General features: G+C 47.7%; 2 protein-coding genes across 4 annotated transcripts in view; one reads left to right on the top strand and one right to left on the bottom strand.

Annotated features, from left to right (window-relative positions):
* Positions 1-635, top strand: part of LOC102569383 (LON peptidase N-terminal domain and RING finger protein 1) — a 15,938-nt gene extending 15,303 nt beyond the window's left edge. The window contains exon 11 of the mRNA XM_014610247.3: positions 1-635. This exon is cut by the window's left edge and continues 1,682 nt beyond it. The gene's annotated coding sequence lies outside the window, so the exon portion shown is untranslated.
* A 36,111-nt stretch (positions 636-36,746) lies between these two features.
* Positions 36,747-178,077, bottom strand: GRIA1 (glutamate ionotropic receptor AMPA type subunit 1). 3 transcript variants are annotated; one of them, XM_006264269.4, is made up of 16 exons: positions 177,781-178,075; positions 175,637-175,774; positions 103,799-104,038; positions 102,406-102,590; positions 96,619-96,672; positions 85,582-85,743; positions 84,878-85,045; positions 84,445-84,549; positions 82,034-82,144; positions 79,672-79,878; positions 75,844-76,214; positions 57,705-57,903; positions 56,518-56,765; positions 49,729-49,843; positions 42,786-42,920; positions 36,747-40,095 (listed from the first exon to the last, which is right to left on the bottom strand). In XM_006264269.4, the coding sequence occupies exons 1-16, from the start codon at positions 177,860-177,862 to the stop codon at positions 39,907-39,909; spliced, it is 2,709 nt and encodes a 902-aa protein (XP_006264331.2). In that variant the 5' UTR covers positions 177,863-178,075; the 3' UTR covers positions 36,747-39,906. The 3 variants fall into 3 exon arrangements, 2 of the variants coding, with proteins under 2 accessions (XP_006264331.2, XP_006264330.2); XM_006264268.4 differs by lacking the exon at positions 49,729-49,843 and adding an exon at positions 48,878-48,992; XR_009454830.1 differs by lacking the exon at positions 36,747-40,095 and adding an exon at positions 48,878-48,992 and having other exon boundaries at positions 42,831-42,920; positions 177,781-178,077.
* Positions 178,078-276,475: the final 98,398 nt, after the last annotated feature.

The following is a 276,475-nucleotide window of genomic DNA, read 5'->3' as shown; positions in this document are numbered from 1 at the left end:
GCCCTGTGTGATCCCCACAGGAGGTCTTGCCTGCCAGGAGGGTTTGGAGTGAGGGGTTGTGCCTGTCCATCCTAGGCAGGAGACCCCGGGGTGTGGATGGGACTCGGACATCCCAAGTGTCTCGGTGCAGAGAGGCCTCTCCGTGCATTATTGGAAGTGCTTGGCTGCTCCAGGGAAAGGGAATCAGCAGGGAGCAGATGGCACAATGCACAGGTTTCTTTTCATTGAATTTTGGGAAGTGCCTTTATTTGCCCGGTGGGGAGTGTGAGCTGCTCACCAAACTAATCCAAAGCCCCACGAGGACTGGGGTTGTTTGCCACCAGGTGCCTTCCCTGGGTTTGCCAGGCAAGGGCATTTGCCCTGCTGTACTTTGTTCCCCCTTCCCCCAGGGCACTTGTGGTCCTGTCTCTCCCAGGCCACGAGCCTGAGATGCGGTGGTGGTGGTGGGGGGTCTCCAGAAGCAGCTGCAGTGACCTGGGGGAGACCCATGGACGTTGGCCACCCGAGCTGCTCTGCTCTGCTTCTGGTGGAGGTTGACCCGCGCTTACAGGGCAGCCCTTGGGGTTTTTACTGCTTATCTTCTCTGGAGTCAAACTTTCCCTCGTATCAATGAAATAAAAAGCTGTGTGTGTGTATGTGTAGTGCGCTTTGAACCTGCAGCGGGCTTGGCTTGGTTCCTGCGGCATAGTGGAAGCAATCCTGAGTCTATGGGATCCTTTGCAGATGCATGGGAGGTCCTGGGGGGTCTTTGGACGAGCCCTTGGTCCTCCTGGTCTCCCTACAGTGCTGCCCTGTCCCCGCTAGAGGTCACTCGGGGGCTGAGCATGATGGGAAGAAGCCATGCAGACAGAAGAGTACCGATGCCAGGATGTGCTGTATTGCATGCCTGCTTTCCTCCTTAGCCCCATGTGCATCACATCTCTGTGAGCTCAGCCCCAGTGCAAGTCACAGCAAGAGCAGAGGGTGTAGGGGCAGCCCTTGGTGTGCTTGTCCCCGGACAGGTCTGCACAGTCATATCTACAAGGTGCATACATGTGTGTAGATATGGATTTGCACCTCGCGCTTGCACCATGGAGGTTTATAAGTCATGCATGTTGCATGCTTATGTGCCGGCTCCGCTTCTTACACGAGCTGAAGGAGCCTCTTTCTATCCCTGAGGGGTGGGTAGCAGTCGTGATGGAGAAGGCGATGGGCAGCAAGGGACTGCACACGGCAATGTCTGTACTGCAGCCAAAGGCATGACTGGCTTGTGTAGCATAACCCAGCTGGCTTGGGGCTAATTAACCTGGTCCCTGTAATGCCGCAGCAATCACTTGACATCTACCCAGCTCGGTAGGGAGCTCCTTGTAGCAGCATGCCAGCTACATCCCTGTGAATGCAAGGAGCAGTGCTTTCCACGGAGATGTAAGCCCGGAGCCTGGTTCTGCAGTTCATACCTGGTCCATGAGCTCAGATGCCCTGAGGCTGGGGAATGAAGGATGCCTACAGGCATATGTCCATGGGTCTTTGCTTCACTAAGCTAAGGCAGCTCCTGTGTAGCCTCCATCACCATTGCACTGGGATCTCTCAAGCGTATATTAAAGTTTACAGCAGCCGGACATTGCCTGCATGGTCCCTCTGCTTTACCTGGCAGGGTCAGGTGTGAGGTCTGGTGTCAGGGTGGACAGTAGTTTTGCTACAAGGTTGGACAATGGGTTTGTATAGGATGGTTTGGATAGAGCCAATCCTGCTTCGGGGGATTAGATGAGCTCTGGAGGTCCCTTAAGCCCTGCTTCTCTATGGTTTGTCGAGAGACGGCATAGCCACCCGGTCCAGCCCAGTGGGAAGCTCTTGCCCAGTGCTGGCGGCATGCGCTCAGAGGTGATGAGCCCAGATGGACGCCATAAGGGGAATGCAACTGCAGGCAGCTTCAGGGTCAGCGTATACCTTCTCTTCCCTTTGCCTCTGCCAGGAAAAGCAATATAGCTCGGCACTGCTTTGAAACGCAGCTGCCTCCCAGTATTGTGGGGGCACAACATCCTTGCCATCGCTCGCTGGAGCAGTAGGCATCTCTTGCTCATGATACCATGCTCCAGCTCGCCTAACCTGGGCTTTCGGCTCAGTGGGTGTATGTCTTCCACCTGCCTTTTTCAAGCAGAAAACGCTGCAGAAGATCCCCTAGCCTCATAGGCCGGGCAAGTAATTAGCTCAACAGGCAAGCCATAAATACAGCAGGTGCCTGGCTGTGTCTTGCATTTTGTGAGCGGTTGGCCTGGCTCCAAGCTCGTTAGACCAGCCTACACTTGAGGCAGCGGGAAGCAAAGAGAAGCTGGTGGAGCCCTTTCTGCTCTAAGGACGTGCTTTTGCCGAAAGCAAGAGCGGTTGGAAGGCTAATGAAGATGGCAAGAGGCGGGGAAACCCATCACCCAGATTTCCTGCCAACTGTAGGAAACCACCCCCCAGCATAATGAAACATGGATAGGATTGTTCTGGCTTTTCTGACACGAGGGGTTTGCTTCCCGGTGCCCCCCAGGGCTAGGATCTTTGAGGCGGAAGAAGCTGGGAGGCAGAAATGAAAGGACGTGTCTTCACTTCGAAATGAAGAGATTCAAAGCCAAGAAACCCCAGCAAGGAAAAGGCAATTTCAGCCGATGCTGGAGCAGTTTGAATGCAACCAGCCAGCCCCCTCCCGGAGAAACGGCTTCTATTGTTTCTTGCAAATAGCATTAAATCAATCACGGGCTTTTACTAGCACAACGCTGTGCACAGGGATGTGCTGGAGGACTCGGTCCTGCCCTCCAGCTGCAGCTTTCTGCATCCCCTTGCACTCCGGGGCTGCTGTTGTAGTCGGTCCCCAGCTCCCCTGCCGCAGTGTCCTGCAGACTTTTCTGGACATCTCTGAAAGGCAGGGGTTGGGTTTTGGCTGTGGCTTAGGCAACATCTGCCACAGGGGTAAAGCGAAGCTGACTTAAACCCACTCTTGGTCCCCAATGCCTGGAATAATGGGGTGTTTTGGGCAGAAATCCCTACTCCGTGCTCCGATAGATGTTATCCCAGCTCCCTCTGCGGTGCGGTCCGTGGACACCCCCAGCACACGGGTCACCTGCTCCTGTGCCATATACGCACATCCAGGCAGGACAACACACAGTGCCATAATGCCATGATGGTGTCTGAGAGGGCAGGATGTCTGCTCCCCCCTGCTCCATGCCACCCCCAGGGTCTGGCATGCAAGTGGCAGAGAAACAATAGCATTGCCTTGCTTTGGCAGTACGGTGCCCAGGCTGTTTGGCTCTGAGAGCTGGATCATGTCTGCACTCAGCCCAGTGAGACTCAGGAGCGATGATGCCCAACTCAGTGGCATGGAAATCAGGGGAGCAGAAGAGCAGCAGCCCCCAGAGCTATGGGCAGATGCAACTTGGACGGGATCCTGCTGCTATAAAAGGTTGTTAACGTGCATTCAAGAGAGCCCAGGAAGAAGTCGTAGGATCAGAGACACCATCATTTCATAGTTTTGAGGGGCTGGAAGGGACCTTACAGATCATCGGGTCCAGCCCCTCTGCACTTGGGCAGGAAAGACTGATGGCTCATAGAAATTCAGGGCTGGAAGGGACCTCGAAAGATGAAGACAACCTCCCTTCCAGTCTGCACCAGTCTGAGCATGGGGGAAAATTCCTTTCTGACCCCAAATCTGGCATCGATCTGACCCTGAGTGGAGAGGCAAGACCCCCTAGCCAGGAGCCTCCAGGTTAAGTCCCAGCAGGAGCATTGGCACAGCCCAGACAAAATCCCTGTCCTTTCGGGGCTGGTTCCTGTCGGCTGCACTCATTTACAGGGGAGACAGGGCAACAGCTCATGGTAGACAGCCCCGGGCAGGGAGAGCATCCACAGCCAGCACCCGAGAGCTGGGGGACTTTGCTGTTCTCCACCGACGGAGCTCAGCCCTGCTCCGCCGATGGGCCTTGCCTAGAGAAAGGCCGGGTAGAAAAACCCACTGGCTCGGAGAAGGTCTGAAAGAGGAATTAACTCTCTTCCCCCTACCCTGGATTGTCTGCCCATATTAGAGCCAGGCAGACACGAACAGCCCAGCACACTTGATTGCTTATCTATAATTACAGAGCAGCTGCCTCCTCCCACAGCTCGTACACCAAGTGAATCATCGAGGCTGCACGGTTCGGAGGGAGGGGAGCGGAGGGGAGACCGCAGGGGCGCGCGTGTGGGTGGTGCTGGGGCAGGGAGCACGTGGACCGCTGCTTTGCTTCCACGCGGAGGGGGACGTGATGCTCGGCAGCTCACAGCATTGCTCTTGCTGCGTATCAGGCAAAGCCTTCTGGAAGCTGCGGGCACAGTCACAGGTTAGAGCAGGGCTTGCAGTGATGTGGCTGCTTGCACACATTCATGGCCACGTCCAGCCAATAGCCGCAGGAGAATGAGTGTGGGCTACTTGTGTGTGCAAGAGGATTCGTTAATTCGTTTTGTTCCACACCTAATCCCAGGATGTACAAATGTGTCCTGTCCCGGTGCAAAGCGATGGTGTGTGTTAATGAAGTATTCATTGCACAGCAAAGACTACCCGAGGAGTTTGATGAATTGATAACTGGAGCAGCATCCTGGGACACTCAGTGCTAGGACCCTGCTCTAACCACCACACATCGCTGCCCCTTTCCAAGGGACTTATCACCATCCCCTGGAGCCCTGCTGACCTGCCGGGTCCGAGCAGGGATAAATGCAACGTTACTGCAATGCACTGCAATTTTTAGCCAGGGCAGCTCTCAACTTAACAAGTCGGAGAGGGAAATTGTGCAAATAGAAGGAAGTGAATCACATGTGCTGGGGCCCCGTGTGGCAGGGGATGTGGGTCTGGGGTAGACGGGTGGTTTGGGGCCCAGCACTGCTTCCTCCGCAGGAGTGTGGACACGCACGTAGCAGCATATGAGGAGGCAAAAAGCACCCGTATCACGTGCCGTTCTGGTTCCTGCACTGCAGGAGTCTCCTGGGATTCAGGGCCCTGCCGCCAACCCCACCTCTCCTCTCTTGCTGCTATGGTGGGGCCGAGGTCCTCTCCTTCTGTGAAGCCCCCTTGCCGGCTTTCCTTCCCATCAGCTCCCCCCACAACTGGGTCTCTCAAAGCCCCACACCACCTCCATCTGGCCGTGCTCCCTTAGTGAGAAACTTCACTCACGCAGCCAAGCCAGTCGGGCTCCGGCGCGCTTGGCGCTGTACGAATATAGAGAAAACAGCCCCTTACTTTCAGTGGAGACAGCATCAGGCCCATTCCCTTTTGTTGCTCCCTGGTTTAAGAGCCTCCCTTTGCATTCACGGCTCAGGCCAAGCCCCTTGGCGGTGCATGCGAGAGTGCCGCGCCGAGCTGTTTGCCCACAGCAAGGTGAGCCAACGCAAGCTGGGCCGGTGCCACTCTCGCTGTCGAGCTGGAGGATATTTGCCCAGGGCTCTGATCTGCCTGCCTGAAGATAGGGCATGCTCTGTCTCTCCTCAGGGAGACAGAGCAGCATTTGGCGATGGGTTATCGGTGCACAGCTTCCTGCAGAGAACTGGTGCAGAGACATGGCAGGGCAGCAAAGATGCCCCAAGTCCTTTGCAAAATGCACGGGGGGACCCGGTGCCTGGAAGGACTCAGCCACCTGCCCTGTTTCTCCCCCAGAGCCTGTTGTTCACTCCCCCAAGCAGGGAGCAAATGTGCAACCTTTGGGACAGGGGAGCATGTTACACCTGCCTGGCACCTCCTTTGCAGAGAGGCGCAGGACGTGGGAAAAGTACAAACTGGTTTAATCAGAGGGTGGGGGGACAGGGTGCAGCCCGGGGGAGGGCAGACACAGGAGGTGGCAGGTGTGAATTATTTTGGAGCTGGACCAAGTGCTGCCTGAACACAATTTTCCCTGGCACCGAGCATCACAAAGCAATGGGGGCCGGAGCCCTTTCATCACACACCAGTGCCAGCAGGGACCCTTTAAATACAGATTTAGTCAGAACCGCGGCAGCCTGCACTAAAGAGGGCATTTAAGAAACCAGCAGCAAACTGCACTTAAAGCAGCCGACCGGCTTTTTCCCCCCACCCTGAGCATTTTGCTACGAAGATTACTAAGAAGGTGCAAGCTTTTCAGCTCCTGTACAAATCCACAAGCTCCCACAAACCTCTCCCTCCCCCAGCACACAGCAAATCCAAAGGCCAAATATAGCGAGTAATTTTCCCTTTTTTTTCTTTTTCTTTTTTTTTTTTTATAGGGCAGCTTGATTGAAGCAGGAATATTTACCCTGTTTGAGCTTTGGATTTGCAAGTTTAAATCTTTCCCAATGCCAGGTGCACCCGAAAAGATAAGGGAGTTAGGTAGTGTATTTCCATGTTTAAATATATATATATATATTCCGAGATTAATTTGAAGCGGCTTCTTAATAACTTGATATTTATACATTATCTCCTCCTGTTATTACGCTTCCCTTATCAAACTCAGCTGCTGAAAACGCAAAATTACTTCCCTTAAAACAAAAAAAGTATGACCCCCCCACGCGGTTCATCCCCTTTCAGCTGCCTTTTTTTAAAACATTTTTTGCTCCTAGTCTCCGATAAGAGCGTCTATGAAGAGGGGGGCTTTGTTCTCATCACCTTGTAGATTGAAGGTCGCTGTTAATGAACAGGGTATTACAGGAGGCAGAGAGTGGCGGGGTAAAGTTTGTGGACGGGGAACAGCCGCTGGAGGACTCCAGCCACTTGGTAAGCAGTTGATGGGCCAGTAAATCATTGCAAACAAGGAAAGCAAAGTGTCCTGGGCATGGCCATTTGGGAGGCTTATTTTGGAGGTGAGGGACAGGGGGCATTTGCTTTATATTTCCCCTGCTAATCACAGATCTGTCAGAGCAGCTCAGGAAATGCTGACTTCCCCAAGCTCGCCCGGGCCGCGTTGTGTTTTCGCCTGAGCAGGCGCTGGGGTGACCGTGTTGTCTCCTCTGCAAAGTTTGTACAAGAGCCCCACTGCTCAGCCCGGCCTCGACCAGACCTGTGTGCCCCGGGGGGTTGGTAGGACATCTTGGGGCATAGCCCCAAATTATCAACATTGCAGCCATCTCAGCCAGGGAACTGCTTGTCCCTCCCGGCATGGGGGGATTGTGGGGGAGCACCAGAGGACTATGGGCACAGGAGTGCTCAGCTCTCGCTGGGGGAGCACGTGGCCCTCTCTTTGCAAAGCCCTCCCAGACCATTGCAACATAGCCGAGCTTTCTTAGGAGGAAAGACTGAGGGAACTGGGTTTATTTATTCTGCAGAAGAGAAGACCGAGGGGGATTTGATAGCATCCTTCACCTCCCTGCAGGGGGGCTGCAAAGAGGATGGACCTAGGGTGGTCTCAGTGGGGGCAGATGGCAGGACAAGGAGCAATGGGCTCACGTTGCTGCAAGGGAAGTTGAGGTTGGATATTAGGAAAAATTGCCTCATGAGGAGGGTGGTGAAGCTCTGGAAGAGGATCTCCAGAGAGGTGGTGGAGTCTCCATCCTTGGAGGTTTTCAAGACCCAGGTAGACAAAGCCTTGTCTGGGATGATGTAGCTGGGGCTGGTCCTGCTTGGAGCAGGGGTTGCACTAGATGAGACTCCTGAGCTCCCTTCAACCTTCATTTTCTCTGAGTCTATGATTCATTATTCCCAATTTATACACAGGAGTCCATAAGCAGAGGACGGTCCTGTGTCTGAGATCACTGCCCAGTAACCGGTGGGTTTGGTTTATAGAGCAGCCTGGTGTGGGATAAGCAATGGGGTAGATGTGCCCTAACTTCAGATTCACACCGAGTGCTTGCTACAGGGACCCCGGAGGTGGCAATGCAATGAAGAACTGCTCCCTTGTAGTTGTGTTATTACAAGACACATCCCATTTTGACACAAGGGACAAAGTTGCTGCTTAATTACCCTCCACGGGCTCCTTTGCAGCTTCTCTTTGCCTTCATGTTCTCCATCACTCACTGAGCAAATGCTTTCGATAGCACATCTGAAAGACAAACACATATCAAAGAACTGCTGAGCGCTGTTCCCACGGCCTGAACATTATGAAATCATTAAAAAAACCCCTACATGCATAAACCAGATCCCACAAGGCATCGGGTCAGGGCCAGCAAAGCAAGGCTGTATTGTAATGAGGTAATCAGGGGCCACTCGGAGACACTGGGGGAATGGGATGGCTCAGCAGGGAGAGGAGAATTGGGGTTTGGGGGAAGAAGTGTTTATGCAGCACATAGCAGGAGCGGCCTGATCACGGCGAGTCGTCTGGGGGTGCAGAGAAGGGCTTTTTAAAATGCTGTTGCTGAAAGTAAGGACCTGTGCAATTCAACAGCCCTTAAAAATGCCTTCTCCTCACTCGGCATCGGTGCTCGGTGGGGGTCCGGTGCGGCGGGTGGAAATGCTGGACTCACACTGGTTTATTCGTGGGTGGACAGACACGACCTGGAGTTCGAAGGAGGGGGTCGATACGTGGTCGGGCAAAGGGTTGTGTGCAGAGGATCAGCCCGGATCTAACTTATGTGCTGAATGGGGAAAAACATGGGACTTTGTTTCAGGTCCCTACCACCACATACCTTGGAGCCTGGTACATCTTACACTCCTTATTATCTAGAAAATATAGAAAATCAGTGGGTCAGCACCCACTTTTTCCATCAGGTCCTCCTATGTGCCTTCAGGTAGGTCATCACAGGTCAGGGATGGCCCAAGTACGTATTTACTGTTGTCTGCTTTGCACTGAGTCAAACACGAGCGAGTGTCCTGGGTTTAATTCGCCCTTGACCATCATCAACACAAGGATTGGATGAGCACTGGGTTACAAATCACACCCTCGCAGTTTGTAGAGAAAGGTGTTCACCTGGGGACCAGTTCTTCCCTAGGAGAACCGACACCCGCACCCATGAAACAGGGCAACGAAGAACAAGAGCAAAAAACCAGGGTAGAGCAATGGAGCTCTTTGCAATTCAGGCCAGTCTCCACGAACGCACTTCGGTGGCATTCACTGCCCATTTTAAAGGAGCCTGTTTGTCCAGCTGTATGCACGACAGGCCTCCGACCAGAAAACTCACAGTCAGGGATGGGGAAGGCATGGGCAGAGGTGGAGAAAGGGCCCAGGGCTGGGATTGCACAAGGTATTCGGGCAGGGATGGGAGAGCGTGGAGATTGCTCGCAGACGCACAGAATCATAGACAATGAGAGGTGCAAGGGACCTCGGGAGATCACCTAGTCCACTCCCCTGCTCAAAGCAGGACCAGCCCCACCTAGATCACACAGAGCCAGCGTGTCTTCTGCTTTAGGGAGCAATGCAACACAGGTCCCTGATGCTTTTGCTGCTGCTAAACGGAGAAACCAGGGAGTGCAAAATAAGCCCCACAGACCTAGCCAGGATGCGCTGCACAGGGGTTCAGTCCAGAGCAGGGGAGGCATTTGTTTTGAACATCTGTATTTCTGATGCATTGGGCTTGCTCGTATTGATTTTCTTTCTGGGGGTCTCTCCCGGGAGCAGTGCACGGTGTCACCAGAGCTTTGGCTCTTGGTCAAATCCCTCAGGGGACCCGACCAAATCAATGAGGAATATTAAACAAGGAAGCCCATCATGAGTGAGCAGTCCCCAGAAGGGTCCCAGCCCCCTGTGGCTGCCTACTATAGGGGGCTGGGACTCTCGCGGTCTTCTTCAGCCACAGCCTGATGTTTCTTTTCATATTTCTTTCTTCTGAGGTCTTTGTGCATTCAGCTGCTGTTCGTACATGGGCAGACACAGGGCTTGCTGCAGAGGAGACTGAGGTGAGCTGCAGTTTCTCAGATGCAGCCTGGATTTTCAATTGATTTTGCAACAGAACTCAGCCCACTCACTGCGGAGGTCGAGCCCTCTCCATTTGCACTGGCTGAGGCTACGCTTCCCTTTGTACTGCCTTCATCCCCTGCAGACTTTCGGGAGACTCTTTGGGGTCTCCTGCTTGATGCTCCCCAGACTGGTTTTTGGAATCGGGCACCACTTCAGCGCAGTCTGCACTGGCCTTAAACCAAACCGGCTAGCAGAGTCTGCAGGAAGGAAAGCAAGACCAGGGGGCACTGGGTGCAGGTGTATGCAAAATCCCCACGATGGCTGCTTTTTATTTTGGCAGACCCAGGACACTCCCACGCGCTGGCTGGCATGCCTAGCTCATGCATCCAGAGGGAACCTCTTACCACAGGAGGGGACCGAGTCTGATCTGGTGCTCGGGCCCTGGGTTGGGTCAGGACAGCTGGGTTCTGTCCCTGGCTCTGTCCCTGGAGCGATCGCAAGCCCCTGTTTCCTGTTTCATTTTCTTTCTGTTTTTTCCTTTGAGACTGTCCACTCCCCAGCATACTTTCTGCCTTGTAATCAGGTGCGACACCGGGATCCATAGTACCCCCATCTCCACGGGGGGCTCACGGGGCTACTGCAATGCAAACAACTCCTCAGTGGGTGCATCTACACGTGCAGTTAAGGCTGTTTGGTTTTACTGCACAGTAGAGTAATTTACTGCGCAGTAAGCACCTGCATGTGTAGATGGTGACACTTTACTGCACAGTAGAGTAATTTACTGCGCAGCAAGCACCTGCAAGTGTATCCGGTGACACTTTACTACACAGTAGAGTAATTTACTTCACAGCAAGCACCTGCATGTGTATCCGGTGACACTTTACTGCACAGTAGAGTAATTTCTGCACGGCAAGCACCTGCATGTGTAGACGGTGACACTTTACTGCACAGTAGATTAGTCTACTGCACAGTAAAGCACCTCATGTAGACACGGCCAGTGTGTTCTTGCCATGCTCTCTTCTCTTTCCACATCTCTGCCCCCCATCTGTTTCTCTGGTATGGAAAATTTAGCTCCCCTGGCCTCTTCATATATTCCCTGTTGCTCAATAGCTTCTTTTAATAGCCCAAGCCCTAAACAGCAGCAAGACAGCTTGGATTTTATTCCCTGGGACCTTAGAACTGATTAAGTGACCAAGAATGGAGGAGAAGCAGGACAACGGGTCTTGAGGTCTCTCCTTTCTCCCATTCTTCTTTCACCCTTGTGAACTGTGGGAAGGACGGGCTACAGGACGATGTGAGGGGGATGAAAAATAGGACTAAAATTCCAGCACGACTTTCTTGTGGCCATTGGAAAGTCTGTGCATGTAGCCATTGATGAGGGAATGCAAACGGCACAGGGTTTATGCAGAGAGATGCGATCTCCTCTGTTGCAATAGGTAGACAACGCGTTATAGCATTCTGGACATTTCCAAAAGGCAAGTGCCTCTGCTTTCCAGCTGACCTGGATTGCCTGTGACTTGGAATTGATACCATCCGAATGCTGCTCACAGACTGTCCTAATGGTCCCAAACTAGGTCCCAGTGACCAGCAACTCACATGGCAAACTTCACTGCCATGGCTGGTACCACCCGCTCAGAGGTGGCTGTGTCGATAGTTTAGGTGGCAAGATGGGAACAGCCAAGTGCTACTGCCCTCCACTAAAAACATCTGGAGTGTGTGTGTGTGTGTGTGTGTGTGTGTGTGTGTGTGTGTGTCCTAGACTATATATTGCCAAATCCTAACAGAGATGCTCTTATGGCTAAAGTGGTGAGGGCCTGTGCTTTAGAGGCAGAAGGATCTGAGCTCGGTCTCCAGTGCTACCGTGATGGTCTTTGCTGGATCACCAGTGTGGGAACATAGGCAACCAAAGGTCCTGAGGCATGAACAGGCTCCAATGGCCATCCAACATCTTGACAGACGAAAGGAAACATGACAAAGTCAGTCAATGGTGCTTGGCAGTGGTGTGGGAGAAGAGCCCAATGCATGATCAGCAAGATGTCCCACTGTGTCTGCAGGTCCACTGATAATGGCCGTAGGTAATGGATCATGGTGTATGCAGGAGAGGTTACCGGGACTTCAACACATACACCTAGGCAGGAGTATGGAGGATGCCCAGACCTTGCATCCCCTCTTTAGACCATTGAAGTATCCAAAGGCCAGACAGAGTCTGGATGTTTGTGCCTCGATGGCTATAATTACATCCAACCTGGGTTTCCCACGTGGCACTGAACTGTAAGCAATCCTGCAGTCAGGAAACTTAAAGCTAAGTGCTGCTGTTGCTGCTGACCCACTGCACAATGTGGATCAAGTCTCTTCTCTCGAAGCTTTCTTCTCCCCATTGCTGAAACGATGCTTCACTTGCTTTTGTGAAGCTAGGAGCAAGAAGCCCCATACATGAGTCAAGTGCCATAATGAACTGGTGGCCACCACCGAATAGGTCCAGGAAACAGCTGGGTTTTGTTGCCATTGCAACCACCTGCCTGGTGTAAACTCCACGTGCTACCGGGAGGGATGTCACAGGCACGAGAGCGATGCCAGCCAGGCTGCTCAAGGCCCCTTCATTTTTTAAGGTCTAAAAGGACGCAGCAATTAGCATCAGCAAGAAAAGAGAGCAGAGCCCTTGAGCAACTCGAGCCAAGATGCTGCGTGGCAGAGCTCTTTGGAGAACAACTCCAGAAGCAAGGACATTTCGGATATTGCTGTGAATGACTGAACTTTGCATTCCAATTATTTTTCTCAAGTGCGTGGTTAACTGACAGTAGTGGGTCCCCACTGAGTTTCTTGACAAGCAATTTATTGTTAGCCGGGATGGAAAGCAGCAGGTGCTAATTCCATCAGCAGGCCCCTCCCTTCCCACCAAAGCCCCTCTCTTCTCCCCTCGCTCTTAATAGGATTTTGTGTATCGCTCCTGCACCTGGCTGCACACATCATGGAAATGAATTTCGTGTCCAAAGTGAAAGCATAAACAGGATAAAAAGAAGGAAGCCTTCATAATTATAAAACACTTGAAAGTGGTTGTCCATCCCTCCCCCGCCTTATTCCCAGACCTTGCTTTATCTGTCCATCTCTCACACACCAGCTATTGCAATTATTTTGCAAGAGTAGTTTAACTCTTTCCACTTAATGCAATGGAAAGAGGGGCCAAATCTACCACAAAGCAGGATGAAGAGTCTGATACAATTAAAGTCAAATAGGTGCATAAGCCACAGGTCTGCAAGGTGCAAAGGGGGAATAGAGGAGCATGGATACAGAATCCTTTAATCCAAATATAAGGTAGGGTGAAACCCTGGCTCCTTTGGAACCAATGCAAAATTCAGTCCAGGATTTCACCCATGCAGTGAAATTACCTATGCAACTGCTTACACCCGGGATGAATGTGGCCCTTCAGATGCACTCAATGCTGCAACCTTGAGGGCACTGTTCTCTACCAGTTGCCTTTCACCTCATAAATGCAGTTCACCATTGAAATGTCTAGCATGATGCTTTGCTAATTCCGCTTTCCTCAAACGCCAGCAGAAGGGGCAGCTTTAGGGGACCCCACAGTGGGCCCGTGGCAAGTTTGCACCCTTAAGTGATACCTACATCTGTTGAGTCCCTGGCAGATCCTGTTTGCCCTGAGAGCATCCAGCACGCGAAGTATCATTCAAAGGCCTGATACCGAGGATAACCTCTGAAGCCATCGGATTTGGCTGGCAGAGAGAAATCCTTGACAAGTGCATCCAGCAGAGAGCTGGCTTTGGATGCTGTGGGGAAGCATCGCATGGCCTGTCCTGTAAAGTGCAGCCTTCCACCGGGACTGGCCCACCCCGCTGCCAGCCCTCTCCCAAAGGCATGGTAAGTCTCCCGGCTAAATGATCATTGTGTTTTCTAGGCTGTGACGCTAATCTCTCTTGAAATGCCCACTCGTTCGCTGTTTGTTGCCTCTCTTTTGGAAGTCCGGTTCATTGATCTCTGGCGCCCGTGGAGCAATCTGCTGGAAACGCACCTGTTTTGCCTCTGGCCTCGAAGAGGTTAGTTTTTCAGCGTCTGCGATTACCTGTGGAGTTAAGCGAGCTTGTTCTCACTCATCGGCTTGCTGCTTCTTCTGTACAAAGCCAGGAACACTTTGAGCCTGGGGCAGAGAAGGAGGGGGGGCTTGATTCAAACCCAGAGCAGACTATTTTTTGGTAGGGGGCAGAGGGAGGAGACAGTGGGCTGTTTACACATGCATTTACACTGGCTTAAATTTACTGTGCAGTAAGCGGGAATAGGCCGGCGTCTACATGTGTGGGCATTAAAGCGCATTAACGCTGGATGTGGTTTGACTTGGGACTGAAGTTAGTCCCAAGTCAGTCTACACACACTGTTACTGCTCAGTAAGGCACCTACCTGTGGGTTACTGTGCAGTAAGTAATTGTGTGTAAATTTGATACTTGCATGCTGCAGGTATCAAATTTACCCTCAAGTCAGCATAAGTCGCCATATTTACTGCGCAGTACAGGTGTGCATGTGTAGACGTGCACCCGTACTGCGCAGTAATTTGGGTTACTGTGCAGTAAACGTGCACATGTAGATGCACCCAGTAAGAATCAAGTAAGGCATGGCCAAATGTTTAAAAGTGGCCTTGATTTCCAAGTTGTTTCCATCGCTCTAGACAGAGTTGGGGTCCTATTGTGTGGGGTGAGACAAGCAAATAAAAAGCCAAGGGAAAACAGTGCCTTACAAGCCCAAGGCAGGGCTGGATCTGCACACAAAGGGCTCGACAGGTAGGTGTAGGCACAGGACTTGCCCAGCTGAGCACGTCAGGTGGTGGGAGCCTGCGCTGGAGTTTGTGTTCCCCTTTGCGTGTCCCTAACAAGACAGGAGTGCTGTCTTTGTGCAGAGGGGAGACTGATACCGAAACCTACTCAAAGCTTGAAACACAAATCTCCAAGAGAGGTGCTTAATTCTGTCTGTAATTTTTAAACAAGTCGTTATTTGCTCAACACCAGAAGCTGCTGAAAGCACTCCAAGTTCTCTTTTGCTAGTGCGACAGAACAAAATAATTGTGTAATTAGCAATGCATCTCGCACTTCTTGAAATGCAGGGGTTTTACCTAGGACAAGTACAAAATGTAATGCCGTGCTTGTCTGAAGTGATAAAATATTTCTGCTATATCCCCCCCCCTTCCCTCCCTTTTTTCATTTCCTAGGCAGCTTGGTTCAGAACTAATAATGATAATAATATCATCCATAAGGCGAGAGGGCAGAACAGAAGGGAAGGAAGCAGCCAGATCCTGGTTTGTGCTGGATAAAAATAATGTGAGAGGCCTTGAAAGGAAGAACCAACAGTTTTCCAAATGTTAACGATGGTACTGAGAGCCCTTCCTAGCCCAGAGCTGCTGGTTCTCAAAACAGGTCATAAAGGTCAGTATCACGAGCCCCATTTTACAGAGGGGCAAACTGAGGCATTGAGCACAGCAGTGACTTGCCCAAGGTTAAATGGCAGATCAGTGGCAGAGATGGGGGATAAAACCTGGTAACAATTGCACACCAGTCACGCCTACAAGTATGGGCTCTTGCACACACAAGAGGATCACGGACCTGCATGAGGGCATGTACTTTCCCCTGCCACACATTTCCCAGCAGCTGGTATCAGGGGTGGATCGGGGAGGGGGTGCACTTGCACCCCACTTTGATTCCTGCTCCGCCCATGTTTAAAAGCAGCTGTGAGAGTGTCATTTGAATTCATGGCTCTTTAAAATCAACCTGATTCCTCCTAAACTCTTCATTCCAGAGGTGTTAACGACCCGCTCTCCTTTTTAATGGTCTTGACCTTCCAGTAATCAAGCTAGCCTTTCTTGTGCAGTTCTGCTCCGCTAGCTGCTCCTGGTCACGTAGCTTTGATATGTCACAGTCCGGCAGACTGTTTTTTAACCCGTTCCAATGAAGTTATATTTGGTTTTGCTGCGATGTTAAACTAAATCAGACAGCTCTCAGTCCCTAGCATGCGAGGGAAGCTTTTAGTTTCTTTTTACCTGGAGAAAAATAGGTTTTGCGTTGTATGGGATGATGCGCTCACTATCAGCACTCCCCTTTTTCAAAATCCTAGATCCACTCATGGCTGGTATTCACAAGTGACTGGCCGAGTGGGCAAGAAGGGGGCTCTCCTGCTTTGACTTGCCCCTTTAAGGCTCTGCTTTGCCTGGCTAACTCCTTTTCTTTCTCCTAGCCCAGTGGTGCAGGGGACTGGGTGAGACACAGGGGACCCCTACTCTGGATAAATCACCTCCCCTGTCTGTCCCTGGATCAGTCTCACCTCCTCGGATTGCTTTGTATAGACATCACCTAGCGCAGCGGGGTCCGATCTCTGCGGGGGCTTTGGGGGTCTAATTTAGAGGCAATGAAAGGAGGAAAAACAATAGAGCAAGCGAAAGGGGATCTTCTGAGCCACCTAAGAGATCACAATATCCATACAGTCCTTTACGTGCTGCTGTCCTGACTGGTGCGGTGGCTAATCCTATCCTCCAGCCGCTGGGGTAGATGGGGCGCAGGATTGGAGACCCCACAGAGGAGTCATGATGCACGTCCCCCTCTCCCCTTGTCTGGGCTCTTGGATGCAGGAGGGTGCTGAGCACCGGTGTACCAGGAGAGGGAGTGGGAAGGCCGTGCAGTGCATACGGTTCGGTCCTTTGCACAGAGCAGCTCGGCAGGCTTGGCAAGTGGTTGCTGCAAACTCTGCGTGCGTGTCCCTGTCAGGGCTGCACATCAAGCTCCTGTTGACGGCACAGGTCATCTGTGACACAGGAGAGAGTGAGCAAAGAGCAGGCTTCGGGATGCTGGCGGAGGAAAAAAGCCCGTCTGTAGGCATTGCTGCTTCCTTTTATCCACCCTGACGTCTCTACAGCCAGGCAAAACCACATGGATTGCAATGCTCAGCAGGCCGGAGATGCCACCATGCCAGGTGCTTTTTCAGGGGTGTCCCTGGCAAGGGACCTCACTCTGTACCTGGATGCTGCGAGGGAAAAGGAAGCATGGATGAGCCACACTTCCCCCCATGCTCTCCCTCCACCCAGGCTGCAAGCTCCCATCCTTGCCACAGCTCAGGACAGGGAGCAATGACCTTCTCTAACCTGACGCACGGCACCGAATAGGCAAATGCTTTCAAACGACCCCTAGGGATCTATCGCTCTATACTTTAAAAGGGTTTTGCACCTGCAGAGGCTGCATCCTGGGCCAGGTATATCCGTTTCTCTTCATTTTCCAAGACACTCAAGCTGTTCCCTATTCCCCCCACTCCCCCGCAGCTTCTCTGTCTCAGCGACACTGTTTCCATGGCACTCAGAGCCGTGTTTTGGATGCAGGGCAGGGAGGGCAGCTTGGCAGGGACTTAACTATGGGCTTCTGAGTGCAGCCGGCGTACTAGCAGCGCGGGGCTGGCAGGGAACGGAGGCCGATGGAGCCAGCGGGGTGGGAGAGCAGGAGAGGAGGCAGCCGTGTCTCTGCTTATCGCCGCGCTGCAGAAAGGGGCTCTCGGAGGAGCCAGACACTAAATACATATGTGCTGCAGGCAACTTCTCCTGCATCCCGGGCCCCACCACGCTGCCCTGACCAGCCCGGGGTCTCCATGGCCGAGGGGGCTGCCAGGAAGGACCGAGGCATCAAGATCTCCCAAAGTCCAGTTTGCCAAAAGCTGAAGCTCCCTGCTGACATCACCCGGAGGGTGTAGCTAGCCTCTGGCTCATCCCATCCTAGAGATTGTCCCCTGCAGGGGACAGAGCCAGTCCATGCAGTATGAGCATCCCCATACTGCAAGGAGTGGCTCTGATCTGTCCCATCCTTGTTGTTCCCCTTCGGCCTTTATCGCTGTCCTTCCTTCCCTGGGGGTCCCAGTCCAACCAGAGAGCACGTTCCCTCCGCCTGGTGCATCTGGGAGACCTTTCCAGGCCGCGGAGACACGATGAGAGAAGATGCTGAACATGGACGCACTCTTAGTGAGTTTGGTCAGGTCAGCAAACTGGGAAGGTTGCAAATCTGAGTTGACCTTCTTGCTTTTTTAAGGCTCTCCTGGGCTTAGTCCTTTTCTGCTCCCTATGCTGGAAACCTCCAGGGCTCAGGGGGAACAGCAGCTGGTGCACAAAAGGACCAGATTTTCCCTCGTGGTGGACAGGCTCTTCCCTCCCCGTTCTCCCCATAGAGGAGCTCACAGGCAGCTCCACGGAGCTCGTCACCTGCCCACGTTCCCCGTGCGCCGGCGCGGGACTCATCTCAGCCACAGAGGCAAAGGCAACGATGGCTGATGGGCAAATATAACTCTGTGAGCAGTCCTGGAAATCTGTCTAATGAGGTTTCCCCTGTCCTCAGTGGTAGAGCTCATTACCCATTCAATTCCATCACTTCCCTACACCCATTACCCCCCCTTGGGATAATCACTCACACGCTAACGAAGCTCGTTCCGGGCTGATTTTCAGGGAGGATGATGAAGAAACAGAGGAACCATCCTTTGTCTCTTCCTCCTTTTAAGTATTCAGGTGCCCCTTTTTTGCCACCTCTTCTTTTCTCCAACCCCCCCGCAAGCCACCGCCCTTTGATGAGGCATAATTATGAAGACCGAAGGGGATTTTCTGCGTGTCATTTTCCAAAGGTCCAGGGGCAGGAAGCTTTAATTGCTGGATTTCTCACACAGGGTGTTAACATTTATTAAAGTCAGCTTCTCTGATTTCCTTTTAATGAGACGACGACTGCGCGCCTGAGATAACATTAGGTTCAAGCGGTGGGAGACTTGCAAAGGGCTTAAAATAATCAGACTCGGGGAAAAGGAAAGGGAAAAAAAGGAAAAAAAAGGAAAAAGCCACACAGCATCACTTCTCCATTTCTTAAGGAATCGCATTGCTCAACACCAAGCAACTGCTCTCATTTCCAGGCTGCGGTATCACCTGCCTAGAGGTGGCTGCGGCTTTCCACCGCCTCTTCCCAAGGCTCGTCTTGAGATGCGCTGCTTGGGAAGATGCTTTAAAAAACAAATGGCAGTCAATGGAAGAAGGAGGGGGGAACCCAGGGGTCGGGTACCAGGCATGGACATATCGGGTCCTATTGTGAACCACTCGGGTGTCACTTTTGAGCAGCCAAAATTTCACGTCGATGGGCATGGGTGAGACCTGTGAGCTCCCCAGGGCTGGACCGTTCCCTGGAGCCCATCGCGGGCACTTCTGTGCATAATGCATATCTATTGGAGAAGGAATCAAGACCCCTGGAAGAGGTGATCTTTTTTATTAGACCAACTAGATATTTGCAAACAAATTATTTTATTTATTTGCAAGCTTTTGGATACGCTCGCCCTTCCTCAGGCATCGGAGAGAGCAGAGACTGTAAAAGTTCTCCTGGGTAGAGATGAAAATTCATATTTCACAGGAGAGCCGAAGGTGTGGTGAAGTCTCCTGCTTGGAATAGTTCATTTTGTCCAGGTTAGGCACAGAGAAAGGTTAAAAAAGTCTTTTTTTACCTCAAAGTCTCCAAACAGGAGACTTTCCCGCACCTTCGGCTCTCCCGTGAAATATGAATTTATTTCTACCCAGGAGAACTTTTAGAGTCTCCGCTTTCTCCGATGCCTGAGGAAGGGCAAGCATGCCCGAAAGCTTGCAAACAAATAAAATAACCTGTTTGCAAATATTTTCAAGGTCCCTTCCAACCCTCAACTTCTGTGAATATGTGAATCTAGTTGGCCTAATAAAATACATCACCTCTTCCACGAGTTTTGATGCCTTTTGTCTCCAGACCGACACGGCTACAACCTGGATACCTATCTATTGGAGAGGGATTTGCCATCCCAACTTCCTTCCAGTCCCTGCCTCGACTGGGGCCTCGAGGCCTTCAGCTACTTCATCTTCTTCCCCAGGAGATCTCTTCCTTTGCTCCCTCATGGTTGATGTTCCTCTGGAAGCAGCCATGCCTTTCCATGAGGGCTGATGCCTCTTTTCCACATCCTCTCCATTTCCACCTCCATCTTTGAGTCCAACCTTTATTGCAGGAGGTGGGTCTGGAGAACGGTGCCCGAGATCTCTCCCCTTGCTAACATCCCTGCTGCTCCGCCAAACCTCTAGCCAGGACCTACTAGCTCAGAGAGGTGCATCAAGCCTGGTCTGGGTATATCTCCTTCTGATAGCACTGCAGGGTCTCACCCAGGGCCTGTGCAATGATCTGGAGGAGTCCAGCCAGGCTGTAGCCCATGCTTAGCTTGGCCATTTTGCACGGAGCAGACTTTGTGCCTTCCTCCCTGCTCCCTTTGCGTTCCTCTGATGCCGGATGCCGCTGCCCTACTTTTGTCCAGGCCCTTTCCGAGCAGAGAAGACAAAACACTGTATTCAATTAGCAAGATTTGATTGCTGAAAGCAACGGGAGGCAGTTCATTTAGAGCAGGCAAATTAATTGAAACCTAAATGTACAGAGGCAGCGTATTGTTGGGAGAGCAATTAGCACAACTGCTTGGCCCTTACCATGTTAGGAAGCAGGGCACATTTTCCTGGTTCAACAGCTGTCTTTTATTGAAGTGTACCATCAAGCCCAGTTTTAGACCATCTGAATCTTTGCTGACTTTTCCCATCTCGCAGCTCCGTGGGCTCCCGGCTTTGATCTTTAAAGAGACAGTACTTTCCGACAGCAGTTGCAAATTAAAGCTACAGAAGTTCCCCAGAGCCTTTGGCGAGGCTGGTCCTGACAAAGAGCTCTGTTTGCAAACAGGATGCAGAGGGCACGTATTTCTCTTCTCTTTGTCTCGCGCCAGAGTGAATTTGGGAGCGTCGATGCGGCAGATTCAGGGCACAGGCTGGCCCCAAAGCACACGTAGGCTGTGATTTTTGCCAGCGAATGGGATTCCCTCCCATTTCACACTGGTCATAGATGTACTTTAAGAGTGTAAGGTGGAACGGATACGTGTTAGTTATTTGGGGCATTGAAAGCAACCCCATCTTGCTGGGATCCTTTGACCCTAGCTCACTTCCTGCCCCCGGGGCAGGGGGCTGGACTCGATGGTCTTCGAGGTCCCTTCCAGCCCTAGCATTTATGAATCCATGAGCAAACAGAGGAGAAAAGGGGATTCCCATTCAGCCCAGTTCAGGAGCAATTGCAACCCAGGGGCAAAATTTTGGTGGGGCTGATGGACTTGACGAGGTGGGAACACTGCATCATTGGAACGACATCCAGTGACTGTTCAAGGAGGACCCTTATCATTTAGCAACAGATGAATGCCGATACCTTTGCCAAGGAAGGGGTCACAGCAACGCGCATGCTTGATCCTTTGCTTAGGCTGAACTAACAACTCTGTGGCTACCTGTTCAACACGGAGTGGGAGAGGAAGGCTTTAGGCACCTCGCCCAAGAAATGCAGTTCCTTGGGACAGGGCATTTTACCTACTCTGCAAATGATGAAAGGCAAGAGGATCGAATAGGGGGAGCTGGAGCAGGGAGGGTTGCAGTGTTGAGATAAATGGTAGGGAAGTAGCTAGGATCTCAGATGCTTTTGCTGATTGACTCCTTGGGGGTTCAGCTAGCCTCCTCTCAGAGCACCGGGCACCCCGGAGCACGATATCGCATGGACCACAGAGACGGCTGTAGCCTATTGAGCTGACTAGTCTTCCCCTATGCTATGTTCAAGCCAGAGGTGCCTTGTGACGGCAGGACTGGCCATTTCAGAGAGGCCACCCCACACTATGAATGGGTCCAAGCTCTTCTATCACTTAAAAAATGCCTGGTGCATTATGGGTAAGGAATATACATACAGTGGCACTCTTCTAAACTCCTTTATTAACTCTTTGTTACGTGTAGGCAGGGCTGATACCCTCCCCGCCCCCCATACAAGCCATGATGTTTTTTCCCCAGTTGTGCTTCATTGCTTCAGACCTGATTGGCATGGAGTCCCTGAGAGCCACCTCCTTATTTCCATACAAATTAAGTTTCTAAGCCTCCTTCCTTGCAAGAGGAGGCTCAGCACTGACCTGCGCCGCGTTTATGGCGCGCATTGCTCTCAGCACAGATCTCCTCCAGGCTTGGGGTGGGGGGAAGAGACCAGAAGAATTGGAGGAGGGTTTGGGGCCCGCTGGGCATCAATGATTCCTCCAAAAGGAAGCTGCCCTGTGAGGGGAAGCAGCCAACGCTCAATTAAATCAGAAGAAATATATCACCTCCATCCTCCGCAAGCAACCACCACTCTTGCCTTGCCCTCTTCTTCTGGCATCAGCATGTCTACAATGCACTATTCATCTTGGTGTGTCCTTTGAAGCCTGTCGGCCATGACGTCTGCTATTACTTTATACATGTCATCCAGGAACCCAGTCTCACTCATCGTTCCCCTTGTCCAGTCTTTCATTTTCCCTCTCCCTCCTATCTTGCTCTATCCTCTACTTTCCTTCGGCTTCTTTCATGTTTAATAATCAATCACACAACAGCATTGCTAGCCCAGTAAGTATCTTGAGAAAGCAGGACCTGTTTACAGATTGAAGAAGTGGTAGAGGCAGGGTCTGGACAGCCCAGGGCCTGATGGGGAAGACGGGGGACACCCCAAGTTTTTGGACCAGCGCTGCGTGAATCCACCTTGAAGGCATCAGAGTGCCTGAAAGGACCCGTGCCAGCAACCTCCTGCTCAGGTGGGATCACCCGGCCAGGCAGGCTGCAGAGGGGATATTCCTCACGTGCATCGCTGTGCAGGCGGGATCGACCGTAGCGCTGCAGCACGGAGGTAGGAAGATACAACACCGGATGGGAAGGGACACCCCGGGGCCACAGAGTGTGGGCTCTGAGACCATTGCATTGAATAACCCTCTTCAGACACCCAGGAAGACCCATTTACAAGTGGTTGGTGCTTCTTGCCCCTATAGTCCCTGGGATGTCACCTCTTATGGCAAGGGACCTTCTTCTAATTCCCAGCCTCAAATTTGCCCCTGGCCAGTTTAGACCCATTTGTTCTTGTGTCAACACAATGAGCTTAAATCACTTTTCTCCTTCCCTGTTTCTTGCCCTCAATGATATATCTGTGAAGAGTGATCAGACTCCCTCCCAGCTCTGTTAGGCTGGACAAGGCAAGGTCTTTGGTCTAGTCTCACAAACTTGGTTCTCCACTGTCCTCGTCCTCCCTGTAGCTCTGTTCGCTGCATTGGTTCCAGGTTGAACTGAGAAGGGGCAACCCTGACCCGCATGGTGTTTGCATGAGGTCTTACCCGAGTCCTGTGCAATGGCCTTCAGACGTCCCTTCCACTGCTAGAAATAGCTTACTTCATACCTCCAAGCACAACACTTGCTTTTTCACAGCTGCATCCCTCTGGCAGCTCAGAGCCATCCTCCTATTAACTAATAAAGCCACGTTTTCCCCTCCTCCTCTATTATTTCCAGCCTAGGAGCTGCCAGCACAGAGCAATAATCCTTGCTGTTATTTCCAAGCGTGTGATCTTACACTTCTTGTTATTACATCTCAACCCCGTGTTACCTCATTTCTTTGCACTCTTTCGGTCATCTCATTCTTAATGCGCAACCCTTCCTGCGCCGATGATGTCCCCAACTTTGTGTTGTCATCACGTTTCATCAGCCGGCCTCTCACGCTTGTGCTCCGATTGCTAATCAATATATTATGCAAGAACCGTCCCAGGGCTGATCCCTAAGGAAATGGCACATAGCTTCTGCCTAGCCTGATAGGACCCTCGCTCACAGCAAAACTCATTATCTCACCTTCCTCCAGATCCTTCCCACCTCCCAATTCCTTGCCCTAGTGCCTATCTTCTCCAGCCTAGCTAATAATTTCATATGTGGCACCATATCAAGTGCTTTATTGAAGTCCAGATAGATCAAATCTCCCGCATTTCCCTTGCCTAAAAATATAGTGTTTTATTAAAGAAAATATCAGAGCAGTCTGGCATGATTTATCTCTGGAAAAACCCACATTGCATTGCATCCCCTTTGTATTCATCTCCGTCGCTTCGTTCAATTCAGCATTTGCTCAGAAACTTTGTGTGCTTTTGAGGCAAGACAAAGCGGGCTGGGGTTGCCCAGGCCACTTTGCTTCTCTTCCTGAAACAGAGGCCATGCGCTCAGTCATGTGGTCCCATGCCATTTAATTGCTTTCTTAAAAATCCTTGCCGCCAGATCTTGTTAATTGATTTATTAAAAACCCTTGCTGCCAGATCTGTGATTCCTGTTCTGTCCTGCTCTCTGATGGGACCTACCCTCCTTGACTGACCCAAGCAGCTTTTCTTCTGCCTCGGAGGCGATGCTTTCTTTTCTATGCGCTCATTCCCTTCAGCCATTTCGCCTGCATCCTTCTGCGACCATCATTACTTTTATTAAAAAGGAAAAAACCAAACAAACAACCCCACTGAAGCCAAGCATGCCTGTAGTTTTTGTGCTAAAGCAATATTCTCTTTAACCTCACCCCCATCCTCCCTTCTGTTCATATAGCTATGAAGATTTGACTCTGTATTCTCATTTCCTTTGCAAAGCCCGACCTAGCTGGGCAGTGGGCCATTCTCATTTGATGCCTTTTGACCCCTCCTGTCCCTTCTGCTTTCTCCCAGGAACTCTTTGGAGGTGATTATATATCTAGTGAGGCCCAGAGCATCTCACTGCCCACTTGAGCGGGATACAGGGTCCCGAGTACCGTGCATCTTTGACATAAAGAAATCAAAGGCAGGAGCCAGGAAGAATAAATGAAGGAAATGCTTTATGGGGAACAGCAGATGATATCCCCTGTCTCTGAAGGGTGCTTCCAGCTGCTTGTTTCTATAGCACTTCAAGCCTTAATTTAACCCTACTATCACAGAGGGGTCTACTATTTTGAATCATAGGAAGGAACAGACTCTCTTGCCCTTTGGCCGCATAGAGAGCTCAGCCACATGGCCCTGGGTGCTGTATTACAGCTGCCCGGCCCAGGAGAGGCAGGTGTTGCAGATCACCCCCGTGGTCCCTGGGGTCTGGGCGACCCACAGCTCCAGGTAGAGCAGCCCTGCGGTGTTGCAGAAGGCACGGACGGAGACTGGGCACCCAGCGGGCACTGCCTGAGACATGAGATGAATTCATATGCCCCCTTCCTGGAGGGAGAATTGTAAAGCAGCAAAGTAAGGAGTAAAAAAATAATGCCTTCTCTAATAGTCAATATAGGTGGGGGGTCTGATAAACTCTAGAGAAAGAGGAAAATAAAAAGACCCCCACCCACGCCCTGCAAAATCAGCCCCTCTTCCCCCCCCACCTATCCTTTATAGTGCTCCTGGTACCCAATTCATTCCCCACAGCTGGTCCAGCTTTGCTCTCCTGCCACTCTCTTGGGAAAGGGTTAACTCTTTCTAAGCCAGCCTCAAGGCATGGGGCATTAACCCCTGGGGCAGAAATGCAGCCCCTTGGCATGCACAGGGGTAACCGTGGGGTTATGAACGGAAAACTGTCTCTCTTCAGTGAGCAGAAGTAACACAGCTGTTGTGATTTCTCCAATTACAGGACGCAGCAGGCTGGATTCTGCAGCACTTAATGCAAAGTCACAAATCTGGGACAGGGGTTGGGTTTTTCTGCTCCCCCCCACACCTTAAAACATTTTCCCTTTGCATTTGTTTTCCCTTCCCTCCACCTTAATGTCTGTCTCTTCTAATAACCCAATAGCCGTCCACACGGAAACTCAAGTGCAGCTTTTAGTCCACTTGAAACCAAGCAGTTGGCAGCAATTCTCTCCTGCCTGACCTGGAAAGGACTAAGTCGGGGCAGAATGAAGACATTCAAGCATAAAGTCAATTCACAGCACAGGCAGAGCTCTGCGGCCTCTCCCCACCCCGTCACATCCCCGGGGATAACCCGTGCCACGCTCAACTGCTGCTTGTGGAAAATGCACAGCGCTAGGGATGAGGGTTCAGGTCCTGGCTGTCCCTGGTTGACCTGGGGCAAGTCATAGATGGGTTTTCTGCACCCAGATTCCCCACTGACCCCCTTTTTTTCCCTAAAAAAAGTAGGATAATAATCTGTGCCAAGCAGCTGCGGAGTTGCCAGTATTTGGTTGGAGGGGGGAAGCCACCTTATGCCAGATGCATTGCAGGGTGAGACAGTTCATTATTTGTAATTCCTCCAGGAATGCCCAGGGGTGTTGGTGTCTTCTATGTCCTGAGGTCATGAATCATGCTAAGACCTGGGGGAGCACGCAACCATGCCCTGAGCATTAGCAAGGGCTTCCTGGAGCATGATGGCCTCCTGGGCTGAGAGCAGGACGCACCAAGGGGGATTTCTGCGAGATCTGAGGGGCTGGAAAATGCAAGTAAACCCGGGGCAATAAGTCCCTCTGCTCTCAGCTTCCACATCTCCCATCTGACAGAGGCTGCAGGTGGAAGGAGGAGGAGTGGGAGGCCAAGCAAACATGGGACTGCCAAAAATGAAGCCAATATTTTGGCTAAGACACTCAACATGTCCAATCTCGGCTGTTCCTTTGCTGCTATTAATGTTCCTTATGAGAACCTCTTCCCCTGCCAGCCCTTCTCACTCGGTATCACCTTGCTGCAGTGTCGTCAAAGTGTGTGATGACGACGACGACGACGATGATGCAGTCTATTACGATGGCAACTCAAGGATGATGTCATAAGTTCAACGTTTTAACTTCATACAAGCTTCTGAAAGGAGAGCGCGAGCTCGAGCCCTGGTATTTCTGGAAAATGAGATGGGGTGCAGAAAGATGGATGCCGCTGTGCGAAAGGTGGAAGGGTTTCCCTTGTCAGTCCGATGTCTTTGAAATGCTCCTCAGGGTAAAAGCACCTGGTTACATGCAGCAAAAGGAGTCAAGCGCTCCACCACTGGGTTGCTGCGTGGGGGGAACCTGTGACAGTCCCGGGTCTCCAAGCATTGCTGCAGCTGGCTGCACGGATGTGAGCACGCCAATCCAGTTGGGCATTTTCTGATGCATCCTGTGAAAGGCTCCCAAAGCGACAACCAAAAGCAAACCGGCCTCCAACCAGGGCTGCAAGGGCTCCAGCCACCAGATACCCGCCCCGCTGAGCCAGCCAATATTTCCATCGGAGTTGTCACAAAGCGCTAGCCTGATAGATTAGCTCGTCCCCTTTGGCAAACACAATTAACACAACCCCAGATTGCTCTTTCATCTTGCGGTATGGATTTTACTGCACTAAAGAGGATTGGTTGGGAGAATATAAAGGTCCTGACATTTCCATCTTGAAAGAGCTGCTCTGCGAGCAAAACTTTGATTTTTTTTTTATTTGTTGCTGTTTGTTGCCGATATTTTATTTTTAGATCACCCGCGCACAAAAGAAGCACGCTTTTAATGTGTGGTGCTCCACTTACAGAGATCAATACTTTCTCTTAAGGGTCCACAGAAATGCCAGTCTTTTTACTAGCATCTCCTGGTGCGCACACATATTTATTTCCCCACACAATGACATGTGGTTAGCTGGGAGCTGATGGCACTCCAGTGAAAGCTAACCAATGCCATCACTGAACATAAAGTCAGGGGGGTTAAAAAAAAGTGTCACCCAAATGCCACCATTCCCACGTTATCACAATTAAATGTTTGCATGCAAATTCCCTTGCAAAATGGAGAAATTGCAACAAGCAGGTGTGGAAAAGGGAGCAACCCCCCCATGACATTTAAATCACTCCCTTTTCATCCCAGGTTTCTTTTAGTCTAAATTGGGAATTCTGATGGGCAAGGGTTTTTTATTAAAAAAAAAAAATCCAATTTGGGAAGGTCAGCCCCACTGTTGTGGGGAAGCCAAGCCGTGCTTAGGACGGACCTGGAAAGGAACATGTACCCCTGCCAGCTCAGGTCTGCCAGGCGTGCCCGGATACCCTTGCACAGCGCAGGGAGCTCCCGTGCAGGTGTGACACCCACAACGCTCGCATGCACGTGAATCCTTGCAACTACCTTTGTGGGAATACAGCATTTCAAGCAGAAGTGGCAGGGCAGGTTGAAAGGAGATGGGTTCAAAGGAGCTGTCTGGGGCACTGACTCAGCCCCTTGCTATAGCCGGCAACCATGTCTCCTAACAGGTCCCCACACTTATCTCAGCAGAGATAAAACCCATTGCAATGACCCAGGAGGTGTAAGTCTTCTACCCTTTAACGTTCTCAGAAGTGGCCTGGGGTGGCGATTCGTGTCTACGGTGGCTGGCTGTGCACTGAGGCAAAGGGGAAAACAAGATGCTCAAGGCTAAGTTTTCACTTCAGGTTGTCTGCGGCTGTTTCCTCCCAGAAATTTAGCAGGCGATTTATCCAGAAAGCATCCCCTTTCCCCCTTGCCGGCAAGGACAGTACACTGTCATTAAAGTGCCTGCTAGAGGTGTTGCAGACCCTAACCAGGGGTCGCTCTGGATGCCCCCATGCTTTGGATTTCCAATTTGGGCTTATTGCTGGGCCACAACCGGAAGAGACAGCAGAGCCCATTGCATGACACTAGTAATAACATTTGGTGCATGTGCAGGTCTCAGGGCGCTTTAAACATCAGCTGTGCTGCCTCAGAACTAGGGCTGCAGCTCTGCGACGCTCCCCACATCCATCATCATGCCTCCCATGCTTGGTCCTTGCCCTGGGAGAGCTAGAAATTTGTTGCTGGCCTACATCAGCTGCGTATCATGTCATCTCCCAGCCCAGGGCCAGCTGAAACGGGGTCTGGACATATAGATGCAAGCACTACTCTTCACTCACCGAGTCCCTTCTTGGAAACGAGGGGTAGGATGGGGTGGGTGGACTCCTGGCTTCACACCCATCAGCGTGCAGAGCAATGAACACCGATGCCATCTATGGCTGCTGCCAGGGTTGGTGTGAGATGTAGCAGGACAGAGCTCGTTATAGGAACAGAGGATATCCGAATTGCCCGGCACTGGGTCAGACCTGGGTCCATCTTGCCCAGGCTCCTGTGTCACACAGGGGTGGAGAGCAGATGCTGAAAGGGAGAGCTGACCTGGGATTCCCCCCTGTTCCTCTCCCCCTCGCAGCCTCCAGCATTTCAGGTCTAGGAGGTTCTGGCTCAGCGGCCGTGCCCCTCGCTCCCCTGCTCAATAGCGACGGTTCCCCCGTTCCTGCAAGAGTTTTTCCAATCTCTTTTCTTGAACCTGGCTAAACGCTCAGCTTCCACATCTGGTGACAACACGTCCCACCCTTCAATGACCCTCGGTGTGAAACATCACTCCCTTGTGTTAGTTTTAAACTGGCTAGTACCTACTCATTTCATTTCGTGACCCCTCATTCTTGTATTGCGAGAGACAGCCGATAACAAACCCCGTTTTATTTTCTCGCTCCCATTTAGTATGTTGTAAACCCTTCTCATCTCCCCTGCAAGTGTCTCTTTTCTCAGCTGAACAGGCCTGGCCTCTTAAGTGTCTCATCCCATGGGAGCCCCGTCATGTCGCTCATCATCCTCGTTGCCCTTCTCTGGACCTTCTCGGGGTGTCCTGTATCCTTTTTGAGGTCCGGGGACCAGAACTGAGCACATTATTCAAGGTATGGAGGCATCACAATATTTTCTTGCTACCGACTTGGTCGCTGGCAGGAACCATTAAGAACATCCAAGCCCATGCAATTTTGGCAGGGAGAGACCTGCACGACGTGTCACAAAAAAAAGCAGGGAAGGGGGGAAAATCACTTCCAGAAACTAGCTCGATTCCTCCCGATCACTTTGCAGACACGCTTATAGATGAGGTGCATTTTCTTAACAAATAAGGATCTAATGGATTAGGTCTCGTCTAATTATGGATTCAGCATTGAGCTGCTGCTCCTACTGTCTGCTGCTGTCGGCATAATTAAACTTAATGTACTTTTAATGATGTCTTCTTAACTCATGCATTCATATATGATTAGAATCAAACTGGTACGAGCTGTCACCAGGCCAGGAGAGGCTCTTTCGGCTGCTCCTGATGGGACACCTGTTGCAATATGAATAATGCAATTTTCAAGGTTAACGACGGCAGGTTTGGAGGGAGGAAGGCTTGTCACACCCTTGTTGGCTTCACCATAACCATTGCTGGGGCTGATCTTTCCAAGGACTAGAAAGGAGAGCCTGTCCTTTCCAGTTCAGCTTCTCTCTGGGACGTGCCGCTGGACCCGGCCTGTTCGGAGGTTACCTTGTGCTGAAGATATTGTTTGCCAGAATAAAAGCAAGATGGTAAGGGGAGGCTGCAGCCAGTTGCTATCAAGGAAGAGGTGGGGAGGACACATCAGGCACTTTTTGCGGTGCTGGCTGCTTCTGAGTGCTTTGGGGTTGCTTTCTGCCGTCCGGCAGGGCACTGGAGTTTTGTCCTTCCACTTTGCCCCTACTTGAGGGTGATAAAAGGGCCAGGGGCTTGCTCTCTGCGGAGCAGGTTTGAGCAGTGAGACCTTGATTGCAGCTGGAGACCCTGGTGATGCACATCGTCCTATTCACTCTCAGCTTTTCCTCCACCTGAAATGCTCTATTTAAAATCCTGCTCATTAAGTTATAGCCACAGGTAGCAAAGGGCTGAAAATTCAACTCCGGGACAATAAGCGTGCGCACGCACGATGGGACAGGGGATGCTTCTGCTGCTCTGGCGCCGGTGGTCTGCGGCTCTTGGGGCTTCGCCTCGGACTGAGTGATGTTAAGCAGTTAACAGAGTTCAAAGCAGCGTCTACTTTTATGACATGTGCTAAAGCAACCTCTCATTTTACGAAGCTGGCGACTTCCTCCATCCGCTGCCTGGCAGAAGCGCTGGCTCTGCCTGCCCATGATCGAGTGGCGAAACTGAAATCCTTCCAGCGGGAAAGAATTGATTTATGACGGTGCAATACCGAATGCGAACAACACCGTGTACCTTTCGTTTGAAAAGGCAGGACTTATGGAACATGACATGCCATTAATTCTGATGCCAGCCGGAAGGGAGGAGGAATTACTGCCAAGGGGATTGGGAGAGCATGTTAAACCATCCCTGCAGAGTAATGAACATATTTTGCAGCAGTTACTTTATACTGCATTGATCCTCAGGAATGAAAAGGTGTCTTGACAGCCAAGTCAGGGCATCAAAAGCTCCTGTTAATACTGAGTGTGTGCGCGGGTGTGAACGGTACGTAATTAGCACACACAGAGAGCCATGCAAATGCTAGCTAATTAAGCTTCCCTATACCCCCTGATAATGAGGACTACTCCAGATGCAGAGTAGTATTCATAACCATCCCCAGTAGGTTTAAAAGTGAATGCATGCTGCAGGGTTTGGATTAGACCTGACTGCCCCACCGACCCCATCTCCTTGGCTCGCATTCCTGGTGCTCAGCGACAAAGTCCCAAGGCTCAATATTTTGCAAGACAGAGCCTAGCACATTGTTCCAAAGTGCTAATTAAGAGCCCCGGTGTGAGTGGGACACCTACACTCACCCTCCATGGTCTGCATGAGGGTGGGGGTCATGTGAGGCACTCCCTTTCAACATTTACTACGGGCTGCCCTTTCCCCAGTGCAGAAGGAGCCTGGATCAGTAAATCTAGTTGCACCGTATGGGATTCAGCATCAATTATGGGCCTGGATTGACTTCCACCTCACTGGTAACTCATGTGAGCCTTCCCTAAGACAGGCTGTAGCTCAGGGATGACTTGCTGTAATCATGTAGGGACCAAGAATAGAAATTCTTCGGTGCAGGAGGAGATTAGGATAGATGATAAATGCCTGGCAATCCACACTAGTACAAAGACAACTGGCCAAGAGCTCCTTACAGACAGAGGGGCATGTGAACCATTCACATCTGGAAGCACCCACACAGTGGGGGTCCTTGCCCATGACAGGGGCTCCTAGGCTTTCGGGTGCTGCCCACAGTAAGAAAAGACACCCAGGACCTGGCTTCATGGAGCATCTTGGCGCTGCCTCTCTTCTGTGGTGTTGAGGGCTAAGGCCAATGGCACACATTGCCATTGCAAGTATGCGCTCATAGGTGGACACATGAAGGTGCAAGTTGAAATTTGGTCATCTTTGTCTTTCGTCTTCTCACGGCCTTTGGATTTTACCCCTTGGAGAGAAGCAGCAGAATCAAGGGTTTCTATAGGGAAAGGATAAGGGACTCCTTTCTAAACACGCAGTAGGGAAGGAAAGGCTCCCGGCAGAGCACTGCAGCCTGGCGGGGGTGGATAATGGAGAGAGCTCCATCTCTCAAGCACACACCCCTGCCTTAGCATTTTGTCTGTCCAGCTGAAGAGTCTGCATGAAGCTCCTCAGGCAGGACTATCGGCCCTTTCCGTTGCAGTAAGATCCTTCTGTCTTTCCTCCCTGTCCTTTGACGGTGGCTCGGACTGCAGCTGGACCCCGGCCTGCAGCGCAGTGTGGACGAAACTGGCTCCAGAAGCTTATTCTGCAGGGCTGAGAGGTGCTGGGTTTGAGGAGCTGATTTTTCCCCATTGGAAGCCTAGCTAGACTTTCGGTTGCACACGAAGGTGCGCTCCCTAAAGCCATCCCTCAATGGCTCTCTGTTTGCAGTGCAAAGCCCGCGGGGACGGTCTGGTCTGTGTGGTATCAGCCCTGGGGCTGGAAGAGCCAGGAAGGCAGCTCCTGTTGCACAATAACAAACCCTTCATAATGGGGCTGAATCGGCAGGACCGACCTTTCCCATGGAGCTGATGCCGTTCGGCACTGGCAAGCATCTCCAGACACTGGACTTACGTATGGATCTTGCCATCGCAGGCCTCTCCTACTGAGAGGGGATGAGCTGCAGGGACATCCCCGTGCCTCCTTTACATGCATCTAATTAAATTAGGCACAGGGCAGCAGATGGGTGTGCAGGGGAAGCCGCGGCAGATTCAGGCCTGCAGGTAACGTGGGTGCTCTGCAGAAGCTGCGCGGTGGGGTCAAGAATGACGAGATGCAAAGAGGACTGCTCTGCCCGTATCTTTTAATGATGTGCAGGACAAGTGCCTGGAAGCCTGACTTCCCCCCCCTCTATCTCCAACCTGTTCTTCCAGCCTTTGGCTGGTTTAATGCTGATGCAATGTGCCCACAAAACTCCTTTCCCCGTGGGAGCTTCACCCCACCCTGCAGCTCCCCAGTGGAAAGACGTGCTGCTTAGATGGGCAGGAAATGTTTTCACTGAAGCCCGGGGAGCCATGCATGTCGTCTCATGGTTCACTGGAAACCTGAAACGCAGGACCAGGCTCACTGAAAACTTTCCTGAGGTTTCCAGACCTTTCTAGGAGTTGAATTTTCAGCCCTTTGAATAAACCCGGGCAGGTGTCAAGTGACCACAAGCTTTTGGTGTGTCCTCATGGCACTAGCTGAGCTAGTCCGGGTACAGGAAACCTTATTGCCAAATTAGCATTGGCGAATTAGCTCTTTCAGGGCTAGGTTGGGGATCTATGTACAGCACTGCACTGGATGCGTCTACACGTTCATTAATGCGCAGTGCCTACTCCACATTAAATTTAGTACTTGTATAATCAAGAACTAAATAAATGCGCAGTAAGCTGCTGTACTGTGCGTTAGCCCATTTGCACACTTTTTATGTGATGCTTAATGCGCAGTAGACTAATACTACTGCACATTAGCATATTAGCACGGGTTTTGCTGTGCACGTTAATGCACAGTAGAATTACTCTACTGCACGTTAAGTGTCTCATGTAGATGCGCCCATTGTGTCATGTACATATATCCTTAGGCTGAAGGCTCTTTGGGGCCATATATAACGTAAGTCTGGGCACTCCTATAATGCAAAAAGCTGTAGGGTTTTGCATGCACACACACACACTCCTGCTGTGTTTGTAGTTTCCCTTGCGTGACATTGCCTGAGTTTTGCTCAGAGGTTTTGGATGCCGAGCTGAAGGCAAACCTCAGGGGGAGCAGGCCCAGCTAGCCGATGGTGTTCCCCTGAGCCCAGGTTAGGAGGTGACACCTCTGGGCTTCACGCAGGCTTCGCCTGAGCTGACTACATGGTGAGACCTCGGAGAGGCTCCTTCTCTACCCATCTCTTGGAGGATGCCTCATCCGATCCCTGGGCCTTATCATGTTGCTGCCATATTTCCTCAGTGTTTAGGCTTCGTTACTGGGGTGTTCTTCCTTCTCAAGAAAATACCGCTCAGCAAAATGCTCAGCACCTTCCTCCCAGCTCTCAATTAAGCATTGCAGAGCCTCCATCTTCCAGCTGAAGGGGCCGTGCACGGGGAAATCTTCCAGCAGTCCCAGTGGCGGCTGAAGCATTTGAAGGATGGCTTAGCCCTTCAGTGCTTTTAGATGTCCAGCTAATGGAGGGATCCAGGGACCTCCTGAAAATACCAGCCTTTTTGTTCCTGGAAACATGGCACTTGTCTCCGAGGAAGGGATCACCTAGACAGCCACTAGCTAATGCACCTCACCTAGGTGAGCCAGGCACAATTCCTGCCCATATCATTTGCAGTTCACACAGCTGCCAGCTTCATGCATGGGATCATCAGAAAGCCTCGCACAGACACAAGCGTGCTGAATGCGGTCCACGGAGACACTAAAAACACTGTTAGCTTGGCAGGACATGCAAATGAAGGTGCCACCTTAAACCGATTCTGGGTATGTCTACACTGCAGGCAGAGATGGGGTTGCAGAATGAAGGTAGCTTCAGTCTAGTTTGCTTGAGTACTCATTGCACTGAAGCTGCAAGAGGGATTTTGAAAAGGACTGTCCAACCCTTCCCGGGACCCTAGGTACATAGCTGGTGGAGCCCTTGTCACCATATCAAAAAAGTTCAGGCTATTTTGGGTAAGTCTGGATAAGCTGAAATCATGCCTCTGCATTCAATGTAGGTATGCTCTTGCAGCATGGACAGGTGAACAAATTAGACCGAGTTAAAACAAGTATGTGGGGAAGACATTACCGAACATCAGTTGCTCTGTGCTGTTTCACGTGTCCACTTTGATCTCATGGTAATTAGAAGCTAAATTGGGGGGTTGCGGAGAAAGCTTCCCATTAACCAGAGCTCCTGGACGCTCAGAAAAAGCACAGCCATCCATAGGCGCAGCCCTCCCTGCTCAGGTTTCCGACATGGGTTTCAGGGTATTATTATTGTATGAATAACTAATTTTAAAACATCACCTTGTGCCTCCCTGCAGCACCGGCAGTGAGACAGCACGTCGGACATTTCATTAGAGGAGGGAAAATTGCTTTCTAACTAGAGGTGCAAGGTGCTGGGATATGGTTGACTGAACCTTTCTGGTAACTCAGAACATCATCAATCTCTGTCTGCGGTGACACTGCCGAACCATGCTTCCATGTGAAAAAAAACCCCCCTATTAATTGCATTACTTGCTCTTATGATTGTGAAATAAGCTTTCCGAATGGGAACGAAACAAAGTGGGGCAAAGCTGGCTTGCTTAGATTGTGGAGGGCCAGAAAAGAGCCATTTACTTTTAGCCAGGGTGTTGACACTGATGCCTAATAATGACAGATTAAATGCTAATGTCTTATCCTATTTCACTGCTTCTTGTTGCAAAACACCCAATTCAGCGTGTTCATCCTACAAATTTTAGCTATCTGCAGCCCCTCTCAGAGGGCACACATCTGTCCTCTTCCTCATGTGGCACAACACCAGCCTTCTCCCTTTTTATCACCCTGAGGATGCAGTTGGGTTTTGTCTCGACAACAATGTGGGGCGCACTGAAAATTCAGAGGCGAAGTAAAATAAATGGCATGTAATCTCAATGCGGGTCTCAGGAATGACTGCTGCTGACTCCATTATTCACTTCTATTTTCAATGCAGTATAAGCCTCGGTTCACCCAAGAGCAGCCTCTGAATTTGCAGAGATCAGGGGTCCTGCTAGGGCACTCGTGAAAGACTTGGCATCTTGGTTTGGATCGCAATGGGAAGATTTTGTCCTGCCTCTCTAGGAGAAGGGGCAGAGTCCAATGGTTTTGGGTCGTTTCTAACGACTGCAGGGTTAGCGAGGAGAGAGATGGTCTGTGCAGAGACCGGGGCTGCCGGACTGAATAGAGCAGCTCTAGAAGGGGGACAGGAAGCCACACATCAGGCAACGATGGGAAAAAGTTCCCACAGGGAACATCTCTTCCTAACCCCACCAGCTAGAGTCCTCTCTCTGTGCTTGCAAACTAACTCTGGTCGCTCCTGGACTCTGCTTTTAATCCTTTCCTGCATAATCCTTACTAGCCGGTTACACTAAGAGGCCTGGTTTGTATTCGTGGACGTTGGGGCAGTCATTTCACCCAGGTTCCTCAGTTTCCCCCCCCTGTAAAACGGGGAGAATGACATAGCTCTTCTTCACAGAGTGCTTTGAGGTCTATCGATGAATAGCACTATAGAAGAGCAAGGCATTCATGACTGGTATTATTATCATTCAACGTTAGCAGCTCCCATTCTTTGCATCCGTCCCCAATCTTTCCCCAGTGCTGCAGCAGCGATCTCTGCTGACAAAGACTTCCACGGGCTGATGGATGAAAAACGAGGAGCTGAAATGTTGCAGCCTCTGTGGCACCTACAATGACATCTCCAAGGTGGGGGAGCATTTTTGGACCAGTGCTGGTTTGGCTGCGAGCTGACTGTGCCCCTCTCTATAACCCGGCATCATAACATCCCCTTATCCCATCCCCGGACAAACTCCGGACAAACAACAAAACCTTTGGCCCCTGCTCTGGCCCCACCGGAAGATTTTGTTTCTTCACCCTTGGCGAACAGTCGAGGGATTACCCGTTTCAACCTGAAGCAGTTTATTTGACTGCTGCTCACAAGTCAGACACAGCAATAATCAAGAAAAATCTCGTTTGATTCAGGTTGGTAATATTGCCTCCAGAGTCGCAGCATTTTCATTGCACATCTCCAGCACTGGCACAAAACGGCACAGGCAGGTATGAAAAATGGATCCTCGGTACTTCATTTCCAGCTGGTCATTTTTTTTTTTTCATTTTTATGTAAATAAAAAAATGACTAAATAACCATTTGAAAATGAGAGCCAGGACAGAAAAATGTTTCTATGTTTGCTCATGCAAAATCCTTCGCAGCTTTGCTGGGGGAGGTGGGAAAAGGGAGAGAGAGAGCGAGAGTTAAAACAAATATAGCTGTTAAATAAAAGATCCAGGTACCAAAGAGCAAAATTTAATGAAAGCCGAAACTGTTAAATGTGGATTCCTGTTGAGAAAAAATGTCAATGTCTTTCAGAGTTTTGCCATTATTCTATTTTTAAGAAAAGTGTAGTAAAAATACATATTACAAGTTAACATTTTTTCCCCCCTTGCGCTTTCCTCTCATTCTGTCTTTTTTTTTTTTCTCTCTCTTCACCCCCTTTCCTCCATCAGACGCCTTTTCAGACCGCGGTTCCTGCCTTTGTCCCGGGTGTTCGGTCCTCACGCAGCACGCTCTCCCCCGCAAGGCCGTCCCGGCCAGTTCACGTGCTGGGAAGGGCTCCTTCGATGCCCTGCTGCAAAGGCAACAGGGGCCTAGAAGGTCGACGGGGGCTAATACCCAATTCCACCAAAAAGAGGGGGTCTGCAGCCTGCTCCCATGGCAATGTGCAGTGGTGACATAACGGATGAGAAGAGTCCAGGCAACAGACTCTACCGGGGGAGCCCCGGAGCAAGGAGCAGGCGTGCAACCCCGAAGCCTGTCCTATTCCCGTGCCCACGCAGGACCAAAGAAAAAAACCCAATTACAAACAAAGCAAATTCAAAACAATCATGAACATGGAGGAGGTGGCGTGGAGGGGTTATGGCTCTTGGAAATGCTCTTGTGAAGGCAAGATGGCGAATGCAAGCATTCGCAGTGGCAGAGAGAGAAAACACAAGGGCGCCAGATGCCTTCGTGAGGGACCTGGAGTCTTGGACTTGCTGGGCTTGCCCGTATGGCCCCGGGATGAGTGGAGACAAGAGATGGGGTGCAAATAGGTCAGTGGTGCAGAGCAGTCAGGGCGGCTCAGTCACTGAGGGCTGCCGGCGCGAGGCACCTCGCTGCGGGTCATGCACCGAAGACGATGGGTTTGTAGCCGGCGGGCGGTCATGCTTCTGAAAAGCCACGTGGGGAAACCCTCCCCGCAAGCCTGCTCGAGTTATCTGCCTCTCACTTTGCCATCAACATCTCTCTTTCCCACGTACCCCACAGCTCCTCTCTATCACTTGCTTGCCACGTTGCATGCCCTGCAACGTTAAAAAATATAGCAGCTCCTAACCCTTTGAGATCAGCCCCTTTTCCCTGTGCTGGGGGCTCAGTGGGATTGCAGAGAAGAAGCTTCAACCCACTTCAAAAAACTGGAAGCCACAGCTTCATTGCCTTGTAGACAATGAGGGTGGGAAGAGACCTCGGGAGGTCACATCTAGAGCAACCCCCTGCTCCAAGCAGGACCAGCCCCAACTACAGCATCCCAGGCAAGGCTTTGTCCACCCGGGTCTTAAACACCTCCAAGGATGGAGAGTCCACCACTGCTCTGGGTAACCCGTTCCAGTGCTTCACCACCCTCCTAGCGGTAAAATTTTTCCTAATATCCAACCTAAACCTCCCTTGCTGCCACTTGAGCCCATTGCTCCTTGTCCTGCCATCTGCCCCCACTGAGACCAGTCCAGCTCCATCCATGGAAGATCTTCCGTCTTCCTTGATATTCCCTTTAAAACGGTGCATTTCCCCAGCCCCCCCAAACACAGAGCGTTCTGCTATCCATGCTGGTGGCTTCACAAAATGAATCTTCTGGTTAGACAGAAACCAAAAAAAGAAACCAAAAAAAAAGAAAGAGAATAAGACAATTAGCTACTGGGGCAACATTGCCAGCAGCTGGCTTTGCACTGGGTTTTGGACAGGCGTTCCTGGACCAAGCGGAGAGCGACGTGCCTGGTGAGTCCTGCTTCCTTGTCGAGGAGGAATGAGCCAGAACTCACTGCTCTTGGCTTCTCTGCCAACCCGTTGGCCCAGAGCTGAGTTTAACAGGCCCAACATCAACCCAATACCATGGAAGTGGGTGCGAAGGTCCTATGGGACACCCCATCCATGCGGTTTGATTCAGGGAGATGCAGGTTCTTCCCAGAAATCTGGCTTGATTGTTTAGCCGCGAAGAGTCCCCTTTGAATGCAAAGTTAGTCCGAAGGGGATGTCAGAGCCTAAATCCGGAAATGTCCCGAGCGCAGCCTCACGTTTCCAGCACCCCTGTACTGGTGAGGACTGGACTGTTTTACTCCAGGCTCTTGGTGGTTCCCCCGTCAGCAGCCATCCACAAAGGAGCACATATAGAAGCAAAGCAATGAGGAAATGGCTCACAATTGCCAATTAGCCCTGGATAGTGTAGGCAGAGGGTTGCATGTATGATCAATGTTGTGTTTGGTTCCTGTCCTCCGTACGCAGCCGTCTGTCATGATCTCAGTCCACTGTTGGCTCAGCTGCCAAACGCTGGGTTTCTCCAGTCCCAGAACACGTATGCAGTCGTGCCTCGATTTCCCTGGAGCCGTCATTTGCCATCTCTTATGCAATACTTATCACATTGGACCAGGGTTACCTGGGTGCTCTCGCCTCTGTTTCTAACTTCCCTCCACTCCTTGTTCCTGCAAAGTCAATGTGTGTTGCCATGTGGGTGTTGGCTCATCTCGAGAGTCCTGCCTTGTGCAGGAAGACTGGCCGGAGCCCTCCACATGACTGCTTGACCGGTTGCAGTAAACTCTGCCCCCAGGGTCTTGACGGACACACAGCTGGCTCCTGATGAATCCAAGGGCTGGCCGCCGGTGCCCATCGGGGCGGTAGGTTCGCCTTTTTTATTTCATTTTCCCTTTTGCTGTTAGTAGCTCAAACGTTAGGTTTGCATCTCAAACTAAACCTGATTAAAAGGCTGTGTGGGGAGGGGTGGGGGCGGGGAGGGCGGCCTGATGTCATCCTGACACCACAGGAATTAGTAAGAAAAAATATATATATATGTATATATATATATTGCACACACTAAGACTTATTAACAACCAAGTTAAAACAAAATGGCACGGTCCTCATTAGTTTTCCAGCGGCTCTGCGATCCAGGGACGGTTTGTGAGTCTGTTAAATCCCATTACGCTCTCCTTATTGCGGCGCAGACTGTGTTTAACTCTCCTGCCTGTGGATCTATTGGAAAACAAAAAGGAAAATAGATTCAATTTCCTCAGGAAGATCCATTGAATTGTCCCTTTTGTTCATCGTCGTCATCGTGTTTCTCGGTTTGGATTGGTTTTTGGCACTGGAGGGGGGTGGGGCGGGGGTGACCCTGCTCACACCCGGGTGACGTGTCAAGGCCGATTATAATCCTGTGGCTCCCAGGGGCATCCCGGTGCTGTGACTCATGCACGGAATTGTCTGCATGGATTTGGGGAAATCGTGGCTGACCACCCGTCCGTTCTCTCCGCTGGCTCCTGCTGTGGCCGGTCTGGGAAGTGTCGATGTCCTTATGGCTTCATTAATTGATTGCTGCGGGATCAAACAAAAACCCTTTTTAGGAAGGACGGGGGGGTCTCCCCCTGTCCTTAGCAATGTCTGGAAAGTCACCGTATAAAACACCGTCCCTTTTTTTTTTAGCATCCCTACATGCTCAAGCTCCATCACGGCTCTTGCTTCTCTGCATCGATTCAACTGGCCTACATACCTCCCCGGTTCTAGGTTAAACAACTTGGGACCATTTTGAGCTACAGAGCTACTCTGTTATGTGCAGAAAGTATTGGGTTTCTAGGTGTGTTTGGACCAAATAAATGCATGGCGTTATTTCCGGGCCTGACTTGCAAACACTTAAGCATGTGCACAATTTTACTCATATGGCTAAAGGTAACTTTATCTCCAGTGAGGCAATAGGCTTAGGGTTAGGAAATCACATCTCATCTTCCCAACTGAAACAAAACCCAAGGACTTGTCCACACTAAGACATTTTTACCACATTGCTATTATGGAATGACCTGAATTGATTCAGCTAAACCAAAAAAACCCCGTTGCTCTTGTTATGGAAAAGCTATTCAATACCAAGATAAACATGCTGGAATAATAATGGTGTGATGGACATTTCAGTAAATCACCCAGCATTAGCATGGAGGACTGAGGCATATAAATAATTGCAGGTGGAAACCAATGGTCTCTTATGGAGGAAGATGCAACTCAACAGAGGACGAGTTGCGGAGCCAGCTCACAGCGAGCGGCGGGACATTTCAGGATGGTGGTAACAGTACTAATGGCCAGCAGGAAGCTGAAGAGTAAAGCCAAGGGTTGGTTTGGTCTTGGAGACTGTAAACTGCTTATTGGGATAGGTTGCAATAATGACATGGGGCCCTGCAGGAAATGATGCAGTCATGTCAGAATAAATTTAGGAAACCTACAGCAGACTTAACATGCAGTTAAAGGGTATTTCTGCCCTAGATCTTTAAAATGGAGCCAACGATTGAAATCTATGTATTTATTTTTGGCATTCAGCAACATTAAATGCATACACTCGGCGCCTCCCTCCTGCCCCCCATGCAACGAGTTTCTTTCATTGCCTTGGGCATGTTCTAAACCTCAACATGGAAGGAGACACGACTCATTTTCAGTTGATTAAATGCGTTAGGCATACTGAAGAAGCATTAAGTGTGTTGAAATTAGCCGCGTGGAAACCAAAGGAATAATCAGTTATTTGTTTAATCCTGGATTCCTTTTTGTGCTCATGAAAATGAGCAGCTAGAAGGAGGCGGCAGAAAATAAATGGAATACCTTCTGATTTTACACCAGCTCCTTGGGGAACCAGGCCAGACTTTTATCCTTGAGTGGCTCTGCGCACCTCTCCCTGTGTGCGTCATATAATTTAGGAGGAAACTCATTCCACAAGTTCTGTGGGGCAATTATGCATGCATTCCCTGGTTCCTCACATCTAATCCAACCTGGTACTTTGGGAGGACATGGGACTAGAGGGGTCTTCCTGGACCATCAAGGCCAGACCCCTGCTATCACAGGGCAGGAGTGTCAGGAGGGGAAAAGGGCCCATTTTATTAAAAGGGACAACCTTAATCTTCAATATGGCTATAAACTCCCTGCCCCTGTCACCAGAGACCACAGCACGGAGCATCTTCCTAAGAAGAAACGTGTTCATTGCACATTAAGGTCCGGGACAGACATTGCATAAACCGGTTTGACCCAAATCAGTTAAGTCTGATACTGCATTCAACCAAGTTTATCTCAAACCAGTTTCAACTATTTTCAAACTGGTTTATGTGCACTGAACATCTGTTCTGTTACAGGTTTAAACCAGTTTACATGTAATGTCTGTCCCTAGCCTAAAGGTTCTCAGTTTTGCCTGCGACGGTCAGTTCCAGGAACTGGTCCGTAAGGCTACAAACAGGCGTTGCATTTGCCCTGGAATAAACCGTTTTATCCCAGGACAAAGTGCAATCGTTTAGACAGCTGTGTCCATTGTCCCAGGATAAATCCTAAAAAGGGTCATGGGATAAGAAGCACCAACAGTTTATCCCAGGGCATCACAACAGTTGTCCGGGGATTGTACCATTGAAACAACGGCAGAAGAGTGGCAGTGCAATTAACTGCTTACTGAATCCCAAAGAGACGGGCAATGCATGTACACGCCAGTCCCGGGATATTATCTGTTCTAGGACAAACACAGGCTCAATTTGTCCAGGGACAAATGCAACATCTTTTCCTAGCCTAAGAGGCAGAAAAATGCATCAGAGCAAATGACATCAGCAGGGTACAGTTTAGTGGAGCCACGGGGCCTGATTTGCTCCAGTTTTGTGTTGGCACACCTGCGCTCTGATGCTTTTGTTTGCACCAGTGTGAAACGGAGGTGAACGCAGCCGAGTCTGGGCTCCAAATGGCTGCCATGGTGCTGCCCACCTTGGGGCACTGTGCTATTTCCTTGGGGCTTTGCTATCGGAGCTGGCGATACTGCCAGGGACACTACAGTCATGCTTTGTGTTGGGGTCCTGGTCCATTGTGGCCAGTTAACGAACTCACGCATATATACGACTGAGTTCCCTCCACCCGTTCTCATTCTTTCCTTTCTAAACACGACCGCTAGCGTGTTCGCTTCCTCCACCCTATCCCACGGTTTCCACCCCGAGCCTGGCTTGCATCTGTCCCCGAAGGCAGCTTAGGAGGCAGGGTGTTGTCAAAGAGAAGGTGTGAAAGGCCTGGAAATGTGTTGCCACCTTCATCCGTTTGGATTCACTCCTGGACTTGTAACAAAACTCGATTAAGGCAACCAGCATGGCCAGTCCGAGCCCACCGATGAGGATATAGAAAACGCCCGCCACGTTGCTGAGACTCAAAGCACTCGTCTTGTCCTAGGAGAGAGAGGAGAAGGGAACAGGGATGTGTGGGAAGGAGAACGACGGAATTAATACGACATGGCTCTGCGGCGCACGAGACGCAGCACAAGACAGTCACATTGGCACGCCTCCATCGCCCTCTTTGCATGACCACATGGCAGGTCTAAGAGCCCTCTCAATTGCCATTTCAATTGCTCATCAATCTAATGTTTCCCTCACACAACCGAATAAACATTTCTTTCTCCATAATGCGGCTCTTTGGAAAGGTTTGGGTGCTCTTTTAAAATCATTTTAGACTTAAACACACATTGGCCACAAATGTCTCGTTTAAATTATTGATTAAACCGGGAAGGGGGGGGCATTCGCTGCCGGGGTGACATTTACTTGTTCCTGATGCCTCTCTTGAAATAACCTGTTCTCTTGGAAATGCTCATTCCCACAGTCCTAGACTATTTCCCCCGCAACGTCTGTTGCTGGGCAACACGTTAAAATAATTCTGCTTTTTTAAAATTTTATTTCTGTTTAATAAGGCAGTTAGTGCATGTGTAATTAAGACCCGTTGATGCATGCTTAACTTAATTATTGGATTTGCAATTAATAGGACTATTAGAGGCCAAATTACTTATATTTGGTGCTTATATAGTGATTCTAGAAGCACTGTCTAATTAATCTTCCTGGCACCCCAGGGGGAGTAAGCATGTATTGTAACAAGTTTTGCAGAGGGGGAAACTGAGTCACAGAGAGCCAGATTCAGTCCTGGGCTTAGCAGATACAACTCCAGAGAGGTTGGAAGTTGCACCCACCTGCCCTAGGGTTGAATTTGAGCTAGAGGTTTACCCAGGCCACACGACCAGCTGATGGCAGAGCCAGGACCGGAGGGGAAGAATTGCTCCATCCTGAGCCCTTGTTCTTCATCTGGATTATGCTCTTTTTTTTTGTGTTTCTGGCACTACTTCAACAGACAGCCTCAGGGAATGAGCATCATGTTTAGCTTATCAGCGAGTCCAGGGTCTGTGCGGGTCTCCATGCAACCCTGTTTCATGATGCTGTATTGGCCTTGTGACAAATGTAGATCCTGTGACAAATGGCCCTTGCTTTTGTTGTGTGCAATGGGCTCTTCGGACTCATGAAGATGGGCTCTTCAGACCCTTGAAGACCAGTTGAAGCTTTTAGCGAAGAGTTGACAGTGCAGAAGAACAGGTCTCAGGAAACAGATGAAAACCGTGTCATAGCCCATGCCCCTCCAGGACCCTTTCTAATGGGGTGGGAGGTGCCAGAGGAAGGGGCTCATGCCAAGCTGCCACGTTCTTGCTCAAGTATCCCATCTCCTCTTCATCTTAGCTGTCATGCCCAGCTGTCAGTTGGGCTTAATGGAAGTGGGATCTGGCAAAAGAGCTCCTGTGCTAGCACTTAATATACTTCTCTGTACATCTTCTGCTAGTTTATACACTGCTTGGCTCGGTTTAATGGATTTAGCGCCCTCACTCCCCTGCTCTACCTGGGGCAAATTAAGGTGTTCTGGATGATTTAAAGCACTGAGTCTGGCAGGGGTGGATAAAGGCTGCTTGTGTGGTTTCAAGAATAGGTTAGACACACACTTCTATAGGATGGCTTGGATAGGGATAACCTGCCTTAAGCAAGCGGGGTGGACAAGATGTGACTGCCTGAAGTCCCTTCCTATGATTCTGTGATTTTAGATGCTGATCAAACAGCGATGGAAGATCTCCCCCCACCAAACATTTGCTTGGCAGCTCCAATGTTTTACTCAGTGACGGTGTTATTTTAACACAGCGCGTGGAGTGAACTGAAAGTCGGGCCCTAAAGCTGGGGGAATCCAGTGACAGCACCCAGCCGCCTGGGGACAACTGCCGGGAAGCTCAGGGGTCTCCTAACTGCTCCAGCATGGAGAACTCACAGGATAACTCAGCAATGACGAGCCCCAAAAGCCTGTGCCTAGACGCCAGGTCCAGAAATGCAGGTGTCCACTGGCTGCTTTTCTTTTCTGCCCATCCTTTCCTTTGCAAGAAGGATTCTGCGTCTGATGGGAAAGGGTTTCTCCAGGCTGTGACTGCCACCTTCCAGCAGCAGCTCCTCCTAAGCAGCTTAGAGGTCCCAGGCTTTCACATGCGGGTTTGTAAATGAGGCATGTCCTGCCGCGGCTTTATCTGCTGTTTAAGTGCAGGCTTCTGCCTTCCGAAAGCTAATAATAATAGAAGAAAAAGGACCCAACCTACGGGAGATGCTGGAGAGAACGATGCCCTCTCCCCGAACCGCTGCTCCTTGCCATTTGGGCTTTTGTGCCACTGCTCTGCAGCAGCTGCTTTCTTAAGGCGTGCGCCCATCATGCATCCAGCTTGTTAGTGGGAGTGTAAATGTCACTGCTCGTCTCCTGCCAAGGGAGAGAGTTACGGCGAAGGAATGATTGACAGGCAAAGAGAAAAAAGAAAAGCCCATTTTTCCCCCGCCTCCCAGCCATCTTGGTCATGTTGCTAGAGCAACCAGGCACCTTCCCGTCTGTTCCTTTCAACCAGTGACACCGTGTCCGTCATCCTGTTTTCGGTATTTATTCAGCTGTTGTGAAAGTCTATAAAGGGAGATTTTCTTGGCTTCCCAGCAGGGAAACTCTCCACCCTCACTCTGCCCAGCTGGATCCCTTCAGAGCAACCGGTGACCTTAAGGTAGATAATTAGGAGCCCCGTGGGTTGCGGAGAAGACACGCTGCCCCAAGAGCAAGGGAACAGCAGCCAGAGCCCCGATGATGGCAATGACCTTTACACCAGGCATTAGCTGGCCTTGTCTGGGGAAAGCTTTCACAGAGCAACTTGGGAAGATGTCCATGATGGGGGGGACAGGTATAGAAAACATCTGTGATTGGTAATAGCATAACTCAGTCTATAGAAAGAAGCTCCAGGAAAGAAAGGGCACATGAGACTCAAGGTGGAGCCAAATTCTGGGAAACGGGGCACGCATCCTTTCGGCGGTGTCTCCCGAACCCCTCTCTCTGCCACGGTGGCTCTGCCAGCAGAGGCTGTGTGTATGGGCAAACCCCCTGTGTCCGTCCCCAGCCTCGTCGTCTGTGATATAGCTCCCCCGGGGAGGCAGGGACCTTCCCTTGAGGGTGTGATGGCAGGATGGCTCTGTGCTGCCCTTGTTTTAAAAATATTTTTCACCCTTCTGTTGCTTTGCAAAAGATCCTCCCCAGGAAAGGGGGGAATCCCGGCTCAGGGAAACGGTGCCGCTGACTCAGTGCCAGCAAATGCACCCACTCTACACCCTGCATTTGAATGAGGATTCCTGTGTACTCATGCTAGGGGAGACCCGGGACAGTGGGACATGAGAGGATGGTGAGCAGAGTTGAAAAGCATGGGGGTCCTAGCAAATATTTTCTATGGGAATATATTAGGGCTTTGGGTACAAATGAGAGAGGATGATTTTGGAAAGGGAGAGGGTCAGGATCTGCAGCAGCAGTCTCCCAAAAGCCAAGACCTGTTCAATTTTGGCCCAACACAGGGTCAAGGCCTGCTGCAGAGCTAGGATATCTGAGCTGAAGTTACCCCGAGGGGAGGAGTGCTTGTGTCTGGGGCGATGGGTTGGCCCAGTAACATGTTGACTGGGGCTCACTGGGGATGTTAAGGAAGCTCAGGGAGGAAGAAGGTGAGTGGCCACATTCAGGAATGTATCTGGCATGTAGCATCTCCTGAAATGCATCTCCGAGAGCCAGAGGAGTATGTTTTATTTAAGCAAATACTCCAGAGATGCCGAAGATTGTACATGTCCCGTGATCTTTCCAGGCAGACTCCTTGAGGCTGGTTGCCCCTTCAGCCTTTTGCACCTAAACCCTTCTAATGGCAAGATTTCCTCAGTAAATGGTATGTACAGAACGGGGACAGTTCTGCCCAGTGCGTGCGTGCCCGTGTGTATCGGGAGGGATGTGATCCCTGGCAGCTCACACATGCATGCAGACCTGGCCTAGACTGCTGAGGAAGAGAGCAAGAGAAGCACCGAGAGGGTGGGCGATGAGCGGGGGGCTGGGGGGCACTGGCCTTCTATCACTAGACAAGCACTTATAGTGTCTGATGGGATGCATCATCATATCGTGAGGCTGAAATTATCTGGGGTCTGCTATTTAACAATGAAGTGGGGCAGGGAGGAGGTTGTTCTTTAGTTTTGTGGTCTTTCAGAGATGCAAACAGGATCTGGGGTCTCTCAGGGGGCTGGTTTCCCACAAGCAAAGCATATTGCATCTGCAAGCTGTGGGCTTGTCCTGTTCTTCTGTGAGAGGGTGGGCACTCAGGTCTGTTGATTTTAATACCGATCTAATATATTCTGATTTAATAGTACGTTGCAACTGCAGACTTTGAGCTTGGGACTGATTAAGACACAGAATTTGATCCGGCCCCTTCCTGTAAAGTTTTAGGATATCCGCTATCCCTTCTCCCCCGCTCTCTTTAAAACCCCTCCTAGGTTGAGGGGATGTGCCTGTGGATTATACACATGGGGTTTCAAGCAGCTCTCATGACTTTATTCTCCAATCCCATTTAGGTCACATGCGATTCAAATGTGTGCTTAGCTTTTTTTTTTTTAAATACATGTAAATAACATGTGCTCTGCATTGAGGTCATAGGATCCACATAAACCCATGTGTCCCAAACCTTCTGCTTTGGCTTTCATTGGTTATTCTATTGTGTGGTATGAAGCACTAGACCTGCTTTATTTATTTTTTCCCCCCAGAATATTGAAACATTTGCAAATATTTCCTTTTTTTTTTGTTTTTAAACAGGATCCATTTCATATCCAGTTCCTTTAGGGTATTTTAATAGCTATTACTTTTTTTTTCTCTACTACTGCTGCATGCAGGCTTGTAGGGAAGGCATTATGGAAGCTGTGTCATCCCTTCAGTGTCCAAGGTACGTGATAAAGTAATTACTCTTCACTTACATGGTAACTATTGAATATTTGGTTAGACGATGAGGCACAATGCATAGGTCAGGAGCATTTTGAACTGCGCACGATCTGTCCCACACTACGTAGCATGCAATGGGAGAGTTGTGACTGTGGATGTGAAATAGCACAGAGACGAGCAGAATCGAGTTTGGTATTTCTTGCCGTACACAAGGTGCTTTACAGCCCTTCGTGATGCAGTCGGTGAGATACGCACCGTCGGAGAGGGCTGAAACGAGGGAACCAAACTGCACAAAAATGCCTTTGATAACATCCCCCTTTTTATTAATTAAGTGGAAATGTTTGCGCACACTGAAATTTGAAGCATTTCCAACAGCCCTATGGCTGGATTAAGCACTGGGAGGGAAGTCTCACCAAAAAAACCCAACCCCACAGACTGGGAATGCTATTGGCATGTCAAATATTTGCAAATATTTGCAATGGATTGACTATACTGGTGAAGCACGGTCATCATTAAGACCTCAGAAACAGCCCTCAGGATTTTATTGCAGGAAGAATGGCAGCTGGTTAGGATATTGGGGGTTTCCTCTGCTCTCTTCCAAAAAGCTCTTTTCCGTTCCCTTTGAGCATCCCTCGAAGCTGGACAGAAACAAGGACGATGCAAAGGCTGATCCCAAGCACTGTCCTTCCCTCTGACCAGCATGCCGGATTCTGGCCCCGTGATGACAGCAGGAGGGCTAATGATGTGGGTGAAGGAGTATTTTTCTCTCCACTGAGCCATGCAGCAGGTTTGGTTTTTTGGGTTGTTTTTTTTTTGCCCTCACTGCCTCATTTTCCTGCGCAGGGCTCTGACAATTTGCCCTTTCGGTCCCAAGCAATTACCATGTAAATGAAGAGTAATTATTCAAAGACGGGTGCTCTGCTCAGCACCCTCCGTGTTTGGGTGAGCCACTGGAAAAAAAAAAGCCTCGCACGAGCTTCCCCATCCTGGCAGCGCTAAGGCCAGAGCTCTTGGGATATACACTCGATTGGTTTTATGGGCATGCCCGACCTCTTTGGGGGTGACTGACCTTACTTCCGGAGTCTTTGCTTCCACACTCCCCTTTATCGTACCACCATTTGCTTTTCAGCTTGTCTAAGACGCCTTGCTCACTGAGTTTCAAAACCGCTAGGTTTACGGGACCTCTTCAACCAGGGGGGAAATAACATAAATAACATTACCAATGTTATTTTATGTTATTCAGCACAGACAGTTCATTCACAGCATTCATTGAACAAGTTTATACATTGACAAAGTGATACGATTGAATACTCCATCTAGCCACCCCGCCCCTCCTCCAGCATAGCATCCCCCCCACCCGGCACAATCATACAGCTCTTCCTCCAGCACAGCAAGATGAGTATTACTATATCACTTTGAGTAACCAGCAACCTCAACCACCTGCCGCGGATACTTGCAATGCTCCCGCCAATGTGGATGAGAGCAGACCCTCCCTGTCTGCAGTGCCATCAACAATTGGCAGGGCCCTGCACAGTATCTCAGTCTCCTCCGTATGTCCATGCCCAAGAGAATCCAGCAGAGCCTTTGGGGGGAAGTGGGGAAAGGAGGGAAGTTGCCTTCAAGAAGCCTTGACGCAACCAAGCGCTTCCTCTCCCTTCTGCCGAAGGAAGGGACCAGCCCCCGTGACCATGCAGGTGTTGGCGTCTATGCATTTATCTCTAGTCCCACTTAATTCTTGGTTGCTTCCATTTTGGTTTAGCAATCAAAGGGCACGTCGTTACAGAGCTGGGGCATTCATTGCTCTTGGGTTCGTTCCGTTTGCTCTCCCTAAGCGTTGGACTGCAAGGTGTGTTGGCAGCGCAGTTGCTGGTTACTATCCATGCTGTTTATACCCACTAGTTTGTTCTTACTGGGGCTGACCTTGGAATCACCTCCCCCGCTGCCGCATTCGCCCTTGTCGTACCACCATTTGTTTTTCAATTTGTCCAAAAGCCCCTGCTCGTTCAGTTTTAACACTGCCAGGTTTACTGGGTTTCTTTAAAATGAATAGATAACACTCGATGAGTAACAAGCGGAGAACACTCGTCAAGTCATGTGACAACAAGGGATCGGTGAACCAGTGTCCCTGATCCAGCCTTCCCCCACATGCTTCAATCCCTTGCAATCAGGAAATTCATTCCCGAGGACCTCTCGAGAGTTTGCCTACGTGGAAGAAGCTGTAGGGAACTAAGTCACCGAATGGCTTTGCTTTGAGTAATAGCAGTCCCCTGGTTTTATGCTTTCTTCTACAGCAGTCAAATTGGGACAGACAGGTCAGGCTAGATATATTTCTAAGCATCAGCAGAGATTTTTGTTTTTACCAAAAAAACAAAACAAAACAAAAAAATCAATTCGAGAACAACGATAATGTTTGTAGGTGCAAAATTTGTCAGGTTTGGGGTACTTTTGGAGTGGGGGAGGGGAGTCTGGCTCGCCAGTCCCTCTTGAGTGATTCTCACATCACAAAAGACATATAAAAACAACACAATCAGCAATCATTTCTCATTAAGTAACAGAAAAGAGAAACATTTAGGCAATTCAAGGAGAACCTTCATGTGTTCAAGCTGATGTATGATTGGGACGTGTGGAAATAGATGGGCAGATCCTCAGCTGGTGGAAATGCACATTGCTCCCCTGAAGTCAATGCAGTGATGCCTAGCTCAGCTGAGTAGCTGCAGTCTCATTTCACTGGAGTCTGCTATGATTTAGCCTTACTCAGGCCTGCCAGAGGGCTTCCAGTATAGTTGGGTCTACAATGCAAATGCTTTGCAGGACCAGTAACCCTCGCACCTTTTCCAGATGCAGTTGGCTATGAATAGTGGTGTAGGCTTAATGGTTTCATTGCCATGTTCCCAGGAGGATTTGGGGGATGAAAAGATAGCAGTTGCACTATTCAAATGCACGTACCTATATATTTTTTCAGAGCACCTAGAACTGATGGATGTTTGCAGTGTCTTGCACGTGCATCTTTCAACTGACAAACTCTCTGGTATAGGCCCTAGCCGTTTGGCTGGTGGGGAGATGCTTTCATTCAGAAAGAAGAGCAAGCTGGGTTCAAAAATTGGGTAGCATGCGGACCCAACACCATGACGTACTCCGCCTTCAGATGCATTTGCACAACTTTTCCCGAGTTGAGCGGTAAGCACCTGGGGGCAAACACTCTTCCTATGGCTCAAAAGGCCTGGGGGTGGGCAGATCCTTCTACCTGGGTGGGGTCTCATTGACTCCAGTGGGATTCCCTGAACCACAGAGATCCTGCCATGGGGATTACTTTATGGGACTGAGACCCACGGGGTGCTGTGCGGACTCTTTGGGGATCAAACCTGTTTCACTCCAAAGGGCAACAATCGAGCTCTTGTCATGAAAGACTGAAATGCAAAGAGCCATGCTCATGGCTTTTTGCCCGTCCAAGAGGAGACATCTGGCAGCTGTTCTAGGGATGAATTTGGCCCACTATTTCCTTGTCTCTAGATAACACCACCAGGGTCAAAGTAAAACGTCAGATGTAGTCAATGGAAGCAGACGGGTGTATCCAAGGGAAGCATTCAGTTCTAAGTAACACTAAAATTATTTCAATCTTCCAAAGCAGAATAAAGGTTAATTAGCACACCATCTGCAAGGGATGTTGTTAAGCAATGATACGAAGGAATAGCTAACTTCTGTGAAGGAATAGCCAATTAGCACAGTCAATTCTTTGTGGACTTCCTGGCTATAAAGATAACTAATGTGATATTTTGTATCACACATTATATGTTTTATTTAACGGTGTCATTTAAAATAACGGATTCTCACTCCAGTTCATCTGGAGTATACAGAGCCTCCCATACTTCACCATGACAGGTTTCTTGATAAAAGATTTAGCTGCCTAGGACATTTCTCCAAAACATGTCATTCTAGGTGAACTTTTGACAGGGAACATTTTTATTTGCTCATCAGTCTTAGAAAGGCTGACACACCCGTTTAGGTGCCTCTGGCGCCTGCTTTCCTGTAAGGCCTACACACGTGCTCCAGGGTGCGGGGGGGAGGGTGTTTTAATTAGAGTGGCTCCTGGTTCTAATTAAAATGCCGCAGCGTCATGTGTATTCAGTGCCCCGTGTTCCAAAATGGCCGCCGGGGTGCTTTAACTAAAGCTCGTTGGACAAGTTTTAGTTAGAGCTGCCATTTTGAAAGGCGGGACGCTGAATCCGCCTGATGCGGCAACGCGCTGGAGCGTTCTGATTAGAACATCTTATCAGACTCGATTAACCTAATTAACCTAATTAGATTAGCTTAAATCAATCCAACTCATTTAATCAATCTAATTAGGGTGCGGAGTGCGTGGACGGGCACCCCCAATTCTCAAACTCAGGCTTTCCCATTTCTTCTTTCTTACAACATCTCTATTGCTTCTTAAAACGTGAATTAGACCTTCCTCTCTTTTCCCCTCTCATTCCCTTTCCTCTGTTTTGATCACCTGGCTTTTATGGCACAGTTTTGATCCTAGATGCACTAGACCGACCCTCTGAATGCTGGGTAATCCAATTAATCTAGGGGCAAAATGCCCTGGGCTGTTCATACTAAAGGAACAGGTTGGGAGGCAGGTTTCCATGCATTGCAAGGAGAAGGCTGTATCTGGGTTTTCCACCCTGCTCCCATTCAAGTCAGTGTCAACATCCTTATTGTGGCTTGAGTGGGATCAGGAGCAGGCCTCCAAGTGCAACTTTGACTGCTGAAAACATTTTATTTGCCGTCTTGTGGCTTCCATGCAGAAAATAAGGAGGAAAAAAGATTAAATCTGGCCTGAAATCCAATCACCTGGCCCTCAAAACACATAAAGAGAAGCAATATGTTTTGGAAGAAATAAAAGAGGGCCCAACAGGTATACACACATACACAATTGCACACACACAAATATGTTACTGTGGGGATTAAGGGGCTGTAGATATTCTCTGACATCCAGGTGCAAATGCTTTCTGCTATCACGCACAAAATGTAGGAGAAAGAGTCTGTGGACAACTATGCACCCCAGAACTGAGAGCTGGTATGTACATCTCAAGCCAGATATCCATCTTTCTGATACCGTGGGTCTGGCTGGTAAGCGAATCCTCCCAATAGCCCCGCTGATGAGCCTCCGAGGAGCCATGGGCTTTTAAATGGGCTTTTTGAGCATTGACTGCATATGATCAGGTCAATACGGTTGTGCTGTCAATGCAATACAGGCTGTCTGGGTCTTGGCAGTGTATTAACTTATCTTGGGTTACCAATAAGCTGTGCTCCTTTCCCACGCTTTCTTCAGGAAGACTTTGGAGCAATGCAATGGTGCGGATGCCTCATTTGGCTTGGAGGATGTAGCATCCTTTATCAAACCAAGCTGTGGGGGCAGCTTTTTATATGTTGTGCGCTAACGTTCGCTATCCCGATGTACTATTAAACGATTAATGACAGCTAGTTAAAGCTTCTCTAATGGAAAATAATTCAAATAAGAAGTATCATAAAATTTATCTTTTTAAAATTCAGCTAAAATGATGATTTCCACCCCACCATTTTTGCCATGAAAATGAACCGGGCTTTTGCTGTGAACATACCTGACATGCCTATCCCTTCTGGGAAAATCACGAGAAAACGTCCCGTCTTTTGAAAGTGGTCCTGCTCCTACTGAAGCCAATGGCCAAACTCCTGTTGACTTGAAAGGGAACAAGACCAGGGGCCCTAAGTTCTCTTGCCAGGAATAGGACCTGCTCCTTAGGCTATTTCTACCCTCCGCACCTTAGTCAGGTGATTAACAGCTGGGTCTTAGTCTCACCTGGGTATGATCATCCCCACTGCAAAGACCTACCTACATGACTATGCCTTTCTGTTTCTGCACTTGCCCGTATGCAACCTGAGGAATATCTTGTGGTTCGTTGAGCTGAGTTGCTCTAGGCCTCATTCCCAGTCCATTGTGCTCACGACAGAACTGATCTGCCCTTCAGAGGGGATTGTGGGAAGGTCACTGGAGGACTTGTAGCAATCCAGTGGCTTTGCCTGCATCTTCACTTCAAGGTGGGTAGGTCCAGCAGAAGGTCCTGTGGGAGCCCATGTGCCTCACTAGGTAAGCTTGTTCTGGCTCTAAGCCCTGCAAAACTCGGTCAAAAGATTTTTTGTGTGCGGATGGTAGAGGACTAAACGTCGGGAAGAGCCCGTGTTAACGGTGCAACATCAACAATATCACCATCCTGCGTGTCACCTCGCCTGGTGCATGCTGTCATGTGCAGGGCCCCATAGTGAAGACAGACACCACATGACGACTGTAGAGAAACTACTGAAAGTTGGACAATTAAAACAACAACAACAACGCAACAAAACGAACAGCGTGGGACAGAAAACCGACAGCATCTGTTCCAAAGAAGCACCAACAGGGCAAATGGAAAATCAAGCATTTTTCCTTTGTTTTCCGATTGCTTAAGGTCTAACCGTGCTCTGGAAGTGTGCCTGCTACAGGGAGGCTTAGGCTAGGAGGACTGAGCTGACTTTTGGCAATGTTCCTCTTTCTTGGTCGATTATTTTTAAGACCAATTTTAATGGCTTCCTCATGTGCCATAAATGACTGGACTGGGCACGTTGGGGGTTATTCTGAACATCAGTCCTGAATCCTCATTTCCATATTTGCAAGACAGAACATAAATGTTGGAGCGAGCGAGCTGGGATGCCCCCGTGAAGCAGGGACAGTGCATTCACATCTGCTCCGAGGGACCCAAGGCACATCATTGCCTGAGCTATGTCTGAAGGGAAAAACTGCCTTACGGACCTCCTGCCCCCCATTCAGACATGCCGATTCTCTCAGGGGAGAAACGGTGTCCCAAAGAATATGTTTTCCTAGCCAACAAAAGAACAAGCTGACTAATCTGAGTGAATGAATCCTGACGTTGAATGAGGACACGGTGGCCCTTTGGCTTCCCAATTTTCTTGGAAGCTTTCCTATCTTTTTAATTGCTTGGCATCCTTCTTACCAGGACGCCATTCATTTAGCAAGTCCTTTTCTCGTCCATCAGCACAGGTCCCAAGCGGTTCATTCAGCTTGTGCTCAGACTTGACCGAGGAAAACCTCCCACTGGCTTCGGTGGGACTCTGGATTTGATCCATTGTGTTTGATGCCCCGTGGTGCTTTCAGATAAAAGACTATGCCCTACCCTCCTTTCCCGTCTGTACATTCTTTTCCATCAGGTTTTTCCTCTAACAATATAGATATTTTTTATACTTAGTTTTGTCCTCCTTTGATGGAGGGCTGGTTGGGTGACATGGACATGACTTGGGAAGCTCTGTTAATAGAAGGATGACCGGACTAACTCCACGAGTGAGATCTCGTCTGTGCTTGGCCCCCTTCAGCCACCCACCAGCAACTGGCAGAGCTGCGTTGGCGCTAACACGCATGTGCCGAGAAGGAAAGCTGTTATTTGCATTGGTTCATGTTCATTGTGGCTTGAAAGTGGGGGAAAAAAAACTCATGGGTGCAAGTAATAGCTTTCCTTGGGTAGATGCAGGGCTTTGCCCCATGTAGCTACACCAGTTGCTGGCCAACAACGACTAAATCCCAGTACATACAGGATCAAAGGCCATTTTCCTTACTACAGTGTTAATGGAATTAAATTGAAAGCCCTAGTTTTATTAATCACTCTTACCATAAGAAGACCAGGTTTCTCTTTTTTTTAGCATCCCTAATGCCACAAAACCCTCTCATTTTGCTTTTATTTGTCCACTGTGTCTTCCTGGGCAGATTGCTTAGACTATCTTTGTCAGGGTAAAGAAAATAAGAAAGCCCCATATAAAATCGAAACGTTGCTGACCCTCGTTTCTTCTCTCTACATTCCCAAGAAGCAACGGTGGGTTTCTCGGTGCCTATGCATTGCTTTAGGGGGCTAAACGGAGACCTGCAACTGGGAAAAGCTGCTTTCCATAACGCTCTTTCTATATCCCTGGGGATTTGCAAACGTATTTATAAGATCTGAATTCTGTGCTTTTTGAAGGGCTTCACTCTCTTTTCTTTAAAGGAAGTCTTTGACAACATTTTGTTTGCCAGTAGAGGCTGGCTTTTTGGCACGGGCCTTTGACAATGGCTGGTTTGAGCTCAGAAATGTGGAATGGGCCTCAACAGAAAGGTGCCAGCTGCATTCAAATTCACTCCTTGACAGGCTGGAGCTCTCTTCCCTTATTTTGTTTTAATTGCAAGGATGAAAACCGCTTCATTTTCCATTTCGGCCCTGCGCATTCGTGTTTCTTTGCAGACACACACCAAAATACTTCTACCGTGAGACCCCCCTCGGTTCAGCCAGGAGCCAATCCGGGGCCATCCCACACAGTACAAAGATATGCATTTCACACACCCCGGGGATGAGCGTCCTTTCAAAATAATGCTCAGTTAATCAACGGGTACGAGACAACAACATCCCTGCCGGCTTACACAGTGCAGCCACTTCCGTGGCCAACGCATCAGTGGGGAGCCAATTTCCAAATGAAGGGCTTGAAGAAATTAGTCACTCCCATCACTGCTTAATGGAAGCCACGTTGTTTAATCCCCTGGGCACCCTGGGATGGGTTGATGCCTCCCCGACCCCCCGCAGCTTTCATGATTACTATGACAATGAAGGTGGAGCCATGGGGATACACTGATGTATTGGGCTACACAGCAAGGAGAAGCAAATCCAAGCTACTTACCTCAGTGCAGACCCCTTTGGCGTTGCAATGCCATAGCCTTTGGAATCCAAGTTACCTCCCACCTTCATTGTGTCGCACGGCTTCCGCTGCTCGATGTACTCGTTCATCGTCGACTCCAGAAGGTAGGCATACTTCCCTTTCGACTTTCTCACCCGGATCATGCCCTCTTCCGTGGTCCTCACAAAAACGGAGGGCTCGGCCGATTTCATGTATGTCCACATCTTCTCAAACACTGCTATTTTAGAGCGCTATGCGGGGCAAAACATAAACCCAGCAAGTGTTATACGGGAGGTGGAAGCGGAGACTCGCGTTTGGCTGGAGTGGAGGCCTATGACTTGGCTTTGCTGAGGAAGGATATCTATATTAGAGGTGGTTTAATGGGTGACTTTGGGTCAGAGTGAGCTCTTGGGCACTTACAGCATGGACTTTCAGGGTAAATGTATGTCATTCACCCTACCAACTATGAAACTATGAACCTAGGAAGCACAGGTGGAAGGAAGAAGCCATGTGTGACGTTATACAGCCCCATGGAGAGCACAAGGAAATGGGAACTTAACCTCCTCATGTAGCAGGAGATGATCACAGGCTGTAAAGATTATACAGCATCATCAATGGAGAAACAAGGGAAACATTTAGATGCAGAAAAGGCAAGGATGAGGGAGCATGTCCGGGAAATAAGGCCTGGAAGTGAGGTAAGAAGGAAACATTTTTAACCATAAGAGCAACTGTCTGGCAGAGCAGACCCTCAAGGGAGGCAATAAATTCTTCACTATTGCAGATGTTTGAGAACCGGTTAGGGAAGATGATGATGGAAAGGATGCCGGGCGAAATCACGCGCAAAGGAGGAGACAGACTGGACAGCCATCATATGATGGTCCTTCCTGGCCCTGCTCTCTGTGCTCTTGCCGTAAGTAATGGCAGCTTATTTATACATGGTAAGTGGTGCCATTTAATTACAGGGCAAGCCAAATAGTACTTATTCTGTAAACTTGAGTTGCGAGTCACAGGATAATTACTTCTGGAGCTGCTAAGTGTAATTACTTAGTAATCTGCAGAAGCATGTAATTACTGTATATTTCAAGGGTATTTACAGTGTTCAGCAAACCACATGCGCTGGCATCCTTGTGTAATGCAATGAGGGGGCTGACTGGATGCTTTGCCCGAAAGTCTTCCTCGGTTTATCTTACCCTAAAAAATTCTTTAGTTGACCCAGCTTCCAGGGTCCCGTAGGCGATCTCTGTCTGCTTGGCCAGGTCCTCTGCACTCTCGATTGGTGACACCATCCTTTCGACCGTCAGGAAGGCAGCTAGGTTAGCCGTGTAGGAGGAGATGATGATGAGGGTGAAGAACCACCAGACGCCACCCACAATGCGGCCAGAGAGAGATCTGAACACGAAGGGAAAGGGTGAGGAGGATTAACACGAAGGAGGTGAAGATACAAGTCACCGGTATCAGCTGGGAGATTAGTACATGGCTTCATACCACATCGCAAGCTGTCAAGCAACATGTACTTTCCCCACCATGTCCTGGGCAGCTCAGCGCTCAAATAGAAGGATGCTTCTTTATGTCTTTTCCTGGTCAGGAAACAGACTTGAGTAAAAATCCACCCAATGTTTTTTTCCCCCGGGTGGAAACGGCTGCCAGACAAAATTCATGTAATTTCAGATTTTCAAATAGAAAAGCACAGTGATATCATTCACTGGAACATTTAGATTCCAAGGTTGAATTGTAGCTACGTGATGGAGAAATCCATGCATCTGTGTCAAACAATAAAGACGTCCTAGTTCAACTATCGACTGTTAGAAAGGATGGTAAAATGAGCCAAAAGGCCTCAAAGCATGCATTTGGATTTGTATTCAAGGGATTCATTGGCTGGAAGCCCCATTACATCACAAGCAATTGCATCTTACCCATTTCCCCCTGTATTAAGCTTATTTAGAAAGAAGCAGGACGGGGCATTCATATTTCACAGGGATAACGATGGGCCTCACTTCCTATCAGTCACTTGGGAGGATGTTAAATCAAATTGCATTTAAATGCGCTAGACCAGATCATCTGTATGGCAGGGTGTTAGAGGAATGTGCTGTCTAGCTTGCAGAGAAATGAGGGTCCCCATGAGACACACCAGCGTCCCCGTAGACACCAAAGCTCAATCCTTGCTTTCTGCAGCATCTCTTTCAGACTCTGGGTCACTCCCCTGCATGACAGTTATACAAATACCTCCTTCAAAAGAGGCTCACAGGTCGTCCTGTGTTGGGCTTTGCACGAGATAAAGCATCTCGCTGCCACCGTTTCCCATGGACTCCTGCGTGTGAATGCAGCTTGGCAAACAAAACTGCACAGATCACTGCTTCGGCTAGGAAAAAACCACATGGCACTAATCGCAGACATTAGAGATGGGAGAAGACCGAGTTAACGTAGTCTGTCCTCCAACCCACCTCTCTGGATGATACATTACTGCTCTGTCCGGTCTATTTTAAATGCCTTTAATGGGAAAGTAACTTTTTTTCAGGTATCGGGCAATCACCTCATTTATACCAACCTGACCTGAAAGCTCTTTAGTTAAAATTGTTTCCCTTTGAGCGCTGTTTCAGAGAGACGCCGTCTAATGGAAACCAGGGACCACATCTGCTCAGCAACAGAGCTCTTCCAAACACATTTGCAACTAGCAAGGCAGAAGGGAGGCTGCACATTTTTAATGTTGGAGAAATAAAAGCCAACGCAGCACACTCTGCCAGCTTCACACTCCCGGAAGAACCATCACAGTGGTTTTTTGCAAGGTCCAGACAGAGAGAATAACAAGAAATGCAACCACAGTAAATTATAGGGACAAAACATCAAACTCTCCTCTTTTTTTTTTTACATCCCTCTTCCAGGCTCATGGAAGTCAAACCAGCTGGAGCTATGCACTTTCTTCAAGCAGCAATACGAGTGTGCTTCAAGCCAGCATTACATCCCTTCTTTCTCAGTCCAGAGCCTGTCTCGACCAGCGGGATAAATGGCATGGTGGCTCCGTTATGTCAGTGGACCCATTCCCACCTGCAACCTGAGCTGGGTGTGAAACATTTCAAAGCAATGCAATCCATAGTTCTGGACAGAGTCCAGGCCCCTGACCCAGGTAATCTCTTGTTCCCACATTGTCTAGACCAACAGGTGGTCTAAATCAGTGGTTCTCAACTTTTTTTGCACCAGGACCCATTTGTAAGCATCAAAGACCAGTCCCGACCCAGCGCCCCTCACTCCCGACTCACTGCCCCCTGCCCTCAGGTCCCAGCCCCACAGTGTGTGGGGCATGGGGGGGTCCCAAGCAGCCCCTTGGAGGCAGGAACTCTGCCAGCCTGTAAGGGAAAAGCCCCCATTTCACAAATTTTCCTCCTTTCATAGTTTCCTAGGTGTAGGGTCAGAAAGGGCCTAAGTAGATCAAGTCCGACCCCCTGCCCTGGGCAGGAATGAAAGGAGAACTCATTTGTCGATCCATTTTTAAAGTTTGTTCGCAACCATTTCATATATTCTTGCGACGCACTTTTGGGTCACAGCCCACAGGTTGAGAAACGCTGGTCTAAGCAAGAGATAAGGCACTTCGGGGTGGGAATAGTGTAGAGGAAATTGAACAGATGCTACCCTCCTATAGAGGGTTTCAGCCTTCAGGAGGCCAATGCCTTTTCCCAACACTAGCTTAGACTTCCTGGGTATGCACCTCACTACCTGGATAGAAATGCAACAATTGGCTGTTGGTTTCTGCTCCCCCCAAGAAGAAAGCACTGGCAGAGACAGACAAACAGACCCTCTTCTGCATGTCAGAACAGGGTGCCCTCAGTATGAGAGCTGGTGATACAAGGAGTTTCCTGTGCGACCTTTAAAATGATGATGTCTTTGTGTTTGATGTTCATCTGAGACAACGTCGAGGGGCAGCACGTGGTCCTCATTGCTACATATTCACCTTAGGAGACAGCACCTTAAGGCAGACCCCTAAATACGTGGCAATATACTTGACAAGATTTCAAACTTGATGGGGAAGGGGCTGTCTGTTGTGTATTTAAAGAGCATTTAGTGCAGTGGTTCGACTGCAATATGACTGATAAATAGATAGCAATAATGAATGGAGAACGTCAATGATGATCACACATCACGTAGTCAGATGCAACTCAACCAGACATGCCTATGACTTGATACCCCTGGCATATGTTAGGCAGATGGCACTCAACTTGGAATTATCTGGGTAATGAGGTACATTAATCACTCTGAACCAATGCCCAGTACAAGAATGTTTTCGCTTACCAGCCATAATGACAGAAAAAATGATAGTAGCCTCTACAATGCAGTATCATCTTGCACCACCGCCTTTGTAGAGCAAAAAGATTCAGCCTTGCTAGTACCTGGAGTAATGTTTTCAAAAGCACCTCTGTGACTTTGGACACAAAGTCCCATTTTCCAAAGTCACTTTGATTTTTATGACTCATTGAACATTGACAGAATTGAGGTTCTCTCTATACTATGCATGCACAGCTGTGACTGCAGCTTATGTTGACATGCCCAGGTTAGCTTTAATTTAGCTAGCCTGCGCGTCAGCAGCATAGTCACAGCAATACAAAATTTGGTGCAAGTCAAAACTTGCTCAAATAGCTGACTTCTTGGGTGGCCAGCCCAAGCTGAGCTCCATAGTGGCTATACTGGTACCACTACATGCCCCTGCTGGTTTGAAGCTAGCTTGGGTTCATCCACACCACACTGCACTATAGACATACACCGAGTCTCCTAAGTCACTTAGGGCACCTGTGCACACCATCGGTTTTAATCCTCATTAAATTAAATAGGCTTATAACATTTAAGCTTGTTTATTTTGGAGCGTCACATCTATGTTTACACGCACTAGGTTTTCAAACGAATTAAGCCGGGTCCCTGGTTTAAAAATCGTGATGTGTACATGAGCCCTGAAGCACTAACAGAGAATCACCTTCAACTTAAGTGACAGAGGTTATTTTTTAAGCCAACTGCTTAAGCCCCAGCACAATCCATTAATTATCCCTAATGAACAGCCTGGGCTTGAATTCTCTTGCATTTAGTATTCTCATGTCTCCTAGTCCATGCCAAACATAACATTAAGGTAGTCAGCTCTCTGCTATCCTGAAACAAGAGCCAGTGACTGAGCACTCTGTTAAAGGAAGGAGAGATTTTCAGGATTTAGCACTCACAAGGATGTGCCATGGGTCCTGACATTTGGATGTGTGTACCTGACCTTTGCATTTATTAATATTCATCATCATATTAATTCTTGGGATGAGCAGGATTTTTTAAAAGAATAAAATCTGTGAAAGTGAAGAAGATCACAGTGAAGCAAAAGGTTTTAATTAATGTTCAGTTAAATTAGAGATGTGGGAAACGGTGCAATAGCTAGATTAGCCAGATGGATTTCTTTTACCTATATTATTCCCTCTTGACCTGGAGTCTCTCTGTCCCACTCCCTCCAATCTGTGACCATTATAATTGCTTATAGTGACTTCATGCCTTCTCCCCACCTCTAGTTAACTCTTGCCCTCATCGCTCTAGCTAGCAAAAATGGCATATCACTACTGGAATATCACTATTGGGTTCACGTTCCTCTAGGAAATGAGAACTGTGTATGTATGTCCTCTCTGCAGCACATGATTGAAATTCAAACTGGAATCTGTTCTGCGGGAACCTGCGATAGATATAAAAAATGCTTTCTGTGAACTGGGAACAAAAAAGCCACAATTCTAATATTTCCTCCAAAATGAAATTTCTGACAAAAAATTGGCTTGGGACCCTGGAAATGTCAAATCTGGATAACGCTCAGAGGCTTCACTTCTAAAACATGTCATTTCAGCAAGGGGGAAAAAAAAGCGTCCCTTTGATGAGCCAAGACATTTGATTTCCACATTATTATTTCAACTCTTTGTGCATCTCAATTAAAAGCCTATATAAGATACACAGCAAAATGATACGTAAACAATGTTAACATTGTCTGAATTAATAATTAACATTTCCATGCATGCCTTAACGCAGGAATCAAGGTGATAAAGCTGAAGGGAATCGCTTGGCTTTCTCCTTTTGCTGATGATTTGTTTTTACTTTTTTGCTGTTACAAATATAGTTGAAACCAAGAGCATTTTTGCATTTTTCCAACTGCTTCGTTGCAAATGCTTTGGCCACCTCTATTGAAAGCGCCCAGGGATGGCCAGGGAGCACAGCATCCTCTCTCAAGGTAGCTCCTGCCTGCCTCGTTATTTAGGGGAAGGACCTTACAGAGGACAGGGCAAGGTAGCGGGGGCTTTGTGGTCCCCCTTGCCCTGCCTTGCTGGGGGGTCCTGGGCCAGGAACATTGCATGTAGCTGCCGCCCAAAGATGCAGCCTGCCTTAAGGGTGGATGATACAGGATCAGAGAGCTAGCGTCTGCTCCAGATCATTTCTTGAAGATTTCTACACCTGGACACCAAAGCACAGTTCCTTACAGCATAATTCTTGTGCCTTGCAGTATAATTGTAATATATTTTTTGTGCTTTGCTGTATTTTATGATTCTTTGTCTGAACTATATGCTCCACTGGCGTGAAGCTTAAGAGGAGCCAGGAGGAACGGAGGATCTCAAGTCATGCGGGCATAGGCCGCAGCCAACATCCATCCTTGTTAGCATTAATTTCTCCTTTCCCTTATCCTTCCAGCGGGCTTTCAATGCAAATTTACCTTGCCTACCTCATCAACGGCCTCTAGTTTTTGTCTGGCGGTGCGAAAGAATTAATTACAAATTGTGCCTGATCAGGCAAAAGTCAGACAGACCAAGAGCAATCAGGATCTGTAGGGAGACAGCAATGGTACAGTTCAGGAGCTTCAGAATCCCTCCGCTTCTTGCAGGTTTGATCCATTGAACTGCATTCAACTCCTGCTTAAAAGAAATTTTAAACCCCCCTCTCCTTTCCTGCAGGACAGGGGGACTGTGGTGCTCCCGAACCGCACGCTACTTCTGACAGTGAATAAATGCAAATCGCCCGTCTTCCCATGAAGTGAGTTTCTTCTCTGTTCTAGTTTAAGCATTGATGGATTCTTCACAGGCAGGAGAAAAGCATCCAGCTAATCTCCCATTTCTTAAAACAAAATGCAATCCCAGATCAGACAATTTGCTCTTTGATCTTATCCCTCGTGGAAGGTAACTGAAACTAACAGGAATTTGCATGTGCTTTGCAATCTTATTACCGAGCGCACCGGTTCTCTACCAGAATACATTTTATAAAAAAAAGATTAACAAGACCATCATGAAATATACAGAATAAATCTCTTTGAAAAGTGTTTGAGGAGCTTCTCGGCTCTCCCCCCCGCCCCGTTAGAATGCATTTCTTGTGGAGAATTATGCTAAACCGACAGTCTTTTAATTAGAAATGCAAATCTGGGATTCTAAAGCCATGATAGCTTTGGGAGGATTTCCCAGATTTGCTGTTAAATTCATTTCTAATAAAGGCTTATTTAGTTGACTGACATATTTGTCAGTGACTTAATTTATGCAAAAAATGGTGAATACATTTTTCTTAGACACCTGACTACAGAGCAAATGCAACTTCTGGTCCTGGACATGCACACTGAGTCGATGCTTTCTACTCAGTTCACCATTTCCTTCATGCAGAACTGCCCCTAAGTCACTTAATGCTGGCCTGTATCCGCTGCTGGGGCTGGTAGGGGATTTGATGCAAACGTTTCCAATGTCTGATGGAAGCATTGGCTTAGTTCTGTGACGGGTTTGAGCTTCAATGCCTACTCTGAGCTATTCGTTTAAGCAAACCCTAGATCTCAAAGTGAATCTCAGCCAATAAAAATTTCATCTTCAAAGCAAGGGTCAGCTCTAGGTTTGCCCAACGGGTTTAGGAACAGCAGAGGATATGTTACAAACCTGGTCTGGGATTGCTAGCCAGCTAAAAGGGAAGTTTTGTGCACTTTCAGCATCCATCATGCAGATTTTGCACTGCTGAGGAAGTTATTCTCTTATACTTTCTTGCTTCCTGTAGAGTTTTGAACGACCGACCGGCTGGTTTGTGACATTTGACCCATGCTTACAATGCAGGGTTTGCTCCCTGTGTTGTTTTTATTACATTTCTTTTACTGCTTGCTGACTTGCTGAATTTGCGCATTGCTCATTTCTTGACTCTGCTTTCCTTGTATGAGGCTGGAATTGCACTGAAAAATGCAATACCGCTCATATACGCATATGAAGAAGTTTTACCCTGTCATTTCTCTCCCCAGTGTTCCCTGTGGAGGGAATGAATACATATTTTAGTTAAAAACAGCTGCCCTCCTCCTGTGCATAGATAATAACTAATGCATAACCCCAAGCGACTGCTCAGTTAATTTCCTTATGGCTTCCTGGCGACCGGGTAGCTACCACTGCTAAAGAAGTTTGGTGATCCAAAGAGCTTTCTGTGATGATTCACGTGGCTTCAGGAGCCCACAATCCCCTGCTGCTGTTTTACACCCATGTACTTCCTCCTACACATACAAAACAGGGCTAATCCTACCTCATACCTCTGCAGGCACAGTGAGCATGTCTACATGTGTGCTTTAATGCACATTAGCCTATTTTAATGTGCACTAAAGTGACACAAAAACTGTGCGCTTCTGCTAATGCACATTAAAATAGGCTAATGCACCTTTTTCCAATACCTCACAATGGAGGTACTACATTTAATGTGCATTAGCAAAAACCCATTAATGAACATGCAGATGCGCCCAGTGGATGCCTAGACACATGCAGTGAGGCTGCTCCGGTGCACTATAATTACAGTGTGTTGGAGCAGACTCGATTAATCGCTGAAGTGTGGTAATTACTGCACTGCAGCAGACTCCGGTGTCACGTGTATCACCTTCCCCACAATGAAAAATGGTGGTGGGGGCATTTGACTTTTGACCAGCTTTATTTAAAGTGCCCCACCACCATTTTTCAGAGTGGGGACGCTGATACATGTGACGCTCTGGGTACTTTAATTAGAGCAGCTCTCAGAGCATGATATATCACCCTAATTAAAACTGTCCTAATTGACCTTACCCCTCTACCCTAGGAGCATGTGTATAAAGACCCAGTTAGACTTAACAGGTGAAAACCTGACCCTAGTGAGAAAATCTATGGCAAAATTCTCATATATAGAGAGTTTGTGTTCTCTTTATATCTTATTTAGAGTCTATAAGGTGCGAATCTACCCTAGCTTCAGGCTAACACAGTGAATAACCTCTCTCAGAAGTCCCATTGATTCGCCGGGTTTTGTTTCTGGGTGACTTCAACAAGCGGCCAAATAATCTGTACTCTATTGGTGCAGTGTCATGAGCTTTGGCCATGCCAAAAAGGCTGCTTTCCTCTTCCCCTCGAGCAAAATTTTCACTGTTAAAGAAAAGAAGCCGCTCAGAGATTTGTTTTCTCACTTTGGTGACATTTGTTAGCTTTGTTGAAAAAATCTCCCCAGGGGACAGGGCATCAAATCAAGATGAAAGGCCTGGGAGAGCCATTACTCAGGGCCTCTCTCTATTCAGGTGGCACAGAACGTGCCAACACTTGTCCTTGGTCTTAAGGGGTGACCTATTGTGCTAATCCTTGTAGAACCAACAGTTCCTTCCCCAAATTCCTTTTTTTTTTGCAATTATTTAGAGGCAAGAAGTAGTTTCTTTAGGATGAATTACTCTCCTAAGTAGGTCCAGGTTTCATATAAATTTCCTTCCTCGTTTCTCCATGCTTGCTGTATCTGATTCAACAACCTATCGCCCTGACGAAGGGTAGCACCGGTGGTACTCTTCTGCGAGTCCTCTAAACCTTTGCCATGTGGAAGAAAAGTAATGTCTCTGCCACAAAACCGGCCTCTCTCGAGAGGTTCATACCGACACAGAAGCACCTTTGCTTTCATCCTGGCCCCCTTAATATCTTCCGAACTTCCAGAGTGGGAGGCTCAAACCACAAAGGGGAAACAATGACAGCAGTAGTCTAATGCACCTTTACTTGCTAAAATCCCAAGGGCTATTTTTCTTAGGAGGCTTTGGGAGCAACGACAGGGAAGAAAGCCATCACCTCCCTTGCCCCATCTGTTTCTTCTCGGCTTCTCCTGACTCCCACTGAGAGACTTCCCAGAGTCAGGGAAAGGAGAAGATCATGCAAAAAAAGGAGAAAATCATGCTCTGTATCTGTCCTCTTCTCTCCACCCATTCCACCCTCTTCTGTGAAGGGAAGAATGGAGATTTTTAACTTTTGCCATCTCACTGAATTGTGCTTCCATGGAGTTTAAAGGGCCATGTGGTCATCTAGTCTGACTACCTGTACATCATCTAGTAACTTGTGCGAGTTGGATACCTAGCACACTTATGCCCCCTTCAAAGATGCCATGTTAATAGGGGAGAAAGGATCCCTGCTTGATCTAGTCTATGCCATCTATTCCAGCTTTTTGGTGCAGCTGGAAGCTATCATAGTCTTACTGGGTGCATCTACATGTGCATTTACTGTGCAGTAATTTAATGCGCAGAAAGTTACTGTGCAGTAAGCTGTTCTTACGTGCAGGCCAGTCCACACACTCAGGGTTACTACGCAGTAAGGCATCTACACATGCCTTACTGCGCAGCACCTACTCAGGCATAAATTTGCTACCTGCATCATGAAGCTAGTAAATTTATGCCCAAGTCAATGTACTTACTGCATAGTACAGTTGCACACGTGTAGACGTGCTCCTGTACTGCACAGTAATTTTTGGTTACCGCGCCATAACCTAAGTTACAGTGCAGTGATGGTGCACGTGTAGATGTGCTCACTGCTTCCTTCTCTGTGTCTTTCTTTCTATTTGCTCTTCTTTATCTATAGCACATTGCTTTATTGAGTCCTCCACTTCCTGTCCTTCTCCATTCTCCAGTTCATTGTGTCTGACTGCTCATCTGACTTCACAGGGATACGCACAGGAATTAATTAGCATTTGCAAAGTGTTTTGAAGTCCAGTGAAGGATTCTGTAACTCTGTACACTTTCCTAGGGCCTTTCATCTGAAGATCAAAAGCACTATATGTGAGTGCTGCAGTGACTGAATAGCTGCTCCTCTGTTTGTGGATCTGAGGGAAAGCAGAAATGGTTCTGGGTAGCCAACCATCAGAATGACCATATGGGTTTCTTACTCGGATCAGTCGCTTCAAAATACATGGCTATTTATGGAGACCTGTTCGCCACCTGGCTAGAACATGGAGCTTTATGGAGAGACCGGGCACAGCTCATCTCTTTGCTCTGCAGGTACAAATGGAGGAAAGCTACCATCAGGCATGTGCAACAGGAGACTGGCTGTCCATGATCTTTCATTCACAGGCTCCTTCTGACCCCAGCAAAAAACCCATGGACGTTGGTGCTCACTCCTCCACACACCATGGGGTTCTCCAGAGACCTTCCAGACATCCCATGCATCTGGATGGGGTCTTTAGAAAGGTAACTCCCAGCTCAGCTCCAAAATGATCCTTATCCAATCAGCCACCTCTTCCTCCGAGATGCTAACACGGGCTCCACTCCACGCCGTGGATCAGGCATGCTGCCTGCTTGAGACTTTGACCAGCCTTCGTGGATCCACTGATCCTCAGGGAAGCCGAAGCAATCAGTTCCTCCCAATCCTGATGGTCGTAGCTATGCTAATGACCACAGAGTCCTCCCGAAAATACCTGGACCAAAACAAATTCAAGTATTTGCCCAGCTGGAGCTTCTATCAGAGAGAGCCAACCATGAAATGAAAGAGGAGGAAGGGGACAGAAAATCTTTCCGTGGCCTTCTTTGCTCCAGCACCCACAGCGCTGGGACTGCTGCTTCGGTGAGAAAGCTCGGAAATAGGTATCAGGAAGAGAAGCTGAAGCCGCTGCTTTCTACCGGTGCCTTTTTAATGTTTCAAATGGCAGCTCTGCCCCAAGAGGAGGGGAAGAGGAAGAAGTGCTACCCTGGGGAGCTCTGTTTGCTGGTGGATGACTTCCCTGATGATTTCCACCCTCCGTGTCCTCTGCCACCTCACTGCAATCCTGACACGTAACGCGCCACTCTCGGATAGCTTTATACGTACACCTCGGCTCTCTCTTGGGACATATCTGCTCCGGGGGCGCAGGGACTCAGGTGGTGTCTCACTCCCACCCCGACAGCTGGCCTGGAGTGAAAACCTGTGTGAGGAACCAGGCAGATGCTCCAGGTGGTCAGAGCAGCTGCAGATGCAGCCGAAGCAGGGGCCGGAGGCTGGGAAACTCTCCTAAATCATAGCTTCATAGAAAATGAGGGCTGGAAGGGACCTCAGGAGGTCACATCTAATCCAACCCCCTGGATCAGCCCCAACTACATCATCCCAGACAAGGCTTTGTTTAGCTGGGTCTTAAACAAAGGATGGAGAGTCTGCCACCTCTCTGGGTAACCGGTTCCAGTGCTTCACCACCCTCCTAGTGAAAAAGTTTTTCCTAATATCCAACCTCAACCTCCCTTGCTGCAACATGAGCCCATTTCCCCTTGTCCTGCCATCTGCCCCCACTGAGCACAGCCCAGCTCCATCCTCTTTGCAGCCTCCCTTATATATACTACCCTTCTTGCAAACCGAGGGATCAACACAACATGGGCTGCTATCCCCCTGTTCTCTCTGCTTATGATCTCTATCCCTTCCCTGACCTGGCACCCATCTGGTCTGTTCAGCCTGGAAGCAATTTGGGGCACAGGATGTCTCCTACTCAAGTGCAGGGGGGCCTCCATCCTCCGTTAGGCGTGATGCTCATTAACAGGATTCATGAATACTAATAATGAGCCCAACTGTTTACTGAATTAACTTGCCCAGTGGCTATGCTGGGGTAGGAGCACTTATGGGCCAGATGTGACCAATACCACCTTGATCCCAAGGAACCTCCCTCCCCACCAATAATGTGTTGTCAGAAAGTCTCTCTTTCTGCAAAGAGGGTTGGTTTTGCCAATTCAGAGTTGTCTGATGGGCACAGAGGATATTTTATTGACGTCTCTGCCAGATCTGCTGGCCACCAACGATATGGATGCCACAGGAGATGCCTGCAGAGTCAGTATAGAGAAAACTTCTTTGTACAAAAGCAAGGTATCTGTCAGGGAAAGGCTCTCTGGGCTGGCCCACATACCTATGTATATCTGAAATTACCCTTCTCTTGCCTCAATCCTTTCTCTCTCCAGAAAGGGGGCTCAGCACCTGGTCTGCACACATGTAGCTATCTCCTGGCACACAACTCTGTGCACACTCCCACAATCTGCAGTGACAACCCTTCCCTGAAGCAGCTTTTCATCCCCACCTGTGACCATGATCAGCTTCTCCTGCTCACTGCTTTGGGACACCTGTGAGGCTGAGTTGCAACACAGTGGGTGGTGACATGATTGCGTTTGCAAATGCATAAAGGAAACGTGTGAAGAAACACCTCTCCAGCACCTTTGGTGAAGCTTGAATCAAAAACAACGCAGTTGCAACTAGTCCAAAACACTAATTAAAGAGACCTGCTTCCCCTTCTCAGTTGATTGCCAGGCTGTTTTGACCACCCCTGGGTAATGCGGTAAATCAGCAAGCTGCAGCTGTGCCTGCTAGCTCTTCATGTCTGAAGCCAGAACCATTTGAATCCAGCCCAATGCTCAGCCAACTGTGGATCCAGGCAGCATGCAGATGACATCCTACTGCCGATAAAAGTGATGAACAGCACGCTGGGGAGTTATTTAATGGAGTTTCCTTGTGAAAACAGATCCAAGACTTCCCATCTTATGTGTCAAAATGTTCTGGAGTGGTAACATCAAGTGCTGTGTAACTGGCACTTCTGCCAGGGAGATGAGGGTCACTTAGTTCCCTGCAACCCTTGGTGCATGAGAAAAAACACCCGGGAAGCCCAGCTTGATATTAGAAACATGTGAGTGAGTGTGTCCCAAACTGGTTTTAATGCTCGTCTGCCCTCAGCTGTGGCTACATTTGGGGATAACAGGCTGTCAGAAAGAAGTCTGGGTTATTCGTATAGTCAGGTAGATGGAGCCGGCGCTCCATATTTATAATGCATGGAAATGCCAGGAATTATTTCTTTGGTTTAGGGCTGAATTACGCCAGCACTTTCCCAAAGATATTTGCTGATTTAAGCTTTCTCTCTCAGTCCCATCCTCACCTCTCCAAGTAGAACATGAGAGCATGAGGAAGGCCTTGTCCGTGGGCTGCAGCATCGTGGCTGCCATGGCACGTGTGCAAGTACCAGGGCCGGACACCGTCTTGGACAAACTGGGCAGCTGCCTGAAGCCCGGACAGAAAGGGGGCCCCAAAATGGTAATTTTTATTATTATTATTACCATTATCCTCATCATCATCTTGGGAGAAGGGGATCCCGATACTAAAACTTTGCCCAGGGCCACCAGGAGTCTAGGTACGGTGCTGGCAAGTACCTAAGGAGAATGGTTGAATCTGATTCATGTGGTTCCCACGTGGCCCACGATCCCCTGCTGCTGTTCTGCACCCATGTGCTTCCTCCTACACAAACAGAATAGGGCTAATCCTACCAGATACCCCTGCAGACACAGTGGGAGCATCTACATGTGCGCTTTAATGTGCATTAGCCTATTTTAATGCACATTAAGGAGTCACAAAAAACCATGCACTAATGCGCATCAAAATAAGCTAATGGGCTTGCAATTTTCTGAGCTTCCTTCGCTCAGTGCATTTTATCAGTACAGGTGGTCATCGACTCTTCAGGGCTTGCGAGTGTTGCCTCTGCCTTCCGACCCAAATTTCACCCCCCTGGGTCAGATCACTGCAAAATCAATCGGTACCTCTCTAAAAGGGAAGGAGACATTTCCAGAAGTGAAGAGACCCATTTCATTTTAAAGACTGAGTCAAGCCCAAGTTGCAACAACATTTAAAAGAAGAAGCTAACTGGCCCCAACCTTCTTGCTGAGACGAGTCCTGTAAGACCCCTCAGTTCACGCCTGGAAAGCAGCACGAAGCAGTTGGAAAGAGGAGACCGAACATCTTCCAGCCTGGAGCTGGCTTGCTCCCAATGAAAGGAAGGGCAGCTTTGACATCTGCTTTGCATTGTGCCCCGTCTGTCTTAAGCAACAGAATCAGCAGGAAGTTGGCAGAGCCACTACTGCTCTCACTGCCAACCTCTTCCTCTATCCACATGAAAGTCCCTCTTGAAGACAGTTGCTCCCAAACCCTTAGGGCCAGCAGACAACTATCAAGCCTCGACATTTGTCATGGACAACCAAGCTTTTAACTGAAAAAGGGCAGACGGGTGGTATCAGGATGATTTATAGGCATCACAAATCACCAGTGATTCTCAGGCCACAGTTTGAGGAAACACTGGTTATATTTATGAGGAGAGGCTGAGGGAACTGGGCTGATTGAGTCTGGAGAAGAGAAGACCGGGGGGGATTGAATAGCAGCCTTCACCTCCCTGAAGGGGGGCTGCAAAGAGGATGGAGCTGGGCTGGTCTCAGTGGGGGCAGATACAGGACAAGGAGCAATGGGCTCAAGCTGCAGCAAGGGAAGTTGAGGTTGGATATTAGGAAAAACTCTCTCACGAGGAGGGTAGTAAAGTACTGGGACAGGTGACCCAGAGAGGTGGTGCACTCTCCATCCTTGGAGGTGTTTAAGACCTGGGTAGACAAAGCGTTGTCTGGGATGATGTAGTTGGGGCTGGTCCTGCTTGGAGCAGGGGGTTGGACTGGATGTGACCTCCTGAGCTCCCTTCCACCCTCATTTCTATGAGTCCATGACCTAAGGTATCTTTTGGCTGACCCGCAGCAGGGAGCATTTAAGTAGAGATGTGACCCTGGTTCAAAGAGGACATAACATACTGGTGAAAGAGGCAGCTGTTCAGACCCTTCCAGGATTGGATGTGCCACGTAAAATTCCTCCTGACGTCGAAAGAAACCTTCCAAGGCTGGTTGTGCTGTCTTAACTCCACTGGTAAAGTTAGAGCACTACCATTTTTTTTCTGTCTGGACACAAGGCTTAACTCTTCCAAGCTGTCATGAGTTTGGATCCTTCTGAGTTAGCCACCCAAATTTGTTGAAGTGCATTCTGGAAACAGGTAAGACTCAAGTGCTATTCTTTTCCACACTTCCTTTCCTGTAGGTCTTGGTGAATATTTATTAACTACCTTGAACACATGCCCACCATCAGCAGCTTCTTACTGGTCCTACTTCGCATTTAACAAGGGCTTTTTGCAACTTCCTAAACCGTTGGGTAGTGTTGTGCACAGCGTAATGGTTTATGGCCTGTTTCAGCCTTGCCTGATTTCTGCCCATAAATACATTCATGAAACTGTTTGCAATTCTGAGCAATTTCTGTCCTTTTTCCCCAATCTGAGCCCAGCTCTGTTGCATTTCAATCAGGACCTGGAAAGCACAGGTTCAGAGCTTCTGGGGGTAGCAATGATCAATGCAATCATCTGCTCTTTCTTGCTGCTGAACCCGGGGCAGAGATTTCCATCCAGCAATTTCTGAACGGAGTCTGATGGAAGCCACGGGAGCTGTCTGGCCAGGCAGCCAACTGAGTTTTCAGGCTGTTTGCTGATATCAGACCGTTTCAATTGCAGTGCATCTTTTTCATTGCCAAAACAGCTTGCCTTCTGCACACCCCGACATCGCACACAGCTCTAGCCTCTGCACAGGGACACTACACAGACATTACCCCCAGCTACAGCTCCAAGATTATCCCCGGGTGTCACTGAAATTCTCCCCTAGTGTTATGACACTTGACAGACACTTCTCCCACCGTATCTGGAAACGTCCATGTCCATGCTTCCTCAACGGAAACCTTTTCAAGCACGGATCCAGAGCAGGACACTACAAAAACCATTTCATACACATGCTGCACACCCCTGACCCAAGTGGCTCTTCTCCAGAAGCATTAGCACCTGAAACCAGCATACACCAATACCACCCATCCCATTATACCCCATGCAATCATGGAGTCCTCAAAGGAAGTATATCCATGACTATTTAGCCATTACCCTGGCTCTCTTTCATAACCACAGCAGCTGGCAAATGGAGATGCAGTTTTAGGCAGCTGCCTGGCACAGAAATATAATCAGGAGGCCTGGGTTTGTGGCCGACTCTGGGATGCTCAATTCTTTGGTTGATGGAGAACAAATATGATAGTCCCCTAATGGGATGGGAAATGGTTGATCTGCCTATGTAGCTTGTCTTGCCTCAAGGCAGGATGGGTGTACAAAATGTTTCACTGTGGTGCTGCCAGCTGAGATAAAACTGCTGTCATCATGGTAGCCAACAAAGATAGGGAAGACAAAAACACCCCATAGGGAACCGGACACATTGCGTGAACACGCTGAGCAATGGCCACAGCAAGTGGATCATTTTTTGCCTGGAAATATTTCACGTCAGAAAATGCAGCTTTATTGCCATCCACATTTTCCATAGAAAAAACACTGATTTCATTAAAAAAATTTCAGTTGTGCTACTGAGAGGAAAAAAAAACAACCCCCAAACACCTGGATATTTCAAAACACTTTTTTTTCATTTTGAAAGCAGTGATTTAAAAATGATTTTTTTTTCCTCCCCAGAAAAGTTGAATTTGGATTATAGAGTGTTGAGGGTTTTCATGTGATCTTTTTTTCAGGCTTTTTCCTTCCAAAATCTTTTTTCCTAACTTTCAATTGCCCATCCTGAACTGGACTGGAACCTAATGGCCAAAAAATGTTGAAACCTCTCAAGAGCAAAACCTGTTTCTTGAATAAACTAATCTGATCTGAACGCACGCACAAGTTAATAAATGGCAACGGAGCTGAAATGCCTTTCTGAACACATCTGCTAAATGCCTGATAATCAGCGATGAGATGACGACCTTTCCAAAGCTGATTCATACCCCAAATGCTCCAGCTCTCTGAATGTCCCATAGATCTTTGTTTCTCTGATAGCCAGAATTTCATGAATATTTTGACAAGCAGGGAACAGTCAGCCAAGAAGCAGGTCACAGCAACACTACAATTTTCTTCATACAAGAGCTTTGCGGGCGCTTTTCGGTATTATCCCTATTTCCTGATAGAATCAGTTCTTATTTTGTTCCCCAGACTCTCACTGCCTTCCCAGTATGTGTAAAATTAACTTCTATCTACAGCCTTCACACAGAACAAATGCATTTCAGCCTGAAATTTCCTTTGAACAAAAGAAAAATAAAACCCGAACAATCAGGTGGGGGAAAAAAAAAAAATACACCTCCCGCTGAGACTTGTTACCAGAGCACGTCTGATTTAGACTTCACAAGGGAATATCCACGCAGAAGATGTAGGTACCAATCTATGGGATCACTTTTCCGACTACCACAAACTCTGCATTGAGATTCAAAATCAGGCTGGGAAAGACTCTTCCATAAGATGGGAGCTCCAACCAAAATACAAGAATAGATCAGACCTCCAATGTTGGCCAATTTGGGGTCAACACCCAAAGCCACAACTTATTCTTACATCTCTAGCAGCCACGACAAATGCCCAGAACCTGAGTCCTCCTCTTCCTTCACTGGATATATTCATACCTAAGCCTTGGATTCTCCTTCATCTCCTCATTGCATGGGAAGTATACATCTACCACTGGAATAAGGATTTCTCACTTGACAAATATATAATTTGCCTATATGAAAAATACTTACTTAGAGACCTGTGAACAGGGTTTAGTTTCATGTTTTTTTTTTTGCCTTGAACTACAAGAAGTGAGATAAAGTGTGTAGGGGGGAGACTTTGTATTATTAGCCATATTGCTAAAAAGCAAATAAATAAATGCTGGGTCAATTATGCAATGTTTCTTCCATTGAAAGAAGGCAGGCTCACTTTTTTTTTTTTTTTTGGATAGAAAAGGGATGGCAATTTACAGAAAGGAAAAGCAAAAATTTGTAGATGATGACTGAATCTTCAAATTCTGCATCTCTTTTGCTCAACAATTCTTCTTTGTGAAAGCTTTTGTAACACAGCTCCTTTCTATCTTTGGCACTTCACCCAGCTTTATAGTCAGCTTACATTGTGCCAAAGCTGAAATGGCTCTCTTGAGTCATTTTTCCAAGGAAAACAATAACGACAAAACAAAAGGCGAGTAAAACTGGGTACAGGGTGGGCGGTTTTGTGCAATCTTTCTTGCTCAGTGTTTTGTATTTCACAACCAAAACCTACATGGATTCCTTGCCGTCCGACTTAATTAACCTCTAGAGTGCATGGATAGGTTAATTCTCTTTGTTTTGGCCCGTTTCTAAATGGACAACTGTGACTCACAAAACAAAATATATGGCTCGGGAAAGAAAGGGGCCCTTAAAGGATTAAAAATGAAGAAGCTGAAGGAGGGTTCATGTGGGGAGAGCAACCAACCTTGGTGAAATATCACATCCTTGCTGCATAAAGGCTCCCAAGGAGAACCAGAGACTGTTAAATATCCCAAATTCGTTAGTCTGATCAGCAACTGGCTGGTCGCGCCCTTCTTCAAATTCCTCGGTGTGCCACTCGTACGGGCTGAAGCGGCTGACCAGGAAGAGGACAACGCTGACTCCGATGTAGGCAAAGACGATGCACATCCAGATCTCATAAGCCAAGGGATCCAGAAAGGAAAACACCCCGGGCTTGGATTTCTGAGGTTTCTTTATCATGATGGAGATGCCTAGGCTCATAAACGGTTTGGAAAAGTCGATAACTTCTTCTCGAACAAGGGTGATGGTCAGTGGTGCAACAGCAACATCAGCTCTCTGAAAAAAAGACGGGGAACAGGTTCACATGCTGGAGAGAACATGCCCCGATAGACTCTACCCCAGCCTCCTTTTTCTTGTTCCTTCTCTCTCTCTCTCTCTCTCTCAATCCACTGTCGCTCTCTGATATCATAGGGTGGTTTAATCAGGAGAAGCCCATGACAAAAGAAGGGCTAAAAAAATCTCATCAGACTGGCATGTTATTTTCTTTTTTTTCATTACTGATGATTATTTGTGTTTTAAAATCACAGCTTTTTGCTCCCCAACCAGTCAGCTCCTCTGGTCTGATTCACCCAGTGATGTCATGATTCCAGGTTTCTGACATCCCATTTCAGTTTAAAAAAAAGGAAAAAAATTAAAAAGGAGAAGAAATCGTATCCTGTAGACGTCAGAAGGGATGGGAGAAAAGCAGGCTGATTGAGGGATAACACCAGGGTGTTTATTTGCAGCAGGAGATGCTTTTTTATTCTATGATGTGTCAGAAGGGGAACATTTCCATTGACACCTGTGGCAATTTTGTTTATTTTACAGTGCTTCGGAAAATGGAAAGTGTACTGTGTTCAAGGGTATAAGGATACGCTCTGGCTAGGGACAGGCATTTCGCATAAAGCAACATAAGGGATCGGAAACTGGTTCAAATCTGTAACGCAACAGAAGTTCAGTGCACATAAACCACTTTCAAAATGACCAAAACCGATTTAAGATAAACCTGGATGGATACAGTATCAGACTGAACTGATTTAAGTTTAATTGGTTTACTGAACTTCTGTCCGAGATCCCCTCTAGGTTCAAGTTAACTCACAGTCCCCCAGCATCCCAGGATGCTTTTCACCTCCTCTGCAATGCCACCCCCCCCCAGCATGGGTGCATTAGCCTTGGCCCAAGCTGTCTGCTCTAGCTGAGCAGTGGTTTGTGCTCTAGCACCCGCCTCACCCCCTCCAACTTCTGGTCTGATCCACTGCATTTCCAAAATCAAAAGTGAATGTCTGTTCACTTGCTGATTGGTTCAATCTATGCAGCTTAGACTAACCTATGAAGACTGAATCTATTCAGCTTTGGGGTTTTTTTACTGTACTTCACCCTTGTGGGACTCCCAAAAGTGACTTTCAGTCACCTACTATGCTCAGGTGCTTCCATAAGCCTGTGTCTTAATTACTTTGTGCTTGTGGCTGGTCTCACTTCACATGCATGGCCAGTCTAAATGTATTGCGTGATGAACCAGTTAATTGCATAATATATGTAACATGTAGATAGATGTGCAGCACTGTTGCTCATCAGGTGGTTGAGGTGTATATGGTGCCTGTTTGGCAGTGATGAGTGAAAAATGGAGTTGGGGGAAATCTGGAATTTCCATTCTGACATTTCAATCATGGTTTACAGTCCAGGTCAGACAGAGAAGCTATAATTTTGGATTTTTTTTTTTTATGGAACAGAAATGAAAAAAGGGGATATTTTAAAAACATTTTCAGTCAAAAAACCCCAACCCATTGTTTTACATTTCTCAAAGCAAAATATTTCCTTTGAAATAGCCCCCAAAGACTTTATTTTGAGTCATGTCAGCATGAAAAAGCGTTTTCCCCTTCTGGCTAAGTATCTTGTAGGATTGGGGGTTTGGAAGCTTGATCATCCCATTCTCTCCTTCACAGCAAATTTCCAAGTTTCCCATGATGCACTTAGTACAGCACTTCACCAGAGGGTTGATCTGCGCTGCATCATGGGACTTGTAGTCTGGAGCCTACCTTGGCCCATACAAGAGAATGAAAAAGGGAACTACAGCTACAATAGAGCAACAGTCTGAAAGGGGAACATAGTTTGATGCTGTATTGAATGCATTAAAAACTAAACGTTTCCAGTCAGTTCAACAGCAGCAACAATCGCAGCCACAAAAAAATCCCAATTCAGGCTGAACCAACCTGAAAGAAAAGATTTCATTTCAATTCTCCCAGGGAATAATCTCGTTTTTGTGGAAACTGAATTTTCCAGCAGAAAATTGTTCGGATGGGAAATTTGTGGCCAGCTCTAGCGAATAACGATCAAAGCCATCCAGCAACCAGATGTAAAGGCAAGGGGCAGGGTGCATGGTTAAAAAGCAGGAATACTAACAGGCGATTCACAAACAAAACCATTTGGCTGTTGGGAATGCGACTTGTTGGAAAGCCATGATTTTTAAGCCAGGGGCAATTTTGCACCCTGTTAGAAAAAAGCTAGCAACACAGATGTGCTCAGTGGCAGTTTTGGGGTAGGATGCCTGTTTAATTTTCTTCCCAGGTCTCCTTTGGACTGCTTCTCTGCAGTGGGAGACATGGCATAGCTGCAGGCTTTCCTCCTGAAAAGAAGATTATATGCCGCAACGTGTTAAACCCATGCTATTGAATAGGAAAGGTCATGCTGGTTGCTGCTGGCTAAACCTAAAGCATGGTACTCAAGTTCTATAGGAACTGATTGCACTAATTGACACCGACTGACAAGAACACCGGTAACAGGCTCAACGGCTCACCTTTTATCAAAGTGAGCATTTAAAAGCTGAGTTGGGGTTGGAGAACCTAGCAACACACAATAATGGCACCTTTCAAAAATGATAGGGAGTGAGAGAGAAGCAGAGCGAGGCAGAGAGGATACACCATTGATGCATTAAGAGGACACACACATCTTGTGTTGGGGCATTCAGACTCGTGCGTAAGTGCATCAGAGCATCTGTAGGTGCTTACATGCATGTCCAAGCACAAGATGTGGACGTCTTATCAAGATGCAATGGGACAATCATCTCTAGTTCTTGAATGCATTTTTACTATGGGGCCAAGGGCTGCAAGATAACCAAGACTCACAAAATCCTCCTTGGCCCTGTGCATGACAGAAGATTTCAGGTCTCACCCAGGAAAGGAGGATGAGTCTGGGAGGTCAAGACAGCTGGAGCTCAAAAGACCATCTTGCCCAACTGCTTGGTATATCAGAGAAGCAGAGGAAACTGGTAATAACAGTGGATAGGAGGCTGTGCTGACTGCATGCTGTGGCCTTCTTTATTTAGGGGGGTCTATGTTTGTTCCCAAGGAAAAGCCAGAATGAGGGCTTAGAAAAACCTATGCCCCAAACGAGATCCAGGTTGGAAAGCTGAACTTGGAGATTCAAGCTGGTTTAAAGGCCAGCTTAGCTCTGACCTGGGGACTGGGGTATAGGTTGAGCCTGACTCTGTGCCAGAGGCTCACAGGAGAAGGGAAAGCTTTGTGCTTATCTGTGTAAGCAGGTGGCAATGTCCCCTTGCCCTAGCAGAAGCTGTTCTCAGCTCAGCTAGCAGGAGGGAGCATCAGAAGGTCTTGCCAACTAGATCTTATAGCCTAGGATAGCTTGTACATACATCCATGTGTGCTAGGGCCTGTTGCAACCCAGTAACGGCAGTAAGTCATGATGAGCGGACCTCAATAAAGTCATTATGAACCAATGGACAAGGTTGGAAACTTACTCCATACACCAGTTCTCCCACCATGCCATTCCATGTTTTAGAGTCAGGGTCCCGGGCTCCATACTTCCCATCTCTCACTATCTCCAACGTGTAATTGTAGCCAACATGCTTAGCGATCTCAGCAGCAAGCTCCACGCAGTAGCCTTCATACCTGTCATTGCCTTCAAGCTGGTTGGCGTTCTTCTTGAGCATCACGTACGGGTCTTCCTGGCAGAGAGAAAGCAAATTATTCTGCCATGCCTCTGCCTCCTCATGTCATGCTTTCAGACTAGGGTACTAGCTACAGTTCTCACTGCTTTTTCAGCACAGCCACTTTCATGAAGAATTTGGACCCTTGGTCCATGTCTTCCAGGTCTTTCTGGGGCAGAATTTTGAAGCAACCCTCCTCAATTAATCAATTGGACCTAATCAATGAGAAGTGATATGACATCTTCAACAGTCACCAGAAGGGATAGAATAGTTTCCATCTCTAGGTCCCCAAATCTGTCACATTGACTGAGTGGTCATTGGTCTATCTCTGTGAGGTAAGAAGATGCAACGGTGCGGTACATTAAATATAAAAAAATATGGAGGTGCCTGTTGTTCCTTCATAGTTATGCTTGAGTTTTGTTTTTTAAAGGAAGCTTTCACCTCTCTGTTATTTATGCAGAATACAGAAGAATATTCCCCAACATTACAGCTCCAACTCTTAGTTGGGAATATAAAACTCAGGTATGACGCATCTAGTTTAACCTCTCTTGATGTTTCGTGTATTTATCATATTGCCTTGTGTTTCCTTCTGTTCAGCAGGCTTAATGTCTGCTCAATATCTGAAATATGTAATTATCCAAGGCAATTACAAACATTTTTTGGGACTATCAGAAGAATCACAGCAGCAGAAAATGAGGGTGGGAAGGGACCTTGGGAGGTTATGTCTAGTCCAACCCCCTGCTCAAAGCAGGACCAGCCCCAACTACATCATCCCAGACAAGGCTTTGTCTACCTGGGTGTTAACAACCTCTAAAGATAGAGACCCCATCACCTCTCTGGGTAACCTGTTCCACTGCTTTATTATCCTCCTAGGGAGAAAGTTTTTCCTAATATCCAACCTCAACTTTACTTTCTGCAACTGGAGCCCATTGCTCCTTGTCCTGTCATCTGCCCCCACTGAGACCAGTCCAGCTCCAGCCTCTTTGCAGCCCCCCTGCAGGGAGGTGAAGGCTGCTATTAAATTCTCTCAGTCTTCTCTTCTGCAGACTAAATACACCCACTTCCCTCAGCTTCTCCTCACAAGTTGTTCATAGATTGCAATGCTGGAAGGGACCTCCAAAGATCATCGGGTCCAGCCTCCTGCACCAGGCAGGAAAGTCAACTGGGGGCCAGGTGACCCCAGCAAGGTGACTGTCCAGTCTCCTCTTGAAGATTTCCAGGGGAGGCGATCGCACCACCTCTGGAGGGAGCTTATTTCACAATCTGGACACCCTGACTTTGAAGACGTTTTTCCTAATGTTGAGCCTGAAATGGTCTTCCAGGAGTTCATGGCCATTACTTCTGGTTTTACCCACGGGTGCCCTGGTGAATAGCTGTTCACCGAGCCCTGTGGCTCCAGCCCCTGATCCACTTGCGTTACCCTCCACTGGACTCCCTTCAACTTGTCCACATCCTTTCTATAGCGGGGGCCCAAAACTGGACACAGGACTCCAGACATGGCCTCCCCAGTGCAGAATAGAGGGGGGAATAATTACTTCCCTTGATCTGCTAGCACCGCTCCTACCAATGCAGCCCAGGATGCCATTAGCCTTCTTGGCAACACGGGCACACTGTTGGCTCATATCATGTCCACTGTAACCCCCGGGGCCTTTTCTGCAGAGCTGCTGCTTAGCCTGTTGGCCCCAAGCCTGTAGGAATGCATGGGACTCTTCCGTCCTAAGTGTGGGACTATGCACTTGTCCTTGTTGAACCTCATGAGATTTATTTTGGCTCAATCCTCCAATTTGTCTAGGTCCCTCTGAATCCAAGCCCTACCCTCCAGCATATCTACTACTCCTGCCAGCCCGGTGTCATCTGCAAACTTGCTGAGGGTGTGCTCTGCCATCTTCCACATCATTAATGAAGATATTGGGAAAAAAGAGCCTCAAGACCAACCCCTGGGGCACTCCACTTGATACCGACTGCCAACTAGACCTCAAGCCGTTGATCACTACCTGTTGAACCTGATGATCCAGCCAGCTTTCTATCTACCTTACTGTCCATTCATTCAACCCGTACTTCCTTAACTTAGTGCAATTATTATTTTATGTAAAATGTTTCAAGGAAAGGGGAAGACAGCGCACAAAAAATGTAAGCGGAGAAAGTTTTGAGGGAGACATGTGAGAAAACTTACTAGAATTGTGGTAACTATGTATGTCTTGTTCTGGAGACTCATGGATTCGTTGCCACCTTGTGCATCTGTGGCTGCTGGGACAAATTTTTCATCTTCGTTCCAGTAGCCAATCTGCGAATGACAGAAAGAACATGACTCCCCGCTAATGTCTCTTTGCAACCCGAACCAAGAGGAGATCAGAGTACCAGTACGTTTGCCCAGCCTCACCCTGGTCATAACCCAGCAAGGTGCTAATAATGCTCCTGCATACTTAACCTTTTCCCCCCGTGCAGACCTAAACCTAGGCAAACGGATGCCAAATGTTGCTATGCATGTGTAGGTATTTAAAAAAATAATTGCTTCTCTCCAAGCCTTCTACTTAGGCAAGTAAATAACTAAAGAAACTCACAACACTGTGGAATGACTTGTTCATATATTTTTTTTTAAATGGCCATCACTAATTCACAACAAACCTCTTTAGGCCTATAAGAATCCTCATCACAGCTAAAGATTTGCATGAGTAAAGATCAACCCCTAAGATGCCTTGAAGAATGGGGACAAATCAGGGGGAAGAGGAGAAGATAGGTTAAAAAGAGGGAAATGGGGTTTGTCTAACATTACAAACATGTAGAGTTACACATGCATCTACCAGGCGATGAGAGAGAGCATCTGATGTTATTAATGATCAGGGATCCAGCCTTTGCCACCACAGCTCACAGGCACAGTAGGAAGCTGTGAGTATCAACGAGAAGTTCATTCTGGAGGCTTGGTTTTACAATACTTTTTCCATCAAAAACATGCGGGGGTGAGGTTGCACGAGCTCTGCTGACGTGAAAGGGATTTCTTATCCCATTACATGGGGAAAAAGTATTAATAGAGGGCAAGACCAGTAGCCTGTTGACGGATGATTAGAGATCATGGCAATGCAAGAGATAAAAACCCAACAAAACGGCAGACAATTCTCATCTCTCTTTATTGTAAAGAATGAAAAAGGAAATAATGTGAGCAAAGAGCTTCCAAAGCTCTGCTTTAGAGCAATGCAAGTGGAAAAAAACATATTTATTTTGCATTTCTCACCTACTTGAGCCAATAGACCATGCGCTACACTGGAAATAGCTTGCAAGGATTTTTGCAATAAATGTGAAACCTAACATGTGGGGTCTATCTTGGTCATTTTGCTTTTACAGTGAGCTAATGGCAACACCCTTTGTCAGTGCTCGGTTCTCCTATGCTTTTCTACTGTCTATAATTGCCGTTATTATATTATAATCTTTGTGGTAGCAATTCTGCATCGCAAACACAGACTAGGACTTCCCCGATACTGTGTGCTGTACCAACACATACATAAATTTTCAGTTATGCAGAAGCACATCATCATGCTGGAGGAAAGATCCCGTTTTGACTAACAAAAAAGTTCTGCCTCTGCACATCTCTTGCTAGCCAGTTATCACCAAAATATAAAACTGCACAAAACATTTCCCCAAAGGGAATAACACATTTCAGAAACTGCATTTCAGGGAGTCCTTTTTAGTGGGGTCTGACTGGACCCTGAATGCTGCAGGTATAAGCACAGATCTTGTGCAATACAGTTAGAATATGTGGAAATATCGTGTGCTATTTTCCCTCATTAAACACACATCTATGACTTTTTCAGTAGGTAACACAAATCCTAAATTATTTAATAGCCTTGCTTCAGCTCACTGCATAATTGAAGCCTTCTTCATCCACCAAAAACGTTTCTAAAGCACTTCAAATTCCAAAGGGCAAAGGGGGAAAAATCTCTCTCCATACGAGTATTTTGTATGAAAGTGGGAGAGTGCTGGATAGAGTCAGATTTTCAAAAGGGCTCGAGTTTCAAGGGCTCAGCACCCATGAACAGAGCTAGATTTTCAAAAGGGTTTAGCTCCCATTAGCCACCTACACAAGACTTCAAATTTTAAAGGTCCCCCACTGCTCCCATTGTGGTTGGATTTTCAAAAGAAGTCAAAACACAGTAAGTCCCTGCAATGAGCAGAGCAGTTCGGAGAATCTGGCTACTTATTTTTGTGCCTAAATGGAAATTGGGCCCTTCTGAAAATTGTGTTCGGACGATGGGCACTGAGGTCAGCTGGAAATCCTGGTCAGCTGAAGCCAGCATTGAGTTCCTGTTGAAGTTAAGCGGTGAAACTCCCCTTGATGACAATGGGATGAGAATTAGGCCAGCTGAGGTTGCCTCTGAAAATCCCTCCCACCTATGGTATCTACATCATGCACTGAGGTTTCTCTCTCACGCCTTCTTTTACTCGCAGGGAGCACTCAGGTCACCAGCTACTTTACCCAAAAGTCCTCCGTTTCCCAATTCGTGAGGAGAACCGGGCTGTGAGAAAGCCCCATTGCCCCCCAGGCCCTGAGCTGTGCCCTGCTGCTTTCAGACACGAGCTGCTCCGCGTTACCTTCCGGATGCCATCGTGTTTCATTTCCATCACGTGGAGGGTGTAGTTGGTCCGACGACCCTTCTCGTTAAACTGAACATTTCCAGTTAATCCTTCAAAGTGCACCTGAGAGGGATAAGGGTGAAATGATCAACCGCACACGCAAGAAGAATGCAGAAGAACAGAAAAGAAACCTCAGCTGTTTTGACCTGCTCAAGATGAGCTTGGGACTGTATTTGTAGGGAACTGGAGGTGTTGTCCATACCAGTTAACGGTCACTTAATTACCTCCTGATGATCCACAGAAGCCTCAAAATCAACCATCTGAAACTCTTATCCCCGGGGTCTCACTCCAGGAACCTCTTACAAAATGCCTCTGGTATAGAGGAAGGCTACCCTTTGGAAGAACCATGCTTTGATCCTGTTTGGAAAGAGCAGCATGGGGTCATTTCTACCTGCTGCAGAGCTCTCTGAATGTCAATGCCTTGACCCCAAGGAACGGCCGGATTTGCAAGGCAATCCCCAGCGTTTCCTCGACGGGAGATGTCAATCCGCTGCCTCCGTAGGCTCTGGAAGGCCTCAGCCATCACTCGAACTCCATCGTAAGTAAGAGCCGATGTGTACTAGAAGAGGAATGAGAGAGGGGTATCATCTGTTAGCGTGGGTTGATCTTATACATATACCCGTAGGTGTACCGGTTCCTTCCACAGGAGCTCCTGGTGTGGAACCGTTATCTGAAGTCTCACTGTATGACTCGTTTCAGGGCAATTTACTTTGTTTTCATCCTTTCACGTGACATTTCCAGCATGATAACAGGAATCTGGATGCTATCTCCACTATTTTGTAGGCTACTGCAAGTATGTACCTTGCCCCCTAGAAAACTACAGAGAAGAAGAGACGCTAAAGAGACTTGCTGTCTTAGTCTCTTATTCTTCTAGATGAAATGCTTTGCAAATGCTGGACTCTTGCTTACTACAAGGACAGATCTTTTTTCCTTCCTTCTGCCTTTCAAAAACAAGGCGTGTGTTATTATACGGCAGGGGCATGCTTTGTGTAAGAAAAACCGAGACTAGCTCAAGCTGAATATTGAAACATAAGAATATTAACACCTGAGGTTGGCTGATACTACCTTAAACAAATGGCTTTCTATACCACTTGCCTTTGGCTTCTTCCAGTCAACTCGAGGGTGCTCCCTGGCATCATTGCTCTTCCACTGCTGCATGATCCGGGCTGGGATGGTGTCTGTATAATTCACCAACTGAAAGCCAGTCAAATTGGCTCCACTCTCTTTGAATTTTATCAGGTCAATGTCCCTGAATCCCTAATGTAGGAGAGAAGCAAAAGGAGAGGCTCACTGGAGGGACACAGGCCTGGAGAAAATGGCTTCTAGATAAAGAATGGCATGCTGCAACTCTAGGTACGTTTCTTCCATCCCCCTTAAGATGATGACTGATCTGATAGCCTCTCTTCCCTGTGAAAATAAAGATCCTGAATTTTAACCAAGGTTTTGCCTTCAATGAACCCGAACCAATTTCCATTTTTGCACAAGCAATATGGAAGACCCAAGTTGGCCAGTAACTTTAATTTCAATGCAGCAAAATGAATAGGCAGATTAACAAGAGCTCATTTTTATGAGCGCTCGGTAGAGTAATGGAAAAAAAATTATTCCTAAATAATGATTCAATGGAAGTGTCAAAATTTTCAGTGAATATTACCGTAGTTGCAATGAATTAGTCAGCCAGTCCTAAATTTTATACACTCAATCAAATACTAGTGGAGATATATTTTTCTTGCAAATTATGCTTTGTAAAAGGGAATGAAGCCTGAGCAAACAACCTTCAATAGACTAAGAAGTAAAAATTCATAATTAATCTGTCAAAGGAGCAGATCTCTTAGAAAGACACTAGTGGGGTTATAACATTTTATACCCAGAAGGAAAAAAAATAACTAGGTTTTCCATTCCCTTTGGAAGATTTTCACTGAACCTGATTTCTGCATTGATTTCCCCCAACTCATCATGTGTGTGTCTATATACATCCACGAATGTACACACACATGCATTATAGGGTTGCACACAACTACTCTGCTACAAGTATTAATTTCAGGGGGTTTTCAGAGAAAACTATGGAAACATTTGCTTTGAATCAAAAGCAAATAATGAGGCAGATTTTACAAGCAGGTGAGGGAAAGGTCAAATACCAGGCTTTCCAATGTTGACTACATCCTTTTAGCGTGGCGGGTATAATAAACCAGTTTCTGCAAGAATGGCAGCACTGAGATTCCTCTTTGCTCTCTGTGCTGTTATGCATCATGAAGGTTGTACTCTGAGTGCAGAAACACCAAAGGAAACATGCCAGTAGCATCTCCAAGACCACCCGACATCTTCTACAAGAGACATGGCTGGATAGATGGAGGGGGTAGTGTTAATGACCATGCGTGCTCTACTGACAAATGCCCTTTTCCACGTCCCTTGGCAGTGTTGCATCCTGCTTGCCCATGTCCTCTACAGACGTCCTCCAGGACATCCCATTGGGACTAGTATTCTCTTCTCTGTCTTTCTCGATGCTGCTAATGATGCCGGGGGTTACAGCACCAGAACACAGCCCCTTTCTTGCCTGCCAGGGACTGCAACATCTGATCAAAAACAATGCTGTCTTGCAAGCGATGTAATAATTCTCATCAGTGCAGCGGTCTGAGCATCAGGACCTTCAGTGGAAACCAGTTATAGGAACGGACTGGTCGCAAGGAAGGAAATGGACTAAACTTCTCCCCCCAGTCAATGTAGGGCCAAGGGGAATCATAAATGGTTTAGCAGGGTTCGTTCCATGCTCCCCTGCTAGTTTTTCTTCCTTTTTTAGCAAGGAATTTAGCATCCATTTGCTGTCTCATGCTTGGATGTAGAGAGATAAATTATAGATGCTTTAAGAAGATGATTTATTTTGCTTCTAAGTGAAGCTCTTTAGGTTAAAAAAAAAATATAGCAGTGCTCTAAGTCAGGTATTCCTCCGTATGCTAGGTTAGCACACTTCCATCTCATTTGTAATTGCTAGTGTAGGGGTTTCAGAAACCTAGGGCTGTGACTAATGAATAGAAAATGCAGTTGAGTACCATCTCTGACATCTTAATACATGGCAGGTCAAGTGGCTTTTGACACACATGGCTTCTAGGGTGCAGTGGCCTAAGAGGTTATCAGTGTCAACTGGTTATCCATAACTGGAGCCAAATTGCACTGATAGTTGACTTCTGGGATGATTTCAGGGAAAAGTCCATCGGAGGAAATATTGCCACAAAGTAGCTTGAAGCTGGAGTCAGCAGTTCCTCCTCAGGAGGCCCGCAAAGGCATGAAGAGAAGTCCAGTATTGCAGCAAGACGCTTCACGTATAAAATAAAATATACGGAAAAAGAAATGGGTTTGTAAGCCATGAGTAAAATATCATAGTTGAAGATATTCTCGTCACCATTGATGAGGAAGGGCAGTAAAAGAGTGATTGTCTCACCTAGAACGTGATTTCTCTGCCCAATGCATTATGTGGTTTGACTGTAACAAAACTTTTGGGCCATACTAGTCATGCCATGGACATATGTAATCCACTGTATAGCATGGACAGGCTATAGGTAGTATAACTGCACGTGGAAATGCAGCTGGTGCATATGCCTTCAAATTAGCAGGAAATCACCATGAAAGGACAATCTGAAGTGACTCCAGTTTCCGTTCTTCTGTCTGAACTCAGTAAGTCACAGAGAAAACATTGCATTGCACCACCTCAAGGTAACAGCCACGCGTGCTGCTCCATCTTCAGCATCCTTAGATCTGGAAACAAATCCGCACAGAAGTGCCTGGCTTTTGCCATCAAATGCAAGTGCAGCAAGAAATCTACAGCACACGGGACCTGGGATATTAAGCTTTTTTTTTTTTTTTTTAAAGAAAAAGCTCACATGGGCTATTAAGGTCAAGCAAATGCAATGGATTGGCTTCAAGTTGTTTGCTAGACTGATTCTGTGAGGTTATGAAGGTTGCTGGCAGAGAGCCTCTCAAACTCCATGCAGTCGTACTTCAAATGGCCCATGTTGGGTCATGAAGGTGGTGAGTAGATGCACTTGAGCTTCGCCCTGATGAACGCACCCCCTGACGCTTAGAGCAGTGGGGGTTGGCATTTATTTCAGCCACCGGTGCAAGGCCTGTAGTGGTGTCATTGGAGGACAAGGCATATTGGAGCTTGAATCCACCATGCCTTCTCCAGCAATCATCTCTCACCACGATGTAGTGGAAGCTGTTGATAAGAGAAGCACGTCTACCAGTGGAAATTCCTCCTAAAGGGGAGTGGTACCCTTTTGGGAAGTACAATTTTTGGGGGTTTTTTTTGCAAAACTTGGCAGACCAGAGGATCCAACCCTGTGCCTTCTTCATGCCTGGCCTAGTTGGAAAGCTATGGAAATCACAAATGGATAATAAAACAACCACTGCAGTCTGGATCCCGTGAGGCTGAGGGTCTCACACCACCTTTCCTCCCCATGCCTACCCTGACTCACGGGTCAACTCATGGTTCAAGCAATAGTCATGTTTAGTTCAAAGGGGGCCACTTCCTCTCTCACCCCCATTCTGAATGGCTCTCTTTCAACCTTAATAAGCCTCCCAAAAATTGTGCAGAGAAGTCCTGCAGTTGGGAAGTACTGTACAGGCGGCTGTTAAGGGCCATAACGCATTCAAAGAGAAAGGGAAAACATGATTGCATTGGTGACGGCGCCTTGTTAATTGTGTTTTCCTGGCTGCAGCTGTTCTTTCTGCTGTGCTCAAGCTGAAGCCATTTTTCAGCCAGAGGTTGTTTTACTATCCCATTCATTGCCTTGATTCCTGGGAGAGAAGTCAGTGATGGCTATGCATTTGTATTCCTCTCCGTTGCTTGTGGGCTCAGTCATCAAAAGAAATGCATAATGCAGGAAGACTGATGACTTGAAATGGGCTTTGTGAATCTGTCTTGATTAACTGGTTGGGGAAGGATCTGCCTTGAAAAGAAAAAAAACCCTTAGAAATCAGTCAGCTCCTCCCTCAGACCCCAGGAATACAGTCCACCACTCAAGACGATGGCCATCCGACATTGCAAGCAAAGCCCCCATCAACCCTTTGGTGCCTGAATCCATGCAGTTTTATCTGTGTAAGGGTGTATCTATGATGAAGTTGAGGGCATCCCTTAACCCATGCGAGCCTCATGCCAGCTCCCCTTTCCTGATGCCCTGCACCAAAGCGATCCAGGTTGTAATCCTCATTTCTCGAGCACAGCACTAAGATAAATCCCGCATTTCCTAGTTGAACCCTTCGAGACTACTACTTCCTCTTCTTCTGGGCTTGTCTCTACTGACAGCAGAGAGGAAAAGCGGAGCACAGAGAAGCTGGAAGGTAGGAACGGTGAATTGTGGGATTGTTGCTGATGGACTTCTTGTGCAAAGGACATAGATAATTTGGGGGGGGAAATGGGGAAGGATTTAAAGAGCCCTCTCCCTTGTAGGGGACATGCAGCAGCACTCCTTGAGTAAATGATAGCATTGGACAAATACTCGTCTTGCCCCTTTATATCCATGCTCCTACCTGACGCACCTGGATGAGTTATAAACTCACTGCAGCAGGTGATGGGTGAAGAGGCGAATGGGGACAGGGACCACTTGAAACCTGGAAGTTCAGCAGAGCTTCCTGGGTGCCAGGGGTTGAGACTATAGACAATCAGGGGGTATGTATAGGCTTTGGACAACGTGAAAGTTGACCCAAACTCTCAGCAAAGACATAGTCCAAGGTCCTGAGATGTCCCTTATCACTCTGGTATCGAGGCCTTCATCACTGTGAACGTATGTTTCTTCACCATGCCACCACGTGGCAGGGAAGTGCTGGTATCACTGTTGTAATGGAGGGAGAATGGAGACACGCACGTGGGAGATAAATAACGTGCTCCGCGTCATCCTGCTGAACAAAGACATGGGCTACTGACCCAACTGCTGAACTACCCTCCCTCTCCGGGAGGGCTGGACCTGCTTCTTGGCAGCGTCTGCCTATATCCATCGAAGTAACATTGGTGAGAGTGGGTGAGCTAACTTCCCCTGGTGTCCTAAATCATTGCTCATAATTTGCAGAAGGATGCTGGTGGTGTCCATCCTGAAGGCGGGGTGGGACATCAAACTCGGACAGTCGGCAGACAGCAGTTCTGGGGGACCGAGCTCTTGGCAGGCTGCAGCATTTGCTCCAACCAACCTTTAAGCTGCACGTGCACAGTCTCAAAGGGTAGTGTACTCACAGTGCACACACTTCGCTTTTCTTGGGGGTCGCATTTCTGTGGCGCACCATGATTTCCCCCTCCGCTTTACACCTTGCACTGCCAAAACCAAACCTCACTGCTCTGGATGAGGAAAGGAGGTGGCTCTGCTGGAGCCCATGAAAGCTCGGCCTAAAACCGAGGAGTGAGCTCTTCCAACATAACCAGGCTGACAAAACCCCTGGTGTGCGTGCAGCCACCCAGACAGAACAAAACCCTTCTATCAGCATCGTTTGCATTTCCACTAGAGGGCCCTGACGACACAACTATGTTCGGATAGTTGGTGCAGAGGCTGGAGTCTCTGCTTCTCTGTTTTCTAGTCTCTGCCTGGGAGCAAGAGATGGGTTTTTCTTTCCAGAACCACTTAGGTATAAATCTGGGTTTTCTTTCTGGTTGCAAAGAGCCTTCTGTCAATCTCAATGCAAAAAAAAAATCATCTTGCACTCAACTTTTGAAATGTCATGGGGAGGGATGGCAGAAAGGAACATCAAGTTAAGGCACCACGAGGAAGAAGATACTCAGTTCCACTGGAGATCATTCAAAGTTTGGCTAGACGGAGCTGACAGCGCGGCTAAAAAGCACCCTGCCTCTCAAACCCGAGCCTCATGCCATGCTGGGGAGCTTCACAACAGCCAGACTCTAAAAATGAAGGGAAAGGGGTACCCTGGGGATGTCTACACGTCCATTAATGACCCTTGCTGGGATATAGTGTCCGGTTCTGGTTTCCACCATTCAATCATGATGGGAGTAAGAGGATAGTTTCCACTTACTGCAGTGTAAGGGCATGCACATGGGCAGTCACTGTGCAGCACCAGACAAATGCTCAATCTCTAGCCCTTATAACCCACAGTAAGTTATTTATACGTCTACGCTCTCAGGAATGACACAATCCAATGGCCAGATGCAGAAGCCAGACAAGTTCAGACTAGAAACAAGGCACCCGGTTTTAGCAATTAACCCCTGGAAGAGCTTTCCAAGGATTTGGATGGATTCTCCATCACTGACAATTTTTAAATCAAGACTGAACGTTTCTCAACAGCGAAGCTCTAATTCAAACAAGAATTAATTCCAGGAGCTCTGAGGGCCTGCGTTAGACAGCAGCTCGGGCTAGATGATCACAATGTTCCCTTCTGCCTGATCATCTATGAAGAATGACAGAAAAGCTATTTTTGAAGCAGTCTACAGGCCTACGAAACTTTACTGATAATATATATTGTCTCCTTCTGCCTGTAAAGTCAGGCTGCCTCATGAGTCCAGCTGCGCAGACCTCTCGGGGAGAGGGAAGTTCTAACTGCTATAATTTTAGAAACCTAAAAATAGCCTGAAACACCTCTTCCTTCCATAATAATACAGCATTTGCAAGGTCAGATGTCTTGGGATCCTATCAAGACTGGAAGCTGATACTGTGGGTACCCCAGGACATCGGGCATGAAACCACACACTGATGTGGGTCTGAACATTGCTGGTCCAGCATCTTCTACCAGTGCAGCACTGGGGGAGGGGAAAGGTAGCTTTAAAGGGAGAGGGATTTTGTTCAAATGAAGGTGGCAACTGTCTGAAGCTGCTCACAGAGTTGGATATAAGTGTTTTATGTGTAGGCGAGGGGCATTGCACTGTATGGATGTCCAAACCATATCACTGCCCTCACTACAGATGGCCATAAGGGATGTCCAAACCGTATCACTACCCTCACTACAGATGGCCATAAGGGATGTCCAAACCGTATCACTACCCTCACTACAAATGGCCATAAGGGGTGTCCAAACCGTATCACTGCCCCCACTACAAATGGCCATTTGGTTGTAGCTGGGTTAGTCTAAGGCAAGGTTCATTGGGTAGATGTGATATCTTTTATGAGACCAACTGAGAAGTTGGAAAAAACGTTCTTTGCAAGTTTTCGGGCACGATCACCCTTCCATAAGGAAATAGGGAATACATGATATATCATGCAGAGATGGCAGGTCTCTGTATCTGGAAAAGTATGCTCCCGAACTCAGCCCTGACATACACAGAGGTAGCAGCGGGAGGAAAAAGCTTTACTTTTGCTAAGCTACAGAACTGGTGAGGAAATTTTGCTTTCCCTCACCCCGTCGCTTTGAGATCACCCATCTCGTGTGCTCAAGTCTTCATTTCCAAGCCAGAGCGGCTTCTAAGGGAAACGCCTGGGCTTACACTCAGCGGGCGCAGAAGAGGATTAACACTCTTGGTGGCAGCTGTCCCTAATGCTTTACCTTTTAAGAGAGATCACACAAATGTCGCTTATTTTTAGATGAAGATCCCCTCTGCCTGACAGAGACCTGATGTTCTCTCCACCACTGATAGGAGCCAGCCTAAAATCGCTTGCATCAGATGCACAGAAACATGAAGCCAAGGTTAAGGGAAAAGTTAGCGACTTCAAAAGAAATAAATCCCAGAGGTTTCTAAGCTTGCTCCCTCTGATAGAATTGACTGTGCCTTTCTTTTCGTGGCTTTGGAAGCTGCTGCTGCTCAGGCAGAGAACAAAGCTTCAGCAAAACAGGGCCCAGAAAACAAGCAGTGCTTCTCCTTGCCATGCTTTTTTGATCTCAAAGAAAGAAATATATAATCCCCAAACGCTTTCTGCTGGCAAACCTGACAGGATATTGGGCCGGTTCCTCGGCCAGTGTGCACTGTTCCAGATGCTGCATTTTTATGCATGCTCAGGATCAGGCTTTCGCAGCCCTGCCAAGATGCAGAAAGTTTTGCTTTCTTTGTGAAGACATGAAAGAAAAAGTTATTTTCTCATCAGGCCACGCGCATTTTGCAGGGCAGCAATGATGTTCCTGCTCTGAAAGCACCAGCTGTCATTTGCCAGCGCTGGTAAAATTGAACTCAGCACTCAGGGCTGCTTTAAAAAACAGTGAGGAAAGGGCAAGTAAGTATTGGGTCAAATCAGCTCGTTTTCTGGTGTCAATGGTCTGCTGCCCATGGATTCATTTATTATGCAAAATGTCCCTGAGGGTTTCCATGCAAACACCTTTCACCCTGTGGATATATCGCAAAAGTGGTGGGTTAAGGCACTTGTACAACACTAGGGCTCTGATTCACCGCACTACCTCTAAGCCATTTTGACTTGGCCTGCAAGTCACATGTTATGTCATATTTCTCCTTAATGATTGGATGAGCACGATGCAAATGCTCATCATATATGAAGGATGCACCTACAATCACAGGTGTGAGCACACGTGCAGATTGCACCAGGCAATCACACGTGCGATCATGCATGTACAGTATGTCCCACATGCTTGAGGAGCATGGTGCTTATTGGGTCTCTGGTGAAATGGGCAGAACCAAGGGCATCATGCTTGTTTTCCATAAATAGTCCCTAGTGTTTGGTTAAACTCTGCTATTTCCATGAATATTCCTGCCAGCGAACTCAAGTGCAAAAAGGCTGTACCAAGATGTTTTCCCTGCTCTGCCATGCCATCTCTTCTGCAGACAGTGCCTGGTACCCTGATTAGCCCTGGGCAGATCCACAGAGCATCTCCTGCCTTGGAAGGACTCTAGATGAGCTCTGGACAGCCCTGCTCTATGATACTATCCTTGCCTGGAGGAGATTTGCTCTTCAATAGGGATCTCTTCTTACCCTTGTTTTACAAATGCTCCACCACTGCTATGGTTTTCAAGTTCCCAAGTGTCCATTTATTGTATTTCCCCCTCTATTACCTATTTTCTGTGCCAAAGTCCCTAGGGACATTTGGAGAAACTGGTTTTGAAATGATGCTGTTTGCCACTGAGTCCTTGCTCCAGCTCAGCGTATCAGAGGCTGTGTTTACATGAGCCGTTTAATGCGCAGTAGCCTAATAACACTGTGTAGTAGCAAGTCACAGCACGGGCAGTGCTAATAGGCTACTGCGCAGTATTATTGGGCTACTATGCAGTAGCATCACTAAGAAGGTGTTCTCCGGTGCATCTCTGGTTACTGTGCATTTAAGCAAGTAAATACACCGTAACTACTGCAAAAATGTAGATCTCTTGGCTCAGAGATATCTTTTATTTGACCAACAGAAGTTGCAAAAAAAAAAAAAAAAAAAAAAAAATCTGCACGATTTTGGCCACTCACACTCTTCATCAGATACATTTTTTGCAATTTCTCAGTTGGTCTAATAAAAGGTATCATCTCTGAACCTCTACAGTTTTGCATTTTTTTTGTCTGAGACCAGCGCGGCTGCCAAATACACCCCAGTAACTACTGCACATTAATGAACGTGTAGATGTGGTCAGAAGGTAGTTCTGCTAATTTCTGCCCTCCCTAAAAAATAAAAATGCACCCCCCCAGAGCACGACGTTCACCTTTTGGACTCCAGCCTCACGCTCAAGAACTCAGGAGGACACAGCGCCTGCGGCAAACCACCACGGCAAACCAGCCCCCGAGAAGCTGAACCTGTCCTCAGAAAGCTGAAAGCCCCGGGAGCCTTTTCATCGCTATTAATTATTTATGGTATGTGTTGGCTGAGGAAGCAGCCTGCTCCTTGCCAGCATCATCCCCTTGGCCCTTGCACAGAGGCTGAGAAAGCAGACGAGAGAGTCAGACTGTTGTCTCAGTCAGCCGGAGAGAGAGAGAGAGACCTAGCATGAGGGTGAGAGGGAAATGGGGAATATTTTCCATCTATATCCATCTATCTATAGTATCTCTGCAGGACCCTCGTGCCTTCATGGGAGTGCTTCACAATCTTAAATGCGCACACACATGCACAGCCTTACGACAACCGTGCAAGGCAGGTAGGTGATATTATCCCCACTTGGCCCTTTGCATATGCAGGTGCGGAGTCCAGTGTACCTCGCTGAGCATAAAAGCCACCAGGAAATGCTAGCAGGCCAGGGGCCCAATGAAATAGTTTCCTTTGAAACACAATTAATAGATAAAGCACAGTACTGAATACACGCCACTTCTCTAAAAGCTTACACGTTGCAGACCGTTAACATGTTAAACTCTCTCATTGTACCGTAGCCATTGAATGCAATGGCACAAGGTCAGTACCGGGCTGGAGCGGGATAATTATGTGGCCATTTTTGCCTTGCAAATTATAGTGTTATCTTGGGACTGGAAAAAGAAATGGCAGTTCACGTTTGATTAATTGGTAGTTTAACGTTTAATTATTAGGGGGCTGATGCTACCTTCTGAGACAAAAAGCTGCAGGAGGGGAAAAAGTACCATTAAAAATGGGTAAGGGAGGGAAACTGTATGTGCCCTACACCTGGGGCACGTGGTAATACTGTGACACCCAGAAGTCTTTGGGGCACGTCTGGCCTCTCAGAGCCCAGGAAATACTTAGCAATGGTCACCCCCAAGTCCTATCCTTGGACACAAGAGCCTTCTTCACCCAGCCCGTGCGTACCACAAGGTTACAGGACAGCTCATATAGCTCCAGGTTACTGGAAGGCTCAGGGGGATCCCACACGCTGCCATTTGCACGTGTCTGCTGCCAGGACTGTGCTAACGGGACATGCAACACTTTAATTACGGTTCACAAATTCAACGGACGTTCAGGCTGGTGGAGAATGAGAGATTAGCACCAGCTGACAGCTGCTTGGTGGCCTCGATGAAATGCCGTGGGAGGTCTGGATCTGGGATCCAGGTGCCCATGACACAAATACTGCTCTCACAATTCGCCTTCAGCTTGGCAAAGAGCAAATCGGTCTGGAGATGAAACGATGGTCATGTCCTGGAGAGCCTCTCCCCAGATCAGGGCTGGCACGTGCCGCCAGAGCAGCGCAGGGAAGCCTGTGCTTCGGCTTTTCCCTTTGCAGCGCAGGGATAAAGGGCTGCAGTTTTGATGACTTTTAATCTAACCCTCTCCATTGGCGTGAAGTTTGGCAATCAGAAACCCTCAAGCCATCATCCCACAAAGATGTGAAATGAGCAGCGCCCAACTCACCAAGTTCGCCAGGATGTAGTGGTAGCCATTCCCATTTTTTTCAAGCTTGATGATCTGCAATGTCAAAAACAAAAGGTTTTATTTGGGGCCTGGTGGAAGGACAGGTGCAGGGAGCGCAACCCAGCTGTTTGTCTCCTCCCCCGTGCAATTCATTTTCCTGGCTAGTTCAAGGACATAGTTTGCCTGGAGAGTGAAAAAGACTGGGAAAAAAACAAAAAAACAGCTAGAAAAAAAGTTAAGCAAAACCCCTTTAACCCGCTGCATCCCAGAGGCAGGGAGACCACAAAGTATTCAAGTTAAAATATGTCCTGTGGGTTTTGGAGAAGAATGGGTACCTTTTATCTACAGGGCCAGATGTATTCTGGTTGCCTCCAAAAAGGAAGGATCACCAGAGGGAGCCCGTTATCTGAACAGCGTAATGAAATCACCGAGCACGACTTCAAATATATTCTCGGGTTGTACAATTCAAAGCACCCACACTTTCACGTCATGGTAAATGCAGCAAAGCTCAGACCGACGTTACTTTAGGCCACTTCCTTTAGCGCTCTCGGGCAGTGTTTGTGTAAGGTTCGACCTAGAAACTACTATGCAAAGCCTAAGCAAAAGTGAATGTTATGTGACGAATGCCCATCTGCAATGATAAGGAGCAGACAGTCTTAGATAGAGGAAGCTTGAAAACAAAAACAGAATCAGAGGTACTGGGACAAAGAGCTTATTAAAATACTAAAAATCACACCCCTAGGCGGGGAAGATATATGCTAATGAAACATATATGTATGTTAATGAGATACATAGCTAAAACACAGGTATAGAGACATGCTCAGTAAAGAACTCCTTGCGTCACTCCTTTATAACCAATTAGCAAACAAGGATGCTTATGAAGATTCAATCTCTTGTATATAAGGGGCTCAGTATTGCATATCTGCTGTGCTTGTTCTGTGAAACTATTCCGCTTGCACCTTTGATTGCTAGCAATAAATCTTTTTTATACTTTCACCCCTGGTATCTTTATTGGCCTTTGCATACCGGGCACGAACCCAGACTTGAGCTGGGGCCTAACATTTGGACTCGAAGGTCGCTTAGGTGGGACTTTTCCCACCTTAAAATGTCCACTAATGATTAATATAATACTAAAACGCACGTGAATGTAAAAATATACTTCTTGGAAAAAACGGGGGTTTGTTTTTATCATGGTGGGACCGGGTTGGTTTTTTTTGACAAAATGGTTGGTGGGATGCAAGGTGCAAAAGGTTGAGGACCGCTGCTCGAGGGTGGGTAATATCTACCAGCCCCACGGCAAAGCCACCCTAAATCAGTGCTGCTCAGTGGATGCTTCCCCTAAGATATGGATTGCAGTTGTATTTCTATATTCACGGTGCCCCTAGAGACATGGTCTTTCTTCGTTGATCCTTGGGTTTGAGCGCTTCTCTATAGGTATCATTGCTTCAAGGCCCGTAATTTTTCAGGTTTCCTTTATCTGTCAAAATATTTCCATTGTCCTCGTGGGAGCAAACGAGCCTTGTTGGGGGACAGAGTCCAGCTGTACCGTTTCAATCACGGCACTTCTGCCCACCCCATGTTTCCATTAAAATCTCTTCCCACTCATTTCCATCAGTGGATTCAAATTCTTACTACGTTGCTAAGGCCAGGTATTACCCAGCTAGGAGCCAAACCAGGTAAAGGAAAAAAAAAAATCCTGTGAGTAAAAATTCAGGCGAGTTGCCCATTATTGAGGGGAATGCGCTATTTGCATTCGGCTTTTTAGCAGGCTAGACCACACCTTATCTCTGCGGTGCTGCAAACAGATTTTGAATTGCCAGCAGAACTGCCAAAGCCCAAGTGACATCTGCAAGACGGCGAAGGAAAGCCAGAAAGATCCCAGCCATTATCATCATTACCAAATGGGTTTCTAATTATCAGACACTTGTTCCTGAGCAACTGATTCATCTGCTTTACCTTTGCCCAGCTCAAGTGCTCAAGTGTATATATTAAAACCTTTCTGACTCCCTATGCTAAAATCCGTGCCTCAATTAGCTCCTCTGCAGAATACATCTGTTAGCGCTTTTTGGTACAAGTAAGTTCGGCGCCAAGACCTTTTCATGCCTCACCATTCTCCTGGGGGGATCATTAGATACGAGTGATGTAGGTAAAGCTGGAACGTCTCCAGGCCGGAGTGGTCCCTCGTGGAAAACTCGGCTCTGCAGCTTGCACTGCATGCCGATTGACGGAGGGCTTCTGGCTGGAGCTCTTCCAGGGATGCATTTGGGGAACAACGGGTACAACTCTCTGACCCTTCCCACATTGTCACTTGAGACCCCACCTATTCATCAAGCCCCCAAATGTACCGAGAAAACATCAGAGGCCTCAGGATGACCACGATCTCTGATCTACTACCATGCGGGAACAGATGTCACCAGTTCCTTGCACCCAAACTCCCCTTGGCTACTTTATCGGGCATCAGCGCCAACCAAATGGAGACCGCCTTTCCCTGGATGATGACTCCTGCTACTGGTTTTTTTTTTGCTATCTTAATTTATTTCAAAATCCTCGCTCCATTCTAATGCTTTTGGATGGAGGTGGCAAGCTGAGGGTATAATCGCATTTATCACTTCATCTGAACATGGGAAGAGGCAGTGCTGGGCTGCATGCTGATACCTCGCTTGGACTAGGCAGGTTTCATTACCCACTTCCTAATGGGCAGAGTTTGACATCTGTTAGCAAGAAATCCTCTCTGAGAGCAAAGCAGCAGAGAAGGGAAGTTTCCCATTATTCATTTTAATGAGCAACAGGGAAGAAACAATACAGTGCTTTGATGGGATGCCACCTACCACTTATTTATCCCATTAAGACAACGCAGTATGGCTCAGTGGATATTTTGCCACCAGCCAGTGGGGCTAGCTCCTAAAAGATAGCTGCCTCAGCAGAGAGAAATGATGCCCCTCTGACAGGGGGCGAAAGAAAACTCCGAAATGGGAAGCAGGTTGGTTTCCCACATCCCTTTAACCCTTAGATGAAGATGAATTTTGGAAGCGAGGTCAGATGAACTCAGGCGTAGCAACTTGAAAGTCGGGCGCAATTACTTGCGCTCGGTGTCGGAGAAGAAGCGAGGAAGATGGCAAGCATCTGCGTGTATGCCTGAGTGACTAATGTCCTATGGCGGTCTTCGGCTTTTCTATTCCACGGGGAGCAAAAATTCACAGCCACCAAGTGACAGTGACAGGCTTGTCAGCGAAGAAGAATGTGCTGAAACGTCCCCGAGAAGCCAAAGCGCATCTCTGGACATGTCACGTAGATAAAAAGGAGCAGACGGGAGCACAAGGGCCGATAGCTGTCCACTGGGCTGCATGGTGCAGCGAGCTAACCCGTCCAGCTGCCGACCTGGGTCTACGTGGGGGTTTGTTTAGTGCTATCCGAGCCCCTGCGAACCACCGACCAACTGCATGGTTAGTGCATCTTTAGCCCGGGGCATTGCAGGTCTGGATTAAAATGCGCTGGCAGGGCTTTCTGGGGGCATTTCATTAATCAGGTGGGAGGTTTAAAAGGCAAAGGAAGTGCTTGCTTACACATGTGGAAGTCACTGCTGCAGGGATTGCCAGGAATATAACCAAGTTCGGAAAGGGCTTAGAGAAATCTCTGTGGAGGACTGGCTGGGATGATGCAGTTGGGGCTGGTCCTGCTTGCAGCAAAGGGCTGGACTCAATGTGACCTCCTGAGGTCTCTTCCGCCCGCCTTTTCTGTGAGTCTATAGGGAGACCATTGACAGAGACTGGAGACTGGGTGGCTCTGGGCCCGCCCCGTGCACCACCTCTTGTCTTCTTATTGTCTCAGGATTAGGACAGCTGAAGTGCTGCTAGGAAGGATGGAATATTTTCCTGTATAAAAGAGCGGCGAACATCTGTACCCAGAAGCACAGCTGCCTTATCAGATAAAAGGGGTCTGCACCCCTCTTCCGACTTCCAGGCATTCAGTTCCCCTATAACCACTTAACTGTGCAGGCCAGTTTGCAAAAGCATGCACAGCAGGCTGGCGGGTGAGCTCTTGAAAATCTCACTCTAGGGACTTCATCTCACCAAGCACAGCTTTTGTTTCTATTGGCATTGTTACAAAAGGTACCGTTTCTGAACCTCCTGCCAGCAGTGGCCGTTTCGGTTGCAAATGAAATCATACGGCTGCTGAGAGCACCTTGGCTAGGGCTGGGAAGCAGGATGAGAAGAAACTGGGCTGGGGGAGGAGAGGAGAAATTCTCCATTGAGAAGTCAAGCAGGTTTCCGTGGGGTGACTGTGTCTACCCAAAATCCCTTTTCTCATGGCATTTCATAAAATAGAGAGCAAAGCCTAAAAACAAATGAAAGTTAAAACTTTCACAAGTCTCAGCATGAAAAATAATCTTAGCCCTCCTGAAAGTATGGATTGAGGAATACATATTTTCAAAACCCTTGAAGACTCTTGCTATAATGCAGGACCATGTGGAAGGAAGTTGGCATTATGTATTTCTTCCCCCCATTTATGAGCCCTTTTTTAAAAAAGGTAAACACCTTGATATTTCCAAGTGGTTGCAAATCAAAAGGATTTTGCTCCTTCCCTTCAGCAAGCTATAAAACATTTAAATAGAAGGGCTTCTTATCTATTAGCTAAACCAGTTTTTAGAAGAGAAGACAGTGTTTTTCCTGCAGTGATAAAAAAAATGGCCAGACCAGTCCATCACTATGGATTAAAAATCAGATACATGCTTTGAAAAAGGACCTCTGCAAGGAGGGAAAAATGCTACAAGATCATCTGAAGTGCGTGTCAAATATAAAACCCCAGGTTTCCAATGTGCTGCATCCCATAAGGCTCAAGCCAGATGCCATTGGCTAGGGCATGTGAAGCAGCACTTCATTTTCTGGCTACTCAGTGGTTAAACAAAAGATTTTGCTTGCCAGAACAGTTAACCTGGCCCCTTTCATAAGCCCTGACCTCATTTAAGGTCAGCTTTTGATCTCTTCTCTATTATTTTTATTGTAGTAGCCCCTAGAGACGTCAGACAAGGATTGATTATGCTAGTCACTGTGCATGCATCTAATGGAAAAGATGACTCTTGCCCTAGACAGCTCACCATCCAAGTGTGAGACAAGACGTGGCAGGTGGCTTCAAATAAACATATGTGAGAAGCACAAGATAGCAGCAAGACCATTATACAGAGCCTGATAAGCAGCAGTCACCGCACGCCAGCTGCCGTGGCAGTGTCAGGGGCTTTGTAGGGGACGTGGAAAGGCGAGTCCCACAGGTGTGGGGGGCCCGAGCGGTAGCTTCGCTGATGGCCCTCTTCTGTGAGAGGGCGAGTGTCAGAGCTGGGGCACGGAGGGGCAATGGGGTTCATGGCACGGACCCATTGAAAAAAAAAAATGGGGAGCAGAGAGAATGAAAAAGTAACATCTTCTGCGCACAGAGCTCTTAGGAGCTGGTTGCAGACGAGCTCGCCGGGGGGAGGGGAGGGGGGGGGGCAGCCAACATAACGAGCTCTGTATAAAGCAGCCAGGCAATTAACCCAAAGAATAAAAATATTGCAGAACAGGCACAGTGTGAAGGTGCAAACCCAGAGGGAGCTCCTAGCCCTCCTCCAGCTCTACCATGTCTTTCATCCCATAAAGGCGAGATGTCTCCGAGCTCACACGCTGACCCCGCAGAAGAGGCCTCCTAACAATGCATCTCGGATACAAGGAGCGAGAAGAGGACTTATCCCAGAGGGACACAGAAGACCCATAGCACGTGCAAGCCCCCTCCCCAAGCAGCCGCTGTCAGCACCACCTTGCCCAGTATGGCGTTCAGCCTCTCGGATTCGCAGTCCACCACCACCAGCCTTTCCTTCTTCTTCTCCAGCTCCTGGAAGAGCATCCTGTATCCTTCCTCTGTCGTCGTCAGGATGTTGACGGCTGTCACCTGCCAGTTCTTCTCCGCCGCCGTATCCAGCACTCTCTGGAGGACTGACAAGCCTGTGATGGGAAGAGACGGGGAAGAGGGGAGCAGGGTGAGAGCCTTGGATTAGTTCATGCATCAGCCTTTATTTCCCCCCTTTCTGGGCGAGTGAAACAGCAAAGCCCTAGTAACGTTTTAAGCCTCCAGCATGCCATCTAAATCCACCTTGACTATAAGTAGTAACTTCTGCTCTTACTCCCTTACCATCATGAAACAACAGGATTCCCTCTCTCCTTCTCTGCAACTACCCACCCATCGTGTGCAGCGGTGCAATAAATGGGGCAATAAACTGGGCTGTGTGGTTGTCCTGCTGCCTGGCTGTGGCCTTGTTGCTCAGTGTTACCGTTTCCTCTTACACTCTTAGTCTATTCAAGCCATTAGCCCCTGTATTCAGAGAGTCTCTCTCTCTCTTTCTCTCTCAACAACAGCAATCAATACAGGAGCGAATACATTGCATCTCTCTGCTGCCTATTGCTCGGAGACTTCAGACTGCTTCAGAAATCTTAATTCTTTGATTTGTGGGGTCACTCAAGCATTGTATGCCTTGCCCTGCATTTGGAGATGTGTGTATGCAGCATCACGGGAGGATAAAATGGGCATGTATCAGCTGCTACAAGTCCTATGGGGAAGTCCAGCAGAACTCCCTCCCACCCCGGCTGCCACGAAACAGGCAGGGGCATCTTTGCTCTAGGGCATGCTGTGAAAAGCCCTTGCTTGTGCTTCTTTGCATGGTCCCATGTCTGCATTGCAGCCCTCCTGTGGTTTTTCTTGCTGGTTGATGAGGACATGGAGGCTTGGAAACCCCCATGCTACAACCCACAGAGCACTCCTCCCAAAGAACAGATGATAATGTCTGTCCACCCAAAGAAAAAGAGTAAATTCAATAATGAGACAATTAGTCCACAGAATCTCGCTCAGTTGGCGATGTGGTCTGCTTTAACACCAAGACTTTCCAGAACTGGTACACAAATACCATGCCTGGGTGTGCAACCATTGTGCCCTGCACACCTAATGTGCACATGTTCGCCCACATGAGATTCACATGGGCAGGCTCTCTGAAAATTAGGCTCTGTGCAATGATTGAATTGCATCTCAGTCATTTCCCTGTTTGACGCCTGAGTGCCTTGGACTTGGAATATTTTCCATTCATTGCTGCTGTTTGTTCCTGCTGAGGGAAACAGCACCACACGCTCCTCCCAACCCGCCTGGTAGGCGCGCCACTCACCCCGGTCGGCATCGTAAATGTAGACGAATTTCTGCCAGCTGTAGTGCTCGATGACACTGATAAGGGCCTCCTGGAGCTCCGGGCGTAGCTGGAGAACAAACTGGTTGGACGTGTCGACAGGGAAGCTGGGCGTGATGAAGCAGACATGGAGGGCCCCGCAGAAGGACGTGAGCATGTTGACCGTCCTCCTCTCGTAAAACCCAAAGATGGCATAAACGCCCTTGGAAAACTGTGAACAGACTGGAGGGGAGAGAAGGAGATGGTCAGAGGAGCCTCAGAGAGAGAAGATTTGGTCTTTCAGCACACAACCATCCTACCCTCCATTAAATAAGGGAGCTAGGAAGTCACAGAGGCCCTGCCCTTCCATGCCGTGCCCCTGCTTTCTAGCTGTGAACTTGCCTTGGCTTAGCGTGCAAGCAAACGAGAGCTTGCCGCTCTCTTGCAGACGCTTCTTCTGCCGGGATGCTATCTGTTGCTGTGAACAATGAAAAAAAAAAAACAAAAAAAAAACACAAGTGTTTTAAAACCCAGTCCTGCTCAATCCCACGGGCTCAGAGGGCATGGAGCGACAGCTGCTCGCTGTTCAAGTCCCTGCCAGACGGGCGCGGAGCGGCAGAGGTGTCAGCCTGTGTGGAAGTTGCCTCCTCCTCAACCGCCCACCCATGCCAGGGGAGGAAAAAATACCAGCGCCGCTCTCTGCAGAAGAGCACAAGGGTTGCATCTCTCACCATAAAAGGCTGCTCTCGCACACACTGGGGGACCGACGGCGGCACGATGGCTTGGGGTGGTATGTGTGTAAGGGAGTGAATCTGATGGATCAGGGCTGTCCGACCTTTTCTAGCCTGAGGGACGAATGTAGCATTTCTTAAAATGCCACAGACCCACAAAACAATGCGATGGGGTGGGCTCTCTGCCTGGCTCTGGCCTCTTCGGCCCTGCTCGGCTTCGGAGTCAGCGAAGGAAGCAGCGAGCTGCAGTTCTGCAGGCTGAATCCTCCCACATCCTCCCCATAGCAACCAGCCTGATTCCGGCACATCCCTTTTCAACCCACCCATTTTCAATCCAGAATCAAAATACACCTATTTCCCTTCACCTCCTGGTACAGCCACCCCCCAAGACTGCCCGTCAGAGCTTCGCGGGCCACTGGTGGCCGACGGCACTGAAGGAAGCAATGACTTCTTGGCCACCAGCTAGCTGGGAACCCAAGATCTGGATGTCCACAGTCACCCTGAGCTATGGGGAGCCCTGAAGAGAGTGAGGGTGATTGCTGCTATAGGATCAGCCACTATAGCAGCAGCTCCTTGCACCCACAACTACTATTACCCTTTTGCTAACTGCAGTCCTGGGCTGGGAAGCATGCTCCCTGGCATCCCTCAAGAGCTGCTTTCAGCCGTGGAGGTGGGGAAACATTGTTCTGCTCAGACCTGCCCCAACTTAGCCCACTGCCTCTTTTCCACGTTACCCCTCTATAAGCCCCTCATCACCAAAGGGCGCTTGTACACGGTGCGTGTGGTTTAGATGCACGTCATGAAACGGCGAGACGTCACGAGACATTCGTGGGAGGAACCACGGGCTCTGCCTTTGGCTTCTTATGGAGGATCCAATTGGCACTGATGGGCACAGTGTCACAAGGGCAGGATTCAGCCTATTCACATTGTTTTAAGGCATTGCGGACAGACCCAAATTCAACATCCGATTTGCACGGTCTGAACAGTCAGTTACCCCATTACCTAGGGGTGGCAAGGGAGGGCATGAAGCAGTGACTGTGGCCTGGCAGCACTGTGTAGCTGGGTACTCAGGGCCAACGCCAGGCAATCAGGCCACTCGTTGTTTCTGATCTCGGCAGCTGCTGGTGCTGCTGTGCAGCGAGATCCCTGTCTCAGGACCGCGGGCTCCTCGGGAGAGCGCTTAATGAGCTTGGGGGAGCTGCTGGAAAAATGCCTCGGGATTTCAGCAAGGCAGAGAGAGGAGCACACACTGTGGGTTGTACAACTCAGTCCCTGATACAGTCAGAGTCATTTAATATCACTCCTGTTTATGACACATCCTGAGTTATTATCAATAAATCTCCAAGCCTGCGGCACTGACGATGTCAGCATTTTCCCTGTGTCACCACTCCTGGCACTAGCGTTTCCTTTCATTGTCACTCCATTCCTAAGGACTCTTGGCTGTGACATTTACACCGACTCAAGGCTCTAGGATCCCCCCCATGTGACATGAAGGATGAAAAGTTGGATGTGACATTTTGGGGTCCCCTAGCAAGCCCTTCTACACTACTTGGGAATCCCTTGATCTGCTCCTAAACTGGTAACAGCCTGCATGGCCTCTTCTGCAGACTCAGCAAGGAGCAGGTGTCTCAGCACGAGCTTCCCCGTGGCCTAGCGGGTCTTTATTCAAAGACTTGTTCCCTTCACTGCCCGAATTTCAAACGGGGACTGGAGGGGCAATCAAGTCACCCGCATATGGCCTGCCAGTTGGCAGACTGGATCAGACCAACTAGTTTAACACCCCTTGTCTGATAGGCACTGGCAAGGCGAGGCTCAGGGCAGAGGCCAGAACACGTGTCGCCGCTATTACTGCTGGTTGGACCAGGTCCAGACACGGCCAGAAACTGGAGCTTGGGGTTTGGCCCAGTGAACAGTTTGAGCCATGCTGCCAACAGAGTGAAGGAACATCTTAGACTCTGCAAAAGGGTTGCAACCCGCACCAGGGATGCAAAAATGACCCAGCAAGGACTGCGGCTCGTCCTTTAAGCTCGAGCACATGACTTGTGAGAAGAGGCTGAGGGAAGTGGGCTTATATAGTCTGCAGAAGAGAAGACCGAGGTGGGATTTGATAGCAGCCTTCAGCTCCCTGCAGGGGATTGCAAAGAGGATGGAGCTGGGCTGGTCTCAGTGGGGGCAGATGGCAGGACAAGGAGCAATGGGCTCAAGCTGCAGCAAGGGAGGTTTAGGTTGGATATTAGGGGGAAAAAAAACCCACTAGGAGGGTGGTGAAGCACTAGAACAGGTTCCCCAGAGAGGTGGTGCAATCTCCATCCTTGGAAGTTAAGACCCGACTAGACAAAGCCTTGGCTGGGATGATGTAGGTGGGGCTGGTCCTGCTTGGAGCAGGGGGTGGACTAGATGTGACCTCCTGAGCTCCCTTCCACCCTCCTTGTCTATGGTGTACTTAAGCAACAACGCTGCAAGGACTGGAAGGAATCCCAGCTCCCGCCTCCCCAGAAGCTGATGGATGGAGCCAAGAGGTTTGGGTCTAGCATGAAGCAAGGAGTTCTCCATTCTTGAAGGAATATGGCTTGAAATTTGAGGGCCGTTCAAAGAACAAGAGTGCTCAAGGCACATGAGGGACCCGAGGCCAAGAGAGCATAAGGGCCGCAATTTCAGAGCTGAGCTCCTTTAACCGCTTGAACAAAAGGGCCAGATTTTCAGCAGACCTCAACACGCTGGCAGCTGAGCTGTTGCAAACGAGAGCAGAGCACTTTTGAAACCCTGATTGCTTAGGAATTGCCCAAAAAGCACACCGGAAATCTGTAGCCCCCCCTGGAAACTTGGACCTCATCATTCCCAAATCTAGTAACTCAAGCGTGACAACACCCAGCCTTTTGCTGCAGTTCACGGGAACGACGACATCCTACACACCTCTGCATTGATAAGAGCTGAAGAAGACAGTGTCCCCCAGTAAGGGACTGACACATTTTGACAGGGAAGTCATGGATGTGGGTGGAAATATGCTTCCAATCATTTCCATGAGGCTGGATCGCAGGTCCTAATGAACAGAGGTATCCGATTTCACATACCGCGAAATCAGAATCGGATCCCTGGGGAAATGGCCGTCAGAGTCGCTGCCTGATTGAAGTGACATTCTTGGTCTAGTTGAACAGATCATTTCCAATTAATAATCCAGGCAATGAGTTTAGCTATATATTTTTTTTTTTAGCAGACCATGATTTCACTGGATCTGATAATTACTCTTTTATTTTTCTGGATTTTTTTCTCCCCACTCTTGTGGCTTGATCACGTACATTCAGCACTCCTACACTGTTCTGAGATACTCCAATTCCACCGTCTGAAACAGATTGCACCGCAGAGGACTGCAAGAACTACCCGTCCTTATTGTCAGTAACTTTTGGAAAAGAACCTCGTTCACATTATGTTCTCAGGCTAATAGAAACCGCTGCTAGCACAGATGATTCGGGGACAAGATGGGCTGAAGGGTATCCGTGTCGGAACGACAGGATTTCCACGTCAATTCATTTGGAAAAGTTATCGTTAATAGTGAAGAGCCTCAGTCACCTTTTCAGCAATAATCCTTCTTGGTTAACTAAACCGAGTGATACCAAGGCAGCGACTGCAAAATTGTTCCAGTCCCAGAACCAGCATGGAATAATTAACGCACATTAAAACCAGAGAAAGAAGATAAATACTTTGTTTACCGCAATACAGGTATGGGGACTCTTGGACTGCACTTCTTTTTACTGACACTGGCATTCAGTTATGAATCCAGACAAGGCTGTCCAAGAGAAATGGGTATTTGCAAACCATCAAAAATGCGTGTCGTCTTTTAAAATGCTCACCCCTAAATATTAACAGCTGCACGTGATTTTTGCTTCCTGAAAAAATTACAAACGGGGTACTTAAATCAGAATAAACGAGTCCAAGAAGATGCATTTGTCGGGTTAGATGGCTAGTGACAGTCCCAAACTTCGCACAACTGCTGCTAACCAGTTGCTGATGCCTGGTATCTACAGGGCTGGCACTTCTTCCATACACCAGCCTGGCATTGAAGCCGGCAGGTCCGTCTCTGACATACATCAAGTGCTTTCAATTATGGTTGGAGATGCAGAGCAGTTAATGGCATGGCTGGCTCCAAGGCCAACGTGGCTAATCGCTGTTCAATAACGACAGCAGCTAGCATTACCGTCACCCTCTCGAACAGCCTGCATTAATGCAGGGTGAGATCACCTGCAATTGCTCCCACACGCTGTTTTCATTGCCTACATGGGACGTCTCCAAGCACTCTCATTTAACAAGTTGGCTAGGATTTCAGAGGAATAGGGTATCCCGGCACCACGCTATCCTGGTCCTTTGGGCACCATCTCCTGCTGCAGCATTGTGGGAGGCGCAGAACATGGTCCCAGAGACGTAATTTGGGAGCGTGGCAGAAGTGGAAGGAAAGACTTCATTGGCACTGAGTTACCTGGTGGGGGAAAAAAAAGCTGCCGCATGGACAGGCTCGGCTTGTGTCTGTTGTAACCGGGTGGGTTGGGACCATCCCAGAGCAAACCTAGATGACACCAGGACTCACTTGGAGATACTTGGTTGTGAGTTAAGGAACAGCTGGTGTTGGTATCGTGGTGCCAGAAGAGGAGGCTTGCCCTCCCACTCCCAGAGAGAGCGTACTTATCACGGCAGCTGGTGAGCAAATGGCAGGGAGAGGCTTTTAATTGTATGGGGAAAGAGATGGCACTAAAAAGGACTGTCAGATGCCTTGTTATCCTTCCTAGGTTCCCGCACTCCTATCTGGCTGTATTTGAGCTGCCATCCTGCGGAGGCAACAGACGTTTTGCAAATACTTTGGCTGGGAACCATCCTGAGGACAGCGTGCCGGCTTCAATTTGCTGGTGCTCCTCCTCAAAAACATACATTCAAAAATTCTTCTCTCTTCCCAAAGTGTCTTCCTCCCAAGTTTGTTTGACAGAAAGATCCCCAAGGTCAATTATTTAAACCTGAAGGGGTTAGGACAAAAAAAAGTCACCATGCTGAAAGCATGCGGAGGATGTCACTCTTTCGCTGACATCTGTCAGTAAGCTGAAGGCACTTTGTATCTGGGGACCTTAGCAGAGGGCAGTGAAGTAACACAGGGACCCTGCTTCCCAATTTAAACTGCGCATTTTCACTGCAGAGGAGAAAGGTGGTGAAGAAATTCAGAATAGCTAACAAGTTCTGCAGCGTGCTGGTCTATACATCCCAATCAGATAGGTGGCAGGGGCAGTGTAGGGAGGAGATACTGTGATCCCAGAAGGATACTGGAAAGATGGGGAGGATCTGGTGGGAACCAGGGAGCAGGACTCTGCGTAAGGAGTTGGAGACGATGCCGTGCAAGAATCTTATCAGCAGCTTCCAGTTGCATTTGCTTTAAACCGGTGGCATCCTTTCAGGCCAAAACCATTCCTGCATTTCCTGTATTACACGTCACTCCGTTATTCCATACGAAACTTGGAAACTTGGGTTAGACAAAAGGACTTTGAGTTCTCAGGGGTCTGCCAAGGGAAAACCGCGGTGCCGCCAATGCCTCTGCAATGGCACAGAATGGATCGGGCGAGATACTGCTACCAGCACGCGGCCTGTGCCCTAGGTTGCAAAGAAAAGCAAAATCCCACAAGATCTCTGCTCAGTTAATCTTTTCCAACTCTAAATCTAGCAGTCAGTTTAGCTAGACATGCCAATGAAGAATCAGAGAGAGGGCTTTCTGAGCCCCTTGAGGCCCATGTTCACCACATCCAGTGTCCAAGGTGATTCAGGGAGAAGGGTAGGAGGGGAAGCAAACCCAGAACACATCTGGCCATGTATGGATCATATGACCAGATAGAAGGGATTTGACTGTAGCCATTGTCCTAATGCTGGATGGCAACTGTAAGGCGAGGGCAATGCCGAGATTCAAAAACAGCGGGACTCCCACATCATAAGGATCAGGAGAGATTACCAAGACCCTTCCTTAATCACTGACAAGTCACAGACTTCCTCCAAAAGCGAGGCATTTTGAATTGTTCAGAAAGACACCCAGTTTTGGGATCGTCTCCAATGATCCAACATGCAAGCTTCACATGAATATTATAACTTCATTTGCAAGGCATTAAAAAAAATACAACGCTCTGAACAACTGAGGCCTCATTACCGCACCGCGACACTCCCTTCACCTCCGCAAAGGCACCGAAACAAAACATAATCCTCCAGATCCGAACTCGGGGCAAGCCAACCCCCTGCCCCCGGGGGTGTCGAGACTCCAGATCCGAACTCGGGGCAAGCCAACCCCCTGCCCCCGGGGGTGTCGAGACTCCAGATCCGAACTCGGGGCAAGCCAACCCCCTGCCCCCGGGGGTGTCGAGACTCCAGATCCGAACTCGGGGCAAGCCAACCCCCTGCCCCCGGGGGTGTCGAGACTCCAGATCCGAACTCGGGGCAAGCCAACCCCCTGCCCCCGGGGGTGTCGAGACTCCAGATCCGAACTCAGGGCAAGCCAACCCCCTGCCCCCGGGGGTGTTGAGGAGCAACTCCGGAGGCTTTGCTCCGTCACTCCGTGTATACGTGCGTGTGCACGCGTGCTTCAGACCAAGTGGGTGTACGAGTCACTTATTTTTAGCGGTCTCTGCCCGAGGCGCCCCTGGCACAGTGATGGAGAACCTGACATCAGGTTGGAGGAGCCTGTGGAAGGTCGACGAAAGGGTGCTGGTGTCCGTTCAGATTAGGAACAACTCAGCTTGCCTCACAAACATTTGTCCTCGTGGTTCTCCGGCATGGCTAAAGTGCCACAGCTCATCTCTTCACCACATCCTAATGACAGTGGATGCCCACAGATTTCTCTAGCAACCTCCCCATTACACATTTTCCATATCCCCCCTTTGCATTTGACATATCTGTGTCGCTAAAGCTAGATATGATCAGTCTATTTGATCAACTGCAAATCAGCCCGCTATTAGGCCACAAGACATATTATTTTCTAGTTTAAAAAGCATTTATAAAGGCACAAGGGCCCAGTTTTCTTTCATCATTTTTTTTCTGTGCTACTTATACTAATCTCCGAGAAGCTTGACACCAAAATCAATTTCCAAATCAAGGTGTTTTTTCCTCCTCCGTCACTTACGAACACCGGCTTATTATCCTCGGGCTTCTCGCGAAGGGTTGTGCTGCAGGCGCTCTGTTTCCTTTGTTGTTAGTTAAGAAAGAATCAAAGCATTAAAAAAAAATAAAATAAAATAAACCGCCTAGATATAACAATAAAGAAATGATATGGATTTTTTTTTTTTACAAGACAGACAGATACTTGAATTTGGGGACTGGCTGGCAACTGTGTTCCTACTGAGCTAACGTCAGCTCAAAATGGATTATACCTGCTGAGTATCAGGGGCCAAAAACAGCAGCAGAATTGATCTTCTTGCTATCAGAAATCAATATAATGGAAACAGGTCTTTCCTGGGTGTTTTCAGTGGTTCAAGTGTCTAGCTGGGGTCATCTAGACCCAGCACTCTTTCCTGCCTATGCAGGGGGTCGGACTCGATGATCTATTGAGGTCCCTTCCGACCCGAACATCTATGAATCTAAGTGTCCTTTTGATTTAGATTCAGGATGCCTCTTATGATTCACTGGTGCAAATGTGGGTATAGGGACCCCGATTTGACCCTTGACTTCTTTATCAGCCCATTTAAAACTTCCACGACATAGTCCCTGCTTTTGAATTCCCTTTTAGCTTGTGTTGAAACTTGGTCCTTGTTTACTGTGACCCTGCAGGGGGGAACCCATGGGGGGTGCATCCACATTTGAAATGTCCTCCTTTTATCATCTGTCTCTAAAAGGTCAATAGTAGAGCTGGCTGAAAAATGCAGAAGAGAAAGGCCGACTCTTTGCAGTGCCTGAAGAAGGGTGTTTGTGTCCGAAAGTTTGCAAAGAACAATTTTTCCAACTATCTAGTTGGCCTAATAAAAGATATCACATTTACCCAAAGAACCTTGTCTGTAGAAGAGAAAGGAGGATTTCACCCATATTTTAACAAGCTTTTGTCTGATTTTTTTTGACTCATTAAAGCTTTGGGGTTTTTTTAAAGTGTCTACACCTTGAAACAATTAAAGAGATCCTGTCACTGGTCTAATTATGCATTAATTTCCTCCATGAATTAAGCTGCCTAGCTGGGAAGGAGACTACTGTTGCATCATCAGAGACCACGAGCTCTCTGTAACGGGGGGAAAAAAGAAAAATGATTGAAGTTGATTGAGTGCAACACAGGTACCAGTTGCAAAGAGCTGCATCGGGGTGAACTTGCTGGCAAGTGCTACATGCTTATGAAGTGTGCTTTATATCAGAAAGATCTCATCCTGCCATCTGCTCCCCGACAGCTCCAGTGTGCATCAGGACTGCAGGTCTCAGGTTCAGGGGGTTGTAAACAGGTCCCCCTCCATCACCCCAATAGCACCTGAACTGGGCTTGGATCTAGTTGCCAGTCAACCCTTGAGCTCCACGACCATCAATGAATGAACCCTTTGCAACACCAGTGAGAGGTAGCTACCTAATAATGTTCCCCCTTTAAGAAAAGAAGAGAGATGTTGAGGTTTTCGCCCCAGGTGTCAGAATAGCACCCCAGCAAGGACACCTGGCACTGGGACAGATGTTGCATAAACCAGTTTGACCCAAATCGGTGATACTACATTCAACCAGGTTTAATCTCAAACCGGTTTCAGCCGTTTTCAAACTGGTTTGTGTGCATTGAATGTCTGTTCTGTTACAGGTTTAAATCAGCTTCTGATCACTTATCCCGGTTTGTGTGTCATGTCTGTCCCTAGCCCTGATCCTCAGTCCCCTTCTCTGCCAGCTAGGATGTATTTTATAACAAATATAACAGGCAGCACAGTAGAAAACCACCACCAACTACTCACAGCTTCTTCTGCAGGCTACCAACCTGAATTCATAGATTCATAGATGCTAGGGTCGGAAGGGACCTCAATAGATCATCGAGTCCGACCCCCTGCATAGGCAGGAAAGAGTGCTGGGTCTAGATGACCCCAGCTAGATGCATATCCAATGAATGTCACCCCAAGTAAGATTGCACCGGGAAACAGGACTTGGCAAGGGAAAGGTGTCTGCTGTGGTTAGACACAGCTCAGTCCAAGGGGGAAGGTTTGGCGAAGAAGACTTCTGTGGTTAAGGGAAAGCGGGGTCTGTTCAAACTCTGCCTTGGGTTTGCTGTGCAGATCGTTTAGTCTCGCAGGACCTCACATCATTCCCAGTCGGGGGGAAGGAGGGAGGGAGGGGAAACACCGTTTTGCTCTGTGCAAGTCTGCTTAGATTGCAGGTTCTGGGGGCAGGGATGGGCTCTTCTCGTGCCTTGGTTAAGTGCCCAAACTGATGGGACCCCAAGCTCAATTTGGGCCTTCACACATCACCATTCACTGTGCAAACAGTGCGAAGGAAGGTTTTAATCAGCTGTGTTTAGCTTTGTCCTTTGAATGCTGAATGAAAAACCTTTTAAGCAAGGAGTCACTCTTGCCTAGTGCCTCTAATCTCTCCATCAGGCCCCATTTTCAGAGCCATTCCTCTCTCTTCCCATTCTTGCCTTCACACCTTTTTAAAACTGAGACTTTGAAAGGCTTCTCTCTTTCCATCTGCTAAACAGCCTCATTTCTGGGATATAAACAGGCTGTCAAATCGCTGTGAGCACAGAGAGTTTGCAGTAACAGCCTGTGAAATCCATTCATGGCATGGGATGTGATTTAAAAAAAATCTTATTTACTCTATGCAATGTGTAGTTTTACAATCCCTCCAACCTATCTCCTCCTTCAGTGAAAAAAGCAGTTTCTGTGGTTTCTGAGTTCTCCACACTTGAAGTCTTCAGAAGCCGAGGCATAAATATTAGAGAGAGATTATTACTACTGGGGAAAATGATACCCGTCTCATAAAATGAGATGAGAAATGCAGGCAGAACCAATTCTCCTACCATTGCTCCAAAAGCTGTTATGTTCCTTATTGGTCCACCTTTACTTAGCACTATATGCTGATAAAAATGGAATATAGTCTGTCAATATGTTGTGCTTGGCATGCATTAGCAGCAATAGGGTAGGGGGAAGAGATCATTTCTTGAAATCACTGCATATTAATACAGTAGACAGCATATTTGCAATTGCTAGGTGAGCCTAACATTAAGTCCAAGCTATAACAACTGAATGAATAAATAAAGGCATTTGTGCAATGGTGTGGGGTGGGCAAGATAGCAGAAGTCAAATATATCAAGTAGGATAGCGCCTGATTTAAATGAAATGCATGTTGTCATCAGCGGCTTCTTTTCTTTCCCTAATGTATCAGAGCCGCTTGCAGTAGTTTTGCCAGACATGAAAGTCTGCAGCTGTTTTCAGTGCAAGCTTCCCTTTTTTCGATGAAGATTTTCTAAGCAGCTGTTGTGGAGCCCGTTAAAGGAGGCCATGGGAAAGCTGATTCCTGGACTTGCTCTGCCCGTCCTAAGAAAAGCTACTTCACGGTCAGATAGTTTTTGACTATCCGTCAGTCTGCATGACTCTTACCCTAAAATAATCCACTTGTAACTCCACCGTGGGACATATGGGTATATGTGTACCCAGTTCCCCAGCTTTGCATGGGCCCGTGATTTGCAGACCTGTTACCCCATCAATCAAATCTGCTGCCCCACTCTCAGCCCCAGGTCCCTTCCACAAGCTCCGAGCCCCACGCTCCTGCCTCTCATTAAGAAAATGTGTTTTGGGATTATTTCCCCTCGGCTATTTATTGTTTTGGGGTTGCAAATTTAGACTCTTTCCTGCTGTCAGTCTCTGGGCCCTTGGTCATCTCTCTCTGCTCATAGTGATGTTTGCAGCAGGTTTTCCTGCCTGCTGTTCCCTCTCTTTTCCAGCTCCTTAATAAATACACTAATCAAGATTGCCTTTAATTGCCTGTACCTGATGCCTCCCCTCCACCCCTCAGCTGCAATTCCTTTGGACTGTTTATTTTCATTACTCTCAGTTTGGTTTTTTTTTGCCAGTTCTCAAGCCCTATTCTATCATTTGTATCTAAATGTAGGACATCCATTTGGCTCCTCTCATTCCCTACAGCCCTTGATCTTGTGCAGGGAACAGAGCCCCATTGAACTCATAACTGGAAACTTCAAGATTAGGGCTAATTTTGCAGCCAACAGGGAAGCGAGGGACAGACTAACTCTCAATGCATTGGCTTCCATACATATTCTGAAAACTGATTCCTGCCAGACCTGCATAAAATATATGGGAGGGTTATCAGGGGTTTAGGTTGTAGCCGTGTTGGTCTAAGGACATAGGCAGACAAGGTTCCTTGGGTGAATTTGATATCTTTTATTAGACCAAACCAAATAGATGGAGAATAGTTATTAAGCAAGCTTTCAGGTTCAAAAACCCTTTGTCAGGCTAAGGAAGCTTCAGCAGTTGGAGGGTTATCAGTGCATTTGATGGCCAAAATGGTACCTGAGGAGTTACTGAATGGGATTACTACATCTAGCAGCCACAGGGATTTAAAAGCTTGCTTCTGGCCCTTGGTCTACCTATGTGGTATGCCCTGTGCTTAGTTTGGGATCCTGGATAACTTGTTCTTGGGTCTAGCTGGAAATTAAGTGGGTTCTTTTTGTTACAAGTTCATTTTCTGTTCTCTTCCTGCTGCAATCTAGAGCAAACACTATGATTACAGAGGTTTTGCTACCTGCATATACAGCAAACACATCCACCTCCAGCATGGACCCCAGTAAAGTGCATTTGACCCATTAGGAGTTTTGCATTACCATTTGGGTAATGGTATACAAGCCCCTCTCTTCTGAGCATTTAGTAGCAGATGTCAGTTGAAGACTTAGTTTTGCCTTCCCTCTACAGCTACTTTTCTTTCCCCTTGGCTTTCCCCTTTCACTAATGTAAATGTTGGGATTATCAAACCTAAATCCTGCTAATGAGTTAACAGAACCAGTGAAGTCTTTAAAGCATACTAGACAAAATACTACAAATTAGCTTGCTCTCCTTTCCCCATACAACTACAGACATAAGCCAGACCCCTAACAATGAACACCCTCTACTCACTGAACAAACCTAGGCAAACTTTTCTGCTGTAGCCAGGCTGTTATATAGCCCACAAAGGTTTCCCACAAGCCTTTGCACTGGGAGAGTCCTCCTTTCCCCCTAACACTTCCAATCTGCCCAGCTGTAGGCAATGTCTTGCTGGGTTCACCCTCTTTCTGCAGTGCCTTGCACCAAATGCAATCATTTACACCTGATTTAAGTGAGTGTTAATTGCTGCTGAATGGGAAAGGATCCTTGCTCCCTGATGTACAGCTATAAGGAACTGTACATAGTTCAGCTTAAGGGAGGTTGTAACATGTGCTTTGAGGATCTTGCTATGAATAAGAAAGAAACCTCTCTTCAAGGGGAAACTCTGTTCAGCTCAAATGCCTAGGAGAGGTTTGTGGTATCTGTTCCTCCTGGTTAGATAAAAATTACACCCATCCTGCTATTTCTGTTTCTGCATCCCTAACTCAGGGATGACTGTATATCCTGCCTTCTCTGAGATCTGGGCTTTCAGGCTGGGAACATTAAGGTTTCCTTCTCTGCAAGTGTTCATTCTGGATGTGTCTACACATTCAATTAATGTGCATTAGATAATGCACATTAAATCTAGTACCTCCATTGTGAGGGACTTGAAAAATGTGCATTAGCTAAAGAGCGTTTTTGTGACAATTGAATGCGCATTAAAATAAGCAAAGGTGCATTAAAGCGAATGTGTAGATGCACCCTCTGTGACTAGTGCATGAGCCCCTGGCCTAGATGGTCTCAGCAGCTGCTGCTGCAATAACATATAAATATTAGACAACAATAAATACATCTCTTCCAAACAGACTCCTCCGAGTTCACGAATTACCTTTTCCCAGCGGACAAGAGGGAGGATATGACTGCTTAAGCATGGGCTGGCAAGTGAAGGATAAGAAAAGGCCTGAGCTCTGAGTCAGGGGGATTTTCTTCAGACTGTCTGATCTCATTTGTAACGATGATGGAAATGATCTGTCTCCCACGTGCCATGCCTTTAAATGTCTCGGAGCCGGCTGTTGGCAGCGCTAGCCCCAGTTTGGTGAGGCAGCATGCTACAGCGGGTGAGAGATGACGTGTGCACTTGCATCCTCAGGGAGGGTTTGCTTTCTGCCCTTCCTTCAGTTGTTCTCCAGCATTCAAAATAAAAGGCAGTCAAGCTAAAAACACAGGGCTCCTGTGATGGGACAGCACAGCTGATCTCCTCTGGCTATGAACAAGCAGGGGCAATGCTGAGAAACATCATCCTACCGGCACTGGATCTAGCAAAGGATGGAGAAACTCCCATCTATTCAAGACGAGCACCTCCTTTCAGAGGATCTCCTCTCCTTTCCCCAAGGCAAGACATTCCTGAGCAGCTCCAAGTAGGAAGGGCTCTTTAAACTCATCTGCAGTCTGGGGTTTGATCTGCGTGCATTATTTCCCATGCAAATGATAAGGGATGTCTATCACATATGGCTAGGTGTTGCTGTGTTGCATCCATTGATGTAAGGAAGCCACGAGAGTGTCTTGGTAGAAAACTGGCCACGATTTTAAACGCAGCACTTTCTATTTGAATGGTGTTTAAGAGTTAAACAGATGTGTCTGGAAATGGGGCTGGCCCTCTGTCCAGCACTTAACCCCTTTGTGCCTGGGTTTTGTAGCACGTGCTGTTCTAGTCCCTTTTTAATACAGTGGGTGCAATTAGGCGTTGACTCTTATGATTTCCAAACATGCTCCCTTTTGTGGGTTCAAGCACGTTCCTCGGTGTCTCTGTGCTACAGATGTTTGGTGAAGGGCTTGTTTCCGCTGCAGCCAGGCTGTTATATAGCCCACAAGCCTTTGCACTGGGAGAGTCCTCCCCGTCACGTTCGTGCACGCTCCATTGTGTTCATTGCTTTCTTCAGGCCTGTTTGTCAGGGGTAATATTATGGTTTCTTCCTCTCATTTGAACAGCTTTAATCCTTGCCTGCCTCGTGGGTGCAATAAACGCTAACTGGTAGATTTTTATTTCTTCCATGAGCAGGCTTCGAGGCATCTGAGTGCCAGGTGAATGCCTGTACGCGCACACGCACAACTTTTTCAACACCGTGGGCGACTGTGTTGTCTAGGGAGTGGAACTGCAGAGCTGTGACAGATGGCTAGTGGTGGACCTTCGCTTTGTCATTTTTTATTTTTTGGATTTCTGTGCAACTTTTGTACAAATAGCTTGCAGTGGGTGTTCAAGCAAACCATGTACAAGACGTGCCCCTCACAAACGGTGCCTGATGCAGCTTCTGCCGAGAGGAAATGCAGATTAAACTTGGAGCCTCCATGTGAGCTTGAGCAAATGTGCCAAAAGAGAAACGGCCCAAATGGGTTGTGAAAGGGAGATGGGCACGGATGGAAAATGAGCCGCAGTGACTACGGTTTCTAAATCTCCTCTTCGAGGCATTGGCTCATTGAGGGCAAGCGGGAAACTCGTGGCCTCAGATGGTTTGTTGCAGTCAGAGAAATAGAGCAAAATGCAAGCCCCTCGCTCCAATTCAAAGGAGGATTTGAATCTGTCCTGAGTAAATAAGAACAAATTCAAGCGCAGTGTTGTTTGATTAAAATGCATCTTCCAACCAGAGAACCCCGACCCTGCAATTGGATCCAGGCAGGTCACTTCTTCTATCTTAATGGGACACCACTACAGAAGTCATTGGGGCCTCATATGGGTGGGAGGATCCAAGAGAGCAGGGCACGCTGCTGAGTGTGTCGCACAAGGTAGGGTACGCTCATAGGTGGAGAACGCAGTTTACCCAAGGGAGCTGGAAGCCTTGTTCCTATTAACATTAATGAGAACTGGACAACCAGCTGGGCTAAGCAGCTCTGCAATCTCAGGCCCAGACTGTTCCAGATCAGGGGACCTGGTACATATTGGATGTTTCCTCTATACAGAACGAAAATCCTCCCTCCCATCATACAGGATACTTCCTCTGCTGGAAGAGATAGACTTCCCATCTCCAACAGACAGGGTCCCTAACCAAATACCTGCAGATTTAGGCTTGGGTATTAACTACATTGCCCTTGCAAGCTTGCTAAATAGGAGGAGGTCCTGCTAAATAGGATAGATAGGGCGAGCATTTGTAGAGAAGAGTCTTGGGAGGGTTTCTGATGCAGAAAAAAAATATTACAGAATGGAAAAAGTTTGTGAGCCCCTGACTCCAGGACAAGGGATGGGTGTCAGTCCAAGTGGGATTGTCCCAGTCCTTAGCAGGCAACAAAGGATTTGGCACCTGCTTCCCACATTAACTACAGTGGGTGTTGCTCGCTGATCATTAATGTGGCATTATTATTATTATTGTTGTTGTTGTTGTGTCACCTTCTTCCTATTTTCCATTCTGGAAGAGTTTCCAAGCTCCGGAAGAAACAATCTCTAGTGAGCTACAGAGAGCAAGGGATTATGTAAAACATGCTGCATCAATCAATGCAAACCGCGAGGAGACACAACAGAAAGCAGGGACAGAAGTTGTCAAAGTTGGGGTCATACGCTACTCGGGAGTGGTAACACCATCCTTGCGGATGCCGTTTCTGTCATCAAGAGCTGCTTAATGGAAATCAAGTAGATGCATGATGTTATTTAGACAGGCAGTGCGAAAACCCACCACACTTAATAGAAACTTTTGTTAGGGGGAAAAAAACCCCCACATTCAGACAGAAAAGTAGCAGTAGCAGTAACCTGGAGAATGCTAATTTGTTCCACTTTTCTCAAGCATGAGAAGGACTTCTTTGCCACCCACCAGGTCTTGTGAAGCTTTCTTCTTGATGTTGCAGGGAGATCAGTGAGATGAAATAAAAGCGCCGGTGACACGGAAGAGAGCAGGAATCTCTGGGCCCAGAAAGCTCTGGCTGAACCGTGGGGGCAGCTTCGGGTTTTCAAGGGGGAATAGAAATGTTCCTCGGCTTTTGCAAAAAGTTTGTGCAGGGCAAAGCTGCTCTCAGCCTCGTCAAACTTCACACATGAGGTGTTAGATTTTCTGGTTTCAGCAAGGGAAGCCTGTGAAACCGCACCGCATCAATATTTCAGGTGTTTAAATCCCATTGCAGACATAGTGTATGTGCACACAGACAAACACATCTGGTGCATTCAAAATGTAGGTGTGTATATATATCCGTGCACCACTTGAGCTGATGGCTATACGTGCACCCCAGAGAGATGAAATTTGGAAGGGCCAGCTATAGCTGCTGCCAACACTTGAGAAAGCATGGAGCAAGGGAAAGCGGCTTTGCGGTGGAGACTTCCTTCTTTCTATCAGTGATTTCTGTGCATTTTGGACCTGATCAATCCATTTGACTTCCCTTCCTGGCGTCAATCTTTTGGTTTCTTTTGGTTGTCGGGCCTTGAGGTGGTGGAGAAAAAACTGCAATACTGTTCACTAAACACTTGAGCATGAACACTCCCTTGTCCTCGATGGGTAGCTATATGCAACGAGATTGGTGGTCCAATTTTCAAACGTGTCTAGGTGACTTGGGAGCCCAAGTGCCATTTTTTAGAAGTCACCCAGGAAACTTAGACCTGCTCACGATGGAGGCATTAGGGACACTGGAAAACCCTACCTAGCACTTACCCACGGCTAAAATACTGTGACAATCCAACCCTAACCCACTTTAAAAAATGGGATTGGGGTTGCTCTAAGTTGCTTAAGCACCATTGAAAGTGTCACCTTCCACACTCATCTGTGCAAAAACCTCAGGATGGCCCAGAGGTATCTTCTCAGGACTGTTTTTCCATCCTGCTCTCCGGAGGCATGTGCCTAACGGCCTCCGGAGGACTTTGTCTGTGATGTAAAGACTGCTTCCTATATTAGGCTCTGTCAATAGTATCTACAAAAGGGCGAGAGATGCCCCGTGTGCAGAGCTGGGTTTAGCTCTTGCACGGTCCACCAGGAACAGGTTGCTAGCATGCACCTGCCACCCACTTTCAGCTTCCCACGCAAACTTCTGGCAGTGGGTTGGTTGTAATGGGAAAATTGCCTGCTTCGAAAGACAGGACAGACATTCAAGGGCTAATTCAAGAATCAGACATGGGAGGAGCTGCTAAGCTGATGTTGCAAGGACCTAAGGATTTGTCCCCGAGGTAAAAGCATTGAGGCCAATGGAATTACACCAGGTAGAAATCTGGCCTAGTTTCTGCAACGGGGGAACACGGTGTCTTTCCAGAGCGAGGCTGCAGGGAATACAGAAACCCAATTTGTTTGTACAGTCAGCTGTGACTTGCTTGTAAAGCATCCTTACCACGCTGCAGCCTGAGCGGAGGTCAGCGAGGGCTCCCTTAGAAATGTTCTTGGGCATGAAACCAAAAAAAAAAGATGTCTGATAAAAGACCCTTTTAAACAACATAAAATAAAGCAAAAGTTTTCTGGCATCCGCAGTGGAAAGTCCCTCAAAGCAAAGATATGGGAAATGGAAGAAACCAGAGAGGATGCCTTAGAAGTTGAGGAGAGGAGCTAAGTCCTGGACTCTGGGGGGTTTTTTGGGGGAGGGGGGCAGCTAATTTAGGTTCAAAATGAACTTGGACTTAAAGAAGGGGGGGGGGGTGAAGTGAGTAGGGATGGGGAAAGGGATTCATAAATGTTCAGAGAAACTGGGCACCTGGGGCCTATTTTCAAAGTGCGTGTGGGGGGGAGGGTGGGGGGATTAGCTTTTGTCCTTTTCTGGGTCATTTTGTTCCTTCCCGCTGAAGGAACCAAGTTAACAACATGCTGCCCTTCTCCAGCACCTTTCATCCCTGAATCTCCAAAGGGCTTTTCAAATGTTAATGAACAAAACCCCACTATCCATCCCTGGGTATCTTGGCTAGCCCCCTAAGGTAGGGGTTATCTTATCACAGACAGGGAAACTGAGGCACGGGCTTGTCCAAGGTCACACAGTGACTCTGTGGCCAAGAGCAGCGAACACAGGCTTCTTGGTCCTGTGCTATAACCACCTCAAGCAAACGTCCTTCTTCCATCCTCCTGCCCCTCTTGACCTCCCCGGGCACATGCAGGAGGTGGCAGACATGGAAATCAGCCTGAAAAGCTCCTTGATCCTCCTTGCCGGCAGCGGGGCTGGTGCCTCACCCAGCAGAGGTGTGGGTGCACTGGTTGCTTGAATGCCATTTGGGACTTGAATGCCACTTTGAAGTCGTCCCCACCCCACTGCTGGGTTCCCGTGTACTTCTGCAATAGCCTGAGAAAAGCTGCTGTAACCTAAAGCCTGGCTTCACATCTTCCTTCTCCTCCTGCACAATGGCAGAGAGAAGCAAGCGAAACCCTCTGGAGGTCAGCACGTCTCTTTGTGCTTGAGGCATGGCCTTGTCCCAGGCCACTCTTCACCCTGGTGCCTCCATTGCTCATGTATGTGGGGTTGCAATGATGGACGTAGAAAATCGCAACTTGGCCAGGCTTTCAGCAGTCTCCTTGCTATAGGCTCAGTGGAAATGCCAAGTGCAAACCAAGACTCAGCCTGAACAGGCCAGCCCTTCCCTCTGATTTGTGCTTTGCTGCCTACATCCTTCTCAGCCACTACCAAGACACAAGACTGCCCCAGGCACCTCTGCCCACCTTGCTCCTACAAATGCCCTCCGAGGCAAGGCCTGGGAGAGGGTGTCAAAAAGGCATTATCTTGATTCTTTCCTTGGAAAGACGGGGACTTTTCCAAGTCTGAAATGACTGGACAGGTCAGACCCCAAAACTGAACTCAAGCTTCCTAGAGAGTCTCTTTAGACTGCGGTAGAAACCTGTTATTCTGATGGTGCAATGACATACGGCCCCCATCCGTGCCATAATTGTGGGGAGACAGGGAAGACTGGAGCTGTCAGGACTGAGACTGAACAGAAGGCCAATGTTTTCCATCAACACTATATTTATTGGACCCTAAGGGCTAAAATCTACCCTCAGATGTGCACACGAAGGTCCCATTGGTCCTGCTCAGGGTGAATTTGGCTTTACACAAGGAAATCTTGAAGGTAAATTCATTTAGGGTGGCAGACCCCACCGAGAACTCTCTTCTCCCTGCCTCTCCCCCTAGTTCAGCCCCTTGTTTCTGAGCACAGCGGTTTGATAGATGTCCTCCTAGCACAATGAGACAGCAGAGCGATGGGGGTTCATTTTCCTCCCCAACCTCCAAATGTTATCTTAAATTTCCAGCATCCAAACATTTTGGTGCATTTGGTTATGCAAGAGGTCAGGAGACTGTTCATTTAATTTATTTTAAGTTACTTCTAAATTTTTCAGGTGACTCTCCTGCTAATGGCACCCCAACAAAAGTCAGGCGCAGCACAATCAAGAGAGCTGGTTGATATTTTTTAACGCCCATTTTTTTCGCCAGATAAAATCTGAAAGAGGTTTGTGTTTTTTTGGTGGTCAATGTTAGACGTCGTGCAAGTCTAATGAAGGGACTTAGGAAATGGCCATTGCTACTGGGTTATTGCACTGTTCCTTGTGGGGGCGGATGACAGGACAAGGAGCAATGGGCTCATGTTGCAGCAAGGGAAGTTGAGATTGGATATTAGGAAAAAACGTTCTCACTAGTAAACCTAGGGGTAAGGGGTAGAAACCTAAACCAGAAATCTAAACTTTACCAGCATTTACTATGATCTGTGTCCAGGGGCTTGGCTGCTCCCAGAGCCCCGTCTCCAATGGGAAAAAATACCCAAGGAAGCCATTGAAAAGTTTGGCAAGGATGCATCTCGAGAAAGCCCTTCTCAGCATGGCAGAGGCCTGAGAATTATTCCTCCTGCCCTGCACGTGCCGAGCGAGGCTTCCCAACGTATCAAAGGTGCTGTAATCCCTGTCAGTCCCTTATCTGCATAGTAATCCTTCTCCTCCCCCCATCACAGGTGCCGTAATCCTTCTCCCGCTGTGACAGGTACAGTCATGTCTCTGATTGTATTACACCCGGTGTAATCCCCGCTCCGTCACGTGCACTATAATCCTGCTCAGCGCTACACTCGGGAGACTCAGCCACGTCTCCTGGCCAGTAATCCTTTCCACCCAGCTTCATGCGCCGCAATCCTTTTCCCCAGGCGACACACAACTCTAATCCTCGTTTCCAACAGGCGCAGTAATCCTGAGTGTGGCCCACACACCGCCGCGCCGTCCTTCTCACGGAGACACACATTCACGCATGGAGAATAATCCTTCCCAGTGTGTCACACCTGGCCAAATCCTTCCTTTCCAAGCACGACATGCATCCGGCAATCCTTTTGACCATGTGCACGTATGTGCACAGGTGCATACGTATACAGAACAGTCCTTCTCAGTGGGTGCGTCTACACGTTCATGAATGAACCTTAGTTACTGCGCATTTAATGTAGTACTTGGTTAATAAAGGACTAACTTAATGTGCAGTAACTAGTGTTACTGCACAGTAGTGCCGTGCACGGTTTTTTCATGGTGCTTACTGCACATTAGCCTAATAACACTGCGCACTAGGCTATTAGCATGGTTTTTAGCTACTGCACAGTGTTATTAGGCTAATGTGCAGTAAGTGTCTTGTGTAGGCATGCCCAATGAGTCATGGGCACCATCTTTCTCACCAGCCCTGTTGCACACGCAGGAATCCTTCTTACTGTGTCACACCCAGTCTCTTTTACACAACTCTTCTCATGGCTAAAGCCTGCTTCCGATGCCTCTCTTGCACACAACAGTGCTTATCATCCCAGCCAGGGGCGCACAGATTAATTCCTCAGTGTGTCACAAGCCGCAATCCTCCTCATCCCCCTTCTCACTCGCACACGCACGCAGGCTAATCCTTCTCACTGTCACACGCATCAAAATCCTTCTTACTATGTCCCCCCCCATGGAGAGTAATCTTTCCCGTGTGTGCCCCCCTCCAGTTCTTCTTACAACGTCCTCACCCACCCACAAGCACAGAGTGTAATAGTTCTCAGTGTTTTGCACGCCCACGGCAGCTCTTTTTCTGTGACATACACACAATTTCCCTCCTTTCAGTGTCACACACACAGCAATCCCTTCTCTACCAGATACCACACATGCATGTGGGCTAAGAAAAAAATGCCTTTTTTTTTTTGGTATTAATCTCAGAGTTGAAAATGTGTGTTTGTTCCCCACAGAACAACTCATGTGTGAGCTATCCCTAGTTAAAAGCACAGCGGTGAACAGACATCATGACTTGACATCGGAGCTGTCTTCAAAAGGACTCTTTGTTCTGTTTTAACCTCAGATTGGCTTCTGCCCGGTAATAGCTCCAAATTGAAAATGCTCCTTTTCAGCAGTGACGGCAAGCATTGTATGGAGGCATCCTTTTGGGATGAACATATATTAATCAAACTTTCTCCCCCACTGAACTGGGGGAGAGGGTGAAATCCTTGCTTTCCTGTTACATTCAGATTGGCCCCTCCATCATAAATGTCACCCTTTCAAATGAATTTCCTTTGCTCAGATACTGGTTATGTTGAAAAAGGATGAATTCAATGTGGAGCGTGTGCAGAGCCAGGCTCACGCAGGTGGGGAGGGGAATAGCACACCTACCTGGTGAGAGGACACTGAAAGAGCTTGGCTTAGAGAGGACATGCCTATTTTCTGGCTTAGAGACAAATGCCAGACAGAGAAGAGCTATGCAAGTGAAGGGGCACAAGAACAAATGGGTACGAGTTAGCCACGGGTAAATTTAAGCTGGAAATTAGAGGGAGGTTTGTAACTATCCAAAGAGTGAAGCTTGGGAGCAGCTTTGCAAGATCACTAGGAAGGGGAAAAAAAATCTAATTGCTTTTCAGATGAGTTTATGGAAAAGATATATGCAACAGAGTTGTCAGAGGGGCCTGCATTTGATGCCTCAAATGATTTGTCTGAGGACTTTGCCCCAATAAGTACATCATTTACACACAGTTGTCTTCCCTCTGTCCCACGCAGAGCAGATCTCATCCCTGGATAAAACCAGGCATGGCTAGAAATCTTATTCCCTGACCCACTTTCCTCCCCTGTGAAATGGGGATAATGCTATCAACCTCCTTTGTACCATGACCTGAGCTGTGCAGGTGCCGGAGAGGAGCTGGGTGTCCTTTTCTCCAGCCACCCACTCTTTGTAAAAATGCCCTTTATTGATCTGATAGCTAATCTTACAACAACCTGATTTTCGACTGCACGGGTATCATTGCAGCAGCGCAGTCTACCTGGAGAGAAATATATTTGTATGTGTCATTGTTCTCTCGGCTGGGTTGCAAATATGAAACTATAAATGAAAATGTCCAGCCATCTCTTTTGATCCCTGAGTCATACACAAAAGGTTTTGCATTTCCTCATCATGCACTTCTGTCTCTGGAGTCTCCAACGCTCACTCTTCAGCTGTCTGAAATTTCCTAGCACCTGCCAGCCTGCAATGACACAAGCCCCTGATTTGTCCCACTGGAATTTTCCTATGCATCTTAGTGCAGAGAAAATGATGCCGCGTGTCTTTCAGGCTACCTGGAGATAGTGACCTCCTGATTATTGTTCCATAAGTCGCTGTATAAATTGGGTAGCTCAAGTGAAGCCAGTGTGCTTACATGGCATGAGATGAGAAGCCTTATGAAGGCTGAGATGAGGCCTTATGATGAGAGCCTGGGAGCCATTGGACTCTTTGGTCTGCAGAAGCGCAGGCTCAGGGGTGACTTGGTGGCAGCCTATAAGTACATCAGGGGGTGCATCAGGATCTGGGGGAACTCCTGTTCACCAGAGCGCCCCAGGGGATGACGAGGTCCAGCGGTCACAAACTCTTGGAAGACCGTTTCAGGCTGGACATAAGGAAAAACTTCTTTACTGTCTGAGCCCCCAAGGCCTGGAAGAGACTCCCCCAAGAAGTGATGCAAGCACCGACTCTGCACACTTTCCAGATACATTTGGACATTTATCTTGCTGGGATTGTTTGACCCTAGCTGACTTCCTGCCCCTGGGGCAGCGGGCTGGACCGATGATCTTCGAGGTCCCTTCCAGCCCTAATGTCTGTGAAATCTATGAGAATCAGACACAAAAGTCCTTCCCATTTGGACGGCAATGGGAAATGCTGTTCCAAAATATCCGAAGGAAAGCTGTGTGCTACAAAGCTCTTATGTGCAGCATGTATCCTGCTCGATGTGCTTTTTCCCATTTTTCATATTTCTTGCAGTTTTCTAGTCAACAGTTGTTGCATGCAGAAACCAAGAGCTTTGTTTCACTTTAGTTGCATATGGTTATAGTTTGTAGCTAGATGTGGCATGTCCTCTGTCAGAGCAAACATTGATAATGCGCCCCAGAAACAAAGACTCTGAATGCAACTCGGAGGAGGCCAAGTCAGAAGCCAATGTCACGGTACGATGAATACTAATTTGAACTGTAAAGGAGTTAACTCCCGTCATCTTGAGTGTGGAGCTGAACAATCCTGAGGGTGCAAATCTTGGTTACAACTTCTGACTACCCACCAGTATGGCAAGTATTTATGGGATCTCTCTAAGCTGGGAAAGGATACCATCCGCCATCTGCTGATATTGAGAATGAACCTGTGAAAGGGGAGTTGAGCAGCAAAATCCTGGCTCTGCACTGGGGGGCTCTGAATGCATGCTTGATGCACTGCTGACAGTCTTGGTGTTTCCAGGAAAAATGGACTTTCCCTTATAGTTGCCACGCTACACAACGAGAAGATCAAAGAACAAAGCTCCAAGCAAACTCAGCGAGGGTAATTGGGAGCTTTATGGCTCACGCCTCTGAGGAGAACAAAGCTTATATCTACTAGAGAAGAGGAGATTAAAACCTGCTGTGAGCAAAGGTGGGAGAAATGCGTGGCCTTGGCGGTTTTGCAATGCTTCCTACTCTCTACCAACCGTACAAAACTATTCTGTGTTCACAGACCTTTCAGATCTATTTAAAACTCACCCAGCCAGGTCCTCAGCTGTCCTAAATCTGCTTGCAGCCACTGAAGTCAACGCAACTCTAATTAATGCCCATTGGAGGGTCCTGTCCACGGCGCGTGGGTTGCTTATTTAAGCTTCATTTAAGCTTGTTTTCCTAGCTAGCAAAGACAGGGCTCGGTAAAGAAGGTCTGCTTCTGCCCCTCACCCATCCATTGCTCAGATGTTACAAGTGAATGTTTTATATACTATGGGGCAGTTCCTGAGCTTGAATTTATTGTTCCACCCGAAATCAGTGGGCGCTTGTACACATAACGGGGTTTAATCCTCATGAAATTAAATAGGTTGATAACATTTCAAATAGTTTATTTTAGAACGTTTCATCATTGTTTGCACGTAATAGCATTTACAATACATTGAGCTGATGATGTCAAGGCAATGGTGACAATATCCATCAACTTTCCTGTATTTTTCTTTTTTTTACTGGAAATTTTCTTTCTCCTGCTCTCCTCTCTGCTTCTGTCTTTCAAAATCTCTGTTCTATTTTGAATGCAGCCTGCTCCTGGGTGTATTTTTTTTCCAACTTAATTTTCCATTGGAGTTTCCTTTCTCTCTCCTCCTGTGTTCTCCCACAGAATCTCCTAAGTGAAATACGAACCCAACAGCACGTTCAGTTAGAGTCAGACTTTACAGACTGCAATGTTGGAATAAGTCTGACATTAAACAGGACATATTTGCTCATCTCCAGCAAGAGATCTCTAGTTAGGAGCATGAAACTGGAAAAGGGGAGGGTGGTGGGAACAGGCACGGGTGGCAGAAGGCTGAAGGGGGAATGCCAGTTCTAAAATCTTGAGACGATGAGCAGAAAAGTGACCGAATGAATGGGCTTCTCTATACAGCAGCTAATCAGAATCAGCATGATTATTCATAATCATCATCTTTATTCCAGGAGTGTGTGGACGGCAACTAAAAATGAACTTCACTGTGCTGTGCACTGTACAAACATAAGCTATACTAGCAGGTGCAACCGCCAGGGACATATGCAACAAGGCAATGCGCAAGCAATTAGAAGGACTAAACATTGCAGGGTGGAAAGGCAGATGGGTGAAGTGGATTCAGATTGGCTGCCTGGCCTCATTCAGTCCAGAGATATTACTTTGTAACAGGTGGATTTCTCATGGAGTCTAAATTGTAATTCAGGGGCTTTCTTTTGCAAAAGTTAATTTATTTAGCTAATCCACATGGAATTTAGGATGTTAAAAAAACAGCTCTTGTCTCTGTCACCGTGCCAACTTCCACTCTTATCTTTCTGATCTGATCTCAGAAAGCCGGGTACTTGGATACCGTGCCCCAAAGACGAGAAGCCCAGCGCAACTTCCGAGCTCTGAGATAAATATTTAAGACTTTGTTCGAATCTTCCTGTCCCAAAACATGACACTGCCTCTTCCTGTATTGACATAAAACATATACATTCTTCATAGTCCTGCTGTCTCTTTAAAAAAAAACCCCAAAAAACAAAAAAAACCCAGCAGCATTTGCTAACGAGGCCATAAATATTGATGTCTTTCTCAGGTCCCCCAGAGCCCTATCATTTCTGCAACTGACTGATTAATAATAGATTAAACACTTTAGATTTGCTTACTCTGGGCTTCGTAACTTTAAGTGCATCTGCTGTGTTGGTAGCAGAAGAGCCTGGGACTGGCTGGTTTGGCAGATTTTCAACAGAGGAGTATGACAGTGGTCTACAAGTACCATCAGGGCTGGAAATAGAGCCAATGAGGCTAGAAGAAAAACAGAGGGCTGGGGAATGCTGGACAATGAAGTTTATTATATATTCATTAGATGTAACGTTTCATTTCCCTAATGCAATGATTCCCAACGAGCGAGTCCTGATATCCTTCCAGGGGTGCCCCTGGGTGGCGTGCAATCTTAGCCCTGTTAGGTGGGCAATGTGCTTCACAAGATAAACCCAGATGTTTCCAATATGAATCCAGAGTCTTCAAGTCATTCTGCCCTGTTGTGGTTTTTGCTACAGGAGAATGGCGCTATTACATTTCTCCAGTCAAAACCATGTAAAAACGAAGAGCTGGCATTTTCCAAAGGGTGCCTCGAAGCTACAAAGGTTGAGAACCACTGCCCTAAACTCTCTCTAGGATGTTCTCTTAAGTGATGGGGTCATGCTAGTATTGACTTTATAAGAGAAGTGATATTTTGCAGTCTTTGGCACATTTCCTGCCAGGATCTCAGTGCATTTTCCAAAAGTTGAGGCTGTTTTCATGTTCTCAGAGTTTATTCAGGCTGATTTCCAGGAGTATTGAGCATCAGCTACTCTACTGGAGTCAATAGGAAGTGTGGAGGCTCAGCACCTTTTATTATCACACACCTCAAGATTTCATTGGTCACCTGATAAGCCTGTCAGAGCTGAGGGAAATATCCCAGGAGGAGTTCCTGGTTCCCCATCCTCTGCTCAAACCTGCTCAACAGCGCTGGCATTTCATTACAGCTCCATAGCCCAGGAAGCAGTGGGGAGTATAGCTGTTGCAAATGTCCCAGGCAATATAATTAATGACCTGGTTTTCTTGGGACACGAGTTGCCTTATTAAAATCATGCAAAATGCTACTCTGCCAGCTGAATTCTTCACGCCTTTCTGTCCCTATCTATCTACAAGTCAGCAGAAATTCCCTTTGGGTACAATGGGCAGAAGAGGGATCTACACAGGTTAGGGCAGAAAGATGTTCGATGACACTGCTGCTCACCCTTCTGAGGAATGAATGGGCCAAATCACCCCCTGGTACACACCACTCTGTTTCCCAGGGGTGTATGCCATGGCTGAATTTAGCCTGTTGTGACATTAGTGATGATGACGATGAAGGCTGGAAGGGCGTCACAAGTAAATGAAGCACGAAGGGCTCATGTTTCATTAGACTGTGATCGTCAGGAGGCAATGCTGGGCATCACCATGGTGAAGTTCACCCTTCAGTGAACAAAATGAGTCGCTGCTACTGCTGTGGATAATTTTTGCTTTCGAACAGCAGAGGTCTGGCTCAAGCTGCACAGCTCAGCACGAAGTCCTGGGTGGCGACTCTGAGAGTCGTTGCTCCTGGGAGGAACTGCGCTGTGTCATCTGTTGGCAGGTTGCAACAGGCTAACCTCTCCCACATGCACCCCCACACACTGGAGGTGGGGAACTCAAGCTGCTAAGCACTCCATGACTCTTCCTTCAAGGTTTTAGTGAGAGATTTCCAAAAGGACAGGGCTCTGCTGTGCTCCCACCTACCTCCAAGATCTGGTAGGTCTTATACCTCCATGCAAAGGAGTTGAGGCCATGTTTTCTCCTCCTTGTACTCCTGTGCATGTCTAAATATACATGCTCCAGGCCTTAATACTGAACTAAAGAAGAAAGAATAGGATGGAACGGAACATCATAGCTTAACAAATATAGGACCAGATCCTATACCCCGTACTGAGGCAAGATACACACAGGCCTCAAAAGCAACTGATGGAGGAGGCCAGAGTCTGGGCAGAGTCATATCATCACCGTTTGGAAGGACCTCAGGGGTTACCTGCACAAAGTCAACATTCAAAGCTTTTCTCTATTTTTTTGTTGGAGGAAAAATGGTTCCATGATGTCTCCAGGATCTACAAAGGTTCATGAGAAACAAAGATCACTATTTTTTCTTCCTACATTGTCAGCGTTAGGTGTTTCCTGTAGTGGTGGCAGTGCCTTTGAAACCAGAACCTTTAGACTACTTGTGGTCCACAGCGAATGCAACTCTGAATCTCCCACTATAATGCCTGGGGCTTCCTCCCTTTGGAAGCTGCAATCTCAGTTTCACATACCTCTTGCAAAAGCCCGGGCGGGGTAAGCAACCACAGGAAGGTGGACAAATTGGAGAGGAGAGTCCAGTAGAGGGCAACCAAAATGGTTTGGGGGCTGGGGGACATGACTTGTGAGAAGAGGCTGAGGGAACTGGGCTGATTTAGTCTAGAAAAGAGGAGACTGAAGGGGATTTGATAGCAGCCTTCAAGTGCCTATAGGGTGGGTCCAAAGAGGATGGAGCTGGACTGTTGTCAGTGGGGGCAGACAACAGGACAAAGCAGTGGGCTCCAGTTCAGCAAGGGAAGTTGAGGTTGGATATTAGGAAAAGCTTTCTTGCTAGGAGGGTAGTAAAGCCCTGGAACAGGTTCCCCAGAGAGGTGGTGGAGTCTCCATCCTTGAAAGCGTTTAAGACCTGGGTAGACAAAGCCTTGGCTGGGATGATGTAGTTGGGTCTGGTCCTGCTTGGAGCAGGGGTTGGACTAGATGTCACTCCCTGAGGTCCCTCCCAAACCTCCTTTTCTATGAGTCTATGATAGATCAATGTCACGTGTACCAAAGATTCCCACTTATTTCTATGAAGTCAGGTTTGAACATCAGCTTTGGGTTGGCTGAGGCTTGGCTACTGTCCCTGCCTATATCGTGACTGCATAGATTCATAGACTGTCAGGGGCTGGAAGGGACCTTGGAGATCATCGGGTCCAGTCCCCCTGCACTAGGTAGGAGAAGACAACTGGGGCCAAGTGACCCCAGCAAGGTGACTGTCCAGTCTCCTTTTGAAGATAGGCAGAGATCGAGATAAAGAGAGGCAGAGAGATGTGGCAGCTCTCTTTTCTCTATTAAACCAGACAGAGGTGTCCCTCTCCTTCTCTTGGCTTAGGGGTAGTAGTGTTGACCTGAACTCCATCTATTCCAGCGAGTTTCCCCTCCTGTTTCAGACCACTCTGACCTCTACATACTGATGTGACAGTGAGCAGACTTCAGTGCAGGTCTACGTGTCCAGATGATTTATCTGGGCAGGCTTCTGATCAATTCTCTCTGGATATTTTTTAAACTCTGCAAACATTTTTTACAAAAACAGAGCATCCCGCTAAGTGCTGGCTACAGAAAATCATTACCCATCCTCTTTCCCTCCACATGCACACAAACCTTGCCTAATGTTAGTTAAGCATCTCTAAAGCTCCTAAGCAATAGGGCTGGCGAAACAGCACCATTTCTTTTTGACTTCCATGTCAACGTTTCAACAGGACAGTGTTTCGTTTCGAGTTTAATTTCGAAAACACCGTTCCATTTTGTTTCGTCGAAGCTATTTCGACGTTTCGCCCATCGGCTATAATGGGGAAGCACAAAACCCCCTATAACTTTGTCATGTTTTGGAAGATTTGGATGAAAACAACAGGGATGGTATGCCCTTCTGAGGGCATGAAGCCTGCCAAGTTTCAGGGAGATAGGTGCAGGGGTTTCTGGGAAGCTGCAGCTCAAACTGCTGACAAGCAAAACTCATGTCACGTGAAAACTGCAGGGATGGTAGCCCCTGCTGAGGCCACAAAACCATGCCAGGTTTCAAGGAGATAGGTGCAGGGGTTTCTGGGGAACTGCACCTCAAGCTGCTGACAAGCAAAACTTGTGACTTGTGTGACTGTGTGCGTGTTACGGCACACCTTCACTGGCGCTGGGGCCCCTACATGACACGGTAGTGTGCCCCAATGAGGTCTCCTCCTCCCCTACAGCCTCAGTCTGGTCCACCACTTTAAAGGACAACAGGTAAAATAATAACTTGGTGAGCAGCACAGTAGCACCAGCAGCATCTCAGGCAGCCAAACAGTCACAGTCAAACCAGAGCAGTCCTTCCCCCGCGTCCTCCTCCCTCTCCTTACTTTCTGTTTCCCTGCAGGCAAGCTCAGCTTCAGCTTCAAAACTCGAAACGTTTTGAAACATTTCGACTGCCCTTGTTTCATTTCACGGATGGTTGAAAGCCCTTTGTTTCGTTTTGATTTTGCTGTTTCGAGCTCGAAATTCATCGACACAGCGTCAAAACGAAACACCTGGCAACATTTTGCACAACCCTACTAAGTGTGCCAAGAGACTCACTGAAGCCAATGGGTCATGTTAAAAGTTAAGCACATGCTTAAGTGCTTTGCTGAAGAGGGTCTGGGCTCTTTAGTCCACCTCGAGAATGAAGCAAAAGCATGTTGCACACACCAGAAACAGAAGTTCAAGGCTGGAAGGTAGAATTCCTTTGCAGAGGATACCGCCACCCTGCCCACGGCTTTTTGACTTATGAATGCCAAGGCTGCTATGAAATCCCCTCTCAGATGTCTCTTCTCCAGATTAAATAAACCCAGTCCCTCAGCCTTTCCACATGACTCATGAGGAGGGGCTGAGGGACTGGGCTTATTTAGTCTGCAGAAGAGAAGACCGAGGGGGATTGAATAGCAGCCTTCACCTCCCTGCAGGAGGGCTGCAAAGAAGATGGAGCTGGGCTGGTCTCAGTGGGGGCAGATGACAGGACAAGGAGCAATGGGCTCACGTTGCAGCAAGGCAAGTTGAGGATGGATATTAAGAAAAACTTTCTCCCTAGGAGGGTGGGGAAGCACTGGAACAGGCTCCCCAGCGAGGTAGTGGAGGTTTTAAAGACAAAGCCTTGGCTGGGTTGATGTACTGGGGCTGGTCCTGCCTTGAGCAGAGGGTTGGACTAGATGTGACCTCCTGAGGTCCCTTCCACCCTCATTTTCTTTGCATCTCTGATCCTATGTTTGAATATAGCAATTCAGTCACTGCATGCTGCAGAATTAAAGAAGTGCACAGGCCCGCCCAGGCAGTCCAGAAAGGGCTGTGCTGTGTTGTCTTTTCAAAAAGCCTGCATTGTCTCATATTGTTCCTTTGAACTTGTTTTGGCGGCACCGTGCTGATTCCTAACTGTCTGCTTTCATGGATGCGGGGCACGGAGGACCCCCGGTGCTCTGCACCCAGGAGACGGCTCTAAACAAATGCATCTAGGCACAGAGACGGTGGGGCGGCGGAGAGAGTGCAGAGCCTGTGTTAACTTCACTACAGAGCAGCTAAGTGGTTCCCTGCCTGCTCTCCCAGCCAACGGCACCGGAGCAGGGAACTGGAGCTAATTACAATGCAGCAAATCTAGGAAAATTGAAACTCTGCTGGCTTTGGTCTGTCCTCAGTAGCAGGCAGTGAAACGAGAAGCAAGGAGCCTGCAGGATCGCTCAGCCCCATTGCATCTCGGTCCCCACTTTGTTATTTTGAAAAGGGGATTTCTCAAACACCTTCCAAGGACACCTGCCAAAAGGTATCTCCTGACAGGAGGCAATCCCAGCTGCAGGCCCCCGAGACCATTGAAACACGTGGCATTTTGTGTGCCATGGGGAGCCTGAGAGCCGCAGTCCTGAGCCGAGAGGACCTGACAGGCATATTGATATTGGTGGGCAGGAAACATGATGCAAAAAGGCTCCACCTGAAGGCTTCTCCCATGGATTTGCAATGCCATCTCCTGCCAAGACCCCACAGCCGATGCCTTTTCTGCAGCTCCAGACCCATGCATGCAATCACACCTATGGGAGCAGGGTGATGCTGCGAGCGCATGGGAATGACCCGCTCATTAGGATAAGGGGCGATTATGGAAGGAGGAATTTGACAGGCTGGTTTGTTGGGTATCCACTCCCACTACTACAAAAAAGGCCTTCATAGTTTCCCGTCTCCCCGGGGATGGCCTGATCCCTCGTTAAAATGCTGCACATGTTGCAGCCGCAGCGCTCCTGGGCTGCCTTACTGAATGTTGAGTCAGCAGCTACTTGGGAAGACAGGATGCTCGGGAGGTCTTGGCAATCTTCCCACGGTTAGGATTATAACTGGCCGTGGAGCAGAGTCTTGAGCCGCCTGGGCTCCGGTGTCAGGGTCCAGCAGGGAGGTGGAGGAGTTGTGTTGCAAGGCAATGCAACCATCGTTTGTGTTATTCGTTAGCCCGTGCACTGCTGTTTCTCCAGGGTGGCTCCAAGCTCAGTGACACACAGAAGCTCATTTCTCATATAGCGGCTCATCCATTATTTTTTTTGTGCCAACAACACAGATCAAGAAAACAGGACCCTGGGTTTGCACCCCCTTGCTCCTGGGTCTCATGATCTGCCTCTCTGACCTTAGTATTTGAATTTCAAGCGGGAAGCTGGCAGGGGAGATAAAACACAAGGGTATCATCTCAAACAGCGATCTGCCACGGTTTATTCTGCACACAAAACCCTTTAGCATTTCACACTGTGGTGACAGGGGATGCAATGCAGGAAAGGCCCAGTTCAGGGAGTCCACAGCCCTTAGCTCCTGGCTTACATGCTTTTTGCCTTTTATTTTTTAGATAGAAAAAAAAAAAAAGGTGAAAGCTTTCTCATCATATCCATCTTTGACTGAGGGCCTGAGGAGCAACACACTTCTCCCAGACTCCTGGTTTCTGCTTCTCTCATCATTACCTCCTCTCCTAGGTGTTTGTCTGCAGCATTTTGGGCTCATTTTCCACTGAGCTGAAACACCGGGCGATTGCCCAAAAGGACTCAAGACGGTGGCTCACGCCAGGGCAGCCGGAAGCAAAATGCCACTGCACAGCCACACATTTTTTTCATCAGGAAGTTGCCATAGTGGGGGCCTTTAGTTATTTTTTTGTTTCAATAATAGCCTGATGCCCCGCTGTTTCCTAGGGATGGGGTGGCAGCATGCAATGGTTTTCAGTGGAGTGTGGGTGGGTGGCTGCTGCTAATAGGAAAAGGTTTCACGTTTCCTCTGAGGTTCAAGACTGACCCGCTTGTCATCCTAGCTTAATCATTTCATTCTCCCTTCCCCTTTCTTCATGCCATTAGCTGGCAGCCAGATGATATCACACACATAGACATCACAGGCCATTAAAGCCACTCACAGGACTTGTGTGGACTCCTAAAATAACCCTGCAATGGCTAGGCACTCACAAGAAGAGAGCATGGCTTCCTGAGACCTGGGATGAACTCTACAGTCCTTCTGTCCATAGTAATTTCTATTCATCTCCAACTCTCTCCATTTCCTCCACTCTCAGACTTCATAGCAATAGCAAGGTCAGTAATCCCTCCCCATCCAAGAAAGCCTCCAGGCCTCAATATCCCCAAGTTAGCAGAGCATAATCTCCCTGGCTCCGAGATGGGACTCCCAAGGAGTCTAATTCCAGATTTACGAATTACTTCTTCCCTTGCGTTTGACCTCGGCTGAGCTCAAAACGCCTGCTGATTGCTTTGGAGAGAGCGGCTGGGATATAGGTGGAGCCTTTTGTTGATAGGTTAATTGCTTCTGATTGACTTGGCTGTGATTTGTTTTCTTCTGGTGGCCTGTATGGAGCGAACTGGCGCCGGGTCCATCTAGGTCTTAATGGAAACAGCTATCCAAATGGGCATTGCATGGCAGCTGTTCATGGACACATTTCTTTAAAGACCTAAATGCATAAATAATTTAGAAAAACGTAAGTGCTGTGGAGATGAATTGCATTCATTCACAATAACTCACGAGAGCCAGATCCAACTGGAGTCTGCCCTACTTGTGCCGAGCCATTTCTTCCTTCCCTAGTAATCCCACTGAAACCAGTGGGATCCAGTGCAGAGGAGGGGGCTGAGAGAAGGGCCATAGGAAGCACGATGAGCCCTGTCCCTCCGTTACGTCCGTGGAGAGGCAGAGGGTCCCAGCCAGTTTGGCTAGGCACAGACATTACCCATAAACCGGTTTAAGTGATCAGAAACTGGTTTAAACCTGCAACCGAACATAAATTCAGAGGACATAAACCAGTTTCAAAATGGCTGAAAATGATTTAAGATAAACCTGGTTGAATGTAGTATCAGGCTTAACTGATTTGGGTCAAACCGGTTTATGCAACGTCTGTCCCAGACCTTTATGGTATGACTGGGACCCTACTCCTCTTGCCAAACTGCAAGTGGGGCGGGACTCGATGATCCTCTGGGGTCCCATCCAGCCCAAATGTCTATGAAGTCTATAAAATGGGGGAGGTCCTGCTGTTTCTAATGGAGGCTGAGATTTATCATAGAATCGCAGAAAATGAGGAAAGGGAGCTCAGGAGGTCACATCTAGTCCAGCCCCCTGCTCCAAGCAGGATCAACCCCAACTGCATCATCCCAGCCAAGGCTTGGTCTAGCTTTTATCTGGAAATAAGTAAGTTTTTATTGGGAAACCAGAGGGACTGGAGCAGATGTTCTTGTGGATCCTTTCAGTCAAATGGAGGTCCTTGTGTTTCTTCTACCAGTGCCAGTCCCTGGCAGGTCCCTCACCATTGCGGTATAGCACAGCAGTCGGAGGACGTGTTTTCCTCTGGGGTGCAGACGAGCATATGAGATCAGTCTGAGCTGGCGAGACGCTGGCAGAGATGGTGGGAACTAGTACCTGTCTCAGAGCCTAGTTGTGCAAGGCCTGCAGGAGGGCTGAGCTTTATGATACCCGTCTGCTTTGGCTGTTCGACTAGCAAAACCTCCTCCAACAAGCACTAGCTCCATTGGCTTCAGCTCCGCATCTCATCTCTGTAAAAATCCCCGACGTGATTTTCTCTAATGTTCTGCCGTGTTTTCTGCCGTGTTCTTTTCCCTGTACTATCTTAACGGGGGAAAAAAATCCCGTAGCGCTGCAGCTATTAATCCACTCTTTTCCTTTTTTAACAAACTGAGCCTCTCACTCACTCACAACCTTCTCTGGGCTGGTGGTTTGTTGGTTTTTTTCACTGGTTTACTTTTGAAAATGAAAAATGCATACATTTTCCAGAATTTCTCACACATTTTCCAGAACTGACTGGCTTTCTTGCATGCAGCCCGGCCTCTGGCTTCTTTACTATTCATCCCATCCAGGAAGGGCACACACCAACTGCAGATGCTTCCCCAGCCTGACGAAGGGTGTTTATACCAGAAAGCTTGTAAAGAAGAATTTTTTCAACTATTTGAGTTGGTCTAATAAAAGATATCACATCTACCCAAGAAAACCTTGTCTGCCTACATTTTCCAGAAGAAGTTTCAGTAACTAAGCTACAAGAACTCCTGAGATCTCAATTCCATGTGAGCCCTGAGGAAACATTTTGGGAAATCCACACAGCAAATGAGTGGACATGTTGCATCAACGGGATGAAATATTAATTAGGAGAAGGTGACTTTCCTGGCAGCAAGGCGGAGCCTGGGATTAAAGTCAGCGTGGAATCGTTTTTCCCATGTCAGCCTGTGGTGCGTGCGCAGGAAAGCTCTGGTGCTCTAGGCAAGCATCTGCAGCCCTCTTCAGTACAGCAGGGCTGGTCCCAGACCTCCCTCTTGCACAAACACTCAGTCAGGAGGAGAGTTTGATCCTGGATCATTCGGTAGCGCCGCACTGGTTTATGCACTGCGTGGACCACCATGGGATTCTGCATGAGCTAGCCGCAGGAGTGGGCTGTCATCCTCCAGTGACCCAGCTGCTGGGAGAGGATGTTACACACACATCCTAGCTTTGCATTAAGTTGGTGCGCAAGCGCATCATAATGAGAAGACGCAATGCTTTCTCCGTAGGCAATGCTGAATCACGGTCCTGTCACAGCATCCGAGCTCATGGCCAGGCCTGAAGAGGGAAGATTAGAAGCAGCTGGTATCAGTAGCTCCTTAAATTATTGCCATCCCCTAAGCAGGGGACAATCTCCAGCAGTCCTAAACTATCATAGCTCCATTAATTACAGTGGAGCTACGGATACATACAGCTGGGGATTCTCCTTCATAGATGAAGCAAGCTGCTTTAGTGGCTAAAAGAGACAGAAGAACTGCTCAGCACTGGGCCTGCGAGGGCAGATCAGGCCCAAACTTGACGCTGGGATGAGGCCATCACACCAACGCTTCTTATCAAGCCTTTGGGTCAAAATACAGAATTTCCTACGTACGGAAACTTGACAGAGGGGAGGAAGGCCAGGTATAATATACAGTGCAATGCCCTGGCTTTGTGGATGTGCTGCTGCTGTCAGCGGGTGTCCTATAGAGAGGATAAGGGACTGGGTATTAATGCTAGCTCTCAGGAGTCTTTATCTCAAGTGGCAGACACTTGTGTCACCGGAGTTGAAAGACCGGGATTTTAATCCCGGCTCCCTTGCCGTGTGCGCGTGTGTGTGCGATTTAGACCATAATCGCCTGTGTTGACTGAACCATGTGGCTTCGCTCTCCTCAGGCTGCCAATCCATGGGGCCCGAAGCCTGGAACAGAAAGGTGTGTATTTTTAAATACACACCACTAGATTATGTCTAAATGCCATGCCGATTCATTTCTGGGGCAAGCTTCCCCAGCTGCGGTGCCTGGCATCTCACCTGCTGCCATTTCATTTCCATGCTTCACAGCCCATCAGCACCAGCACGAGTGGGATTTGGGTTTTAAGTGGCGTGGCAGCAACAGCAGGAGATGTTGCGATGGCCATAAAATCTTTTAACCAGCGTTTCTCTCAAGTGATTTATTTTCTCTGCCTCCCTTAAAAACTGCTGTTGTCTCACCAGTCCGGGGACAAAACGAATATATAAAATCTCAGACACCTCCTACAATAAAGGAGATAATAATATACACAAGCGTAGCTGTCGATTTTGAAGCGGGGGAAAAGAAAAATGCACGTTGAATATGACGTAGTAGCTGGCGTTGTCTCGAATGAAAGGGTTACCGGGTCTCCGAAAGTGAGAGCGAGTATCGTCCATTCAAGATTGATTTGAAGGCATGATGGAAGTGGTTGGCCTGTTGTTCCAGGCCTTGAAGCAATGAACCCCACACCTAGATCCCCCTTAGGGGCTTCCTTCAGGGCACGGTTCACTAATTCAAACAAAAACTTATGAAGCAAGGATATTTCCTAACCAACACAGCCTGCGGGGACCTACAGGACTTCCATTCTCTGCCTCTCTCTGCCCCAAAGACAGCCCGAGACAAAGCCCTTCACATAAACAGACGGGAATATTGTCCCCATTACAGTTGCCAAGAGGATACCAGCCTTGGCTGAGCATGGCAAGTGGCAGAGCCAACTCTGCTGGTCTTATCACAAGCCTCGTGGCATGGGGTGCTTTCCCAAAAGTCCCACCGCTGTGCATCAAGGAGCTTGGTGGAAAAAAAATCTCACCTGTCTTTTCTTTTTGAAAACCATTCCTCCTTATGACCGAGAAGAGTTTGAACCTATGAAGCTGAAGAGCTCAACTAGTAAACCCTCACGGCTTCATGCAGATCCCGCACAACTTTTAGGACAATGCTATGATTTGGGGGGGCCTGCCTTGAGATTGCTGAATACTTGCTGTTGGCAATATTAGGTGAGCTAGGGAGAGCCTAAACCACCGGGGTCTTTGCCTATATGCACCTTTCCCTAATTAATTAGGCTCCCCGAGGGGCTCTTCTACAAGATGCGAATGATTATCACCTGTTTTAAAGACAGTTCAAACAACTCTTGTGAGTTAACCCCCCTCCCCCATATGTGTCTGAGACGTAAGGCTAGAATCCAAGTGTCTCCATCACCTGCTGAGCGCATTTCTGTCAGGCTCTTTTTATAGACATGCATGGAAGTACCAGCAGGTTTTATTTTTTGACAGCACAAGCCTCCAAAAAAGCAGCTCAGCAGGTGAGGAAAACCCTGCCTGCATTGCTAAAGATACCTGCCTGCCTTGGAGCACACTCTGCAAAGGTGGCAACCCTCGGCTGTGAACAGTTGTGATCCCATCAAAACACCAGGCTACCCATGATGAGTTCCTGCCATTCAGGAGGCAGGGATATCATGAAATTCAGAGTGTTTCCAGGGAATTTGAATTAGTTACTGAATGGTGGAAACATCATTAGAAAAAGTGGCAAACACTCAAAGGGCCCTGTGCGAGCAAAGAGTCTGTCTGGTGCATCCATGGGCCCTTAGGTATTTAAATAATGGGCTTATTTGTGTAATAATAGAACCTGATTATAGTTCCTGGAAGGAAATTGGTGCATTTGGAAAATGGCTTTTTAATGCAAACCTTAATGAGTCCCGTGGTTGCTTGCCACCTTTGGGCCACTTCGTGCTGCAGTGTAAGAGCTGCAAACTTCAGGGGAGCTTCCCCTAGGCCAGGGGTGGCCAGTCAGCCACAAGCGGCACGGGCAGCCTGTGTGTATGGCAGATTGCGGCACACGGATCAGGAAGCAGAGCAGCAGATAGGGCAGGGTGCACAGGGGATAAAGCAGAAAGAGCAGCAGGGAGCAGAAAGCAGAGCAGTGGATCGGACAAGGGAAGGACATTGCAGTGGCACCCACAGAGGGTGCAGGGGTAATTTGTGGCACGCCTGGCAAAACAGCTGCACCCCTCTTCCCCACTGCCCTAGTCTGATGTGAATCAGCCTTCGATGGCTTTGCACCTACAGGAATCCCCAGGGTCCTGGCCCTGATGTCCTGCCGGATCCTCTCTCTCGTGTCATTCATCAAGGGGCTTCTCCAGCTAATCTGCATGTTCAGGGATGACACGGTGCTGGCGAATCAGCCACGGCGACCTGTGCTAGACTGACAGCCCACTGCTGCATCCCCTGGACCGGTGCAGCAAGCTGAGCCACGCTACGAGCATCCACGTGGCACCCTGCCGGTACATGTCAAGGCCACGCATCCAGTCGCTTGCTCTTTGGGCGAGTCGTCCAGACCCTGTGCTCACTCTCACCTGGGCATCTCCAGCAGGCCTGGCAGCCAGCTGTTTTCCAGTGGGTTTTGTCCTTGGGACAGCCATTAACACATGGTCACAACATGCCACTGAATGACGCTGCTAAGAGACTTTAGTGTCCAGGTGGAAATGTTGGCTGCCCATCCTAAGTCTCTCCAGATCCGTCCACCTCTTCCCCTGCACATGACCCAAAAATAATTGCATGGTGACCTCCTAGAATACCTTCTTGGATTTTTTTTGGCCAGGTGGGTGAAGAGATGCCTTTTTTGCCCTGCACACAACCATCCAAATCAGGTCCTCCTCAAGGAGCACCCGGGAATGTCCTGATCCACCGACCCGATGCATATGAAAAGCCTTGCCCTGGCTCCCTTCAGCGCCAGCCCTTGGGTTGCTCATTATTTGATCTCAGGGGGGTTGGACTCAATCTTTCGCAATCCCTTTCAGCCCTTAATTTCTATGATTACAGATGAATAAGTCACGAGACAAAAGGTCTGGAGCTACAAGGGCATTCGCCCATGTGGCAGGAAGCATTGGGAAACCTCCCATCTCTTAAGGGCTGTGCATACAGGCATGATGCAGGTCAGCAAGGAAAAATGGAGCTGAACTTCCAATATGCTTTATATGTATATACCCTTCTTTTGGAAAAACTTGAAAACCAAAAGAGCCTCATTGTAGCATGGGCCTTTGAAGCCCCCTGACACTCATCATAATGCTGTGGGGTGGAGGAGCAAACATTTCCCGCGCCTCCAAGCTCCTTCTCTTGCCTGCCCAGCATTATTTCATTAGGTATAACAGCTCCTACCCACCATCCTCAGGCTCGGTAATTAATTCCCTGGCCTGGCTTGTGGTGAACCTGCCTGCACGAAGGATGAGGGGGCAGCGCTGTTCACAGGCTCGGATAGTCTGTAAAGCGCTTGGAGATCCTTTGGGAGGGAGGGCTGAGCACAGTCATAATTACTGGTGCGTCTGTTCTAAATATCACAGCAGATATTTCTTGTTCCATTTTAGTTTAATTACTCTCGGCAGCTTCATTACTGCAGCTGTTTAGTGAGGTCTGGCATGCCCAACTGATCTTCAGGGATCCACAAACAAAATGGCCTTTTTGCTTTTATCCTGGAGCGTAGCAAAGTGGAGGGATTTTTTTTTCTTCCTGGAAATACTGCTTGCAGAGAGGGGTAAGGGGGGGTCTTTCTAGGAACGGCATTACAGCAAACAGCAGCCTCAGGTAGCTGATGCATTTGCAGCTGGTATCTCCTGGGATGCCGGCTGAGCAGCGAAGAGCTGTCTCTTCCTCAAGCCGAGCCGGGACTGAGCAAAAATCACTCTTTTGTTCCATACACAGCCATTGCTAATGCCTCATGTCCCAACAAGGAGAAGACCCCAACTCTTCCCCAAGCTGTTCCCATTGCACCTGCATGTTTGCATCTACCCCCACGCCAGGCTGCATCTCAGCATATTGCAATGTACCCCCCCTCTAATAGCTCCTGCCCACTGAGCTATGCCACAACCAGCTCTTGCCTTGGTTTACTTCCCCCTACCCCTGTTTTATCAATGCCTCATCTCTTCCCCCAAAGTAGGCAGGTGCCCACCTCCACATCCCACGTGTATAATTTCCCCCAACACCGCCCAGCTGGGGTAGGAAAGCAGGTGCCCACTGAACACATTAGGGGTCCTCTGGCAAAAAAAACCCCACCGGCCTGCCCGTCTCCAAGAGAAAGTGGGCTCTTTTCAAGCTCTTTTTCTCTTCCGATCAAATCATTTGACATGCTCGGTCAGCGCAGTCAATGCAGGTACCGGGACCTGAAAACACACCCGAATCGTTCTTGGCAATGGTTGTTATTGGCCAGGACTCGAAGCTGTGCAAGCGTGGAGCCAATCACAAGAAAACCCTGTGTGTTTTGCATCCGTGTTTGGAGACTAATCTTTTGTCTGTTTTGCAAGGCTCTCCTTAGCAACTGAAGTCCTGCAGGATGTGCTGCTGGCACTCCTCCTTTCTCTCTTGCTAGCATCGCACAGAATCTACCGTTGCCGTCTGCCCGTATCGATAAAGGCTCTCTAAATACTCAGACCCCATCCTCCTTTTGGCCGTGCAGCCTGCAGCAGTCGGGTGGCATGACGATCCTATGGGATGCAGAAAGAAACCCTCCAGCAGCACTTGACCCAGCTCTCTGCCCCCACCAATAAGCCTGGAAACGTGGATGTGCAACGCCGCACAGCCTCTCTGCAACAGGGGGCTCGGCTGCGGGGAGCAAAGCCTTGTCAGAGGGCTTGTGCTGCTAGTATGATTCTGGCACTGAGGTTGCAAAGACAAAGCTAACTTGTTTAAAGCTAGCTCTGGTACGTCTGCATGAACTGCAGCAGATTGAGCATGCGACAAAGCAGGCTGCTGCTTATGAAACCTTATGCATCTTTAACTTACTTAGGTGCCAATCTACCCTGCCTTCGGACTAACGTGGCTAACTACCTCTCCCGGCATGAACTGCTATCACTGCAGCATGGACATATCCAAAGGCAGAGAGGTTTTGCCGTAAAATGTAAATGATCCAAACATTTAGTTGCCGTGGTACTGCTTTCCCAAAATCCCCCCTTTGCTACTCGACTGAAGCACAGTTCAAAGGACCCGGATGCTAACGAGACCACATTAAAGGATGGAGGGGCTACATATTTCTATAAACCTTTCACAGGCATATCCTGTCTGAATACACAAGTCATAGCATGAGGGGCTGTGGAAACACATTGTAGGAAGAACAATTATTTAAGAGGAAAACTTCACTAGAAATGCATGAAGGAGGACAGAGAAATTATCTGATTATTTGCAGTTAGCGTAAAAGCAATCAGGGAAGGATGTGGGCACTGTCCGCACGGAGGGTGAAGAGCTGGCCTGGTCCATATCATCTCAGGTCTTCATCCTGCATCGGCATGAAGAGAACTAGGTCTGTGCTTAATTTCAAGGCCAAAATATTTGCAGGGATGGGTTTTGGCACAGTTCTTATTTTTATTAATTAAATACTCCCAAACAGCCATCCCCCCTGGTATATTTTAGGGTTGAGATCAGATCTTATTTGTTTTACACCTAGATGAATGTTGCATATAAAAGAGACATGGCAAATGAAATATTCTTCCATATGCATAATCAGTAGTTAAACCCAGATTTTGCCATTTTTAATCCTTCAGAGCAGCACATTGCTCCATTGAAAGCAATGGGCCTACGCACAGCACAGGGCCCTCTTCTGTGGCAGAAGTCGTTCGTGAACATGTATGTAGACTTCAGGTTCAGCGACACCAGGGATTAACGTGGTCCTGGGTGGCTGACGTGTTCCCTTGCAGGGCGCAGAATTGCATGTATAGTTGATGGAGGACCTGCCGGCCCAGAGGAGTTTTCCATCTATTGACCCCTCTGTGAAATCCTATGAAATATGAACTTTCATTTCTACCCAGGAGAACTTTTACAATCTTTTCTCCAATGTCTGATGAAGGGTGTTTGTGCTCAAAAGCTTGCAATTAAAGATTGGGTTTTTTTGCAAAAATCTTGTTGGTCTAATAAAAGATATCGCCTCTACCACGAGCCCTGATTACATTGTGATGAAGCATTTCACAGCCGGTTTCAGAGCTGTTCTCTCCAGCCATCGGCCTGGCCATCACCCTGGGACTATTAGCAAGAAATGAAGTGGTTTTCACCTGTTTCATGATAAACTGGTGGATTCCTTGCGATTACCGATAGTGCTAAATTTAAGAGTTGAAAGGAGAAAGCACCCATTAAACTTGAGACTCTCTGCTGCTTGGCAGAGCCAGAGGCAGTTTGTTGCTATTCCCTGCTCTCATTGCCACCGAGCATTTTCTCCTTAAGGAGTTCAAAAAGACAAGCCTTTAAATTTGTGATAGAACAAGCAACATGAAAGTACAAGAGATGTGTGCGTGTGTGGGGGGGCCAGGATGGGAGCGCGACAGGCTGTAATCACAAGAGAAGAGTTTACCGTGGAAAGAGCGGCCATGAATAATGCAACGAAAGCTCCCCCTGGAGAGAAGGAGCCCTTGGAAAATGATTTCTCCAGATCTAATGGCTGAGACAGTCCATTACAGGTGTTACAAGAGGCATCTGTCTCCATTTACATACCAATTTGATCAGCCCCCAGAGCTACAAATTGTACACTAATCAGAGTTCGGTCCAAGATCAACCTGTAGCATGCAGCAAGCATAGCTATGGCAGCATGGATGGATGGAGAATGCCTTCTCCAACACAGGGAGAAGACCAAAGAGAAGCAGGTGACACCCATGCCCCAAACAGGCTTTCCCCACCAAGTTTTAGAAGTAATTGCCACAAATAAACCAAAAGACTACTGGGCTCTTTTGTATGATCTCCCCTGATTTTTTAGAAATACCTCTGCAAACCTCGTTCTGTGCTCTAACGGATCCAGTTGAGGACGAGAGCAAAGGTTGGTTCAAAAGCAACCGCATTGGACCCTTTCAGATATTTACCCCAAAAAGGAGACACCTATACAAAATGCAAAGGTTGACACGGTGAAATCTATAGACGCTTGACGCTCCAATTTGATTTTTCTGATCTTTTTTCTACAAAAGGCTGGGAGAGATCATGGTCTGGCCCCTTCCACACTTCTCTGGGAGAAAACAAGTTTGCAAAAGCCACTGAACCGACACACTCTCCAAAAGACGAAGCCTTGATGGATCTGTCACGGACACTGATGTGAAATGTCTTCCTGTCTGTTTGTTGCACCGGCTGACAAAACCGCTTGCTTCTGATGCCTGCAAAGCAGCTCTCAATTAGGCGAGGCTGCGACTTTACTGTGGTTTACCCCAGGGAAGGTTGCATTGCCCTGCCTTTGGCTCAGTTTTGGAACGATGACTAAATTCCTCGGGGTCTGATCATGCCTGGGCTTCGGCATTAGTTCTCATTAGTGGCTACGACATGCCGCTCCTTGAACCCATAGACTTTTACTGCCACCCATCCCCACTCAGAATGGTAAATACATGCAACATTAAGTGGAGATAGCTTGTTATCTTAAATGTGCCATAAACCACGAACTATTATTGTATCTCCCATATAAGTGTCCTTTTGGAGGCACCATTAAAATCTGTATAGATCTGCAATGGAGAAATACAATTAAAATAATTATCCTGTCATTATTTTCTGGGCTACTGGAGCTTGCCTGCCTTACAAGAATGCAATGAGTTTTGTGAGGACTGCCTGTGGCCTGGTTTTATATCTCAGACAAAAGAGTACAGGCCAAGCTCTGCTCTCCCTTATCTGGAATATCTCTGCTGAGATTAATGCATCTGATTTTCACTCCATGCAAATCAGTGTAGCTCAACACGCTGATTCATAGGATTATTCTGATTTACCCCTGGCGAGAACGTGGCCCAGTGGGTGATATTCTGCATTGGCCTGCACCTTGTTGCTATTTCCATCAAAGCAAAACGGAGATAAAACACTAGCGTTTGGATCTGGGAATCACATTTCACTGGCACCGGCGCTGACAGAAAATGGATTTTGAAGTCATGCATGGACAGAATCCGTGCTCTGAATATGTACAGACCTTCAAGCCAACGGTACCATTGCACTCATTCAACCAGGGAACATACAGCACACCATTCATCAAAATAATGGAGTTACAGCTTTATTCATGCAGCTTTGATAGCCATTATTGGCAGGGGAACGTTCTCGGTCAATGCATGGGATTAAAAAATGTTCCCCAAGGGAAACTCTCCGATGAGGTTCAAGCAACAAATGCACGTGCTGCTAATGCACCTTCTCCAGAAAGGCGAAGGCCAAGCAGAGCAGTTAGGCTTTGTAACCAGGATGGATGGGATCGGATGGGTTAAGCAGGACATCCCATTGACCTGCCATCGGCAAGACAGTATTGTAACCGAAGGACCAGATTAGTTAAAACTGTGACCCCTGGATCCTTAATTGCTTTTTCCTATGGTCCCTTCCCAAGCATCTTTACAGCTGAGACCCTACTGACATTTCCCAGCCCCCAGTCCATGGAGGTGGACTGATAAATATATCCGCTACCAGCTTGCAGCTCATTTGTGATCCATCCTACCGCCTGGGCCTTCATCTCATTTCCCACAGTTGCACGCCCTTTGCATTGCCCTGGTGCATTACCTTACTTTTTAAAATCTAAATTAAATCTCATCCGGGTGCTATTTTCCCATGTCTCTGAACTCCTCAGTCCGTTCTGTAATTCAGCTCCATCCTCCACGGTGTTTGAAATTCCTTCCTAATTTGGTGTTATCCACAAGTTTGATTCATGTGTGCTTTGCTTCTTCCCCCTGAAGAGCTTTATTAAGATATTCTGGGGCCGATGCTGTTTCCCTCCCCTCGCCCATTCTAGGCAGATTCTGCTTCCTCCTGATTCATCCTACACGTCTTCCCAGTTGGATGAGAAATTCCTGCTTTGTGTTAAGTCGTCCAGCTGGGTTGCAAGACGGCTCAAGCAACCGTCCCAAGACAACACCATGTGTCAGTGACTGAGCAGGAATGAGAAGTTAGACTCCTTCTGCTCCTTTGCTGATAAACACCGGACAAAGGAACGGGGCGATTTTGGTGCAGTTTCTTCCGATGCCTCGCTGTGACTCACCACTATGGACCGCTACGAGATTATGTGATGGCAAAAGAAAATTATTCTTCCCACTGCTGAGAATTCATACAGGGCACTGTGTTCCACCAGAGGCTTTATGCAAACAATATTATTAATACCCAGTCGGGGTCTGAAGCCCCCGTTTTACAAAGACAAATGCTCTTCCCCAACAAACCTCGCTGTAGAGCAGAGGGAAAGCAAAGCAGGCAGAAGCCATTCAGGGAAGGAGGGCAGTGGAGGGCGAGGATTATCAAGACCAGCGCTGCAGCAAGGATTTTAGAAGAAGAGAATTTAAAGATGGGATTTAAAATGTGGAGTTGTGCCCAGCTGAGAAGTTTGAGGCTGTTACCAGTGTGGGATCATCGTGTGAGATGACAGGTGGGGGCACATGGGATGCGGCGAGGTACAGGACAGAACGGCGCAAAATTAGAGCTCTTGCAGTACCAACACAGAGGACATGTCTACACGTGCGTTTATGCCAGCTTTAATTTACTGCGCAGTAAATTACTGTGCAGTAAGTGGGAATAGCCCAGTGTCTACATGTGCAGGCGTTAAAGCGTATTAACACTGTGTGTGGATTGACTTGAGACTAAAGTTAGCCCCAAGTCAGCCCACACACACACAGCGTTACTGCACAGTAAGGCATCTACACATGCCTTACTGCACAGTAACTAATAATGCATAGATTTGATAGCTGCATGACACCGGTATCAAATTTACGCTCAAGTCGGCGTAAGATGCCATATTTACTGTGCAGTACGGGTGTGCACGTGTAGACACTGTGCAATAATTTTGATTACTGTGCAGTCAATGCTCATGTGTCGATGTGCCCATAATGTTACAACCGCAGCCCTTTCCCCATCTGTCCCAGGCAGGGCTATGGACTCCCTCTGCGGGAAGGGCTGTGTTCATAGGGTAATTACAGCCTCTGCCAAAAGTGACAGGGCAGGTATAGGACCAACTCTGTGCTAAATAAGACATCTCTGCTGCTCAGGAGCTCTGCTGATGTCTGGGAGAGGAGTCTGGAGAGATCACAGGAAGAATACGGGATGGTGACTACAAGGTTAGTTGCATCTTAAAGGGCTTTTGTTACTGCATCCAACCTCCCTCTGGGGGGAAGAAAAAGCCCATTCAAACCAGTAGGACTCTTCCCACTGGTTTCATTTCAATCAGGTCTTAGGACCACCGTTATTTTTGCCTGTTGTTTCTCCTTCTCCTCTTCCTCTGTTTCCTTCCCCCTTTCCTGTCGACTTCTCCACTCCTTCCTTCCTTCTTTCTGCATTTCCCAGATTATCCGCCCTTTAAAGCACTGGTCCCTCTTCACTCCCATTGGCTACTTTGACCGGCCATAATGCAGCTGACAAATCAAGTGCTATGATTAGGTTTCAGAGTAAACACCTCGGCTTGATGAATGAAGTGACGAGGGAGCAAGGGAGGAAGAGGAGGCCATACTCCTTGTAGCTAGGATGTCAGGCTGTCTGCAAGCTCAGGCAAGCATCATGGTTCATGGTGGAAGGATTTCTTCACAACTGTAAGAGCTGAAATATTTTGCCTACCGCTGAAAGCTTCAACTGTGAACATACCACAATGCAGTTATGTCTGTTAGCAAGGGTGAATTTTACTGCACTGCTGTTCTTCATAAGCTGGATCCTCTCCCGGTGCCACCCTCAGGGGTCCAGGACAGGCACTGCATAAACCGGTTTAACCCAAATCAGCTAAGTCTGATACTACATTCAACCAGGTTGATCTCAAACTGGTTTCAGCCATTTTGAACCTGGTTTATGTGACCTGAACATCTGTTCTGTTACAGATTTCCTTATCACTTAAACTGGCTTATGTGTAATGTCTGTCCGTAGCCCTGGAGCATTAATTCAACCGGTTCCCTTCAGCAAGCATGGAGCGGCTCTCCCTGGGCTCTCATTCAGCAGCACAGTGGCTCCTGTCTCTGTCCCAGTGAGGATTTCATCTTCCAGCCCTTGAACTGTAGGAAAGAGCCATACTAATGCCTTCCACCCTGTTGGATCTGCCCTCCATGCTTCTGGCCCGTGGGTCATAATCATAATTGTACCCATTATGAATCTTTCCTAGAGTATCACACTGGTTTCCCTGATTCAGAGCAACCTCTCGTGCCAGGGCTCCTATGTTGCTGCATCAGACCCAGGCAGTTTCATAGATGTAGGGTTGGAGGGGACCTGAGCAGATCATCAAGTCTGACCCCCTGCCCTGGGCAGCAATGAATACTGGGCTCATATGACCCCCACTAAGTTAAGCTCATATGACCCCAGCTAGGTAGTAATCAAGCCTCCTTTTAAAGACCCCCAGTTTGGTAACTCTACCTAGCAAACTCACTAAATGCAGACACAAGGGACTGGGCTGGGGCGAGGATGGTAGGCTAAGGGAAGGCAGATGCCAACATTTCACACCTCTGAAAACATGGATGCAAGCCCTGCCTTTGGTGGAAATGGGTTTGGTGGCTTCATTGTAGACTCTGGGGGGAGAATTATTTATCCCCCCCCAAAAGGCTTCTTTACTAATCCCTCCGTCCAAGAAGAGCACAGACCAATTGCCGATGCTTCCTCAGCCCGACGAAGGGTGTTTATACCAAAAAGCTTGCAAAAGAAGAATTTTTCCAATGATTTGAGTTGGTCTAATAAAAGATATCAAATTTACCCCAAGAACCTTGTCTGCCTGCCCCAGGGACTGCACCCTACACCCTCAGCTGCACAGGACAGGGTGAAGGGGCTTTGCACCGCGGGTTTGGCTGGGCTCAGCCATTGGGGAGGGAGCGCGGACCGAGGTGCATCGCCGGAGCTCAGAAGCGGCAGGTTCCCAGGCTGCAGGTGGCTTGAAGCACACTGCCAGATCGATGTGCAGGCCTGCGGCTGGAAGAGGAGGGGGATCATATGTCAGAAGCAATTAGCATTACCCCAAGGCCCCGCTTGCTTTCTCCTCCTCCCCTGATACTCTCGGTATAACCAGTCTGCTGGGACCTGAATGTGTATTAGCCTTTTTATCACTTACATTTCCTCCTCTTCCCCTCCCAGTTCGGCGCACTGCGTTTCCCCTTCGTGCCTGCCGGCGAGCCATTGCTCTGAGCTCTCGCGTCTTCCCCTGATTTACTTCCCCCATAAAGCAGTGTGCACGAATGCCTCTGAAGGGTGCTGCATCAACCCAGCCTGCGTTGCTTTCCCCGGGCTTGGCCGCACCGTATGGGGGGAAGCTCATGCTCTGCCTCCACGTGCCTGCTGCCGCTCTCTTCCCCACCCCATTTCCATGGGCACCAAATTCAAACCCAGAAAATGTCAACGCCAAGTGAAAGAAAGGGCAGGGCGGGCCTTTGCCAAGACTTTCTCGGCTCTGCTCTGGGCTGCGCCAGCCACCCTCCCAGAGGTTTTTTCCCACCACCTCCACCATCCATCAAAAAGCGAGATGGCCTCTAATTAACAGGCAGCCTATTCATCGGAGCCGGACAGGAGTCAACTCCCTCCGTGCTTTTGCAGAACGGCTCCATTCCCAAGCAGGAGCTGCTCGCAGGAGTTTGCGCCAGGGAAATACAAAGGAAATCAGGCATTTTATGACCAGCTTAAGCCCGCGTCCCCGCTCCTTGGCTTTGCAAATACACAACGCTGTTTTTGATAACAATAATCGCCCCCATCCCTGCCACCAACAAAGTCCCGTCGGCTTCAAGGAACAGCAAATCTCAGCGTTGCCGTTTTGCTGGACTCAGCCCGTGTTTGTGGTCGTGGAGGGCTTTATGCAAGGACCCTGCATAACCTCGCCTGTGCATACACGTGCATAATGGCACGGTCGCTCTGCCAAGCCACCCGCCCGAATAGGATGCACCGGGGAGAAAAGAAAGCACAACTTTTCACTTGCATTTTTCATGGGAAACATTTGGGTGGAGAAGCGGATGTACACATTTTATAGGCACCAGAAAAACGATTTACCGATGCCCTGCATCATCCAGGGCCATACTCTGACCTCAGATCCGTGTTTGTAAATGAGGACCAACCCACTGGATGCAATGCAATCACACTGGCGTTAACAGGGTGCAGAACTGCTCTAAAACCACAGGTCAGGCTTTCTGGCACTGGACCGGGTATTTCATGTTATTAGGCAGGTCTTCACCCAGAAAGGCCTGAAACTCCCTTTAGAAAATGAAAGTGGGGTCTCACCAGCAAAACCAGAATAACGTGGCTCTGGGAGTGGAGGATTTAAGAAAAGCAACCCGATATTTTCAGTAAAAATCGCAGGAATCAGGTGCTTTGAGGCAGCAACCGAGATCACGACCGTCACTCTTTAACAAGAAAGGTTTGGGATCAGGAGAAGGAAACGAGATGATGCTGCCTTTAATTTCCTTTTTAGTTAATGCTTTTTCTCTCCAGGTCTCATCTCTTTCCTTAGGGGTCTGCCTTCCCCCCCTTGTACGCCTCTTGCAAGACCAGCGATGGTGGCATTTCCCCGTCTAACAGGATCACATTTGTGCCGAGTGCAGGAAGGAAGTGGCGGTGGGAAGGGAAAGGGTGGGTCATTCATCTGAAAAAATCCCGGCTTCCCCCCTCCCCGTTCATTCTTTATTCAGCCCTCGCTTGATTTATACAAGAGAACAGAAAAAGCCTGGAGGCAAGAAGAGCTTGTCTCCCTGCGACTGAAAACATGTTCTCAGCCCCAACTGGAGAATTTGGGACTTGAATGCCGGTTGTTGTTGGGTTGTTTTGCATGTGTTTTTATTTCATTTCAGAGGCTGTTGCTCAGGCCTTTAGCTCATGTCATTGTGAAGTCCTTTGCAGGAAGCGCTACCCAAAAAGAGCCTGCCTGCGATCTAATACGACGCCTTTTCATTTGGTAAATTGCTTTACGTGCAGTTGCTGTATAAAAGGCTTCCTCAGCGTCCGCAGGCTAAATCCTACCTCCCCGTGCAAATGCTCCGACAAGGTTACACTCGCGTGCGGCGGGTGCAGCGCCGTCCCGCTCTCCTGTTCTGAAAGTTAGCATCTCATCTGCCCCATCTGGCAGATGGCTTCTTCTAGGAGGACAAATCATCTAGGATTATTAGACTGGTTTGCCTTCCCCTCATTCTAGGAGGGCGAAATGCAAACCACGGATAGAGGACAAGGGTTTTTGTTGGTCTCGATAACGAATTGATGCAGAAGCCTCTGTAGGAAGTGCGGAATAAGCATTGATTTCTGGGCGGATGAAAAGAGCAGGGGGGAGTCCATACCTTCTATCTGCAAGATCCAGTCTGCAACGTGCAATAAGATGTGAACGCTCAAGAATCATGGCCTTGGCTGAGTGGCTGCATGTTTTAAAATAGCACCCAGCACACCACTGCCAGCATCTAATAGTCTACCCAGAAGGGTCCAGATGTGACTGGGTTGGCATGCCTGAAGAAGCACAGCTGGCACTGGGTGGGATCCCTGCTCCGGGTACCAGCAGTGCTCAGTCTCTTCTTCTTAGTAACTTATATCATCACATTGTAATAAATTTGGTGCTCAGGGAAGTGGGGGTGATAGACCTGGAGTTGCTCAGTCCAAATGGGCACCAGAGCTCATTTTGCATTCAGCCCCCTTCCTGCTGCTCTTTACAGGACGCTACTCAAGCGGCGCTTCGGAGAGCTCTACCAACACCCCCGACCGTATCCTCTCTTCCTCCAATCAAGGGTTTGAAGTTGCAAACCCCCCTTATTTTTCCAGGCGTGGTTTTACAGAGAAGCAAGGCTGCAAGGGACCTCAAGAGACGATCTAGTTGAATCAGGGATTGACCCTGCAGCCATGGGGTTCGCTATCATGACCCTGCCCATGCCCTTCGATCCTCACCTTTCGACCATTCTCAGCATTTTTCAAGCCAAAACTGCATCGATATGAGAGGAGTACAGTGTTTTTATAATGCCCTTTATGATCACTCAACTTATTTTCCTTGTGCCCAAACTCAAGTCTCAAGAGGCAGGAGGCTGGCGTGCTTCTCCTGCGCGCCATTGATCTCCCTTGCTTCAGCCGCTCCCATTAATTGAGCAGACGTTTTCTTTGAAGGCTTCTAATCACCAGCTGGCCAATTTACCGAGGAGAATTTTTTATCCTTTCTTGCTAGGATTCATTTTTTATGATGCCTAACCTAAGAGACTTAAAAAAAAAAAATAGTATGAAAATGGTTTATAGAGGGTATGTTTATAATCCACTCAGCTGTTTTCCATTTCCACTGATATGACATCTTTCGGCTATAATTCACAAATTCCATTGCTTAACGGGCCTTGAATCTTAGCCTTCCGCGGCTCCGCTCTGCTTTTCCTATCACCGCTTTCTCCTAAATCTCCCCTGTGCTGCTAAATCCAGCCAGCTTTGGCCATCGCTGGAGAAAGAAAGACTATCAACAGCCAAACTAGCACTGCTGGATGTGGGGCATCGTGGCATGGGAGCAGGCAGAGGAGACATGTCCAGGAAAGGTATTTCGGGCACTGAACAAAGGAAATGCCCTGCTTGCGCACTGCCCTCCCTAGAAAAGGGCAGACGGTTCATTGGGAACACATGGCCATGCTCCCAACTTTGAGGATGAGTTGATTGGGTCCATTCAGTGCATCTTTTAAAGATGGAAAGAGACATCCCGAGCACTGCAGTCTCCGGAGGAGAACCATCCTGAAGGGACTCCAGCCCCCAAAGACACTACAGTTTGACCATGCTGGGCAAGGGAGGGTATCTAGAGACATGCCCTGCCCTAGCATGCATTTCTATTGACCCATCCATGCACGATAGGAACTAGCCTGAGAGCATCCCTGGTCTAAAGGGCCGGTGCGCTCAGCTGCAGCTGCCTTCCATTTTCTGCCTTGGTCTTTGTTTCAGATGGACTAAGGAGACTGCGTCTAGCTCAGCCTTCCTGCGAGAGCCCAGCAGATGGGCTCCCCATTTTTTCTGCCCCTTCAGAAGCAGCAAAGATGCTCGAGTAAGTCCTAGTAGCTGCTGACGGCATGCACCAGATTAACCGAGGGAGGGAAGTTAGATCAGGGAGGAGGGATCCCACACATGGGAAGAGGAGCACAACCTTGCAAAGCAACAGCAGGCTTGAAGGGATGCTGCTGCCTGGTTTTACAATCTGCAAAAGCACCAGGCATATCGCTAGTGCAAAGGAAGAGCCTTCCAGTATTATAAACCTTGGAGCAGCTAGAGGTTGATTTTTCAGGCTGCTAAGCTCAAGTGGGAGCTCAAGTCTGAGCTTGATCGTGGATCTGCAAGGAAACCCCGTACAGTTTTCTAGCCTGCAACACTGCAACCGCTCCACCTTGGGTTTCTGACAGCACAAAACCAACCTGCCTTCTTCTTACAGCCACAAGCCTGTTGCTAGCGCTGCTCGAGCCCCAGCCTATAAATCTCACTGTTCAAGTGTAGGCCTTTACAGGCGCCTTGATAAGGGCTGGGGAGACCGTTCGCCCACAGCGCTGCGGCTGCAGGAGGCGTGGAGTCTGCCCAAACAGGCTCCAACACCTGGCTGAGGTTGCAGATGCCCCCACCTGAGCTCATCGGGCGGCCACATGCAAGGAAGAGCTCTGCTTTGCCTTCCAACCCTTGAAGCCGGCTCTGTCGGAGAGGCTGCCCGAGTGGCGCGGTAGGGCTAGCATCACTCTCCGACCCAGCCGCCTCTCCAAACTCTCCGCTGATCCTGAAAGGACGGCAACCCCCAAAATAGAAAACCATTTCTTCTCTGAACACAGAAGCAATTGGGAGCATGCCACTCTCCAGAGACGCCGTCCGCAGCCTGCCGCTGCTCCCAGCCACCCCGCTCTCCCCCGTTACCGATTGTTTCATTTATCATCTTGGAGGGGAGGAGAGGTTTCGATGCCGTCCGGGGCGAGCACGCAGAAGGCAGGCTGCTCACAGGGTATTGATTTCCTGAGTTTTTTTGCTACAGGATTTCCATTTTTATGCTGACATTTATTCTCTTAATGCAGTACAACCCGGCTCTCTCCAAAACAGCTTGCAAACTGCCCTTTTATGTAGACAACAGAGGTAGCTGGCAAAACGCTTTGGGAAGTCAGAGCATCCTCGTGGCAGCTTCTCGTCTACGTAAGGAGGGGAAAGAAATGACTCGGGTCCAACAGGTGAATGAGGTTTTGGGGCCTTTCAGCTGCCCACATGACAATATTATTGCTCAAATGAGCATAATAACAGTGAGCTCATGATAAATGTACGCATCTCTGATTCAGTTAGCTGATAAGGTGAGTCTCAATGGTTCCTGCTCTCCCCCTGAAGATCACAGGGGCAATGGAAAGGACATTGCAGAGCTGGGTGAGGACCTTTAGGCACCTGTGGGTCTCTAACCCATCTCTGTGTGATTTTCACCTATGCCATCAGCAACTCTCCTGCCCGATAGCATTTTTCTAAAGGTTTAGAAGCAAACAAACAAAAAAAAAGGGGGCCTGCAGCGCAGTAAGATTTCCCACATATTTCTTCCCTGGCTTTGTTCCTTTTTGCATTCTGTAGCAGGACGCAGGGGGTCCATTAAAACTTGGAGAGGGTTCCTGGAAAAGCAGCTTGCTGGGCAAATTGTAAGGAGGGACTTGCTGGGCATGATACCATGTGGAGACATAATCTGCAATGGTTTTTCTCCCCTCCCCTTCAGAGCAGCGCTGTATTACCGCAGTGGTTTGGATAAGCTGCAAGCCCACAGTGCTCCCCTCTGCTTCTCAACGTGAAATCCTCCCTCTGTAGAGAGTTTAAACATTGTGTGCAAACTCCCCGGGAGTCGAGCTCCACGCTACTTTCAGGGGCAGAGATCTTCCTAATTGCAGAGGGCACACTCATCCAAAGTGGCACACGCTTCCCCAAGGAGGGAGGTGCAGTCGGAGGCCTTTCCACGCTTGCACGCGGAGGGTTGACAGAGAAAGGGACTGCAACACCGTTTGCAAAAAGGGGAGACCCCGAGCTGTTTGGCTCACTTTGAACTTTTGCTAGGTTGCAGAATGACCGCATGGCAAGGATCGAGGCTAGCTTATGGCTCCTCGTGGGGCAACTTGTTGCTACAGAAAAATTAGCTGAGCGAGGGCTGACTCTAGCACGATGGAGGGGGATGTTTCATGGGCCCTTAACAGAGGAAGCACCTTTCCGTGGGGCGAGCAGGGGCCCTGGTCTCTTATGGACTAGTTTGCTGCTGTCTTGTTCCATTCACAGGTGAGTCAGGACAATGTTAAGCACATCTGCCAAGCTGCCCAGACCCCAGCGCATGATTTGGGACACAGAGGAAGGCTGAAATAAGCAGCTCAGTCCTTTTCTTGTCACTTCAAGAGTGAAGATCATCCAAGTCATGGGCCAAATGAAGGGCCACGTCCCTGTTGTCATAACTGCATTGGAAGAACAGATTGCTGATGCCACGGGCCAAATGAAGGGCCACGTCCCCATTGTCATAACTGCATTGCAAGAACAGATTGCCGATGCCGTGCAGCAAACTGGCCTCAAGTAAATGGCCCTTTACTTTATGCAGCGCTCTTCGGGTCGAGCCTGTTTTGAAGGAAACCTTCCTTAGCATCTTGCATGCATTTTGCATCCTTAGCATCCTTGCCTGGGCAGGTTTCTATAGGTTTCTATATGGCCCTACTTGGCAGTCAAACTGGGGAGGCAGCAAATCGTTTCCTCCGTACACCCTGCCAAGTGACACACTGCTCCCTGCCCCACACTCGTGCCCGTGGAGGCACATCTCCCTTCATCTATACATAAGCCTCGGAGGCATGAAAAGTCTTGCTGGGTGCTCAAGCTTTTCCAGCCAAATGCACATGGCTGCTTCCCACGCGGGGTCCAGATGTTCCCATCATGCACCTCAGCAGGGACCCTCCTCTGCACCATTCCTCTTGCCCTTTCTGCCTTGTCTTTGGATGGGCTCATTAAAGCCTAGCAGCAAGCTCCCTTTTAATTATCTTGATATTTAGATGAGACAGCTTCTAAAACCCATACAAGAGACAGGGCCCTCGGGATGCCCTGGGTCTGAAAGGAGTGGACAGAGACATTAGTACAGGAATTAAAGCTATTTGAAAGCAGTGGGAGTCTCCACCAAGTTTGGACCGGGTCCAGAGGACACATAACCTTCTTTGGCCCAGAGGAGAGACTAGCACAGCCAATTTGTAGCAGGGCTTTGCTGTTTGTGGACTTAGACTGTCGCATTTTATTCAGGTTGGAGATCAGGAGGTATTTTGACTGTGAGGGTGGTCAAGCAGGCTGCCTAGAGAACTTGTGGCATCTCCACCCTTGGAAATTTTCAGGAGCAGGTTGGACAGAGGCCTGGCTGGGGGTGGTTAGTCGGTGATGATCTTGTCTTGAGCAGTGGGAGGCTCAAGTAGGTGATTTTGTGAGGTCCCTTTCTAGTCCTCCTTTCCTATGATCCCATGTGCCAAGATGTGCACATGTCCAGCGACGGTGTTTTATTGCATGCTTTAGCTGGTCTCTGAGGACAAACTGCATCAAACGTGTTTCAAGAACACGTGTAAGGCTTATTTCAGAGCTCTCGCAACTGCACTGAGCCTCGAGTTACAATGTGTAGACAGTCATTTTGCTGAATCTGTGTTGGAACAACCTTTACAGTGATGGGCTAAGCACGGTGCTTTAAGGAGTGTGGGCAGACCTGAACAGGGAGTACTCGCTAAGACTGAAAGGCTCGTAATCCATCCCATTCCTGTCCTAGAAATGAGACTGAGCAAATGGTGCTACAGGTACTAATGACATAGGCAGCCCTCCAAAATGCATGCTCCAGGATTGTGCTGGTCACGAGAAAGGGGGGGTTCCTGCCTGGGATGGGGCTTCATCAAGAAATCTGGGTAATACTAAAGCAGCCTTCCCAGACGACGTGAATCCCAGGACACACAAAACCACACCTGAAGACCAAGCTGTTTGCATTTGGAGCATGCATTAAAAGACTATGGCAGAAAGAGGCTTGGAGGGGGATGTAAGGACCCTGAGAACGTCATGCTTAGCATGGCTTTTGGGAAAGGAGGTGCATGGTAGATGGTGCTGTGTCTCTGCACTCAGCTTCCCAAACCTGTCCTGATCACACCTCTGGGTCCCCGTAGCCCTGTGTGTGCACAAATACTGGTCCTCCTCCTCCACCACCTCCAGGCTTCCCTTCCTCCCCGCTCTCACCCCCCGTTGCTGAACGTGTCCTTCACAGTCTCTCTCAAACTGCATCTCTTTCTTATGCCTGGGCTCATCTCTTTTTCGCTACCGCTCCTTTCTCAACGTGTCCCGGTGCATCTGTGAGCTTTACGGGCCTTCTGTTAAATCAGTTGTAACTGCCCATAGGAGTATAATAGAGAGGAGTTTCCTGGTCTGTTCAATACTGAGGGTGAATTTCTTCAGCAAAACTTTCACCTGGGAGACTCACCGATAACCCCTAGACTGACTCTTACCTCCTGCTGGCATCGTCTTCCCTGAAATGGTCTTTACAATAGTGTTGGGAAGGGGAGGGGGGCGGCATCACTATACTGAAGGTTGAGCCTTGCTAAATAGGCACATTTTCCAAGTCCTCTAAAAGGCACCGGCACCTGGAAATTGTCTTGCTGTTGGCTATGCCGTGGGGGGGCTCCGCACAGGGCTAGACATCCAAAGTGGAGGTTGCTATAGGACAAGGCCCTGTTTAGAGGCTGAAAAATGGGAGAATAATTTTCTTTATTTATTTGGAGCTGGGAATGAAATTTTGACTCTGAGATTTAAACCCTGGTTAGGAGAGGATGGGTTTTTTCCTTATTAATTGTATATGGAGCTTATCTGAAAGTAGGGTTTATATTCCACGTGGAATTTTTCACACACACATGGCAATAATAGCATATTATATTCTCTCTCTATGGCATATATATACATATACACACACATGCCATATATATATATATATATATATATATATATATATATATATATATATATATATGGCATGTGTGTGTATATGTATATATATATATAGAGAGAGAGAGAGAGAGAGAGAATATAATATATATATGCATATATATAGATATCTATAGAGAGCTATATAGATATAACACATGTACCATATAGAGATAGATGTACATATAGATATCTAACATGCACCATATATAGATATACTGTATATCTATCTATATATGGTGCATGTGTTATCTCTCTTTCTATATATATATATATATAGATATCTAACATGCACCATATATAGATAGATCTATATATGATGCATGCTATATATCTAACTATATGTGGTGCATGCTATCTATCTATCTATCTATCTATCTATCTATCTATCTATCTATCTATCTAACACACACACCCCTGTACATGGAAAATGCTGACTTTTCATAACAATAATAAAACATGGGAACCCGTTTAGTTTGCGGGAAGGCTGTTTTGTGGCAAAATACTCAAATTTTCTATTGAAAGTGGGCACATTTCATGGGGAAAAACCCCCTCCCATAGATAGAAATCCAATTTTCAGCTCCCAAACCCATTTCAATACGTACTTTTAATGAGGCCTATCTGTGCTTTCAAGCCACTCTGAGCAGCTCAGGCCCCAGCGCTCAGATCTGTACAACAGCCCCGGCAGGAAGACCTGCCATCCCCCAAACGGCGGACGAGCGAAGCAGGATGTGAAAGCCAAGAGGGAGATGCACCAGGCAGACAGCAGGGAAATCATTATGGTTACCAATAAGCAAGGGTCGGGGCAGTCACCCGCGGGAAATGAGGCTGAGAGGACAGAAGGGGCCAGCAAATGGAGCAGAGCCTGGAAAATGCAGCAGCTGCGAGGAAGGCAGAGAGGGGACGGAGAAGCAGCCAGGCAGTCTGCGGGCTGGATGCACGATGCCCATTAGCTGGACACAAGTGTGTGGGTGAGGGATTGTCCTTCATGAACAGTGTGGTGCGACACCCCTCAAGTCCATGGTGCAGGATGAGGGGCTTGTATGGCACAACAGCAGAAAATGCCCTAGAGAGATGATCCAAAAACCTGGCTTGCCTTTGGGGAAAAAAAATCAGCAGTTCAAAGTGCAGGCAGGAAGGTTTAAAAACACCAGCTAACTCAAAAAATCCCAAACCCACAAGAAGTTCTCCGACCCAGACACCACAAAGATCACCCATCTCACGGCAGCGACAACCGCACGTTTTACCAGCTTCTCTCGCTGACCTCTGTGACAGCAAACGCCCTGACCCCAGACATAGCGCTGGGCAAACCTAGCTCTCCCTCCGCCGGGCCACATACTCTAAGAGAGTTTCAAGAGGGTGAAAATTTTGGGTTGAGCTCCTCAAGGCCTGCAATGAAGATGGTTTCCCCTGAGCATCCATGTGCTCACGCATCTCTTTCTGCCGAGGGCAGAACCCCGGACACGTGTCTTCCTATTGCACTTTGAGTGGGTGCAAGGATGGCCTTGTTTTCTGCACAAGGCAACCTCACCCAGCCCAGTTGCCACCCCACCCGCCTCTCCGGCCTTGAGAGCCAGCAGCTCTTGCTCCGCTTGGGCAACCGTGGCCTTGCACTTGGCAGAAGAAAGAGCCGGGAGGCTTGGAGCAGCGAGCGTTTCTCTGCACAGGCCTCGGGGCACGTGCTGCGTGCGCTCGAGTGCTGCTCTGTTTGATTTTGCCAAGAGGTAGCCAGGTGGCGAGGAAGGCTTCCCTCCAAACACGCGTGCACAGCCGGTCTCCGTGCCAGGTCTCAAAGCAAATTGTTTTCGATTCCATGCAGCATCTTTAAGCAAAAGAGACGGTAGCGGTGCAGCGGAAACTGTCTGCCGCCTGGTAATAAATGAGTTGTTAGCAGAGGTATTGGTGCTCCCAGTTTCATTTGCGATTTGAAGGGCTTGCAGCTGCTTCTCATTTTCATAATGCCAAAAAACCACAAAAAAGAGAGAAGAGAAGGAGGGGACAAAGGAGGGATGTGAAGCCAACCTCCAGCTTCTTTCTAGTCGCTGCTCTCCGGTAGTTAAAGGGATACTGTCAAGTACGATTGCCTTTTGATGGAAGATTGTGAATGTAAATGCACTGCTGTTGAAAGCAAGGAACTAGGAGCCTCAGCTGCAGTCAGGGACAGCGAGGGGAGAAAAACCACATTAAGTAGCTGTGGCATCTCTCGAGATCCAGGGCTGAGCCACCTGTCAATGCTACTGCTCCTCAGTCCTGAACTACAGCACATCCTAATACCCATGCCCAGGTCCCCCACCCCGCCCTCAGCTCCTCCAGGACACTTCAGCCATCATAGAAATCTTGCTGTTTCTGCCCTATACCTCTCTGAGGACCTGCCTTTATCTTTTGGAGCCGCCTGCTCCTAGCATTGGGCCTCCTTGAGCACAGCACTAGGACCACGCTCACTCACACCTACCGCCTCCCTGCTGCAATGGGCTGAAGTCAGGCAATGCAAATGAAAGCCTGAAATCCAGCACCCTATGCACTGCAGGTGGTTAGACTGAGGGTTATTCAAAACTCAGATCCAGAGGGAAGACGGATTAGGATTTTGAACATCCTCCCAAAGTCTCAGAGGTGCTCAGATCCCCGGACTGGCATTTGGGGCTCTCAGAAGAAAATAAAGAAATGACTGGGGCCTCAGAGAGTTATTTCCCTTAATCAAGTAGGAAGCAATTAAAGAAAGCAACCTGCCCGGCGCCACGTGTGCCTCGGACACGGAATAGCAGGGCTTCAATCCAGGATGCTCGGGCCTGGCTGCAGCCAGGATGACAGTCAGAGCAACGTCACTGCAGGGAGCTGGGGCAAATGCACTCCAGTTACAGGAAAAAGAAACCCCGGTTGACATTGCTAGAGAGAGACCTAGCGTGGGTGTTGCATTATTCACAGTCGCAGGAAAGGCGAAGCCAATGCATGCCATAAACCTCCCCATCGCCTTCCGTATGATTTTCTGCCAAGAGCCACATACTTGAATGCTTGAAGCACTTCTGGCTCCTGGTCTGAATCAATGCGTCACATCGCTCGTGGCATTTGTAACCGAGGTGAAGGCAGGATCTGGTTCATTCCCTCCTGCCTTCATCCCACCCAACCCAGCAGGGTCCCATAGACACCGCTTCCTCTCCCAGCGGGATTCCCTGCTCCTGCTCACCCAGCCCTGGCAGAAACCTGCTCATATTCCAGGTCTCTTTATGCCAGGGGCAGGGACATGCTTTCCCAGACAGCAAATCTGGGGATTGAGGGACCCTGCTGTGCACAGAGGAGCCCAAATGAGCCCCCTTTTAGGGGCAAGAGGAGCCAGTGGGACAAAGCGTCCTGGCCGAGGAAGAGTCAGGTATGGCCTTTTTCTGTCCCATTGCAGTAGTCCCTGTGCACTCCTTGCAATCTGCTGTTCCCTCTGGGGTTTGAGTGCAAAACCTCCGTGGGCATCAGTAGCCATTGCCTTCCTGGGGCGATGCTAGTAGAGGAACTGCAGATGGGCAATGAGGAGCAGAGGGAGAATTTCCTTCATTGCCAGCCAGAGGTGCTTGCATCTCAGGACTAACATGCAAACCTGTGATGGTGGCTCACGGCAGGCTGCGAATGAGCGTTGAGTCCAGAGTTGCAAAAATAGCTCCACCAGGCCTCTTTTCTCTGCTGCTGCATCCGTTGGCTGGCACGGCTGTGCATCTGCATTGCCGGTGCCTCCCCTGGCTTGATGCAGAGGGGGAGAAAGGAGGACTGCAAGGCTGCTATGAGCAGCCCTGCCAGGATGGTCATGCTGCTAAGGAGAGAGGGGCCTAAGGGTCCACAGAGCTATGTCCAACACCACCGCAGAGCGTAGAGGAGTTGGCGCGTGAACGGCTATCATGCCCATAGGTAAGTGGATCCCAGGCCTACAACCCCTTGCAAATCAGTCTATCTGGCTAGTTATGCCTTGCTCCTCTCTGGGGTACGTGTGGGTCTGAAGCGTATTGTCTCTACAAATGACCAAACCTCAGCTGGAGCTGCAGGGGGAAAAGGGCTTCCTAGCAGCCTTGCAACTCCCCGTGGTGATCTCCGAACCCCCATCCCTCTCCAAGCAGATGGAGGGCTGCACGACTGATCACACAGCTGCAAAGAGCAAACCAGGTTGGACCCCGAATGCCCGATTACGAGTCCAATTGGAACAAATAAAAGATCCTAGAGCAGTTTTTATTATGCAGCTGGAGGGCTCCTGCGTCTAAATTGCACTCCAAACCTCAGTAACCTGGAATTGTAATTAGAGAGCTGGCAATCAGCACAGGTATATGGGCACTTTTGCCAGCCTGTAAGTTAAGAGCTGGTTTGCTAAGCCCTTGACATGACGGTATGCTGCGTGGGGACAGCTCAGGGAGGCTTCCCATTTTGGGATGAACCTGGTGTGGGTAACTTCAGGTCTAGGATCTGGGGCTTTCTCTTCTCACTTTTAAGCCCCGCTGCTGAGATTGCCAAGTGAGACGAGACAGGCTTTTCCAGGACAGAGACTGTGGTCACCCACCCGTGTGTTAGGGGTTGCAAAAAAGCAAAGAGACAGTGCCGACTTGGGGTCCTTGTCTGTCTAAGCTGACCCAAGTTAGCAATCTTTCAAGACTTCTAGTCCCTTGATGTCTCTGTTCGACAGTCTCATCTCTATTCATGGCCCCCTGGGACATGAGCAAGGAGGGGTTCACACCCAGCCCTGAATTAAAGTCATGCACCTCACTGCTTCCCGACAGCAGCCGGCTGCCTTGACCTACTCAGCAAGCTGCCCAGGACGCAGACAGACCCGAGGCTAAATCCGGCCTGCTCCGTGCCCTGAACTCTGGGGTGAGAAGGCAGCTCACGTGATGGGGAAGGCTGAAAATACCATCCTGCTCTGCAGAGCAACACAGATCCAGTTACTATGATGCTCCTCCCTTAGCCAAGCAGAGCTGCGATGTAAGCTGCTGTTGCTTTCTTCGGTAGTTCATTAAAGACATTAATCACCTCCTGTACAAAGGCAGTTCCCAACTCCCTGCAGACCAGCCCTCTTTCTCAGCTGCAGCTCCTCTTGGCAGCCCGGCCCCGTGCTTCGCTGACAGAGGCAGAGCTGCTGAGCGGTGCTCTCCTTTCCTCCACGGGTGTCCCCCGGAGTGCTTTCCCCAAACACCACAACCAGCGTTAACATCTCTGTCTCTTCTCATCCTCAACCTTGGGCAATACATCAAATCTATTAATGCAAGAGTATTAAGGTGCCTGCCAGGTCCCTGTGAGCACAGGGCTGTGTTGGCAGGTGCTTCTCTCCCAGTTTGCAGGTGGGAAGGTTGCCATTTCCTCTATGGAAAAGCAGCAGAGCTGGGACTAGCAGAGGCAGGGTAGCAGCAGCGGTGCTGGGTTGGGAGAAAGGGGCTACTCCCCCCGTGAAAGCCCCTTCAAGACTATTGGTAAAGATACTCACATCTTTTCTCCATGCCAAACGGTGACATTGGGATATGGGGTTCCCCTTGCATTTGCCATGGTGTCTAGGATTGCAATGCTAGGGGCCACTTATCTGCCCATGGGTGTTTGCCTCTGATGGACAGGAGCGCTCTCTCAAGACCCCGCTCCGAACCACGTTGCAGGAGGCTGGCTACATCCCTTGGGGGAACTCATCCTGATTTACCTTGGCTGGATGGGAGCACCGAGCAGAGTCCGGCTGGCTCCCTCACCTGTTCCCATTCCCTCCAAAGCAAACCGAGCATACACTCAGGAGACACGTGCGCTCCCAAAACGAGCTGGTTTTTGCAGAGAGATGCTGGAAGAGCTCCACTTCCAGCAAGGCCTACAAGTCATCCTGGGCTGTGTTAGATGGGAAACAAACGGGGACGTCAGGTGGCAGGTAGCAAGAAGACCACCGAGTTGGGTGTCTTTTGTTCAGGGAAGCTTTTCCCAAGCACAAGAGCAGCAAGTTGAACCCTGCTCCAAGTGAGATCATGGCAGATTCCCTGAAAAGGTTTTATAGATGTATCTTGGCCCTTCAGCCCTCCGCCTTTCATCTCTTTCTCTATTACCGCAATCTGATGACATGAACTCAGGTTCATGAAAGCTTGTGCTCCATAGCTGGATCATAGTCTATAGAGGTGCATGTCTATCCCACCTGCTGAACGACTTTAGACTGATACGGTGAACTGCCTCTCTCCATTACCATAGAGCCAGGACTTCTTATTAAATACAAACCAAGAGGTTTTTGAACCTCCTCACAGCTACCTCTCCCCCATATGCAACCATCCTTCTGTACCTTGCTCTACTCCATCAAAGGAAAGAAATAAGAAGTGGAAAGCCCCTCCGAGGAGTGGTAAGACCTCTCTGCTACTTGCTTCCATGTTGCTTCTTGCTGTCACTTCCTTAAAAGAGATCCATCAGGTTTGTGCAACATCAAAAAAGCAGCTCTTTTTTTTCTTTTTTTTTTTTAAAGCATCAACTCTGGATGTGCTTTATGTAAGGGTTGCAGTGCAAATGGCTTTCTGGGGGGAAGGTTACCGATGGGAATTAATGAAGAAACAATGCTTTTTAAAATGTGCCCGGGAGGGATTGAATGGGAACTGCTATTAAAGGGCAGTAAGAGCAAATCAACTGAGAGTGTTATCTTGCGGGCTAATGACTAATTGGCTCAGCATAAGAACAAGGCGAGAGGGTGCAACGTGGTGTTATTAACAGGCTGCTGCATGATTTCGAAGCTCTCGGACGTGGAAGCATGGAAGGCGGCTAACGGCCGGATTCGGACACCTGGGATCCTGTTGCGTAGCGCTTCGGTTCGCAAGGAGCCTCGCTGGCTTGCTGTGCAACGGCTCACGGTGCCTTTGAGGCACCAGGCCCTGCGAGCAAGAAGGGTGGCCCTTTGCAACTATAGGCCCGCTCCCAGACTGAGGGATGCCATCCACCTCTGCTCGGATGAAATGAACCTTCGCTGCCAGCAAGTTTGCACCCGCACCTTCACTGCCGAAACCAAAAGCAAGTTTGCACCTGTCCCTACACTGCCAGCGGCGCGGAGATCCAAGAGTGTGACGATCCCACCTCCCTTTGGCTTCATGTCACTCAGCTCAGGTGCTGGAAGGAAACCGAGGCTCTTTCCATTTCTACCACCACCGACCTCTTGCATTTGGGTCTCCCACCCCCAAGATTAAGTTATAAAAATGCCCACTGGATCTGGGGCCAGCGAAAGAAGCTGCTCTATTGCTTCAGTACCCACTAGGATTTCCCTACGTGCCTGTGAAACGTGCCAAAAGCAAGCTCTGCGCCTACACGCCTTGATAGGGTCTCTTTGACCTGGAAAAGCTTGCATAGGCGATTTCGGAGAGAGGGAGAGGTGGGCAGTGACTGACAGCCGCGGTTGTAACCGAGGATCCAACTGTGCTCCGTCTGGAGCCTCCTCGCAACGCGCTGCCTGGCTAGCCCAGACTCCTCCACGTGCTCCTCTGCTGTCACGAATGAGTTGCTCGCATCCTTCCCAGAGGAGAGGCTAGTTTTGCAAGTGTGAAATTTTGCACCCCTCTCCCCTTTTTCTTCCATGATTCTTCTTCATCCTGCCTGGCACATGAGCTCCGCTCAGCTCCCTTGGCATCTCTCTTATTGCCCGCGAGGAAAATTAAATGCCGTCACTCTGAAAATAAAATCGTCCTGCTATCTTTCAAGCCAGGTAAAACACAAATAACAAACCCAACTCCATAAAAGCTAGTCACTGAGGCTGAGCATTAAACAGTGGGCAGAAAGCACTGTTGTCCTTGGGAAATAGCAGTTGGGTAGCCCCTGCATCTCGCTGCGATTGCAAGGACTCTCCCAGACATATCCGGGGTAAAGCGACCCCTTGCAAAATAACTTTACTATGCAGCACAATGTAAAACGGCTAGCCATGCATCTTCTTCCCTGGTGGATTTTATCTCAGGGTAGTCATTTGCTCAGTGCAAACATGGACAAATGTACAGGAGACACCAAGTCGTTGGAGAAGCACCATCCATGCTGCCTGAGGAAGATCATTCGAACCCACTGGGAAGACAGATGCACCAAAATTAGCACCCTTTCACAAGCAAACACAATGAACATCAAGGCGATGATCACCCGGCATCAGCTTTGCTGGGCCGGCCACATCTTTGGATGTCCGCGTCCTGAAGCGAGTCTCATTCTCCCAGCTCAGTCAAGGCGCACGCTCAAGAGAAGGGCAGAGAAAGCGCTTCAAGGACACCCTCAAGGCCAACTTGAAAACAATGCAACGTTGACATCAACTCACAGGAGACTATCGCCCAGGACCGCCCCAAATGGAGGAAGAGTCTGGTGCAGGGATCTCAGTGCTTGGAAACCTCACGACGACACCAGAGGATGGAACAAGTGGGAGCGGCAGAACCGGCGTGCTGCGAACCGAACCAAGAAACCAGAGCCACCCACCCCGCATGGAAACACGTGCAATCCCGGATCAGCCTTAATCTTCAGGCCCACGGATTAGACAGTCACGGAAGACCATCATCCTCGACTGCAAGGGACTGCTGATTGCAAACTAGATCCCTTGCCACCACATGGCCAAGCACTGTAAGGGCAGCTACCCTAGACAGCCAGCTTAGTTCAGCAGGCCATGCGTCTGCTTCTTAGCCCGGAGCAAATTTACCTTGGGTTTTAATCTATAGTAAATTGCTTCCTAGTAATCATGTCATGTGCCGGCACCAATGATTGTGTGAGTTGGAAGGCAACTGCGTGCCCCCCCGAAAAATCCTGGAAAACTTGCATTCAGTTTGGTTCAGAAGTCACTCTTTCTAGGTCTCGTGAGAAATGCACCCTGCAAACCCTCACACCTCCTAGTTGTGTTGGCATCTTTCTGCAAGGTGGCAGCCCCTTGCTAAACAACTCTTAGTACTTTATACATGTAAAACTGTGGGGTCAATGCTGCACGATGCCCAGCACACTCATCCCTGATCGACCCTTTTGTGACTGGCAGCTCCACGAGCCACAGGACGGGGTCCTAGCTGCACCACGACTTTGTTTCCAACTAAATCAGAGATGTAGCTTCTTGCAGTACCTAGATATGGCATGCACTAGATAGCACTGGATCATTATGTGGCGACTGCCTTAAATCATGCTAAACAGGTGTATCTAGCATTGCAGAAAGACATTCCTTATGGGACAGGTATGGCATCCCAGAAACCAACCAACCAACCAACAAACAAAACTAAACACATGAAACACTTGCAGAGCACTACAGGTAAGGGCTCACCGGGATTGAAGAAGTGGAATTGCAAAATTGCTTTTTAATTGATTGCTGCCAGAATAATTACGGTGGCCCCCTTCCCTGAAATGGAGGCCACCGTGCGGGTGTGTGTCAACAAAGAGGGTTTCTTAATTCAACATACAATAATTGTTTAATTAAATCCAATTTAGATCCTCATTTGAGAGCATTAAAATGTGCGCCTATGACTTCCTGTCTCGAGAAAGTAATTGGAGAGATGAGGAGGGAGGTACAGAAGAACTGTATCTCTACCGCGAAGCAGGCAGGGGATTCACAGGAGAGCAGAGGGGAGACAGCGAGAGAGGAATCATTTGTTTCCAGTTCAACTTTTAAATATTATTACTGCTATCAAATATTGATAAGAACATAACCAAGCAGCACAGATCCCTTCCTCACAGCTTCCGGTACACAGCTTTGACAAACAACCATGCTCGTTCCCTTTTTCTACCCATTTTAATATTTATGATGGAATTAATTATTAGCACGATTAATCTTCCAGGAGCACCCGAAGATCCTACTCTGGATGGGGGGTCCCTTGTTCTGGGATCTGTAGGCAAACAGGGAGCATCTACTCGTGCAATTAATGCACACAAATAAACTCCAGTGCTTATTGCTCCGCGGTTTGTTCATGCACAGCGCTTATGGAGCCTGGTCGGAGCAACCTGGACTGGCAGTGGACCCAGGGGGTCAGCTTGCCAGTCCAGGGCTGCTCCGACTGGGCTGCGGTGGGGCTGACAGGGGCACAAGGGTGCTTCAGCTTGGGGTGAGTTGGCATTGAGACAGTTTGAACTAAGTACCTGCAGCTCAAACCACTAGTGTCCTCTGTGGCTCAGCACCAAGAGCCCCCTTCCCTCCCCGCCAGCGAGCTACCTATGCTGGAAACAGATCCCGATGCATGCAGACTGGGGGCAAACTCCTCACCAACTGCTCTGCCAGGGCGCTTCAACCCCAGACAGCAGCACCTTTGTACGGCCGGCTCCCCGTCTCAGCTAGGAAATTGCAGATGTATTCATAGATCCATAGATTGTAAGGCCAGAAGGGATCTTGGACAATCATCGGGTCCAGCCTCCTGCACCAAGCTGGAAATGTTGTTACAGGCTGCCACTTTGCACCCAAACTGCAGCAAAGAGGGTTTCTTAATTCAACATATGACAATTGTTGTCCACCTCCTGCCTCCTTGGACCCCACCTGAGCAGATGATGATGACCCATCACAGCACCAAGTACCCGGTGAGTTTTGCAAGGTTCAAAGACCACCAAACCCACTTCCAATTATGACCTGAGCCAGGACCCAAAAGTTGTCCAGCTTCTTGCCTCCCTCCATCCCTGTTGCTATCACTCTTTTGCCTTGACCTTGTCCTGGGACCTGCTTCTGCGGGTGGGTGGGTTGTAACGTTTCGATTTCCTCCGAGCAACTAACACGATGCTCCGAGAGACAGAAATACGTGACCTCTTCCAAGCTGAGCTAACATTACAGCGGCAGCCTGTCTATTCTCATAAGCCCTTCGCTAGGGGACTAGGTAACGCATCTAAACACCATGCAAAGGCATCTGATGTGACCACGGGGAAGGTGCCAGTCAATTGTTTCCACATACGAGCATTGTCATTGAACTGCAAGGTGATTAATTAGGATCTTGCATCACATTTACTGGGTATTTTCCAAATCTTCTAAGACTTAGAGGAATCTTTTCATTTATTTTTCTTGCAGGTCATCAATGTCATTTTTGTTTCCTTACACGCACATTAGATTAGATTCCCACACATGCATTAGATTAGTGACACTTGCACACATACATTATGTATGAGGGTTGTATCCTAGGGGCTTTTAGCTAACCAAAGAGAAATATTCAATATTACTGGGCAATACCACCAATTCCAAGATCAGATGCGTTGCTGCGCGGTAGCACCACTGCAACAAGTTGCATCACTTTGATAGTCTACCTGATTTATCACCTGGATGGATGTTTAATGGTCTTTCTCAATCCAGCATCATCACTGATGGCAAGGTTTTGTGCATCCCTTTGGCTGCTTTCATATCATTATCACCTGCTATGCAGCTGCAGGTGATCAGAGAGAGCGTGCATCCCACTCCTTGGATGAAATACCTTTTGCAAGCTATCCTGTTGCACCAAGCACTGTTGTCTAGCTACAGCTCGCTGCTCCCTAACCCAGCTGCATGCTTCTGCAGTCACCGTCTGCTCTTAATACCAGATTTCTATTAGACTGAGGCTGCTGCAGCCACTGCCACCAGGATGCGGACACCTGTAGCAGGCTGGATCCTAGCTTTGCTTGCCGTGGGGCTGTGATCCGGGCGGCCAAACCACTGCGTTCGTGCTCAGCCCAGCTGCCCCAGACAACGTTCGGGGATACAGGTAGCTCCAACAACAGAACATGCTGTGTCTCCATGGGAACAAAGCAACCGTGTCTGCATTTGGCAACACATGCATCCTCTTCTTGATGGACAGGGACCACCGAGGAAGCAGAGCCTTCATCCCGCAGAAATCAAGGGATGAAGTCTGAGTCTTGGCCCTCGGGGGAGGGATTTGCCATTGGGTTGGGCAGGGGATAACTCCCTGTAGGAACCCGATGCCTGATTTTGGAGCATCCAAAAGGACTAGGCTTTTGACCACTTGCTCTTCCTTCTCCAAGGCTAGGAAGGTGGAGTACCCCCCTCACCCCAGGCCTACCAAACAGCTGCTTTCGATAGCCTTGGAGAACAGAACAGGGCAAGCTTTTAATTAAAAAAAAAAAATGAAGAGCAAGTGAAGACGGGCTGTTGGAGGGCTCTGTGTGCCTTGATCTAGGACAAGGTGTCCTACATAAAACTTAAATATAACACGCTGCTTGAGAAGCTTCTCCTCCCTACGGGAGGCCGCCTGCTTCCAATCAGCTGTTGCGAGCCCACCTCTCCCTCCTGCCTGGATGACGGAGGTTGCCGTAAGCATGAGCGCTCTCCTCGTCCCACTGTCATCGTGGATGTCTGTGGAGTCACAGTCCTCCGTGACAGGCGTCCAGAGGGACAGATGCACTGGCTTTGACAAGACAACCCTGCCTTTCGGATCGGGCTCCCCAGCACCTGCCAAGTTACCTGCGACCGGGTCAGAAACGGGAAGCCATCTCGCGTGGGTTGCACCCTCCTCGGAGAGGCACCAGAAGGCTCTGTCCTAACCTTGTCTAGTTTCTTCTGCCAAGAAAACATCATTCAATTGACCTGGAATAGTTTCCCTGGCTTGATGAAATCCTACTAGTTGGCAAAGCAAAGGGATATTAAGGGGAATAGAAAATCTTTACAGACATCATTAGCTACTACAGTGAAAGAGTGGCCAGATCGTTACTCGCCTCTCTTTACTCCCAGTGCTCACTAAAGGACTCCATGAATCCAAATCCCTGCAGTTTGCAAAACCTCATAGAGAAACAGCTCCCTCCTCCAAAGAAATACCTTGTATATTCTCACACCCTCTACCCAGGTTGTTTTTCAGGAAGACATTTTTTTCCTTTGTGCATTTCTTTACAGAGAGAACAGTTTATCTCCATCCCAGTCTGACCCTCTGCATGACTAAACTGCAGAGAGGGTGTTTTGGAGAATCAAAAGGATGCTACAAATGTGAGCCCATACCCATCCACCTGGATTCACATAAGGAAGGGGTCTTCCATCCCTTTTGTGCCTATAGCCAGTTCTCAAATGCATGCACACCTATGCCTGCACAGGGACATACACACATGCACGCATGCACAGGGACACATGCACATATGCACAGGGACATATGAACATATGCACAGGGACATGCGCACATGCACACACGCACAGGGACATACACACATGCACACACACAGAATAAAAGCACTTTGCATAACACTGGATCCAACTAAATGATGCTTCAGGGCAGTGTTTCTCAACCCGCTGGCTATGACCCAAAAATGGCTTGCAAGAGTGTATAAAAGGGTCATGAACAAACTTTAAAAATGGATTGACAAACTTTACAAATGGGGAGAAATGTGGGAAACTTGTGGCTTTTCCCATGCAGGCTGGCAGAGTTCCCACCTGCAAGGGGCTGCTTGGGACCCCCGGGCCCCACACACTGGGGGGCTGTAGGGGAAAGCGGGTTGGGATTGAGGGGCACTGGGTTGGGACTGGCCACCAATGTTTACGAATGGGTCCTGGAATAAAAAAGGTAGAGGACCACTGCTTTAGGGGCTCCAGCCCTTCTGGCAAGGCACTGTGCCTCTCATCACAAAAAAAGGAGCCTCATAGCATGCTCTGTGCAAACCACGGCATTTTCCTGTCCCTTTTATGGGGCTTCGTTATCATTGCTGCTAGTCCTAACATCATCCAATGCTGTATTCTGGATGCTCCCAACTCTACTACAGAACAAGATGCTGCCCCATGGGCTGTGCTGTGCTTTTGCCGCGTGCCATGAAGCCCTTGAACAGCCCCGCAGAGGTGATGCCCGTTCCTGAAACACTTGCCCGACTCTGTTCACTGCAGCAGGACTTGAAACCAGAGCCCTTGCCTTTTGCACCCCGCCTGAGGCACTCTTTGTTTTAGATCCAGCCTCTATACGCCCATCAAACTACCCTCTACAGTGGGGCACTACTTAAAGCAGAAATGGCTGGAGGAAGACGGGTCCACGTGAAATGATGCTTTCCAAAGTCATAGGCGAGGGGGTGGGGGGATCTTTGCTGTACATCCAGGTCACAACAAATAAGGGTGCCAGGGTTGCAAGAAAACCTTGACATGAGACGAGCGGGAGAGGTTCAGGGAACCAAAAGGAGGAACTGAAAGGCTTTTATACGGCACTTTAAAATCATCAAAGGAGAAACTAGAAGACATCCCGTGAACACCTGCAGAGTTGCCTCGCTCAAGCCTCCAAACAAATCAAAAGGAATTACAAATCCCCAGCACACGGTTTCTTTGCATAGGCTTGGATGGAGAAATTTCAAGTTTGGAGCAAGGGCTCCTGTGCCCGGCCTGCCCGGCAGATAAAACCCGTGTGGGAGGAAAGGAACAAAAGAAAGAGAAAGAGAGAGGAAGAGAGAGGGGGGCCAGAAAGCCCTTACTTACAGGTGTATGTCATCTCAAAGCTGTCGCTGATGTTCACAATGTCGATCTGGGGAAGCAGTTTCGGGGGTTCTGTGAGCTGAGACAGTGCGAACCGAAAAGCCGCATGCTCCTGGGACTGCTGATTAGGAAATAATCCCCCTGCGGAGACAAAAACAAGACAAAGCAAAGGCCTGAGAGGTGTTCACGTTGCAAGGCGCCGCGTTGCCATCGTTCCCCGGGGGGGGATGCAGCTGCTGCCTGGCTCGATGAATGCCACCAAATGTCACGACGGGGAGATGCCCGGCACAAGCCGCGTGTTGGGCATCTTTGTCGGGTGGGCATTATGTGATCCACACAACACAACCGTGCCGGCCCAATGGCCCCCCTCGGCATGGCAGTCCTAAGGGAGGGGGTGAGCCAAGCGGGTGCCTGCATAACTCCAAGGGACGGACCTAGACATGCCTCCGTGCTGCTGTCTTGCAGGAGGAACAATAACTTTTGTGCCCTCTCCACAGAGGCCAGCAGCAGATGTAGGCCCAGTCCTGATGCTACCCTCCTTACTCAGCCAGGGGGGCAAGTTTGCTCCATTTAAAAGGAAAGGTATGAATCCACGTGAAGCCACGCAATAGGACCTGGCCCTCGGTGAATGGTAATTTAGGGGCCGGGAGGAAAAGGAAGCCCAAAGATTGCTGTCTAGGGCACGTGCTGCCTGCACGGAGGAAGTTTGCTGCAGGGAAACCCGCGTCGTGCCGAACAGGTGACAGCGGAGAAATTTAGCCAGACCAATCAAAGCCTCGGCCTCGATGGGGCTTGCACCAGGTGCACGCTCCAGCCCCAGAATTGCAGGGCAAGGGGACAAGGGAGCAAATCCGAGAGCAGGGCCACGCTGGATCTCACATCCCGTGTCCTGCCTCGGGCCGCGGGCAGCAGAGGGGGGCACAAGGAACCGGGAAGTCGCCAGTGATGGCACAGCCTAGCTCATGTTTCCTCCTGACCTCCATGCCCTGAAGCATGAGCATGTCTACCCTTTGCTCATGCCACACCGGTTGCTACAGGTCTGAATTTCCTCATGCAGAAAGGCAGGATGCTCGCCCCCATTTTGCAGGTGGGGAAATGAAGCACAAAGGGACTCAGCGGCTCCATTCACTCCAACTCTCGCCCGCCATTCGCTCAGAAAAAAAAAATAGATACAAAAATCAGCCACAGCACCGAGATCTGCCCATTGGCAGGAACAGCACTTTGCACGTTTTCAACCCAGATTACATCTCCCGCGAGTGCGGAGGGGGCATCTGTGCACCCGAACCCCGTGCCTAAGTGTTGCTGCCTCAAGGGAAAGCCAGTCTCCTGGTTCATCTCTTTAAATAAATGGGAATGCACTCGAGAGGCTAGAGTTGGGCCGGCGGAGGGGAGGAAAGCAGCATCAACAGCAATAAAAGCATTGCTTGTGCTCCCGGACGGAGGCAGGAGTTCGGTGGCTTAGCAAAAGGATTGCCATTGCAAAGAGAGGGGCTTTGGACATGAGAAGAGGCACAAGAGAGAGACAGGAGGGGACCCTGTGGGACCCTGTTGCTGCTAATGGTACGGGAACCCGGACCAGGGGTACAGCGGCAGCAAAGTGACACCGCTGGGGAGGGAAAGGGTGAATAAAGGGGCCATTGCCGACCATAAGGGAAAGGCAGCGGATGGAAAGAGAGCCCTGAAAGCAACATCTTCCTAGACTAGTTCTGCCCTCATTTCCACAGTTACCGAGGGTTTGTGGTCCTTTCCCACCTTGCACCTGCAGAAACCTTGCAAAATGGGTATATATTGCAACAGGGGCTTCTCAGTGGCCCCCCCTGCCCAAGCCCCCACTCCTTGTCCTTTCCTGAGCTTGCAACAAAACACCCATCTGCTTTATCATCATCATCATTATTATTTGCACCCTCCATTTCAGATGCACTTTTTCTGTTGTTCAGGCATTTATTCCCTCCCGAATGAATCGATCCGTCTCTGTGGCAATAAGCCCATCGGAAGCCGCCACGGCTCTACGGCCAGCCAAGCCCATCCTGCCCGTTGCACGGACCCACAGCCTTTCTTTGCAAGCAAAAGGAACGAATGGGTCGAACGAAACCCCCCCGGCGACCCTTTCTGCTCGCCCGAGGAAGTCATCCGCATCTCCAACTCACCTATCTGGATGTTGTTGGGGAAATTGGCCCCTAACACCGTCCCTAGGAAACCGGTGCAGAAGAAAGCAAAAATGTGCTGCATATTCCCTTTTGCATTGGCGAAAAAGAAGCCCAGGTCCAAGCATAGATTTGGTTTTCTCCCTCTGGTCTCGCTCTCTGTCCGCGCCTCCCTTCTGCTATGCCTTCGGTATTGTGCGTCTCCCTCTCTTGGAATCCAGCGCTTCGTCTGCTGCTTAACACCAACTGACAGCAGGATTAACTGAGCGCCGAGAGAAAGAAAGGGAAAGCGCTCTTCATGCATAGCCCACCCCCTGTCTCTCCCTCTCTCTCACATGCACACACTGTGCACTTCCCACATGCTAATTTGCCTCTCCTCGATACAGCTCCATAGCTGGACTGCAGCCTCCCCCCATCACCCACCTCCCCCCGCCACACTTTTTGGTGTCCCCTGCTTTGTCTTTGAGGGCGATTCATGCGTATCCCTAAATCACCCTTCCTCCCTCCCTTCTTCCCACAAAGGAGCTGTGCAGATGTTCGGTGGGTGGTGAAACTCCTCCAGAGCAAGGTCTCATCTCAGCTCCACCGTCTCGGATCGATGTATTCCTGACCGGGATGCTCAGGGTCTTGGGAGCCGGCGGTCGGATTGCTACCTACCAGGCACAAACAACCCAGACCGCAAAAGAGGGGCAGGTAGCAGAGGTGCCGAAGGATGAAACGGGGCTTTTCTTCCTCTTTCCAATACTTTTCCCCCTGCCCACTGGCAACCTGCTCTCCCTAGTTCAATCTGGACCGATGCATTTTATTCCTGAAGGAATTCGTGCAAGCCGAGTCAGATGGGGACGCTATCAAAGCTAAGAGGGTACTTTGACCTGAATAATTATCTGAGACTTTTAATTTTTTTTTTTTTTTTGGCAGCGATTCTATGGAGATTTCGAGCTATTTTACCTTTAATAGCCTTAATTGCCTGTTTTTCTCTCTCTCTCACATACGCACACACTTTGGTTCAATTTGGGATTCAGGAACATTGAGGGCAGAGGCACATATCTTGCCAGTGACAGCCCATGAGCACCACGGTGAGGACAAAAGCATTGTTTGATTATCATTAATTTGCTTGGGGTTGCATCTACAGGCCTTTGATCAAGGCCAGGGATCCATGGTGCTAAGAGCTGTTCAGGTATATCTAGCCGGGACAGTTTGCAATCCTAATACACAAGAGAGGTTCAAGGTGAAAGGAAAAACAGTGATATCAAGGCAAAGTGACTTGTCCAAGGTTAAACAGTGAGTCGATAGCAGAGCTGGAGCCCAGGTGTCCCCTAGCCCCCACTGCCTCACCGAGCACAGTACAAAGAGCTGAAGAGGGGTGGGTGGGGAGCAGGGACTCATCGTCAGACAAAAACTGTGGTCGCTTCCTGGTGAAGGACACAAGTGAAACGGGTTTGATGCTTTTTCATCCACGAAGAAGGATGAAGATGGCGAATGTGCGAATGGATCTCGGGGTGTCCAGACACCCCGATAGACTGGACAGAGGCTGGTGGACGCACCACTGGCTGGGACACAGCACCAGGAAGTGTGCCGGGAGATGAAGTGGAGGATCGGAAGACCGGAAAAGCTAATTTCTCATCCTTCGCAGAAGACAGAGCTGGAGAAGGCTTGTGATCTCACCTGGGATAAATGCAAAGCAACCCCATGCATGGGCTGGGAAGCTGAAAACTTCCCACTATGCTTCCACACACAGCTCATGCCACTGCGAAGCACCAGACAGCAGTTGCTGGCGAGTGTGAACTGAATCCTAGAAATCGAGGTTCGGACGGGACCAAAGGACGTCACATCTAGTGCAACCCCCTGCTCCAAGCAGGACCAGCCCCAACTGCATCATCCCAGTCACGGCTTGGTCTATGCAGGTCTTCAACACCTCCAAGGAGGGAGAGTCCACCACCTCTCTGGGTAACCTGTTCCTGGGTGCTTCACCACCCTCCTAGTGAGAAAGTTTTTCCTAATATCCAACCTAAACCTCTCTTGTTGCAACTTGAGCCCATTGCTCCTTGTTCACCATCTGCCCCCACTGAGACCAGCCCAGCTCCATCCTCATTGCAACCTTCCTGCAGGGAGCTGAAGGCTGCTCTTCAATCCCCTCCCTGTCTCCTTTTCTGCAAACAAAATCAGCCCACTTCCCTCAGCTTCTCCTCTTCAGTCCTGTCCCCCAGCCCCAAAACCATTTTCATCATCCCCCGCTGGACTCTCTCCAACTTATCCACATCCTTTCTGTAGTGGGGGGCCAAAACTAGATGCAAGACTGTCCCCAGGGAGCAGGCAGGGCACAGGGCAGCTCCACAGACCCTCAGTAGCTGCTCCTTAGGTGGGTGGAAGAACAGCAGCAGCTCTGACGTGATGGTCAGCAGCGATGGAGTCGTGTAGTCTTGGGCACAGAGACAATACGGCGGCACATTACCAAGCTCCTACACTGAGTCCTCTGGAGCATGGAGACCCTCCACGTGCTCCTTTCTGGGAGGATCTCTAAAGACGCTATTCCAGCACGTGCATTTCTCTCAGAAGCATACAGAAGTCAGCTTTATGATGATAAGATGCCTTTCACATGCCTGCCTTTGCCAAAGTATGTGACAAGCAATTGGGGCGAGCGCCGATCGGAGAGCAGTTCTGTTAGCAACCATGGCTGCAATTAAATATTCAGGGCACACGATGTGTTGGGCATGGGACCTTGTCTTAATGAGGCCTTGTTCAGGGAACCAGGGATCTTAACGGGGCTTTTGCTAGAAAAGCATCTTTCAGCCATCTGGTGGGCAACACGGTGCAGAATATCTGCCCATAGGTCCCCAAGATGACGGCAGAGAATGCCAAGCATTTTGGCATTGCTCTGGAAAAGGAGAGATTTCACCAGGGAATGGGTCCCACTGCTTTCAATGGGACCAAGGGAAGGCTTCGGTGCTGAAGCACTTGCTGTGATGCTTGCTGGATGAAGGCCGGCAGTCTGCAGTAGGCTCATCCCAAGACAGAGCAGAAGGAAAATGCATCTGTCGACCTAAAAGTGCTGCACTGCCCTTAAGGGGCTCTCAAGCAATCCTTTTCCCTCTGACATCTTTTTCTTCCCTGCATTGAGGAGATATCTCCCTGAACCTGGGCATTTTGATGCAGGGCATCAGTGCAGATTTGATGGACAGCTGCAGGCAGACAGAAGGATGTGCACTCTGCTTGCACCTATACCTAATTTCCATTTGCAGCCGACTGGCACCACCTTGATCTAATTTCCAGCTGGTTTTCTTGTACGGTTTAAAGTGCCGCCTCTTGGAGGCTGAGATTATGTCCTGAAAGGTTTTGTGGATTTCTGCTTCCTAGCCAACATCTAATAGAAAATCCTCTGTTTATGAGCTGAAAGAGGAGGGAGGTTGCCTGCCTTCCCAATGCCCTAATGGGAAACAATCATGGGTAGCAGCACCCATAATACTATGCAATAATAGAGGCAAAACTAATCTGCATTTCCATGTCTGCATAATCCTGCTTTTGTCCACCTTGAGCCAGGAGAATATGTCGAGTGCACTTCACCCACCAGAATGTAATTACCCAAGTTGAAAGCTGGCCGCTATATCTCATATCGCGTGGTTGTTTTTCCTTTTCTATGTAGATCGCGGTGCTTTATCTGGGGTTCATCGCCACACAGATGGCAGGAAGTAACTCCAATTATAATGAAGACAATTTAAATGAACGTGGCAGAGCAGTGGTATATATCTCACCAGCTTTTGGTGAGAGGCCAAATTTCAGTCTTGGAGAAACTGTTGATGAACTTGGGTATTTCGGTAATGGCCGTGACCCGTAGAGTAGGTAGGTTGATGGGGTCCAGCATGCAGCATCATTCAAGTCTTGGCTCTACAGAGATTTTATCAATTTGGGGTTGGACAAATACGGACCGGTGTCTATTCCATAGCAAATAAAGCATTCACCCCAGTCTGTATTTATTTCAAGATGCTGCTTTGGTGATGACAACTCCAGAATAGCCAGGGGTGTCATCACAGGGAACAAAATTGAACTCGGATCCGCTAAGGTTACCTAAAACCAACAAATGGCAAAAGCTACATGCTTATCATAGGATGATTAACCAGGTCTTGGAGAATGAATTTGGTGAAGAGGGGTGGCACTTTGATACTGGGTACCAGTAAAAGCATTGAATAAAAGATTGGGCTTTCTAAAGAAAGGACATCGTTCATGCTACTGGCAAGTTGCAAAGCCCCTTCATCTGTTTTTTAAAGACATTTGTTGGCTATAAAGGAGAGGATGCATTCATCCTTAATCCAAACTCTGCTGCTTGTCTCCTATAAAGTCTTCAGGGCTGTTCTTCCCATCGCTTTCAAGGCTTGGATTTAGTCTAAACTATGCGCGACAAGGATCTTTGAATCCCGTGTCAAGGAACAGGCTGTATTGGATGCTGTCCTGAGTACATTCACCCCTGGGATCTCTAATGCACTTTGCACGGCCCTGTGTTGCTCTCCCGCTGCTATGGAGGTGAATCTGCAAGAGAAGGCCCAGCCTTAACTATCTGCCCCTGTGCGTCCAAGTGAGGATATAAGCAAAGCTACGTTGCTGGGGGAAAAAAAAAAGAAAAGAAAAAGTAAAGGCTGATTTCCATGCAAATGTTTCAATTTATGAAAAGCGGGAAGAAGAAGAAACCCACAATACAGCTGACCTCTCTGCAGAAATGCTGCTGCCTGGATGTTCCTTGTGTCTTACAAGAGGCGCCCTTGTGCCTTTAAAGAGGCTAATGAAATAATATTATTTTTTGAAACTCCTTTTATTTTCTGGTTGGACAGTCGCCATAGGAGATTGCTGATAAAGGGCAGGATATAATTATAATGATTAATTTAAATTAAAAAAAAAAAAGCAGCTCATCCGGCTTCTTGTAAAGCCTCCGCATAAATGAATGCTAATGGTGTCGCTTCATTTGAGACGTGGCTTTTTCTCTTCTTACCTAGCCGTTCCCCTCACTTTTGTAATTTGGGATTATGTAAGTCTGCAAACAGGAGGGTCGGGGAGTGTTGGGCTGCGAGGACGCATTCAGGAGGAGGAAAGTTTGGAGGAAAGGATGAGCAACAGGCGATGCTTCGCTGTTACAGTTGTGTCTAAGCAGATGGCTAGCCCATCCTTTACACTTTGGTTTGGCTCCTGAACGTAGACCAATGTGCAGAGGTATTAGAGCAGGCACGAGAGCACGGATGGCCCTCTACATTCGCACACCGTCTCCTAGAAGAGCATGCAAACCATAACCCTAAGTACACCTACAGTCACTTATGCCCACACACCCAGAATCTAGGTGTCTGCACACCCATGCACACGTCCACACACATGCAGTAATGGATCGGTGCATTGGCACCTATGCAGACATGTAGCAAATGTATTGGGCACCTCCTGCAAGCTCTTCAGGGCTCCTGCATTATTTCCAAAGGTGCCTGGGGGCTGCAGTTGGCAGATGGAGTTTCAAAACCCAGTGACAACGAGCCGGATAAGCAGCTCCTTATTCATTTCTTACTCAGCCGTTACTCAGAAGAACTCCCACCGAAGCAGAAACAGAACAAGGGCTTGAAGATCTGGGCCAGGGTTGTCCTACAACCTCTTTCCACTCCTCTGGCCCCAAATGTCAGTGCTTTCCCCTCGCCAACTTTTCAGATCAGATCTTTCGACTACATTTCCAAACCCTGGAGGAGATGACTTCTGCCAACGGAAAGCAATATATAGCTACATCTAGGGACCCTTGGATGCATGTCCCCCACCCCGTTCTCCAGACTCTGTAGCAGAAGCAGCGTGGGTGCAGCAGAGAGGTTTCTTTCTACCTTCATCTCCAGCAATGAGTCCAGAGGGAAGAAAGAGGCTCTGAGTTTGAGGGTTTGCTTCAGTTTGTGAGACCTGGGAAGTATGGACCCTTCTTCTCCTGGTGCTCATGACTCACCCTGAAATATATGCAGTAAATATGTTTTCTCCATTTAAATCAGTAGACAGATTCATATTAACTACCGTGGGGAATGGGATTGTGCATCCAATCCACAAAGAGGAGTCATGGTTTGAGGGAGACTATGAGCACCCCCCCACCCCCTGACTCTTCTTTGACCCACAACTGTCATATGAAAAAGTTTCAAAGCAAATAGCAACTATACCTGTAAAATGAAGAGCTCTGATATTCCAGATATGACACAAAAGCCCACGGCCTATTACTTTTTTGGATACGTTTCCACACCTTCCTGTCCTGAATAGCTTTATTCCCAGGTATAAGTCTTACCGGGACACCCAACACCAACCTCACACGAAGCATGAATCTTTCCGGTATTACCCCGCTAGAAATAATGGAGCTAAGGACGTGGGCTATTTTTACATTATAATGCAGGTAGGTGCATGAGTTCCTCTTCACCTTTGTGATAAGGATGGTTTAAAAATGATGCTGACAGCATCCTTGGGGTGAGGGTAGCACCATTTGGGACCTGATGATTGGAGACTACTGGATTTTGCTCCCTAACTTGCTAGCCTGGCGAGGCATTTCTGAACAGAGTGCTGGAAGACGCTGGCTTTTTGCATGAGCGGTGTAGAAAATGCTTCTGTCGTCATTGCAATCCATGTATTACCATATTTATAAGGAATAACTCCTTGCTTTCCTTGGGATAATTAAGTCAGGAAATGGGCTGGAGGATGAACATGTCAGTCAAGCTGACTTCGGAGCTGCTGTGCCACACTCAAGCTGGAAGCTTGCAAGGAGCAGCTGGTAAATAGACATTATACTGGTTATAATCACATCTCCAGCAGGCAGGGACTGTCTCTTGCTGTCATGCAACCAGCCAGAGGGTAACCAAAGTGAAGGGGCAGTGTTGTATACCGGAGCTGTCTGCACTCGGAGAAGTGCACAACCCATACAAGTGGGCATCAGGGTGCAGACTGATGCTCGCACTGCCACGAATGGCTATGCCAGAGGCAAGGCAATGCAAGTGCAGTCCCTGGCTCTCCTCATCCAAGCCATCCCATCTCAGAAACCCAGGACCAACTGCAAAATGTCTTGAAGTGCTTTAGGTTTGACTGCCCCATGGGACCCTCATAAGCTACCAGCTTGTCAAAAGCTGACCCAAACCATAAGGCTTCATTCCTCAAGGATGCCATTCAACTTGAGTTTGGGAGAAAAAGCTGGCGTTAGCAGCTATCGTGTAGTTAGTTGATATGCATGCCAGTACCCTGTCTGGACAAGTCTACAGGCCTCCAGGGTGGTTTCAATCAGCATTTACTAGACTTTCTTTAGGTTTACACAGTGGTAGGAGAAGCATGCCTGTGTCACCCTCTATCACTTGGACCAGAAGTGCAGCAGATGCCAAGACTGATCCTGATAGAGAGATGTCACAAATCCCACCCATGCAGGGAGGTGCGGGTGCTGGCTCCCTTCTCGACAGACACCAGAGTCTGTTCCTGCGTTGTTATAAAGAGTACTCCAGGATCCCTGACCGTCGGACAGACGTGCACCCAATACACCTGGGCAAACCAGGCACCTCCGCAGCCATGGTGCACCTCACCAAGGATCCCTGCTGCAACCAGCTTGATCGTCCTCTCAGGCCTTCCTGCTCTTGATGGTTGCAGGCAGAGCAGTGGGTTTCTCTCTGAACAGGCTCTTAATAATTCAGATCACTCTTGTAAAAAATGCTGCAGGATTTGGGGTGAATACTGTCTTATCGTAACAGGGAAGCTATTGCATTTTGGCCTGTAGCTGCAAAAGGCAGGCATGAGGGGGCCTGTTTTAAATGAGGGTGTGCCTTTTTGAGGGGTACGGCTTACACCTACAGAGCACAAAAGCAAACCAGCAAGTCCACTCTGACATCTGGATGGCATCACACTTCCACAACGCAGCATCTCGTGCACATCTGTATGAGCCCACCGCGTGTCTGTTTGCACGGCTCGGTCCTCTGGCTCATAACCCGACAAATGGCTTGTTTCCCTCTTACGGGTCTGGTTAGCCAGGGGCATCTTGGAGCAGACTGGGCCTGATATAAGCCGTCACTTATAGGCCTAGATTAGTGGATCCACCTACGGCGGGTGCTATAAATACATTTCTGATGAGTGCTGCAGGCACCCTGCAAGCCCCGTTGCAGGGATCTGACCGTACTACCCAAAATGCATCCCCTTCCTTAGACGGAGGTGGTTGCTAGTACTCTGTTTTCCACGAACGGTTGATTTATAACCCCTTACGGGAACAGAGTTTCCTGCTCTTCATTTATGCTTTTGCTTAGTCACAAACATAAATCAGCATTGTAGGTGGGGCTTTCTTTTCTTCCCTTTGTTGCACGGGATTGTGTTGGCTATTAAAACACCTGATGTTTCTCTAAGCTTCCCTGGAGGAGGCAAAACCCGCTGGCAATACGCTTATCGCTGCTTGAATACATAATGCCCCTTAGATTATTGCCACAGATTGCACTGACTTGTTATTTTCTGGTTGAATGGAAAAACAAATAAAGTATAAAAAACGGTCGAAAGAAGTATTGCGGGAGGATTATTCACAGTGAGAACGCCAGGCCGAGGGCACGTAACTTAATCACAAATCCCCGTTATCAATAGTCCTGTCAAATGCTCGGACGAGCTTGAAAGTTTCCACTCGCACAAAGTTCCTGCAAGGCTGCAAATGCTCCGTCAAATAATGACCGAGGTGATTATGTAGCTTAATATCGATATATGAATCAACTCATGTTTCTAATTCCTGGCATCAAACCCAAGTTGTGCAGAAAACAAATGTGAAATGAGGAAGATAAAAGGATGCTGATTTAGGGAAGGGGGGGAGCAGCAGCAGCAATTGCCGCAATTCAAACAGCCTTGCAAAGATACCGTCATTACCATCTGGCAGGGAGTTTCCCAGGCTGCTTTGCAAACACACAAGATAGATAAACACGTGGGCTGAGCTTTAGGGTGACTGATCTTGGCCTTCCTAATAGTCAAAGGAATCAAAGCTTTGAACTCAAAGTAACTGAGTCGAGGACAAGAAATATCAATTTTCAGTCCTCCCAATGATCTCGGCTGTAAGCAAATCCTCGTCATCAGCAGCTGGGAGCCAAGGAGGCAGAAGATTAGAAAGCGAGGAGTGGGGGGGAAGATAAAAAACAGAAAAAAAGGAAAATCCTGGAGAATTTAAGGGGTTTGCTGTCATGGTTTCTGCAGTCCTAGCTGCCTCCTCCTCTCCTCCTAATCGCTAGTCACATTCTCGCTCATGGAAACATAGGAAGAGCCTTCCTGGAGCAGACCAGGCGCGCACGTCCACAAAACCTTTGGAATTAATGGAGCTTTACTAATTACCCCAGCAAAACTCTGGCTCGTAGAGCTGGCCACGCACCTGTCCCTATTCGTTGCAATCAGGCCTCTCCTTGTCAATGAATACGTCCCCATCTGCTGAGACTCCACCGTCGGGCTACAACCCTGAAAGTTTGGGAAGGTTATAAAAAATTAAAAAATGAATCGATAAAATACAGGTCACCCATAAAATACCTGCCTCTCTCAACAGGTGCATTGAGATCCGTTTCTAGATGCATGCCTCCTTTTCCCCCCTTCTTACCAAGAGAAAGGCAGATATTTAAGCCGTATATCTAACAAGCTGCTATCCCGCTTATTTATTTATAAATATTAGTCCTTAAGGGAAAGGGTAGGAGAAGCGCCACAATTATCGTGCCTTTCAAGCCCTCGTGCAGACCTTGCACTCGGCCATAGTGCTTTTCAGGTCGCCCTACCGAGCCCCTCTTGCTCCGGGCAGCTATCCGTCGGTGCTGGGGCGCCCGACGCCTCTGCAAAGACGTCCCTCCTCTGCCAGCCTTTGCATTGAAGCATTCGCCTCCCTTCCCATCGCAGGAGCTGTGATTATGAAATGTCGCTGTGGAAACGGTCTGAATATAATATGCACGCTCTCTTTTCTCGCCCCCCCAACCTCTCAGTTTCTAAAGCCTTGTTTTCTACGGTGGAACAATAAACAGCTCAGGGAGGCCGCTCGCGCCGCGCATGGTACGGCAACAAAAGCAGACGCCTCAAAAATATCCCTAATCATTAATAATTCCTTGGGTAGTCAGTGTATAGCAACACTAATCCCGCTGAACTCAATTGGGTATTAATGTGGCTATCACAAGTGTGGCTGGCGTGCAGGAGACAAGCCATACGAGTGCTGGGGAATGGGGTTATAAAGAGGTTTCGACGTCGTTGGGAATGAAGGCTACCGTGCTGACTACCACCACCCCAAACCAAAAAAAAACAAACCCCCAAAACCCCATGAGAGAGTCTCCAAACCCATGAATTATTCTCCCTCTCATTTCAATGCACGGCTCCGGATGCCACACTCCCATTAGCGTTATAATGAGTGTGCAATGTATACCTACGCCTTCGTTCCCCTTCTCATCTTCCATCGCCCAGAAGCAAGGGTTTTCTCTTTCTCCAGCTTGCTTTAATCCGCGATGACTTCCCCCCTTATCACGATCTCTGCCGCACTCTTTTTCAGCCTCGCAAAAGGTCAGAGCTGTCCACCTGAGAGCTGAAAGGCCAATTCACTTTGGAGCCAACGCACAGCATCTTGCAGCTCTCCGAATTGACAATGCTCCTGCAGCGAGCCACGTCTCATTTATTTCCTAGGAGTTCAACAGCCGACGAGAGCGCTGACCTGCCTGGCGTCACCAGTCTTCTGCAGAAGAGGTGCCGGGAGACATGGGGTCTGAGAGAGGGATGCATGATGGATATCATCCTTCGAGGGAAAGCACTGCTGAGGTTTTCAAGGTCATCCCCAGGAGTTGGGTGCCTTGTCTCCAAGAATTAAGCCTCCCAATCCCAGAGGCAGGCAGACAGCAAAGCCCTGGGAGCTGGACAAGCAAATACATGGCCCCTATAGTGGGCATCTTGACCATGCCTTCATTTCTAGGAGTGGTCCAGAAGATAAGGAAGAAGCAGGGGCTGCCAATGTTTCAGTTTGGCAGAAATACCCATTTCTTGAGACATCTTGGTCAAGCCTATTCATTTATTTGCTCATGAGCAGGTCCCCCCAGCCCTTCCCCAGGCTGCCTGGAGCAGTGGGGAAGCCAGCGACTTCTCCCCAGGTATCTCCACTAGATGGACCAACTCCCAGGGGTCCTGATGGGTGCAAGAGCCGGTCTGGCTGGTCTGGGGCTGAAGGGGAGCGAGCAGACATACTTAACTGCCTCAGCTATTCAGGCCAAGTGACCTTGTTACCTTGAACAAGCCCTGCAAGGTAACTGTAAAAGAGGTTTGTCAGAAGCAGGAGCCCCAAGAGGCCTCTCAAGCGCCGAAGCCTGAGGCCGGTGCTTTGTAATACATGGGCCGATTTCTGCTTAAACTGTTTATTTTCCTTTGCCATTTGTTTGAGCGGCGGGAAGAAGAGAGCGCAGCTTGCAACGAGGGACGGCAGGGAAGCTTGCTGCTGCTCGGATAAATCTCAGACCCCCAAGAGGGTTTTTTATTCTCCCCCCTCCAGCGCATCGGGAAGTCCCCAGCATTTTGTCTGGGAAGCAGTCTGGTCCGCGCCGCTCTGCTAGCTCGTCTCGGCGTACGTCTGCATGACAGGGTCCGCTCAGGAAGTGAAAAGAAAAGGCTCCTCTTTTAAAGGGTCACTTAGGTACAAATGGGCACGCTGCTGCCTTCCCTCTGTCTCCTCGCTTCCTTAGGTCGGTACTGGGTTTGGGGACCCTCTGGCAAGCAGACAGCACTCCCTTGACATCCCAGGGTTCCCAGTTAGAGGATAAAATTGCCCATTTCTTTCATACTTTTTAAGGCCTCTGTCATGTTCATGATTTCCCAGACTCCCGAACCCAACAGTTGCAAGGAAGAGGTACAGAGATGCTTCATTTAAACAATTCCTTTTCTGATTTCTTTTTAACTCTCTGGAAAGAGAGCCCGGTGTCTGGATCTCCTTGCTCTCTTTATGAACATTGTCCATAAAGACGCTTTGCACTCAAGGTAGTTTTCAGAGATGGACTGGCCTTGTCCCTGTGTCATGGATAGGGACACTGAGTTGCTTCTAGGAGAAAGAAAATGCACCCAGGGTCGTTCACCAAGACCCTCGTAGAGCCATGCTACCAACTCCGAGACGCGTACCCCAGACACTCAAATTAAGGCCATTAGAGGAAGGCAGTGGAAAAGTCAAGGAAGAGGAGGAGGACCACTCTTGCTTGCTTCATATGGTGACTTCAGCTGTAGTAGGAAGAAGAGAGGATGGTCCCTCCAGGGAGTGGGTGGGAGAAGGGCTGGGAAATGCAAACGCCCTGGCTTTTCCCTCCCAACTCGCTGGCCCAATGTGGGAGGTGGGTGCATAAGAGTTAAAGCCTCTAGGAAGTGGCTGAGTGATGTGGAAAGAACGACACATCCCCCGTGAGACTTAACTCATCCCCTGCTCTGCTCCCCAAATCAGCCCAGCTCAGGGCACGTTGGAGGGGTACGACCCGGCCCTTTGGAAGTTACTGCGCCATTGGCACATAGACGAGCGCCAGTGCAGGATCTGGACATCTCCACCTTGCCTTCGATGAGGAAACAAAGCAATCGCTCCTTCCTCTTGATTTGATTGTGCCTTTAAGGTATACGGTGAGATGGCTTCTCTGCTCCACAAAAACACCTTGGAGCTGGTTGTGTTCTGGAAGGTCTTTGCATGGAAATGAAAGCACTTTAGGAGCTCATCCACACCACAGCAGGACTGGGGGCAGCTAGGAGGGACACCCATTTCACCCACGATGGTAAGCTGTTCTCATTGCCCTGCCACGGGGACTTGCACGTCACGTGGCCCATGGCTCGGGGCATATTTTCCATGCTGTAAACTCAGGACTTTTGCCGTCTCTCCTTCAGCTAGGCTGCCTCATCACTGGCTGCAACAAATCGCAAGGCCTAATCAGTGCTTACGACCTGCCGTATCTCGCTGCTGCCATCTGTTGATGAAATAATCATGCTCAAGCCTAGCTGTCAAAGGGATCCACCTCCTTTCCCCGTCTCCTGCAGGAGCAGAGTCATTCACCTTGATAGAGGGTAATACAGAGTAGATAATATCACTCCTGATATCTTTTGAAGGTTGTGAATAGCTTCCAGAAGGAGCCATTTGGAGTCCCCCTACGCGTCCACCCCTTCTTTTGTACCCATTTCCCCATCAGGTTATTAATCTGCATGATAATTTAATTTTGCAGCCCCAAGTGAAGCAAGAGCATGTGGTGTGCAAAATGGTCCTCTGGATTCACACACCATCTTCTAGGAGAGTATGCAAACGATAACCCTAAGTACGCCTACATTAAGACTGGGGCTTTGTTGTGCTAGGTGCGGTACATAGACATGATCTGTACTCTAAAGGTCTTACAGTCTAAGAGACCAAATACAAAGAAAAACACAGATTATTTGCTCAAGCTCATGCAACAGGTCATCAGCAAGAACAAGAATAAGAAAATCCAGGTCTTTCAAGTCCTAGTCCAGTGCTCTGCCCACTAGCCATGCACCTCTTATTCTAGTCCGATAAGGTTGCAAAAGAGATAAAACTTTAATTCCCTTGTTGGGCAACTTTCCCTTTCCCACTGCAGACACACACGCAGAAGCGTGTTTACACGTGAGAACACTAGCAACGTCCACTCCTAGGGCTGGTCTGAGATTGTCCATCCAAATGGCCACTTTGGGGTGGAAAGTTTCAACTTTCCATGGAAAAATAAAAACTGGGGTGGAGGAGGAAGAGGGGAGTTGAACGGTAAGTCAAAACGTCCATGCTGGTTTTGCCATGAAAGCATTTGAAACGGAAAGTGTGATATCCAGAAGCTTTGTGTTTCATTCAGGGAACGTTCAGCCTGCTGTGTCTGACTGAAACCTGAATTTCCTGGGCAGTCCCAGGCCTCCCACCATTTCCCCATTCAGGTCTAATATGTTTCTATCCACTGTGGGGATAGAGCAGTGCCGTGGGGGCTGGTATTTTCTCCTGCATCCTGTCTTGAACGAGATGGATCATAGCACTGGGTTGCTGCCTACATACAAAGCCCAAACTAGGAAATCATTTTTTTCCGTGTTCCTCACTCGGGATCTATTTGTTCAGCTCTTCAGGTCTTACCCTTCGTGCCAAGAAGACTCAGGGACTCCTGGGCTGCATTGGTAGGAGCGGTGCCAGCAAATCAAGGGCAGTGACTTTTATTCGGCACTGGGGAGGCCACATCTGGAGTCCTGTGTCCAGCTGTGCGCCTCCCACTACAAAAAGGATATAGGAAGTTGGAGAGAGTCCAGTGGAGGGCAACCAAAATGGTTGTGGGGCTGGGGGACAGGACTGGTGAAGAGAGGCTGAGAGAAGTGGGCTGATTTAGTTTGGAGAAGAGAAGACCGAGGGGGGTTGAATAGCAGCCTTCACCTCCCTGCAGGGGGGCTGCAAAGAGGATGGAGCTGGGCTGCTCTCAGTGGGGGCAGCTGGCAGGACAAGGAGCAATGGGCTCAAGCTGCAGCAAGGGAAGTTGAGGTTGGATATTAGGAAAAACTAAGAGGGTAGTAAAGCACTGGAACAGATTCCCCAGAGAGGTGGCGGACTCTCCATCCTTGGAGGTTTTTAAGATCCGGCTCAACAAAGCCTTGTCTGGGATGATGTAGTTGGGGCTGGTCCTGCTTGGAGCAGGCGGTTGCACTAGATGTGACCTCCTGAGCTCCCTTCCACCCCTGATTGTCTATGATTCAATGACTTTAAAAGCAGAAAACTATTGATAAAACAGGGAGATCTTGTAACCAGAGTAGGCCAAGCTGGGCAGCTGACATCCAGACGAAACAGTGCATTCATACCTGCAGTGTACACCTGTGATGCACGTATGATACCTACCACACATGACTAAACATGTCTCACACACAGGGGGCAAAAACAACAGCATCTAAATGATCCTGTAGCCATGGCAACGTGCAGACAAAAGCTAACACAGATTTCAACTCCCCGGGATATAAAGCAGTAGAAGGGAGAGTGGAAGCCATGTCTTCCACCATTGCAACGTCCTTTATGAAAGAGTCCTTGGATAACCTCAAGATGAATGGGAAGAAGGTGGCTTCTCAGTCTAGCACTGAAAGCATCATGACTTATTAGCACTTTATTTTCACTTTGGATTTAAATGAAAGATCTGATTTTCCCTATAGGCATTTTTTTTTTTAAATTAAACATTCATCTAAATGCCAAGAAAGGAATGCTCCCGCCTCCCCCTTCCCCCAACATATTCCCCTTTTAAAGTGAAACACTGCATTTAAGGACTGTCTGTCATTTTCCCGGGCATACAACAAAGCTTTCTGATTTGAATGTCAGCATTGTAAGCATGATTAAATGCAGGATTCACTTTTACATTCCCCAGCTGCAAAATAAGTTGTACAGTTCAATTAGTTTGCCATGCTGTTGCTAATATAATCCCCCCGAAGGTTACCATGGCAATGAGGCTAATTAGAACAGGGATGATGCTGGGGTTGATCCTTTTGCATTTCTGGAGCTGTGGGCTGCCAAGGAAGCTGAACTTACATTAAGCCTAAAACCAGAGGGGTTAAATAGTTAAAAGAAAGGGTTCTTCTTTCTTTAAGGTAAATGCAAATATGATTGTGGCTGGATGACCCAAGACATGAAAGAAGATGATGGAGGTGGAAGAGTGCATTGCTATGTCTTGAAAAGGATGAACTAGAGGCTTTGGACTTGCTCCGAAGGACTTTTAATTTTTTGTCCAGCCCTGTCCCGCTGCGGTTCTGGACATTACACACAGCGAACGTTTACTTGGCTGTAAGTTCAAATAAAAAGGGGGTGTGCGAGTGTGGGGGATCCACTGGGCATGCTCAGCGTGCGATTCTTAAAGCCTTCCAATGTGGTCCTATTAAAACCAGGTTTCTTCAGCAGAAGCAAAGCAAGTAGTGGAAATACCAGGGGGTCTCGCTTCACTTAAAAAAAGTGAATCATCGGTCTAAGCAATACAAGCATCTTCTTCCCACTAGTCACAGCTGTTCAAGAGCTTCCAATTGAAAGTTTAATGCAGAAACAACTGCTCCGGTGTCTCAGGCCATGCACCGAAAGGTCCGGTAGGCGGTCATCACACAGCATGGCTTCACCGAATGGCCTGGCAGCTGAAGGGGTGCAAGGCATGGCGCCTTTCATAACGGCATCTCCTATCGACTCCCGGCCTTTGCACTCACATCAGTGGGAGAACAGAGAGCTTTGTGGCAAGTTACACTGCTTGCCTGAACTAAAATCATCCCCCAAGAAGCGGGTTTTGGGGGTTTTCCATCATGATTCTCCGTCCTAGTGTCTGCCAGGATCGGCACAGCAGTCACGGAGAGAATGAAAATGGACAGTGAATGCTTCTCTTACCCTGGTAGGAGTTTCCTCCTGAGGAATAGTACTGGAGTACCCTTGTTAATACCCTCTACTGGTCTCAAGGGGAAGAAGGGCTTGGGGTCCACTTGGTTTGACCAAAGGTCTTCCTGGTCCAGTAGCCTGTGCCCAACAGTGGCTGGGGGGACTGGGATGACTATAGGCCTGTCTTCTTCCCCCCTGTCCATCCACAACTCACTGGGCAGCATCCAGTGTCCCCTTAGACGCATTGAAGGGGCAGTGGGGGCTCACTGGAGGTCTCTGCTCGGTGTCCTCGCTTGGCACCTTTAACCTGTAACTCCTGTTTCTCTTTATCAAGCTTTGTCCCACAAATGTACTTCTTGTACATTTACCAGCCTTCCTCTAGCCATTGAGGGGGGCTTGTAGCTCCTGCTGGGTGTAGGCTAGGGGTGGGCAAAATGGCAGATCTGTCTGGCAGCTGGACTCCATTTCCCAGCAACCCCTGCCCACGTCACTGCAGCCGGTTTCCATAGCAGCAGGGCCATGACAGCATGGAGCCAGGGTTTCCATGGAGACCAGCCCAAGCCGCGCTGGCAGGGTGCATGGAGCTGCTCCAGGGCTGGCATTGGGATTTTGCAGCAGTGACAGCGTGGTCCACAACCACAATCCACCGCTTGCTCCCCCCTGCCTGGGGCATGCGGGTAGTGGACCACAGCTCTGCCACATCCCCGGCCCACAGCATCACCACCACAAGATCCTGGCCCTGGTGCAGCACCCTGCCCACCAGTGCTGCTTGGGCTGGTCTCCATGGAAACCCTGGCCCTCCCACCACTCCTGGGATCTCCATGGAAACTAGACACAGCAATGTGGGCAGGGGCTCGCTGGGAAATGGAGTCTGCTGTGGGCCCAATCTGGCCTGTGGGCCAGACTTTGCCTGCCCCTAGTCTAGGCCCACTGTCGTTGTAGTCTTGTGTCCAATGGCGGTGAATAGAGGATGCTTTAGAAGAGCATCAAGTGACCCATTACTATGAGGCCTTCCAGCCTCCATCACTAACAAATGTGGTTAATAGCTCTTGGTGGACCCGTCTTCTGGGAATGTGTCTAACCCCCTTCTGAACCCACTTATACTATTGGTATCCACAACATCCAGATGGTTTTTCTAGATTTGCCCTGGGCTTTCAGGATGATCCTGGACAAGGCGCTATGCTTTGGATGCCAGTTTGCAAAGAGCTGGGCTCTTATTTCTTCCTTTGCTATGGACATGCGGAGGACAATTCCCTCAATGACACCAAGGTGCATAGCTACTGGTGACTAGGGTCGAAGTAAGTAGCTTGGTTTTCCATCCAGCATTTTTATTTCGTTCAGTTTCTTGCACCGCACTGGGTTTCTAGCCCTGGCAATCTGGTGCCCTTTATGAAGGCTAACGTGCGTACTTAAGTGTTTTGCAGAACTACAGCCTTTTCTTTCCAAGCCATTTTTTTCCAAGAAAGACATGGATGAAAATACAGCAAAAGAATATACACTTCTCCAGTGATGTAGTAGGGAAAAACAGCTAATTAAGTGTAGTGTTTTCAAAGGCTGCTTATCCTGTAGGGTTATGAAATCAAAACCCATTTCGTGGGAAACAGAGATGCTATTACCGATGGCATCGGTAGAATTTCAGAGAAGATATACAGAGTGCATCAAAACAGATATTTAGTTTCTATTGCTTTTCCCAGTGCAGTCAACAGGAGCTTTGCCATTGAACTGGATGGGAGTGGTATCAAGCTGTTTTGGGCCATGAGAGCCACACATCAAGTGTATGTGTATATACTTCCCACAGAGATGTAATTTCTGAAATGGCTCTTCTATATTATGCTAAGTTAAATGCCCCTTTTTTTTCCCCTGGACAAGGACATTGGCAGGAATCCAGGAATTTTATGCCTGGAGTGAAGAGAGTGAGTTCTGTCAATAGTAGCAGCAGAAGTGAACGAGTGAGTTTCACGGTTCAGGCTAAGCGCAGGGTTTGTAGCAGGATCGAATTCCTCGGGCGCTGGCGGAGACCCAGAGGAGCCGAGTTTTATTCTTGGTTTTGCCTGATCTCATTTCCCCTTCTGCTCTTCCCCATTTCAATAGCAGGGACCAAATCTTACTGCATCTGCACAACATCTACTGAAACGGGGCCTCTAGATGCCATTGAAATACAAATAACGAATCAAGAGGCTGAGTTTCTTGGGGACAAAAGGAGTTTTACGTAGAGAATGGAACTGGTTTCCTCTCTGTTATACAGAGACTTTGCTGGCTGCATAGGTTACAAGTGCATTGTTTCCAAGACCAAATTTATTATATTAATACATGGCCAAATGCAGCAATACCAGGGTTTTGCATTCACTTGTGAGCCTTGAAGTGCTGTTGCTGCTGTCAAATATCAAAAGAAACAATACGAAAAGAAGACAGAGATCCCATAGCTATGCCAGCTATGGAAAGATATGTATATTAATTTTATTTCGTGCTCTTTGTTCTTCTTGCATGCTGGTTTGCAGCCAGTGCTTGCCAAGCCCTGCAGAAGATGGGAAGTCTTCCTCAGTAGCGAAGGCCTGAAACCCAGCTTGACCCCTTGGTCATGCTCACGTGTGGATAAAGGGTGAAGACAAAGCATGTTGCATCTCATGCTTGGCTGTGAGCTTACAGTTGGGATGTCCCCAGGTACCCCATAGAAAAGCTCTGCACCAGGGAGATGAAACAACCTGCATGGGGTCACCCAGAAAAAACGGTGTCAAGAACCCCGACCTCGGTCTGGGTCTTTGACTACAGCCCCAGCCACTCCTTCCAGAGGGCACCAGGACATGCAGCAAAACGACCCCTGCACCTCTCTTTTGAATAAAGACCGAGCAAAGCTTAAGGTAGTAAAAAAGAGAGGATGCATACCTGCTTTTTACACCTCTCCTCCAGCACCTTCCCATCTTGCCTTCCAGGCACTACATCTTCCCTTCTCATCATGCCTTTATTTTTCCATGTCACTTCTACCTCACCCTTTGCTCTGCTTTTTGCAGAGCACTTGTATTTTGTTTGGTTTTTCCTGGTCCAGGCTGTGCCTTTGGGGTCCCCTGCTCCAATGTCCCAGACAGAAAAATAAATACCATGCATCACCAGCTCCGTGCATACCCAGATGCAATGGCAAATTGCTTCGAGATGTATTATATACACACACCATAAATACCATGCATCACCAGCTCCGTGCATACCCAGATGCAATGGCAAATTGCTTCGAGATGTATTGTATATACATATTTAAAGGAAAGTTGGCTTTAAAATGAGAAGTGAGGTGTGCTGTTGAGGAGGGGTAAGTGTCAGCCCTGGAAGTGATAGCACATAAGCCCATGGCACTATCCATACCTCAAATCTCTTCTCCAGAGCCTTTCCTCCAGCATATGCATGCTCCCACTAAAGTCCCCCTAGCACTTGCTCCCACTTCTCAGCTCAGAGAAACCCCCTCAAGCTTATTCCCTAAGGCAGTGCACTCTCATCTCTTACCTCCCCACTTCCTGACCCTCCTTTTCAGAGAAGAAACTCTCTCTCAATAGTTTCCTCCAGAGCAATTATTGAGCTATTAGCAACTATTGAGCTCAATAGCTCCTCCAGAGCAACTAGGACCCCAGGCAGCAGCCCATTGCCCTCCCATTAGCAAGATACCACAGCCCCTGATGATAAGAGGGTAAAAATCCCTTGCTTTCACCCAGCTGGGGTGGGTAGCTGAGCAGCAGCTCTGCCCAGCCACAGATCTCTCCCACTTCCCAGCAGTGCCCAGAAGAGAGGACTGTGGAGTTAGAAACACACTGCTACCCCCTCCAGTAAGTGTTGAGAGGAGGGGGCAGATTTCCCTACCCCTAGATTTAAACTCACATGCAGCACAGGACACAGGTTTGCAGCATAAAGGGAAATACCAGGGTATAATCCCACCCGCTGGGATCTGCTCCAAAGGGCAGCTTGAGCAAGACATGCAACTCATCTCCATCCTGCTTCGAATAGGACTTCAGCTGCTGCCGCTCAAGCACTAAGCAACTCGGCGGAGCAAACCCATTTCCCTTCCAACAGCCCTTGATTTTCTGCTCCTTTCAACCACCCCCTTCCTTTCTTTCCCCTGGGAATAGCTTGTTGGTGAGACTGAAAGCACCATTGTAAAATAAAAAAATAGAAACAAATAAAAGAAGTGGTCATCAGCCAGACATCCCAGCTCTGTGCCTATCTGAGAGCAGCATATGCTGGCCATGCTGTTGTTCATCAGGGAAGCTATTATCTAACGCACAGCACCTGATAAATGTGTGAAAGAGCGAGTGCATGTGAGACTAATGTACTCTGCCCTGAGACAGATTGTCAGCACAAGGCACCTCATTGAGAAAATGCACCCGCCCTTTACCTTTCTGCATATTCCAGTTTTATCAAGTCTCCCCTCCCTAGCCTGCTTTGTTAACCGTGACTCATGCAGACTGACTGCAGCTGGTGAAGGAGAAGGGCAGGAAAAAGAGGGGCTTGTTTCCACTGTGTTGAGCCCTGTATAACATAGAGCAGGAGAAACATTGCTCTAAAATACCTTGGCCTGGTTGGAGTTGCAGTGCGAGTCCAGATTCGTTGCAACTCTTTGTAGCACTCCAGTAATTCATATTCCCACCTTCCCCTGTTTCAGAGGAGACACTGAATGAATAGCGTGGTAGCAACAAGGAGCTCTGGTCTTGCTGCAGCATCCCTTGGCGCTAGGTGCTGTCCAGGCACAGATCTCAAAAGTGAGCAGTGGTCTCCTCCTGATTGTTTCAGGACAAGCCAGCCCCTAGGGATTTGCTTAGATGCTGGTGTATCTACAGGAGTCTAGGATCATTGGCTCATCATAAGACCTGCCATTTACTGTATCAGACCATCTTGGCCAGAGTCCTGTGTCACACCATAGCAGGAAGCAAATGCAAACAAGGCACAACCAGGGTTTTTTTCCACTTTTCCTTGCTTACTTGCAGCCTCCAGCACTGAAGGTCAAGGAAGTTTTGATTTAGACGCTGTGTCCTTAGTCGTGGGATTCAATGGAGCTAAGCCATCCAGGTTTCACCTGAACTACTGCCTCTGGCAGGATGTCGTTGGCAATATATTCCCCCACCTAGCCACAGTTCATGGGAGAGAGATCATTCCCAATGGAGCCCATTTTCTTATACAATGCAGACCGAATAAAGAAGGCAGGTTGTCAAACTTGTTATTAGCAGCCCTGTGGCCAATGCAATCGGTATTCATGTAGAGTAGAGATATTCTAGTGACCCGTGTGCTGGACTAGACTTGAAGTGAAACATTGCACGTTTCTGTGACTGTTGCCCTTCCTGGGTTCGGCCTCTCTTGTCCAATAGATAGCAAGTCCTTGTGGACTAAGTGTATGGGTAGTGCTTAGAAGAAGGGGATGTCAGAAAGGCCTGGGTTGAACATAGATTCATAGACGCTCGGGTCAGAAGGGACCTCAACAGATCGAGTCCGACCCCCTGCCCTGGGCAGGAAAGGGTGCTGGGGTTAAATGACCCCGGCCAGGTGCCTATGCAGCTTTCTCTTGAAGACCCCCAGGGTAGGGGAGAGCACCACCTCCCTTGGGAGCCCGTTCCAAATTCTGGCCACCCTTACTGTGAATAAGTTTTTCCTGACATCCAGCCTAAATCTGCTCTCGGTCAGTTTGTGACCATTGTTCCTTGTTACCCCAAGAGGTGCCCTGGGGAACAGAGCATCTCCGACCCCTTGCTGCGTCCCCCTAATGAATTTGTAGGTGGCCAAAAGATCTCCTCTCAGCCTTCTCTTGTGGAGGCTGAAGAGGTCCAGGTCCCTCAGTCTCTCCTCATAGGGCTTGTCCTGTAAGCCCCTAACCATATGAGCATCCCTCCTCTGGACCTTTTCGAGTCTATCAACATTTTTCTTGATGTACAGTGCCCAAAACTAGATGCAGTACTCCAATTGTGGCCTGACCAGTGCCGCATAGAGGGGAAGTATCACCTCCCTGGATCTATTCATCTTGCATCTGCTGGTGCATGATAAAGTGCGGTTAGTTTTGCTGATGATTTCATCACACTGAAGACTCATGTTCATCGTGGATCCACTGTGACTCCAAGATCCCTTTCTGCTTCTGTGCTGCTGAGAGGGTCATTTCCCACCCAGTCGGTGTGCTGAATGTTTTTGCACCCTACGTGCAGCATTCTGCACTTGTCCTTGTTGCACTGCATCCTATGGTGTACTGCCCACTTTTCTAACCTGTCCAGGTCTGCCTGCAATCGTTCCCTGCCCTCCAGAGTGTGCATTTCACCACACAATTTAGTATCGTCCCCAAACTTGGATGTACACTTCACACCTGCATCCAAGTCACTGATGAAGATATTGAAGAGTACGGGTCCAAAGACCAAACCCTGCAGGGCTGCACTATGCACATCCCTCCAGGTCGATCCCGACCCGTCTACTACCACTCTCTGGGTGTGACCGCTAAGCCAATTTGCCACCCACCGGACTGTGTAATCATCTAAGTCACAGCCTCTTCATTTATTGATGAGAATGGGATAAAATACCATATCGAAGGCCTTGCTAAAATCCAGGAAAAAGACATCCACCTCTACTCCTGCGTCTAAGCATTTTGTGACCTGGTCATAAAAGAAAACCAGATCGGTCAGGCATGACCGGATCCTTGCTGGTTGCCCTGCTGCATTATTTTTCCCACTGGACTCCCACAGATATGATCCTTCATAATCTTTTCAAAGACCTTTCCAAGGATGGAGGTGAGACTGACTGGCCTACAATTACTCGGATCCTCCTTCCTCCCCTTCTTGCAAATAGGGACCATATTGGCCCTTTTCCAGTCCTCCAGGACCTGACCCGAGCGCTCAAGCAGCCGTGCCCGTGGTTCTGCTATGAACATGTACCAGACCTCTTCACCCAGTAATTCCTGCGTTCCCACCAGGCTCTCTAGCTGAGCTAAAGCATTTTCTGTTGGGAAGAGACATGCTATCTTGATTTAAAGACTGTGAGTATTTTGATGAGCAATAATAAAAGCAGCTTTATGCAGCTTCAGCCACAGAGTTTCCGACTGTTAATATTAAAGATCCATTGTCTCTGCTGCAGCAACTGAAGATGGATGAGGAGCGCTACAAAAAACCTCCTATTTGGTGTACACATGGCAATTATTATTGTTTCAGATTTCAGTCGTAAGCACACATTGGGCAATTCTCAATAGCGGCAAATAACTAAGATAGATCATGACACACTGTTCTCTTAATTTTCTTGCCTTTGTGTGCTTTGAAAGGTTGTGACTCAGGGCTCCAGACTGTGCTCTTTCTCTCTGCTACCGCTATCAATCCAGCGCAACATCACTGAAGTCAATAATTATTGTTTCTTCTGAGTTCTTTTTTTGCTTTTGCTGATAGGAAGAGAAGGGGAGGGGGGTTTTGAATTCTTCGTAGTTACTCGTGGAATGGGAAGCCACATCTGGATTGCAGTTGTTACACTCCAGTTTGTACCTCCCATGGTTTCACCTACCTCTGCACAGCCCCTGTAGCCCCCCAGGAACCCTGCCACTATCTGCAGCCATTAAAGACTAGGACCCTCTTCTGGAGCTGCCCCAAAAGGGTTGTTTTACAATATCAGCTGGGCACATTTCCTAGCCAAAAGTATCATGATAGCAAACTTCCCAACCCTAGGCTACTCATATAGGAACATAACGGAGTTCCTAAAATCGTAATCTAACCTCTTATTCTCCTCCCTTTTACAATGATGTTTGCACTCAGGTAATGCAATGTGATGCCTAGAGCAATGGCATTAAGAATAGATATAGCTATAGGTGATAAAGACTGGCTTTGGCATCCAGAGGGGTTGTTTGTGTGTTTTCGTGGGCAGCGTACTGTAATGTAGCCAGGATAGTCAAGTCTTATCATCCCCTATTAAACAGACTGAGACAGCCAACACAGGTTGCAGGAAATTCCCTCGTTGCCCAAGAAAATGTTCCATCATCCTGGATTTATACGGTGTTAGTTGCAATATAGCAACTCATAGCAAGAAGTGTAATGACTCCGTTTGGTATAATATTGCATTAGTTAATGATCACTTAGGTTGACTTGTTACCCATTAGACTCCAAGTGAAACTTGCCGTGGGTATGAATCTCAGTCTGAAATAGCTATTCCCAGCGCAACATATTGTGTCTCCCCTCTCCCTTGCCTTTTGTGACTTGACAGTCCAGGAAATAACAAACTCAGGGCTCTATCCCATGCACGTGTTTGTTCTCTAGTGTAGAAGAAGCATAAGACATCATGGCCTATCCATTTCCTGGTCTTCTTTCGTATGTCCCTTACTCCACTCTAGGCCTTATAAGCCCAGATCAGTCCCTTACCAAAGTCAATGGGAAGCTTGGGAACTACAGAAGTAACTGGGGACCTTTGAACCCAATTGAAGTAGGAGGTGAATGAGAACCTCTAATGCACACATTAAGCAGCATACATTTCTCTTGCAAGGGCACTTGTCCCCACCTTTTCAGCCTTTTTCAGTGGGGAGTTCCTTGCAGTCATGCTTCAGCCCTTCAGTTTGGGTTAACTGGTTAAGGAGACACTTTTCTGGAGGAGTGGTCACCCTATTATTTTCATGACACCCCGTCTCCCACATTCCCATTGCCCCAAGTGCTTTCCCACCCAGAAAATCCCCAGAGGGGATTCATCAGTGCAAAACTGGCTGTATCTACACAAGATGCTTAATGTGCAGTAAATTAATCTACTGCACAGTAAAGCATTGCTGTCTACATGTGCAGGCATTTACTGTGGAGTTAATTAGTCTACTGCACAGTAAAGCCAAATAGCATTACTTGCACGTGTAGACTCACCCACTGAGGACAGTGAGGCTGAATTAGGATTTCCCATGCTGTGCCCTCAGCCCACATCCACGCCGTCTGGATCCCATCACTCGCAGAAGCAGAGAGGCGGTGCACTTCAAAGCCTCCAAGCCTGGGATGTTCACCTATGAGAACTTGAACTTTGGCCAGTGTGACTATAAAGGGGAGATCTGTGGCACTTCAAATGGCAATTGCCTGCCATATCTGTAGTACACAAACTATCCGGACAGCAACTCCTGTTGGAGCAGCAGCAATAATGAAGCCACGCGTGCACTGTTTTTAGGCTGTGACTGTTCCTCCTGAGCCTGACAACATCTGCGATGTTCATATGAATTTGGGGTAGGAGGAAAAAATGGAGCGGTGTTAATATGTATCTCTCAGAAACAGCAGAGACTGGAAGAGAAGAAATTTCATGGTGGCCAAATGACAAAGCAAGGGGGAAAATTGCTTTGCAGAGTCTGAAATTTTAAGAGTGCAATGTTGGCAGAGGGTGAGAGTAAAATAGTGAAGCATAATTACACATGTAGTTCATGGTGTGCTTTAACTTGGACATTTGTCATGTCCTTTGAGCTATCGAAGGAATAAGAAGCTGCAGCAAAACGTTAGCTGAAAATACCTTTAACCTTCCCCCTTTACAAGCCACCTGTGGTTACCTAAGTAATTATTTGTGCTTTAAGAATGAAAGGCAGTTACAATGTCAGCAGGGAAGGGCTCCAATAGACCTTGTCTTCAAAACACCTACAGCAAGAAAATAAATAAGGGGAAAAGAGTAGCTTCCAAACCAGAAGTTTGCTTCCAAAAATCTAATGGAGATCTTCCAATTATCCCACTTTCATCCAGGAAATTGTAGAGGATTTGCATTCTCTTTGCTGAAGCGGCAGGTTGTGTAGGAAACGACGTGGCGCAGAACGTGTTTACATCAGTCGAGCGCCCTGTGATACTCCCTGCTCGCTTCAAGGGTGTTATTTTTAGGTTCGAGAAAATGTATGGACTTGGCTGGACACTTAGCTAGGATGGTTTAATCAGTGGGGAGCCTGTTTTGAGCAGGGGCTGGACCAGATGACTTGGTGAGGTCCCTTCCAGCCCTACTTTCCTATAATCCTATGACTCGCCCCAACTTTCTTCAAGGTTCATGGCAGATTTTGACAGGCTTGAATGCCAGCCACCATGAGGGACCCCCATAGCTGACAGCCATTGTAAGGTAGACGTTGTGGGGCTACAATAGCCTGATCATGGGGCTACAATAAATTGGTCACAGCGGCAACCATATTGCATACTGAGCAATGGGTTGATATTGCTCATGTAGAACAGGATCTTGCCCCTTGGGTAGTCTTATAGGGCAAAACCAGACCTGGGGTTTATCTTGGGTGTGATTGTCCCAGGTTTTCACTCGTATCAAAACAGTCGCGGGTCAATCCTTTATACATGCAGCTTGAATGGCAATTAATTCAACTTCGCCATGATTGTCACAGGAAAGAGTGTCATCTCACAAGTACTCAAAGTGGGACGACGGGCTGGTAAGGCTGTAGGATGCCAGGATCAAAGGCTTTGTTTCGGGAGAAATCCAAAGTGTGTGTGTAGCTGTAGGTTTCATTAGGACTAGCCAAGGAACAAATTTGCCTACCCAGCATGAGGAACTCAGTGGAATATGGGCTGTCGTAGCCCACTGAGGCATTATTTCAACACAAAGACGTCTCTCATTAATCAGGAATTATGATACCCTCCTTGCACTGAATGGTGCTTCACATCTTGCTCAGTTTTACTGAAATCAATGGGGATCATCATGAAGCATGAGGCTGTTAAATATGAGTAAGAGCCTCAGCATTTGGCCCTTGGTGTGACTCCTTAGAGTCCCCCCCCACCCCAATCTTTGGAAGGAGAAAAGTAACCCCTAAACTTTGCTTATGTCTAAAGCAAAACCTGGCTGTATGTCTGAAAACGTTCAGAAACAGGACACAGGCTGGAGCCAACAGCTTGCTAACAGCAATATCCCGTGAGACTGCAATGCTTAGCACCTTTTTTTTATAAATTGAAGTCCCTAAAATTTCACTTAGTTTTTCACAAAGCAGCTACTGCCAGTTAAATAATGAAATGATTAAAAAAAACATACTAAATGAGCAATAGCAGCCTTGTAATTTATGCAGATCTATTATACAGTTGTTAAACCACAACTGTTTTCAATAATCAATTATTGCTTTAAGATATAATAAATCTAAATTAAATGTGCGCAGAGAAATGTTGATTTTAAAATGCTGACGCTTATCCAAACCTTGGCAAAGCTCCTGTGCGCTGGGAGAGTAGTTTCTTTATATTGGATCCTGGAGTCTTTTTGCATTGTTTAAAACATCAAGAATGAGGGACTAGCTTGTTCACAGGGCTGATAAGGGAAAGCACTGAAATCAGTAGAAATACCAGCAGAAATAAGTGGATTTGTGTTGTGCTCCCAAATAGAAGCAACTAAAAGTTACTACCCTCCCAGGGGTATTCAGGGGCATCTGGGACATGAGATGGTTGGTCCAATTTCTGATGATGTTCATCCTGGGACCCACCAGACCTGAAAAAATACTGGAAGAAAAACACGTCCATGAATGCACCCATACATTGAAGGGATGTTGGTCATAGCCATGTTGGTCTAAGGGCATAGGCAGACAAAACTTTTTTGGGTAGAGGTTATATCTGTTATAAAGCCAACTAAATAGTTACATTATTTTTCTTTGCAAGCTTTCAGGCTTACAAGCCCTTCATCAGGCAAAGGAGAAATTAGAAATAGTAAGCGTTCTCCCAGGTAGAAAAGAAGCTTCATCTGGCAAAGGAGAAATAGCCCATACCATCTTAATTTCTCCTTTGTCTGATGAAGGAGTTGCAGCTAGCCAGAGATGTGAAGGGGAACAAGAAGGGTTTCTACAAGTAAGTCAGTAGCAAGAGGAGGATCAGGGAAAGTGTGGGTCCCTTAATGAATGGGGGAGGCACCCTGGTGACAGAGGATGCAGAAAAGGCTGAAGTGCTTGATGCCTTTTTGGCCTTAGTCTTCACAGGCAAGGGCAGCTCCCAGACTACTGCACCGGGCAGCACAGTTTGGGGAGGAGGGGAGCAGCCAACGGTGGTGAAAGAACAGGTTAAGGACTATGTAGAAAAGCTGGACATGTACAAGTCCATGGGGCTGGATGGGATGCACCCAAAGGTGCTGAGGATGTTGGCTGATGTGATTGCAGAGTCACTGGCCATCATCTTTGAAAACTTATAGTGATCGAGAGAGGTCCTGGATGACTGGGAAAGGGCAAACATAGTGCTCATATTTAAGAAAGGGAAAAAGGAGGACCCAGAGAACTACAGACCAGTCAGCCTCACTACAGTCCCTGGAAAAAAACATGGAGCAGATCCCAAATGAGTCCATTTCTAAGCACTTGGAGGAGAAGAAGTGATCATGAATGGTCAGCATGGATTCACCAAGGGCTAGTTGTGCCTGACCAACCTGACTGACTTCTATGAAGAGGTGACTGGCTCCATGGATGTGGGGAGACTGATAGATGTGGTGTACCTTGATTTTAGCAAGGCTTTTGGTATGGTTTCCCATAACATTCTCCCAGGAAAGCTAAGAAAGTACGGGCTGGATGAATGGACTATAAGGTGGATAGAAAATTGGCTGGAGCATCGGGCTAAGAGAGTAGTAATTAATGGCTCAATGTCTAGTTGGCAGCTGGTCCCAAGTGGAGCACCCCAGGGGTCGGTCCTGGGGCCAGGTTTGTTCAATATCTGCCTGGAAGATGGCAGAGCGCACCCTCAGCAAGTCTGCGGATGACACCAACCTGGGGGAGCAGAGATACGCTGGAGGGTAGGGCTAGGATTCAAAGTGACCTCAACAAATTGGAGGATTGGGCCAAAAGAAATCTCCTGAGATTCAACAGGGACAAGTGCAAAGTCCTGTACTTAGGAGGGAGCAATCCCATGCACCGGTGCAGGCTGGGGGTGACGGGCTGGGCAGCAGCTTTGCAGAAAAGGGCCTGGGGGGACAGGGGACAAGAAGCTGGACAGGAGCCAGCAGTGTGCCCTTGGTGCCAAGAAGGGTAACGACATCCTGGGCTGCATCGGTAGGAGCGCTGCCAGCAGATCGAGGGCAGTGATTATTCCCCTCTGTTCAGCACCGGGGAGGCCACATCTGGAGTCCTGTGTCCAGCTGTGCGCCCCCCACTACAGAAAGGATGTGGGCACATTGAAGAGAGTCCAGTGGGGGGCAATGGAAACGGTTGGGGTCTGGGGGACAGGACTGGTGAGGAGAGGCTGAGTTCAACGGGAGATGACATGATAGGGGACCTCCAAATCGGTAGCTATCTGGGAGACAGTGATCACCTTATGATAGAATTCAACATAAGACGGCGAGTGGGTAAGGTAACTAGTAGGGTGAAAGTGCTAGACTTTAGGAAAGCTGATCTCATTGCACTTAGGCGATTAGTCAAGGAAGCACTGCAGAGTAGGAGTTTTGATGGGATGGGTGCCCAAGAAGGGTGGCTGTGCCTAAAGGAAACGATCCTTCGGGCACAAAGCAAGACGATCCCCGAGCGAGGCAAAAGAGGGAAAGGGGCCAGGAGGCTTCCCTGGCTGACCAGAGAAATCCAGGGCAGCCTAAGGGCCAAAAGGGGAGCACATAAAAAGTGGAAAAAGGGTGAGATCACTAAAGATGAATATACCTCCTCTGCTCGTGCTTGTAGGGAGGCAATTAGGCGGGCCAAAGCTACCATGGAGCTGAGGATGGCAACCCAAGTAAAGGACAACAAGAAATTGTTTTTTAGATATATTGGGAGTAAAAAGAAGGCCCAGGGAGGAATAGGACCCCTGCTAAATGGGCAGCAGCAATTGGTGACAGATAGAGGGGACAAGGCTGAACTCCTCAACGAGTTCTTTGCCTCAGTGTTCCTAAGCGAGGGGCACGACAAGTCTCTCACTGGGGTTGTAGAGAGGCAGCAGCAAGGCGCCAGACTTCCATGCGTAGACCCTGAGGTGGTGCAGAGTCACTTGGAAGAACTGGATGCCTTTAAGTCAGCAGGCCCGGATGGGCTCCATCCGAGGGTGCTGAAGGCACTGGCCAACGTCATTGCAGAGCCACTGGCGGGAATATTCGAATGCTCGTGGCGCACGGGCCAAGTCCCGGAGGACTGGAAAAGGGCTAACGTGGTCCCCATTTTCAAAATGGGGAGGAAGGAGGACCCGGGCAACTATAGGCCAGTCAGTCTCACCTCCATCCTTGGTAAAGTATTTGAAAAAATTATCAAGGCTCACATTTGTGAGAGCCCGGCAGGGCAAATTATGCTGAGGGGAAACCAGCATGGGTTTGTGGCGGGCAGATCGTGCCTGACCAACCTAGTTTCTTTCTATGACCAGGTTACGAAACGCCTGGACACAGGAGGAGGGGTGGATGTCGTATACCTGGACTTCAGGAAGGCCTTCGATACGGTATCCCACCCCATACTGGTGAACAAATTAAGAGGCTGTGATGTGGATGACTGCACAGTTCGGTGGGTGGCGAATTGGCTAGAGGGTTGCACCCAAAGAGTCGTGGTAGATGGGTCGGTCTCGACCTGGAAGGGTGTGGGTAGTGGGGTCCCGCAGGGTTCGGTCCTTGGACCGATACTCTTTAATGTCTTCATCAGCGACTTGGACGTGGGAGTGAAATGTACTCTGTCCAAGTTTGCAGATGACACAAAGCTATGGGGAGAAGTGGACACGCCGGAGGGCAGGGAACAGCTGCAGGCAGACCTGAATAGGTTGGACAAGTGGGCAGAAAACAACAGGATGCAGTTCAACAAGGAGAAATGCAAAGTGCTGCACCTAGGGAGGAAAAATGTCCAGCACACCTACAGCCTAGGGAATGACCTGCTGGGTGGCACGGAGGTGGAAAGGGATCTTGGAGTCCTAGTGGACTCCAAGATGAACATGAGCTGGCAGTGTGACGAAGCCATCAGAAAAGGCAATGGCACTTTATCGTGCATCAGCAGATGCATGACAAATAGGTCCAAGGAGGTGATACTTCCCCTCTATCGGGCGCTGGTCAGACCGCAGTTGGAGTACTGCGTGCAATTCTGGGCGCCGCACTTCAAGAAGGATGCGGATAACCTGGAGAGGGTCCAGAGAAGGGCCACTCGTATGGTCAAGGGCCTGCAGACCAAGCCCTACGAGGAGAGACTAGTGAAACTGGACCTTTTCAGCCTCCGCAAGAGAAGGTTGAGAGGCGACCTAGTGGCTGCCTATAAGTTCATCACGGGGGCACAGAAGGGAATTGGTGAGGATTTATTCACCAAGGCGCCCCCGGGGGTTACAAGAAACAATGGCCACAAGCTAGCAGAGAGCAGATTTAGACTGGACATTAGGAAGAACTTCTTCACAGTTCGAGTGGCCAAGGTCTGGAACGGGCTCCCAAGGGAGGTGGTGCTCTCCCCTACCCTGGGGGTCTTCAAGAGGAGGTTAGACGAGTATCTAGCTGGGGTCATTTAGACCCAACACTCTTTCCTGCTTATGCAGGGGGTCGGACTCAATGATCTATTGAGGTCCCTTCCGACCCTAACATCTATGAATCTATGAATCTATGAAGTGGGCTGATTGAGTCTGGAGAAGAGAAAACCGAGGGGGATTGAATAGCAGCCTTCACCTCCCTGCAGGGGGGCTGCAAAGAGGATGGAGCTGGACTGGTCTCAGTGGGGGCAGATGACAGGACAAGGAGCAATGGGCTCAAGCTGCAGCAAGGCAAGTTGAGGTTGGCTATTAAGAAAAACTTTCTCACTAAGAGGGTAGCAAAGCACTGGACCAGGTTACCCAGATAGGTGGTGGAGTCTCCATCCTTGGAGGTTTTGAAGACCTGGGTAGACAAAGCCATGGCTGGGATGATGTAGTTGGGGCTGGTCCTGCTTGGAGCAGGGGTTGGACTAGATGTGACCCCCTGAGGTCCCTCCCAACCCTCATTGTCTGTGATTCTATGATCTTTAACCAGTCTATCATGTCAAGGCTGGCATAATATGACTAGAGAAGCATGCATGTAGCCTGTATGTTTAGGAGAGGGGGAAAAGTGATCTAGGCAACAGGGGAGTAGTTAGTCTGACTTTAATAATTCTTTCCTTCAATTTTTTTTTCTCTAGAGATGTGAATGCTATTGAAGTGATGGAAACAGAAAATAATGTAAAATGGTTTTGCCAGGCACAGATCATGCCAAACCCATTGGATTTCTTTCTTTGATAAAAGAGCTGATTTTCTAGACAAAGGGAATGCAGTAGATCTGTTTTATCCCGAAGTCAATAAGGCATCTGATAGGGTGCCACATGGGAAATTACTTGTTAAGGCAAAAGAGATGGGGAATAATACGAGAACTGTAAGCGGGGAAAAGAGCTGACTAGAGCGAAGATGAAGGGCGGTTCTGTCGGCCTGTAGGGAGATTGCCGGTCGAGTCCTCTGAAGTGGGTCTGGGGACCGGTTTTAGGTAGCACGTTCATTCACGACATCGGCACAAGCAGCAGGGATTTGCCCGTGCAATCTGCTGGTGACAACAATGTGGGAGGCATCATGGATATAAGAGTCAGAAAGCCTTACGGGGATAGTTGGATGACCCCGAGGAAGGGGATAATGGCAATTCAGGAGTACAGGGCTCAGAGGCAGGTGCTGAAGGACTAATAGGAATTTCTGCCATTGACTGGGAAGAGCGAAGGAGAGAAACGCTTCTCAGCAGGGCTAATTCGCCGGGGTAGACTGCCTCGCCAACCTGACTACTGCTTCTGCATCCAAATAGTTCATTCAGAGATAACCTGGGTATCTCCACGTGGCATTATACCATGCTGTGCAGACAGACGGTAAAAGAGGCAGCCTTGTTCAGCCTAGCAGCACAAAGGCTGAGTGAAAGGGGATATAAATATATCAGGGGAAGAATAAGGGCTATTTAAGCTAAAGACTGATGGTGGCGCAAGAAGAAATGTGTCTGAACTGGTCAGGAATACATTTGGGATGGGAATTAGAGGAAGGTTTCTAACAGTTGAAGGAGTGAGAGTCCAGACAGATGAGGGGGGTCAAAAAATCTTGTGGATTTTAACAGGGAGCTCGCTCAGTTTAAGAAAGAGATTTTATAACATGGTTATCTGTGATAGCAGGGGACTGCATGCTCCACAAGGACCTTCGAGTCTTGTATTCCTTATCTGCCATCCCTTCATCAACAATACATTCACTTTGAAAGGAACATACAATAGGAAAGGCCAGGCTGAAGTACAGCGGCTCTGGGTAATAAGTAGTTAAAAATGCATTCAGATTAAAAAAAAAACAACCCCTTGGGGTTTACAATCCTTTATTTTTATCCATTCACAACTGCCTGCTGTACACCAAAAACCTGTCAAATGCAGGATTTCACTGTGCATAAATCTATTTCTGTAATAGATAGCCATGAAAAAAGAGCTCCATGCTGCTAGGAAATATGTTTTGGATCCATGCACATGAAATGTATTCATTTCAGAGACCTTTCCCTTCAACAGATCAGTGTTTTCTTTTCCTTCCTTCTTTCTTTCTTTTTTTAAATCAGGGATTCATTGGAAGTGGCCCTGTTACATTTCTCGTTCTATTGTGTTGGGTAAAATAAGAAGCTGCTCTTTTGCCAGGTTTGTGTGTGCAGGTGCATATTTTATATTCCTTGCTGGTATATATTCTCTCTCTCTCTCTCTATATATATATAAAACACACACACATATTCTGTCTCTCTCTTTCCATCTATATATGTGTGTGTGTGTGTGTGTATGCATTATATATAGAGAGAGCGTATATATATTCACTCTCTATATATATATATATACGCAAAACACACACACATATATATTCTGTCTTCCTCTCTCTTTCTCCATCTATATATGTGTGTGTGTGTGTGTGCGCGCATTATATATAGAGAGAGCGTATATATATTCACTCTATATATATACACAAAACACACACACATTTATATTCTGTCTTCCTCTCTCTCCATCTATATATGTGTGTGTGTTTGTGTGTGTGTGTATTATATATAGAGTGAGTATATCTATTCTCTCTCTGTATATATACAAAATACACACACACACACACAGAGTCTGTCTCCCTCTCTCTCCATCTATATATGTGTGTGTGTGTTTGTGTGTGTGTATTATATATATATATATATATAGAGTGAGTATATATATTCTCTCTCTATATATATACAAAATACACACACATATATATATTCCCTCTCTCTCTCCATCTATACATAGGTGTGTGTGTATGTATTTTATATATATATATCTATAGATATATAGATATATATATGAGAGAGAGAGAAAGAGAGAATATATATACAAAAGACACATATACATATATGTGTGCATGTTGTGAGTGTGTATATACACATACACATATGGGATATATATATGTGTGTGTATATATGTGTGTATATGTGTGTAATATATATATATATATATCACACACACACACACACACACACACACACACACACACACGTTTCCTTTTTTTTTTTCTTCCCCTCTGCCTCGATATTTTCCACAGCTAATCCAGTCGCTCTGTGTACCCTTGAGGAGCCCTTCACAAGCTTCACTAGAGCAGCCCCTTCCCTGCGGCAGGGAGAAGAAAGACCAGATGGGAACGTCTTCCCTGAGTGGCGCGCCGTCCTCGGGCAGTCGGACTTGTCGAGCTGCTCTGCCGTTGTGGCAGGCCGTTCCTCCCAAGGAAACCATGTCAGGCGAGCTGATGGAGGCAGCGCTTGCAGCCTCGTGCGCGCCTGTTGGACTCCAACCAACGTTTGGCAATTGGAAAAGATCAATGGCCAAGCAGGGCCTCATGGATATTACAGCACTGCCTGCTACACTCATGGCAGGAGAAGGGGCTGTGAAAGCAGATTAGCTTGGGCTAATGGAGAATCTCCAGTTTGATCCAGTGACGCACCATTACACACCAGTGCACCTTCCTCTCATTCACAAGTAGACAGCGGGACTGTTGCTTTGGAGATCCCATAATGAAATCTCCCTTCTAAAGCGGAGGCATGCATTACTCCATTGCTCTATCTGTGATGGCTGCTGGGCTGGTTTTGGCCCTGAATTGTATCCCTCAAGGAGAAACCCTAAAAAAACCATCTGCTCTTACAATACCAGACTCCTCGTGGCAGATAAATGCACTCTGGAAATGCCTCCTGTCTTTGTGGATATTGAGTTCAGCCAGGATCTCTTCGTGAAACTCGTTTTACTTGGGAGCTGAGTGGGAAATCCTATTGCCTACTGTCAGCGCTGCTGGAGTGAGATTAAATGCAACCTCCCACCTGACCAAAATGGGTTTGTGGCAGCTGGCAATTGTTGGATGGGGGATTTCAAAGCAGTGAGGCCAGGCCCTAAATTCCTGGGGTAGACCCACAATGTTTAGAGTCAGGCCCAAACTATCACAAAGCCCAAGGAGGCTCAAAACAGACGCGTGGGATTTATTCCCCCGTCTCTCATTTTGCTTAGTGCCATTGTTATTCATGACTCATATTCGTTGGGTGCCTTCATCCAAATATCCCGGGGCTCTCTGCTAAAGGACCTACAATTTGCAATAAGTCGAGAGAGGATTTCATCTGCCACAGACAGGCGGCTACCTCCGGAGCAGGAAAACCACCGGTGTGACAACGCGCTGCAACATTGCACAAGGGTTCAGGGGAGAGCTTCCCACACTGCTTTATACTATTGCATCGATCCTTTGACAGAGTGGATGTGTATCCTAGAGGGTAATTTTAAGAAAGGGTGACATGAGACATTTCAATTTTCTATTTTGCCCGCAATAGAGATACAAAGGAGAGAAAATTGGAGATGTGAAGAGGAATGAGAGAGGGAAGGGAGTGGGGAAGTGGAGTGTGGGCTCTCTATTGGGTGATTTGCTCTTGAGAGGCAGCTGCAGTCAGAAATGGAGTAGGGAGTCATAGAAACCTGGCACACAGCGTGACGGCTTTTGTTTCTTTCCCGAGAACCGAGGCTTGCCAATAAATACAGAGCCTGGCAAGCCGCCCGCGGGGCATTTGACCTTTGTGTGCTATTGGAAAGTGGAGTGAGAACACCAAACCGGCACCCCTCCCCGTGCAAAAAAGGCAATGACCCCACAGCAAGGTGTCCACTAGCTTTCAAACCAGAAGGCGAGCACATGGGACAAACACTGGCCAGTCCAAAACCAAGCACGGGTTTCTTGCCAGCTCACACAATGGCGGATCCATCCAGTTGCTGTTCGTGATTCATTCGAAAATGTTGCTGTGTCTCCCGCAGTGTCGGCATCAAACAAAACCACTCATCACTATTCATCCTTAGGTATGGGAACTGGTTGCTTTCAAAAGCAAGTGATAAGGCACCCTGTAATGCAGCGACACAAAACCCCGAGTGCATTGCAGGAAGGTGTAATTTCCTCCTTGTCTTCCAAGTGTCCAGAAACAAATGAACTGAAGAAAAAAAAGACACGAGAGAGAAACGGGGAAACAAATCACTGACTGCTGGAGCTTTGCTCTCATTTATTTCTGTTAGGTTTGATAAAAAATAAAAAGTCATTATCCCCCCCCAAAATTATTGTACGTTTGGGATCAATTAATTCCATAATTTACAGAAACCAAAGAGACGAGATAGGAGGGGACACGTAATTAAACACCTATTCTTCCTCGGCAATTGTTTTAGAAAACATCTGAGCTGCATTCATTTACAGAGGGCTGCTGGAGACAAAGAGCCCACATGAAAGGAAGCGAAATATGTTGCAGCAAGGATACGCGTCCAGAAGGAGGAAACACCCAAAATGGAGAAGGAAGCTTGCAAGCTAATGGCAGAACAACCGCTGTGCCCACAATTCATTCAGAGAAAGCACGATGGGATAAATAGTGCCGTTTTGATCACACGTCATTGCAGTTGGCTGTCTTTTGCCACTGGTCAAGCGAGCCATTTTTGCTAAGGGCCACCTGCCTCGAAAGGGAGTTAGGGCACGCAGCAGGCTCTCGGCTCCAGGAGGACACCTTGGGGGAAGTGCACATTCACTGACGTTCATGGGAGCTCAAGCGTTGAGGTCAGCATTTTGCCATGACCTAGCAGCTCCCCCAAATGAACGCCTTTTGCTCACAAGAAAGGAAAGCCCAGCCCGACAGAACATATATTATTTCCCTTCGGAGCTTCAAGGCAATTAATAGCAATTACCCATCTCACCTCGTGTCAGCCACCTCGTTGAATCTTCCCTACAGCCAACTCCATCACAGTCAGGAGGGCTCCACTTCTTCTGTTATGGTAATGTGGCATTTTTCTCAGTGGCTTTTCATCTGCGTCGAAGAAGAGCTGCGACCCGCATTTCATTATTTGCTAAATGACCCTAGAGATCACACTTTATAGCATCCTTGGACCACATCCAATGGCAATGGAACCAGAACCCAGTCTGTGGCTCTTCCCATGTCCTCTGGAGCCAAGACAGTCATCACGGCCCATTCGTTGGGAAGAAAAGTCAGCCCGGTAGCACCAAGGCAATGGGCCAAGCCGTGTTTTATAGTCTTATAGTTGTTAGGGACCTTACAGATCATCGGGTCCGGCCCCCTACACTTGGGCAGGAAAGACTGCTGGGATCAGATGTCCCCAGCAAGGTGAGTATCACGATGGATGTAAATGAGCCAAGAAAATCTCAGGAGGTTTTTGACTGTGTGGTTCTTTGCAACAAAGCATTGAATGAACCCTTCTGAAGTGATCCAGACTTTCAACGGCATATGCTGGGATGCCCCAGGATGGAACAAGACCTTCGAGACACAGATATAACATGGCAATTAAGACGTGCAACTCAGCTGTTGTTGATACTGTGTAATGCTGCCGGTATAAAATATGGTGGCATTTCTGCCGATGCCAGAAATATGTACATCCTCCGCCCTGAAAGCAAACTCGACGTACTATATGGGAAAGACACGTGACTGCTTGACTGTTTGTCCATGTCTAGGAGGCAAAACTTATCCCTCTCCTCTCTGTGTATAGCAGCATATGCCTTTGCGGATGACTAAGTTATCATTATACAAAGCCATGTAAAGATGAAGGAGGATATTCTGCTTGGGAGAGAATAGGCTGATGCAATATTCCCTGACAATCTTTGGAAGCCAATCTTTTCAGGGGCTGAGAATGGCTACTTGTCTCTGCTACTCTCTTGTTTAGAGATTGGGGAGATTTTTAGGCTATTTGTTGACTTCTCATGTATTTTCCTTTTAAAAAGTTAGAAAGAACAAGTAAGGAGAGACAGTGGCAACAGAATGAATAGCAAAGCACATCCGTATACATTAAAATACAGCTAAATAACCTCCTCATTATACTTGTATAAAAGCCCAACTACAGATAAGGTGGCCTGCTCATTTTTGCATTCATTATTACAATCTACCAAAAAGCATTTTTCTCATTTTCACATTCATTATTACAATTAAAAAAACCCAAACTTTTTTCTATGTTTCTCAGTTCATCCAGCCCAATGTTCTGACACACAATATGCACTGATTTTTATGGGGGGTTTTTGCATTTTCCTTTTGACAATAGCCGTTTCACCCAAAAGGAGAACCATCATCTTCCATTTGGATCCTGAAAATATTGCTAGCCAAAATATCTCCAGGGACAGCATTTGCCAAACAACAATGCAACTCAGACAAGCCTTCACTTAGGGCCAAGGTTGCAGCCTGCTGCCATCCAACCTCTAGTCATCCTCAGCTTTGAAAATAGCCCGTGTCTCCTGACTGCAGTCATGAGACGATCTTTCTCTTCATTTATTTGCACAGATAAAACACTACTTATTTCCAAAGTTGCAAAACCAACCTACTAAATCTATTTAACCTCTTCTAGGTGGCCATGCCCAAAAGAAAATTTTCTACTGGATGAAATCCACCTGGAGATGACGTGGATGGATTTGCTTCAGCACGTTCGGCCCCACGACTGCTATCCATGTTGTATAGACTAATTTAAACCACTGCATCCATTCTGCAAAGCTCGTTGGAGGCAAAACTTCTAGCGGCTGCAAGAAAAGTTGGGTCTGAGCAAGGAACAGGGGATGATTAGGTCAATGCCGGGATTACTTCGCTTATGCATGATAGAGGAGGCTGTTCTCAGGTTGGGGAGATCTTGGTACAACCATGACACCCAGCGTATTTAAATGCCTGCCATTTCCATTTTCTCTTCTGCCTAGGAAGTTAAGCTACATGGGTTTCAGTACAAGCCACTGAACTATGATGCAAAGGGAAAGGATTGTTTTCCTTTCCTGAACCTTTTTTTTTTGCCACTCCTGTCAACTCAAGCTTGGGTTAGTTGGCATTCTGCAGTGGGAGTAAGAGAAATACCATCCAAAGAAGCAGAGCCAAGTGTTTGGTTTGGATGCTGAGGCAGAACATGTCTCATCAAAGCTTTGGTGCCCTAATTACTAGCTTTGTTCCCTCAACTTATGTTCATTTTGTAGCAAACAAAAACGTCATGTCACGGATCATCAGGGCAGAGATAAAAGAGCCCTCCAACAGCCCTGGTTGCATGCTCAGTAAATGATGAATTCTCTCCTGATGATGAGCTGATGATGGCTTTCTTGCTTGGGTGAAGACAAGTCATCTGCTGACATTCTCTGCTATTGATAGCCGCCTCGTGATAGCAACAGATGTATCCCGACTCGAGACCCCTAAAACGAGACGAGACAGCCCATTGGAAAGCAAGCTGTACGGGACCCAGGAGCAGTACCGTACCTAGCCTCCTGGCCAACTTTTAGTATCGGGCCCTCCTTCACCAGAGATAGTGATAATAATAATAATAATCGGACAATGGGAAAAAATTACCATTTTTGGGCCCCCTTTCTGTCCGGGCCCCGGGCGGCCACCCAGTTTGCCCGTATCTGTGTCCGGCTCTGCCCAGGAGATGGACTGGAGAGCAGAACTGTCCTGTCTCTAATATTACGCAGACCAAAGGGAGGTGGATTCAGGAATACCAAGTTCCTGATGGCTTTTTTGACGGCTATCATGGGAGCTGATGTGGATGTCTGCAATGTTATTAGGTGGCATTATCCACCGCAGTTCCTCTTGCCTCTCCGACCAGAGTCCCATAACTGGTACCACCTCTTTGGCCCTATGCACAGGCCATTGCCCATGGCACTCAGGTCATGGCTATGCCACCTCCCCACATCACTAGAGAAACAGGACACAGCATGGCTATGCTGTGTGTCCTCCTGGGATCAATAGGTATAGTAGACGTGCCAGCAGTCGAGGGCTATGTGGCTCAATGGGGAGGGCTCACGCCCCAGAAAGTCAGGCTCCTGCTGCTAGTTGGGGGTAGGTGGAAGTCTTCTCTGCTTCGTGCCTCAGTTTCCACTTGGTTATATGGGAATAACGACGTGGATCCCAATTGTCAAGGGCTTTCAGAGGACCTATGAAAGGTGCTGTTGATAGTTTTTACTGCTGCTGCTTTCACCCAGTATTTAGCAGTGCATGACATTTGGTCTGCCCTTTCAGGGCATGAAGAAACAAAACACGTCCAGGAAAAGGGGGAGGGAGATCACAGCTAACTGCTCCTACAATTTTCCAATATGCCCTTTGCTTTGCTGCTGGGGAATATCTTTTTCACGTCAGGTTTTGGAGCGTGTCCTCTTGCTCAGAAGTGCTTGGACTCGCACGCTTGCAAACACCTTTCCTCACATCCGCTGCGCTATGTGGCTTTGTCTGCAGGACTCCCCGGATGACCTTGGTCTTTGCTGTTTCGATGCGTGTCCTGGAAAGCTAACTTCCTCGCCCTGCTTTGTGGAAAGATGTGCAGAAGCAAAGACAACTTGCCAACTCCAGCACTTTACAACCAAGCTTGAGGTCGCGGGTCTGGGAGCCCAGGGGAATGCACTGGACCATGCTGAACATGTTTTCTGGGACCTCTACAGACTAAAAGCACTGTGTAAGAGCTTAGCGAATGGCTCAGTAAATCAGGAGGAGGGTTTATGTCTTGTCAACAGCATCGGGGTCTTTCTACTGTACTTTGGGATGGGGCCCAAAGCGATACCAGCATCCCACCCTTGCCTACAGATAACCTGAAAACAAACCACTTAAGAAATAAAAATGCATCTTCTGTCAGATGCCTTTTGCCTTGTGGGACTCCAGCCTACGACACCTACCCCCATCCATCAGCAAGGAGGGAATGTGTGGCATGAACAGCAAAGCACCAGCCTCTCTGCCACTTGACCTAAAGGAGCAAATCTCTCTGCTGGTAGCAATGCTAGTTTGTTATCCTTTAAGCAGGCGCACCATTGCGGGGAGATACACCATTACTTCAGTGCATTGCTTTGACAGGAATCACTTTACCCATTGCTGAAGTTCAGCAAAAGAAATGACCCACGAGTTTTGAACGTGTGCAGAAGGCATGCTCGGACAGGCTGCTTCTAGCTCAGGAATGGACTGGCTGCTTTTAACGAAGATCCGATGCATGTCCAAAGCCGAGCAAAGCTCCTTTTAAAAAAAGCAGACAACAGATGCTTGTATTTTGTCATTGCAGCGGGCAGCAGACAATGCAGATAAAACTTCCCGGAAAAAGTTGGAGATCCTCCATTCCAGCCACTATCTGCTTCGTCAGCATCCTGTCCCCCCGAGACCAGCTCAGCCCAAAACGCACAGCCGTCCAGACCTTACCCTTCACAGACAGCGCGGCCAATGCATTTCACTGCGGCGCTAAGAAGATTATGTCTCTTCTTTCTCTCGTTTTTAATGGACTTGTTATCTGACTGTATGAGATAAAAATCCCCAGCCTGATCATCGAGGAGGTGAGCAGCATCTGAAGTGAAAGCATCGGCCGAAACATTTTTTCACAGTCTCGTTGTTCCACGGGCCAAGGAGAAAAAGAAAAATGGAAAGTGGGCTCAATCTGGAAAGTTTATAGTCCCCTCTGGCTGCAAGCGGGTAGTTCAAGCTGAATAGGCATTAACTGCTTCAGTGCCGGCAAGGCACAGAGATGCATAGCTTGTGCTCAGTGATAAGGAAGGATATTTTGGGGCAGTTTGCAATTTCTTTCCATTGCTTTCTTTCCCTTCAAATAAAGCCAGGAGGACTCTCTGAAGGGGACAAGCTCGCTTCCTGCTGTCTCTGTTCATTCCCTGCTGCAGTAAAAGCATCTCTAAAGGTATATGTGTATCCTGTCTCTGTGTCAACCTCGGGACGGGCTCCTGGAAAAAGGCCCCCCGTCTCACTTCCGTCCTTCCCAGGCCGCAGGTTGAGAAAACACTGTGGGGCTGCTGATGACATGGTGCCAGACGTGCCTGGCATTGCTCTCAGGAGCATGCTGACGTGCTCAGGCCATCGGGCTTCTGCGGAGGAAATGCAAGGCTGCATTGCACAGGTGGACTCCGCCGGCCAAGCCGGACCTCCAGCCCACAGCTGGCTGTATTTCCTCGGGCAGGAATAGCAGCTGCAACTGCCCCGATTCCTCTGTACGCTGTCAGAGCCACTAGCCGTAACACAGGTCCTTCTCTTAGCCCAAACCTGCTTCACCGTCCTCCTCAAAGGCCTATCCAGGGTCACTCAAGCCCCCATCTATGAGCAATAGGCAATGCAGACACTTCCACCAGTGGCCCCAGCATTGAGCTTTCCAGGGGGCAGGATCTCTTGTCCAGGATGATGAGCGCACCCAATATGTCCCACTAGCCAAAGCAAAATTGCCTGCAAAGAAAATAGGGGCTTGTCACTACTCTCCTTTCTTAGGGAAGAAAATAGGGGTTATTATTATTTTTTTTTAAATGACAATTTGGACGGTAATAATCAGATTTGTCAAGACAGTAGCTGGCGCCTCAACTACTGGCTTGGCAACTCCATGCAAAAGTAACCACCCCTGCCCGCTGGTATAAACTGCAGCTGCCACGCATTTAAATGGGGAAAATAAAATACAGCAATAATTTGGTAATGGTAGGTTGGGGGGGATGGAAAGGCTCCTCTGTTATTTCTGGTTTTGCTCGGCTTCGGAGCGAGTGAAAGGAATCACCGGCTCGTGCACCCTCGTCGCACAATACCGCACGTAGCACAAAGGCTGGAGGAAGAATTCAGAAATGGCTTTTTCTTCCAGCTTCCACCATCATGGCTGCAAGCAGCACCTCTCCCCCAGTTTATTCCAATGATAAATTGGGTTGCACAGTAAAATCCATGCGTCCCGGCCGCTGGTCACAAGGGTCTTCTGGTGGAGGAGTGGTGGCACAAGCCCAGAGCAAGGCTTGCACGTATGAAGTGTAGCAAGACATCTGCACCACTTTGCTACCCCTTTGGCATTATTGCCCCAACCCCCCAGCTGAAAGACCAAAACATGGGGATTTCTTTGTTGTTGTTGTTGCAATTATGCATATATTGGTCCAGCTACCTGTTTTCTAGCACCGCTGCAATCGCCACGGAGCCCTCTGCCCAGACCCCGGTGTTGAAAGCGGAGGGACTATCAGGCCGTTGCCTGCTCCATTCAGCAGTCAAACCCGTTATCCGTCAGGACGTGGTATTTGTTTCTGCAAAACCCCTGCAGCCCTTTCAGCTGTCTCTGAAGTAAAAATAATAATAAAAAAAATAGGAGAGGCAGGAGTCTCGGAAAAAGTTCAACCTCAAGTGGTAAAAATGTTACTGGTTTTAAAGAAAACAGCCTGACTGGGGAGAATCAGAGCTAAAATGATCTGTGCCCCCAGGGCACCCTCAACACATCTGCTTGGGGCCATGCGTGAGCTTCAACGGGCTGAAGAGCATCCCGTCCCTGATGGCATCCAGGCTGCTATTGATGCCTCTGGCATCTTAAACCGCACGAGGCCAGATGAAATCACTGATTGATGGGAGCTGGGAACCAAAGTGGCACACCAAGGCCCGTCCGGCTCTGGCTCTGGTCTGGTCCAACTCCACTCGGTGAAACGACTTGACCAAGTTACAGCAATGAATTGCCCCTCGCAGTGACTTCTGATCTGTCGGGTCCCAGCACGGCCTCATTAGCATTGGATCAGCGTGGCTAAACAAAGGAGGGCAGTTGTTGAGTGTTAAACAAAATTAATTAGCGTTAATTGAAAATCAGCTAGGACAAACAGGTCTGTGGCCCTAGCTATGGATCCTGCCCCTGCACTGCAAGACTTACAATGCATGTCCCTTCTAAGCTTCCCTTACCGTCAATACAACCTCATCAAGTCAACACAAATGTAGTATTTTTTTTCCATTGAAAAATGCATTCGGGTCAGATGAAGCCATTCAGGCAAAGCCCCCCCAAAAGCACCTGAAAAAGGGGAAAATGTTTCAAAATGTGCCTACATTGAAATGAAAGGATGTCATCTCTCTCCCCACCCCACCCAAACAACATGTCTGGGTTTGCATCCAGTGAAAGATTTCGGGTCCGGCTTTTCCTAGCAACAGGAAACCTGAAAAAAAATTCACCTTGTTTCCGACCAAGCCAATATGAAGCTCTGTGTTTTCTTATGTTTTGGTTTTCCCAGCGGAGCCAAAAATCAGTTCGTTGCCCAATGCTATTTAGAGCCTCGCATCCTTGTCAATTGATCCTTGTTACCACGGTCTCTGGGCAACTCACAGCCATTAATGGATTTCCTCTTCACAACGCCCACGTAATGCAAGGGGAGTGCTGTCCTCAGCTAACCAATGTGAAACTTAAGCCCAAGGTGAATTAAATGAGTAGCCCAAGGCCTTAGGAAGTCTGCGATGAGTCCAAAGTTGAACCCTGCTCTCTAAAGACCTGATCTAAGGACCTCTGGACTTGACACTCCTTCCTGCCCCTACCCAAGACTTGGTGCTCCTCCATCCTTCGCACAACTGAATTTGGCTTTTCCTAGCACCTTTCCTCTTTTTCGTACCCTATGCTGCTTTGCAGATCACAGGGTTACACACCGGCACTGTAGTAACTGCATCAGCAAATTCATCCGGCAGTATATAGCTTGCTCTCTGTCTTTTGTATTGCAACCCGTTTCTGTTTAAGGAGGCAATATTGGCCAAGACATTGAGTGTATCTTCTACTTATTGGGAAGAGTGTAATGAGATCTTTAACTTCTACCTGCCCAGTCAAAAGAGATGAGCAGACGGGGCTTGATGTAACATCTCATCTGAAGGATGTCACCTTGAATACAGCAGAGTCTTCCTTAAATACTGCGCTGCCGTGTCATCCTTGATAGGAGCCTAAGCCATGATGTTCAATTCAAACCCCCGACCTCCCAGCCCAGAGGCAATAGTGGTACCTGCCAAATTGAACTGCTCTGTCACAGCAATCATCATTTTAAACTCAGCAGCCCAAGCGGGAGGAGGAATAGTCTCAGGCAAGGGGTTGTTTTGGGTTTTTTTGCTGAGGCTGTGGCTTAAAGAAATCTGGAAGCCCCAAAGAAATAGCCAATCAGTCATGAATCCCTGTCCTCTTCCCTCCTATACTTGATAAAACCTTGCCTTTAAGGCACACCAAGGTTTGCAGGGCTAGCAAATATGGGCCCTTCCTGCAGCCAGGCAGTCAGCGTTAGAGCACAGCGATGCTCTGATTTCAACAGTGGTACTTGGATGCTAAACGGTGGCGGGGGACCTCTCTGTTTTTAATGCATCCTTTCTGCAGGCACAGTAAAGTATACAAGAGGATAAGCGGCGTGCAGAAGGCAGTCAGCAAAACTGAAGGGAGGGTATTTGAAACGTCTTGAAAGGCCATGCTTTCCATGCAAGAAGTGCAGAACCGGCGGGACTCTGCCACAGGAAGCCACGGCACGGGAGAACGGAGTAGGGTTCAAAGAGGAAGCGGGAATGTGCCGAGATAACAATGTTGTCCAAAGGACACGCGACCTCACACTCTCAGCTTCAACTGCTCTTGGTTAGATATTAGGGTGAGAAGCATCCTCGCCACGAGAGCAGGCCAGACCCATGTCTCCACACTAGAAACCCTGGGCAGTATTCCCCTGAGGAGACAGCCCTTCCCCAAGGGGGCTGGGGATACTCCTGCCAACTGGCGGATGGTATGGGAGTGTTACAGCCAAGGATATGCACTTAGTTGTGGTGCCTCCCCTCTGCCGTCCTTCAGATGAGGACTCAGCACTTGGGTGGACTCTCTTCATCCGCAGGTGCCTGGATCCTGCTTGTCCATCCAGCTCTTGGCTTTGGCATATAGGGCACAGGATGTCTCTGGGCTATTCAAGGGGCTAGCAGAGAGTAGGAGCAGCCTGCCAAATGTCACCTACATCTGAGCTAGACTACAGCTCCTTGGATATGAAAGACATGAACATGAAAAAGAAGTTCAATAAGGACAAGGGCAAAGTCCTGCACTTAGGACAGGACAATCCCATGCACCGGTGCAGGCTGGGGGTGACAGGGGACAATAAGCTGGATAGCAAAGAGGATGGAGCTGGACTGGTCTCAGTGAGGGCAGATGGCAGGACAAGGAGCAATGGGCTCACATTGCAGCAAGGGAAGTTGAGATTGGATATTAAGAAAAACTTTCACACTAGGAGGGTGGTGAAGCACTGGGACAGGTTACCCAGGGAGGTGGTGCAGTCTCCATCCTTGAAAGTGTTTAACACCCAGGTAGACAAAGCGTTGTCTGGGATGATGTAGTTGGGGCTGGCCCTGCTTGGAGCAGGGGTTAGACTAGATGTGACCTCCTGAGCTCCCTCCCAACCCTCCTTTTCTATGACTCTATGAATCTATATTCAGCCTTGATACTATTATGCTGCTGCATCATGGGATCGGTTTGTTCCTGGCAGCTGGGACCTTTTGCTAGTGTGTGTGTGGAGGCGGCAGCACCGCAGCCACTTCTTCCTGACCCGCTGTGCTGGTGAAGAGCACCTTGTGTTTCACCCTGTGAATGGAGGCACCATCGTTTCCACCCAGCCCTTCCAGGAGCCGCACAAGGGAGAATTCCTCTGACTCCGGCTCCCCTTCTTAGCTGCACATCTGTAGAGACACCAATGCAGAATCGCACACCCGAGGGGCAGCCATTATCTGCTGTATTTCCAGCGTGCAAAGGAGTCAGACACATGGCTGTGCTAAATGTGCATGCCTCATCCACCCCTCCTCCAAGCCCATGCCAGGCTGCAGTCTACAGGCTGAGCGTGCCCCCAAGCCAGCAGGCAGAAGGGGCCCTCTTGTCATATGCTAATGGAGCAAAACCACTACGTGGCTGTCATTAGCTGCCATTGTTCCTGTGGAGGGTGAGCAATCAGGAGATGCAAATTCCTCTAATTATATCAAGCAGCAAACAAGCAAGTGGAGATGTAATCTATTATTCGGTCTGGAAGATGCCCCCGCAACTGCTCAGATCCCTGCCGTTCCAGGGGAAGGAAGAAATAACTGGGCTGCCGGCAGTGTTAATGAGGTCCTGCTGGTTTTGCTAGCGGGGAGGAGGATGCTGTATCAGTGAGGGAGTCTCTGGATGGGGCTAGGCAGGGCTAGCAGGAAAGGGCATGAGCCTTCTTGTTGTGGGGGCAGAGGGAAAAGTCTGCTGAACATCCACTGGAGCTATTGAGACAGTGTCTAAAAAAGGGATTAGATCCCGCAGTTCTTCCCTGCCCTGGGTACCGCATTATACAAACCCAAGGTGATGGGGGGTGGTGGCTGTTTCTCATAGCACTACAATGGGAGTGAAGCTAGAGTCTGATCCTACATCTGTCTTTCTGTTCACTAGAATAGGATTTGGATCAAGCACTTACTGCTTTGCTAGATCATGATGCAGCTGGTGACTATTCATGCCTTTCATGCCCTCTGCAGCTCTGCTCTCCTTGCTTAGGTGGTGGGTGGATCAATGTGAGCAATGCCTCCTAGGAACCCTAGTTATGCACCAGGACCCCGTGGTGCTAGGCGCTGTACAAACGTAGAACAAAAGAACAAAGTCTTTGCCCCAACATCTGACATTTGAAGCATCCTACCTGGCTCAACATATGCATACATGCAGGCATTTGCAGGGAGGCACAATGAGGGAATGCTGGCCGCGATGAGCCGTGACGCCAGCAGTTGTCCACTTAGCCAAAGGTGGGATTTTGGAAACAATTTGGAGGAAGACGACAACCCCGCAACTTTGCCGACACTTTGAGGAAGCCCCTTGCGTTACGTTTCTCTGGGTCATTGCCACTACAATATGAGGTTGTACATGGAGATTGCCATTCTCGTCTGCAAATGGGATGTTGATTCTGGGCTGTGAACTGGAGATCTCTTCCCTGCAGTGCCACCCACTGCATTCCCCTGAGGCAGAGCTGGCTTTTATTATAACAGAGGCACAAACCAGAACCGTGCAATCAAGCACCCCTGAGATTTGGAGAATGCAGCTCCAATTCAGAGCTTTCTACTGCAGACACCTCTCTGGCTCTCTGTATTCATTGCATCCTTCATCTTTACATCGACCCAGTCATTGGCATGCGCTGCAATGGGCACAGATGGGAACGTTCTTGTTCATTATTCTTTGCTTGGCTAAAATCCCTCCACAGCTGGACTCCAGTGTAGCTCCGCACTTTATATCTATGAGTGCCAGGATGCAAAAAGTATAGCAGCTTTGGTCTCTAAGAGATGTAAGCTATTCACATGGTGACCCTGGTTTATTTAGCACCATCTCAGCAGTGAACCCCTTCAAGGAAACAAGGGGTTCAGGACATTTGTGGGATCTGGAGAACACCGCCTAGAAACTAGAGATGAGGCAAAGAAGTCACCTTGAGGACGCCCTCTCCTTCTGGCTCTCGGGATCCTGGTTTCAACACTGCTTGGTAACAGCAGCGAGGGGCAGGGATAGCCCTTAGGCACTCCAGCTTTGGCAAGATCGGTACAAGAGAAGATAAATGGGGCTTTCTTCTCAGCCATATTACAGGGGCACTGTGAAGGGATATAAATAAGCCCTTAACCTCCTCAAACACGTAGATCATTGATTTGGTAGACCCAAAAGGGGTAAAACTACTAATTGATGGGTTTCTCCATGCTCTTATGCACATTGAGATGGAGCTTGGCGACACTATCAGGTTCAGCAGCAGAAGATGGATTTGAAGATGGGAAAAAAAGGAACTGGCAGATCAAAAAATGCCAGAGAAAGCACTACTTAAGTCTTGATGCATGGGTGCCCTGGCTGGAAAGGACCTAGACACCAATAAAGAATCAATCTTGTGATTCCAGACAGGATACTGGTAAATAAGACACATAGATTTTATGCAGAAATAGATTTGTTTCGCATGGCACCCATCATTTATAATGCTGATTATCACATTAGTCACATCTACCTCCTTGGATGATCAAATATGCATGCGTTTTGAAATATGGATGCAGGGAACAGAGCTTCATAAATCTCTTGGAAGCAAAACATCCCATGGTCTGAGTGGCAAGACGGTGCGTCTGATGGGTGATTTCCAGGTTAAGGTCATTCAATAGTTTCAGGGAAGGAGTTGGCACAAGAGGTGAATTTGACTTGTGACAGGACATCTGGACTCATGAAATCATGACTTAATGCAAGACCAGTGCTTACGTGGATCCTTTTTACCACTGCAAAAAAGACAAACAATTTGTTGTGTTACTGTCTACTTTTATTAGTAAATTAACTGAGTTTGAATTAAGGAAGGTCATTAGAAGGAAATGAAGAAATGAACAGAATGCATTTGTATTGGCAAGACAAGCAAGAAGCAAACTGTGAGAAAGGTTAACGTGCTAAAAATACCCCAGAACAATGGATCATCCTTTCTCTGCAATTTTTCTTTTACCCTTGCATCAGTGCCGGCTTCATGGGAACTTATTTATCTCCTTCATTGCCTTCTTTATTTATACAGCGGGAGCAAACATGGGCTATTTAGACTGATCAACTGAGCAATCTCATCAGTGAGGGAATGCAATCTAAGGGAGTTTAATAATTCAGTCAACCCTTTAAAAAAATCGCTTACTATCCGGGACATTTCATTTTCTTGTTACCAGCTCTCTCCCTGACATGTTTTTCTGCAAGAGGGCTGAATCTTAGACTGGAGCCGGTGAATGGTCTGTACAACATGACAAGGTAAAATTCCTGCCCTCTAGTAGATGGTGAGGCATCAGATGGTTTCAATGCATGGAATATTCGTGGCCTGGAAAAATACAAGGATTTTTGGGAGGCAAGGAGAGGGCAGCTGTGATAGATGTGTGTTATGTAGAAAAGAGGTAAAGCAGGTGAACAAACTTGGTTACTTCCCAGCCCAGGTCGATATAGATTTGGGTATACTGTCTTGCAAGACAAATGTAAATGGTGCCAAGCAAAGAAGATTTTCTATGCATAAACCAAACTTCATATAGTTTCATGGACAATTTAGGAACCCTTGTACTTGGAATCTTTTCTTTCTATCTATCTATCTATCTATCTATCTATCTATCTATCTATCTATCTATCTATCTATGTGTGTATATTCAATGTATTCAATATATATTCAATATGTAAGTATGTTCATTAAGGATCTGGAAGATCGGATGGATTGCATCCTAAGTAAGTTCACGGATGACATGAAGCTGCGGGGTGTAGTAGATACACTGGAGGGTAGGGCTAGGATACAGTGTGAACTAGACAAATGGGAGGACTGGGCCAAAGGAAATCTCAGATTCAACAAGGACAAGTGCAAAGTCCTGCACTTAGGAGGGAGCAATCCCATGCACCGGGGCAGGCTGGGGGTGACGGGCCGGGCAGCAGCTTTGCACAAAAGGACCTGGAGGGGACAGGGGACAAGAAGCTGAACAGGAGGCAGCAGTGTGCCCTTGGTGCCAAGAAGGGTAACGACATCCTGGGCTGCATCGGTAGGAGTGTTGCTACAAGATCAAGGGAAATGATCCTTCCCCTCTATTCAGCACCGGGGAGGCCGCATCTGGAGTCCTGCGTCCAATTTTCAGCCCCCTACTATATAAAGGATGTGGACAAGTTGGAAAGAGTCCAGTGGAGAGCAATGAAAATGGTTGTGGGGCTGGGGGACAGGACTGGTGAGGAGAGGCTGAGGGAAGTGGACTCATTTAGTGTGGAAAAGAGAAGATTGAGAAGGATTTGATAGCAGCCTTCACCTCCCTGCAGGGGCTGCAAAGAGGATGGAGCTGGGCTGCTCTCAGTGGGGGCAGATGGCAGGACAAAGAGCAATGGGCTCAAGCTGCAGCAAGGGAAGTTGAGGTTGGATATTAGGAAAAACTCTCTCACTAGGAGGGTGGTGAAGCACTGGAACAGGTTACCCAGAGAGGTGGTGGAGTCTCCATCCTTGGAGGTTTTTAAGACCTGGCTAGACAAAGCCTTGGCTGGGATGCTGTAGTTGGGGCTGGTCCTGCTTTGACCCCTGGAGATCCCTTCAGCCCTCATTTGCTATGATGATTCTAAGTGTGTACACATTTACACCCCCAGACACACATTCTACGTCTGTGTGTATGTTTACACACACACAGAATCATAGAAAATCGAATTGTATATACAACCAGGTGTACATATATATGTGTGTGTATGTGTGTTAAGTATAAATAATGTGTATGTGTGTATATATGTATGTGTGTACACACATACACGCATATTATTTACACCTACAGACATACACACACATACACATACATGTATATGCACACACACAAACACACACACACACACGCCCCTTTCCCTTCTTTTTCATCAATTATTCATTCTTAGAGAGGATATTTCTATGAAAAAAAAGTCTGCTTAGCTGTCCTTGCCAAGGCAAAAATACCCACTAGTAAAACCTGTTTGATGCATAAGTACAGATAGGCGACGGTAAGCTGCAAAAACCCATACTTTCAAACACAACTATGCAGAGAAGGCTGAGTGGTAAGGTGATAAATAAATGTACTTCCAGCACATCTCAGGAGGCCTTTTGGCCACGCAAGGTTTTGTCATTCACAAAATACTGAAGGTTTTATTTGCTACAAATCTTTGAGATTCCTTATTAGTGAGTTTGAGCTCATCAATTCTTCCCAGATTTTCCTTCCAATAATTTCAGACCTTTAAATATGCGGGGTTGAACACAGCAGTTCTTGTCCAGACTAAATTACCCCAGAAATCAATGGGAGTTGCGTCTGCTTGAGTGCTCTGACAAGGCTCAAGGACACAGCCCATTGGGTAACATTTGAAAAGCCAAAATTTTAATTATGCCAATTGACTCTTAAAGAAGACATGAAGAGCAGCTTGTCCCCCCTGGAAACCGCAGAAACTAATTTTATTTGGGAACAATTTCTTCCTGTTTTAACAATTCAATCTCTTTCCCTTTCCTCTTTCTTTATTGATAAGGATCTTTTAATGAGAAGAAGATCTTCTTTGAAAACCGCTCTTGGCTATCGCTGGCCCATCACTCGCTGTCACAGTCTTTTCAATGAATAATTTGTATCTTTTAGGGCCGGGAGGAACTACTGTGATCGTCCTGTCGGACTTGCAGGATCATACAGACCTCAGCACTTCACTCCGTGATCCATGCGTGGAGCCGAATTACCCGCAGTTGAAATTAGCTTGACTCAAGGGCTTGGAGAGGCGATGGGTGAAGCCCTTCCCTGTTCAAATCAGTTCGTGTTTTGCTTTCCGTAGGACCAGGAGTTTTGCCTGAAGAGTTTGCTGCACTTGGTTAATGGCCAATTCCTCTTATTGTTCACAGAGGTGGTGGTTAGCCTTGCTAGTCTGAAGTCAGGCAGAAGATATCATTTGAGGAAGCAGGTGGTTGCCTATGCAAGCTCATGCCTTTCTCAACCAGTGACTCTCTAAGGTGCCACCCTGCCCTATCTTCCCCTCATCATCTCCTTATGTTCAATTTTCATGTGTCTAGCTTCCAGTTTAGGCCTTCCTAGATGAGTATTTGCTAGGTGAAACGATGTAATATCAAGTTCATAGAACAAGAGGCCAATGCTGTGAGTTGGGCATAAGTCTGGGGTTCAAAACAGCTGAACCCAAAGCCCTGTTGTGCCCCAGATTGGTCTCCGGACCTCAGTTTCCCATCTGTGCCATCAGGCATAATTTCCCTTCTTTATATGACAAAGGTTTTGTGCAGATAAACTCATGGATGTCTTTGAGGCCTTCAGACACAATGGTAGGAGGGCCATATGAAGACCTAAGGGAGACAGAGATTAAGCCACCTTTTAATATTAACTTTAAGAAGATGAATGTAGCAGTCTCAGCAATGCTATAAAAGGCAGTTATGTCCCCTATCTAATTATAGTTAATCTTTTCTCCATTTAGGGCTGGAGAAGTCTCCCAGCTCACTTATTCTGCAGATACTAGGAGGAATATAAACTTAGTGCTCTCCAGTGTATTAGGGTGAGGAGCTGGCAAATGAAAAAACACAAAGTATTTGGAAGCTGTTTGGGGTAACTTGCTTAGCACCGATTTTGTAGAGAGTCACAGGCAGAGAAAATGTCATTACCACAGAGTTAAGGTTGTATTGAGGTGACTTATGCCCTTCCAAAACATGAGTTAAATGGCACTGAAACTTCAAGGAGAAGAAAACGAAGAGTTAGGCTCTTTAGACTTAAACATCAGCAACGGAGCAAGGCGAGGCCCGACCTACACTACAGAGTTTTGTAGCACACATCAAACATGCTTTGTTTGCTTTTCAAGCTAAAAATTGTAAAAAAAAAAGAAAGAAAGGAAAAAAAGCAGACCATTTTGCATTAAAATCCCTTCTGTACGATTGCTCATGAAATAATAATGGTAAAAAACAGGTTTGTGAATCTAGAAGAGCAATTTTAAATGCTTAAATATGATTGACTGCCCTATATAAGGGTCACCCTGTGTTCGTTTTTCATGCTGGGGCTTTGCGAACCTTTCCCACACCTGAGTTTTATAAGTTTATCCTGCAAGCGATTTGCTAGATATATATATTTGTGCCAGTAAAGGTTGCTGTATTTGGGGATTGGGTTCTTTTTCCACATAGTTCACACAGAGCTTTTTGGAAGCTGTGCTATTGGGCTCATTTGACTTGCAATCCATTTGTATCAATTAGGCCTCGTGGGGGAAAAAATGGTTAACGGCTGACTCGATCTGTGTCTTCTGACTTACGTCTCCTCAACCGTATAAATCCATAAAGGCTTCTTGAGCTTAGTTAGCCATGCAAGCTTCTGATGGCTTGGAAATGTGCTAAGAAAGATTCCTCTAATGTCCCTGTAATGTTGACTAAGGGAAAAATGATAGTAGAAAAAGTCATAAATGATGATGTCCCACTCAGCAGAGGAAGCGATTGGAGGGTCCCAGTGCCAGCTCCATTGCACCCATTTGGAAAATGCAGTAATAGAAAGATCCTGTCAAAGATGGGAACGGTGTGTGGGGGCCGTGATCTGATGTATGGGATCGAATGGTGCCCGGATGATTGAATCTACTCAGTAGGTAAAAGGAGACAGGAGGAATGAAGTTTACTTAGTGCAGCTATTCCTTAAGGAAATGTTGGTAAAAAAGATCTGTCCCCCATGCACAGAGGTTTTCTTTTGAAAATGAGTCGGGTATGAAATGCATCAGCAGCAGCAGCAGCATCGTTTTACTGCAAGAGCACCAAGAAGCATCTGTCAGAGACGGGTATCCTGAGAAGCTTTGCACTGCAGCGAACAAAAAGGCGGTGCTGGCCACAAAAAGTTTGCAGTCTAAATATCCTCCCCATGACTCTCTTTGCTGTTCTTAGGCTGGTCTTTGCCTATGAGTGACTTTTTTGGGTGAGAAGATGGGCAAAATGGGCTCTCGTGCATCCCCCCGAATGCCAGGTGAGGTCTGTGGTGCACAACCCCGCAGAGGCACTGAGAAAGCCCGGCCTCTCCCTTGCCTCATATTGCTCCTGTCCCTCCAAGCGGGCCCTGAGCCCTTGTGAATCTGCACTATTTGGAGCTGAGCTCTTGAAAAGCTGGCCCACAGGAGATTCATTCTGGTTCATTTTTATTTTGCAGCAAGGCACCTTTAAAACAAAAGTATTGATGTTGGGCTTTCCCGTTAATGAGCTGGGAGCAGCGATTAAAAATCATTTTGCATTGCACTGACATTTTCCTTCAGGGTTACCGGTCATTGATTTGAATTGTCCCACTCAAATGTATATAAGCCAGCAACTTCCTCGAGCAGCGAGCCTGATCTGAACGCTGGGCCAAGCTAATTAAGGCACGTTTATCACTTTAGACCGCGGCAATAAGATCTGCTTTGGGCTGTGCAAAAATAAAAATTGTGAGGCACAGATTTTTGCTCAGGCCAATTGCAAACTCAGTCACCGGGGCTGTTCATAATGATTAAACGCTGCTACCCACGTGCTTCAAAATAAAGGACTGCAAAAAATCCTACTGGCCTTGCTTTTTTCCATGGCACCTGGGATGGCATCACTCACGATGCATTATACTGCAGATGCAATTTGGGCCTGAGGAGTTTCACTTCTAGATCTTGCTAAGAGGCCTATCTGAGTCTCTCTACAATGGCCCTGGTTTTCTCTGTCTCCAACTATATATAGTGTAAAAAATGCTACCTCGATCCTCCTAATAAGCCTGTGGATGCTCAACGGTTCAGCAGAATCAAACTTCAAGCACTCTTTCTTTACTGGCTTTCTGAGAATAATGCAATAAGGGAACAATGCTGAGAAGTTTAGATTTCGGCTTATTTTTTTGTGCTGGCTGGTGTGACCTGGCTGAGCTAAGACTTATAGGTGGGGGGAGTTTCTTATCCTGGCCCCCAGTGAAGCCACTGGCTGTGCACTGACTTTCAAACTCCTATCAAAGGGCTTTATGCCATACAGAAAGGACATGTAAATGCAGAGCATCTGCAAACCTAACCTGGCACCAGAACTGGAGGAAGAGGCAATCGATTCACAAGACTACATGTTTACTTGTGAGAGGCCGAGGATGTCTCACGGACCGGGCACCGTTCTTCAAATGCAGTGTTGAGCAGGGGGATTATAGTCCCAGCTTTACCATTAACCTGCTGTGGGACCGTGGCATGTGTCTGAGTCTTTCCTAGACATTTACACTGATGGAAACAAGCACAGGATTTCACAGATTTCATTGATATTAGGGCTGGAAGGGACCTCGGAGGATCATCGAGTCCATCCCCCCACTCCAGGGGCAGGAAGTCAGCAGGGATCATAGGATCCCAGCAAGATAACCATCCAAATGTCTCTTGAAGGCTTTCAAAGTAGGTGCTTGAACCACCAGGATGGGGGACATCTATTCCTGTACTGTTCCTATTAGAAATCAACGCTTTTCCCATCTACAAGAAACATGGAAATCATACTTGACTTGAGGGAGGTGGTGCTCGCTCCGACCTTGGGGGTCTTCAAGAGGAGGCCAGATAGATATCTGGTTGGGGTGATATGACCCCAGCGCTCGTCCTGCCCGGGGCAGGGGGTCAGACCTGATGATCTGTTTAGGTCCCTTCCGACCCTTAGCACTATGATACTATGATAATTGAGCATTGGGCTATAATTGAGCCATAATGCCTGATTTTGAGTTGAGTCTTGCAGAAACGCTCATTTTTATTCAGAGGGAAAAGGTCTTTTTTTTCTAAAATTGAACCTGAAAATGTGGGGTCAAACTTATATGCACTGTCCACATATACTGTTTGGTGCCTAGTGCAATGAAAGCCTGGACTTTATTTGGGGACCTCTATACTATCATAAATAATGCTAGAGCTGATAACTAATGATCAGAATGGGGTAAACTCCCTGAAAACCACAAATTAGTTTCTCAGCCGGCAGTACTTCCATATAGGTCCATCAGCAAAAAAATTAGCTATTAAAAACACAGACGCTCCCTCTCGCCAGAATTATTTTATTCGATCCTACCCTGCTCATATTCGGATACCCTTCTCATTAGTGCAGCATCTGAGCTCCTTCCACGAGGATATGAGCTGATGTAGCTAGCATATTGTCACATGGAGTTCTCTTTCCCTGGGGTGATGAAATGCTGTGAGATTATTTTTAAATGTATTTGCTTCTTTGTTTTAAGACTGCTTATTAAAGGGAAGGTCATAGAAGTGCATCTTGTCCTTGGAAGAGAAGATGGCAAGGTGGGAGGTGGTTTGTAAATGCACTGTGCAGCGGTTCTTCAATTGACGCTATGCGCTGCCTTGGCGGCTCCACTGGGACCGAGGAACCACCAGGGCTCTGTCATCCCCATGCAAAGAGATCGTCACATCAGCTTTGAGATCCTCCGCTTGTATAACTGTCACCGCTCCACTGACAGCAATTAGGCAGCGGAGAATTGGGCCCAGTATATTCAAATGGTGGCAAGTAAAAAATTACTGCAGTCGCGCCCTCCTGCTAAAATGCATCATCTCCAGCATTTCTGGCGAAAAGAGAGGTAATCTATCCAGCTAACATGAGGACTTTAAAATGAGAACTGACTAAAAGCATTGCAATTTGCATTTCAGGTTTCAGGCTCTGGCATGAGCTTGCTTGTTCTTCCCAAATAAATATAGGTTTAACCATATACACAGAGGTATGGGAATCAAAACACACATTAAAACATATAAGCCCTTTTATCGCACTCTCTCTAGCCTCATCATGTGACACAAATCTTGCAGACAATTCCTCTTGAGCAAACAAGATTATACAAAATCCATTGCCATCGCAAGCACCACACCGCTTAAGAACGCAAGGGAAATATATAGTGCTGAACGCTCCATTTATTTTGTGCATCTTATTCCAGTATTACCCTCAGAGACAGGGGTACAAGGTTTAAAAAAAATAAAATAAAATAAAAAAAAAGCCATAACAAAAAAAACCCTACACCGTGAAAGTAAGATGGAACTGGCTATTTATAACTGCTTTGTCGGAAGTGGTGACAGGTATAATTACAGAGTAGAAATTAAAGGGCTTATTTCGGTGGCATTTCTCCTGTTGTTCCAGGGAAGATAATAGATTGAAAGCATTCCTGACATATCTCCAGAAAAAAGACACTTCATTGGGCTGTTCAGGTTATTTTCAGGTTGATTAAAAGCTGCCTCCTCCAAACCACAGCAGGGCTGCACAAGGGCTGCCAGTTCCCCGGATCACCTGTAAGACCCTGTTCAAAGCAAGCGTGGAGGTTCAAGCTCGAGCCTGCTGGGCAAGGCAGGCACTCTGCTACACTCCTGCCATTACAACCTGGCCTCCCACATCTGCCCTTTGCTTCAAACATATAAGACTTGTTCCTATCTTGAATAAGACTGCTCCCAGCCAAGCCGAGCTCTATGGGCACATCTATACATGCACATTTACGGTGCAGTAACCAAAATTACTGCACCGTACAGGCATGCTTCTACATGTGCAGTAAATATGGTGACTTATGCCGACTTGAGCATAAATTCGATACCTGCATCATACAGGTATCAAATTTACGACCGATTAGTCACTGCACAGTAACACATGTAGATGCCTTACTGCGCAGTTACACTGTATGTGTGGAGTGACTCGGGACTAACTTTGGACTAACTTTCCCAAGCCAGTCGACACACTGCACTAATGCACGTTAACGCCTGCACATATAGACACTGGCCTATTCCAGCTTGCTGCGCAGTAAATTGAAGCCGGCATAAATGCACTTGCAGACAGGCCCTATGAGTACACCTAAGAGATGGCAACACTTTTTTCCTGAGCTGTGCCCACCCTGAAACCATGAGCTGTGCTGATGGATGTGGGGCGAGGGAAGAAAGGTCCTCTGGGAACTACCACGTGAGTTTGTAGCATGTTGTGACATGAGACCACACTCCAAGCACCCATGTCCCTGAGATGTCAAGCTGTCCCTCAACTTGGAAACGTCATGTGTGAGCCAAAGCTACCAATCACCCCAGCAGCTTCCTGAGATGCCTCTAACACCCAGAGATGCTCCCCTTCCACCTGGCGCTCGGGGTGACTGGTCCAAAAACCTCGTGATAATGTAGAAGCCCCAACACGATACTCCCATTTGAAACACAGCCAAGCACCTCCCTGCTCTCAGGCAACAAATAAACACACCGACGGGAACTAATGGAAGGTTTTTTTAAAGCTTTTAAGAGCAAAGTCTAAAGAACGGGGAATGGTGGCAACAATAGCTCAGTTGTTTCACTTGCTCCCTCATTGATTGGACTGTTTGAAATAATGTTGGCTTGTTACCTAGCAACGTAGAGCTTATTGCTGGGCTACTTACAGCCTAATTCTCATTTGTCATAATTTGTGTAATCAGGACTGATCATAAATAAAACCTGAATACAATCAACTGACTTATGTTTGCAATTAGAATCAATCTAAATCGGAAGAGGACGTTAACAACTCAGTCCTTAGTTCTGGCTGACTTATTCCTATCCAGATACACCTTTTGCACACGTACTTACTGCATTCTCCTTTAACAGCGCCTCTACCAAAGGGTGCATGTGTTGAATTTAGCTGGCCACCCACCTCTTAATAACACTCACAACTTAACCAATTGGTACCAACATCTGTAACTCTGGCCAAGTCCCACAGGACTGCTCCTTTCACCTTTGTGTCAGAGGAAGGCTTTCATAGAAAGATATGATATTACCAGAGCTCCTAGATAGCTTATGTCTTCCTAATTATTCAGTTTTTCTTTCTCTCTTATATTAGTCATTTTCTGTATAATGAATACAGGCTCCATTCAGTGGATCAGTGGATTACTCCACTGAGAGGACTTTACCACATAATCATAGAAAATGAGGGTTGGGAGGCATCTCGGGAGGTCACATCTAGTCCAAATCCCTGATCCAAGCAGGACCAGCCCCAACTACATCATCCCACCCTTTCCTTTACTGGAAGTATGTTCATTTATGGCCGCTGAAGATGTGGCCCTGTATGTCTGTCTGCTCTCTAGATTAGGGCCAAGAGTGCTTTCAATGCTGTGATTTAGGTGGCATCAGGGTGCCTTCATGAATAAACGTGGTCCCTTAAAATAGGATGGTGTGGCTGCTCGATGACCGTGCTGTGCAGGACTCAACAAGGGAAGAGATGGTTGTAATAACCATAATACTGGAAATCAAAAGCCTCAGCGATGTCTGAAAGCTAGGGAACAAGGACTGGTTGTGAAGTGGCCAGGAATGGATCATGTGCCATTGAACTCTTCTAGTCCCTAGTTCCCAACCCACTGATTGGAGCAGGAAGTAATTTTTTCCAGTCCTAGACTAGGCACAGGTCACTTCCTTTAGTGTGCTAGCTAAATTGTATTGGATGAGATACTGGGGGAGGGGCTGAGTCCAGGCTCCACCCACTTCGATAGGAAAGGGAGTGGTCAAAGGACTCATGGAGGTCCTTTGACCAATAGGGAAATAACCAGCCCCTTGTACTGCCCTCTCTGGGTCGACCGTGTGGGTGGGTACAGAGGCTCTGCCTTGCTTTCCTTGTGGTATATATTTCCATGATCTTCCTTTTCTTTGAAATAATAATAGACTTTCAGAAGACTCCTTCTTTGCAGCAAAAACAAATTGAGTGATTTACAGCATAATGCAATAATTCAGGTCCCCCCACGTATGACATAAGAGTCTTGTCTTGTTCTCGCTGCCTGATTGCCAGAACTACTTAACTTCCTCCCTTGCATCCAGAGAATTCGCAGGAGTACAGGTTTACTCCATAAAATGCCTTGTTCCTTCTTCATTTCTTCCCTGTAAAACAAAAACCTCATATCATACTTTAAAGGGATGAAGCCACGAGCTAGATCGTGAAATGCGGGTGTGTGCAGTTGTAGAAGACACCATGCACAGTCATCTGCCAGTGGTGAAACGCCCAGTTACCACGCGGCTGGTGTTATGCCAGCATCCTTGTAGTAAAGCTGGGGAGGTTTTGAGTTAAACCAGTGCATTTTTGCTTTGTTCAATATGAACTTTCTGTGACAACCAGCAATCAGGACAAACAGCAAAAAAGAAACCAGAACTAGTCCGTGCCACTTTTGACAGGAAGGAACACACTCAACGCAAGCCACGCTGAGATGTAGAGGCTGGGATGAGGTAGTTGGGGCTGATCCTGCCTTGAGTAGGAGGTTGGACTAGATGTGACCTCCTGAGCTCCCTCCCAAGCCTAATTCTCTATGATCCTATGTTTCACTGGGCAGCACAGAGGATTGATGAAGGACTGGGCTGTGACCTTATATTCTGCCCTAAGGGCTGGCCCACCACTGCTCTGCTACTGGAGAAAAGCACAGCCGAAATGGCTGAGAGTCACCATTCCTCTACAACTCTTTGCTTGCTTCAGGGAAGAAGTCAGTTTGCCCTTTTCTTTTTCCTGTTCTCCTCTCTGAGGCTGGAGTCATGCTTGGGAGTGAATGGGAGCCTTAATTTCTTCCCTTCTTAATTGTTGGCATAATCACATAAAGGCTGGAATAACCTAACCCCAAAGAGAATGCCTGCCTATGGTAAGGGTGGCCAACATGTGCCATGCATGCCACAAGCAACACAGACAGCCTCTGTGTATAGCACGTGGCAGATCAGGGAGTGGTAGATGGGGCAGGGAGCAGAAAGCAGAGCAGCAGCTTGGCCAGGGGAAGGGGGATCAGAGTGGCGCTCGAGGAGCGGGGAGGGAGTATGGGACTAATTTATGGCACACCTGGCAAACTTGTTGACCCCCACTGGGCTATAGGACTGTATAACACAGAAAGCAGATGGACACCTAGGTTGTGTCTAGATGAGCATGGCCGGGCATGTGGCACTGCAGACAGGTCCCTGCAACACACCACTAATTCAGGCGTTCCCTGCACTGCTACCTTGCAGTGTGGGTTCGTTTTTTTTTCACCTTGGGAGGGCCAAAAAAACCACGTGGAAAAAAAGTGGGACGATGCATGTGGCAGCAGCATGCACCACCCAAAACCAGCCATGCTCCAGCTGCCAGCCCGGCTCCCAGCTGCAGAAGCATTGTAGCTGAAGCTTCCCCAGCCTCCAGGACCCCAGAAAAGGCTGCTGGGCCAAGGACAGTGCTGGCCCCAGCCTCCTCTACCCCACCCGGGGTAACCTCCCCCATGCCAGAGGGCTCGTGGCATGGGCGTTTCCTGGGATCAAGAAGCAGCGACATAAAGTGTGCCACTGCTTCTTGTCCCTGGGGAAATAAATGTCTGTGCTTGTGCGGACGTGGCCTTAGACTCCACTTTTGACTAGCATAAGTCAGACAAGCCTTGCTAATACCTATTCCAGCAGTGGGGCCAAGTAAGCATAAAAAGGGAAAAAACCACGTTCCGAAAATGAAGCACCCATGATAACCACAAGCGCCATGGCCATGCGTGGTGTAATTACCGGACAAGTTATTTCAGAGCCCCTTTTGCACCCTCCTCCTTTCTGGATAGACTTACTCAGCTCTTTGAAAGCCAGCGGCAAATATAGCCGCATTGCTTTGTAAATGACTGCACATGCTGTCTCCTGCTGGGAAAAATATGGGATGCTCGGGAATGGTAGCAAAAGCTATCACTCACTGTAGCATTTTCCAGGAGTCATTCCAAGGGGCACGAAGTTCTCTCCAGTGCCATCACAGTCTTCCCCAATGCACAAGGTTATTGGTGGCCCCTAACAAAATCATAACAGGAGTATAATAGAAGAAGTCCCTCCTGTCTCTAGGTCTGGTGGCCTTTTTTTTTTAAATAAATGAAATATTCAAGGCAGGAGGTTGTAGAAATGGTTGATAGGGAGGTTGAACCTGACTGTGACTTTGTTTTAGAGCTGATACTTTGCCGTACCAGGGTTAAATGTGGTTCCTGTGGGGGTTTCCTTTTTTCAGTATAGTTTCTCTTCTCATATTTAATTGCCTTTGGAGGTGGAGAAATGTAATGTGTAGTTGTGGCTTTTCAAAGCACATTCTGCTGTAGCTCAGAAAATGTCTCTGTAGGTGTTATGTCCTGGAAGGAACCTGTCTATTGTCTAGGTTCAAGACTTTGGAAAGTGGAATCAACTGCTTAAGAAAAATGGCATGGAGCGGATACTGGACTGGGACTTATGAGTTGATTCCTCATGACTTACGTGCCATTCTCCCAAGATATGGTGATCTCCACCCCTAATAATAAAGGACCTATTTGGTAACCTTTATTAATAACGGTGTTGGCAACTGTCATGATTTTATTGGTCATCTTGTGATCTTCGGCATTTTCCCAAAAGCTACAGCACACAGATTCATGCAACGAGGCAAAAATCTCAGTTTGCATCTCAAAAAGAAAAGTTTCTAGCTCTTCTTGTTGGTGTTTGAAGATGCGACTTGAATACATCTTAAAGGCTTAGGAATGAAAAGACAAAACATATGCATTTGGTTAACTGCATTGTGTTGAAGCTGATCTCATGACTGTTGATGTCCTGTCTCATGATCTGTGAATAACTGATGTAGGCACTGCAGTTAGAGTAGAATAAATATTGATATCATAGTACTTCGGGGAACAGTCCACTGTTTAATTTGTGGGTGAAAACTCTTGTCCCTCGGACTGGTAGGTCTCTATTCCAAGGAGGTTGAGAAAGGAAATAGTAGGCAAAATTTTCATAAGTGTCAAGGGCATGGGTTTTTAACCATGTTCAAGTTCCAGACTCCCCGACTGTTATTGAAAGTCAATAGGACCTGGATTTTCAAAGCATTTGGATGCCTAACAGAAGCTGGTAAAAGCATGCTGGAGGCCTGACTACCATTGAAAATCTGCCCCTATATCAGAAATGTCAGTGACCTCAGAACTTAGGAGTTTTTGAAAATGTTGCCCCTTGACTGGACTCGTGATGTTTGGCTGTGAGTTTTGCTGTCAGTTCAAAAGATGCTTCTTTTCTCTCCCCGGTGCCATGAAATGCTGCAGAAATGCTGCAGAGAGGAGGAGTAAAAAGCAGATAGAACATTCACCTTTTAAAACATTAATAATGAGCTAAAAGGCCAAGCAAAAGTCAATTTATTATTCACAAAAGAACATTGTTTTGTTCTCTCGAATAAGCATACCATCAGGAGCAGAAAGCCTGCCTGGAAAAAGGGAACTAGCAACGAAATACGTATTTACATACTTCTTTAATAAGTCAAGCAGATGGTGATGGTGTATCTTGAATCTGAACTGATAACAATATCACGTTTCTTTTTACCTTATGGGTTTGGTTTGTGTTGGAAGTAGTGGTTACTCTCAAAGAATTGGCCTTCAATTCTGAAATCAGAGTTAAGGTGATTGCGATGTAACCTGCATTTACAGAAAAATAACCAAAAATGCAGTAAGTAAATGGAATAAAATGGAAAGGCAATGATGCCTAAATGCCTAAATTATGATTTGCCTTGACACACAAATTGTACCAGTTTAGCTATATTGGAATAGGCAAAAAGACACAATCTTTCTAGTATGGGGCACGTACACTAGTATGTATGGGGTTAGACTGGTATAGCCTATCTCCAAATGAGAAGGGAATATGTTAAACCAGTATAAAAGGCATTTCACCAATGTAGCTGCATCCACCTACACGTGATGCTTTACTGTGCAGTAGAAAAATCTGCTGTGCAGTAAAGTGTCACCATCTACAAGTGTGCAGCATTTACTGCGCAGTAAATTCATTTACTGCATGGTTGGCTACTACCTGTAAATACAGGTAGTAGATTTACCCCGCAGTAGCTACTGCGCAGTAGTGCATGTGTATATAGCTGACCGGGAGCAAATTCCTCCTGGTCAGCCCAGGCAGCAGGAGTCAGGGAAACTGTCCCCTCCCCCAGGTAGCTGCCTGCTGCCCAGTCCCCACTTTGATTGACTAATCAAAGTAGGGGCTGGGCAGCAGGCAGATGCTGGGGGCAGGGGATGGTGTCCTAGCCTCTACTCCAGTTTCAGAGTGGGGGCTGGGCAGGAGGCAGCTGCCTGGGACAGGGTTGTGGGCCTGGAAGGCAGCTGCCCTGGAGGTAGGACAGCTCCCCCCACCCCCTTGCAGCCCACATCTGACCCTGGTGCCCCCTGTCAGCCCAGATCTGGCACCCAGGGAAGCATGGATCTCCCCCTGGCTGCTGCAGGGGAGCAGAGCTGGGCAGGAGGAGCCCTGCACTGAACTGCTCCTGTTGGGAGCAAATTTGCTGCTGACAAGTGCACGTGTAGACATGTTCCCAAGGAAAGCTTACTGCGCAGCAAGCTTGCAGTGCATTAATAGCACATGCAGACATGCCCCATGATAAGAATGCTTTGGGCTTTTAAGAAGATGTATGCATTTGGATAGCCTCTGCGATCCATTGCCTTCTTTTTGCATGCTGGGTAAAGGCAAGGTAGTCAACTCAACATACCTAGCTGGTTTTGGAAGTCAAGGTTTATTGCTTTGTTTCCATTTTGGGACAGAACTGTGTCTTTAGTGAGAGAAAGGAGGGGTTTAATAAAAATACAAAGTCTTGCTGTTGGAATAACCCTCGATTTCTGACATGGTTCTAAAGCCTCAGACATATACTGCTAGCCACCCGGGTGGAATGAGGTTTCTTCTAAATGCTGCAAGTTATCACCACTTATGGCTGGTATCAGATAAAGAAGGAAGAGGAAACCTCTCTTCTGCCGTTACCTCCGACAAACACACACTTGTATAACACCCAGCCCTCCATCCTGGTGTCCGTGGCAGCTTTGCTGAGTGATTACAATGCATTGCCTCTGTGCCTGACATATGAACATTCTGACTAACAGATCTGCTTAGGAAAATATATGCAGATTGAAAGCTAAAGCCCAGGGTTTTCACTCTATCCAAAAAATTGCTTTACTAAACACGTTTTATAATATTTTTTTTCCCTCAAATGCTAATGAATCCAATTGGGTTTGGGATAAGGGCACAGGTTGATGAGACAGAGATCTGGAAATAAAACTGATCCATACACACATACATACACAGATGCGCATACACTCCCATTCTTATAGAAACTGCTGGCCTTATAGCATACATTAAACCAAAAAAGTGATTTTTTTCAGCTGTTTCTTCATGAAAATGAGCTTAAATCAATGCATTCTTTCTGCTAAAGCCAATGCATATCAAGTAAAACCAATCCCTTGCCTGTCTGCATTTAGTGCTGCTGTCACTTAAACTGATGGAGTTTCATACCCTAAGCAGAATACTTTTTATTCGCAGGAGATATATTTTAATCCAATCAATGTATATTAACTACAACTAATAGAAGTGTCATTTTTGCTGTGTGAAGCGAAAACATTTTTATTTTTTTTTTACTTTATTTACTGAAACAGGCATGATTTCTCTCTTGGGCTCATAAATATTCGATGACCATAACATTTCAACTCAGCTAAACTGAATTGAGCAGGGTTATGAAACATTTCAACCCACAGCCATTACTACAGACCTGTTAGAGGCAAATCCCCAATGTGCTTTACAGCCAACTGGACCTAAATGCTGAGGCAGGATTAGACATTTTGCATCGCTCTCCTGCGGTGGATTGGAAGCTGTGTGGCAGCTTCATTTAAATTTTAAAGTAGGTGGATTTAGGCTAAGTACAGGCAGTCAAAAAGCCCGAGGCTGAATCGATTCAATTGTTGCAGGTTTGTCTAAGCTGCATAAATTGAACTGATAAGCAAGAGAACAGACATTCACTTTTGACTCCAAAAATGTAGCCACATGTCTGCAGCGGCCCAGGCCTGAAGGCAGGGGGTGCTAGAGCACGCCTCCCTGCTCAGCTGGAGCAAACAGCTTGGGCCAAGGCTAGCCCATCCACCCTGAAGGTGGGGAGGGGTTATGGAAGACATGCAAAGCATCCTGGGATGCTGGGGGACTATGAGTTAATTTGCATCTGGAGGGATTCTGAGACAGAAGTTCAATAAACTGAATTAACTGAAATCTGTTCAGTCTGATTTCCTGCCTCGTGGAGGGGAGCTGGACCCGATGATCTTGCAAGGTCCCTTCCAGCCCCTTACAATCTATAAATCTATGATGCTACCTCCATCCAGGTGTATCTGAAACTGGTTTTTGCCATTTTGAAAGCAGTTTATGTGCACAGAACTTCTGTTGCGTTACAGATTTGAACCGGGTTCTCATCACGTATACCTATGTATGTGTCATTTCTGTTCCTAGCCCGAATGAATTAAATGCCAAATGGAACAAAGACCCCATCCATCAAGTAGACCTCATCTTATTTATTTTGATTTTCAATTCCATTAATTTATGATGTCCCAACATTTTCTGTTCTCAGTATACTTGAGCTGGGAGTATGAAAAATGAGCAGCTCCACTACAACAGTTGTCTGGAGAAAAGCTGGACTTGACAGGTAGATAGGAGGCTAATGGGCTCTTGGTACCCATGACAGCGTGGGAGACCGTCTGGTTTCATGGGAGAAACAGGTTATGTGAGCTGTGTCTCTTAAAATGATCAGAAATGATACCTGCCTTACTAGTATTCAGGTTTCGATGTTATTGAAATTGGAATGGGCTGTTACCGTTTCTCAGCACCGTTGTTTCGGCCTGTCTCAACAGAGAGCAGGTGATGCTGCAACAGTTTGCACTTGGTTCATAATTTCATGCTTATCAGGGTGATAACCACGAAGGCTCCAGAGAGAACTGGGTTGGGTTATTTTTCCTAACTGAGAGTTTGGATGCAGGAGTGCAACTGTAGCATCTATGGCTATGAAAATACAGGATACCTAGAACTCTGCTTATAAGGCCAAGTCTTGCAAACACTGACTTTCCAATGTCATGATGAATACATTGAAGTGTTGCACAGGAGACAAGGCGTGACGATAGGATAAAAGGACAAGATAGGAGGACACAAGGTTAATCACACGAGATACCAAATGAAGAACCAAAACTGGGCCAGGAAACAGTCATCAACACTGGTAAGAGATGTGGCTGCATTGTCAGAGAAAGGGATTTACTGAGCACAGGTGTGCTCCAAAGAGAAGTAGGTTTTGTGAAGTGTCCTAATGATACTGAGTCATCAAGTGGGTGGATAGAAGTGATAGCTCAGAATAATGCAGCTGCTGTTAGTATCCAAATGCTCACTCATATATAAGCCAGCTACTGTGGATTTAATGGGAGTCTTTCTGTGGATTTCAAATAGGTTTTTGGATCAGGCCCATGCTTAGTTCGCTGGGGAAAAGCACTAAATAGTTCAAAGGTAGCAGGTTTATACCATTGTTCCTAAAATAATCCAAAATAGACAGGAGATGTGTCTTTGGTGATGGGCTAAATGATCTCACCGTCAAGAAGAATGGGTTCTTAAGCCCAGTGCTCTGATCATTAGCCTTGTTATTTGGCCCTGTCTCTGTATAACATGTGCGGCTTAATTTACTTTTCTTAATCAGACCAGAAGCCAGAAAGGTCTTTTTTTCCTGTTCTGAGTTTCAGCATCTGTCATAGATGTTGGTCCTTGCTTTAAGAAGAGGGAGCAATTGCATGCTTATCTCAAAAATGCTTTTATTCAGTAGACGTTTCAAACAGAAGCACGTTCATTCTTGCACCACCATTTCCAGTTGGTTTTTAACCAGGGGTGTCAAACAAAAAATGAGTGGGTTGGACCGTACTTTACTCTCATCTGCTTGAAAATTAGATTTTTCCAGAAACAGGTCAGTCAGCGGATTACCTTCTGCTTTGTTCCCTCAATGACCCAGAGCATCCATTATAAAGGTTAATCTTTTTTTAATGTTTGCCTTTTTAAGAAGAAAGCAATGCAGGATTGTTCAACCAAATCACTGCTAATAAACCCTTCCAGTTTACAGGCACTTAAAGATGGACAGCCCCCAAAATGTTTTTAAACCTTCAAGAATCCTTGAAGTTTGAGAAAAAACATTTTGCTGGAGAGTGTTCTGCTCCATTTCACTCTAAGCTTTTCATTAAACAATAAAGCATTTTCTCGTGTTGGCCTTCCTTTATTTTGTTTTGTGTTTTTATTTTTTGCGGTCATGAATTCTGTACTGGGAAAAGGCGCCACATTAACAGGCCCAGCAAAGCAAGTCTGTCTAATTGCCTAGAAGAGAGGGGACGAAACAGCAGAACAAATGCTTTCCCCACGTCCATCACCAAAGTGCTTCCATCATGTGCTGGAGGGACTGGTGGGGAAGGTCCAGTTGACAGGACTCTTCCAGTTCATGACATCTCTCATGAAATAGTCATTGCAGGTCCCAAATCTGGTGGTGGTTCAGTAGATTTTTAAGGATGAAGAACATGGATCTTCCCCATGGTCCATGGGGAACCCAGGCTCATTTCTCTACTGCAAGCTTCCTATGTGACCTTGGACACGTCACTTGATTTTCCCAAGCCTCCCTTTCTCATTTGTACAATGAGGATAATAATAATGCTACCTAATTTCACTAGCATGTTGTGAGGACAAACCCATCAAAGATTGAATGGGGCTGGGATAAGACCATAACAGGCATTCAAAAGGTACCTTAGGAAGACATGTTGTGATCCTGTTCTATGTAGATACCCCATGATAATAACACGGATACAGGTTTTAGCTGTGTTGGTGTACAGGCAAAAAATGCAGAACTTTTGGTAGATGTGATATCCTTTATTAGACCAATTAAATAGAGGGAAAAAAATCATTATTTGCGAGCTTTTGGGCTCACGCACCCTTTTTCAGGCAAAGGAGAAAGCACAGGTTGTAACATTTCTCCCAGGTAGAAATGAAAATTCATAATGCACAGGACAATAAAAAGATGTTATAGCTTCCCCGGGTGGAAAAATTCCTTTTATGCACGTTTGGCTCAAATAATAGAAAACATCTTACCAAAAAGGAAGAAGACAGAAAAAATTCAACATCCAGCTTACCATCAGACAACTGGGAGGTAAACAGACTGCTTGAACTTTTATTTGAGCTTAACTTGCATAAAAGGAACTTTTCCACCCAGGGGAAGCTATAACATCTTTTTATTCTCCCGTGTATTATGAATGTTCATTTCTATCTGGGAGAAATGTTATGGCCTGTGCTTTCTCCTTTGCCTGAGGAAGGGCCAGTGAGCCCGAAAGCTTGCAAATAAAGAAAAACAGTTTGCAACTATTTAGGTGGTCTAATAAAAGATATCACCTCTGCCAACAGCTCTCTATGTTAATAACTCTCTTTTATGTTGGCTGCTAAGCATATCTATTGGATAGCAAGGACTGTTTGCACTATTCTTATGATTCTTATTCATTGTTTTAATTTAGACTCAGCAATGCATGGACAGAGGTTTCTTGGGGTCTACAGGACTGAACCGGAACAATGTGTGCATATGTGTATGCTTTTAACTGTATTCTTCTTTTTCAAAACCCAACAGTTCTTGGTGCCTGACCTGGCAGGCACTGCAGGACTTTGAAGCAGGGCACAAAGCGTGAAGAGGTGATTGATGAGTGGAAACCTCCTCACGTGGCTCCACAACTATCTGTGCTCGTCACACTTGGAGTATCACGGCGGTACTCGGTGGATTGTCACGTCCAGCCATCTGCAGCTAGACACGGGTCACCGAAGCAGATGCATCCAAACATGGCAAAGGCATGGAAACAGTGCGAGTCTTCAAGAGGTTATCCCGATGCACCCTCTTTTTAGAGAATCAGTGATGACTTAATTACAGCCCTGATCTCTAGCATGTAATTAACTCTGATCTCAACACCGTGACCCAGCTCCTGGACTTTTGACAACGAGGCATCTAAGCTCTAGTCTTCGCAGCTGCAAGGGATTGCACATGTGCCTGTGAATAGTTACCAGTGCAAATACAGGAAGAATTTGATGAAAAACTGGCCATTTCGCAGACCACGGGATGCTCTGTGCCAAACTCATCTCTCATTTACTTCTGTGGATTTGGCCTTTGCCTTTGTCTGCAGTTAATTCTCAGCAAATATGCTCTAGTAATCAATTGCTATTTATCTACCTGTATCACCTCAGTCCTAGTAAATCTCAATTAAAAGTTGATTTACTTTCATTCAAGCCTTTGCCTCATTTCTGTAAAATGTGGCATTATCATTTTCTTCCATAATTAATCAAACCTCTTGAAGCAGCAAAAAGAAGCTCTCTCCTTGAAAATGGATTGCTAATCGTTCAACTGGGCTTCTTTCATCTTACAAGGGTTCCTGACCAACGCCTTTCATTACCCTCTGACAAGAGCCTGTAGCCCAGACCTGTTGCCAGTGACAGAATTTAATCCAGGTGGAAGCAACTCACTCTCCCTACCCCTCCTATGACCACCCACTACAAAGGCACTGTTCTCAGCATGCCTCCCATTTAATGATCTCCATTTGCTTCTTTCCCTTCCCTGGCCACCTGGGAATTGCCTATTGATTAGGATGGCAGGGTCTTGCCATGAAGTCAGCTATGCAAGCACTCCAGTTCTGCAATGAGTCAGTGCATTTGAAGGAGTGCTTAGCTGGACTGGACTAACCTACCCTGCCCTTTGGATAGCTGGTGATCTTATCGAGTCGGTAGCCTTTCTTTATATCCTCGGCCCATTTTGCTCCCTCACTGCTCAGTCTCATTTCCAGATCGCTGTTAACAGTTTTTAAACATATCGATCTTCATAGAGATTCTTGCAATTAACGTGCACTGTGTTCGAAGCACGTTAGTTATTTCTAGTGTCGTGCTCGCCCCATTTCTAACCCATGGCAGGACTTAACCTCACAGCTTATGCTTAGTTTCCTGATAGCAACTTATGAAGCAGTTGTTAAAGGACTTATGAATGTCCAAGGTCATTATACATGCTGGTTTTCTTTGTCCACTATATTGTCAAAGAATTTGAGTAGATTAGGGAGGCGTGATTTCCTGCTTTCATTGACTTGTCTGTCTCCCATCACACCCATTTTAGTCTTTTGGAATAGTTTCTTCACATATTATTTCTAACCACTTTCCTCGCATTTCAGAAAGGTTTTGCAGAGCTTTAAATCCAGGATCATACATTTTTTGAGGTGTGATAATCCACACCTTCCTGCTGTTTTGGGTTGTGGAGATCATACTCACTCCTAAGTTGGAGTTGGCATAGTAGTGTACCACTTTTTCTATCTTTGTAAACGTTCTTGTTGCATAGACATAGCTTAGCATATATAGTGATATAAATGTATAAATGCCTTCACTGTGAGGAGGCGGTGTCATTTTAACTACACCGATATAGGTAAAGGATCATGGAAAGTTAAACCTCCAAACCTGGTGGGAGTTTCTTTAACATTTCTCCAGGTTTTCCCAACCTTGTGAGCACCTAGGGCTCGATTCAAAGCCAGCAAAAGCCTTTCAATTGATTTTAGTACGGGTAAGACAAGGCCTTTAAGTGACCATGCTGGGTATGGTTGCTGAAGATTGTTTTCCAGCATATTTGAATCAGCAGCAACTATTAGTTTGCATCAATTATTTCTAGCAACAAGCAAATGACATCATGGCCCCACAGAGGGTATCCAGTGTGTGAATATAATCTCACATAAATCTGTGGCCAGACTCTCGAGCTGAAGTGCTGATGCTAAAATAAACTGCTTTGCTGTGTGTTCTTAATATATCATTTGAACAGTTCCCCAAGGCAGCTGGACTCCGTTCTTGTGTGAAATCAAGTGCAAAGTCTGGCCCAATGTCCTTAAGAAACACTCTTCTTGACTACATCCCCGACTGTCATGGACTTCATGACAAAGGGAACCAGCCCTTGACCCAAGAGTGCAGTGAAAAAGAGTACGTAGGGCTGGTGAAGTACTTGAAAAGGGGAGTTAGATTTAGTTGGAAGGATATGCTGGTGATGACACAGGCCATGTAGAAGAGTGTAGTGAGGGGATATTGCCTCTCTTGTCCCTGTCTACAGTTTTGTTGAGAGAGCTATTGCAGTCATTTTTATTTGGAGAAGTTTTCATGGTGGCTTCTTGGCCTCATGTGTTAAGAAAAATAACTATAATCCTCAGTCCATTTTATACCACCAGCCATTTAATATGACTCACTGGAACACACCACCCTTCAACTAGCAACCAGCCACGTGACTCAGCTCTTCCACTTTATCTGTAGTTGAGAGAATGAATGATGCCTTTCCTTTCCAGGTGCTTACAATCCTCTTTTCGGCGTACACCAAGATGTTGGTGTCAGGGGACTCAACACCCTTGGCAAAATTAGACCCTTGGCTGGGTTTATCTGCTTCCACCTAAAAAAACCCAAGAGTGTCATGTCCAGACTTAGTCCCTGCAGAGCTTTTCACCCTGTTATTGTTCAAGTCCAGTAGAAAGATGGAAGGAGCCACTGGGACTTTTGCACTCTCTTTGATTAGCTGAATGCTTCATGTTTTCCTGGGAGGATAAAACATCCTTCCTTCCTTTGTTCTGGTGCCATCTGGAGCTAGGCAGAGTGGCACGGGGGCTCTTTGATCATGTCCCAGAAGACCTCCTATGTTGGGGTGGTGGGCACAGGGTGGACTGGCATAGAGATGGCTACCAGCATAAAGGGAAATCTCAACGAGCTTATTTTACACATCTTTCAATCCCCTTTGTACCTCTAAAGTACTTCAAAGTGCACCAAACCTAGGACATAATCAGGTGTTTGATGCTCACTGTATTTCATCCCATCAGTGGAAAAGTTTGGTCTGGGGGGAGGGACTAAGCTGAAAGTCTATGACTACATTTTCATTATGGCCCCTTTTGGGGTTTTAAATCTATGAAAATGGAAGGAAAAAAAGAACAGGAGAATTTTTTTCCCTTCTTCCTCAGAGAATAGTAGCTGGCCCGCTGGGCTTTTCTTACTTGCTTTTATAAACATTTTTTATTTTTGGATGGAGTGCACGGACACGTTAAAATATAAAAAAGGGGATTAAAAAAACAGGAGCTGAAAGCAAATTAAGTTTGCCAAAGAAATAAGTAATAAATCAGAAGGGAAATATATTTTCTTTGCCAGTTTATAAGAAAGCACTGGTAGAAAGATGTATTAAAGAGGCTGGCTGGATGGCTACAACATTGTGCACCAATCCAAAGGGCTAATGTGTTTGAATTTATTTCCTTGCACTTAACAGGAATCTTGACATATATAGTTAAATATCAGTGTATCCTATTAGCTATATTTACAATAGCTGTATCCAAGCCAGCACTAGGGAGCAATAAGCAATCGACTCTGTGTCCTTTCCAAAATGGGTTTCGTACAAGTAGCATGCTCCGAGAAAATAATTGTTTCTGCCCTTTTCATTTCTTATGCATAACTCGGCTTCTAGGGACAATTTGTCAAACACTATCCATCTAGTTGCAACATCCTCCATATTTTAATGACCAGTGGTTACATAGCGATGTCTTCTAGTCTGCTAATGTTATAACACTCGATATGACCGTGGTGGTGTCAGTTTAAGGACCTCAAAGGAACCCTCATACAATATCACAAAGGTCCCTTGGTTTTCTTACATATCGGTGGGATTTAGACACTTCATTTCCTCCAGGGGCTAACCATCCCAATAGCGATGACATTTAAAAATAATTCCTTTTGTCATCCTAGAGGAGGTTTCTTTCAGAAGCCTGTACATCTCTCTAGCCCATCTTGCTTTACAACTTTTAAAGGTTAGTCAGTCGTCTGATGCATTTTGTTCATCAGTGGAAGACGGTAAAAAGTTCTACTGTATCAACTAACTTGATCCGAGTACCTTGTCAAAGTCCATTACCTCCAATTTCCCAGCTCGTAGTAAGAGAGTTCCCTTTGCCTTCGATGAAACGAACACAGATTTCCCCTGATGCACGGCAGAAATTATGGCGCTTCCCACATTAACTCTTCTTCCGTCCACCGTTGGAATCTGAATGGCCAGAAGGTCATCCAAGATGAAGCCTTGCGTCCATGTTTTAAAGCTCGATTACAAAACATTAACCCAGTGTAATATTTAGAGCAGAGCAGAAGTGAGAAACACTGGAAGGCACAGTGGGCTGAGAAATATTTTCTTTCCCATGGAAGATTTCAATGAGAAAAATAGTTTTCCCAATAGCTTTTCCTTCAGTTATTTTGGATTTAGTCCAACATGCAAAACAAAATAAATAGATTTATTTTTGGAAACTGAGAAGTTACTGGGAGTATATCGCCTACTTACTAGGGGTTAGGAGCTGACACACAGAACAGTTATTGAGGGGCAGCTGGTGTGAGGGAAATCCCTTTTCCTTCCCCTTTTAACTTGGTCTAATTTCTCCATCTGTCCTTCCCCTAAGAGCAGAAGAATTGCAAGACTCCTCCCTCGGACTGATTAAGTCAAGGAGTCCTGACTTGAGCTGAGTACTCCTACCAGGAGGACAGAGGTGCAGCAAGCTCTGTGACCATGATGGGCAGCATGGGTGGAGATGGCAACTCTGCTGAACTTGTCCTTTGGACACTTAGCTTGGCTACTTTCACCTAATCACAGCTCCACACCCTACTAGGATGCAGCCCTTGCTTCCAGTCCTCCAGGCAGCTTGTCCACCCCATCAGCTCTAGCTACAGGGGTTGGCTAGAGGAGCTTGGGTCGTTCGCCTTACGAAACCTCCTTAACAACTCTCGGTCTGGTCCTGTGGTTGTATATAGTCTTTCTCCAATGCATTTCTCCCACCCCAACTCTCTTGGTGGAGACCTAGTACAGTTACTCCTTTAGCATTGTCTTGGGATTACTAGACAGTTGTTCAGCACTTAGCTTAATGAACCCCAACCTGGGAAGCATCTAGTTGTCATCACATTGCATATATTATCTATCTATCTATCTATCTATCTATCTATCTATCTATCTATCTATCTATCTATCTATCTATCTATCTATCTATCTATGGATAGATCGATAGTCAAACTCTATAGACTGTAAAGTCCACAGGGCAGGAAGCCCACCTTTTCCTGAGTTTGCACAGCATTTGGCACAAGTGGGCCCCCAGTCTAAGTCCAATGTAGATGGTGGGCAATGATAATTGCTATTCTACAGCATAAGGCAAAGTCTTCAGATGATTTTGCCCAGCCATCCTGCCACCTCTCTTGAGTGCCGATAACTTGATAGAAAGTGGAGGGAGAGGAACGTACCCAAATTCTTCCTTGAATAATTTGGGAGTGAACCCTGGGGTGAAATTTAATAATTGCATGTAAAATATTTTCTTCCGTTCTTGACAGGAAGGTCACAGAAGGACAGCAGAGGAACATCCTTTCTTCTCCTCCTTTAATTCACTTTCAGACCTTCAGAGTTTAGTTTTCCAGCTGCTGATACTGTAAAAATGTTGCTTGGCAACATGGTAATGGGGAAAAAAATCCTTAAAAACATTAGGAGTTTTTTGTCTTTAGAAATGTACTAGTTCAGCACATCCAGCCTCCTACGGCTCCATTTAAGAGCAAAAAGAGACACAATGAATAATTTTCTCTGAGCTGCTTGTAGCTGCCTTTAATGAGAGCTTTCAAAAAGTGGGGAAATAAGAAGAAGCTCTGGTCTGCTGCAGAGGTGAGGACATAGTTTTAAGGACATCAGCCTGAAGGACTGCACACTTGCTTTCATTGTACCTTTCTAAATGGGTGGGTGGGAAAATAAGCTGGGAGCACATAATATAATACTCCAAGTTCTTACAGTGCCTGATAATAACCAAGATGTCTAAAGACAGAGGAAGCTATATAGATGCAATATCAGAAAGAAAAGACAGGCACGGATCTGCAAAGGCAGGCTTTGCAAATCTAGCACCTAACTTTGCCAACCACTCCTCCAATAAACATCTACCTGATTGTCTTCTGTGGGGCTATTGATGTGACTACAGACCACCACCCATCACCCTGATCTTCTGCTGAAGGCAATTGATTGAGGGCATTGGTGACACGTAGGGGGTGAGCACGCACCCCTTGAGATTGGCCATGCACCCCCTGGAAGCACCAGCCATGAAACTGGAAGTGCCAGTGGAAGTGCACTTCTGATTTTGCTGCTGGCTTAGCTATCAGCTGCTGCCCCCCCATCCCCCCCATTGGTGATCTGTTGCCCTGCCAGACTCAGGAGGCACCAGCAGCCCATGACTGAAGGCACACCAAACCTCACAATGTCAGACCCACAGGGTGTGTCTACACATGCATTTATTCCAGCTTTAATTTACTGTGCAGTAAGTGGGAATAGGCCAGAGTCTACACATGCAGACATTAGGGGCATTAACGCTGTGCGTGGACTGACTTGGGACTAAAGTTAGTCCCAAGGCTGTCCAATGTTACTGCGCAGTAAGGCGTCTACATGTGAGTTACTGTGCAGTAACTAACTGGGCATAACTTTTAGACCTGCACAATGCAAGTATCAAATTTACCCTCAAGTTGATGCAAGTTGCCATATTTACTGTGCACTATGGGTGTGCACGTGTAGATGCATGCACATCCTGTCCAATAATTTTGGCTTTGGTTACTGTGCAGTAAATGTGCACGTGTAGATGTGCCTGCAGAGACCTAGTCCTGTCTAAAGGTCACTGATCTGATTTTCCATTTACTTCTACTACTGTATTACTGACCTCGGTAGAGCCACTCCTAATTTACATCCGTGAATCAGGCTTTCTGCACATACCTCCTAGAAGCCAATGCACAGACTTAGGTGCTGATAAGATGTTCTAGTTCACTCAGTAACTGGTGGAAACTTGCAGATGAGGTTTAAAAACAGGTCAGAGGAAACATTTCCCAGGGTTTTTAAAGCAGAGTCAAGGGGAGTCTTCCTTTATTTGATTGGACTTAAACCACAGGGTGTAATATGGAGAGCGGGACTAAATAGAGTTCAGTATTGTGCCTCCTCATCCTCAGCAAGTAAGACAGAGATCTAGAAAATCAATCTGTGTGTGATGGGGTCATTGGAAGTTGATAAGCCTTCCAAAATGTGGAGAGGTAGTGTTGGAGCTCACGGTGCTGACTGCCATCAAATCCAGCTGAGCTACAAAGAGAAGGAAACGGTGGTGGAGGAAGACACAGGAGACGCACAAGACTTTGGAGTAAATCTGATTGAGAACCACAAGTGAATATAATTAGAAAGAGAGCCACACTTAAAGGGAACAGCAGGGGCTTACCTTGCAGCTGTGTAAATCAGGAACCACTCTATTAAAGTCAATGGGGCCGAACCTCAATAAAACCGTTTCGAGAGGAGAATTAGGCTGGGTGAGTCTGGTCTTTCCTGACCCTGGTAAGGTGCTATCAAAACATGTGGTGAAAGAGCCCTTTTCCAGAGGAAGCTCCTGAGAGCCTGATAACACCGCAAGATCCTGCTGCTCCAATGCCAATTTAATGAATGCATTTAATTGCTGAGAGATATGTAAGAAGATAGTTCTCCAGATTGGCTCCTTTTCCCTCTCTTTGTGCTAATTGCATTACTTTGCAGTGCGGCTCAGAAGGCAAGATGAATGAGTGTCGTAACACCGTCTCTTTGCTGGAGGACGGGAGGCACGCTAAGTAATTTGACTTTGATATACTGTCTTGTTTTTACAGGTTCACTTTATACAGATATCCATGTGTGTGCTGCGGAAAGCTATTGAACTCCGTGGATGCATAATGAAGTCCCTCTGGTGCCCGCTCGTGGCGCAGAGACTTGGACCATACACCCCGCTCTTGTGTTTGTGAGCGACTCCACAGAGGTTTGCCAACACTGGGGTTGCCAATTAGCTCGGTCCTGCGTGCATTCACTGCACCGGGAAGCTGAACCCAGGAAATCGCCAGATCTTTCCCAAACTACTTCCTACAGATCCCAAGTTCATAATAAGCTTCCAGCTTGACTAAAGAGTTTGCACTGGCATAGCTGGATTGGCTGGTACTCTCCGGCTAATATGCCAGGAGCCCTTGATTAGATGGAAGTGCTTCTGGAGTGGACAACAAAAACAGGCTAAATTCTTGATCCTGTCTTGCCAGATCTGCTTCCATTAAAAGAAGCAACAACAAAAAAGCCCACTTTATTTATTAGTGAATCAAACTTATCAAATAAGAGATTTAACATTTAAACTTCCACCCATCCCCTGAAATATATACAAAAGACACATATTTATCTTCCTTAGATAAAGATATTTAACTTTATCAGCAGTGCTTCCTTAAGTTAAGTCAATGTCCACAGGAGTCTTGTGTTGTTTCCTTCTCTTCCTTTCAGTGTCTCACAGCTCTTTTATGTCTCCATTCAGGTTCAGCTTTTGTGTTTCTTCATCTCTTCATAATAATTCACCCCCCTCTTTTTCCCCCCTAGAACTCTGCATAATGCAAGTCTCGCTGTCTTCAACTCATCTCTGCTTTTAAATTTTAAATGCATTCCCGATTTGTTCCTAAGTGTTAGCTCATAGAGCCGGATCTGCTTTCTCCGTGCACAGTGACACGGGCAGGCTTTCGTGTCTGGGACCGTGACTCTCAAGCAGGGTGCTGTAGGACGCTGGGGGGCCCTGGGACCCTTTCAAGGGTGCTATGGGGTGCTGGACAAGGTTAAGTGTGCAAACATGCTTTCCACCATAAACTCAGAGATTTCAAACTGGAATCCATCGTGTTCAAACCACCCTGCCCTGCTGTGGTCTTTCGGAGGTCTTTGCAAGAGAAGAACTGCACTGCTCTTTATCTGTTGTCAAAAAACGATTGAAAAGTAAGAGCTGGCATTTTCTGCCTTGAGTCCAATGAGGAGTCTAGTAAGGGGTGATTTGAATCTAAAACAGTGGAGAAATGCTGGTTGAGAATAAGCTTTTTCCTCTTAAACTTGTAGAGACAGGTAAACTGGGCACAGCGCACCGATCTCAGTCGCGACGTCCACGACTACTGTAACGGCAACCACAGCAGAGTATTTTGACTTGTAAACCGAGCATATCTTGAGCCGGTCACTGAGGGATGAGACGGATGTGGTCTCTTGTCAGACTAGTAGCCAGGCCTGAAAAGGAAATACAATTCTGGAAAGACCAAGTTTGTGGTCTACGGGCCTCACCGGCTTATCAAACGCTCTGCACTTTACCCTGGAATAAATGCAAACAAATGGCTGTCTTTGGTTGTTCTCATTTTGGATGGTAAATCGCGTCTAATGTATCTTATTCTTTTCCTAGCGCAGTGTGGCATCATTGCAGAGAGACATTATCATATAATGAGTCAAATAACAGTATATAGCTTTTCTGCTGATTCCTGGAAATGATTGTTTCCAATGTATTGTTCTGCTCAGAAACACAAGGGCCTTGTTGGGTGAGCTGTCATCTTGCATGGTGGGGACAGGTACAATTGAAGACAACCTGGCCAATATGCCGAGCTGCAGTATATAATATTATATATGGCTATACGCTAGTGTATAATATTATATATGGCTATACGCTAGTATATGAATCCTGAACGACACTGTGTAATATTACCCACGCTGAAGGCAGTAGGAGTCTTGGCATTGACTGCAGGGCGATGTTTGAACATCGGTCTCCTGCACACGCTCCAGTTCTCATTAACAAGATCCTTGCTCCTCTTTTGAGTAGTGTAGGAGTTGATTTTATCATTTCCATAAAGGCTAGGAGGCACTTTCTCCCCTCCGTGACGCCCAATGCAACATCAGGGTTTCATCTCTAATACTGAGCAGGACCGAAAGCAGGATTCGCTGCTAACAAGAGACCTCGCATCATTTGTCGGGTGAATCAGGATTTGACCTTACAGTCCAAGTCACAAGGACTTCTGCCAGCTTGCAGTGTCTTGTGAGCGAGGCAGCTGCGCTCCATATGCAATTCGTTGCTCAAGACGGCAGGTTACAACACGGCTGCAATGTGGGGACACCGTCAGATTAAAATGAACTCAGGTTTGGTCCTTTTAATAGGACCTACTTTCAACTTGGGTACATCTCATCTGTACTCGAAATGTTAACTATATGACAACGAGGTGCGAGATGCTGACATGCTTATAATAGCAACAACAAAAAATAAAAAAAATCTTGTGAGTAAAATCATTCTGCCTTTTGTCCTACCTGTCTATCCACAGCAGATTTTTTACCGCTGTGGAGTCAAATATATGACCTCAGCATGAATAGTTTTCTAAGGTGTTTCTTTTCAAGACTGTCAGGAATAAGAATAACCACATAATGGGGATGATTGCATGGTATTGGTTAGAAATCTGCGTGCTTTTAGAACATTTTAATCTCAATTTTACCTGTTATCTCAGTACTGATTTTTAAAAAAATAAAATAATGTGCATTGTCAATCTCTGCTCTTTAGAAATGCTATTGGAAGACATGAATGGTGTGTGCGTCGGAGTCAGGTTTGAGATGCAAAAGGTAAACATCCTCTTCTTGGGGAAGATCTGTGTTAAAAATAAAAATGAAGCCTACCAGATCCCACACAGGGGGGAAAAAAAAAGAAAGAAACTGAGAGACAGGAATTGCTCTTTGGGTCTTAATTAATTACAGCATCTTATAAACCACACAGCCTTCTCTTGTCAACTTCAGTCCTATTAATGGATGATGCTCAACAATTCACAACAGATCTCCTTCAACAGTTGCAGCTCAGCAGCTTCGAGTGGCCTGTGTTTAAAAGTTTGCATACTCTGCTTTGCAGACATAAAATACTCACGCAGTGGTGACTAACATGTACTCCTAATAACACATACCATACAATCATCACAATATTCATTCTTTCTGGGCTCATCTAAATAAATCGAAGATATTTTTGCAATGCCATCTGCTTTGCTTTTTATTTTGTTACTGCTGTTCCAGCATCGCACACTGACAGAGAAGAGCTACTCAAAGTACAGCATGCAAGTCCTGACGCACTTTCGGAGACACACGTGTCCCGCAATGTGACTCTGCCGAGTTATTAAGGAATAATATTGTAGGTTTTGAACTGATTTTGCAGTGAACTGTTATAGCAGCTTCTGTGTTTGACTCTACAGGTTCCTATTAGCATACAAGATCTCACAGATGGCTTCAGTCTTGCTTTTGTAGACAAGAGGATGAAATGTTGTGTTCTGCATCTGAAGGACAAGCTTTTTATAGAGTCATAGAAAATGAGGGTTGGGAAGGACCTTAGGAGGTCAAATCTCATTCAACCCCTTCTCAGGGCAGACCAGCCCCAACTACATCATCCCAGACAAGGCTTTGTCTACCTGAGTCTTAAAAACCTCCAAGGATGGAGATTGCATCACCTCCCTGGTAACCCATTCCAGTGCTTTACTACCCTCCTAGGGTATTTTTCCTAATATCCAACCTCAACTTCCCTTGCTGCAGCTGGAGCCCATTGCTCCTTGTCCTGTCATCTGCCCCCACTGAAACCAGTCCAGCTCCATCCTTTTTGCAGCCCCCCTGCAGGGAGTTTTAAGCCATCTTTGTGCCTTCCCAGTAGTAGGCTACTATTTTATGGAAACCAAATCCAAGCTGCACGTGATCGCCTATCCCACCCAACATCTCTTTAGCACAGAGTAGACTGGTTCCTGACATATCTATATGTGGGCTGTCTCGCGCAGTTCCTATACAGGGGGCTTCTCCTCCACTGCAAGCTGTATGGGGCTTTAGAGGGGGGAGTTATAGGTTGCAGGAAGGAAGCATTTAGGGGTGCCCTTGGCTGAAATGCCAGATGCCATTGCAACAAAACAGCTTTCTTAATAAACAGCCAGCTTAGTTTTGTGCAGATGCTTTCCCCGTTGCACATGAAACATCCTCTGGGGCCTTTACAGCCCATTTTTTTGCTGCTGTAACAAAAGGTAGGGTCACGGCCAGGCTCAAAACTGCATCCACAGTCTTCACTGAAGGTGTCTAAGGACAGCAGAGAAAACCACCCAAACTCAGCATCAGTACTCGAACTCTGAGTTGGGCAAATGCCGGCGGGAACTCTGGGAGGCTGCTTAGCAAAGCCAAAATGATGATGCCCTTTCAGGATATTCATGCCCTGGTGACAGGCAAGAGGTTATATCTATTGCTACAGAAAATCCTTTTGCCAGTTGCTGGCAGGAATTAGGACCAAGTTCAAAGTCCAGTCCCCTTTTTGAATTGAGTTGCACTAGCTGAAGTCAGGCAGCCCTTGCTTATCGCTTCTTCTCTGCTACAACCTCTACCCCGTCCCAAAGGCCAACGAGGAGCCAAGCAACCTGGCCCCAAAACAGCGGTGCGTGTCCTCCTGGCCCACTCCACCTTGACCCCTAGCCTGAACCCCTGATGACCTATGTGTAGATAATGCAATGGTTTCCAAACCCTGATGATGATCCCCAGGGTTTGGAAACCATTGCACTATCTGCACAATGGCTGGGGAGATTTGAGGCCTGTACTAAACTCAAATTACTTTGCTAAAAACCAGAGACCAGCATAGTGATCCCAGCAAGACCTTCCAAGTGTAGACTTAGCCTGAGTTTATCACGGTGGCTCCCAAAGTGCCCCTCTTGGGATTCTGGGTAAAAAAGCCGCTGTAAAGGAAGCCCTTCCTATGGCCATTTGTGCTCCCTCTCACCCGGAGCTGGGAATAGAGAGCTCCACACCTGCCAGAGCTGAAGGGCAGATTAGATAGCTAGATATGCACTGTTACATGCCTAAATACTTTTGAAGATCTGGCCTCTAGGCAAAAGGGAAGATTTTACCCTAGGCTGACACAAATGGGCTTTCAGCCAAAGAGCAAAACTCTCACCACAAAGCCTTCAATAAAGAACAAAAAACCCCCCTGCCATGATGAGAGATGTCTGATCCACCTTTCCAAGCTACCTTCACTGCAGCCTTCCTCCGAACGTCGTTATAATGAGCATTAACTGACTGGTAACATTAGAGCAAAACAGACTCATTCGGGCTCTCTACAGCTCTTGCCATCTCATACTGAATTATTATCTCTCTCTTTGCACTTGATAGAAGGTGCTTAGGGGATGAAAAACTGCCAGTGCCATTTTAATAGGAGAATAATATCTTTTTCTTTGCCTTCACTGTGATATCAAGCAGGCGCCCAAATGCCAGGATGAAGCCTTCCCAGAAGACGTTGTTGCTCCTCTGTTGGGCAGTAGCAGATTTTGGTGGCTTTATGGGTCACACTATTACCTGGAGCACAAAGCAGGAATGGTTTGGTGTTTTCTTCATTGTATTTGCTAATATATCCTATACCCAGCTCCAGGGTAGGAACAGAAGGCATACAAGCACTTGCTGGTGGAAACCTCAGGCCAGACACCTTTGCCCTGTCCCAGAAAATCAGCCCTTTCCCTCTGCCTCTCTCCAGAAACCCACACAGCTTCACAGCCAAAAACTGCCTGCCCTGCAGTATGAGTCATAACCTCCCTGCAAGAACTGCTGACTGGTCGCAAGAGCCGGCGAGACCGGAGAACCAGGGCAGGAAGTCAGAATTGCGAGATTTGGGGCATAATAAATGAAACAAGAATGGCTTCAGAAACACTGAAGCGGCTTGCATCATGAGGCTGAAACACGGCAGGCGAGGTGATAGGATCCTGGTTGCAACGAGTGCAATGAAACAAATTAGGAGTGAAATGTTTCAACAGGAGAGGCGAAACGGCTTTGAAATTTTCCCAGAGAACGTTCGATTGGAACGGACGTGAGCCGGAGAAATATCTTCGTTTCAAGGGCGCGTCTGACGAAGCAGGCAGCCGCTGCCGTTTGTGCGTAAGCTTCTGCCTGCAAAAGCTTGTGCATTTCTGACTGCGTTAGTCTCTCAGGCCGTGTCCAGAGGAGCACGCATGCACAGGCGTTCCCTGCACTGCAACCTTGCAGCGTGGGGGCGGTTTTTGACCCCAGGAGATCCCATGGTTGAAAAAACCCATGCCAAAAAAAAGTGAGGTGGTGCACATGGCCAGTGTGCGCTGCCCAAAACTGGAGCCTGGCCAGCCAGAGCTACTGTCTGGGTGCCACCAAGGCTTCCTGCAGGAGCTGCAGCCCCAGGTGGCCCCCGGGACCCCAGGCCAGCACAGCCCCAACCTCCCCATGGCATGGGCATTCCCCGGGGACAAGTAGCAAGGTATGCCACTGGTACTTGTTCCTGGGAAAACAAATTTCTGTGCTCATCTAGGTGTACCCTAACTTACCACCCTGCTCTGCTTTCTGCCTGACTTCAGACTAACACAGTTAACTACTCCTCTCTCTATACTCAGGCAGAAAACCTTCCTGAGAGCAATGGGATCAACACACGCCCTATACAATGGGCACGTCTACATGAGACACTTAATGCGCAGAAGACTAATTCTACTGTGAAAAAGGCAAAACCCATGCAAATGCACTAATGTGCAGTAGATTCATTCAAATGTGCATTAACTTCACTTAAAAAGCATTCACATACATTAATGTGCGGTAGCTCCAATTCCAGTGCATTAAATGTATATCTATCATTACAGGTACTAAGCATAATGCGCTGTAATTATGGCGTGTTAATGAATGTGTAAATGTGCCCAGTATTATTAACAAAAGTAAAACCGAAGTCTTCCCCATGTGATCCATGACTATGGAGTTTAATCCAGATGGGAAAGAATGAAGGAAAGCCAGAAGCAAAGAAATGCAGGGAAAGTTACTTGTTAAAGTTGGTCTAAGTCATTTCTAGCTACCACAGGGGCAATTTCTTGACTTCTTGTTTCCCTCAAACCCACTGGGTAATGCAGATTCAGGAGAGGCCTTAACCGTAGCAAGCAGGGGGGAATCTACCTTCCATGTGATCTCTGCCACTTAGAGACCCTGTCTGCTTGCTGATGAGGATACCACCTTTGCTTTCACCGACTGAAAGCACTAAGAGCTTCGGGGTAATTCCTGGTTGCTCTCCTGGCTGACAGCTTTTTGGTGTACAGCTCAGGATCTGAAGGGCACTGAGATGGATAGCTGTTAATTGGAATTTGCCGCAGCGGGAACTAGCAAGTGAACGTTAAAAGGCAGCAGGATCAGCATCTCAACCTTATCTCCCACAATGCCACCATCTTGGATCATTGTGTGGGATGCTGGCAATACAGTGATAAATAAGGGAGCGTCTCTGCTTGACAGGGATCTCGATCAGGTTAAATGAAAGCTTGACAAGGTTTGCAGCTGGATATCTTGCCCCGGACATCAACATTACTGAAGAAGGATCAGTAGCTTCACTCTCAGGGTCATCATTACATGTTGGCAGGAGGGGAAGAACAGCAGGAGAGTTAGGAAAAAAAAAGTATATACTGAAGAAGCTGCTTATGTGATAGATAGACAGATCAAATGGCCACTGAATGCTTCAGAAAGAATTGCTGTGGGTCTGGCTTCTGTTGTTCTTCACCGGGTGCGTCTATACATGCGCATTTACTGCACAGCAACCAAAATTACTGTGCAGTACGGGTGCATATCTGCACATGCACACCTGTATTGTGCAGTAAATATGGCAACTTAGGCTGACTTGGGCATAAATTGGATACCTGCACCATGCAGGTATCCAATTTATGCTTGATTAGTTACTGCACAGTAATGCATGTGTAGACACCTTACTGTGCAGTAACACTGTGTGCATGGACTGACTTGGGACTAACTTTAGTCCCAAGTCAGTCCACACACAGCGTTAATGAGCTTTAACACTTGCATACGTAGACGCCGGCCTATTCCCACTTACTGTTCAGTAAACTGCGCAGTAACTTTAAGTCGGCGTATATGCATGTGTAGACACACCCACTGATAGCAAAACAGGCAAAGATCGGGACCCTGTCTTCCCATTCCCCGTGGGAATTTATAGCGAGCATTGTTGAACCTGCTGCCATTCTCTCACTGTTTTCCAAATGCCTACTGACTCTCATCTCTGTGCACAAATGCAGGGGGTAGCTAGGTCATGAATTACAGCATGACCAGTCCCTGAAGAGGCTTCAGTAACATTTTTCTCTGGAAGAAGTTTTTGGGAAAAGTCTCTAGTGGCTGCCTAAATGCAATTTAAAGATTGCCCCTATCCTTTTGTAGACAGAGCACCAAGTAATACTCGGCCAACATGCCTTCTCTTAACTAAATCGTTTCTAATGCCCAAGGCAATGGGCAAAGAGGTATCAGTAATAGGACATCTGCCATGCTTGTCTACACCTGTTGCTTTGCTTTGGTATGACCCGAGCATTGGAAATCCAGAGTGTGAAAGCATTTGTGCAAACATGGGTATACAGCCTGCCCTACAGGTAGAAATCACATTTGGAGGGTAGTACGCATGTGTGTGTGTGTGCACATGTGTGCGTGCAAGTGCTCATGCTTTTGTGTCAGCAAAGCAAATGGTAAGCAGTTTATGTATGACATGCACTAAATATTATAAAGAGAGGCCATAAGGACCGCCCTGGTAAAAGTGCCTTGCGTGCCCAGCTGCAGCCTTACAGAAATACAAAATAAGTAATGGCACTCATTGTTTCTTTAAGACATGGCAAAGATTGAGCTTGTTGCAGCGAGGGTTAAAAATGAAGTCCATTCCCCCTTTAAAAGAACCTGTTTTAAATGTGTATTTGTCCATTAATAATGTGCTTGTGCATATTCTTTCTTTCCAGTCTTGCTCCTCACCCCTTCCACAATTTTGATGGCATCATCCATTTTTTCCAAGCTGTTTCATGAGGCTAAAATGGAGTTGGTGACTTCAATTCTTTTAATATTCACGGCATAAAGCTATTGAACTAGAAAGTTGATTATTATTCTGCTGGAACAAAGACAGTTTGGACAGCTAGGCTGGTGCTGTTAAAAAAAAAAACCCGGCAAAATAAAAACAAAACCAAAAAAGCTGCAGCAGAGGAACAGAAGAATAGCTTTCGCTAGGTCAGCTCCGATGCATTGCCTGAGCTGCTTGCCTTGCGGGGAGCGGGAGCTTCTGTTGATCTCGCAGTCTTTGTTCCTCGGTTGTGGAGAAGGGGATTGGAGGGTAGACAAGGACATTTTCACTTCAAGGAAGCTTCAATTTTCCAATCTGTTCTCTCCCTTGGAGCACTGTACAACAGCCCTTCGCTGGCCTCGCGCTTGTGATCTTCTGGGAAGGAGAGTCTCCATTTTAATTTCTGGCAGCCATATCTGTCCTAGGCATTCTTGCAGGGAGAGCGATCAGAGAGGAAATTAGCTCCTTGAATGACCGAACGTGTGTGCACGAGTGACGTTTCCAGGAAATTAGCTCCTTGTACGGCCAAGCACATGCGCATGAGTGATGTTTCCAGGAAATGAGCTCCTGTATGACCAAGCGTGTGCGCACAAGTGACGTTTCCAGGAAATGAGCTCCTTGTATGACTGAACATGTGTACGTGAGCGAGATTTCTAGGAAATTAGCTCCTTGCATGACTGAACGTGTGTGCACGAGTGACGTTTCCAGGAAATTAGCTCCTTGCATGACTGAGCATGTGTGCATGAGTGACGTTTCCAGGAAATTAGCTCCTTGTATGACCGAACGTGCGTGCACGAGTGAGGTTTCCAGGAAATTAGCTCCTTGTATGACCGAACGTGCGCGCACGAGTGAGGTTCCCAGGAAATTAGCTCCTTGTATGACCGAACGTGTGCGCACGAGTGAGGTTCCCAGGAAATTAGCTCCTTGTATGACCGAACGTGTGTGCATGAGTGAGGTTTCCAGGAAATTAGCTCCTTGTATGACCGAACGTGCATGCACGAGTGAGGTTTGCAGGCCTCTTCCATCTACTGCTTAACATGCGGGTCAAAGAAACCAATTGAGTTGGTGAGTTAACAGCTGAGTTGGCTCGACTCTGTCTCATGTAGGTACCGTCTCAGTCTGGAAGCTTAATTAACTCTCAGCTCTGGAGGGCTAAATTGAGAGTGGAAAGCCAGTCATTTTATCCTTTCCCTTTGGGTATTGCCCTACTATGAGTAAATAACAAACAAGTGTGGGTTCATGACACACGCACCGTTGGGGTTCAGAGGCAGCAGTCAGGAAATGAGGCATGGGAACAATAGTTTCCAGGTGTTAAATTCCTGTTCATTATGTATTTCTTTGAGATTATGTGAGAAAGCAAGTTAATTAATATTTAAAACCTTATATACTCCGAACAATATTATCTACACATTACATTAGCATGCAGAACATATGCTCAGTGGATTGTTATTGCAGTCCGCACGGAAGAAATGCCTACTTTCTAGCTTTATTACACAAGTGATAAAGTGTATGGAGTATATACACCCCCTGCCTAAACCCCGATTTAGGAAGAGATTTAAGCACACGCCTGCCTTTAAGCATAGGAGCTATGCCACTGAGCATACCCACACGCTCACCATGAGGCAAGGGCTTATGGGTTAAATATCAGGCACTTTCTTGCTGTCCCCATATACTGCCCTCACACTCGGGGGCACTCCCTGTAAACACCCACAAAGCAACCTAATGATCCTCCTTCAAATACTCCTTAAAAGTCCCTGTTACCATGAGATCTACCCCCAAACCCCCCCCAATGGCGGTGGTTAGGGCCCTTGTTGGCTAACAGCCTTCAACGCAATGTTGACCAATGCTGCTTCATAGCTCCCTTGTGCTTCCCATCGGTGTGTCTGCATCCATGGGTTGCCTTTTGCTGCAAACATAGATTGTAATTCCTTGGGAGAAAGGATTTTTTTATGTTCTCTGGACTGTGCCTAATACAGTAGAGTCCCAGTTCTTGACGAGAGCACTTGGGCCTTATTACTGCTATCCTCATGTATTGCTGAACTGGAATCATAATCTGTAACACTGAAGAAACAAATAGCTGATTTTTCTCAACTTAGCATCACCTTTTTATTCCTTTGTGCTGCTACCCAGGGGTAACAAAAGGACAATGGCAGATGTCTGCCTAACAAGACGTGCCTTGGACTGCCCCAGAACATTTAAATCCTTAACCACTTATAAAAGCTATCCTGGACTCCAAAGCTATGCGCTATACTCACATCAGTTCCTGCTTCCTTATCCTGAGAGCTAATTTGCACTACTAAAGTGCTTCAGAGGCCTTGCAGTCATGGATGTGGCTAGCTCCGAGTCTCCTCTGACAACAGATGCTTGTACCTCCACGCCTCACTTGCCAACCCTGGAAGAGTCCTCGCTGGGTTCTTCAAGTCACCAGGCTCCCTACTGATACAGCACGATAGCAGATGGAGAATTATTCTCTAATTATCCAGTGGGGAAAGAGATAACGTCCTCACTAGCCTTTTGCACTGCAAAACACTCGCGCGATGGCACCATCATCATGACTTTTATCTGATCTAGTGCCGTTAGAACAAAAGTCCTGGGTACACGATCAATCGAACGTTTAAAAATGCCGACCGTTTCTGATAAATAACTCCTTAGCCTCGTCCACCCCACTGTTTTACTGCTTTATGTCTGATCCCTGCAAAAACTCAGGTGCCTCATACATTTTAGTGCATGTGGGTTTTACTTTCCTGCTTTACCCCTCTTTATTTAATTAACCTGGCTAAATGCAAGCCCAGGCAGTCTTTAGTATAGGTTTTTTCCCCCCTCAGAGCTGTGATCTAGGGCTCTGTGAATACTATCAGGGCCTGGGAGAATCCACCTAGCCCTGAATTTGTGGAGTGCTGTTCTGGCTAGATGGCTTTCCAGCCAGGACAGCAGGTGGTTTGGGGAGGCAGGGAGCAAGAGCTGCAGGTGCAATCAGTGTTGCAGCTGACCAGCTAGAAGTCATCTAGCAGCTGCTGTGGGAAGAGCTGTGGCTCCATGCCAGATAGGCACAGCAGATGAGCCGAACACGGCAGAGAAGCGAAAATATTGGCCAGGGAGATAAGCTGCAGAGCCAGCCTTGCATAGAAAGGGTGGAAAAGCTGGGACCAGATTGCAAGAGCTACCTTGAACCAGGTTAGTGCCTTAAGAGCATAAGAAGCACCAGACTGGGTGAGACCAGTGGTCAACCCAGCCCCATATGCTATCTCTGACAGTGGCAGATTATATACAGGGAGGGCATCAAAGTACGTATCTCTAGAGCGATCCATCCCCTATTCAGTACCCTCCCTGACTTCCACCATGTATTGGGTTAGGGATGCCAAAGGACACATCTCCAACCATTCTGTTCAATAGCCACTATTAGATCTATCATTCATGATTTTATCCAGTCCCTTTCTGAACCTGGCTATGGTATCTGCTTCCACCCGCTCCTGTGGCAATGAACTCTGCAAGCTAACTGCGCGTTGCATAGAAAAGTACTTTCTCTTGTTAGTTTTAAACCTGTCACCTAGGTTTCAGCAAGTGCCCCCTAGTTCTAGTATTCTGGGACTTGGTGAACATCAGGTCCCCATTCACTTGGTCCACACCCTTCATGACTTTATGGACCACTATCATCACCCTTCAGCCTTCTCCTTTCCAAACTGAAAAGTCCTACCTAGTCTTTTCCATCTCTCCTGGTATGACGACAGCTTTAGGCCCCTGATCATTTTGGCTGCCCTTCTCTGTACCTTTTCTAGTTCTCCTACATCCTTTTTGTGAGATGTGGGGATCAGAACTGCCCGCAGTATTCAAGATGAGGGGCACCATGAATTTGAATAGTGGCACAATGATGTTCTCCATTTTATTTTCAATTCTCTTCTTAATGGGCGCATCTACACATGCACATTTACTGTGCAGTAACTGAAATTACTGAGCAGTACGGGCATGTGTCTACACATGCACACCCATAGTATGCAGTAAATATGGTGACTTATGCCAACTTGAGCTTTATGCAGGTATCAAATGTATGCCTAATTAGTTACTGTGCAGTGATGCATGTATAGACATGTTACTGCACATTAAGGCTCTGTGGAGACTGATTTGGGATGAATTTTAGTCCCAAGTCAATACACTTACAGCATTTATGCACTTTAATGCCTGCATGTGTAGATGCCTGCCTGTTCCTACTTACTGCACAAGAAATTTAAGCTGGTGTAAATGCATGTATAGACATGCCCAATATGTCCAATATTTTATTGAGCTTTTTATGGTCACCGCTGCACACTGAGTTGCTGTTTTTAGAGAACTATCTACACTGTCTCCACAGTCTCTTTCCTGACTCATAGCAGCTAGTTCAGAATCCAGCACTGTGGATACATAGTTAAGGTTGTTTCCCCCCAGGTGCTTTACCTTGACTTGGCTGGGTTAAGACTACGTCTGGAAAGAGTTTGCCCAAAACCAGAGCACAGACAGGCACCTGTTGGATTGATCCAGTCTAGCTGATAGCTCAGAGGTGCCAGGAGACCTCAAAACCTCTCTGACTTGCAACTTGAGCATCACCAAATTGTACAAAACCTTCTTGAATAATATCCCAAGGCTCAGGAGGAAATCAGGGATATCAAACCAGGGTGAAACTGGAGTCACTCAGGGGTAAATCAAGGCCCTAATAGTGATGCTCATCAGGAAAAGAGGCTATAGCCCCCAGGAAATTGTGTGCAAACAGAAGGGACAACACAGAGATGTTGAAGTCAAAGGCCCATTGACTTAAATTCAGAAGGTCCATCTGAATTTATCCATCCATTGATTTCTGTAGCCAGTGGCTCACAAGGGAGTGATGTAGCTAGCATGAATTTGACCCCTAGCCTGAATGACTCGCCACTCATTGACAGCTACGCGTAGCCTTTGGCATGAACAGAGCAGGACTCATACACATGTCTCTGGAGCCATAACGAGATGCTTTAACTCCTCATCCACCATACCTGAGCCCAGGCACTCTCAAGTAGGTCCAACCAAGCAGTACTGGGCTGCAGCTTTTGAACTCCTCCCTCTCTTCCTTTTCCTAGTCAGATTTTTTTCCCTTCATAAACCTTGGAGACAGTCATTGCAAAATTTCAGGGGCAGAGCAATGTGCTGCAACTGCCCTGGACACTCAGCCATCTCTTGACACGATGTGAATGTTAATAGGGCTCGTAAAAATGGATCTTCATGCACTTCTTGGTTCCTTTCTGGCATCCAGGAGAAAGTGGTGAAAGTAGCATCAGCATCTGTTACCCTCGCGGCAGTTCCCTCCCGAATGGAGTGAGCGTCTTGTGTCAGAGGCTTTGTTCCTAGAGACTGTCCAGGGCTTGGTTTTGCAGCCTAGAGAGGTTTGACTGAAGGTCCATCTTGGAAGGGGTTTTCCAAACTGAACCTTTCAAACTTTGCTTTTTCTTTATGTAAACCCGAAGCCAGTGGTTCTCAACTTTCTTGGACTCAAGGTACCCCCTTGTTTGAGCGAAGACACCCTCCCCATGACTTTTGTAAATTGAGGGCACCTCATTTCAAAACCTAATTGATTGATTACAGTGGTTACCTCCTTGCAGAGGGTCTACGCAGTGGGTGCAGAGCACTGGTCAGGCAAGGATGAGCCTGAGTGTGCACTTATCTCCTCACACCTGCTTATCTCCTCATATCTTGGGGCATCCTACAAAAGACCTCACACGCCCCCGTATCCTGGTTGAGAATCGCTGCTCTAACTGTTGCATTTACATTGACAGGCCCATCGTGTGCTCTGCCGTCATTTCCCAGTTTGACTCAGGATTCAAGACTCTCCAAAGCTGGCCAGAACTTTTTGCATTTTGATATGGATGAAAAACTTTACAGAACATTTGAAATGAGGTTGAAAATAAAATCAGGGGAAAAAAGAAGTTCCATCTGAGCTTCCATGCCATTCCCCCACCTTCTCCTGGCTACCCACGCACTTGGAAGTTGTCAGCATTTCAAAAGCGTCACCAGCCTTTCAGAGCATTCCAAAAAAATCAGAAAACAATTTCAAAAGCACCTACAGGTGGGTTTTTAAATTCCTTTTCCAACCAGAGTTGCCTCCAGTTAAATACAAATGGTAGCCAGTACACTCCAGTTCACTCCTGTGCCAGAGATAGACAAGGCAAATCCCCAGGCTGTCTCCAGTTGGGCCAGACAACATTAGACACATGAGTTGATCTCAGACATGTCTCTTAACATGAGTAGGCCATGTCCCCTCTAAGGCAGGGGTGGCCAACCTGCGGCTCCGGAGCCACGTGTAGCTCTTCAGAAGTTAACAAGTGTCTCCTCGAATCTTTGCACAAGCACACGGTGACCGGCTTCCTCGAATCTTTGCACAAGCACACGGTGACAAGCTTCCTTGAATCTTTGCACAAGCACACGGTGACCGGCTTCCTCGAATTTTTGCACAAGCACACAGTGACCAGCTTCCTCAAATCTTTGCACAAGCACACAGTGACCGGTTTCCTCGAATCTTTGCACAAGCACACAGTGACCAGCTTCCTCAAATCTTTGCACAAGCACACAGTGACCAGTTTCTGTGAATCTTTGCACAAGAGCACAGTGACTGGCTTCCTCAAATCTTTGCACAAGCACATGGTGACTGGCTTCCTTGAATCTTTGCACAAGCACACAGTGACCGGCTTCCTCGAATCTTTGCACAAGCACATGGTGACCGGCTTCCTTGAATCTTTGCACAAGCACACGGTGACTGGCTTCCTCGAATCTTTGCACAAACACACGCTGACCAGCTTCCTTGAATCTTTGCACAAGCACACAGTGACTGGCTTCCTCAAATCTTTGCACAAGCACACGGTGACCGGCTTCCTCGAACCTTTGCACAAGCACACGGTGACCGGCTTCCTTGAATCTTTGCACAAGCGCATGGTGGCCAGCTTCCTTGAATCTTTGCACAAGCACACGGTGACCGGCTTCCTTGAATCTTTGCACAAGTGCATGGTGGCCAGCTTGGAAGCTGGTCACCGTGTGCTTGTGTAAAGATTCAAGGAGATGCACATTCACTTGTGAAGAGCCGCAGGTTGGCCACCCCTGATCTAAGGGTTGGTTCTGAGGAGGATAAAAACCTACTATTTCCTCACTGCTGAATGAGTTATTTCCTAGACCATGGGGGCGGTGGTTTATTTTCCTGTCACTGATGGCCACAGCAGATGAAGCCTGTGGACCGCCTGGACACAGGAGGAGGGGTGGATGTCGTATACTTAGACTTCAGGAAGGCCTTCAGGAAGGTCCCTTCCGACCCTAACATCTATGAATCTATGAATCTATGACCCTACCACCATACGGATGAGGTATGTCTGTCTTTTGTATTCATCTATACATAATCCTATGTTAGAGAGGTCTCATCTACAGCAGGGGTCACATCATCCTGTAGTCTAGGGAATGAGGTATGAGTGACATAGGCTGTCGACTTGCCCCTTCCTTGTCCTTATAGTAGCCTGGAGAGGGTGAGAATGGGACCAGGGCACGCATGCTTTGCAAAACCAGCCGCCACTACACAGAGCAGAGGGGACATTGCAGCCTTTGAGCTACCGCAGGAACCCCAGAGCCCCCTGCTATCAGACCCTCACATGGGCGGCGTGGAAGGAAGGATGTTTCTTTTGCCATAGCCCACTGCAAAATAGCCCTGTGAAAAGATTCATCTTCCCAAGCTTGGTGTTTGTGGCCCAGCGAGAGGTCAGAAGACAGAGAGGGAACGAAACGGCCTTTATTCTCGGTTGATTTCTTATTTCCTATCTTGGTTTCATTATTCATGTGTGTCATTACTTTGTTCTTTTGTCCTCCATGCTAATTTGTTGTTCTATTAGCGGTGGAGGTTGTTTCAAAACGCAATTAAGGCAGACAAATCAACATTCCCAACCTGCCTGAGTTTCGTTGGCCCCCCGCTAACTGTCATGTAAAGATTTGTATTTAATTAACATACAGCATTTGGAAGGTTATCAGACTGTTCCCTCGGCCCCACTGAATTGTTTATTGATCTCTTAACGACTCCTGCCTCTGCGGTAATTTCTGATGTTTTATGCTGCCTGCTTATGTCATAAACAAGAGAAGAGTGAAAAGAAAAAGAAACTGCCTTTTAACTGGAAAATGTACAAGTAGCCATTGTAATGCGTGCTCACCTGGTTTTAGCAGAGGAGATCTAGGAAGGACGAATGCTTGGACACTTCCAGTTCCTCCAGATTCACGTGGTCTGTTTTAACGGCGGGAGTAGCAAGTACCAGTGTTACTTGGTTTATCGTGAATGTTTTGGAAGTTCAAATCAGTGCCAGATCTATGCGACTCCAAGTCTGATTGAACTGACTTCTGTTACAAGCAAACACCTCCGAAGCAGCGATAGCCCCAAAGTAGGAGGCACTAATAGCAGGGAGCGGCTGCGCAGTGGAAGAAAGCCCTGTACATAGTCCCTCTAGATAGAAGTGTCTCTTGAGCTCACACGCTAGTACAAACCCAGGTCCTTATGAAGAACTGCCTTGCATGGATTCAAATCCATGCCAAGAAGCCAGGACCATAGGCTCAGTGCTGCTTCGTTGCATGGATCGACGAAGCAGCAGGGAAGTGGATGGAGAAAGTATTGAAATGTCATCACTTGAAGCCTATTGAGGCTGCCTGGGATCCTGTGCAATTGAACTTAGAAGGAGCCTGGGGAAGTATTCGGGTCATAGCAATGGTCTTGCCCTTATAGTGATTGTAAGTGGCAGTCTTCTGGGCTGAGACATGGTCACCTGACCCTGATACAAACCGGGCGACTGCCCAGGGCCCCAAAATTTTGCAACAAATGTCCAACTTGCTTATAGGTCATCAAAATTCAGCCTCTAAGGGGCCCGAAATGACGCTTTTGCCCAGGGCCCCAACAAGCCTACGGCCACCACTGCTTACCCGATTGCTAACGACACTTGGTGCCACCTGGTTCCTTTTCAGCCTTGCCCCAAATTGCCAAATCATCTTGGCCACTTTCTTAGCTACTGCCCATTACTGAAGGAGACTTCGCAGAGGGTAAGGACATGAAATCCAGGTAAAGATTTCATAGCTTGAAATCATGAAATCATGGGGGGTCATGGCATGAACTGGAATGAAATCATGAAGCTGCAGCGACCCGATGAGCTCTGAACAGACTGTGGGAATGGATTGATTTCAAGTCGGACGTGGCTATGTTTCTTGTCGCTCCTCCTTCTTCCAGGGGACTTCCAGTGCTTGCTCCTATGCTCACTACAGGCTTTGCTGACTTCCTCTGCTGCTTCTGATTCCCCGTCTCTGTGGGCTTATCCTCAGAGGAGAGAGCAAGGGGTGCAAGGGTGCAAAGCTGCATCATCCCTTCCAACTAAGGGACAGTAACGCTGGGACGTACAGTGATAAAGCAATCGTCCATCTCCTGGTAGAGACCCTTGCCATCCCACCAGGCCATGCATGTTTTGAAACAGATGAAAAATAACTCATCTGGACTAACCCTTGCTTCTCCAGACACGACACTTGCCGGCAAGTCATGCCCTGTAAAAGAGGTACATACCCTTTTTTGTACTATGTAAAAGGCAGAGACAATTTTATCAGTTCCCTACTTTTCAAGTAGTTTAGAGGTAGGTGTAGGCTGGAAAGTGGAAGGTGGTTTTCTCATGCCATGTCACCACGATGGCTCAGAGGGGAGGTGCGTCTCCGGGCGGAGAACGACGACAGGAACTGGAATAAATGGTTCTTGGCTTGGCACAGAAGGCAGTGCGCAGTTGTTCAAAGCTAATAAATTTTGGTGTCTGCCAGACGGATCTGGATCCAGACCAGTGGCCTTGCAGGGAAAAACTCCTTGCCAATCGCACTCACTTTTTACCAGCCGTCTTCGAAACAAGCTTTTCGAAGAAGCCAAGGCACCCTGCCAATGCCATTAAGAACGTAGGCAGAGTAACATTTCTTTTTCATTGCATTTTAATTACTTAATTCCGTTAATAAATTAGCTGGTGCTCGGAGGGTCCCATTACCTTGAAACCTGCGGGGTCTGAGGCAGGGCTGATAAACTTTTTCCACCAATGTATCTGATAACATAGAGAGGTATAAAAGAAAAGTTTGCCCAAGAGTTACGAGCTTAACAAATGCACCGTCTTCCTGTAAGCAAACTTGATCCCGCTCACCCATGGGATTAAATTAGGAGTAACAGTGTTGGAGTCACAAGATTTATACAGGTGTAAAACTAAGGGAAGAAAAGAAGCAGGCATCCAGCGATCTAATAAAATGAATAAATATAGGGATATGGCAATCTGGAGACTGCCTCTCCTTGTACTTGCTGTCTCTCCTCTTCCCTATAAAACTGCTCTCCGGTCTTTCACGTGGCTCTGCCTGGATTCTGCGTTGCTGCGCCAAGCGGACGAGGCCTAACCGAGTGCGACATGCACGCTTCAGTAAATACTGCTCCAGGTTAAAAAGTGGATCAGTTGAATGATTTGCTGAATTATGAATTTCTGAAGCAGAGCGGAAGGCTGAGCGGGAACCGGCAGAGGCCCCAATTCTGCAAGCGCTCGCACACGGGGGAGATTACTTCTGTTGTGACTGATGGAAATGTAAGTCTAGCTAGGGGTTGCCTTGCAAACTAGAAACACTTTTTTTTTTGGCCTGGACACTCATCCTGCTTTGTCTACCAACAACAATTCACCTGGATTTGGGGACATACAGGTGACCAGTTCTTCAAGGGTAGCTGGTCATGACCAGCACAAATAGTAGGCAGGGGATCGTCCAGCGGTAGGCTGTGGATAGTCCAGCATAGCTCCAGACAGACAGCACTTACACTAGAATAATTTACACTGGTGTAGATTTGCTCCTGTTTTTTTGCTGGAGTAATTCTATGCCACATTTAAGTAAATTATGGCTAATTAAGGCTGTACTCTACATGCATCCTTTTCTACATCAGTGTAAGCATGTCAGATACCCATATATCTGTTTGTGGCACTTACAGAGTCTCCTTCATTGTAGGGTGGGAATATATATTGCAGTGGGTATTCTGCAAGGCAGGCCAGTGCTCCTATCCCCTTTCCTAAATGGGGAACTGGGGCACAGTGTGACGAAGGGCTAGATCTGCAAAGGAGACTTAGGCACCCGAGTGGATATCCGCATCAGCCAAGCCAGACACTTCTGTAATGCATGGAGAGAAGTGTTGGCAGACAAGGTTCTTTGGGCAAATCTGATATCTTTTACTAGACCAACTCAAGTAGTTGGAAATAGTTTGCAAACTATTAGTTTGCAATAGTTTGCAAACTATTTCTATTTGAGTTGGTTTAATAAAAGATATCAGATTTAGCCAAAGAACCTTGTCTGCTTGTGTCCTTAGACCAACACGGCTACAACCTGCACCCCTGGAGAGAAGTATGTGCTTCAGGAGGGTGAGCTGAAGCAACCTGCCTTCAAAACAGGGGCCACTAAGGGAAA

This window comes from Alligator mississippiensis, chromosome 9 (assembly GCF_030867095.1).
Source record: "Alligator mississippiensis isolate rAllMis1 chromosome 9, rAllMis1, whole genome shotgun sequence".
NCBI lineage: Eukaryota > Metazoa > Chordata > Crocodylia > Alligatoridae > Alligator > Alligator mississippiensis.
The sequence above is the reverse complement of the archived record's forward strand: the minus strand, read 5'-3'. Positions and strand labels throughout refer to the sequence as shown.

Coding starts and splice junctions, on each gene's coding strand:
- GRIA1 (XM_006264269.4), bottom strand. CDS start 177,862: ATGCAGCACATTTTTGCTTTCTTCTGCACCGGTTTCCTAGGGACGGTG. Junction 96,673..102,405: donor TGAACGCCATACTGGGCAAG/GTGGTGCTGACA, acceptor TTGACATTGCAG/ATCATCAAGCTTGAAAAAAA. Junction 85,046..85,581: donor TTGACTGGAAGAAGCCAAAG/GCAAGTGGTATA, acceptor TTCCTCTTCTAG/TACACATCGGCTCTTACTTA.